The sequence below is a fragment of the Culex quinquefasciatus genome, chromosome 2 (assembly GCF_015732765.1).
Source record: "Culex quinquefasciatus strain JHB chromosome 2, VPISU_Cqui_1.0_pri_paternal, whole genome shotgun sequence".
Taxonomy (NCBI): domain Eukaryota; kingdom Metazoa; phylum Arthropoda; class Insecta; order Diptera; family Culicidae; genus Culex; species Culex quinquefasciatus.
The window spans coordinates 4679833-4946356 of record NC_051862.1 but is presented as its reverse complement, the minus strand read 5'-3'; the positions used below and the strand labels follow the sequence as shown (position 1 = coordinate 4946356).

Below are 266524 nucleotides of genomic sequence, written 5' to 3'. Positions count from 1 at the left end.
ATGCTAGGTTGGCAAGAAATAAAATACAAAAAGCGTGAAATAAAAAAAATTAGAGTACTATTCAAAAGTGGTTTAAAAAAACAGAAAATATATCTGCATTTTACAGGACAAAAATTTTAAGAGGTAATTAGTTCTACGAAAAACTTAACTTTTCTTGTTTTTTTCTAGTTTCATGTAAAAAGTTTTGAAATACCACCTCCTTTCGCTTTTTTATGAATCATTTTTTTATTTAACTTGTTATTCATTTTTTTGCTGTTTATGATTAAGGCATAGTCTAGAACATTACTGCATGCTAATTTCAGCTCACAGAAAAAGGTTACATAAAAATAGTAGTCTCCTGGAAAAAATATCAGTTTTTAGAAAAAAATTCTAAGTCACACAAAATGGTCAAACTTTTAACCAAAAAAAAAATCGAAATAAAATTTCCAATGCTATATAACGATCAGAAATTAGTGGCAAATTTTGTTTAAATTTAATCCACCTAGGAAACTATATTAAGTGTTCAACACAATTCTGAAGACTTGTCTGCATCAAACGCGTTCAATATGGCTTCAATTGGATGTAAAATAAAAAAAAACACCGACAACTGTTTGAGTTAAAGGATTAATAACTTAGAAATGGTAAATTTTACATTAAATAAAATTCATTCCTAAAAAATCTCAACGCAATCATATAATTATGATATGATAATTTTGAAATGTTTTAAATTATTAATCATATATTTTAAGAGCATTTTTCATTTTTTGTGTTAAAAAAAAACAAAATAAATTTGAGATAATTTTCGAAAAATTTCTGATTTTTTTAAGTTGTTTAATTTAAATTCCTTTATTGTTTATTGTGATTTTCTAACAACTGTTAGTTTTAACTTAGTAAAATATCAATATAAAGTTTTATACAATGGTTTTTTGTTGAAAATACAAAAAAGCATTGTGTTTTTGAAATCAGATCGTTCAAAACAACGTAACATTTTTTTAAATATTTTAACAAAAATAAAGTATTAATATCAAAATTAATCAAAACAAAAATCAATCAAAAAAAATCACTTCATAATATTTGAACAAAAAATATTCGAGGTTTTTCAGAAACTTATTTCAAACGGGAGATTTATAATATTTCATACTCATAAAAAGTATTTCTTCTGAAGATTGCAACAGTAATTTGTAGTTCCATTTTGATTATAAAACTTTTTTTTGTATTTATGCAACTGTATTATGGATGTATGTTGTTCAAAGGATTTTAGATGTTTTAATAATTTGTAATTTGTGCGTTTATTTATAACGATAACTTGTTAGTTTACAACTTTTTATCAGGTCAAGGAATCTTAACAATCTCAAATATGCTTAAATGTCAACTTTAACAGCAAAATCAGAGCAAACTGATGAAATTTGTGCACAAAAAAGTAAAATATTGATTTTTTTTATAAAATTATTTTTTTAATACGGTTTTATGATTTTAATTTCTTAATAAATCTCACATATTCAAAAATTCGGTTAAAACTAAATTTTCAAAATGGTTAGCGTATGCAACCTTCTGCAAAGTTTTTTATATTCTTATTTTGCATATTTTGATGAGTAATTGACACTTCACACTTCACAATTTCTAATGAATAATAAAGAAATTTAAACAAAAAAAAACTTAAAATAATTGAAATCTCAAAAATTTCTCAATTAAACATTTCGCTCTTTGAAGCATTGGCTAGCTAAGAAAATTTGTCAAAAAACACTTATTAAAGTAGTGATGACTAGTTTATCATTTGAAGATTGCCCAGAAATCACGTCGTGCGAGATTTTCATTGTTTCAAACAAGTTCGAAATTTGAACAAAAAAAAAAATAATTCTCATAAATCGTATCTCAAATTCTCAAAATTAAATTTTGATGGCATAACCCAAGTAACATTTTTTCCCAGGAGTTCTATAAGAGCTCTTCAAGATAGCTACAGCATAGCAGTTTGGAAAGCGGTAGGATAAAACTCTCTTCAAGTACTCTTCCAAACTACTGAAGAAGTTTTGAAGAGAATTTTATCCTACCGCGGTCAAAACTGCTATGCTGTAGCTATCTTGAAGAGCTCTTGTAGAACTCCTGGAAAAAAATGTTACTTGGGAAGTTTCCTTAACCTGAATGCAAACACCAAAGAAGAAACCCCCCTACACATCCGTTCTTAGAGCAAAACATCAACCAAGCAAGGAAATAGAATTCATTTGAATTTTTCACGCATAATAAAAGTTTCATTCTTCAAACACTTTGCTTCTCCATTCTGTTACGAATATCACATTTTCCTTTTTAGGGGTTTCCCGAGCATTTTTTTTCTTTTTTTTTTCTGCGTCAAGATATTGAAACAAGACCATGTCAAAGCAAAAAAAAAATATGGCAGAAAATTTCATACTATCACTGCGACATATCATAAACGTCTCATCTTTGCGTGCTCGTCGTGTGACTTGTGCTTATCAGAAAGTGAGCCACCCCCCCACACCCACTTTGTGGATGGGAGCGTCTTTCCCCAAGCATAAAATGGGTACGTTAGTGTGAGTGTGTGAGTGCGTCACACTTTAAGATGAAACATAACCTCACAACTCGTCGTCATTTTTTTTTGCTTCTTCAATTTTTTTCCCCTTTCATTTTCTTCCCCGAAGCACTTCCGGCAATGAAAATTTTTCCTCGTCAACTGGCGAACACTCGCTTTTTTCTTCTTCCTTCCTCAGCACTGTGCGGGGTGCGTCTAACTGTCTGTGGGTACTCGTGTGTGTCGTAAAAAAGTGTCACTTTTCCCTTCACGTGCGCGTATACCTTTCAGGATGCTTAAGCTTTCAATACACGTGTTCGATATGCGCAAAAGAAAAGCTTCACGAACGGTTCCGGAGGCATGTCAAAGAAGGAGCCCATGCCGCGCTGAAGTGTGTCAAAAGTTGATTGTTTTATGGGACGCACCTAACCGTGCAAGAAGAAGGGGAAGAAAGTGCATCAAAATGTTATTGGATTTTGGTAAAATTGAAAGTCAACGGGCTTGAAAAAGAGTGAGATTAAAGAAATTCGACACTGCGTTTGAAATTGTTATTGAAATTCGATAGGAAATTCAAGTGGCTTGAAATCGAAGTCAATTGAGAGTACTTATTGTGAATTGTACCAATCGAAACCAAAGAGTTCAAATGAAATAAGAAACCAGTAAAAATGCACTCTACCTTTCAAATTGGATGTTTCTTTGCTGTTCTCATAACTCATAACGGATAAGTAACGTGCTCAATTCCTGCCTAAAAATGTGTTATCTTTGAAACTTTGAGCACATAAACTTTGAAAAATATTAGCAACAGCCTTTAAAGCGCTAAAAATTTTTAATGACAATCACCCAATTTTTAATAACTGTTCTCTTAAGCGAATCTTGAAATATTGATCAATTAATTTGATTTTATGCATGAACTTTTTTGTCAAACCTTTTTTGTTGCGAGTCAATTTTGATTGTTTGATTCTAATTAATCACTTAATTTTTTTGTAAGGATTTTATTCAATTCCAATCGAAACAAATATTTTCACATCTAATTTTTTGAATGGAAAGATGTCATCAGAAAACGAAAAGTAATTATGAATTTGTGGCTACAAATGTGCAGAAGAGAACTCCATTTTATTTAGCATTTTTTTTTTCTGCGCAACTCGACATTTTTATTATCGATGTCAGTAAACGCATCAGTGTTATCAAGGTATGATAGATTTGGGCTATCTAAACACGCTCCAACCAATATAATTGAATTTTTAGTGAGTTTTCTGCGAAAGAATTAGGTTGTAAATTCTGGGTAAAATGCTATGAAATCATTCTTGGAAACCTAGCGCCTCCATTAAATTTATCTTTCCTAGAATGATATAAATGAGACGCCTGGCTTCTTAGGAAGGAATCATATCATTTGTGCTCGAAATTTACAATTTTATTATTGGATTGGACGTAGGCTACGTCACGTAGCTGAAGCGGTTACTGACATCAACTTCAAAAATTTCAAGTTGTGATATGAAGCAATTCCAGCTCAAATCAGGAATGTTTTTGCTACTTTTGTACCTGACCCTCTCCGATTTCAATCAAACTTTGTAGACATGTTATCCTAAGCCTATATAAACCATTTTTGTGTATATGAAGCCAATAGTACTCGAAAATAACATTTGAGGAAGGCGTAATGTATTTAAATATTTTAGCTTATTTGTAATTTAAAAATTACTGTATCTCGAAGCCGTTGCGTCGTATCAAAAAGTGGCCCAAGACAAACTTGTAGAAAATAAGACGGGCATTCTGTTAAAAATACACTGAAACAAAAATACACGCCACATCTATAAGATTTTTTTTCAAATTTTTGAGGAAATAGCCTAAAATGTTACCAAAAGACTGACGAAAAATGAAGGATGGCATGTCTCTCCCAAAAAAATACAAAAATCTTTTACTAAAACTGTTTTTTTTTCGAAAAGTTGTCTAAACGTCAAAATTTTTGAAACCCGGTAGTGGGAATCGATTCTCCAGACAATTTTACATAAAAGTCTCCATATTGACCATTGTCCTATGTCCAATCCTTGGGAAGATACAGCGGTTTTAAAAATAAAAATGTTGAAAAAACGGGTTTTTTAGTGGTTTTTGGCAATTTCTATACGACAGACTTGGTTTTTCAGTCTCGTAAATATTTTTACCGGAAAGCTCGTCCAATTTCCCATAAGTTTGCATTTGACAGCAATTCAATTAAATGTATGGGCTTACAGATATAAGTTTAATTACATTGCTCATAACTGTAAATATAATATTTTTTACAGTGTGGTAGAAACCTGGATAGTAAATAAGCTTACGTAAATAATAAGACGAATCAAATTTAAAAACTGTCAAAGGAAAACATATAGGAAATGGGACGAGCTTTCCGGTAAAAATATTTACGAGACAGAAAAACCAAGTCTGCTATATATTAATTGCCAAAAACCACCAAAAAAACTATTTTTCCAACATTTTTATTTTTAAAACCGCTGTATCTTCCCAAGGATTGGACTTAGGGCAATGGTCAATATCGAGACTTTTATGTAAAATTGTCTGGGGAATCGATTCCCACTACCGGTTTATGAAAATTTCAACGTTTAGACCACTTAAAAAAAAACAGTTTTATTAAATGATTTTTGAATTTTTGTAGGAGAGACATACCATTCTGCATTTTTCCTTCAGTCTTTTAGTAACATTTTAGGCTATTTCCTCAAAAATCGTGACATCACCTTTAAATTTAAGTTTTAGACTTAAAAATCAAAAAATCTCATAGATGTGGCGTGTATTTTTGTTTCAGTGTATTTTTAACAGAAAGCCCGTCCAATTTCCTACAAGTTTGTCTTGGGCCACTTTTTGATACGATGCAACGGCTTCGAGATACAGTTATTTTTAAATTACAAAATACAAAAATATTTATACACCATACGCCCTTCTCAAATGTTATTTTCGAGTACTTTTGGCTCCATATACACAAAAATGGCTTATATAGGCCCAGGATAACATGTCTACAAAGTTTCATTGAACATGGAGAGGGTCGGGTACAAAAGTACCAGAAAAAAACCTGATTTGAGCTGGAATTGCTCTATGAATAAGTTGATATTTTTTAAGTCAGCAATTTTTTTGAGTTAGCAAAAATGCAATAAATAATATGTTATGTTGACCCCTTTCCGCCCAGAGCAAAATCAGGATTTTGCAGAGAAATTTAATGTTGAAGAAAAAAAAAAATGGTGGTGCTTTGTAGTTACCATGGGCGTGAGAGGGTTAATTTTTTTTGAACATTTTTTTTATTCTGATCAAAAAAAGTCAATTAAAACTCATAAGTAAATTGATCATTTTTTAAAAAACAATGATCGTTGCAAATATTTGTTGTCTCGTTCAGAATTCTGGAAAAAAAAATATAAAATTGAAAATTCTGAAGAAATTTTTACTAAAAAAACATAAAATTTTTGAAACAAAACTTTTAAGTAAATTTTCATAAAAAAAAACAATCGTTTATTGTTCTGAGACCTTGGATTAACCTTATGTATCAGAGTTCAAACGTTCGGCATTCTTTAGAAAATCAAAAATGTCTCAAACAAAAACAACATATTTCCTTTTGATATTCTATTCCATCAAAAATTGCCCCCCCTCTTCTCCTTGAAATTCAAAAACAGATAAACAGTTTAACCTTAAGCAGCAAAGGGTCGTTCGCTCGATTTTGCGGTTAGTTCAAGTGGAAAAATGTAGCAATAAATCATCACCAGGCACGACGACTGGTGAGTAAGGAAGCTTTGCGTGCCAACATGAACACCGAGAAACACAACATGTGAAAGGTCCTGTTCGAGAAGTGGGTTGTTGTTCCAAGATGTTCAACCAGTGTACGAAATGGTGTAAACCATAACGGAAGGAGGGATGAAAATCTTCTCAAGACACAAAGACAAGGGCGATTTTGTGATTGAGGAAGGCACGAGGGGGAAAGGTTGGAAATTTTCCGGCCAGCTGACGAAATGGGAAAAGTTAGTCCCGGGGTAAATTATTCACAAATTTGCTTAGTGGCAATAGATCGCTCGCTCTCGGATCAAGGTTCTGGCGGTTCGAGCGATTGGGGCTTTTAATCTATTCACTCACACGAAACAAGCAGTGCTTCGGCGTCCACTTCCTGGGCTATCATAGGCCAGTTTTGGAATTGTTTTCAGTCGGTGGGAAGTTCCTTCCTGCTAAATTATTTACTCGTGATGGCCATCGTGATGAAATAGCTGTCCAAATGGGCCAAAGACAAAGGTAGTTGAAAATGTTGAATTTATATTTAATTAATGTTTTTTTTAATCACAGACAAAAAAGAAATATAATTTTAGATAAATTTTGCTTCAAAATTAATCATTTAAAACTATTTTTTTTGTGTTCACAAACAACTGAAGCTCTGTAAAACTATTTGGTTAATAATTTATTTGCTATAATGTGTCAAGCCATTTCGAGCTACATAAACTACCGGTTATGTGTGGACACAGGAAGTAGGACACACGACACACGAGTTGCTGTGCGGCCAGCCCTTCTGTGGGACAGGAAGGCAGGGTGGAAACAAATGGCCGCCCGAGACTCTGAAGAGGGGAGGGTTTAGGACGATGGTGCGGAACCGGAAACGAAGTTGAGCACTCACTCAGTCATTCAGTCGAGGAAGGGTGTGAGCTTGATGTAGGCGGGAATGGAATTTCTAACAGATTGATGGCGATGGAGGGTTTATAGTTTGCTTGAGGTTTTTTCTTTCAAATAAAGAAACATCTAATAAAGAAAAAAAAAAAACAAATTTTACTGAAATATAAATATTGATGCTAACATAGCCTTATGAGACTACTATCTTTGATTTTTATTCTAATCTAATTTAATCTGATTAAACACAAGTGCAGCCAATCCGAGAATAACGTGTCAAGCTCTTTATTGTCATTATTCGTGAACCCTTGAAATAAATTACAGTCATTGAAGCTGCTCCGCCTACTTCGTTGCACACATATTCAGTGAACGGAACACACATTTCATTCAAAATTGACAAAATTGACAAAATTGACAAAATTGAAAAAATTGACGAAATTGACAAAATTGACAAAATTGACAAAATTGAAAAAATTGACAAAATTGACAAAATTGACAAAATTGACAAAATTGACAAAATTGACAAAATTGACAAAATTGACAAAATTGACAAAATTGACAAAATTGACAAAATTGACAAAATTGACAAAATTGACAAAATTGACAAAATTTACAAAATTGACAAAATTGACAAAATTGACAAAATTGACAAAATTGACAAAATTGACAAAATTGACAAAATTGACAAAATTGACAAAATTGACAAAATTGACAAAATTGACAAAATTGACAAAATTGACAAAATTGACAAAATTGACAAAATTGACAAAATTGACAAAATTGACAAAATTGACAAAATTGACAAAATTGACAAAATTGACAAAATTGACAAAATTGACAAAATTGACAAAATTGACAAAATTGACAAAATTGACAAAATTGACAAAATTGACAAAATTGACACAATTGACACAATTGACAAAATTGACACAATTGACAAAATTGATAAAATTGACAAAATTGACAAAATTGACAAAATTTACAAAATTGACAAAATTGACAAAATTGACAAAATTGACAAAATTGACAAAATTGACAAAATTGACAAAATTGACAAAATTGACAAAATTGACAAAATTGACAAAATTGACAAAATTGACAAAATTGACAAAATTGACAAAATTGACAAAATTGACAAAATTGACAAAATTGACAAAATTGACAAAATTGACAAAATTGACAAAATTTACAAAATTGACAAAATTGACAAAATTGACAAAATTGACAAAATTGACAAAATGGACAAAATTGACAAAATTGACAAAATTGACAAAATTGACAAAATAAAAGTAAATCATTGTGTTGTTCAGAAATGGTAATACATAAAAGAATTCTAGTATAGTAATAATAATAAGTATTTCTCTTCATTCTGTGTTTAGGGTTGATTTTATGAATTTGATTTTTAAAATTATTTTTCTTAAAGTTACTATATTTAACCCTGCTCCATGCGGTGCCCGCTGTCATCCAGTCCAATAATTGAATCATGTGTGCAGCATTTTCTGGCCGTTTGTTGTACTCGCGAAAAGGATCATAAATATTTTTATAGCTCTGCTGTGTGACAAAGCATGGACGGGGAAAATTCGTTTGCCATTTTGTTTAGAACACGCCGGGGCCGGATCTTCCCCCACTCCACCCTCCTCCACTCACACTTTTGATCGCCAAATGTGTCATGTTTTTCGAGATTCCCCTCTTCCTGATGCATCCGAATTGGAAACCGGTGCTCTCATGTATCTCTCTCTCTCTTGCCCGGTGGTGTTATGCATTATTTGCCACCACTCATGAGGGACTAATGAATAATTTATTATTTTTTCCCATTGCCCAATCATAAATTCACATTCGATCGGCATCAAAGCGTAAATGTGTGTTTGTGTGACAAACTACAGGCGAATTTTATTTATATTCGTGTTAGAAAATGTCCTGCCCTTTTTTGTTGGTTTGATATCCGGATGGAATTCCCATTTCCTTTGATGTGATTTTGCATGAATTAATAACAAATAGAATTTAAATTCACAATTCACAGGATTAAAGTGGGCACGCGTTAGATTGACACTCTTGAGTGCACTCATTTCTTCCGCTCGGGCTGTCACTTGAGTTGGCAAGTCTTCTACAGCGGGTGCACTTCCGCTCGAAAAGTGCATTATTCGCGGGGGCAGATGTTACAAAAGTTTTCATTTCACACCTCTCACGGAGATGTCACTGGAGGGGGTGGAAGTGTGTCACGTGCCGTAAATTATGACACGGATATGGCGCTGCTGCTGTCGGTGACGTTTTGATCCTTCCTCAGCAGCATTAGGATCGGAATCGGGAAATGGCACAGGGTTAGGCGAAGAAAATGCAACGTCTGAAAGCCATCACTCACATGGTTGAATCCAGCCACATTTGGAACCCAGAATGAGAGTCAGTCGAGCGAAATCTGCTCTCATGCATCAAACAGGAGCATCATTTGGAGCTGTCACGGTTGAGATGAAGGCTGGTGAATTTGTGGAATTATGAAGAAATACAGTTGCGTTTTCAGATTCAGACGCATTTTTTTCCTTTTTTTAAATATAATTAATTTAAAAAAAATATAATTTTTGGACCAAACATCTGATTTTTAAATTTTATATTTAATTTGAAATTCAATGTACAATTCAACTTACAACATTTAAATTTTTTTACATTTTTTAAAATCGCAGCAGTTCCAATCAATCATCTGCCATTGGTAATTTCTAATTTCATCAGAATTTTGAAAACATTATATCGAAAATATCAAATTTCATCCCAAAATAGACGCACTTCTGAGCGCTCAATTAGCAAAACATTAAATTGATGAGCAGGTGGCTTACGCGGCAACTCACACGCCAATTAGTAATATAATATACTATTATAACTGATAAGCTCGCCGCGCTCGCACTTGATTGTTTCGCCTCGGCTCATTACGGTTGATTAAGGTCATTAAGTTCCAATTTGATGTACAATCAGAATATTATCAAGCTTTAATTTCGGTGCCCGGGTAAACTCAAATTGGAAAAAAAGAATTTGGTGACGGCAATGGTTGATGGAAAACAATTACGGAGATAAATTTTAATCAGTTTGATATCAAAGATAATTAGTGCCGGAAAAACTTTGCCAAGATAACGAATTTGCACAAATTGCGTCCGATGAAAATTTAATAACGCTGATCAGTGTGCTTGAAACGCAAAACTAGCGTGCCTGTTTAAATAAAGCTCTAAAGTTTGTACCGAGCGATAAAACTTTATCGCTTGGACATCAAAGATTAAAATTTAACGATTGCAACGTAAGGATAATTTTCCGCTACTTGTTCCAACTGGAAGCAAGAGGGAGCTTCGTTGCTTCGTTTGTGCGCTAAATTATGAACACAATTAATTTAGCACTCCCAGGCACTTCCATAAAACTTTTGTTTCTTCTTGACGAGGACGGGGTGAGCAACAAGGACTTTTCACACCCTCTCGGGAAGGACTTGAGGACTTGACCGTCTTGCTTCGGCACAAACACCGAATCATTTGCTTTTCTAGCTTTTGATGAGTTTGGTCATAAAACCTGGTGCTCGTTGTTTCTACCATGAGACGGGTCCCGGGTCGTTCCGTCCTTGAGTCAGAAGTGGATGGATCGGTTGTAAGAGGGTCTTACCTTGTCGCTGGTAAGGGAGAAAACTCCTTGGTGGCATTTTTTTAAATCAACATTTTAAAATGGTAAATACCTTATATTGATAAAATCAAATAAATTTAATTTTAATTTTATCAAAAAAAAAAAGCTAAAAATAAGTTGCACCACCCTAAAATCGTCAGGCTAGTACAAGACCTTCTCTCAAAAGTGCCCATGGAAGGAAAGTACTAAAAAGCGCGGACTCAAAATCGAAAGGCGTGTGAATAATAGTACCCATAAAATCATCATCATCACCGTCGTCGTCGTCCTGGTCTTCTGCAAGCCCGGACCTCCGGTCCGAAAACATGCACCTGCCTGCAACACATTGGGTTCGCCAACAACGGTGAGCAGAAGCGGCAACCAACCAGCCTGAACCGATCCCGCAAAGCTGTGTAATTACGGTAACGTAATTTTCAAACCCATGAATTATAAGCCCACCACTCTTGGGAGCGTTGAGGTTGGGGTCGGCGGGAACGTGGTCACTCCGGGTTGCAAGGTGGATATGAGGATTTTGAACTGGGAAGCATTTTGGGTTTGAAATCGAGGAAACCAAAAATATATTGTTTTTGCTATATGGGTATCAAATGATTAGAATTTTTTCATACATTTCGAATGTAATAACATTTTTTTAAAATACTTAAAATTTTCACAAAACTACGTTTTTCGAAAAAATAAACAAAATTTCAGTTTTAACAATAAAGGTATCAAAAAAATCAGGATTTTTTCATACATTTCAAATGTATTAAATTTTTTTTTGAAAATACTCAAAGTTTTCACAAAACTACGTATTTTCGAAAAAAATACTCAAAATTTCAGTTTTTACAATATGGGTATCAAAAGATCAGAATTTTTCATACATTTCGAATGTAATAACAAAATTTTTTGAAAATACTCAACATTTTCACAAAACTACGTATTTTTGAAAAAATACTCTGAATTTTAGTTTAAACAATATGGGTATCAAACGATCGATGTTTTGTGAAAATTTTAAGTATTTTCAAAAAAAAAAATGTTATTACGTTCGAAATGTATGAAAAAATCCTGATCGTTTGATAACCATATTGTAAAAACTGAAATTTTGAGTATTTTTTTTTTCGAAAATTTGAAGTTAAGTGAAAAGTTTGAGTATATTCAAAAAAAATGTTGTTATCACATTCGAAATTTATGAAAAAAAAACCCTGATAGTTTGATACCCATATTGTAAAAACTGAAATTTTGAGCATTTTTTTTTTTCGAAAAAACGTAGTTTTGTGAATGTTTTTAGTGTTTTCAAAATATGTTGTTATTACATTCCAAATGATTGTAAAAATCCCGATCGTTTGATACCCATATTGTAAAAACAGAAATTTAGTTTTTCGAAAATTCGTAGTTTTGTGATTTTTTTTAGGATTTTCAAAAATCGTTTTTATTGCATTCGGAGTGTATGAAAAAATCTTGATCGTATGATACCGATATTGTATAAACTGAAATTATGAGTATTTTTTTTCGAAAATACGTAGTTTTGTAATTTTTTCAGTGTTTTCAAAATACGTTGTTATTAAATTAAAAATGTATAAAAACATCCCGATCATTTGATACCCATATTGTAAAAACTGAAATTTTTGAGTATTTTTTTTCGAAAATACGTTGTTTTGTAATTTTTTTAGTGTTTTAAAAATACGTTGTTATTAAATTTGAGATGTATGAAAAAATCTCGATCATTTGATACCCATATTGTAAAAACTTAAATTTTGAGTATTTTTTCGAGAAACATTGCATTTTCAAAATACAGGAAAAATACGTATTTTTGTGAAAATTTTCATGAAATTATAATTTTAATGGATGGCTGATATCATCCCGATTCCAAAACACTATAATTTTTTGATGTTTACATGATTTTCCATACGTTTAAATCAAGTGTCTCCCATATAGCCAAAATCCCATAAGCCTTAACCGAGGCAGCTGTACGAATCAAAACCGGGGCAGTGCAAAACCGGGGCATGACTGTATTAACTTTGTTGTTAATGTTTTGTTGTTTAAACTTTGTTTACATAATTTCAGGTTTAATTCAAACCATGTATCGAAAAATCCCATAATTTTGTAAATTTTTTTGAAAACAAAAGTTTATGGCCAATTGAATGAAAATTTAACACTCTGCAATAATTATTTTTGAATAAATGGTAAAAGATTTTTTTCAATTATGTTTATGTCGGCCCCTTGCAAGATAAAATACAGCATTGATTGCTAAATTGTAAAATTTCACAAGATGTTCTGTTCTACAAAATTTAACAAAATTTAAACATCCATAACTTCACAGAAGGCTGCATAAGTCTGATTCTCTGATCATTTTAAAATATTTTCATATAAGGTTTTAGAGAGCTGACATTTTTCGTGTTGTTTATTCAACTAAAAAGCTCTTTAAAACAATAAATATTAAAAATAATGCAATTTTCTACAACATTGCGAAAAATAACAACTTCATGATAAAATATTTTAAAAAATATTTTGAGGTTGAACATGACAAAATTATCATTAAATTCTATAAAAAAAATTGTAAGGTATTTTTAAAATTATCAAATAATGTTTTATGAGTTTAAAATTGAAAAAGTCATTCAAGGGTTATTTTTCATGGAATATTAATTTGTTTTTCAATTACGATCACAATACTGTTTTATAAGGTAAAAAAAATCCAAAAAAATAGTTATGTCAACTAGGGTGTCAATACTGCTGAGGGACCTTTTGCCTCATACCTCCAATTTGGACCCTTTCCCTTGGCAAGAAAGACTGCCCCCATCTTGACCTCCTAAATTGCCCCCTAACTCAGTCAAAACTCGGCGCCACTGGATGTCAACAATTTTGAAAGTAATAACATTAATTTTAATTTCATAAAATAAATATTTCGAATTATAGCCACCTAAAGCATGATTTCAACAATATTTTAATTTATTTTTATTTTTAATAGTGTCCATGAGTGTCCAACTCTAACATTTTTATTTTGAGATAAAAATCCTATAAATTTATTAAAGAAACGTTTAAGATTGGACCTCTGGTTGCTGATGGACAGGGAATAAAAGAATCAGGAAAAATGAAGTTTTCCTTGTCCCACCTTAACAGTTCTGAATATTCAAAAATCAAAAAAATCAAATTATTCGCTCTACAGCTTTGCCTTGGCGTTCTCGATTGCGAGATTCCTACTCGAAACTAGGTGTTCGAAGGCTTGATTGTTGAGGCAATTGCAAACCTCTTTTTACACCTTAGCTTCCATCCACCCCGGGATTCGAACTGACGACCTTTGGATTGTGAGTCCAACTGCCTACCAGTGACTCCACCAGGACAGCACCCAGGGAGACGACCCCTACACCTGGACTTAGCTAACGACCTAACCTTTTTAGGTTAGTCCGGGGCCAACATTTACTTCCCGTCCGACGGAAGGCGTGACCAGACAAATCTCGTCTCAAAATTTGCCACCGGGACCTTCTGGGATCGAACCCAGGCCGACTGGGTGAGAGGCAATCACGCTTACCCGTACACCACGGTCCCAGTTCTGAATATTATTATGCCAATATCTAAGCATCTAATGGATCAATTTTGATGTTTTTGGAATAAAGAACAATATTTCAAAAGGGCGTAATATAAAAAAATGACTCAAAAATCGCCAAAGTTGATCCTACATTTTTTGTCTGTATTACTTATACTGTGTTTTGTACTGTGTAACTCATATCAAACAAATTATTATTGAGAAGACAATTCTGGCTAATAACACCACCATTTTCCTATCATCTTTATGAACTATGGTGTGAAAATGAGGCACGTTGAAAGCCAATCATTGGCGCTACTAGTTTCACTCTTTAAAAGTGCTTAATTATAAAGATTTTACTCACCTTGTGTCACTTTGTTTTGCCTCATTTTCCACCATTCTTTTCAACAACCATCGAACAACAATACGCCCATTATTGGCAATCAGCACCAGTCGAGGAAAATCGGTGGGAAATTATAATTACAGGGACTTTCGGACACGGGGGAGTCATTAAAAAAAAGCTGCTCTGGTTTTGTTCACGATTCTTTATTCTCAGAGTTGCTCTCTCTTTTTTGTTTTGTTGTTTTCAATTACTATTTGGGGCCGTAAATTTTACACATTGTTTGTTTTGTTTTTTTTTTTCATTCTTTTACTTTTGTTTGTTTATGCTACTGTTGCCACTTTTTTTTGCGGTGATTATTTACACGTGCTGGTATTCTTCCTTAATTAATTATATTTTTTTAAATTCTTTTTTTTTCATTTCTGTTCTGAAAATACTTATTTCCGTGCTCGGCTCGACTGTGAGTGCGCGTGTTGGTTTTCGCTTCTTTGTTTCTCTGTACAATTGTGTGTGTGTGTGTTTGTGTTAATTTGCCCGTGAGTGATTTTAAAATTCATTACGTTCGTTTATTTTAATTGTGTCATTCGACCCTATTGTTATTTTTCAATAGCAATTGGGTTCTTTACAGCTTTTTGTTTGTTTATTTGTTTTTCCAAGCCACCGAATTCATTACTTTCATACATCACGTTGCGACGGCTCCATATAGTGTTGTTTTTTTTTTCAATATTTTTAAGTATACGGTACAAATGGGGTGGTTTCCTGTTTTTTTTTCTTTATTATGTACACACATACGAATTGCTTTCGAAAATTTATCTGCAATTATGAGCTTTTTGCGTCCTGTCCCGTTTGTGGTAGGTCTCGTTGAAAGTTTTTTGTTGTCGTTTGAATAATAAATGTTTAAGTCTTTAGTCCATAGTCAAATTGTCGTTCGTAGCTCTCTACCACATTCTACTCACAATATTTATTCTAACTTCTCATACATTCTAACATGCCTTTTACCAGGTTTTCTATTAAACGGTCACATTATAAAAGGAATGTCTAAAGTGGACACTTACTACCGGTAAACACCGCGGCTCATCGCTCGACCCAAATCTGACTTTCCTCGACCTTTTCGCCGAACCTTCCTAATTCGTTCACACCTTACACCTTAAGTCTGTACACCGACGGAAATGTGAAAACCCAAACCGAACAAATGATCCATAAGGCACTTTATTTTAATCAAATATTTATCAAACCGATCGCCACTCACACACAGATTCCTCGCCGGAATCCTTAACCCTCAACCGTCGCATTCTCTGTGAACCATTTGCTCTTCAAATTAAGCGAAGAAACGCGCACACATACACTCAAGACACACACACACGCAATTTTCACCACCCGAGGGATTTTCCCGGAACAAGTTGGGGTCGTATAACTTTCTGGCTAACCCGCGTAGCCCTCTGCGAAAGCTTACGTGGTTGGCCTAAAAGTAGTGCGAAAAGGGTAACCGGCAGCGGCTTTCAACCTCTTTATACGGGAAATAGTATTACCGGGGAAAAGTTTACTGCCCCCCCCCCCCCCCCATCGGATGTTAGGGGCATGGTCCTTGGAAAACGGGAACAGGTTTCCTGGTGCACTGTGGAAAATTTGATATATATTCTATACATACATACTTTTTTTTTGCAAAAATAATAAAAAAAAATATTATAAATCCAACACAAACATTTTATATTTCATGTTTTTATTTCCCCCTTCAAAATTTAAAATTCAGTCCATACTTGTTTATCTGAAGCTTCAATCCTCTGAAGAATCAATTATCCATAAATTTGAAAAAGAACATCGGATAATCGAATCATGAACAAAATAGTTAAACATCTCATTTGAATTCAGCGACCATAATTAGTCAAATTCGAGTGTTTGATTGCCTGATTTATTTTCAAATAACTATTTTCAATACTTTACAACCACAATCTTGGCCGCCATATTGGATTACAAATTCCGAAACCACTTTGCCACATTTTTTTTGTCATATTTGAGCTTAACGATCCAAAATAAGACATAGAGATAATTTGTTTATTCGTTATTTAATTATCCGAAGATTTAATTATCTGAAATAAAATTTTTATTTTCATGTAATCTTTTCAATCTGGCTCTTTTAAACTTGAAAAAACAGGTAGCACAGATCCGAAGTAGACGTTATACATTAAGGAAAACATATTTATTTAGATTTTAGGTCAGAAATAAATTGATATAAAATAACATCGAATAAAAGGTACTATGTCATCGTTGAAAAAATAAAACCAAATTTCAATAATAAAAAATATTATGATTAGGGTTAGTGAAATTTCACGATTTCACGGGCAGCATAAAATCCGCGAAATTTGGGTTTTTCCGCAAAATCCCGTGAAATTTAATTATTGTCTGATACTGTAACGATTTTTCTCAAAATATTTCATCAAACTCAAATAGGAATAAAAATAATCTTTAGAACTATACCGTGGAATTAAGCGAATAAATTATCTTGTACCATTACTAATATAGGGTAAGTGAAATTTGACGATTTTGTGGACGGTGTGAAATTCTTGAAATTTATCGATTTTCTTAGTTTTTTTTTCTTCAAATAAGATTAAAATAAATGTTCAACCATAAAGACTATTTCAATAAATTTTGTGAAAATGTGATCCATTTGAAGAATTGTTCAGATTTTTCAGCATTTTTTAGAAACATAATTGATATTTTCATGCGCTGTAGAAAAACTTTCATTGCTATTTCATTTGAAAGGTACATTTTTAAAAGAAATAAAAAGAATCATTTTTTGTTTATTTCCATACATTATGAAGAGTTCTTTTTATCTTTCCAATCACCTTAAAAATATTTCGGTTTAATTTAAACAATTTTTGATTATTTTGGAGGATGACTCCCGAGAAAATAAAAAAACGCAATTTTTTTTCTGTTCTAGTTTTGAATAAAAATTTCGATTTCGTTACAAATTTTATTATTTTGTTTTAAATTTAGTTTTTGAAATGTGAGATGAAAACCAAAAAAAAATATTTTGAATAGGTTAAATCAAGGGGTTTCCAGCATCGTGTCAGACTGGTCACTAATCCGGAATTACTTGGAATTTGAGCAAGTAATTCTGTAATTCCGGATCTACTGAGTAATTCCAGAGTAATCCTGGTAATTCCTAATAATCCCAGTAATCCTGGTAATTCCATGATTCTTGTTTGTGAAAACATACTTCAGAAAATAATAAAATAATAAAAAATAACTGTTTAAAAGATAATTTCGATAAACCTTTTATAATTCTATTTATTGCCTATTAATTTTCATGTATGAAACCAAAATTACAGCTAGTACGGGATCATTCGGATTTTGAGTAAGTAATTCAGTAATTCCAGAATTACTCCGCAATTCTGCAGTAATTCCTATAATTCTGGAATTACCTAGTAATTCCGTAGTAATTCGAGTAATTCCATAGTTACTCAGTAATTCGTGTATTTCCCATTAATTCAAGTAACTACTAGTAATTCTTAAAAGGTAAATCGGTAGAATGCATTTTGTTTTTCCTTGATGCTTTTTTTGGTTGTAAGAAGTACAGAGCGAATTCGAAATGTCCGCCAATTTGGATGCTCTTTAATTCAAATGTATTCGGATGAAAAACACTCAAACGTCAAAATCAGTTGTCAAACTGACGTTGATGTTTACCACATTATTCGATGATTTCCAAGTAGGGCGTCCAATTTTCCAGGGTTTTGAGTTTACCGGAAAACGGAAAAAATATATTTTTTATCCCGGGAAATTTTTGAAAACGTCATGAAATCTATGTTTTCTTTATATTAGTGTTTTTAAAATCAAACTATTAGCACAATACTATTAAAATAAATCTAAACTGGGATAGCACTTTTAGATAGTCTTGAAGTTTTTTTTGTTCTTTGTTGTGCTTTGAATTTTAAATGCACTCGAACGCCAAAATCAGTTTTCAAAATGATGTTGATATTTACCCAATTGTTCGATGATTTCCAAGCAGGACGTCTAATTTTCCTAGGTTTTGAGTTTCCCGGAAAACGGGAAAAATATTTATTTATTCCCGGGAAGTTTTTAGTTTTTGAAAAACATAACATCTATGTTTTCTTTATATTTGTTATGTTTTTCAAGCTTTAAATTTATAGAATCAGCTCAATACTATTAATATCAATCTAAACAAGGATAGCAGTTTTTAGATAGCTTAACATTCCAACGCCCAAGGCTCCAAAAAAGTTGGAACGGTAACTTCAACTCGCTGGTTCTCGGGCATAACTCAACCAATCAAGATGACTCTTCTTTCCAGTGATTTTTAGATGTTTAGATGATTATAGAACTTTGCAGAACTTAATTCGATCAAATCTGTAATTTTGCGATCAAAAACATCGTTCCAACTTTTTTCGCATGTAAAAAAATCGCCAAAAATCCGCGGCGGCAGTCGTTTAAAAAAAGGTGGAACGATGTTTTTGTTCGCAAAAATTACAGAATTGATCGAATTAAGTTCTGCACAATTTTAGGATCTAGACATTCTTACAAATCACTGGAAACAAGAATTGTCCCGATTGGTTGAGTAATGCCCGAGAACCAGTGAGTTGAAGTTACTGTTCATCCTTTTTTGGGAGGCTTGGGCGTCTGTGTAAGTTGGACATGCGTTGGGCGTTCCAGTGTTAAACAAATTTTTGCTGTTCTCTGTTGTGCTTTGAATTTTATATGCACCACATTTCTAATTCAAATTAAATAAGTATCTTATAAATATTTATTTTTTATTTATTTCCATATGACATGAATAAAACAGCTTGAAAATTGGTTTAAGATGTCTAAAAATAAAAATGACAACAAATAAAATGGTACCAATTTATGTAAATTTTAGAAAAGTTCAAACTTATTAATTGTAATACTAATGTAATTTCCAGGCCAAATTATGATTTCTGTTTAATTTCGGAAATTCCCCGTACAACATATAAAAATCCCGGGAATTTTGTGCCGGGAATTCCAGGATGGACGTACTATAGAGTTATCTAAGCCCGATCTCACGCACACTAGCTTACCATTTGTTTTTGCTGGCGGGTACAAATTTTAACCTAGAAATCCATCGTGTACGTACACGCAATACATGCGCACGTAGATTACTCTATTGCCAAGCACGTGGTTTTGAGCATTTGACAGCTGTCATTCGATCCAATTCTCAATATGCTGGAAGCTAGGCAGTAATTCCAAGTTATTTTTATAAATTTGAGCAATTCTGCGTGGTTTCTGGAAATCTTAAGTAATTCTGGGAAATCAAAGTAATTCATGACATATTGCCAGTAATCCTGGTAATTCCATTTAGACTGGTCAGTAATCCTTGATGCTGGAAACCCCTTGGGTTAAATGTCGTAGAAAATTTAATTCATTTTGCTCATTTTGGCTGGATAAGATTGATAAATCTTGTGTTGATATGAAATTCAATAAAAACAAAACATATAAAACAGAAGCAAATCAGCGAATTTTATTAGTCGAATATAAAATGAGCAGTACAAATTAAGAGAATGCCCTACATTTTGTTTCAAAATATAAATAGAGCCCATCCATTAAGCAGGTGGAAAGTTTTTTCAAAATTAGGAGATTTTTTTTTTCTTCACTAAATTGTCACGTTCAAATCATAAGACATCCGTGAACCTTAGTTGAAAAAAATTTCATTATGCAACTTGTTGTAAAAACTATTAATTTATGGGTAGCTAGGGAAATAACATCGATAGAGGAAAAAAATCAACTTAATGATTTAATACTTTTCAAAGTTGTACTATTAACAGTGAAGAGTCCATTTAGAAAAAAAGAAGCTTCAGTTTTAATTTTTTTTAAAAATGTAAAAAATAATGTGATAAGTTTTAACTTAAAATTATTTAAGAAAAACTCATCTTTAGTCATAAGACTAGTTTGTTGTTGTAAAATTGAATTTCAAAACGGAATTTTCCTAATAGAAATGTAGAAAAGGGCAAACAAAAAAAAAACAAATGACTGACTTTTTAAAAATATTGAAATTTAATCTCTTTTAAAATGTTATTCAAATGATTTTATTCTAAGACAAAAATGATTTATAAAACAGTTTTTTTAGAATTTAGCTTTTTATGAAATTATTGTTAAGTTGTAATTAATCGTCATCTCAAAGTAGGGGAAGGTGGGGCAAGACGACCATATGGGGCAAGAGGAACAATCGCTCGTACGGCCGTTATTTTTACAATTTTGATTATTTCCAGTATAAGGAATTGATGCTAGCAATGCAATCAGATGATTCTACTACCACATAACCGCCAAAACGACGTAAACGCCACGGGGCATAAGATTTAATGAAGTTTGTTTCAAAACCTTTGTTTTCTTATAATATTTGGAATGTACAAAATAAGGCTTAGGGTTCGTTTTAAGATACATTTTATCAAAATGCTATTTTTCCTAAATCAGTAGTGTCCCTACCAATGACAAGAACCTATTACAAAGTTTGATTTAACTTTTGGTTATTTTTGTAGAGAGCTTTTAAAAAATCTTTTTCAGGTGGGGCAAGTGTACCATATGGATTTTCAGTATGGAAAAAAAATACGAATTGCTGCAACAACATATTTTATAGGGAAATAAATACATGAAAGTACTTAAAAACTGATAAACAATTGTTAAAAAAAAAATGTCCATACAAAATACAGTGATATTATGAAAATTTACTATTTATCATCTAAGTAATATTTCTTTTCGTGAAAACGATAAAATTTTTAGCAAAACATTATTATTTAATCTTAAAAATGGAAGAAACCTTTCAAATACATTCTAATCTGATGTATCTAAGTGATAACAGTTCAATTGTTAGCAAATTAACATGATTTTTAATGCATTGTTCCACTTGCCCCAACGGGTTGTTCGTCTTGCCCCACTAGTTGAGTAGAACGGACGGAAAATTTAAATTTTTAAAATCATTTTTTTACATTAAAAAACAGGATTTTTTAAAAACATGCTCTGACAAAGTCTTAGTTAAGATCTAGAATAAGATGTTTATGATAAAATCCGACAGATTTTTTAACTTTTTAATGGGTTATAACGAGCATTTCCTTAGCTTGTTACACTTGCCCCACTTTCCCCTAACTATTTTTTTCAGAACAATTATTTGTCACAAAAAAAGATACTCAAAATCATTTCATTTAGAACAACAATTTAATTGAGCGTGAACATTTTTTTTATTATTGGTTTTCTATGAAGTTAGCAAATTGACAAAAAATAATATAATTGAAATTATTCTGCTCTCGCTTTAAAAATCTTTCTAAAAACTTATGCGCAGAACATTTAAGGTTGTAGAAAATTAAAATTCGATCAAACATTGTTTTTTTTTAAGATTTGTAAACTGACAATAATTTATCTTACAATTATCGTCAATTTTTTTGAATCCAACTGGGACGCTTCTCAATATTTAGAATATTAAAATATAGGTAAGCTTAGATTGAAAGCAGACATGAAGTTAAATCATCGATTGTTATGGTTTAAAATTCAATTTAAATTGAAAAATCTTAAAATTCAGAATATTGTTGCATTTTATAATGGACTCGAAGTTAATGAAAAATATATTTTTAATCTTTATTTGATCCATATGGGTTTTATATGTCTCTTGGTTTTTAGCCTAATAAATTATGTATCCAGATCCATTTTCCGTGAGCAAAAAAATTTTTAGATTTTGTGACGATGAAAATTGAAAAAGTTTTTTAAATCTTTCTTTCACTTTTTCCTACAGTGCACCTTTCAGAAAGCCAAAATCTTCCAGATAAAAAAAACGCACCACTCTCCCAAGCAGAAAGCTTCCAAATAGTTTTCCCCGCCGCCATAGTTAAGGCGGAGGCCAAGTCAAGAAGCTTGAACCCGTAAGCCTGATCCCCTGCATCCCAGAGAACGACCGTGCAGCGGCTCTCAATCCCGGTGTGGGAAGTGCACGCAGCTGGAGGAAAACTTTTCCGCAAGCAAAATTTGCCCACCACTATAGCTCTGGTTGCGTCTAAAACGACTTAGAAAAGCTGCGGCGAGCCGGGGCAAGAGGATTGAGAGGATGTGGTTTTTCCCAGGTAAAAGTTGCGAACGAGTTTTCTTCCTTCTGAAGCTCCGAAGAAGTTGTTGATGCTGAGATCTGGGGGAAAGTCTCGCTCTAATCGAACGGGAAAGGGATTTGCGCGAGGAGGCAAGTTTTTCGGGTCGCAACTCGGGTGCTGTGTGCTCTAATATTCATGACCGTGGGACCGGCCTGAAAGTGTCTTCCTTTTACGGTGACCACCACCGCCGGAACATCCATTAGGATGGTGGTTGATCGGCTTTTAGAGTGGTTGGGAAAGTGTTTGAAAAAGGGAGAATCAAATTCGCTGAAAGTGAATAGAATTCTGAGTAACTTTGTTCAATTTTGAAACACTTCCGTTAGTAAATTGTTTTAAATTGCTGGCTAGCAAATAGTTAATATCAATTTCCAATTATTTTGTGGTGCGATGGAAACGTGATCAGAAATCCCAAAATGCCACAAACTCAAAATGGCGAAATCATTCACGCTAATCCAAACAAAATTACGCAAATAAATCTCTCAAATGCTCAAATCGCAACCCGATTAGTAAACTAAACTGAAACTAAACCTCCTCCACAGCGGTCAATTAAAAAGCTCCCCAATTGCAACCGCGTTTAGCTCACTGGAGACCACATAATCAGCGTATTGATGGCCCCGCAAATAAAGCGGAAAATCGAACCCTCAAAAGTTTTAATTACTCCCTCCGGTCGCCGACCAAATCCATGAAATTCAATCATCGAAACCAATTAATAATCTGCTCCCTTTTTTTCCCCCGGAAAATCCCTCGCACCTTCCTCACACAATCGCAAAACACACTCACACAATCGCAAAACACACTCACACTAGTGGGCATATTGACAAACAGATATCATCTAAATCACATTTTTTACGGGCTTTCTGCTAAAAACATTAACCATACACATACGGTTGCACGAGTTTGCTCTATTTGAGTGAGTTTCTGTCTGTGTGTATTTGTGTGTATGTTTAGAAGAGTCAGTTGGCGGTTTTTTCTTGTTTGCTCCAGCTCTTTGTTCATGCTGGACTACACCGACAAATAACGGTCATGTTGTACTCTGTTAGTTGAAATCTATTTGATAAAAAAAACCTTTTAATATCTTCAAATGTTGCATTTGTTTTATAAACCTCACAACACTGTCGAAAATTACAAAAAAAATCCGTTTAATTTTAATCAACGACGTAATTTTAACCATCAACGGCGCCAGCCCTGATCGTGACTTCACTATTCGCCAAAAGATGGCGTTCTGGTTCCAAACAGTTCCTGAGAGCCATCTGGTAGAGAATAGTAGAATCAAAATCTGCATTACAACAAGGCATGCGCCGCTAATGATCAGGGAGACGCGTTTTTGTTTGTTCCCTCAACATAATACAGATTTCGGCTCCAATTGTTGCTTCAAGATGGCTTTTTGATTCCTTACGCCATCTCGTGAAGAATAGTGAAAGGAACGTCTACATTTTGCCCGAATTTTCCACTTAGCTGAGTCTAGAGATATTGTGACTGAACCAAGAGAGCTCAACACCTACGAAATAGTGGTGAACGGATTGAATTGGATGTTTTTCTACCACCTCCACCGTATGCAAACAAACCAATACTCCTCCAACCACCCACACTTCCCCCTCGAAAACACAAACACACACGAGCAGCCTCTGCTTTTCTGTTTTATGTACAAATATTTATAGTGGGTATTACTGTAATTGCTGCGTAGCGATTACCACGCCGGATCATTATTAGTTTTTCTGACCCTCCAATCCCCCTCCGTCCTCGACTACCTTTGTTGCCCTATCGACCACTAAACCCTAGCGTGGAATCCTGATTATCGCGGATCCGATTAATGGTTTCGACATAAAAAACACCTTTTTTGTTACTCGCTAAAGCTTGATGGTTGTTGTTTTGTTGCACACTGCGCGCTGCACTGCTCTACACACCACCAACCTAAAGGAAAGATCTACCCCGTTTTTTTGTTGTATTCTAAAAGTGTTATTTCAGTTTGTGTTACATTTTTCTCCCTTAAATTGTTCAGTTCATTGGTTTCTCCATTCACCGCTCATCATTATCTTTTTGCTATCCCCAAGAGTTTAATAGTGCAAAGTTACAAAAAGTCCTACCTTATCGACTAGCGAAACAAAACAAAAATCTAAAATTAAACACCTCGTCAATTAACGTGCTAGCAACACGGCGGCAAGGATGCCAACCAGCCAGCTGCTGAGCGTGGCGGTGCGGCCAGCGGCACCGTTGTTGTTCGAGATCGAGCTCATCACAAACTCCAGCTCGTTCAGGGCCAGCTCGTAGTTGCGCGTGTAGAACTGGTGGATGTCGCTGATCTGGAATGAGAGAAATGCAAGGAACATATTATTTTCGATTCAGAAATAAAAAAAAAATTGTTTTGAGAAAAACTGTTGCTTTATTACTGTATTTTTCAGATCCGATGATATGTTTTTTAAGAACTTATAAATTTTAAATTTATTAAGTCAAATTATGTGGACGAAGCCAAACAACTTCAACCTTAATGTTATTTTATAATTAACATTCAAAGTATATTTCCTTCAAAATTTCAATATTTGTGATTCGAGGATAACCAAATTTTGCAAATATTATTATTTCCAATTGTAAAACATTTTGCATGTTTTACAAAAAAAAAAACGAGGAAAACCAAACCAATCGAGGAAATCAATTGTTCATGCAATTTCACACAAAAATCGCCGTGCTGACAATTTTTGAATACCAATCCTTGTAGAGAAACAGTGGATTTAAAATATATTTATTTTTGAGATAAAAAGTGGGTTTTGAGCATTTTAAATTGAAAGATTTGATTTTTGAGATTACCAAAAAGTTCGATAATTTAACATTGTTTCAAAGGGAGTTTTGCATATAGTATTAAATCAGGGTGACCACTTAAATCCCATTTTCGAATTCCCGATTTTTTCCAGACTTTGCCAGAGAGCTCAAATAATAAGCATATCTTATCGAAATAATGATTTATAATCATAAAAATTTCTTAAAGAAAAGTCAATGTCAACCATCGAAAAAAAAAATTTTAATGTTTTTTTTTTCAAAAAAATATGCCATTTTTGTAAAGACAGATTCGGAACAACAAATAAAAAATAATTCAAAATATAAAATTCATTATTTTGATTCAGAGTAGAGACACGAACAATAGGTCTTTGAAAAATAATCGAAATTCAACTATACTTATAACTACCATGTTATTTTTAAATAAGCAAACGTATAGTTTTTGATACTTCCTCCGTTCGTACTTCGTTTAAACTGGAATGGAAAAAAAAGTTAAAGATAACTGAATTTAAAATTCAATGCAAAAAACGACTAAAACATAATTGCTGTTATTATTTTTTTGAAATATTAGGAAAAGTATCAAAGAATTCATGAAAAAATGTTAATAACGATTTTCCTTTTAAATTTTTTATATTGCATTTTTTAATGAATGATGATTTATCCAGTTTTTTTTTCTATAAAACCTCAGTTTGATATAAAATTATGTTTCCCAATTAATTTTAGCAAAATTTTTGAACAGGCAAATTTTCAAAACTATTTTACAATTACTCAAAATTTTTAGGACTAATGTTTTTTTTTCAATTTTAATATCTGTAGTAGGTAATTTACAAATACTCACAAAAAAGTTCAATCTGGAAAAAATTAAAATTACTTTATGAATTTAGCTGAACAATCAAAAATATTTACCAAAAAAAAAAACCATTGCCAAACTCAAGTTGGGATCTGTTTTCAAATAAACAATCTATATGACAAAATGAAATAGCATTATAACTCTAAACTGGCCATCAGGCTCTACTTTTATATAAGTTTTCATTAACTTAATCTTTTGTTTAATAAACAAAGATTAAAAGAGAACATTTTATTCATAAGAAATAATATGAAAAATCTGTGCAAAAGGCATCCAAAATTTGTTAAGATTTTGTATGTCTTAAACAGCATTCCCAAACTCAAATATAATGAAATAGTGAAAATCTTAAATTTAAGGTAAGATTCTTAAGCAGAATTGAGATAATTTAATTTGAAAGTTGTACAAAATAATACAAAATTCTTCAAGAGTTAAAAAAATAATTCTTAAACAAGAATGCTTGTAATTCCCGACTTTTTGACAAGAAATCAAAAATTCCCGACTTTTTACAGATTTTTGGCGGAATTTGGCGATTCCCCGATTGTTTCCAGAATTTTCTTTTTTCCCAACTTGAGTGGCCACCCTGAGAAATATATACGATTTAATTTAACGATGTAATGGCATGGTGTAGTATGGTAGGGAATTCTAAAAAAAATGGTAATAAAGTAATAAAAATATGGTAAAATAACATATTGGAATTGGTACCTTTTTTAATTTAGATGAAAATGTATGTTCCTAAGAAATGTGATGAAAATGAACAAGACTTCATTGAATTTAAGATACTGTTTTGAAGAAATAACCTGTAAAATCGACAAAAAAAACTTCAAATCTATGCAATTGACCCCCCTGCGAAGTATTAATTCACTTTCTTTAATGGTGCCAAACGTGATACCCGCTGATTTTTTTTATTGAAAATATCTATAAAAAATAAATCCAGGCAAATCTTGCAAGACCAATTTGAAATATCGTGAATATGAGAATATTTAAAAGCATGTAAATTTTAAATAATACCAATTAAAAATTAAAAACAAGTGCAATGTAAACAATGCAAAGTATCCAACATTCATTTAAATAAAAGAGAGCAATTCTTTCAATAATAAGCTGTTATTTTTTTCATTTTGAAACGTTAGAGTCTTAAAAGAAAGTGTTTATTTTTTTTTTCAATCTCAAAAGAATCATATTATATACATATAAATACTCAAAATGTCATTTTTTGGCCTCTCACAAAAGATTTTAAAACACATTTGTAGAGTTCAATGAACAAACAACAAATGTAAAAGATGATGAAACAAATTTTAAATTAACAAGAATTTCAATTATAATACTATCCACCAAAAAGTGATTTTTTTGGCAGTAGAATACATGATCACCAACCAACTTATAAAATATCTATTTCCGATAATATGCGGGAAATATCTGAATAATTTTCGATTCATCCCCTAAACTACTTTTTCAACAAGATTTACTACAATATTTAATAATATTTGTAACCAAAATAATTGAAGATTGGGTCCATAAGTTCAACAAATAAACCCTAAGCTCAAATGTTTTTTTTTTTAAATTTTGTGGCACTGGAATCACAAAGCTTAACACGTTTGGATTGATTTTTCATTGTTGACATTTTTCCTAACGACTATTTTAAAATATTGAAGAAACTTTTTAGAAATTTTAACGGTGCCCAGTAACCAAGGAATTTGTTGTCTGCTTTTTCCAATATTGCCAAAAGTACTGACCCAATCCTGAAATAAATTGATTATAAAAAAAATCAAATTTTATTGTAAATCTTTATGAAAACAGTAGCTTAGACAGGGTTGCCCAACCTTTTGGCCCTGCGGGCCAGAATTAATATTTGATAAAAGTTGAAAAAGTAAACACATTTTTTCAATTTTCTTATGATTGAGTTTTTTTAAAGCGAAAAAATAAAAGAACTTGAGTTGCAAATATGATTCATATATATTGATTTTAAAAATGAAAAACAAACAATATTCAAAAATTTGTTTATTTTACTTATGTTAATTTTTACTTGTTCAAAATTGTATAGATATTGTTTTTGACGATTGCAATTAAAATACCTTTATATATATTTTTTTATAAAAAAAAAAAAAAAAAAAAACATTTAAATTTCAATAATCGTTGCATGTTTTTGATACATTTTTCAATATTTTAAAAATATTTCCAGCGATCTATTTTCGGTATGAATAATTTGATTTTTAAGCTTTTATCACTAAAAAGTTGTTCTGGAAAAATACATTAGGTTTGCTTACTTATTTATTTAAAAAAAGAAAAAAGAAAAAAACTTCAAATTGAAGTAAAAACAGAGTGAAAACTGAAAGAAATAACATTTAGTCTTTTTTATAAATTTTAAGATTACAATCGAAGTTTTTTCATAAATTTAACAATTTTACGAAATGGATATTTTTGTTTTCCTGCACAATTTTTTCAGCTTAATAATATCAATATAAAAATTTTAAGCATTAATGTTTGAATGAAGAATGTTCTTGCAATATGATAAAATTATATCTCTAGATTATTTTTGTAATTCAGACAATATTTTAATTTATTTAAAACTTCATGAACAGCCTTAAGGGCCGGTCATAGAAATATTTAAGAAAGCCCTCGCGGGCCGGATGAAATGGCTTCACGGGCCGGATCCAGCCCGCGGGCCGGACGTTTGGCAGATCATTTATCAATTTATAAATAATATAAAATAGCTATTTGAGCCTATTGTTTGAAGCCAAATATTGACCAAATGTTTTACAATAAAAATTGATGCTTCACAATTATTCCTAATGTGGTAAAAGACATTTTATTATAAAAAAGAATGAAATCATCTGGTTTTAATTTGGTTTATTTTATTAAAAAAAACTATAGAATTATAAAAATCATATGATTGCTTAAATAAGTGATGCTAACTACTGATTCGCAATTTTCATGAGAAACTCAGAATTTATTTTGAAGTTTTCAAAACATGTTAACTAGGGATAAAAACATCATTAGTCAATCAACAAAAAAAACCAAGGCCAAATATTTTTATTATATAACGCAATGTTAGGTTTTCTAAGTAATTCATTAAGAAAAAGAAATAAAAAAAAATTGTACTAATTTAGAAGAAGTTTGAACTAGAACAACAGTGTACAAAATAAATGTATAATATTATTTATTTAATTTTTTCAATCTTCAATTTTTAATTTCACCGGGTATTCTGTTTCTCAATCAATTTTTTTCAGGAAAATGATAACAGTTCCGCAGTACTGATACCAAAAAATACTGATCAACGCGGAAGCCCCAAAAACCGGTAACCCCTGAATAATAAAAATCTATTCGATGCTGCGCTTCCGATCGAAATCAAAAGTTAAGCGAATCCCGCGTAATCCTTTTCGATTAAGACCAACGGGGCTGGCTTCTCGATGGCTTACAGCGTTGCCAGCCTCGCTTCCCTTTGGGAGCTGGAGATTCTGCCGTCAAATGCGTCTTCGTTTATTGCGTCTGGGGGTTGGAAAAGCGAGAAGCCAGGATTTTCAGCTTTTCAGTCACACGGACATCGACGACGACGATTGCCGCCTTAATTCCGCAGCAGAAAAAAAAAGTCCTGACCTGCCTGACACCGTGCGAGATCCCAGATCGGGGAGATTCGAGGACCATTTGCGATGGGGTGGAATTAAAAATGGAAAGTAATCGCCTCCCATCTGGTTCGCATTTTTAAAACGTTTTCCCCGAGCTGACTTCTGTTCCGACGCAGACATGAGCGAACCTGTTGGTTGACGCTCGGTCTCTCAGTGCTCAGAACGTCGAGGAATTTAATTATTTATGATCATTTAATTTTTCCTCCTGGGGTGGCCACCAGCTGGTTCTGCTGCTCGAAGTCAGGAAACCACCACCGCCGCACGTAAGCCGGGATGATAAAGTAGTAAAAATGTCGGAATTATTGGAGCGACCAACCGTGCGCCATGGGATTCCGGAGTTTTTAGCGGAGGATATAGAATGTGGACCAGCACTGGCTTAGTGGTGGCAAATGTCGGAAGTCGTGAGCTGGTGACCGGAGAGCGTGTTGCTTAGCATGATTACCGGTGGATTAGGCGGCAAATATGAGCTTTTTATTTTGCCATAATTTTGTGCGAATGTTAAAGGTGAGGTCTAGATAGGCGGAACACCAGACCTGGGTGAAGCTGACTTCAAAGGATGTTTTGGGTTAAATGTCAAAATTTAAAGTAATAAACGTGGGTGTACTATTTGTACTTGAATTAATAATTTTATTTATTGACTGAGAATCTACTCAAGTTCAATTCGGTCGTTTAATCTTTTTTCAAGAAATTCCGAAACCAATCCTGCTCCGGACCCCAACCTGGAAGCAATTATTCACCAATCAATGCAACTGTCGATTGCGGCAGTATTTATGAGAATATGTGTGTGTTTGCAAGGAATCCTTCCCACCCCCTTCTCATATATCAAAACTTGAGTCACTCCACACGAGAGGGGTGGAAGTGGGAGGTTCGCAGAGGCACAATTGTCGGAAAGACGAACCCATTAATTTGCTCCCCGGCATTAAATATGAGCAAACACAGAGAGAGAGAGAGAGAGAGTTGAAACAAGCAATCAAGGCCCTGTTATTGCCTTGTTGTTGTGCTCATTATACTGTCTGTGAGCAATTATAATTATCGACACTTGCTTGCGCTCCATTGTTGATTACTATTGTTGGCACACGTAGCCAATGTTGTTGTTGTTGTGATCATGGAAGCACATTTGGGATTTCTGGCAACACTGCCGGCGACGCCAGCCGCCAGCGCAATTTCTGAATTAATTATTTGCCACTAATTCCGGGACCGCGCACAATCCAATTCGTCTTCATTATCATTTATACTCAGTTTCGTTGGGCCTGTTTTCACTCTGTCTCTCTCTCTCTCTCGCTTAACTCATTTGCAACAGTTTATCCACTGGATTGGGTTAAACACTGGGTAAATATGGTTGGCGAGGTTTAATTAGCGGTAATTTTGCAAAGGAAATTAAGGGAATTTGCAATTATTTAAAAATATAACTTGAATTTAAGGTTTCTTTATGACAGCTTTAAACCAACAGAAACAGTAGAATTAAATCCAATTTCAGCTTTGACTTCCAACAATGCATGCTTTTCTAATCAATCCCCAAGAATGACGAACAAGGCGGTGACGGTAATTAAATGAACGTCACTCACATGATGTGATTTCCACCCCACCTTCCACCCACTAAAATTACGAGCCAGAAAACAAACATCAACTCTTTGTTTCGCCAAAGAAGAAACAACAGCAAAAAAATCGTCATCGTTTAATCTGATTAGAGCGTGCCAAAAAGCGCCAGCGTCACCACAAAAATGGCTTTCAATCTTGTTTGGATTTCATCTTTCACATTCCTGCGTGGAAACACGGCCGCCATTTTTCGCACTTGTCATTGTGTGTGTGTGAATCGTTCCGGAAAAGTTAAATAATGGATTGGAATTAAGCGTTGGGCTAACGCTTAATCTTGGTTTGTAATTCACCAAAACGAGTGTTGAAAAAGATAGCAAATTAAACAGTGGCTTAAAATCTAACTTACTAAACAAACAATTAAAAAGGGCTCATATCGTATAAATCAGCGCTTTAAAAATGATAGACCCAATTTGAAACATTTTTGCAACAGGTGAAATATTTCAAAAATCATAGCATAGCAAAGCATTGGTGTCTACCCCCAAAAATTGCTCCTGGACCACAGATGAAAAGTAGGAACCAATCATCACCCCTTCGCAATTTTCAAAGGTCCCTATCGTGTTGATCAATACCGACGCCGGCCGCGACCAGAGGTAAGACACGGGGAAGTGGATGTGAGTGATGGGACCGCTAAATCGGCTGCGTCTCCGACAAAGTATCACATGAGTTTTGAGGGGTTAGTAGATAAATATGAGGTCAGGATTCACTGTGGTAGGTGATGCGACCATAAGCAATTTGTTGATCGGTTGAAATTTTAAAAATCTTAGGCAGCCGGCTGCGGAAAGATAGCTATCTAGAGATTTAAATATAGTTTTAATTCAACCGCGAGTCTCCAAAAATTCTTCGTCGGCGTGCCTTCCTATCAACGGTGATGTAGGAAGGGCTTCATTCATTAAAATGATTTTATATCATAAGCCTTAACATATTCGTCGACGTGCCTTCCGATCCTCGATGATATGGAAAGGACTTAATCCAGCAATACGACTTGTTTGTCTCAAAAAAAAAAAAATCGGATCGTTTGTAACGAAAACTATATAAAGAGAACAAAAAAAAACTCATCGGCCAACGAGCGCGCGAACAAAAAAAATAAAAATAAGAAGAAGAAAACCAATCGCCTTATGCACTCGAACAGCGACACAAAAGAGACGGAAAATAACACGGACTGCGCGTCCCCACAGGCACCGCACAACTTGGTGAAAATATTTCAAAATCAAAACAAAAAGATAAATTTGATTATGAAGGATTTGCTTTGATGGCAACTTACTGATTTTTCAAAGCAATATTTCAATTGTGAGAAAATTGTTCTATATCTAAATTTCAGCAAATTTACTGGGTGATCGACTGCCAAATATTTTCAACATCATTTGATTATTAGATTTTTAATTCAAATTCATATCTAAGAGTTTCCTAAATTGAAAATCTGAAGCTTGTCAAAAAAATCAGCAAGCAGTTAATAAATAAGCATTTTTTCACTACAACATTATGTTATTTTGCCCTATCCCAGCTCGCGGTCCAGATCCGTCCCGCGAAGCCTTTTCATCTGGCCCGCGACGGCTATTGGAAATTCTCGATGACTGGCCTTTTATGCTGTTAAGAGATATTTAATAAATAAGCGGTCTTTTTTTTACATTTTCTTACACCAATTTAACAATTATTTTATGAAATATAAGCATTTTGTCTTTTTTTATACTTTTTTCAAATTTATTTCAAACATTCATTTTTGTTTGAATTGAATTCTTAACAAATAATATTCTTCAGGATCAATTATTTCATAAAAAAGTGATATCACAAAACAAAATTTTCCACTTTGGAAAAATGAAAGTTATGAGAAATAATTGGACTAATGTGAAAAAAAAAAACAAATTATATCTAATAAGAAGTTTTACTGCGTTTGCCATATATTGTATTTTTTGATAGGAACATCATTAAAATATAAAATTTGAAGACTTTGACTAAACATAAAAATAATGCTTTTATCAGACTTTCCAGTAATATAATTTTTCAGAATGTTTTCAAAATAAATGTGAATTCATACTGAATACAAAGATCTCCGCAAGTAAATATACAAATAAAACAAAGCGCAAATTTTTTTTTTCGTAAATTTAAAAAAAATTGAAGAAAAATGAGTTTGAGTAATTCTCTACCAACTCACACGAAATCGGGAAAAATTGCCCCGACCCCTCTTCGATTTGCGTGAAACTTTGTCCTTAGGGGTAACTTTTGTTTCTGATCACGAATCCGAGGTCCGTTTTCTGATATTTCTTGACGGAGGGGCAATACGACCCCTTCTATTATTGAACATGTGAAAAAATACATGTTTTTCAATTATTTGCAGCCTGAAATAGTGATGAGATGGAAATTCGGTGTTAAAAGGACTTTTATGTAAAATTGAACGCTTGATTTTATGGTGTACTCAAAATTTCTAAAAAAGTTTTTTTCACAAAAAAACACTGAAAACGTTTTGAAAAATTTGCAAAAAATTTAAACATGTCACTTTAAGGGAAATACAATGTTTTTTTTTGAATTTTCAACCAAGAAGGGTGATTTTTAAAATTGGAACAAAATTTGCAATTTAAAAATTTCGTGCTTTTTTAATTTTGCAGGGTTGTTTTAAAGAATGTAACAATGTTGTAGAAATGGTAGAATAGATAATCACACAAAATACATGCGTTTTTGAAAAAGTTTGTTGTGCCGATCACGGCCATTTATCGTCACCCGCGACAAACACGAACAACGAAACAAAGAGAAACAAAAAAGTAAAAAATGTATTTTAAATATTGTTGAAAGTTTAATTTATCATTCATTCCCGCTTGGCAAAAAGGTTGGCTGATCTAAAAGAATCGAAGAAATTGGTCCGATTTATTCACTTTGGAAAAAGTGAGTTTACAATGTTTGTAAACTTTGTTGGAAGCGTCATATACAAACAAGTTTGTTGCAGACATCAATCATAAAAAAAAATCTCAATATTCAGATAAAGTTTTCGTAAAAGGCCAAGTTTAATACATTTTTTTTTAAATTTTCTGAAAAAAAATCTGGATGGAAATTTATTTAATAAAATTCATTTTCAACATGAGTTATAAATGTTCAATCCATCTGATGTCCAATTTTTTTCGATTTCGAATATTGTTCTTGTATTTTCCTCTTTTTTAGCAACTTTTGTTCTACGGAAAAATTTGATTCTCCTGTTTTATGTTTTCCATATTTAATTTTTAATATTTTTTTAATCGTTCATTTTTTTCTGATACTAAGAGGCTTATTTTACTACTGTATTTAGACAGATTTATGAAGGTTTGCTCAGATGCTTTATCTAAATTTGCTTTTAGAAGGCGTAGATTGCTAGATAACATTTTGATATCTTGGACAAAGATACTCGGATTGGCATGGCCAACAACTTTCTAATGAACCACCACGTTTGCTAGGGGCATAAAATGACTGAACATCGAAAACTCGAGAAAAATAGCTTGGATTTTCACACAAGTCTAAAGGAGATGATCCTTAAAGGTGTCCGGAAATTAAAATAGCACCTCACTTGAAGGGGGAGAAAATTTGATTTGCTTCTCGTTTCGGGTCTCTAATTATGATGGATTGTGGAGCAGCAGTCTGGCCTGACGAGCCGGCGGCGTGTCGTGCGAAGAATTCACATGCGTCTACCGTGGACTTTGTATGGGAAGAACGGGAAGGATTTGATTAGAATCCATCACTTTCAGCAGCTGAGCTTGGCGTCACTGACGAAGGCGTCGTATCGAACTTGTGTTGAGAGCGTGTGAACCGGGAAGAGACTCGCGAATCACGAAATTGTTTTGGGAATTAGATTGACCTGTTTCGAAGGTCTTGAAGCAGAAGCATTTTTAAAAGTGCCCAAAATCTGTAAAATGTCTTCTCAAAACATTTCCTTCAAAGGTTTAAACATCAACGCCTTAAAACTTCCAGCAAAACCACCTGCGCCACGTCACGTTCCTCCTGGTTCCGCTCCGGAACTGGCTATATCCTGCGGTATGTGTGGGAAAATGTGTCATCATCAGGCCATTTTTCCCCAGTGGCTTCAGCCATCACCAGGACGGCTCGAACAGAGGTTTACGGTGTTTGCTCTAAAAGACCCTCCACGAGACGGTGACGGTGGTGGTGACGGCGGTTCCTTCCTCGTCGTCGTCGTCGGTTGGTAATATTTTTATTTGCAGTCATGTGTGAAGTTTATCATCCTCGTTGGTCCTTGATGGCACTGCCTGCCTATGGGCCTTCCGAGCACTCGGAGAGAGCTGGAAGAAAGGACCAAGTCGACAAGAACCTTCCTGTTCTGGTGTGTGTGTGTGTTTTTTTTTTTAAGACGCTCCAGGGATTTTGCATGTATACGATACACAATGGTGACGCGTGGAAGTGAAATGTCACTCCGCGCGGCAAACGGTGCTCCCAGAGCGACCCTCACGGCGCCGAAACCTCCAAACATTTGACGGTGCGCTGGGGACTTGTGTGGTACTAAAGCGTTGAGCGGCGGCTCGTACGACAACAGTTGCCTGGGCGAACCCAGAGATAACAAATAAAAGCTCTGCCTAAGGTCGGAGGAAAACATGACAGCCAGAGCTGAGAGTGATGTGATTGACTTCATTGTTTTGGTGAGGGATTCAAGTTGTTTTTGGGTGATTTAAAAACAATTTCAGGATTTTACAGTGATATGATACATTTTAAATTCAATCTAAATTTTTCAAAAAAGCCCGATGCCCGATGTAGCGTAATAATAATTAGTTGAAAAAAAATAAGATTTTAAAAGAAACGTAATGTCAAATAAATTCAATAGAAGAATGTGGTTTCATGTTTTCTGTTACATTTTCTTCTTATTCCAATCAATCTCCCAAAATCGTATAAAAACGCAAGCGGCCGTCAAATTGATAGCCGCGGCCGCTCTCGTCACTCATCTTACCTCGTTCCAGCCGTGCATGTTCCGCGCTTGGATCATCACCTCGTACACCGAGTTGGGCGATAATCCCTTTATCACATGCGACATAATAAAATGCGTCGGATCGGAGCGGGTTAATGTTGGCACTAAAATCGTGTCCTCCCAGCTGCCCGGATGTTGATATGTTTCGTTCATCTGGTTCAGGGTGGGAAATACAATCACAAAGTTATCGATTGTGTTGGAATGTCGTTCGGGGTGGACCATTATCGTATCGTCATCATCATCGTCGTAGTCCGGGAGCAGCGATCCAAATTGGACGTGGAGCCATTATCGATGGTGTAAATGACCGTGTCGATTTGCCAGATTGAATCCGTTTCAGGAACGATGGTCGGTAGCGTCATGGAAAGAACAAAAGGGAGAATTGTATTAGCAGAAGGAATTAGTTTGATGAGAGCTCTTACGGACGAGTTTAACGGAATTTATCAAACTGAAATGGAGAACAAATTGTTGATGAGCAAACTTGTATTTTATCTGCCATTACTTCTGGTTGAGATTTCACGAAGAGCAAATTCTTATACCAGCAATTCCAGCACCGATTGATGGCCAATTTCAAAGCAATATCGATTGAAGCTTGAAATGGCCCCCTAAAAACCCCCAAACTGAGCAGTCATCTCAAGAGATGCTCACCGCCATTCATTGCACCAAGTGACAAACTGCTGAAATTAGATTTGCTCCTTTGTGGGTTTTGCCCTGCCATGCCAGTGCCAGTTATTCAATTCGCTGCAATCAGTGCTCGTCATCTCGTCAGTCACTCTGTTGCTGCTGCTGCACTGGCAACACTGAAATTCATTCAACCCGCCCTGAAAGAGATTTTTTTTCCTTCTAAAAAAAGCGAAACTAAACCCTAGAGCGAATGAAGACACGGTCGTGTCACTAAATCAAAGCCCAAAGTGACTCTGGCGCGGTGGAGAAGCCAAAAGGGATGTGATGAAAAAGAATGATAGAGCTTTGGTTGGCAGCCCTGCACATGGGAGCAGCCAAGGGCAGTGTGAGCCTGAATCAGTGCCAACACTGCTGGGTTGGATGCTGTGGGAGGATCTGAACCCAAAGTCATAGACAAATCGAATTTTTTTTCGAAATTTCATATTTTTTTTATGGTTTTATCATTTTATCATTTTGTCATTTTATCATTTTATCATTTTATCATTTTATCATTTTATCATTTTATCATTTTATCATTTTATCATTTTATCATTTTATCATTTTATCATTTTATCATTTTATCATTTTATCATTTTATCATTTTATCATTTTATCATTTTATCATTTTATCATTTTATCATTTTATCATTTTATCATTTTATCATTTTATCATTTTATCATTTTATCATTTTATCATTTTATCATTTTATCATTTTATCATTTTATCATTTTATCATTTTATCATTTTATCATTTTATCATTTTATCATTTTATCATTTTATCATTTTATCATTTTATCATTTTATCATTTTATCATTTTATCATTTTATCATTTTATCATTTTATCATTTTATCATTTTATCATTTTATCATTTTATCATTTTATCATTTTATCATTTTATCATTTTATCATTTTATCATTTTATCATTTTATCATTTTATCATTTTATCATTTTATCATTTTATCATTTTATCATTTTATCATTTTATCATTTTATCATTTTATCATTTTATCATTTTATCATTTTATCATTTTATCATTTTATCATTTTATCATTTTATCATTTTATCATTTTATCATTTTATCATTTTATCATTTTATCATTTTATCATTTTATCATTTTATCATTTTATCATTTTATCATTTTATCATTTTATCATTTTATCATTTTATCATTTTATCATTTTATCATTTTATCATTTTATCATTTTATCATTTTATCATTTTATCATTTTATCATTTTATCATTTTATCATTTTATCATTTTATCATTTTATCATTTTATCATTTTATCATTTTATCATTTTATCATTTTATCATTTTATCATTTTATCATTTTATCATTTTATCATTTCATTTTATTAACATTTTCATCATTTTTAACATTTTCAACATATTCAACATATTCAACATATTCAACATTTTCAACATTTTCAACATTTTCAACATTTTCAACATTTTCAACATTTTCAGCATTTTCAACATTTTCAACATTTTCAACATTTTCAACATTTTCAACATTTTCAACCTTTTCTACATTTTCAATTCAATTCAATTTGTGTTTTTATTAGAATTTAGCAGTTCTGTTCCAGGAAGTTACATTTGCTATTCAGAGATTTGGATTTTAGCATTTGCACGGATTTTTTCTGCGTTTAGATTTTGCTAGCTGAGTGCTAAAAGGTTCAACATTTTCAACCTTTTCAACATTTCCACCTTTTCAACATTTTTAACCTTTTCAACCTTTTCAACCTTTTCAACCTTTTCAACCTTTTCAACCTTTTCAACCTTTTCAACCTTTCCAACCTTTTCAACCTTTTTAACCTTTTCAACTTTTCAACTTTTCAACCTTTTCAACCTTTTTAACCTTTTCAACCTTTTCAACCTTTTCAACCTTTTCAACCTTTCCAACCTTTTCAACCTTTTCAACCTTTTCAACCTTTTCAACCTTTTCAACCTTTTCAACCTTTTCAACCTTTTCAACCTTTTCAACATTTTCAACCTTTTCAACCTTTTCAACCTTTTCAACCTTTTCAACTTTTCAACTAATCAACTTTTGAACTTTTCTTCTTTTCAACTTTTAAACTTTTCAACTTTTCAACTTTTTCAACATTTTCAACCTTTTCGACCTTTTCAACTTTTCAACCTTTTCAACCTTTTCAACCTTTTTAACCTTTTCAACCTTTTCAACCTTTTCAACCTTTTTAACATTTTCAACCTTTTCGACCTTTTCAACAATTTTAACCTTTTCAACTTGTCTAGTTTTTTAAATTTCAAGTTTCAATTTTTAAATTTCCAAGTTTTCATGTTTATGAACTTTTGATTTTTTGTGTAAACATTTTCTTGTTATCTTTGGCCCTGATCCCCTGACTGCACCCGTCTGCCGAACACCAATTCCCAGCTTCCCAGCATCCATCCAACCGAGAAAAGCTTATTCCGCAGCGAATAATACGGAAAGTCATTGTGACTAATGAAACTGCGATAACATCCGGCACTGTCAGCTCTGTTGCACTTCTTGCCTTCCAGAACCGACTTGAAACCAGCAGTTTCTCCAAACCGAGAACTTCACCAGAGGGAATATTTGCTTGAAAAATTGTAAAAAGTGCAAAAGCTTCCAAGGAATAGCACCCCATAGTTCACCCGCCCAAGGAGCGAACTGCCAGCGAAACGGCAAATGGAAAAGTAATTAAAGATTGATAAAATGATAAATTGTGCAAATAGAGGCAACGTCCCCTCTCCGAAGGAGGGAGCCAAGACATGACGACTCCACGAGGACACTGGCGTCTGGCTATGAAATGTAATCATCGAATCGAAAAGAGCCCCCTTCGCCACGAGCAACGCGCGAGTGAAAGAGAAACTGAGTAATAAGATTAACAGTCAGAGATGGCACATTTCTTGGCTAGGACCGAGATTGACCCTCCGGGAAGAGGATTGTGGCTTTTGGGGATGACGAGGACGACGCGGCATGCAAATTGGGGCTGGCGAAACGAAATTTTTCTGGTGAGAAGTGGATTCGGAATGGTATTTGCGCTTTTTTTAGGTTGTCGTTTTTTGGTGATTTCAATTTCATCCTAATTTTAGCTTTGCAAATTGGTGAACTGTGCTTAGTTGATTCCACTGGGGGTTTCACAAAATAACAATAATAACGTTTACATTTTCAAATTAACGAACAAGATATTTTTAAGGATTCACAGCAACCAATGAAGATATAGTCTCCTCATTTCAAAATTGTTCAACTTACGGACCCAATTCTGCAACAATGTGATTGTACTGTTTTAAGCGGAAAAAGCGGAAATGACCAAAATGACAAAATGATCAAATTGACCAAAATGACAAAAAATCCAAAAATGACCAAAATTATCAAAATAACCAAAATGTCCACAATATCAAAAAAATCAAAAATAACCAGATGAATTGACCAAAATGACCGAAATTGCCAATTTGGTCAAAATGACCAAAAGACCAAAATGATCAAAATGATCAAAATGACCAAAATAACAAAAATTTCCAAAATGACCAAAATGAAAAAAAAATGCAAAATAACCAAAATTGCCAAAATGATCTAAATGACCAAATTGACAAAATGACAAAAATTGCCAAAATGGCAAAAATTGTCAAAATGACCAAAATGATCAAAATGATCGAAATGACCAAATTGACAAAAAATGGCCAAAATGACCAAAATGACAAAAATTGCCAAAATAACCGAAATGACCATGATGACCAAAAGACCAAAATGATCAAAATGACCATAATAACAAAAATTTCCAAAATGACCAAAATGAAAAAAATGCAAAATGACCAAAATTGACAAAATGATCGGAACGACCAAATTGACCAAAATGACAAAAAACGCCTAAATGACCAAAATACAAAAATTGCCAAAATGCCCAAAATGATCAAAATGACCAAAATGACAAAAAAATTCTTAAATGACCAAAATGAAAAAAAAAAAATGCAAAATAACCAAAATTGCCAAAATGATCGAAATGGCCAAATTGACAAAAATGACAAAAATTGCCAAAATGGCCAAAATGGCAAAAATTGTCAAAATGACCAAAATGATCAAAATGACCAAAATGACCAAAATAACCGAAATGACCAAAATGACCAAAAATGCCAAAATGACCAAAATGACAAAAATTGCCAAAATGGTCAAAATGGAAAAAATTGTCAAAAAGACCAAAATGATCAAAATGACCAAAATCACCAAAATAAAAAATTTTCAAAATGACAAAAATGAAAAAAAAAAACAAAATGACCAAAATTGCCAAAATGATCGAAATGACCAAATTGACCAAAATGACAAAAATTTCCAAAATGACCAAAATGCCAAAATAACCGAAATGACCATGATAACCAAAAGACCAAAATGATCAAAATGACCAAAAAACAAAAATTTCCAAAATGACCAAAATGACCAAAGTGAAAAAATGCAAAATGACCAAAATTGCCAAAATTATCCAAATGACCAAAGTGACCAAAATGACACAATTAACCCAATTGGCCCAAATGACCGAAATGACAAAAAATACCGAAATTGCCAAAATGATCGAAATGACCAAAATGAGAAAAACAACCGAAATGACCAAAATGATCAAAATGACCAAAATAACAAAAAATGCCAAAATGGCCAAAACGACCAAAATTGCCAAAATTGCCGAAATGATCAAAATGACCAAAGTGACCAAAATGAGCAAATTGACCCAATTGACCAAAAAGACCGAAATGACAAAAATACTTAAATTGCCGAAATGGCCATTATGACCAAATTGACCAAAATGACCAGAATGAACAAAATGACAAAAATTGCCAAAATTACCAAAATGATCATAATGACCAAAATAATCAAAATAACCGAAATGACCAAAACGGCAAAAAAATCAAAAATTACCAGATGACCAAATTGACCAAAATGACAAAAATTGCCAAAATGACCACAATGAAAAAAAAAGCATAATGACAAAAATTGCCAAAATGATCAAAATGACAAAAAATGCTAAATTGACCAAAATGACCAAAATAACCGAAATGACCAAAATGAACAAAATGCCAAAATGACCAAAATAAACGAAAGAAGTTTTTTGCTTTTAGGGAGATAAAAGGTCTAGGATACGCTCTGTGCAAACTTTGCGACCATTACACAGTGGTCCAGATCGCAAAATGAATTGAAAAATGGATTTTCCGAAAAAAATGATGATGTTTTGTAGCTTTGGCGTCTTTAGAAAATTTGTTGCTAATGGAAAGGGGCAACTTTTGGTTTGGTTCAAAATCAGTGTGGTTCACGATTAGCGTGATGTTATAACCCTAACTTTTCAAGAATATTTTTGGAAATTTTATTGTCGAAATTTATGTCTTCTACGACCAAATTTATAAAAGGCATCTAAGCAAATCTTCAAAAATTAGTTTTTTAAACGTAGCAATTCAGTGTAAAGTTTTAGACGTGTTGTAAGGGCCAATTCTTGAGCTCTTGAAAGATTTATTTTTTATTTTTTGACAAGTCAATTTGGACGTTAGCGTCATATATTACAAATTATTGAACATTATAAAAAATGTCAGATCAAAACAGACTATCTATTCAAATTTAGTTTTTAATTATTTTTCTTTTTCGAATGAAAGAAAATCCTTCAAGTGTCAAACCGTCTCGACCTTTAATTGCACTGCTTAACCTCATCTTCCCGCCAGATAAGCTACAAGCAAAGGGCGTCGTAAAAATCGCCAACGCCTTGCTTCCTTTTCCACCCACCCACTACTGCAATCATTCCCAGAGAGTAATATCAATCATTCGGAGCGTGAATCAAATCAAATGGATCATTAATTCCTTCCTCCGCCATTAATCTGCAACGCTGCTCGTTCGCCCACCCCCACGCCAGATTAGATCTAGAATTGATATCATCACGATTACCTAGCACAATATTAATTATATAGTTGCTCTTTTTGGCCCCACCAACCATCCTCAAATTGGCCCCATTTCAGGTCGATAAATCCAAATCCATTTCAGAGTTTGGCTTACCATTAGCTTCCGGTACAGCAGCTTTATCTCGTCCAGCGGTGGTATCGACTCGATCGTGTAGGTCAGGTTGTACCGGTCAAGATAGTTGCTGTAGGCCGGGGATAGGAAGTTTGCTGGGCCGGGCCGGCCCGACACCTCGATGTACTTTTTCGTCCGGCCGAGGGCGTTGTCTGCCACGCAACTGGAATTGGAAGAGATTGTTTTTTGCAATTAGAAACCAGTTTTATTCTAAAATAAACAAAAAATCTGAGCAACAATAAAGTTCCAGGAAAACTTCAACAATTACGTGCCAAAATGTTTGAGATGATCCCTTTGTCATCCTCCCCCCTTAGAAGAAAAGCCTCTCGATGACAATTGTCTTGTACCACACTTTTCCAAGAGCTCCCAAAGTGGCAAAATTTGAAATCCATCAGAAACGGGCTCGGCAGAAACTTTTTCAATAATTGTATCCATTCACACGGGAAACTCAAAAGCAGATTCCGCACCCAAACCAGGGGACGGGCAAATGAGTTTCGAAGGAAAAAAAATTTCTAAACGATCGATTTGGTCTGACTTTTCAGGAAAACTTTCTCGTTCTCGAAAATGTCCTCCGTTCTTCGCTTTCAGGAATAATTGACTGACGGTTTCCATACAGCAATTTTCGGCGGCAGGCATGCTGAATCATTTCCATGCTGGCAGGCAAATATCGAGTTTTCCCTAAGACTGGTAAGATAAACTTCTTAAAACAGTTACCGGCGGCGACGACGACGGTGGCAGCAAATGTCCTTTCTCGCTCTTCAAACAGCCCACCGGTACAACTTGCGTCCCACACTTTGGTTGGGCTTTGGCAAGGGTGGTGCAAAGCTGATTTTGTTGCAATTTGTTAAAATTTTGACGATTTGGATTTTTGCCTTCCTCACCTTACTGAGGAAAGGCTTTAAAATCACTCGAAAAATGAACTTCTTAATTCGACCTCGTAGATCCAGCTTCATGTATACCTATCGACTCAGAATCAAATTCTGAACAAATGTCTGTGCGTGTGTCTGGATGTGAGTCCGTGCACCGAAAAATATGCACTCGATTATCTCCGGACTGGCTGAACCGATTTGGACCGTTTTGGTCTCATTCGATCCGTCTTGGGATCCCACAAGACCCTAGTTAATATCATAACGTTTAGTAAAGTACTTCAAAAGTTATGCTTAAAAAACGATTCTGGCTAAAGTTTGAAAAATTGTAAAAAGGGTGGTTTTTGTAAGAAAACCCGTCGGATCATTTTTAGAAAGGTATTTCAAAGACCTTTCTAATGAGCCCGAAACATTGAAGATCTGATAACCCTATCAAAAGTTATGAGCACTTAAGTGTCATTTGTACACATTTCAGAGGCCGGATCTCAAATATTTTGATGAAAAAGTTGTCCGGATCTATCATGCGACCCATCGTTGGATAGGTAATCAAAAGACCTTTCCATCAAGCCCAAAAAATTGAAGATCTGATAACCCTATCAAAAGTTATGAGCACTTAAGTGTCATTTGTACACATTTCAGAGGCCGGATCTCAAATATTTTGATGAAAAAGTTGTCCGGATCTATTATGCGACCCATCGTTAGTTAGATAATTGAAAGACCTTTTTAATGTGCCCGAAACATTAATGATCTAATAACCCCATCAAAAGTTATAAGAACTTAAGTGTTATTTGTACACATTTTTGAAGCCGGATCTCAGATATTTTGATAAAGATTAGGTCCGGGTCAATCATGCAACCCATCCTTGGGTGCGTAATCAAAAGACCTTCTCAAGTTTCCTTTTATTTCTTCGTTGGGCCGAAATCACCATCTAACCACACCATACCATAATTTGGCAACGGGACGGCAATTTCTCCAAGAATCTTTGGTGTCAATAAAACAAACGATATAAATTTTCACACATTTACTTGTATATTTACACACTTTGCATTTTTATTCATTTTCCTACTCGAATGTCCTTCCCTTTTCCTCCTCCTTCTTTACCCCATCGCAGCTCCACCACATTCATGCCCATCGTGGTGCTCCAGCAGCTGCACATCCTCCGGGACCCAGGGAAAAACAATCTTCTTCGCAGATTAATGCGGCCTCCCCGCACAAACATCTCGTCCCGCACCTTCTTCTTCAAATGAATCTGCGTCAAGTACTCCTTGCCATCGGTCGTGTAAATCACCTCCAGCAGGCCCTTCTCAACCAGCAGAGCGACTACTTCGACGTAATTCCGACAACCTGTCCGAGAAGAAATGGAAAGTAAAGTGACACATCTTCCAGCAAAAATCGCAAGAACCTACCTTTGGAAGCTGGTCGTCAGCTGGGCATTCTGAAAGTCGGAAGCGAGCCGCTCGATTTCGTCCCAATCGGAAGTCATCATGGACGAGAGGTTTCGCTTCGGTCAAAACTATAAAATTCACAGGACCAGCTGCTGAAATCGCACAGACGGAAAAAAAGCTCCAAACAAAGCTCCAAATCACACGAAGACGATGGCAAAACAAAAAGGGCAAAACAAAAGATCTGTCAAACAGGGTAGTAACATTTTTTGGTCGAAAACTTTTCGAAGAAAATTTAATACATAGGGGAAGGTGGGGCAAGACGACCATATGGGGCAAGAAGAACAACCGCTCGTACGGCCGTAATTTTTTTTACAATTTTTATATTTCCAGTATGAGGAATTGTTGCCAGCAATGCAATTAGTTGATTCTACCGCCAAAACGACGTAAACGCCACGGAACAGAAGATTGAATGGGTTTTTTTAAACCGTCGTTTACTTTCATTATTTGGAATGCACATAATATGGCTAAGAGTTTGTTTTTTGTCATTTAGGGGAACAGCATTTAACTCCAACGTACCTCTAATATTAAACCATGAAAATGCTGGTGTAGAGGGTTGCCATTTTCTACAAATGATGTCTTTGTCAAAAAGTGTGACAAAAAGTCTGCAGTTTTTTTTAAATCGGATTTTATTTAATATCGGACGAAATTACTATATCTAGATTTTTAAGCGAAAATTGCATTACAATAGGTACACGCCCGAAATGTCAAAATCCAACATTAGAAACAAAATGTGGCTGTCAAGTCACTGCACACTTTGTTTGTAATGTTGGTACCACTGCACAGTGGTCCGAAACCGAAATCTAGCGTGACAAAATTGATACCGGCCACACGTTAAGATTTAGAGCTTTGGTGTCTTCGAGACAAATGATCAGGGTCAATAGGGGCATCTTTTGGTATGGTGGGCATTAGGGTGGTCCAAATTTTAGGGTGGTTCAGAATTTTTATTTTGGCGGGATGACGAGATAGCGCTTTGGTGTCTTCAGAAAAGTAGTAGAGAACATCATTCTGAGCAACTTTGCTGAAGAGCTTAAAGCTCTATCTTCAAACGGGAAGTTTCTAGAGCCATTTTTGTAATTTAGGTTGAAGTGTTTATAAAAAAATGAGTTTTTTGAATTTATCAACTCAGGCTTGTGTCGTAGCGAGTTGGTGACTTCTAGACATTTTAGAGCTTATCAAAACACACATTTATCTTCCAAGAGAGCAAAAATCGGACCTTCAAAACGAAAGTTATAGCCAAAATACGACGAAAAAGCCGCCATTTTGAAATGTGAATAACTCGAAAAGGTGGTAGAGTTTGACCTCGCTCTTAGAAGCATCTGAAAGTACACATTTTAGAGTACATTTGCTGAAAATATCTCGGAGGTCTTTTTTGTTTAACTTATTTAATCTTAATTTGAATAATTTGAAAATGAGCATTTTTTAATCGTTTTTTGCCCATAACTTTTGACAGAATTGACCAAAATTCATTTTTCAGGAAAAAAAAATGTTCATTTTGACAAGCTCTACAATTGTCTAGAAGGGCTCAAAAATGTACAAAATGATCTAGTGGTTGTAAAAGAAGAAACAAGTTTTGGCTGAAATATTTCAGGTATAAATTTAATTATTTTGTTGATTCCTGAAATATTTCAGCCAAAACTTGTTCTTTCAGATGCTTCTAAGAGCGAGGTCAAACTCTACCACCTTTTCGAGTTATTCATATTTCAAAATGGCGTCTTTTTCGTCGTATTTTGGCTATAACTTTCGTTTTAAAGGTCCGATTTTTGATCTCTTGGAAGATAAATGTGTGTTTTGATAAGCTCTACAAATGTCTAGAAGACACCAACTCGCTACGACACAAGCCTGAGTTGATAAATTCAAAAAACTATTTTTTTCATAAACACTTCAACCTAAATTTCAAAAATGGCTCTAGAAACTTCCCGTTTAAAGATAGAGCTTTAAGCTCTTCAGCAAAGTTGCTCAGAATGATGTTCTCTACTACTTTTCTGAAGACACCAAAGTGCTATCTCATCATCCCGCCAAAATAAAAATTCTGAACCACCCTAAAATTTGGACCACCCTAATGCCCACCATACCAAAAGATGCCCCTATTGACCCTGATCATTTGTCCCGAAGACATCAAAGCTCTAAATCTTAACGTGTGGCCGTTATCAATTTTGTCACGCTAGATTTCGGTTTCGGACCACTGTGCACTGGGAAATTTTTCGGGCGTGCATCAATCGTAACGCCATTTTCGCTTAAAAATCTGGATATATCAGAGGAAGGCACCAACCACCTAAAGGTGGATTAAGTAACGTTTTACTAATAATTTAACAAAAAAAATGTTCAAATGGGTTAACGCTAGGGCGTCCAATTTTCCCGGGTTTTGAATTTCCCGGGAAACGGGAAAAATATTTTTCAAATCCCGGGAAATTTTTTGAACAGTAATAAAATCTATGTTTTCATTAAATTTGTTATGTTTTTAAAGCTTACAATCATAGAATTAGCTCAATACTGTTAATTGGTGATAATCTTTACTTCAATCTGAACAAGAACAGCAGTTTTTAGGTATACCCAGAACTGGACATCGGCATACAAGAGGATAAAGAACACGATTCGGTAGTAAAATGGTACTGTGTGCGGACAGAGAGGATAAATCCCGAAATTACCGAGAGTACTTTACTTATGGGTTCATCTTCAAAAAAAGTTCATCTATCAAAAAAAAAGTACCGGTACCGAGACTCGAAGCCAAGACCTTCGGCATATTGAACCGTGCCTTTGCCGATTGGGCCACTATGGTTCGGTGACTAAGTTGCGGTCATTTGTCCATATAAGCCACTGAATAGGATGAACTGTTCCAATGAACGAATGAACATGCGAGAGGACTATACTCTCGCAAAATAGCACTTTCCTCACGTTTCTTTTCGTGAGGACTATCCCCTCGTTCTTTAACTTTGGGTGTAGTTTCCGCGTAGTGCAGTAGTGCGCGCTTGTTGTGCCTCGATACGGCTCCGCGAAAGTATCCTCAAAACCACGGTTACTCGGTTTTATCGCGACCCAAAGTGATACTAATCAACGCGGGAAGGTGCCGGGAATCAGTGCAGTGAATTATATTTCCCCTGCGACCGGTGGCGGAGCAGAAAAAGTGAAGATTATTCTGCTGCACAGCGGCGGCATCGTGGGAAGAAACAAAGGAAGCAAAACAAGTGATCGGTCGTGGCCTGGGCTAGTGTTTCGCTACGGGTGACGACACGCACACCATTAAAGGTCGATCGCGGTGTGTCGAGAGTGCAATTTTTTTTGAGAAAAAAAGTGGTAAAAGTTTTTGAAATTGTTGAAAATTTAGAAAGTGATTTCGGTAGCGCAAAAGCACACAAGCACAAAGCAGTGTATTTATGTTTTGCTGCTACGTTCTCTTCCGGATATGAAGACCGTTAGGCTTCGAGACAAAAGCCCCCGTTACGGTATCGAGAGAAAACCGGAGCTAAGTCTCGGTAGCTCGTAGGCGACCTCGTCGCCCCGAGGCTAGGTAGCGCGGCCCTGATAAGGCTGCCTACCGAAAAAGAGGATCGCGAATGGCAAGAAGATTGGAAATCCGGAGCAAACGGCAGAAGCCTATTAAAAGCAGATCACCGATTGGCGACTCGGTTCTTGGAACTGCAGATCCCTGAACTTTTGGTTTTCCAGTTCGCATTGGCGAATGAGTTGCAACCTCGCAACTTCGATGTTGTGGCACTGCAGGAGGTGTGCTTGGAGGAGGAGCAGGTGCTCGACTGGCCAGGTCGGCAGACCGATTCCCGTTTTTCTGAGCGGCGGCAAGGACAAGAAGCTGGGTACCGGCTTTATTGTGCGGGGCAAGATGCAGGATCGCGTGTTCGGCTTCACGGCGATCAGCGAGCGGATGTGCAAGTTGAGGATAAGAGGCCGTTTCTTCAACTACAGCATAATCAACGTGCACTGCCCCCACGAGGAAAAGTCCGATGATGAAAAGGAAGCATTCTACGCGACGCTGGAGGAGGTGTATGACGGCTGTCCGCGGCAGGATGTGAAAGTCATCATTGGGGATATGAACGCTCGGTTTGGGAGGGAGGAAATGTATCGGCCGACAATAGGCCCAGAAAGCCTGCACTCGGTCACGAACGACAACGGCCAACGCTGCATTGACTTTGCAGCCTCCCGAGGAATGGTGGTCAGGAGCACCTACTTCCCTCGCAAGGACATCCACAAAGCCACCTGGACATCACCTGACCAACGGACGAAAACGCAAATCGACCACGTCCTGATCGACGGCCGATTCTTCTCGGACGTAACGCACGTGCGCACCTTTCGCGGTGCGAATATTGACTCGGACCACTACCTAGTTGGAGTTGACATGCGCTCAAAGCTGTCGACGGTGTTTAACCAACGCCGGAGCCGGCGGGCCCCTCCGTTCAACACCGCGTGTCTTCAGAACGGAGAAGTGGCCCACAGGTACGCGCAGCAGCTGGAAGCGAATCTGCCAGGTGAGGAGGAACTTGGCGCAGCCTCGCTCGAAGATGGTTGGAGTCGCATACGCTCAGCCATCGGCAGTGCAGCGGAAGCCACACTGGGTAGTGCGATCCGAGTCAGCCGAAACGATTGGTACGACGACGAGTGCCAACGGATTACCGCCGAGAAGAAGGCAGCTTACGACAGGAAGCTGCACAAGGCGACGAGAGGGAACGTGGAACGATACAGGCAGGCTCGGAATCGGCAGGTCGCGGTCTTTAAGCTCAAAAAGCGCCAGCAGAAGACCGGGATTGCGCAGAAATGGAGCAGCTATTCCGAGCTAACGAGTCGCGGAAGTTTTACGAGAAGGTGAACCGGTCCCGCAAAGGCTTCGTGCCGCGAGCCGATGTATGCAGGGACAACGAGGGGAACTTGATCGTGAACAAAAGCGAGGTGTTGGACAGGTGGAAGCAGTACTTCAACGAGCACCTTAACGGCGATGAAGCGGACGGAGACGGCGTTGGAGTCAACCTTGGAGCGCCCGCAGCTGATGAACAGTTCCCGGCGCCTGATCTAGAAACGGTGAAGAGGAGATCAGGAAGCTGAAGAACAACAGAGCTGCCGGCAAGGATCGGTTACCCGGTGAGCTCTTCAAATATGGAGGAGAGAAACTGGCGAGGGCGCTTCACTGTGTGATCTCCAAGATCTGGGAGGAGGAGAAGCTACCGGAGGAGTGGATGGATGGTGTCGTGTGCCCCATCTACAAAAAGGGCGATAAGCTGGACTGCGGCAACTACCGCGGCATCACGCTTATCAACGCGGCCTACAAAATCCTCTCCCAGATCCTCTGCCGTCAGCTGTCACCCCATGCAAGGAGGTTCGTGGGGCCCTACCAAGCGGGCTTCACTGGCGCGCGCGCCACCACGGACCAAATATTTTGTCTCCGACAGATCCTCGAGAAATGTCGTGAGTACAACGTGCCCACACATCACATCTTTATCGACTTCAAGGCGGCCTATGATACAGTCGACCGCGAGCAGCTATGGCAGATTATGCACGAGAACGGGTTTCCGCCTAAACTGACTCGACTGATCAAGGCTACCTTGGATGGTGTGATGTGTCACGTGCGTGTTTCGGGGGATTTAGCGGAACCCTTTGGATCACGCCGAGGGCTGCGGCAAGGTGATGGCCTATCCTGTGCGCTATTTAACATCGTCCTTGAGGGCATTATTCGAAGGGCGGGCATTGACACGAGTGGCACGATCATGAACAGATCCTACCAGCTGCTTGCTTTTGCCGATGACATCGACATTGTGGCAAGAAACCTGGAGACGGTGAAGGATGTCTACACCCGACTGAAGGTACAAGCAAGGCGTGTAGGACTTGGCATGAATACGACGAAGACGAAGTACATGAGAGGAAGGGGTTCGAAGGACGTTGGCCCCCATGTCTCACCCTCTAGCTGTGGATGATGATGAGTTGGAGGAGGTGAGCGAGTTCGTGTACTTGGGATCGCTGGTAACCGCCGACAACGACACCAGCAAAGAGATCCGGACTCGTATTTTTGCCGGGAATCGTGCGTACTTCGGATTACGGAAGACTCTCACATCAGATCGAGTGCAACGCCGCACGAAGCTGACGATGTACAAAACACTGATTAGACCGGTAGTCCTCTATGGCCACGAGACTTGGACGATGCGGCAGGAGGACGAACGAGCCCTTGGAGTTTTCGAACGGAAGGTGCTACGAACGATCTACGGTGGAGTGCAGGTGTCTGACGGAGTGTGGCGAAGACGCATGAACCACGAACTGCACGCGTTTCTTGAAGAACCGACCATCGCCACCCAGGCGAAGATCGGGAGGCTCAGGTGGGCCGGCCATGTCGCCCGAATGGACGAGAGCCAGCCTGTCAGACTGCTTTTGACCGCGCTGAACCAGCTGGCGGAACAGGCAGAAGAGCAGGAAACCGCGCGCACGGTGGGGAGATCAAGTGAATGGTGATATCCGGAAGATCTGTAACCTGGGAAATTGGAGAGTAGCAGCTCAAGATCGAGAAAGATGGAAGCGTCTTCTTGCTACAGCACGCGTACCTGGTGCGCTATGCTGATTGGTATGGTATGGTATGTAGTTTAAAAAATATTAAAATGTTTGTTTATTGTTCTTTGTTATGCTTTGGATTTTTAATGAATCATAATTTTTAATCCAATGTGATTCAAATTATTTCATATTAATAATCAAAAAATTCTTATTAATATATTTCTTTAATTTTTTATATGAAATGACAACAAAAGCTAAACAAATTTCATTGAAACTGTAAAAAACAAGAAACGATAACAAATAAAATGAATCCATCCAATGTAAAATTTTAGAAAAGTTTAGAATTTCATGTATTATATAAAACATATTTTACAAACTATCTTTAAGTCACTACCGCCAACTGGGGGAAAACGGGACTGCAGTCTGAATAGGTACAGGATTTTTTAGAGCAATAAATTTGAAAATTTGTGTACTAATTGTTATGTTTAATAAAAAAATATCAGAACATTATGCTGTCTTAATTTGTTACTATTGTCCTAAATTGCTCCAGATGCCGATGTTAAATGAAAAATAATAAAATATGTTTTTTTTTCAAGTTTAAAATCATCATTAAACGTAAATATTTAAAAAATAAATAAAATTTAATGAAAAATATTTAAACGTGGATCCATAAACTAAAATTTTATTAATGTTTCCTTATAAGCCAAATTAATGTTGATATATGCCGAATACAAATTTGCAAATGCTTTAAAAATGTTATCGACTACTAAGTATTCAACTGCTCATCTATTTCCACAACCAAATCTGAGTTTCCTGACCAAAAAATGATTTTTTTTTTCAATTTCGGGAATTCCCGGGACAAAATATAAAAAAATCCCGGGATTCGGGAATTCCCGGTTTAGGCAAAATCCCGGGATTTTTGTCCCGGGAATTCCCGGGATGGACGCACTAGTTAACGCAAAGCTACAAATAATATTGTGAATTGTAAATTGTAAATTGTAAATTGTAAATTGTAAATTGTAAATTGTAGATTGTAAATTGTAAATTGTAAAATTGTAAATTGTAAATTGTAAATTGTAAATTGTAAATTGTAAATTGTAAATTGTAAATTGTAAATTGTAAATTGTAAATTGTAAATTGTAAATTATAAATTATAAATTGTAAATTATAAATTGTAAATTATAAATTGTAAATTGTAAATTATAAATTATAAATTATAAATTATAAATTATAAATTGTAAATTGTAAATTGTAAATTGTAAATTGTAAATTGTAAATTGTAAATTGTAAATTGTAAATTGTAAATTGTAAATTGTAAATTGTAAATTGTAAATTGTAAATTGTAAATTGTAAATTGTAAATTTTAAATTTTAAATTGTAAATTGTAAATTGTAAATTGTAAATTGTAAATTGTAAATTGTAAATTGTTAATTGTAAATTGTAAATTGTAAATTGTAAATTGTAAATTGTAAATTGTAAATTGTAAATTGTAAATTGTAAATTGTAAATTGTAAATTGTAAATTGTAAATTGTAAATTATAAATTATAAATTATAAATTATTAATTATAAATTATAAATTGTAAATTATAAATTGTAAATTGTAAATTGTAAATTATAAATTATAAATTGTAAATTATAAATTGTAAATTGTAAATTGTAAATTGTAAATTGTAAATTGTAAATTATAAATTATAAATTGTAAATTATAAATTGTAAATTATAAATTGTAAATTATAAATTATAAATTATAAATTATAAATTATAAATTGTAAATTATAAATTATAAATTAAATTATAAATTGTAAATTATAAATTGTAAATTGTAAATTGTAAATTGTAAATTATAAATTATAAATTGTAAATTGTAAATTATAAATTGTAAATTGTAAATTGTAAATTATAAATTATAAATTATAAATTGTAAATTATAAATTATAAATTATAAATTATAAATTATAAATTGTAAATTGTAAATTATAAATTATAAATTGTAAATTATAAATTGTAAATTATAAATTGTAAATTATAAATTGTAAATTGTAAATTATAAATTATAAATTGTAAATTATAAATTGTAAATTATAAATTATAAATTGTAAATTGTAAATTGTAAATTGTAAATTGTAAATTGTAAATTATAAATTATAAATTGTAAATTATAAATTGTAAATTGTAAATTGTAAATTGTAAATTGTAAATTGTAAATTGTAAATTGTAAATTATAAATTGTAAATTGTAAATTGTAAATTGTAAATTGTAAATTGTAAATTATAAATTGTAAATTGTAAATTATAAATTATAAATTGTAAATTGTAAATTATAAATTGTAAATTGTAAATTGTAAATTATAAATTATAAATTGTAAATTGTAAATTATAAATTGTAAATTGTAAATTATAAATTGTAAATTATAAATTATAAATTATAAATTGTAAATTGTAAATTGTAAATTATAAATTGTAAATTATAAATTGTAAATTGTAAATTATAAATTGTAAATTATAAATTATAAATTGTAAATTATAAATTATAAATTATAAATTGTAAATTGTAAATTGTAAATTGTAAATTGTAAATTATAAATTGTAAATTATAAATTGTAAATTGTAAATTATAAATTGTAAATTATAAATTGTAAATTGTAAATTGTAAATTGTAAATTGTAAATTGTAAATTGTAAATTATAAATTGTAAATTATAAATTATAAATTATAAATTGTAAATTGTAAATTGTAAATTGTAAATTATAAATTGTAAATTATAAATTGTAAATTATAAATTATAAATTGTAAATTGTAAATTATAAATTATAAATTGTAAATTGTAAATTGTAAATTATAAATTGTAAATTATAAATTGTAAATTGTAAATTGTAAATTGTAAATTATAAATTATAAATTGTAAATTATAAATTGTAAATTGTAAATTATAAATTGTAAATTATAAATTATAAATTATAAATTATAAATTGTAAATTATAAATTGTAAATTATAAATTGTAAATTGTAAATTATAAATTATAAATTATAAATTGTAAATTATAAATTATAAATTATAAATTATAAATTGTAAATTATAAATTATAAATTATAAATTATAAATTATAAATTATAAATTATAAATTATAAATTATAAATTGTAAATTGTAAATTGTAAATTGTAAATTATAAATTGTAAATTATAAATTGTAAATTATAAATTGTAAATTATAAATTGTAAATTATAAATTGTAAATTGTAAATTGTAAATTGTAAATTGTAAATTATAAATTATAAATTATAAATTATAAATTATAAATTGTAAATTGTAAATTATAAATTATAAATTGTAAATTGTAAATTATAAATTATAAATTGTAAATTATAAATTATAAATTATAAATTGTAAATTGTAAATTATAAATTATAAATTGTAAATTGTAAATTATAAATTATAAATTATAAATTATAAATTGTAAATTATAAATTGTAAATTGTAAATTATAAATTATAAATTGTAAATTATAAATTATAAATTATAAATTGTAAATTATAAATTATAAATTATAAATTATAAATTGTAAATTATAAATTGTAAATTGTAAATTGTAAATTATAAATTGTAAATTGTAAATTGTAAATTGTAAATTGTAAATTGTAAATTATAAATTGTAAATTGTAAATTGTAAATTGTAAATTGTAAATTATAAATTTAAATTATAAATTATAAATTGTAAATTATAAATTGTAAATTGTAAATTGTAAATTATAAATTATAAATTATAAATTGTAAATTGTAAATTATAAATTATAAATTATAAATTATAAATTGTAAATTGTAAATTATAAATTATAAATTATAAATTGTAAATTGTAAATTGTAAATTATAAATTGTAAATTGTAAATTATAAATTATAAATTGTAAATTATAAATTGTAAATTGTAAATTATAAATTGTAAATTGTAAATTGTAAATTATAAATTGTAAATTGTAAATTGTAAATTGTAAATTATAAATTATAAATTATAAATTGTAAATTATAAATTGTAAATTATAAATTGTAAATTGTAAATTATAAATTATAAATTGTAAATTATAAATTATAAATTATAAATTGTAAATTATAAATTGTAAATTATAAATTATAAATTGTAAATTATAAATTATAAATTGTAAATTATAAATTATAAATTATAAATTGTAAATTGTAAATTGTAAATTGTAAATTGTAAATTATAAATTGTAAATTGTAAATTGTAAATTGTAAATTATAAATTATAAATTATAAATTATAAATTGTAAATTGTAAATTGTAAATTATAAATTGTAAATTATAAATTGTAAATTGTAAATTGTAAATTATAAATTATAAATTGTAAATTGTAAATTGTAAATTGTAAATTGTAAATTGTAAATTGTAAATTGTAAATTGTAAATTATAAATTGTAAATTGTAAATTATAAATTGTAAATTGTAAATTATAAATTGTAAATTATAAATTGTAAATTATAAATTGTAAATTGTAAATTGTAAATTGTAAATTGTAAATTATAAATTATAAATTGTAAATTATAAATTGTAAATTATAAATTGTAAATTGTAAATTGTAAATTGTAAATTGTAAATTATAAATTGTAAATTGTAAATTATAAATTGTAAATTATAAATTGTAAATTGTAAATTGTAAATTGTAAATTGTAAATTGTAAATTATAAATTATAAATTATAAATTGTAAATTGTAAATTGTAAATTGTAAATTATAAATTGTAAATTGTAAATTGTAAATTGTAAATTGTAAATTATAAATTGTAAATTGTAAATTGTAAATTATAAATTGTAAATTATAAATTATAAATTATAAATTGTAAATTGTAAATTATAAATTGTAAATTATAAATTGTAAATTGTAAATTATAAATTGTAAATTGTAAATTGTAAATTGTAAATTGTAAATTGTAAATTGTAAATTGTAAATTGTAAATTGTAAATTGTAAATTATAAATTGTAAATTGTAAATTGTAAATTGTAAATTGTAAATTGTAAATTGTAAATTGTAAATTGTAAATTGTAAATTGTAAATTGTAAATTGTAAATTGTAAATTGTAAATTATAAATTGTAAATTGTAAATTGTAAATTGTAAATTGTAAATTGTAAATTGTAAATTGTAAATTGTAAATTGTAAATTGTAAATTATAAATTATAAATTATAAATTGTAAATTGTAAATTGTAAATTGTAAATTATAAATTGTAAATTGTAAATTATAAATTGTAAATTATAAATTGTAAATTGTAAATTGTAAATTGTAAATTATAAATTGTAAATTATAAATTGTAAATTGTAAATTGTAAATTGTAAATTGTAAATTGTAAATTATAAATTATAAATTATAAATTGTAAATTGTAAATTGTAAATTGTAAATTGTAAATTGTAAATTGTAAATTGTAAATTGTAAATTGTAAATTGTAAATTGTAAATTGTAAATTGTAAATTGTAAATTGTAAATTGTAAATTGTAAATTGTAAATTTAAAATTTCAACATTGAATAGTGAATGTGTTGGAATGAATTTTGTAAAAAAATGTTGATTTGTAAACCTAAATACTTCGTTTTAATTTTCTGTTCAAATTCAAATTTGAATTATTTAAAAAAAATCTAATAGTTTAAGGATTCAAAATTGTTTTGTTTGCTTATGTCTTGGAAAAACTTAAAAAAAAGTTTAAGACCAATAAATAAACCGAATTGCACCACTCTAAACCGACATTTATCTTCTCATCAACCCGGGTGGCGATGCTGGTGGTGACGGTGATGGTGGCTCATCAAGTCACTCGCACTCATTATCATCGTCATTCGAGCAGTTCTGGCAGTGCCACCATCATCGTCATGATCTTCCCCCCTCCCCCCGCACCCGCCCATCTGAAACTCTTCCAAGAAAAATGGCGCTGAAAGCTTCATCTTCATCATTAAAAACTTTTCCAGAGCGAGAGGAGGCACACAACTTCACCTTCAATTTCCATTCGTTTCTCCGTTTCCTCCTGTTTTCCTCTGTCGGAGCGGGCGCAAAAGTTGGTTGGTGAAATCTGAACCGCAAGGAAAATTAGTGTTGGCTTTTCTTGAAATTGCTCCCATTGCTGTTGCCGATTCTTGGAGGGACATGGGGGGGGGGGGGCAAGTGCCCAGTGTGCCATTTCTGGACAACCCGGACAACCCGGGAGTGGTACATTATAACGGCCACCGACAGTGATACGTAGAATTTATGGTGAGTTTTGTTTGGGAAGGGACTTTTGGGAATTCACGGTGGAGAATTTCTTGGTGTGTAGGTTTTGGATTGAAAATTCAATTTAACAATTAGGGAATGTACTAATGAAGCTCTCTTTTGGGTTCGTAAGGATGTTTTGGTTGAACTGAGATCTAATGTAGAACATCTTTGTAGAAGATTGCATAAAATAATTGAATTTTCATTTTATTAAAAATGTTCTTATGTATCGTTAAACATATTTGTCGAATATTCCATTATTTTTCTGAACAAACCTAATAATTTACTTACTCACTTACTCAATCACTCACTCACTCACTCACTTACCAACTCACTTACTAACTCACACACTCACACACTCACTCACTCTCACTCACTCTCACTCACACTCACTCACTCAATGAATCACTCACTCACTCACACAATCTTTGACCCATTCAATCACTTACTCACTCAACCACTGACTCACTCAATTACTAACTCACTCACTCACTCACTCACTCACTCACTCACTCACTCACACAATCACTGACTCACTAAATCACTGGCACACTCAACCACTGGCAAACGCACTCAATCACTCACTCACTCACAGTCTCTGCAATCATTCGCTCACTCATTCACGCAAACAAACAATGGGCACTAGATTTATTCCATGTTCAATATTGTTTAGTAAAAAATTAATCACTCGAATTGTGTTATGAGGCTACACTTATTTTTTTTTTCAATTTCCTTTGCAGATCATTCAAAAATTCTCGGACATCATAAATGTTTTTTTTTTTTGCTGGGTTGAAAAATATGACATTTATGTTAAATTCACATGCAAACTGCATCAAAGTTATTGCTAAATTACCGCAATAATTGAACAAAATTTCAGTGCACTCATTTCGTATTCAAATTTCCTCTTAATTCTCCCAAATCGCCCCTGAAGCGGCAATCCAAAAGGAGCAGGAAGTTCCCAAAACTGCATCCAATTTACATCGCGTAGACACGCCCCCACACTTCAACTCCAACCATACCCTGCGGGGTGGGCTTAGGCTTCGGCTTATCCGCAAATTGAGAATTCATATCGACGTTAATGATACTTATTACACTTGAATGGTGCTGTAAACTCTGTCCGTTTCACGCCCCCAACTTCCTCTGTTCGCTTGTATGTGTGCCCGCTCACCCGTTAACCCTCAACGCCCAGGGTGGAAGAACCAAACAGCCGACCGACAACCGAGCCGCGATTTGAATGGCACGATGATTTATGAGCAGAAAAAGTTGAATTGAAATTTACATGATTACGCTAAGTACTATCATAAAGAGCTTCTTCTCCGCTCCGTTGGTCCGTCGTTTGTTGGTGGAACGAACAAGTCGATGAAGAAAAAAAACTAAAAGAAGAAAAGCGACCGAACCATCACGATAATGCCTCTTCCAATAGGCTCAAGACTTCACTTTCCATTCACCGGCTCTGGGAAAGCTCTCTCGCTTCGGGAAAAAGCTTCGACGGCCGACGACCGGGGCCAAACTATAAGAAGATAATAAATCCTTATTCCGGAGTGTGATTTATTGTGGGGAAAATTGAAACTTGCGAAAAAGGACGAGTATAAAAGGGAAGGGAGGAGAAGGGATTGAAGGTGTTGCAGCTCTATCGGAAAAAGAGGCAGCTTTGCCGGAGATTAGTGACTTCGGTTGGGTGGAAGTAGTTTTTCTCCTTGGGTTGGATGGGATGGGGTGAAGGTTTTAATCGGATGAGTTGAGGTCTATTATGATTGGGACTTTTCCGCACGGAAGGTGGCCTTTAGTTGGGAAAGAAGACTTACGGCTGAGTGAACTTTTAACAATATCTTGAATAGTTTATTTAAAAGTTGATCCTTGGGTGAGATAGGCACATTGAAGCTGATGGAAAACTAATCTCTATCTCTACTTCTAGCTATACGTCAGGAAACTTTTATTTTGTACAGAATGTTGAATTGAGAAGTTCTCTTCGTTTTCGCAAATCTGGTATAGATCGCAATTTTCGAGCAAAAACACGTTTTAGACAAAGTTTTAGTAACGGTGTATTTTTTACAGGGGTAAGATAGCAGCATAATTTTTTCCGGGAATTTTAAGATTTTTTTTTTCATTTTCAACGCTATTCTGTTGATTTGAATATTCAATTCAAAATACAAAGTTCTAGTTCTACAAAAATAAAAAAAAACATAAGAAATAAGTTTTCCCAAACAACTTTCCACACAAAATGAAAACGAAATGCCCAAGTGCAATCGGTTCCAAATTTTGAGAAATTGTTTTGAGACCCAAAAGCACAAAAAAAAACTTGGTTGTGATTTGATTTGACCATTTTTTTTTAATTTTTAAATAATGACGAACCAGTCTAATAAGTATGTAAATATTAGAAATTATGTATATTAAGAAGGAATTTTCGGATCGATAAAGTGTCTCCGGCGTTTGTGAAATTTTCTGATCGTTTCAAAAAAAAAAATTCAAAATATTAAAATCAAGCATAAATTTTCATTCCTTATTGACATTCATTGGACCAATTTCCAAAATTTTGAAATCATTTTTACATTTTTAAATTTTACAAAAGTTTCAATTAACATGAACATTAAAAATCGAACCAAAAGTATTAGAGAAATCGTCTGTTGAAAATTACAAGCTGATTTTGCTATTGAAAAGTTTTTTCAGGTTTGTGTCTCACCGTTAATTTTGAAAATAAAAAAATAGGGGAAATAAATTCTGTCTACATTTTCAATTACAAAAAACTGTATAATCATTCGTAAACAAGTTTTCAATCATTTAAAAAAAATAACTTTGAGACAACTGACGAAAATCGAAGAAAAAAATTGCATAAATCTATTAATATTTTGAATATTTTTTATGGTATCATATCTATAATAGTGTGATACCGTAAAACGGGGTGACTTTGAAAGGTTTGTTTTTCCGCAAAATGAAGAGTACAATTAAAATACGTAAGGATTGGTTTAGAATCATACTGACCGTGGTAGAGAAGTGTTCAAAGAACCTCAAAAAGAACTTTTCATAAAGTTTTGAAAAGATTAAAAAGTAAGTTAGCTATAGTTTAGAAAATGTTGATGAAAATTATTTTAAACTTCTCAAAGTGTCGTGATTTTCTCAATGAACATGAGTTCAAATCGTTAAGCGGAATGCAGTTTTGGATTCTTTGGGCAATTTTCCATTAGGAGAAAGTTAAATAAGTTTGTAAAATACAAAAAGTGTGTATTTTTCAAAAACAATTTTAAAAATCTCCAAATTTAAAACTAATTTCATTTTAACAAATTTGATGTAAAATGTGCAAACTTCTGATTCGTGCTTCGAATTTAGTGTAAAATGCAATATAAATTCATAATTTTACAAACAAAACTAGTGTTAACAAATTTCAGACAAAATTCCGACTGTTTAACAACATCAAAATCAAATTATTCGCTCTACAGCATTGCCTTGGCGTTCCCGATTTCGGGATTCCTACTCGAAACTAGGTGTCCGAAGGCTTGATTGTTGAGGCAATTGCAAACCTCTTTTTACACCTAAGCTTCCATCCACCCCGGGATTCGAACTGACGACCTTTGGATTGTGAGTCCAACTGCCTACCAGCGACTCCACCGGGACAGGACCCAGGGAGACGACTCCTACACCTGGACTGAGCTATCGACCTAACCTCTAGGTTAGACCGGGGCCAACATTTACTTCCCCATCCGACGGAAGGCGTGATCAGACAAATCTCGTCTCAAAATTTACCACCGGGACCTTCTGGGATCGAACCCAGTGCATAGACTTTGTGTTGCCTACCCCAGTACATGTTTCAGAAATAATAATCTTGAGAAAATTCTTACCTGTTGGAAAATATTCCAAAACAAATTGAAATCCTGTTAAAGTCACCCTGGTTTACGGTACTTTTTGAATATAATTGTTCTGACTATAAAAATTGAAGTTTTGAGACTGCAAATAAACAAATCACGAACAAATTTTTTAATTGTATTTTTACCTTTAACATCAAATTCAAGTTCTGCTACCCGTTGAATTCAAATTTGAAATGGTTGGTAGCGTTTGAAATTCAAAAGCATTTTTTTCAATTTTTCGTCATAACATCTTGTTTTTCTAATTATTTGGATACAAGTTCATTTAATAATTGTCAAAACTGTGTAATTTGATGAATTCTAACATCAACTTTCATTTCAAATACGTTTGGACGCTGTAGACAATGCCACAACAATTGAATTAAATTAAAACATGAGTTTACCAAAACTGTGAAACATTTCGCTGAAATATTTCATAGGCGTTCGAAGCACCGAGGAGGCAAAGCAGAAATTTATGGTTCTGATTTCCTTAAATTCTAGCAAAATTGTTTATGCAATTCCGTTGTGAAACAATTTACTTTTCCTGTCATTCTCGAGCAACGAAATGGCCTACTTTTCTCGACCAAAAATAACAGAGTGGAAAATCAATACCTTTCAAAACCATTTCTGAAAAGTTCTACTTTACAGCACTAGTATCGAAAAGCAACATTTTTTATTATTTTTTATTTTGAACGGTGAGTTTACTTAGCACATGGTTGTTTGACTTAAAATTTCTTCCAAAAGTTAAATCAAAAATAAAAAATAAAAATATTACGGGAGTCAAAATTTTCGTTCAAAAAGTTAAATAAAGTAAAAAAAAATGTTTTTTTGTAGTGTTCAACAACTTAAATACTAACGCATCGATAAGCAAATAATTACACTCAAACAACATTATTATTTTTTAAATTAGACTTTTCACATAAAAAAAGACTGCGTCTTGTATGGAAGATGAAAATTTCAGATTTGTTTTAAATGACAAATTTTTTTTTTTACAAATTTTGGCAGTGTTGCCTAATTTAAAAAAATCATTAGGCCGTTGCAAATATTTCTCAAAGTTTGTGTCGCCCCCGCGGAGCAAAAAATATTTTTTTCAAAAAACTTCAAAATTTTAAAGGAAGTAGAAGTCTAACCAACTGGAAACAATTAGAAATGCATGTTCCTGCGTTCAAAATTATATTTAGCATATCTGTGATCGATCACTGATATTTACAATTTTGTGGAATTTCAATGTACAGCACCACAAAAAGAAAAAAAAATATTGCAAAACAACTTGGCAGGTGTAAAATGCACTTTAAAACACTTTTTTCATTCAAATGATGATAACAAGGCTTGTTGCTTAAATTTCCCGATCTGGGTCGAGGGACATAAACTTTAAAAAATATTTGGCCTAATTGTTGAATTAAAAAAAAACAAAATATTGTGACTTATTAAAATTTAAAAATTAAATTGGAAATGAAAAAGAGTTAACAAAAAATTCAATATCGTGCACAATTGTAAAGTTATACATATTCACTGAAAATGATTTGTTTTGAGAATAACTTTTTTTTTCCAAATTTCAAAATAACCTTGGATTAATAATTGCTGTGATTTGGTTTTCTCTTAATCATGTTACGATAACATTGCAAAAACGCGTCAAACTTTTAATGACAAAAAATTAATGTTCCGTGAAATTTTCCGTTCTTTCGAATAAAAATATTTTCTTGATTTAGAAAATGCCTTAATTTGAAGAAGAAAAAAACATTGAGCTTTGCATAATTTTAAATAGAGGAACACGCCTCACTCCATCTTGCCTTTAATGTTGCCATATCAGCACATTGACGTTGAGTTATAGCTGATAAAAAGCGTTTTCAACTGAAATCAAGTGATATATAGCTTAAATAGTTTAAATAGAGAACATCAGCACATTGGATGGAGCGAATGCTTAACCTGTCAAACAGACGAGAATTTCCCCTATTCAAGCTATTTTTTAAAGATGAAAGCATTAAATATTTTACAAGTGTTAAGTTTTATTTTTTTGTTTTAAATTTATAAATCAAAACTATCTAAAGTACAGATATTTTAAATACAATAATCAAGTCCGATTAGTCTTTTTTTATTTTGACTCTTTTTCTAGTAATGGGTTCATAATTGATCATGCGTCACATTCGTTTGCATTAATAACTTAAACTTATCTGCCCTTTTTTTAAATGAAACATGCTTCATTATGATTTTTTTCCTTTGACTACAATATCATAGCATTTTTTCCCTTCTTCAGCGAATTATCAACAAAGAGGAAAAAAAACAGGGTTTGCATTAATTTCTCCGTTTTTCATCATCCTTTTTTTCTGCTGGAGATATGCACTCTACTCTTCACTTAATGAAAAAGTTGCTGTCTTGTGACACTTTCCCCCGCGAGGTCGTCCAAAGTCGACGTTTTTTTTTTCACTTTCCCTCGAATTCCTCTTCACCAGCGGAGGATGGTTGATGACAGTAATGAAAATGTTCTTCTTTCTAGCGGGGGTAACTCACCTATAGTTGCCAAAGTCCGACTGCTGGAAGTTGCGAATGTTGAGCGTGTACTTGTCACCCTTCGAGTACATGGACCGGCGGTCGGTGGGATCCAGCAGGAACGAGTTCTGGTACCACAGCATCTGCAACGGAAAATGAAATTCCTGTCTTGAGTTTTACTAAATTTTCTTCCCAGGTAGCAAAGCGCGCGTTCTTCGTCATCATCTTCGCGCGCACGCACTCCCCAGGACGTCACTAAAACTAATGATTATTTTAATCCGCGCCTAATTTTGGGAAAACTAATGGAATTCACATGCTTTCCCTGCAAAGAAAAGGCTCAGCTGGGAGTTGAATATAGCACCCGTGCTGAGTCGTGAAATAATTTTCATAATTATTCGCAGCTAGGTGCTAGGTGGCAACTTTTGCGTGGGAACATTTTCCCGGAACGGTGGGGAAATTCCATTTTGCCGCTTTCTCAAGGAAGTGAGCCCAACCGGAAACCGGCGTGGAAGAAGTGTGCTGCGAGATGCTCCACGGGACTAAGCTGCTCGGGAGAGAGTGAGGATGGAAAAAAAGGACAATGAGCTTTGGGATTTTCGGGGAACTAAGAGAGACTTTTGCAGAAGCACAAAAAAGATTAAAGTTTTAATTAATGTATGAGAGATCGGAAACTACTGAGACATGGAGAAGGAAGAGGGTTTTTTTTTGGTCATTTCTAGATTTTTTTTTCATCTGATTTTGGTTGAAAAATTCGATCAAAGCATCTTATTCAGTTTTTTTTCTAATTTAATTTAATTGATTGATTTCTCAGAGTTTTGGCTGATAAATGATTTCAGATATATATAGGTTCTGCAAACATTTTTTCGAAACTTTGATGTAATAAAACAACCAAATTATTTGTAAATTAACTCCCTTCCAAAGTGAATGGACAAAAAAGTTTCACTTGTTGACTTGAAACAAGGCTTAAACTTTGTCTAGAAACTTTCATAATTACATGATTGAATCGGCTTACAAACTATAAGCCAACAACGTTTTTCGCGACCAAAGGTTACTTTCCAGCAACAGAAAAAAAATTGTTAACACTCCAAAAAGTATCACAAACTGTTCACCTCAGCACCTTTGAGTCCTTTAGGCCAACACATTTCCACCACCCACAAATATCATCCTGGCCTGGCATAACTTGATGCAAGGGCGACATTAAACGACAAAGTTTCGCCCACCCCCAAAAGTCGGTAATTTTTGTGTTGTTTTACCAGGATGACTTTTCGCGTCCAACTTGCTCTCGGGTGTTGTTTGTTGACCTGCAGAATTCCACCCCCACTCCCCCTCAAACCTCAAGGAATGATAGCCCGGGTGCCAAACATAACTTTTCACTTCTTTCGGCCATTAAAAGTGATGTTGTTGAGTAAATTTTGACTCGCTAAACTTCTTGCCTGCTGGCCGAGCTCGAACGGCAAACAAGCGTAACTTTTTCGGGTGGGCAAACTATTCAGAGAAGGAAACAACTACCGTGACTTTGTGGAAATTTGAAACTATGAAATACTTTTATTAGGATAAAAGTTGAAATTCAAAGTAACTTCACCTTACAGTACCATTTGACGCAAAGATTCTGCAGGAAAGATGAATATCAACTTCTGCTGGAGGAAAAGCTGTCAAAATACGAGATCGGATGTAAATTTGCGAACCCAATTTATGAGTGCCCGGGAGAGTAAACGAGATGAAAGAACTTGTCCCATTTGTCCTTTCCTGGGCGGAAATATGACAAAGTTTTGGGGGCCCCTCAACGAGTGACACTCAGCCAAAATTCGCACAGCAAACTTTCGGGCAAAACCCTCTTAACGAAATAAGGCTGCTCAGCTGGGCGCGAGGAAAACGATGACGATTACTCGCGAAAGAATGTTGAAACTCGTTTGGTGCGATGCTTGGATCAAACGGCTTCTCCAAATTTGCTTGTTGACTTCAAAGTGCTGGTGCGTTTTTGGATTTGAACGCTCGAAACAGGCCACTTGAACAAGTTTTCGTTGGAACTTACCTCGGAGTTGACATCGCCGTGGACCGTGCACATCAGGTCGATGTCGAAGCCCTCGCTGGCGTGCACCCACGTCTTCTCGACGGTGATGTCCGGGGGTGCTGAAAAAAGAAGAAAATATATTATGTAAACATGTCATAAGAGTATTTAACAAAAAGTTATGATATTTAGATCAATACAAAGCAATGGCAGACGAAACAAACATCATTTAACATACACTTTCATCTATTAACAAAAAAAATTGAAGACATTTCGATGAATCATTACCGATAGCTATTTGAAGTTAACAGTTTCAAATAACGGGTGCCACGATATCTCAACACTGATTTGACTAAATGGCTCAGCGTTTTGGTGAAGACTCTTTAAACTGCCGCGGTGTGCATGACAAAGGTCAATTTTCCAAAAGTTAGTTTTGAAAAAAAAAGATACAAGTATTTGTACGTTTTTCACAAAACAAATTGCCAGTTTTTTTATTCTTGTATTATTTTATTATTTTTTATATTGACGAGTCATAATCAAAATTTTGAGCCAATTTGGTCAATACTCGGTTTTTCGAGAAAATCATTCAGAAAGTTTGACAGTTCGCTTACTCTAACTCAATTTAATCATGGAATATCTTCATGAAACTTTTAGGAATTACTGAAAATAATCTTTTCAAGAGATTGAATAATTTTCTGAATCCTGATTTTTTTTTATTTCTACATGTAAGTAACCCCTTAAAAATTGGATTTTTACTTAACATAATACATAAATGCCAATAACTCCCTAGTTTCTAAATCATTTTTTTAAGTCCAAAATTACAAGTGGCTTCATTAAAAAAAATCTTAAATACTTTAAAAAAAAAAATATTTTTTGCTGCATTTTTCAGTACGACGTTAGTAAAACTGTACTTAACATTTTATTTTCGAAAAAGAGACATCTGGGACTCCAAAACGGATTGAATCACACTAACTAGGCCAACATTGGTGAAGTCGGTGTCGAGATGTTTGAGTGATAACTATCGATGTAAGTCGATATGCATACGTGAGGGTAGGGTAGGTCTTATTGAAAGTTTATTTAGGAAGGCAAAAGGAAGGATTAGTTAAGAATTTTGTGAAGATTTGGTTTTTTGATAATTTGAAAATCGATTTCTTCAATCTAAAAAATATATAAAAACGATGAGATTTTCATCAATCATAAAAAACAGTTTTTATTTAAATTGAACAAAAAATGAATAAAATTAGATCAAAGAATAAAAAAAACCAAAAAAATCTTACCATTTTAATTCAGGTTCCCATCCTCTTCTAAAATTTCTTTAAAAAATGATGAGAAAATTTTTTAAAAATGAATTTTTCCCTCCAACATGTGGTGTCAAATGTACCGGATTTTTAAGTGTGCGATTCTTCTTGAAAATTGTACTAAAAACAACGTTGTTGAAGAACGCAAAACGATACGCGTTAACCCGAGCGAGTTATAAGCGATTTAAAGAAGAGGTTTTTGTACGGAAAGACTATTTTTCACCGATTTCAACGACCCTTAAACTAAGGCTACCAACTGTACGGATTTTTTCCTTACCATACGGATTTTCGAATCTCTTCGCGGATTTTTAACAGGCCGGAATTTTTGTAGGGAATTTTACGCATAATACGGATTTGTACGGAATTTTAACAACTTTTTAATCATTGAATTGCTTTTTTGATTTGGTCGAAGCTTTTGTTAACTAGAAATTTGTATTTTTCTGTGAGTTTGATTAAAAAAGGGAGTTTTCCGGGGTTTCCTCAATTCAAACTTGATTATCAATAATTCTAGGGTTTTTGAACTATTGTCTTTCATATGTTGATAGGACCTTTTTTTAGAAAAACTCTAGAATTGTTATTTTAGAAATTCCTTACTAAATATATTTATCCATTTCCAAAGAAAGCCTTGTGAAAACATTTGAACATTTGATTTAACAAATCTAGAGATTTTTTTTAAAGGTCCTATAAACTGTTGTGTTTCACATGTTACAGGACCTTTTCAATAAAAAAAAAACTATGGAAAAGTGTTCGTGAAAACACTAAGAACGATATTATTCGTAAAAGCAAACTTGACATTTCGTAAACTTTTAAGCGTTTAAAATAAATTGAAGAACATAATGATTTGATTCAAATCACGATTTATTTTATGAATACTTTCAAACGTGCTGTAAAAACGACACAGTTTTATATTTTAAATTTTCAAATTTATTAAATTTATCTGTACGGATTTTTGCTCAGCAAGAGTTGGTAGCCTTACCCTTAAACCATAATTTTTTGGCTTAAAATTAAAAAGGAATCCAGTCAAAACATATCCCGAATGTATTTGTCACCAAACAATATTTGTATCATTAATTGAATTGAAAACGAACAATATTTATTTTTCATCTTTTTTTTTTTGCAGCAGAGATATTTTTTATGGCTGCTGTAAACGAGTTTTCAAGCAAAACATTTTTAAGGATGTTAAATTATGAGGGAATATTGCTAAACAAAATTATTGCAAACTATTGATTGTAAAAAAAAAATTGTCAATATTTTATATTTTTTAGAGGTCAAACTTTAAAAAAATCAATATATTTTCACTTTTCTGAATTCCCAAGATTAGTTACAAAAAAAGATGGGTTCTGAGTGCGTTTTGATTTGAAAGCTTTAATTTTTTCAACTTTTAATTGGTAATCTTGCTATCATTGAACTGTGTTTTATTTGATTTAAGTTTTGATTTAAGAAAAATCTTTCCAAATATGAACAAGTATTGAAAAAGTGGTCCCCGGGCAGAGGTAATAACAAAATTCTTGCAATTTCAATAACAAATACTGGTAAAAAAAACTAAAAGTGTCGTGGAATATTTTTGCAAAATCCAGTTTTGCATTAGATTTAATAACAGTTTATGTTAACATAATATTTTTTGTTATTGGAATGATATTGGTTGAAGGTCAAAACAACTTTGGAATAACATTTTTTGTTATGGAAAAATAACTCCAACTGTTATTGGGATGATCGGATTAGTTGTTAAAATAACAGAAAAAATAACAAAGATTTGTTGGAAGTATAACTCAAAATGTTATAAATCTGTTATTACAATAACAATCAAAAAATCATAGCGACGAAATATAAATAAAATAAAATGTTATTGGCCTAGTATTTTCAAATATCAAAAAAATGTTATTCCCAAGGTATTTCCGTCTGCTCGGGGGTTCTAGCTCAAATTTCAGCGAATATAGCTTGCCTACAGGAGATTAAGTAAGCAAATAATTTTAAAAATTTTAGCTCCAGGGCCCTTTTTGAAATTGAATAATTTTTGAACCAGTTTGCACAGTTTAAACATTGAGGGGTTTGAGTGTATTGAAAAATTCAAAAGTCTCATTTAAATATGTCTAGATTAAAAGATAAATCTAAAGGTCAGTACGCACAAGTTTGCTTTTTTTTCCTTGCTGTAAATGTAAATATCATCTATCATTGTAAATGTTTCAAAATCAGTTTCAAATGTTTTAGAGTAAACTTCATGCGACTTTATTGCGAGTTACATTTCCATAATATTTTGTTTTCAATTGATTTAATTTGAAACATACATCAAATTGAAAAGTGAACTTCTATGATTATATTAAGATCTAATTCAATCAATATTTCAAATTTTCTGCAGAAAGAATTTCCTACTTGAATTTTCAAACATTCTCGCTGCTTCACAATTTGCAGCGCCAATTGAATACGAATGAAACCCGCTTTCGGCAGCCAAGCTCTTTGAATAAATCGTTTGAACCCCGTTTTAGCATATCCTCACATACTCAGCCGGGAACACATTGAAGTGAAAAAGGGTTTGTTTTCGGAAAATCTCCTTTCAACTCGGGGGGTTGGCAAAGGAAGCAAAGTCGATTTAAACCGAGCCAAACAATTCAAGCTTGGCTGAGCTTCGAAATCAGCAACATCTTTTGGCACTTACTAGGGTAGGGGTTGGCATTTTGAACCTATTTTTTGGATTTTGGATTTAGGAATTGAAAATTTACCCAATTTTCCATGCTAGTTTAAAGAGTAAATTTTAAATCCAGTGCCCCAAATCGAGTCCTGTTTGTTTTTGTGTAGTGCTAATGGGATTCACGTGGCTGTGGTTATCGAATTTATGCACCCGAAACACATGTGCTCCCCCCGTCCCCTCCCCTCCCAAATGGGGAACCAGTTCGTGAATTTATTCCGAGTACAAATTGGACTGGATTTTGCAGGCTCATGCCGAATCTCGAATGCTGCTGCGCTGAGAAACGGATATAAAAATTTAAATAAAGGTAAACATTTCCGCCCCCAAATTGAAACACACTTCCAGTTCCAGAACCTCCGAAAAACCGCACACACAGCTCCGGGGAGCACTTGCCGATATCCTCCCCCCCCCCTCCCTGGTTCCGGCGTATCGATGCGGTGGGGAACAACTCTGGAGCAGCAAATGGAACGTTATTTATTTCTTTGGAAATTCGCAATCGATAGAGGAAAAACAGCAGCAGCGTGCACAACCAAACACTTAGTGCTGGAAGGCATTTTTCCCTCCGTGTTTTCGGTGTGTAAATGATTCCGCTGGCAGCACTGAAAGCACGTACAGTCGGAAAAAGGAGAGCCGGAGCAAGATTCAATATAAATGCATATTTCGGGCGAATGCAAATTTCGCCATGATTCAGCACAGTTGCAGCGCGCAGTTTGCAGTTCTGCTTCGAATCAAACGTTTCCAGGGTTTGTTTGGAAAATAAATTCTTCCTACGGGAACAGTTTGTTGATTTAAAGTAGTGGATTTTTTTTTCTGCTCTAGAACCAACCAGCTCATTCGTATTCAGGAAGCTACCTTATCGATAGTTTACTTGATGTGCTGCACCCGATTGCTCGAGGGAAAAAGTTGCATTCGCAAAACCAAAGCTGTGCACATTCCTTGAATTTATGGTTTTTTCCCCTCCCCCAACTCCCCTTAACCGAAAGATAAGCCATTACACTAATTATGCGCAGCCAATCTGGGACCCGAAATAAGCACCACCCAAGGAAGAGGACGGAAAACGGCAAATAATGACATTTCTTAGTGCAAATTCCAAGTTGGCAAAGATAATGCAAAGTCAACCCCGAAAGACACTAATTCTTCGATAGTTTCGTTTGCTTACTTCCGTCCCCGTCCTTTTTCCCTACCTCGTTACTGCCGAGATCTGGCAAACACCAGTTCCCAATTCAGGTGGTTTGGGGATTTGCAAATATTTGCCTGCTGGCTGGAGTTTCTCGTGGTGTTGGGGGCGAGGACGCCAAGCAAGAACTCTAAATGTCGGTGCAATTCACTGTGCCATTACTTCCGGACGAGTTCGACGTGAGCAAGTTGAGCGAGTGCTTGAGAGAATGCTTTTTTTTGGCAAGACTGAAAATTTGCTGAACAAGATCAAACTGCTTAAATTTATGCTATTTGTTGTTTCGTCGGCAATTGCTGAATAATTATGTCTCTAAAAAAGGTTTTGAGAATCCAAAAACACGATTTAACAAAATTTTACTTCAAGCAATACTTAAAATATAGATGACAGATGAAGCAACTAAATTAAAGCGTAAAGCCACATGATGAACATTGTTTTAAAAGATATTAAATTTATTAATTTCCAAAACGTACACGTTAGCTGTAAAGCGATAACTTAACAAAAGGCATTTCTTCAATGCCATGCATCACGGTTCACAAGGAAAACCAATTATTTCTAATGCACATCCAATATTATTCCCACGCTAACAAGCTGCAAAGCCACAATCATATTTCCGTTTCCGTTCCGTGAGCTAGTCAGTTGTAGTTATGGTACACTCCTCCAACCAACTCGAAAGCTTCGACTTTCCCTTGAATTACGCAAATTTACTTCACTTCTGTCGGTTTCTCTCAATTTTCACTCAATACCTCCCTCGCAACGTGTGGGACGTCCATAAGCTACGTTACCAGTTTTTTTAACGTTCAATAAAGATTTATAAAAAAGGTCATATACTTACACAGCACCGTCACCTCGATGTCGGCGTGGACGGCCTCGCGGACGCCGTTGTCCGCCGTGCACTGGTAGATTCCGGCGTGGTGCCGATCGACACGTTCCAGCACCATCGTCGTACTCTCGGACAGATGGGACGAGCCGGCGAACGAGTCCTGCAGTTTGAGTGGGGAAAAAAAGTTGAACAGAATGAATATTTACTGTGTCGAGCAAGAGAACACACACTTCAAGTTGAGGGTGGTTTGTGGAGCTACTAAAATGTTCGTTTAAATACTAACACTCTTTGGTTTATGGGGGAAAAGTGAGGTCTTTTTTTGCTCTCCTCTCAGATGAAGATTGATTGCTGATATAAAAGCTCTCACGCAGATCAGGAAGAAAGAGAGCGCAATTCTAAAATCTAATCATATTGGCATGGTCCCACTGTTAAAATCACCTTCATTACACTTCCTCCTTCCCCCCCCCCCCCATTCACGAGAGAATATCCCACAAGAGTAAATCACAACTTCCGCAAACAATAAACTAAACCAAGGTGAACTACACCCAAGTGGTGAAAATTCCAACCACTTTGCCTTCTGGGAAATATCTCCAGCGGAAGCAAACAAACCGAAAAAAAGCAAATTTCACTCTATGCGATGACTTTATGAGTTTGCCAGAGTGAATTATGAAGCAGGATGCGGGACAAAATTCATAAAAAAATAAGTTGGCATAGAGAGTGGGGAAAAAGTGGTCGAACTAACTTAGTTAGCTTTTAATGAAGCTGGCACGGATGCATCAAAGTGGGATATTTTCTACTCTAGAATGTCTCATGGAAAGAATGCCTTCATCCACGTCATAAATTCCAATTTTATTATTATTGAATAGTTACGAATGATTTCACAACCGATTACACATTGGAATAAGATGGGATTTTGCTTTGAACGCTGACTGGCAATCGAAAGCAGCAGGTCGCAATCCTTGTCTCATATTACGAAAAGAGCAGCTGTTCAGTCAGCAGATCTCTCTCTTTCCCTATGACTATGCAACTTGGTCCACGAAGGCAGAAGAAGAAGAAAAGACAGTAGTTTCCTTTGATGGCATCAATTCCCACATGTGGAGCGGAAAATAGCTCCATTCCATTTGTGTCTGTGTGTTAGTATGTAACAAAAAAAAATGAACGAAAATGGCAACCAGTGAAGACGCCGCAGCTTCCAGGAATTTCTTCCTTGGGCGAGTGGAAAAGTGTCCCCCAAGAAAACGCTCAAAAGACCAATCAAAGTAGAGAAATCCACATCAGGAGACACTTTTATAAGATTTTGCCTCCTCGCATGCTCGTCAGCTACCGGGCCATCTTAATAGGGTGAAGCTTTACGAGCCTTATATGCCTTGCCGATGGAACTTGCGAAGCTTGATTTGGCGTCCAGCTCTTACTCTCCGGGAATGGCATGACTTTATCTTGTTGGCAGAAATAGCCTGTTTGCGAAAATGAGTCTTTAGTAGCAGGAATACAACATTCCGATTCATTGACATTAATTTTTAGAATGATTTGCATGGTGATTCATGGTGCAATATAAAAAAAAATAAAACTTGATCATTTGATTCTACAAGGAAAAACACATTTTTTGTCAAAACATCACTGAGGTTGAAAAATTATGAGGTTTTTTTGACAACGTCGGTGATTGATTAAATGAAAGGAGCAGTTTTCTATTATTGCACAATTTATATTTGAGTTTTTACATATTTAAACAAATTTAAAATCATAAACATACTCAAAAAACCCTTTTTCTAAATATATTAAAATTAGTAGACAATATTCAAAGCGCCAGATATTTTGCGAATCAATAAACAAAATTTTTAGCAATTTTCCCAAAGAAGCCAATTAAATGCTGATAAATGCCGGATACAAATGCTAACAATACTACAGAATTCTTCTCTTATACTAAGTATTAAACTGTTAATTTCCGCAACCAAATCTATTTTTGAAGAACAAAATTCGATTTTTTTTTTCAAATTCGAGAATTCTAGGGACAAAATATGGAAACATCCGGAATTCGAGAATTCCCGATTTTGGAAATGTCCTGGGATTTTTTTCTCGAGAAATCCCGGGATGGACTCACTACTTGGTTCACCCATACAAGTGCATATACAATTTTGGTAGCTGTTCATACAATTATGGTACGTAAATATTCGAAAAACTTTTGAAGAAATTTGCTGAAATTTTCAATTTAGTGTCTTCAAAAAAGGTGTAGGTATGACTATTTAGAAAAAAATAAGCAAGCGATTTTTTTAAGGGAGCAATATTGAATTTTGGCCCTTTTTAAATTTTAGTCCCGACTTCATCAAAAATCCCGACTTCTCAAATATATTTTTTTTAAAAGATCATAAAATTTGACAAATGTTTCATTTTTCAAAATTGAAAATTTAAGATTTATTAGCTGTTTCAGAGGTCCAATCTTCTTCAATATCAATTTTACTGGAAGTTTTTTTAACCCTTAAAAAAATATTAGCAATGGACAAATATTGCCACTATATAAAAAATAGAAAAACGTATTTTTTTAGTAAAAAAATATGTTTTATGTGTGCTTAAAAAATGTTTGTAAAGAACTTTTTTGCAATTCCGTCGTGAAACTACTTTCTTTTCCTGTCATTTCTGAACCAAAAATAACAGAATCGAATAGCAACACTTTTCAAATTAAATGCTGAAAAGTAATACTTTTCAACATTTTTTTAATTCAAACCGTTTCTTGACAAAATACAAGAACATTTGACTAATAATTTCACTCAATAAGTGGTTTCTGAAATGCAAAAAATGTTGTATGGAATTCGTTGCAAAACTTGATTTTTTCAGCACTCGTCGTGTTTATCCAACTCGGTGAACATCGTAATGTACGACTCGTGCTGAAAACGCCTCTTTTTGCAACTTGTTCCATAAACTACACGGAGAAAAAAGAGTTCTCAAAAGCGTGAACAAGCGTTCATGAAAATGAGAACCTCGAACAAAGTGTTCAAATCCCATGGTACGATTTTGAAAAACGTACCATGAAATTTGAACACTTTGTTCGTGGTTCCCATTTTCATGAACGCTTGTTCACGATTTTGGGTACTTTTTTTCTCCGTGTACTATTTTACAATTCCGCTGTGAAATTGTCAACTTTTCCTGTTCTTCTGGAGAAACGAAACGGCGTACTTTTCAATACCAAAACTAACAGAATGGAAAATTAATACCTTTCAATACAAGTTCTGAAAAGTTCTACTTTTCAGCATTGAAATGGAAGGTGAGAAGTTGTACTTTCGAACACTTGTATCGAAAAGTAAAATCTTTCAATATTCTTTTGTTGTGAACGGTTAGCACATGGATGATTGGCATAGAATTTCGTTCTTCTATTTTTCTAAATTGATTTAACATCAAAAATTAAATTCAAAAAGTTCTTTTTACCTTTTTTCAAAAATCATCAGTTTTCCTGAGAATCATGACTCGGCGGCAAAAATAGTGTCCAGACTTATCTAAGGCTTAAGTTGCGGTTTGTTTTCACCTAAAGCATATAAAAAATTTGAAAATCGGAATTTTTTTTCATAAATTTATTTTTCTGAATAGTCTTCAACAATACCTACAACTTTGCCCAAGATACCAAATCGATCTGGAAATTCCTTCAAAAGTTACAGATTTTCGAATATTTACGTACCACTTTTGTATAAACTTCTGCCAAAATCGTATGGAGACTTGTATGGGTGAACCAATGACACAAAATGGCTTTGGTCTTTGGTCGTAGGGAAGGCTCCCACAAAGTTTGAGCCTGATTAAATAAAAATGATCGAAATCGGTCGAATTCGTAGAGAATCGCTCTTATATCAATACTAAAAATGATTGGACACGTAATTTCCAACATTTATGAAGGATTTTAAAATTTATTGTTACCTCGAATTAAAGATTTGAGACAACAGTAGTTTTTTTTAAAACTGATAAAAAATTACTATTGAGATGATCGGGATCTATAAAACCATTGCACTGGGCTTAAAATACATTAAACGAGTACAAAAGTAGTAAATTATTAGAAAAAGCCAAACGCAAAAGCAAAAAAAAAAAAATACATTTAAAAAAATTGAATATGTCTGATTTTGGCATCAATTTTTAGGTCTGAGATCGAAACAATTCCCAATAACTTTAAATAGAAATGATTCAAACATTCACCTAGGAAACGCAGAAAGCTTCCTTATCGTTTAAAATCAATATTTTTTTAATATGAAATCTCTCTTGATTGATTTTTAAAACTTTCTAGTTTTTGCTATCCGAATATACTATTTTTTTATAAGAAAGTTTAATTTAAGAAGATTTTTCTGTTGCAAACAGCAAGCAACTAAATTAAATTCCATTTGATAATTTAATTGATGGAAAAAATCTTCAAAATGAATATTTAATGGGGTTCAATTTCTACGAATCGAATAAATGTTCACAACTACGCATAAAATTTCGATTTTCCAAAAAAAATGCCAATTTTCACTTCAAAGGCTCACTTTCAATCAAAAGCACAGCACCCGTCAATACCAGCCCAAAGTTCTATTGATGTTGGCCGAGCCTTTGTTACAATTTTAATAACCTCACAAATTAAATGTAATTATCGCCGTTAGAAGAACACACACACCAAAAACCACTCGCTCATCGAAGCATCAGTTTCGGTTATTGATTTTACCTTTTTGTGCCAGTAGATGGCGGGCACCGGATTGCCAGAAGCCTTGCACTCCATCGTGACAGTGCTGCCTTTCCGGGCTGTGATTTGCCTGTTCTGGGGCACCACCCGTATCGTCGGAGGTACTGCAAAATATTCCGCGCGAAATGGCCATCGATTAGTACAAAGTCCTACGTGCTAAAAGTTCGCGAGCTTACCCAGAATCTCCAGCGTGTGCACCTGGTCCCGGCTTTCGTTGTCGCCGATCTGGCAGATGTAATCGCCGGCGTCCTGGATTTTCACGTTCGCTATCTGCAGGTTGTAGCCCTCGATCAGCTTGAAGCGGGCGTCCCGCGTGACCATCAGGTTGGCCGCCGTCAGGACCGATGTCCCCCGGCGCCACAGCAGCACGTAGGATCCTGGAAAGATGAAAAACATATTTTTGTTATGTAAAAAAACTAAATTGAACCATATTTGATGAAAATACTCACCCAGATCCTTCACTTTGCACGGCAGCTCGATCGAGTCACCGATGATGGCCTTGTACAAGTGACCCCGGGTCATAAACTTTGGCGCCACGGTCTGAAGCTCCACGTCGCTGGCGGAGTGGTACGGGTCGGGTCTCGCAAGGCAAAGTCCTATTAATGAAACATTAAAGGTGTTAAATTAGTTAAAATCGAGCCAGGGTCGTTTGATGACGGGTTGATGGTGGACGCTGAGATGTATCGATTTTGTATGCAAATTTAAATTGAAACACCGTTCTCAGAAGCTCAAACGGCAATTTACTGGCAACTCTTTCATATGCAGATTTGCTCGTTTGCTTCAGTGATAATTACCATCGTCAATTAATCGGATCTGATCCCGGGTAGATGTGTGCGACTGTCTGCACGTGGGAGGAAGGTAAAACGTTTCATCACGTGCGTAATTGCTTCCCTCTACCATCCTCCCTCGTATGCATCATGAACCTCATATCCTGGAGCAGAATCGATTAGACTTGCAAATCATTCCTGCTTCAAGCTTTTCACATAAAACTGAGCAAGATTCAATCGCTTCAGCACCTCAACCTTCCTCCCGAAGTTTTGTCACGTCAGCAAATTTTCTTCTCCCTGAAAGCCATAATCGACGATGAATGAGCTCGATTCAATTAGCAATTTTCCGCAAGATTGACGGGGAGTTCCTGTTTTTGCATGACATCCCAGCTTGATTAAAGTTCTTTATCTTGGCTGCTCTTTTGTGGTGACCTTGGTCCACAAAAGTTCCGGAATCTCAGCATGCAAGTTAGATTTGTGGTCAGCTCTTACACTTGGCCGGTCCAGGTGTTGAGGTTGACGTGCAGGCATGCATGAAACTCGGCTCAACCGACCACGTAAATTACAGCCGGTGATGCGTGCAAGGAATGTGAGAACATGTGGCCTACGGTTTGACCCGCTCCACCCTAGCAGTTGCCACTTGGGCACTCCCACCCGGAGAAGTTCAAACTGGAGCAACATCAGAGATTAACTATTGCTTATTCATGCGCAGACTCTCAGAAGAGGCGAAAACTTATGAATATTCCGAGCTTGGCTTCAGGGAAGAACGTAAAAGGGGCGACATTCTTGCCCTTAATGACTTTCAGAACACTGCTTTACGAAATTTTAATGCAATCCTACCTCTTTCCCAACATTAAAGTCACTGTTGACAACCCGGTGTAATTCGCGTGACGCGTCGAACAACCAACTTCTAAGCTCCCGGAAAAGCTCCCCTCCTCCCAGCTCTGGAGGCAGGTGGAAAACTTTCGCACAAACTTTCATTACCAACCGACCATCCAGAATTTCTTGTTGACTGTCACAGCTAGTTTGGATCGAGTAGGGTGTTGATGACAAACTTGAGCAGCCACACGCGTCGTCGCCGGAATTATGTGGGATTTTGCGTGAAAAAGTTTGCGCCATGTTTCCGGTGAAGCTTGAAGGAAAGATGGTTGCTGTAACCCTTACATTGATGCCCGTGTAAGCCCATTGAGAGAAATGAGTGTGAAGGTGGGATCACGAGTGTTAAAGTACGTGTCTGAGAAGAGTTATTTTAGAAATAATGCGTTTTTGGCAATTTTCAATAATTCGTTTAAATTCGTTTAAATCATCCACGTTACAGTACACAGGGCCTGATTATCTTTGATTTTCGTCGAATATGGTAAAACATTTTCTACGGTTTTCAACTTTAAATAAAAGTTGACGACTTTTTTCGTTTTCAATTTTTAAATTCATATCACAAATCGGGAGCCGTAGTTGAACTTGATAAAAACTATTTTTTAAAGTAAATTATATATTTTTTTAATTAAATTCAAATTTTGTTTTTACTTAAATTCTTAGGAGTTTTTTTTTGTGATGGAATATTTGAAAATTTGCCACAAGGGCCTTGTGATTTTGTTTTGTTTGATAAATTTAAAATTATCAGTTTTTCACTGTTAAGCTTATTACACATTTTTTTCAAAATGTTTGCTCCTCGGTTAAGGTCAATGACAAGGGAAGGGGAAATAATAAATTTCAAGAATAATTTAAAAAAATGTTTGTAACAATAACAAAATACTTTTTAGGGGAAGGTGGGGCAAGACGACCATATGGGGCAAGAGGAACAATCGCTCGTACGGCATTAATTTTTACAATTTTGATTATTTCCAGTATGAGGAATTGTTACTAGCAATGCAATTAACTGATTCTACTGCCACATAACCGCCAAAACGACGTAGAAGCCACTGGGCATAATATTGAATGAAGCTTTTTTCAAAACCTTTGTTTTCTTATAATATTTATGATACAAAATAAGGCTTTGGGTTCGTTTTAAGGCTCATTTTATCAAAATGCTATTTTTACAAGATCAGTAGTGTCCATACCAATGACTTGCACTTATTATAAAGTATGATTAAACCTTTGGATATTTTTGTTGAGAGCTTTTAAAAAATCATGTTCAGGTGGGGCAAGTGTACCATATGGATTATTAGTATGGAAACTATTACGAATTGCTGCAGCAAAATTTTTTATTGTGCATAAAATACTTAAAAACTGATAAACAATCGTTAAAACAAATTGTCCATACAAAATATAGTGATATCATGAAAATTTACTGTTTATCATCTAAGTAATATTTTTTTTCGTAAAAACGATCAAATTTTTAGTAAAATATTAGTTTTAATCTAAAATTGAAAGAAGCGTTTCAAATACATTCTAATTTGATGTATCTAAGTGATAACAGTTCAATTGTTAGCAAATTAAAATGTTGTTTCATGCATTGTTCCTCTTGCCCCAACGGGTTGTTCGTCTAGCCCCACTAGTTGAGTAGAGCGTACGGAAAATCCAAAATTTTAAATTCATTTTTTTACATTAAAAATTAGTATTTAAAAAAAATGATCTATCAAAGTCTTAGTCAAGACCTGGAATAAGATGATTATTTAAAAAATCCTACAGATTTTTTAACGTTTTTAATGGGTTATAACGATACTTAGCTTGTTACACTTGTCCCACTATCCCCAACTTAACTACAGATGTGGTAGGGTGAAAAATTGGCAATGTATAAATATAATAAATTTAGGAAAAAATATTGAGTTGTAAGCCATTTCGGAAATTCAAATATTTGAAAATGCTTTAAAATAATCAATTCATTTGAAATAAAAAAAATATCTTGTTTTACTGTGCATGCAAAATAGTTTACAATCGGTTTTACTTTTTTTTTCCACGAAAATTTTAATGTTAAGCTATTATAATTTTTGCCCTTTACCCTGATTGTTTGGACAAAATTGCAATAGCCTAAGATAAAAATTAAAGTTCTCATACTTGATATCGATAAGCAAGTCGTTGACTTTGACTCAAAACTTTTTTTCGTAAAATCGCGATAACTCGTGATGATTATAAGCAAACCCCTTATGTCTATATATCAACATTTTGTAATTGTCTGCTCTACAACTTTGTAGAACATTGTTACACTCTAAAAAATAACCCTGCAAAGTTAAAAAAAAACACGAAATTTTAAAATGAAAAATTTTGTTCTAAATGAAAAAATGACCCTTCTGGGTCAATGTAGATTCGAAAAGTACATTAAATTTCCATTAAAAAGACATGTTATAAAAATTGTTACAGTCGAGTAACGGAAATTGGGAGAATTTAAAAAAAAATTAGTGTTTTTTCGATGAAAAATACGTTTTTTTGGAATTCTGAGTACACCATCAAATCGGGCGTTTAATTTTACATAAAAGTCCCTTTGACACCAAATTTCCATCTCATCACCGTTTCAAGCAGCAAATTATTGAAAAACACCTCTTTTTTCACATGTTCAAAAATGGAAGAGGTCGTACCGCCCTCCGTCACGAGATATCAAAAAACGGACCTCGGATTCGTGATCAGGGACAAAAGTTACCCCTTAGGACAAAGTTTCACGCAAATCGAAAAGGGGTCGGGGAAACTGCTGTGTGAGTTGACGGAGAATTACCCACTATGTTTAGTGTGTCATGTAACTCATGTCAGGATGTCCCTGTTTCCAATGCTTAAAATTGTATTTATTGTTTGTATTGCAAAAAAAAAAAACAAAAAATCCACTGCTTTAAATACCGACTTTTCTAAATGAGCTACTTTTAAAGTTAATGTTGTAAGTAATCACTTAATTTGTAATAATAAATATACTGCTCCTGATCGCATAAATGTCCCATATGCATTTTGGTTCAAAATCGTGCGCAATTTCAAAAAAGCCTATAACATCCAGTACTTTGTTCGAGAAATCTTGGAAAATTCCAGTTTTTTCGTGCAAACTTTACACGTAGCCTTATGTGTGGGACAAACTTGCCTTGCTTTTTCTCAGTCTGGTGATTTTGCATTATGCAAAAACATTTTTATTTTTATTATGGGACATTTATGCGAATATGGGCCATATAGGTTCATAAATTAAACGTAGGTAGATTATTATTAAATCTAGATTAAAAAGCACAATAAAAGCTTCATAATGCTTACAACAAAGCGTTGAAATTGGTTGATGTAATGATTGATGAATGATGAAACAATTTAAGATAGAAAATATGAAAACGACTATGCAATTATTAAGCCAAGGAGAAGTACGCCAAAAATGTTGAGTTACGCTTTTTTTTCTAAAATAAAAATCAAAGAAAAAAAAATTTTTCTTATTATTATTTTTTTGCTACTGATTTCAAATTTTTAATTGAAATATGGCCACATTTTGTTTAATTTTTACTCAAATTTAGCTATTATCCATTATAAAAACGAGATGGCACTGTAATGGTTCAATTTTCAATTTTACAAAATGAAATTTTCTTAAAATTTTATGATCTTTTTAAAAGTTATTTAGAAAACTATGGAACGTAAACTTTAATATTGTAGTCACTCAGGTGTTTTTTTTTTAGTTATTGACGGAAAAACGAAACTTATGACCATACGAATATTATAGGCTAGTTTTTGAAATTTTGATATTGGACCCATCAGGTGTCGATAAGTATTTTTTTAAACACTATTAAAGAAATCATTATTCTGTGCGGATTATTTTGACGTTATTTATCTATGGCTCTAAAATAGCGGTTTTTTGTCCGCTACACCATATAAAAGTATAGATTCTAGAAAACTGAATTCATTTAGAAAAACCAACTTAATCCACCTATGTGGTTGATGCCTTCCTCACTTTTTACCAACAATGAGTAATATGAGTGGTTCGGACACATATTTCAGCTATTCTTTTTTATGAGAACTCGTTGGAAAGGTCTTTTGATTACCTAACCAATGATGGGTCGGACGATGGTTCCGGACATCGTTTACATACATTTAAGTGAGATTCGGCTTCAAAAAAGAACATAAATATCACTTAAGTGGTCATAACTCGAGTCAGGGTTGCCAGAACTTCAATGTTGTGGACTCGTTGGAAAGGACTTTCAATTACCTAACCAATGATGGGTTAGATGATGGATCCGGACATCGTTTACATGCATATAATTGAGATCCGGATATATGTGAAAACACATTTTTATACATAACTTTTGAACTACTTATCGAAACTTCAAACAATTCAATAGCGATGTATGGGACCCTAAACCAAGTCGAATGCAACTGGTTCGATCAAATTCGTTTCAGCCAGTGCTGAGTCGATTCTGAGTCGATATGTGTACATGAAGGTGGGTCTTCGAGCTTTTAATAAAAAGTTCATTTTTAGAGCAGGATTATAGCCTTACCTCAGTGAGGAAGGCAAAAAGACAAATTTAAAATATTAAAAAAAAAAACAAAATTTTTGCCGAAACGACTTTATCTATCAGAAAATTTCTTCAAAAAACTAACTTAATCCACCTATGTGGTTGGAGCCTTCCTCAGAGTTCGATTTGCGATGGCTTTTCGTTGGGTCGCAAAATTTTTCGCGTCCGTCGCAGTGTGTTTTTCGTTTTTTTTTTTCGCGTGCGTGTGCGCGTGTGAAGGTGCGGCTGGCTTTGGCTGTCCCGATGACAGTTAGCCAGTTCGATTTGCGATGCCTTTTCGTTGGGTCGCAAAATTTTTCGCGTCCGTCGCAGTGTGTTTTTCGTTTTTTCGCGTGCGTGTGTGCGTGTGAAGGTGCGGCTGGCTTTGACTGTCCCGATGACAGTCAGTTCGATTTGCGATGCCTTTTCGTCGGGTCGGTAAATTTTTCGCGTCCGTTGTCGATGTGCAACAACAACAAAACCCTATCATACCATTTCATCTCGATACATCGTAACTCGTCGTTCGCAAAGTTAATCAGTACCTCACTAAACATCAATCATTCAAAACTCGTGAAATCATCTCAAGTTAAAAATTACACTGTTTAACCCTTCAGTTTTAATTACAAATGATTTTGGTTCTATCTTTCCACAGCCGGCTGTCTAAGACTAGACCATTTCATTTAAAATTTAACAACATATAAACGGGAAATGTCTCATCCGCAGCCTTGCCTTGAGAATAATACAAAATACCGTTCAACAAACACTATGATTTTGGGTCGCATCATCATCTTCTATGATGAATCCTGACCAAACACCCTATCCTACTAACAAGTTTTCAGGTTCCTGGCGCTCGTGGGGTGTAAGCACAGAGTAAATCAGCTGCCCTAGTAGCAACCTGCGCTAACTAACATTCCCGTCCCTTAAAATCGAGGTCTACAAACTGACATGGCGGGCGCCGTTGGTGGCCAATGACTGTTACCTATTCGCAACTGATCTAGCTTTAGCAATCATGGTGTTTTATCTTTTCAGCGCATTCATACATGCTGTTGATAAGGGAAACACCACTAGATCGTCGAAGCCTATAATCAGTAGTGCTGAAAGGATATTACGGTTCTGTTCAGCAACGGAGGGGCAACCATGGGTGATCTCTCATGCTCATGCTCATGCTATGTGGTTGGAGCCTTCCTCACTTATTACCAACAATGTCTGATATGATGGAATTGTACAACTTTCTATTTTATAGATCCGAAATAAAAAAGTAAATAAATTTCACTTAAGTGGTCATACTTCGAGACAGGGTTGCCAGATCATCAATGTTTTGGACTCGATGGAAAGGTTTTTTGGCATCTTTACCAACGATGGGTCGGATGGTGGATCCGGACATAGTTTACATACATTTAAGTGAGATCCGGCTTCAAAAAAGAGCATCAATATCACTTAAGTGACCATATCTCGAGACAGGGTTGCCAGATCTTCAATGTTTTGAACTCGTTGGAAAGATATTTTGATAACCTAACCAACGATGGGTGGGATGGTGGATCCGGACATAGTTTACATACATTTAAGTGAGATCCGGCTTCCAAAAAGTACATAAATGTCACTTAAGTGGGCATATCTCGAGATAGGATTGCCAGATCTTCAATGTTTTGGACTCGTTGGAAGGGTCTTTTGATAATCTAACCAATGATGGGTAGGATAGTGGATCCGGACATAGAGGACATTTAAGTGAGATCCGGCTTCCAAAAAGAGCATCAATATCACTTAAGTGACCATATCTCGAGACAGGGTTCTCAGATCTTCAATGTTTTGGAGTCGTTGGAAAGATATTTTGATAACCTAACCAACGATGGGTGAGATGGTGGATCCAGATATAGTTTACATACATTTAAGTGAGATCCGGCTTCCAAAAAGTACATAAATGTCACTTAAGTGGGCATATCTCGAGATAGGATTGCCAGATCTTCAATGTTTTGGACTCGTTGGAAGAGTCTTTTGATAATCTAACCAATGATGGGTAGGATAGTGGATCCGGACATAGAGGACATTTAAGTGAGATCCGGCTTCCAAAAAGAGCATCAATATCACTTAAGTGACCATATCTCGAGACAGGGTTCTCAGATCTTCAATGTTTTGGAGTCGTTGGAAAGATAACCAACGATGGGTCGGATGATGGACCCGGACATAATTTACATACATTTAAGTGAGATCCGGATATATGTGAAAACACATTTTTATACATAACTTTTGAACTAGTTATCGAAACTTCAATCTGTATAAAACTCGATCTATGGGACCCTAAACCAAGTCGAATGCAAAAGGTTCGGGTCAAATCGGTTCAGCCAGTGCCGAGAAGCATGATCTAGTTTGTTGGTCACATACATACATACACACACACATACACATACACATACACACACACACATCCACACAGACATTTGTTCAGTTTTCGATTCTGAGTCAATATGTATACATGAAGGTGGGTCTACGATGTTTTTATACAAAGTTCATTTTTAGAGCAGAATTATAGCCTTACCTCAGTGAGGAAGGCAAAAATGCAGAATTTTGAAACTTTTGTCACATTGAATAAATCGAGAAACAACATTTCCAAGGAAACTTGAAATTTCATTTCGGTTAATGAAAGTTTGTTAAATTTAGGTGCAATAATAAAGCTTTATTCTTATCTTATATCTTATCTATTAAAAAAAGATCTCGAATACAAAGAGAATTCATTAAACTTTGCTTTCAAGCTTGCTTTCTCAAAATTCTTGATCATGTATGAATTTGATGTAACTCAGATTAAGTTATTAAAAACATTCGCACCTCATATTGAAACCGTAATCAACTGTTTAAAAAATCATCCCTTCCCTAAAAAAACGTTTCTTCAAAACATGCATAATACGCACTGTTTTCTCATCAATCTCATTGAAATTCATCCGTGGCTCGTCACATTACCATTCTACTCCCAAAAAGTACACAAAATCCACTCCCTCACTTCCCCTTGCCTTAAATGTAATAATCAAGGTGTTAATAAAGTAAAGTTTCCTACGCTCCCTTTAACTCAATACGGCTCAAACTTGATATGAGCTTTTCTTTTTTTTTTTTCGTTCTTCAATACCCTTTTGCATTCTACGAAACACGGAAAGCTTTCCCCCTTTCTTCTGTTTGGCAGTGCTACAAACGAACTGGGGAAAAGCCAGTGCCTACGGAATATGTTTCACTTTTTTTTTTGCGGCAAGTGAGGGAGCGCAAACGGAATGGAAATGAAATATAAACTTTTCCATATCAATTTTGTTTTTCAAAAAAAAAAAAAAAAAAGGGTGAGCTTCCTTTTTCCCCGCTCCCTTGCGTTTCCCTAGAAAGTTGAGGGGAAAACACTTTGGGTGCTGCTCCCTGCTATTACGAATACGCTCTGGGCTCTCTGAGAAAGAGTAAATAACGACTTCATACAATAGAGCAGCAATTCCATTTGAAAAGAGCCTAAACCAAAAAAAAAGTTCTCCGATCGGGCTCAAAATTTTTCTGGGGGTTCCTTGGCCAAAATAATTAGACCCGTATTTTTGTTTGGCCATTAGGTGGCCTACATCGTGCTAGGGTGGTTCAAAATGGCAATTTTCGTCATTTTCGCAAAACCACTTTTTCTAAAAATCATATCTCGCGCCATTTCATCCGATTTTAGCTGTCTTAGACGCAAAGAAAGGTGATGAGTTTGGCTATTTGGGAAAAATAGTAAAGTTCCAAAATCTAGCTTAACTATTGAAAAGTCGTATGAAAACTTAAAATGGCGTTTTGACCGTGTCTGGACCAAAGAGCCTATGTCTGAAAATATTTTTATCGGATTCCTCGGAAAATTTCACATAACATATCAAAATTGGCGATGTCGAACCGTACGTTTTGGAGATACGATTTTTGAAAATAAAACTGCGTTTTCGACGCGCCACGCGCAAAAACGGAAAATGACGAAATCGGCAAAAATCAACTTTTTCACTAAAACTGCGATAACTTTAAAATTTCAGCGATGACCTATACATGTCTGGGTACCAAAATTTTCGTAATTGAGAGACGCAACTTTTGGTACCATAACATCTATAGGTCATCGCTGAAATTTTAAAGTTATCGCAGTTTTAGTGGAAAAAGTTGATTTTTTGCCGATTTCGTCATTTTCCCGTTTTTGCGCGTGGCGCGTCGAAAACGCAGTTTTTTTTTCAAAAATCATATCTCAGAAACGTACGGTTCGACATCGCCAATTTTTGATATGTTATGTGAAATTTTCCGAGGAATCCGATAAAATATTTTCAGACATAGGCTCTTTGGTCCAGACACGGTCAAAACGCCATTTTAAGTTTTCATACGACTTTTTCAATAGTTAAGCTAGATTTTGGAACTTTTTACTATTTTTCCCAAATAGCCAAACTCATCACCTTTCTTTGCGTCTAAGACAGCTAAAATCGGATGAAATGGCGCGGAGATATGATTTTAGAAAAAGTGGTTTTTGCGAAAATGACGAAAATTGCCATTTTTGAACCACCCTAGCACGATGTAGGCCACCCTAATGGCCAAACAAAAAAATACGGGTCTAATTATTTTGGCCAAGGAACCCCCAGAAAAATTTTGAGCCCGATCGGAGAACTTTTTTTTTGGTTTAGGCTCTTTTCAAATGGAATTGCTGAGAGGAAATAAATAAAAAATAAGAAAGGGAACCGCTCCGCGCTGGTGTGTGTGAATATCGAAAGGAACTTTTGGATTTTTGTGGGACACGGAAAAGGGTGACATCCGTTAAATTCAGTTTAAAAAATAAATAAAAAAAAATTCTAGATTTTCTTGTAAATGTCTCCATAAAAATAATCAAAAAAGTATCCACGTGATTTACCTACTAACAATTTCAATTTAAATATATTTTTAAAATATCAAACGACACCATTTTTCCGTTCTCAACCGATTGCCGGTAGTTTGCAAAAGCTTCTCGCAGCTCCTCGTTTCCGCTCGTTTTCTTTGCGCAAACAACTACGCGATGCCTCACTTCGGAACAAACAAAACTTTTTTCGAAAAACCCGACCGAACCGAGCGCCAAAAAGTCCCTTTCCTCCGTCGACTTGAACTTTCTGTTGCTTTCGGCGTTGTTTTGTTTTGTCTTCTATTTTTAAAGGCCACGTGTGTCTCGTTTGTATCGCGGGAAGAGAAGAATGAGCTTTTTTGAACTTTTTACAATAGCTAAAAAAATAGTTGGAATATTTTTTACTCAAATTAAATAAAGCAAATATCTTAGATAAATTCAAAAAGTTATTGAAAAAAAAAACTTGTAGATTTTTTTTCACTGTATATCGCGAAACTGGAATCCACCCCCCCTCCCCCCCCTTAATATGATTATGTTTTATCTTCATGGTGACGCCACACTGTGTGTGTGTGTGTGTGCTGAAACTAGTCGAGAACTGGGACGCTTCAAAGGACGAATGTAGTGCACGAAGAACTTTAACGAAAACGAGACTCACTCAGAAAGTTTCGTGTTCCGGTGTCTACCGCTATTTCAGCTCCGGCGAAGAAATGTGACAGAATTGGAGACACTTTCCGGGTTGAAGGAACGCGATGTAGATTGTGGAGCACAGGGTTGACTTAAAAAATATTCATATGTAGAATTGATTTAAGAAAATTTAAAAGAAAATATAGATGTAAATTCAGAGAGATACGTAATTAAAAGAAATTAACGAAAAATATAAAAAAATCAACATTTTAAATTTAAAAACCACCCCTCCAAATCATTCATGCCATTTCCTCGTGATGCAAACCCTTTAAAAAAAGCACCAGCTCAAATCGATTGCAATCACAATCCAATTCACTGCTGGCAGCTCCGATGGCACCGGAAGGAAGAAGAAGACGAGGAATTCCATTCGAAGGAAACTGGGTTTTCAGGTTCCACAAATAAAAGGAAAGAAAAGGGAACGGGTAGGTACCCGATTGTCGTGCATGCATACATGCTTCATAACAAAGTTGATTTATCAGAGCTGATTGACTGGTTTTTGTGAGTTTGCATACATGTTTGGGTTTTCTTTTTTATTTATTGAGGGAGCAGCTTGTCAGCAGATGTAGTTTACATGAACGACATTGTTGCACATTGTTTGGTGTGCAATTTCAAAGGGACTTGTTTTCGTCAAAAATTAGTTTAACAAAACTAATGACAGCAAAACAACTGTTCTTATAAATCGATGCCGATACTAAGCTGGCTGGTTTTCCTTTCACGTTAGCATAAGAGGCATCGATATAATGCCGAAAAAATACATTCTTCTTTTGAAAATCTTTTAACTATGGCAAGCATTTATTTTTGCCTCTTTAAAGTTTATTTTTTTAGGAAATACATAACTTGTCCTCATTATTAAACTCACTTTATCTCGATATTGGAAAAATTTAGAAAGTATGGAGTTGAAACTATTGTGAAATTTTCCTTTTCGTAAAAAACGAAAATCTATATTCACATAATTCATATTTGTATAATAAAATTAAACCACCCTAATTGAAAACGTTGAACAAAAAATCAGTTCGTTCAATTTTTCTCTTGATTTTTTGTAATTTTATATAAAGTAGTTTTATTATGACTAGCAGCTCTATTCACTTGATCGGATGAGCAATTTTTAAATAATTTCTTTTTAATACTTCGTTTAGAGCCATTAAAAGAAATACTTAAAATTTATTTATTATTTACCAATATTTCTTATTAAAGAGAAAAGTAATTGAAGTAATTAAAGTAATTTATCATTTGGACTTATTAATTTGTGTAATTAATTGGCTGACTGACAAGTAACTCTTTAAGAAGCCTTTTTATAAAGCAACACAATTTTTTTTCGAAAAATCATGTCTCAGCGGAAAAAATACCCGTGCTTCTCTATGCCTCAAAAATTGTGATTTTGTCCCCTTAAGCATATAAAATAATTATGGTTTGGTTGATTGTGGTTTGGTTGAGCGTTTTAGCAGAATGCATTACTGTGAATACAAAGAGACGAGTTGTTCCTTTTAATTCTGCTATATATTTTAATATCTTGTAAAATAAATCAAAAATAAAACGGATTTATGTAAAAATCAGCATATTTTTTCCGTAAATTCATTTTTTTTCTGAATAATCCTCATGAATACCTTCAACTTTGCAGAAATCGATCAGAAAATTTCTTCAAAAAATACAGATTTTTACGTCCCATTTTTGTATTGATTGCATGAAATATAAGCTATTTTTGTCAAAGTTTGAAAAAAACATGATGTGTACTTTTTCTATGACCTATTTTTTAAAAATTTATTTATCAATTTATTTATCAATTTAGATGTTTTCCATTCAAATTAATTGAGTTAAAATATTATTTAGTGTCCAACCACAATCGGTGATAATTAAGCTCAAAGAACATTTGCATAATAAGTTTGTCTATTAAAATTTCCACACAACTTTGGCAATTTTCCCTGCTTTAAGTCAATTTAAATTATCAAAAATCTGTTTTTTGAGAACTTATTTTCTGAACAAATTTGAGTTTTCGGAAATTTTTCATGCCAAATAGATCAGAATATCCCTTCGCATGATACAGATTTTCGAATATTTACATGTTTTGTACGATTTTTTTTTAATAATGTAAAAGAGCATCCTTGACATAGAAAATTCATATAAAAAGAGCGATTTGTATACAGTGTAATCCAATTGTAGATTTCTAACTATGCTACTTTTATTATGATGAATCCTTTTTTGCAATGTTAAAATTTTGCCGGTAGTTTAATTTGTTTAAAAGAGAATAGACAATCACGCCGTCTTTTTAGACTGAATTTACTAACCAAACGGGATAAACACAGAACACTCAATGGAGATTTGTGGAATCGAACCCGGGCCCCTAGCACACATGAAGGATAGGCAGCCGAAGCCGCTAACCACCGCGCCACGGAGTCCTCAAATTGTAGTGCTATCGTACCTACTCAAATTGTAACTAAAGAAAATTTTCCAAAGAAGTTAAAATTAAATCCAATCTATCTTACCCTTCCAAATAACCCTATTAATTTTGTTTTATGACCCAGATCGTCTGGCTTTCCCAAAAAAACCTGTCAAATGTAGTCCCGGCTGTCCTTCTGCAGCAGCAATCAATCTTTCATTACTGTCAATAAAACCCAGAAACCCCCCTCTCGTTTCCCCACCCTAAATCCTCACACGCCGAAAAACTGTCAAACACAGTTTCCCTACAACTCCTCGGGAGACTCCATTAATTATTCAATGTTTCACACTTCTCAGCAGGCCATGGGAAGGTGGCAATCGAAAACAGAAGCAAAATATTTGCCAAACAAGCCGATCGATGCTGCTGCCGTTGCTTGACTTTCCAAATAACCCAAATCATGGGGTTCAAGGTTCCTCCCACCTCCGTAACCTCTTTTGATGGGGGGACGGTTTTCTTGGGACTTTGTAAGGAAGTGATGGGAAAGTTAGGGAAACTTTTTGAAATAAATTTTCATTTTACTTGTTTTTTTGACTGTTGAAAATGTTTCTTTCGTCAAATTGTTTTATGTTTAATATCTTTTACACTTTTTATTCAAATTTTAATCAAGAATATTTTTATTTTTGCTGAAAATTTTCTATAAGCATTTGTAATGTCCATCCCTGTCCAACCTCCCCGGGGATCGCCCCCAAAATATGCCACGGAATTTGAACCCGGCAGTGTGCCCAAAATCGGACAGCTGGCAATCAGAAATTCATAATGAAATTCCGTGTCGTCTGACTTTTTGGAAAAAAAGGGCGGGCGGGGGAGCGGTCCTTTGGGGTGGCCCCCTTGAATTTATTCATCTCATGTATTTGATAATAATTCATAGCTCTCTCGGTATGGTCCGGCGAAGAAAACAAGTTTTCCCTTCTTTTTAGACATTGCGTTTCCGTTTTTTATTCTTTCAGGGAAAAGCGCCCAACGGCCAATAGTTGCCGGAAATAACTTTATTCGAGAGTGTCCTTGGCCCGGTGGCAGCAGCAGTGTGGCAAGGACTCCACGTCGTCGTCGTCGTCGTGCCATCAATACGGAATGAGCAATTAAGAAAATTAAACGACATTGATTTATGACTTAATTTTGACTTGCTTTTGGTTCATTTTCTGGCATTGGGTAACGAATCAACAGAATTATGATGTTGGTGATGTTGGCGGTGGTCGACAACACCGTCAAATATTTGTTGTCCACCGAGCTGAAGTTCTCTAGTGGGAAAGTTGTTTTGGTTGAGTTCTGAGAAAATTTTTGTGCGTAAGACTCGGATGAGGAGAGAACTAATGTTCAATGGGATGACCTTGGGAAAATATCAGTGGATTTTTGTTAAGTAGAATCAGAATGAGTTGTAAAATAAACGTTTCAACCTTTCTGAACATTGACATAATGTTTGAAATTATGGTTTAAAGAATTGAAACCAAATTCTATTCAAAACTATGACCAGCACACCAAAAACAGTCTCGAGTTCTCAAACATTTCTCACAAAAATAATATCACCAGCATTTTTGTTTCCTTTTCAACGCCAACCCGAGTAGACGGAAACAACCCGGGAATAACATTTGTTAATTTTTGAAAATACTAGGCCAATAACATTTTATGTTTTTTATAACAGGATTTGTTATTCGACGTTATGATTTTTTTTTGTGATTGAATTGATATTGGAATAACAGACAAATAACATTTTTAGATATTCTTCTTTGTTATTTTATTTTGTTGTTTTAACAACTAATCTTATCATCCCAATAATAGTTGGATTTATTCTTCCATAACAAAAAATGTTGTTCCGAAGTTGTTTTGGCTTGCGACCAATATCAGACCAATAACAAATTTTGTTATGATAACATTAACTGTTATCTTATGCAAAAATTGATTTTTCATGAAGATTCCATAACACTTTCTGTTATTTTAACAATATTTGTTATTGAAATGGCAGGAATTTTGTTATCACCGTCCCCGAACAGACGGAAATAACTTGGGAATAACATTTGTTAATTTTTGAAAATACTAGGCCAATAACATTTTATGTTATTAATAACAAGATTTGTTATTCGTCGTTATGATTTTTTTGTTATTGGATTGTTATTGTAATAACAGACGAATAACATTTTAAGTTATTCTTCGAACAAATCTTTGTTATTATTTTTTGTTATTTTAATAACTAATCCGATCATCCCAATAACAGTTGGCGGTATTCTTCCATAACAAAAAATGTTATTCCAAAGTTGTTTTGGCTTTCAATCAATATCAGACCAATAACAAATTTTGTTATGATAACATAAACTGTTATTTAACCCTTATGCAAAAAAATATTTTTCAAGAAGAATCCATAACAATTTCTGTTATTTTAACAGTATTTGTTATTGAAATGGCATGAATTTAGTTATTACCGTCTGATCGGGTCTGCCCGGGAAGTGTCCTTGTTATCTCCCAAGGACAACCCAGATTTAGCCCCCACTCGGCTGTCTGTGATACTTGACAATCCATCCATCAGAAGGCACGGTCACGTTTTTATCCCTTAACATCATCATCCTTTCCCACCCCCATACCCCGCTCTTTTGCTCTTTCTGGGATTTGTGCTTTGCCACCATTTCACGGAATGTTATTCTTCGTTTCGCCTTCCGTTGGCGCTTCCAGAGCATATAATCGCAAATAATGAAAATGCTTTTATCATGATAATGAAACACCGTATTTATGTTTATTGCCAATCTTCCGGGCTGAGGACTCTGCGCGAGATAAAAACAAAGTTATTTTTTGTCCTCGCCTGGAAATAGATTCCAAACAGAAGGAGAAGATTCATCTGAAGGTGATGTTTCCGGTTGATAAATTTGTCGACTCAATTTGGGTTGAAATTGATTGATTGCTAGTGATCAGTATCTGTCTATTTTTTGCTCAATTAAACAATGAACGAACCTTCTTAAAGGTGTTTGTGATTTGTAGTCCTATTGACGCTCTTCAGTGATGAAACTGCAGCACGAACATGACCATGTTGTAGGTGAGCTCCATCAGCTCGGCAAACTTCATCAGCGACATTTCGAAGAACCCACCGCAGCTAAATTCCATTCCAGCCTGGGCTCGCGTCAGCATCATCTTCAAGGTGCTTTTAATGTCCCGATATTCGCGGGCAAACTCATCCGACAGCGTCAAATTGTACGGCCAGGGTTGGTTCTTGTCTTCTTGTCACCAATGTCGCAGCTCTGAGTAAAGATAGGCTTAGCTTAATTAAATGACTTTGAAACTGTTAAGTGAACTAACCAGATCATCCAGCCTGGACATGTTGTAGCAAATGAAGAAGAAATCGACGTTCAGGTAAATGACCATGACGGTGGCTGGAACTGTAAACGCGCCAAAGTACCCATTTTTGACGGCACAGATGATGATGGCGTTGACGATCAGCAACGAGTAGTAATACATCAGCAAGCACGGCTTCAAGATTTGTTTCAGGTTGATCAACTGGTCCAGAACTTTGCTATGGGCTCTCGCACATTTGTCCAGTTCAATTTTGAAGTGTTTCCAGAAAATTGCTTCTCCTCTTGATGAATCACTCGATGTAGCTGTATTTAATAGGTCAACTTGAACCGCAAAATCAACGCTTTGCACCAGATTTTCACATGCATAGGAAACCACTCCGAGTTCCCCAGCCAGTCCGTAAAGCATTGAGTTGACTAGAACGGTTTGAAGTTGAAACCATTCAACTCCAACCGAATACTGCAACCAGTAGAAAAGCTGTACCGAAGTACGCAACCAAGGAATCGATGCCAATGTGTCCGGACCAATGTTGACGACGCGCCATTTGTATGCTCCCGATGCAAAGAGGAATATCCATATGAAGATATTGCTAGGAATCGGCACCAGAATCGTCCACAAGTTCTTACGATAAGCAGCCCAACGAATCCGGTGTGCTTCGGAATCTTCCGGAAGAAACGTTCGTCCATTGATGAAGGTTCGAATTGATGTGATTTCTTTGTAAGCAACCCTCAACAGAAACATTTGAATGCAGTTGCAGAACATCAGATACGTAGCGGTGTGAATTAGAACCTTGTACCTGTAGTCATCCTCTTCCAGGAAGGTGAAAATGAACTTTCCCGTAATATGCGACATCCGAAAGGCAATCACCAATCGAAGTGATCGCCACCAAAGTTTGTCCCCCGTAGATCGTAGTTTTGCATAAAACCCTGATCAAATAAAATTTAAACTCGCATTTTTTTTAAATCACTCAAATCGAACTTACCGCAGAAAATCTCCAAATATTTCACCTCAGCGAAAAAGTCCGCCCCGTGATCGAACTTGAACGTTTTGCTGTACAAATTCAACCACCAGTGCGTGAAAATTCGCCAACGCAACACCAGCCAAAAACGCACCGAGTTGAGCCAATTAACGAACGTCATTTTCCCGCCAAGGTTGAACCGCTTGTGCGAAAAAAAACTGTGCTGATATTCTTCGTGAAAGTGAAGAAACTGATGACGTAAATTGATGCATGAGGGTTGGTGAGAAGGGGTGGGGGGAGGGGGTTAATTGTTCTTTTAATTTCTGGGAATAAAACATTCTGTGGGAATTTTCATCAAACGATACTTCTTGAGAATTTTAATGTGGGTCAGAACAGTGGAATATGCTTTAATCTAATCTAATCTAATCTAATCTAATCAGACCCTAGCGCAGCCAATCTTTCGAAAGGATCCTGGAGAGTGTCTTAGGTTAGATGACGCCTAGCACTCTTCTTGTCATTCATTAACATTTGTAGTGCACCATTGCATCGGAATGCATTGAAACATCACAAGCGTTAAAGTGGCCAGGCCTACTGCGTAAAGCCGTATCGCAGAGATGATTCGTAATTGGGTTGAGTTTGAGCACTGAGTGTTCGAACAACAACACAATTCTGAATCGACAGGGGAGGAAGAAGCGTGGGGAAACACCACCATACGCTCCGAGATTTGGTTGTATTCGTTGGGAGCACCATGCTAAGAAGGTTTGGTACTCCGGGACCCTCTGGGATGGGACATTGTATTTCCACGAATGCCCTGGACACTATTTGCCGTGGTTATAGAACAGTGGAATATGCTTTAATCAGTTAAAAACCTAAATATGAGCAAATTTGCTCTCCTCATCACCCTTTTATATTTAAAAAATGTTTTTCAAAAGTAGAAAAAAAACACAAGTTCAAAACAAGAAGGTTACAAACAAACATAAATAGTTCCAAAATATTAGTCTTCACGAATGTTTCATATTTAAACATTGAAAATTGGGCCATTAGTTGCTGAGATATCGACATTAGAAAACGGTGAGTTGTTCAAATCAATTTTTCTGTTTTTAAATCTTTACATGGCAATATCTCAACAATTAAAGGTCGTATCAACAAAGTTCAATAAAGCAAAATATAGAAGAATATTTTTTTTCAAAGGTGGGCAAACATTAATAAAAAGCAAACACTTAATAAAAAGAATGGTTAACTGCGACTGTTTCCAAAAATAAGCTAGGAATGGCTATAACTTAAAAACGGTGCACTTTATCAAAATTTCACTGAAATACTTTTAGATTGCAGATCTGATTTTACTTTGAAAAATCAAATTGAAAAATTTTTGCGACCAATATTTGATTTAAAAAAATTAGTATTGATTTAAAAATTCATAACTTGGTCAAGATTTTTTGCACATTCTGGAAATTTCTGAAAAGTTTGTTTCAGTAGAAAAAAATGAAATTGAAAATCACCAAATTTTTTAACGTGACCAAATCTGTTTTTACCATCACAAAAATTAAATTAAAATAAATTGAAAATCACATTTTTTTAACCGTGTCACATGTTTTTCAGTGCAGTCCTTATCCATGCCTACAACTTTGCCGAAGACACCAAATCGTTCAGAAAATTCCTTCGAAAGATACAGACTTTTGAGTTTCCATACATATTTTTTTATGGACAGCTGCCAAATTTGTATGGAAATTATCTGGACAAACTAATGATGCAAAATGGCTTTTTTGAGCATACCGAAGGCACAAAAAAAAGTTTCATCCGGACTAAAAAATTCTCAACTTTTTAACTCAATTCTTTAAGTTGTTTTTTTAGTTTACCTTGCTTATGCTCTTTTATTTATGTGTTTTTTTCAAGATTTTTTTTTCTCTCTCCCATATTCCCAGATTTTATAACAGCTTTTTTGTGTCATAAAACAATTATTTTAATCAATATTTTGAAAACTTAAAAAAACAAGCAGCATTTTTTTATAAATGGTTTATATTCGCTGTTTTCGATGTTACCAGAATCTTCATGAATTATCGAAACAGAGGAGTATTATTAAAGCCGAAACTTATTCCCGTTATCGGAAATCTGATGTATTTTGTCCTAATTTTTGATAAAATCTCACAAAAAAGGTTAATTGGTGGCAAGACAAAGATTGCTGAGATAGTTTGTCTATATTTTAGGCCTAATTTTCGAATATTATCATTTAACAAATCTAAAGAATTTGCCAAATATTTTACCTTTAGCTTATTGTTCATTAATACAATGCACTACATTGCAATATATAAAAAAACTGCATGTGATTTGCACCACTAAAAAGTTCTTCAATAATTGCTATCATTATAGTCATGTCAGGGACAGTTTTCTAGAAAGTTCTGACTGATAGTAGAAAGTGCCTTCTATTCCAATCAAACCTTCAGAAACAACTGTACCGGACAACGTTTTTTCACAGAAGCAACATAAATGTCAGAAAGTGAAATGGAATAAAGGAAATTTTAAATGAATTTGAAAAACGCATAAGGAAACAACATGTTATTCCATCAAGCAGGTAATGATGACATATTCGCACTTTACCGTTACATTACAACGTTTAAAATTACAACGTGTTCAACAGTACAAGTTTCCACTTTTTTTCATTGCATAGTAATTTGTTTGTTGTTGTTGTGAAAAAGCATCAAATTGGACGGATCCTTAACCTTCCAAACATATGAGAATTTCCTCTTAATTAGGGGAAAGCTCTAGAAAATCTAAAGCGTCTCAACCTGCTCAGGAGGTCACCCGAAACGGCATCTTCAAACCGCCTAATTTCGAATCCAACCCAAAATTACCGCGCCCATAAACAACGCCCATTTTGGACCTAACCATTTCCTCAGTCCCCCAAATTAAAAAAGAAAGGAAAAAAAAAAAGCGGAAAAGAGCTAATTCACGATAATGATCTATTATCACTGCTTGAGGAAGGGACACACCCACCCACTTTTTCCACGTGGGGCGCTGCACGTGGCATGCATGAAATGCCTCTCCGTCTTCAAGAAGGGAAAATGCCTCTTCGGCCTAATGATAGCTTTTGACATTTCGTCGTGCTCGAGGTTCGCGCGTGGCGTGTCAGTGGGCCATACTCGACGTTTCCAGGCCATAAAGCGGAGGCAAAACTTTTGGAACTGTTCACACCTGAAAGCACACATACACCGTCACACATACAAAAGTCCGTTTTATTTATTTGTTTTATTTGCTCATGGTTTGTCCCTTTCACTTTTATCTTGTGATGGAAAGAGAAGTTTTCTTTTAGATATTTGTTGAAAATGCATGAAAAGCTTATTTGAAATAAATTTGTATTTCAATACGTACCATTTTTTCCGTGCCCACTCGCCTTAATTTTATGTGAAAAGTGAACGTATTGCTACACGGGCCATAATCGTAAAATTTTATTTGCTTTATATTTGTCAGCGGTGGGTTGCCTTCGAGCGTGCCTGCAGAGCGCAGAATGTTTGTTGTAGGCAATAACAACAACAACAACAGCAGTTTCAGGCCGGCAGAAAAGAAAGAAACGGCAATTTGGCTTATGGGGGCAGAAGGGAGGGTTATGTTTTCAAGGGTGTGTTGCTGGCCAGGACAGGTAAGTGTAAGAAAGGAAAACGAGGCTTGTAAGTGACCTTGAGTCGAGCGACATTTATTACCGTAAACAAGTACAAGTCAAAATAGCGGGATATTTGTATTTTTTTTTCAATTTTCTCAAAAAAATATGCTTATTTGAATCAATTATTTAATTGGTTTATAAACTGAATAACTGTAGAAAATATGATTTGTGATTTAGGAGATAGATTTTGGATTTTTTTTTCAAACGGATTCAATAAATTTATTACCTTTTTGGTATGTTTTCCTCAATTTATTTTCATAAGATACATTTTATTTTAGTGGGGAGGGGAGGAAGGGGGAGGGGTGAAAGAGAAAATTAAATAAAGAGAAAAATGAAATAAAAACGAATGTCATATATTTTAAACAAACTTTTTTTTTCAAGTTTAAGAGGCAGAATTTTACATTTTTCTAATAGCATGGTCGATTTAAAACTATTTTTTCTCATTTCATAATTTGTTACCAAACTACAAACTGTTTTTTTTTTTCAGTACTTATGGAAATTATAATAATGTTGAAATAATAATCATATTTCTATTGTTAGAATAGGTCATACATAAAATATTTCAAATCTGTATATCTATATCTGCGTAAAAACACAAAAAACGCGCTGCGCGTCGAAAAACTTAGTTTTTATTTTAAATTTTTTTTGGAAAATTGAAAGCATAAGTTTACCATTTTTTAGAGCGTCCAATTTCCCGGGGTTACCAAATTCCCGGGAAACGAGAAATTTTCAACAAATTTCCCGGGAATTCCAGAAAAATATGTAATTTAACAAACATTATTCTGATCCTGTTTCTGATTTATATTTTGCAACAGAATTCTATGGAACAGCAACTTTAATGGTCAAAAGGAGTGTGAGGATCAATTAATGGTGAATGCTTGTAAAATATGATGCAACTTTGAGACAATATTATAAACATTAAAAAAATTATGCTGTCTTTCAAATCGTACCAACAAAAAAAATTTTTTTTGTTGAGAAAAAAATATGAATCAAACTGTTTGGACAGTGAAAAACTATGCTTCACGGAAATAAAATTTGTTTAAATTTGTCTCAGTGATCTTTAAGTTGAACAGAAAAAGAAATTATGCAGAAATGTTGTTCATGGCAAATTCCTTAGTTCAGAACAGGTTTTTTCAACTTGTCAATAAAAGATAATCATTGAATTTGCCTTTTAAAATCTAATGTCCAGCGCCTATTTAACATCAAACACTATTTCATGCAATCACAACTCAAATATGGTTGCATTCTTTAGGTAAATTTCATATGACACGAAGTTGTTTTTTAATGATTTTTCATGGTTCCATTTATGGTATGATTTTAGTTACACCACATTCTTGATTTACACAACGAAATGGGGGTGTTTAAATCGAGAATCGTTTAAAAAAAGAATGTCCATGACTTAAATTGAGAATATGACTTAAATTAAGAATCTTTGTGATTTCGTAATTTGTTGGAAAATTTCCAAAATGTATCAATTGTATTTTGTTAAGTAATGTTATTTAAACATTTTAGCATGGTTTTAGAACACCTGGGATGTTCTAGTTCATCCGAAACTTCCGGAAATTTGGTGCAGCAGGCTAACCGAAGAAACAAGTTGAAACTTCAAAATTTTGACAACGGATCCTACCCAGAGTGCTTCAGTGAGTGCGGTAGGCTACAGTGCATTGTTGTAACAACTTATTGGGATGATCTGGGACATCCAAGGACTCCCTGGAGTTAAGATCTGTGGGTCTACCGCTGCAACAAGCAAGAGGTCGACGGATTTTGACCCCGGAACATATCCGCATAGCTTCAGTAAGTATGGTAGACTACTTTGCTGATGTGTTGGGATGTTCTGGGACATCCAAGGACTCCCTGGAGTTGAGATCTGTGGGTCAACCGTCGTAACAAGCCAGAGGTCGACGGATTTTGACTCCAGGACATACCCGGGTTATCTGGGTAGGATCCGTTGTCAAAATTTTGAAGCTTCAACTTGTTTCTTCGGTTAGTCTGCTGCACAAAACTTCCGGAAGTTTCGGATGGACTAGACCATCCCAGGTGTTCCAAAACCATACTAAAATGTTTTAATAACATTACTATACAAAATAAAATTGATTCATTTTGAAAATTCTCCGACAAATTATGATGTCCCGAAGATTCTTAATTTAAGTCATATTCTCAATTTAAGTCATGGACATTCTCATTTCAAGTCATGACTTAAAAAAAGTTGCGTAAATCGAGAATCGTTTAAAAAAAGGTGACTTAAAAAAAGAATATGGTGTATATGGTTACATGGCCTAATAAATTAATTAAATTATAACAAATGTCATAGTGTAAAAGTGGTTGAAATTAAACAATATTTTTTCATATATAAAATGTTTAACTTCAAACAGTTATTTCTCGAATACTTTTAAACAAAATCCTCTCGAACAACCCTTTTTGAAAATAAAAAATAATAATATCAATTCAATTTTCAACCAATTTGGCCAAAGTGAACAAACATGGTGAATATCTTATTTTCAAATGAAATAACAAAAAAAAATCGTTGAAATAGATTGTCGAAAATAAAATAGGAAATATTCATTCCATAATAGCGCAATTTTTGTTGCCCGCTATATAAAGTAAAGTAAATCTTTCCCAGTTCCTGAGGGGAACACCCTTGAAGAGTATCGGGGCCGGCATTTACAAAGCGGATTCAGTGGCAGTTTCATTCTCAACTTAATGTTAACATGTTAAGGTTAATGTTAACATTCCATAGGTCGCCTCCCTAAGGTGTCGTGATATGGTCCAGTTTGTGACGATACACTACCTTCCCTTTACTAAGCAATCGATTCCAGAAGGGAAAAGATCACCAGTTGTGTATTATTTCATAACATAAGTGCCAAAAAGGTAGGAAAATGTATACTTCCGCATTTATTTCGGGAATTCCCGGGAAATATACAAATTTCCCGGGAAACGGGAAATATTTTTTTCCGGAAATCCCGGGTATTCCCGTCATTTTTTCCCGGGACGGGAACTTTGAAGCCTTACCATTTTTTGATATGTTTTGTGAAATTTTCCGATAAAAATACTTTCAGGCATAGGTTCATTGGTTCCGAGACCTTCAAACAGCATTTTAAGTTTTCATGTGACCTTTTCAAATGTAAGGCTAGGTTTTTGAAACAACAAACTATTTTTCTTTAAAACCCTATCTGATACGCTTTCATCTTCTCATATTTGTAGAACATTGCGTAATTCGCAAAAATCATTGACTAAAGGTATGCACAAAAATGTTTTCAAGGGATCATTCATAAATAACGAGCCATAACTCGAAACCATGAGCTGGTGTTGGTGTCTTCGGCCAATTTTCTCGTGGCCTTTTATTCTACAACTAAACATATCAAAACTTACAGTTTATCATAGTCTACAAATTGTCTCAAGAAAGTATATGTCTAATATGGGTAGCTTTGAAGCTGGGTGATAAACAGAGAGAATGCGTAACGTGATTTTGGAATAATCCCACTTTGTTTACATCTTTAAAGTAGCAGGCTGTACAAGCACAAGCATGACTTTTTTTATTGGTGAATGATTTGTTTTATAATCAGTAGTACGTGTGTCTTATTTTGTCTTGTTTTCGAGAATTTTTGGTGGAAGATGTGTGTATTTTCAAGTTTCGATCGGTTAGAAGAGGTTTTTGACGAAGAACTGCGGCGAGAGTGTCATTCTGCGATGTCGCAGATATATTCCCTGGTTGATTCTGAAATCTTGCAGCTCTTCCTGATCCAGCGAAAATTTTTTTGCTAATTTTAGCGAAGCTGATCCAACAAGCAGTAGATTTTCAAATGGAATCTAACAATAAAGACAGCTTCTGGATGGACACAACAGCATCGACTCCATAAACAACTTCCATTCAGAATTATAAGAAATCTCCAACTTTCTTAATTTTTCTTGACCACAACTCCAAGTCCTCAAAAGCCAAACATGTTTCATTCTAGCAAAAAAAAAAACGATTTTTAATGATCGATAACAATACTCTCTCCTTTTGGCAAACAGTAAATTGGTTCCACTTTGACAGTTCAAAATTGAGGCCGTTTTGCGAACCACTATTCAGCACCCAGCTTTGAAGTAGGGCGCCATGCGAGATAATGAAGAACACAAACACCGAGGTTATTTTCCGAGATTGTCGAGTACGTTACACTCATGGGTTCATTTTCAACAATGTTTACAATTTTTAAAGCTCAAATATCTTGTTATGAATGTCGGTGGCGAGAGCGAGACCGATGCCGACGAGGATTAGAGCGAGACGGCAGACCCGAGGTCGGCCGATCGCTTGACGACGAGCAGCGAGGAGAGTTCCTTCGACCGCCGCGAGAATCGGACGTCAAAAGTGTTGTCGCGTGTACTCAGCCGGAAATCTTTATATTAAACTAACTTAACACTAAACAAACGTGTTTTGCTTTATCACATGGGGGCTCAACCGGGATTTCCCGCGAGTTGTTGAGCTGAGTGAGAGTGTTTCCGCGTGCCAAATCGCGAAAAGTTGGCATTTGGCTGATGGCGTCACCAGAGTCCGCCATTTTGCCTGAGTGAAGAAGGAACGTGTGTGCGTGTGTGTGACGAACGAGAGAGTTCACACATACCACAGTGAGAAACGAGACTCCGCGAGTAGTGAGAGAAGAGAGAGCATCTCCGCACTCGTAGTGCAAGTGTGTTAGTGAGGCGAACGATGTACGACCGGGAAAAGCTTCAAAAGCTAACGGTGAAAGAGCTGCGCGAGCTGTGCGCGAAGAAGAACGTGTCAGTGAGTGGCAGAAAAGCAGCGCTGGTGAATCGGTTGCTGGAAACGGTTCGCGAAAGCGATTCCGAGAGCGACGACTCGTTGTTTTCGGCGCTCGACGTGATGTCGTCAACGAAGAAGGAAAAGAAGAACGCGACGGCGGCGAAGAAAGAGGACGCGCCGCGGGCATCGCAGTTCACCTTCAACGACATCGGAGACTCCCTCGAGAAGTTCTCTGGAGAAAGTGCCGACAGTGATGTGTGCGAGTGGCTGGAAGAATTTGAGAAAGCTTGCGAAACGTTTGGGTGGAATGATGTGCAGAAGTTTGTGTACGGCAGACGGCTGCTGAGTGGCACCGCTAAGCTTTTCGTGCAGAGTTCGACCGGATTGAATGACTGGGGCACGCTGAAGAATGCCCTGGAGGAAGAGTTTGAAGTGAAAGTGTCAAATGCCAAGATCCACGAAATGCTGCGTGGCCGAAAGAAGAAGAGCGATGAAAGCTTTCTGCAGTACATCTACCACATGCAAAGCATCGCAAAGCGCGGCCACATCGACGAAGAAACCGTGTGTGAGTATGTGGTTCGGGGCATCGTCGATGATCCCGTCAACAAAGTAGGCCTGTACGGTGCACGCACACTGGCAGAGCTGAAAGAGCGTGTGAAGCAGTACGAAAAGATGAAGAGCCAAATGCGCGACGTGAGCCGGAGCGCAAAAGTGTTTGTGAAGAGCGAGAGAGCGAAGAAAAGTGAGACGCCGCGAACGGCGAGAAGTGAGAAGAGTGAGAGTGCACACACGGCGAGCGACGGCGTTCGTTGCTACAACTGTGGAAGCCGAGGCCACTACGCAAACGACTGCGAGGCGAAGTCGCGTGGGCCGAAGTGTTTCGTGTGTAGTGAGTACGGGCATCGAGCGAGAGAGTGTCCGAAGAAGGAGGTGCGAGAGAGAAAGGAAGACTCCGAGCTACACACCGTTGCTGAAACGAAGATGCCAGTGGTGGAGATTGCGGTGGGCAATTCTCTGCTACGTACGCTGTTCGATACGGGTAGCCGTTACAACGTGCTGTGTGTGAGTGCGCACAAGAAAATCGGTGAACCGCCGATGAATACGACGCCGATGATCTTCCGTGGTTTTGGTGCTGCCGAGACGCGAGCGTGTGGCACGGTGACGATCGATGTGTGTGTCGACGGTGAGACGTACCCGAGCATGATGTTTTACGTCGTGCCGACTGGATCGATGTCGTACGATGCGATCCTGGGTATGCAGGCGTTGCACCACCTGGATGTGTGCGTGAAACCGGACGGAGTCGTGTTCAAGAAGAAGTGTGAGGCGCAGGAGGAGGTGGAGAGTGATGAGGTCAATGACCTGATGGCGTTGACGAGCGGAAAAAGTGGCGTTACTCTCGACGTGGCGCCGCGGTATGCTGCTGAAGTGGGAAAGCTGGTCGCGGATTACAAGCCGAAAAGTGAAGTGAGAAGCCGAGTGGAGACGCGAATCATTCTGAGCGATGAGACGCCCATTCACATCGCGCCGCGACGATTTGCGCCGAAGGAGAAGAAGATTCTGAGAAGACCATTGACGAGTGGTTGAAGGCTGGAATCGTCAAGGAAAGTGTGAGTGAGTTCGCGAGTCCAGTGACGCTGGCCCCGAAGAAAGACGGTTCGATGAGTGTGTGTGGACTACCGCCAGCTGAATAAGCGCATCGTGAAGGACTGCTTTCCGATGAGAAACATCGAGGACCAAGTGGACAAGCTGAAAAGTGCCAAAGTGTTTACCACCCTCGATTTGAAGAACTCCTTCTTCCATGTGCCAGTTGAAGTGTCCAGCCAGAAGTACACGAGTTTCGTGACACACGCCGGGCAGTACGAGTTCGAGAAGACCCCGTTCGGGCTGAGCAACAGTCCAGCGAGCTTCAGCCGTTTTGTTGCGGATGTGTTCCGTGAGCAGATCCGGAAGGGGCACATGATGATCTACGTGGACGACGTGATTATCCCGTCCGCGACGGAGGAGGAGAACATCGTCGTGCTGAAAGAGGTGCTGGCAGTGGGTGCAGAGTACGGAGTGCAGTTCAACTGGGAGAAGTCGCAGTTCCTGAAGAGTGAGGTCGAATATCTGGGTTACGTGATCAGTGGCGGAGGCTACAAAGTGTCGCCCACGAAGATCAAAGCAGTGAAGAACTACCGTGAGCCGAAAAGTGCGAAGGAAGTGCAACGTTTTGTGGGACTAACCAGCTACTTCCGTAAGTTCATCCCCGGATACGCACTGATAGCAAGACCCTTGACGTCTTTGCTGAAGAAGGAAGCTCAGTTTGTGTTCGGCGAGACCCAGAGAAGAAGCTTCGAGAAGCTGAAAGAGTGCCTTGTGAGTGACCCAGTGCTGAAGATCTACGATCCCGACGCCGAGACCGAGCTGCACACAGACGCCTCGAAGGAAGGTTACGGAGCTGTCCTGCTGCAGAAGAGTGACGACGGTAGGTTTCACCCGATCTACTACATGAGCAAGCAGACGACGAGTGCCGAGAAGAACTACAGCGCGTACCTCCTCGAAGTGCTAGCTGTCGTACGTGCCGTGGAGAGATTCCGCGTTTACCTGCTGGGAGTGCCGTTCAAGATTGTGACGGACTGTGTGGCGTTCAAACATACCGTCAAGGCGAAGAAGCTCAACCCGACTGTGGCGAAGTGGGTGATTGCGTTGGACGAGCACAAGTACCACGTGGAACACCGCGCTGGCAGCAGGATGAAGCACGTGGACGCCCTGAGTCGAGCACCAGTGATGCTGACGGTAAGTGACCCGCTAGTAGAGATGATCAAGAGTGCACAGCAAAGAGACGAGAGGTTGCGAGCGATAACCGAGCTGCTGAAGACGCAAGAGTTCGAGGACTACTTTGTCAACGGAGACGTCCTGATGAAAGTGGTCAACGGTCGCGAAGTCGTCGTAGTTCCTGCCGAGCTACAAGGAGAGGTGATCAAGCAAGCGCACGAGAACGGGCACTTTGGTGTGCGCAAGCTCGAGGAAGTGATCAAGCGCGACTACTACATTCCTCAACTCACCACGAAGATCAAGCGCCAGATCGAGTGTTGTGTGAAGTGCATCCTAGCGGAGAAGAAGCGCGGCAAAACCGATGGTTTGCTGAACCCGATTGCGAAGGGCGAGGTCCCGTTCGATACTTACCATGTCGACCACCTTGGCCCAATGGACGTGACCGAGAAGCAGTACAAGTACCTGTACGTGGTTGTGGATGCGTTCTCGAAGTACGTGTGGATCTACCCGACGAAGACGACGAACGCACAAGAAGCCATCCAGAGATTGCGCCAACAGAGCGAGCTGTTCGGAAACCCGAGAAGAATCGTCAGTGACAAAGGAGCAGCGTTCACTTCGCACGACTTCAAGGAGTACTGTGCGGAACAGAACATCGAACACGTGGAGGTGACAACAGGCGTGCCGAGAGGGAATGGTCAAGTCGAGAGAGTCAACCAGGTAATCTTGGCGATGCTGACGAAGCTGAGCGTGCACGACAAGACGAAGTGGTACAAGCACGTGGCGAACATACAGCGGTGGATCAACGCGAGTTTCCACCAGACCACCGGAGTTTCCCCGTTTGAGGCCATGTTCGGAGTGCAGATGCGTCACGAAGGTGACCTGCGCGTAAGTGAGCTGCTGGAGGAGATCAAGGTGGCGCAGTTCGACGATCAGCGAAACGAGATCCGAGCGAAGGCACGAGAGTCCATCGAGAAGGCCCAAGAAGAACAGCGACGATCGTACAACCTGCGGGCGAAGCAAGCCTCAAACTACCGAGAAGGCGATGTTGTGGCGATCAAGCGAACGCAGTTTGGCCCTGTCAAGAAGTATGCGGCCGAGTTCCTCGGTCCGTACAAGGTTACGAATGTGAAGCCGAACAACCGTTACGACGTCGAGAAGATCTGTGGGGAGGGCCCACGGAAGACGAGCACAGCGGCTTCCCACATGAAACTGTATCGGGTCCGGAGCCCGGAACCTCTTCAGGATGACCGTGTCGGTGGCGAGAGCGAGACCGATGCCGACGAGGATTAGAGCGAGACGGCAGACCCGAGGTCGGCCGATCGCTTGACGACGAGCAGCGAGGAGAGTTCCTTCGACCGCCGCGAGAATCGGACGTCAAAAGTGTTGTCGCGTGTACTCAGCCGGAAATCTTTATATTAAACTAACTTAACACTAAACAAACGTGTTTTGCTTTATCACATGAATTTCTCATTTCGGAAGCAATTGCTCATCATCTGCACCATGCACAACGTTGAGCGATTAAAGGTGCAAACACACTTCACCTTGTCACTCTGAGCTGTCAAATGTGATACCTTCCTTTTGCTCGACCGCCCAGAACATCTCATCTTGGCATTTCCGAGCGATTCTTCTCCCAGAAACCACCAAACCGTGCTCTTCCACTAATGCCTATTAACAGCCAAACCAAACAGTGATCAATGTGTTTGCGATCCGCTTGACATTCATTAATCTTCGGACTCTTCACGAGCGCCCACCATCATTAGTCATCATCGGCTTCGCCCACACCCACACCCCAACTCACCATAATTCATGACGAAAATCAGCAGAAATATCACGAAACACGTCATCGATCTCATATTTTTCCTCATTTTCGGCGTCCTCCTCGCTTCCGGCGTCGCCGTCGGGTCTCCACAGCTGATGCTGGTGCACGGACCGGATATCCTGTGGAAGAGCAAGAAAACGAAGAAGAAAGCCATTTAGAACAAGAGGACGCTAAATTAATGGAATGAAGTGTGTTCAGGTTTTTTTTTCTTTTTGCTCAGAGCGCAGATGAAGAGCAATCGTCTGGAAGGTACATCGGCATGCGATAGCGAAACTATTCCAAAGAACATAACACGATTCCGACAATCCAGTTTGTGGAAATGTTCATGTTGAATCGCGATTCGGAATCGGGCGTCGACCAGTCAGTTCTGGTCATTAGGAAAATATAATTAATTAATTGCTGAGGCTCGGGGAGACGTCCGAAAAACTGATTGGCTGAGTGTGGCTGACTTGGAGTGGTGTATACTAACCAACACCCCAGGGTAACATTCGGGCAAAGTTTATCACTTTGATCATCTACAAAGTTACGGTGCGTATAGAAGGCGAAGTTTTGACCGAGCGTCTCGGGAGATTTGCGGAATTAACCTCCGATGTTTTTGTTTGTTTTGATGGACTTTTTGCGGATTTACGAGAATTTGTCGAGTTATGGAGAGTTTGGTCGAAATCGAAGGCTGTTGGAGGGCACGTGCTATTCTTTTGTTTGAGTATTCAAGAAAAACAAAACACTTTACCCTAAGAGAACATTTGTAAATTTGATCTTGAAAAGCACAACTTTAGTTCAGACAAAACATGTTGGTTTAAAGCTTACAGTTCAGTCTCGAAACAAATTTTCACAATTTAAAAGTCTCAAAAAATAAAAATAAGACAACTTGAGATGAGTTCGAAAATAATAAACCAATAAAAGTACCACCTGTTTAACTGAACTAAGCAGTCCCGTTCTACAAATTTGCCACTTTTTTCACAGCAGAAAAAAAACACTCACACTTGCCAAGTAGCAAGCAGCAGCAACAAATTTTTCATGAGCACACTAAAGGTCACCACCTCCAGTGCCGGTATCCTGCTGCGTTAGTTGTTCCAATCAGAAGAGGGGCCGCTCCCCCTCCCTTGCACAGTCACCTCATTTTTCTTCAGAACAAATCGTTGAAGTGCTCTGCACGCTGGTTACGACTGTAAGGGAAAAGCAATAAAATGCCACCATCATCGTGTCGGGTCCTACCGAGAGTTTCCTCTGGCTGCGATTTCCACAGAGCTTGAAAACCACTAAACCTTCTGTTTTCTCTGTATGTGTGACATGTTCTCTGTATGTGTGTCCGTGCAAGAAGAGCTTGAACTTCTCCAAAGGTCGTCATGGCCGGCTGGGCAGAACCAATGCCACCTGCCGGGTAAAGTACCCCCCCCTTCCTAGTTCGCTTTCTTTGCCTGCAAGGTATGCAACCCGCTGAGCACAGTTAAGCACGAGCAAGTGTGGCAGCAAAACACTCTCACTCTCCCCTCTTGCCAACACAGCGTGCAATCTTGAAATATTAATAATAACACACACACACCGAGCAATTATATACTTCGGAAAGTTTTCGTATTAACAACTATAAAAACTTTCCATATTTATGTACCAATTTCACACAATGCTTTCTGAGCTTTTCGCCTTGTGACGCGCCTGCCCGTATTACGAGGCAGTCCTTGGTTGAGGTTTGCATTTGTTTTTTGCTCTTTACTTTGCTTTTATGGTAGGGTTTCCGAACAATTGCAATTAAAATATTAATTCTTATGCTCGCACTCTCTACATATGCAATTCCATTTAGAAAAGCATAAACCAAAAAAAATCTTCGATCGGGCTCAAAATTGACAAAATTGACTAAATTGAAAAAATTGACAACATTGACAAAATTGACAAAATTGACAAAATTGACAAAATTGACAAAATTGACAAAATTGACAAAATTGACAAAATTGACAAAATTGACAAAATTGACAAAATTGACAAAAATGACAAAATTGACAAAATTGACAAAATTGACAAAATTGACAAAATTGACAAAATTGACAAAATTGACAAAATTGACAAAATTGACAAAATTGACAAAATTGTCAAAATTGATAAAATTGACAAAATTGACAAAATTGACAAAAATGACAAAATTGTCAAAATTGACAAAATTGACAAAATTGTCAAAATTGTCAAAATTGTCAAAATTGTCAAAATTGTCAAAATTGTCAAAATTGTCAAAATTGTCAAAATTGTCAAAATTGTCAAAATTGACAAAATTGACAAAATTGACAAAATTGTCAAAATTGTCAAAATTGTCAAAATTGTCAAAATTGTCAAAATTGTCAAAATTGTCAAAATTGTCAAAATTGAGAAAATTGACAAAATTGACAAAATTGACAAAATTGACAAAATTGACAAAATTGACAAAATTGACAAAATTGACAAAATTGACAAAATTGACAAAATTGACAAAATTGACAAAATTGACAAAATTGACAAAATTGACAAAATTGACTAAATTGAAAAAATTGACAACATTGACAAAATTGACAAAATTGACAAAATTGACAAAATTGACAAAATTGACAAAATTGACAAAATTGACAAAATTGACAAAATTGACAAAATTGACAAAATTGACAAAATTGACAAAAATGACAAATTGACTAAATTGAAAAAATTGACAACATTGACAAAATTGACAAAATTGACAAAATTGACAAAATTGACAAAATTGACAAAATTGATAAAATTGACAAAATTGACAAAATTGACAAAAATGACAAAATTGTCAAAATTGACAAAATTGTCAAAATTGTCAAAATTGACAAAATTGTCAAAATTGTCAAAATTGTCAAAATTGTCAAAATTGTCAAAATTGTCAAAATTGTCAAAATTGTCAAAATTGTCAAAATTGTCAAAATTGAGAAAATTGACAAAATTGACAAAATTGACAAAATTGACAAAATTGACAAAATTGACAAAATTGACAAAATTGACAAAATTGACAAAATTGACAAAATTGTCAAAATTGTCAAAATTGTCAAAATTGTCAAAATTGTCAAAATTGTCAAAATTGTCAAAATTGTCAAAATTGTCAAAATTGAGAAAATTGAGAAAATTGACAAAATTGACAAAATTGACAAAATTGACAAAATTGACAAAATTGACAAAATTGACAAAATTGACAGAATTGACAAAATTGACAAAATTGACAAAATTGACAAAATTGACAAAATTGACAAAATTGACAAAATTGACAAAATTGACAAAATTGACAAAATTGACAAAATTGACAAAATTGACAAAATTGACAAAATTGACAAAATTGACAAAATTGACAAAATTGTCAAAATTGATAAAATTGACAAAATTGACAAAATTGACAAAAATGACAAAATTGTCAAAATTGACAAAATTGACAAAATTGTCAAAATTGTCAAAATTGTCAAAATTGTCAAAATTGTCAAAATTGTCAAAATTGTCAAAATTGTCAAAATTGTCAAAATTGTCAAAATTGTCAAAATTGTCAAAATTGTCAAAATTGTCAAAATTGTCAAAATTGTCAAAATTGTCAAAATTGTCAAAATTGACAAAATTGACAAAAATGACAAAATTGAAAAAATTGACAACATTGACAAAATTGACAAAATTGACAAAATTGACAAAATTGACAAAATTGACAAAATTGACAAAATTGACAAAATTGACAAAATTGACAAAATTGACAAAATTGACAAAATTGACAAAAATGACAAAATTGACTAAATTGAAAAAATTGACAACATTGACAAAATTGACAAAATTGACAAAATTGACAAAATTGACAAAATTGATAAAATTGACAAAATTGACAAAATTGACAAAAATGACAAAATTGTCAAAATTGACAAAATTGTCAAAATTGTCAAAATTGACAAAATTGTCAAAATTGTCAAAATTGTCAAAATTGTCAAAATTGTCAAAATTGTCAAAATTGTCAAAATTGTCAAAATTGTCAAAATTGTCAAAATTGTCAAAATTGAGAAAATTGACAAAATTGACAAAATTGACAAAATTGACAAAATTGACAAAATTGACAAAATTGACAAAATTGACAAAATTGACAATATTGACAAAATTGACAAAATTGTCAAAATTGTCAAAATTGTCAAAATTGTCAAAATTGTCAAAATTGTCAAAATTGTCAAAATTGTCAAAATTGTCAAAATTGAGAAAATTGACAAAATTGACAAAATTGACAAAATTGACAAAATTGACAAAATTGACAAAATTGACAAAATTGACAAAATTGACAAAATTGACAAAATTGACAAAATTGACAAAATTGACAAAATTGACAAAATTGACAAAATTGACAAAATTGACAAAATTGACAAAATTGACAAAATTGACAAAATTGACAAAATTGACAAAATTGACAAAATTGACAAAATTGTCAAAATTGTCAAAATTGTCAAAATTGTCAAAATTGTCAAAATTGAGAAAATCGACAAAATTGACAAAATTGACAAAATTGACAAAATTGACAAAATTGATAAAATTGACAAAATTGACAAAAATGACAAAATTGTCAAAATTGACAAAATTGTCAAAATTGTCAAAATTGACAAAATTGTCAAAATTGTCAAAATTGTCAAAATTGTCAAAATTGTCAAAATTGTCAAAATTGTCAAAATTGTCAAAATTGTCAAAATTGTCAAAATTGTCAAAATTGTCAAAATTGTCAAAATTGTCAAAATTGAGAAAATTGACAAAATTGACAAAATTGACAAAATTGACAAAATTGACAAAATTGACAAAATTGACAAAATTGACAAAATTGACAAAATTGACAAAATTGACAAAATTGACAAAATTGACAAAATTGACAAAATTGATAAAATTGACAAAATTGACAAAATTGACAAAATTGACAAAATTGACAAAATTGACAAAATTGACAAAATTGACAAAATTGACAAAATTGACAAAATTGACAAAATTGACAAAATTGACAAAATTGACAAAATTGACAAAATTGACAAAATTGACAAAATTGACAAAATTGACAAAATTGACAAAATTGACAAAATTGACAAAATTGACAAAATTGACAAAATTGACAAAATTGACAAAATTGACAAAATTGACAAAATTGACAAAATTGACAAAATTGACAAAATTGACAAAATTGACAAAATTGACAAAATTGACAAAATTGACAAAATTGATGAAATTGATTAAGCGATGATCTAGAAATGTTAAGTTGCCATGCGAGTGCCAAATGCAAATTTATTTATTTTTAAATAAATTTTAAATTTATTGTTTGATTTTCAAAATACAAGGTAAAACTTGTTTCGCTATATTTATTATTAATTAGTTCTAAATTTTTCACTCAAAATCACTGCCAAACTTTTTGGTAGATAATAGCAAGTAATTTTAGACGAGTTTGGTAAATTTTCTGCAGAAATTTTAAAGCTGATTGAAAAGAAAATTATAAACATAATATAAAAAGTTATTTTTACAATTTGAACAAAAAGATTATTCTAACATTTTTTTCGTTCCGTCCGTTTTTGGTCACCTAAAAATTTTTATTTTTTTTTAGCTTGACTATCACTAAGCAAAAAAACAAATTTATGCAGACCCTTATGTTTTATCCTTTGCTAATTTTGTTATGTTTATTTTTATTTCTTATTCGATATTTCTATTGAATAATGAAAAAACAATTTTTAACTGTTTAAAATATGATTTTCACCTTATTATTTTTAATCGGATTGCAGAGTTATTTTTGAATTTGGCATTGAACTAAAATTGAATGCATTGATAAAAATCACCTAAAAATATTTGAAATATACAAATCACTGAAAATAAAAAAATAGCGATACTGACAAAAAACTTTATTATTTTGGATAAATAGAAAACAAAAAAAATCATTTGATAAAACAGAAAATTTAATGTTGAAAAATATTTAACGATTTTTTTTTCAAAATATCCATCGAAGCCAGACAAAAGGACTCTTGATAAGCAAAATGTATAAAAAAGGGACTCGCCTTGGTAAAATGGAACATTCAACAGGAGTCCAAAGGCAAGAATAGGAAGAGCACCTAAAACTCCTAATTCAAACACAAAGTTAAACATTTATGGTATCTTATTAAAATAAGAAATTATCACAAAGTTTTCAAAATTTTCGAATTAATCTTTTAAAAAATAGTCTAAATTATTGCTGAACTTTCTCAACTTGACGAAAAAAAAAAAACAAAACAGAAATAAATTAATTTATAAATTTTCAGATATCCTAATCCTTGCAGCTGTTCGCAATCCACACCATACAGAGAATCTACCAAGCGTGAAGGTCTCAGTGGCCTCACTCTCTCTTTCTCTTCCAAGTAGTGCCACTGAGACAGACCATGCCAAAAGGACTCGCACTCCGCCACACAGCAGTCGAGCCCAGGCTCTGCAGGGCCCCTGAAAGAACCGGCACAACCATAAACTGTTTCCTTCCACTTGATTGTAAAGTTGGGCTCCTGGGAGGCCTTCGTTCTCCTGCAGTCAGGCTGAGCTAGAGTTTAGAATGTGTTGAGAAAAGTTTTTTTTTTACAACCGAAAATTTCTGGTGGTGATGGAGTTGGGCAAAGTTTTGATGGGATTTGATTTCGGTTTGAATTTGTTACTTTGGGTAGGAAAATTCAATTTTGGTTGAGGATTTGGCATCTCCTTGCGCTCGGGACTTGTTTTGCATGGTGCAAGTTGCAGGAAGTTGGTGTGCATATGTTCTGTTTTCCCCTCTTTCTCTATCTCTCTCTGGAACCAGACAGAACAGTTGGTGTGAAGTTGGGAAAGCAGAAATAATTCATACCAAGTAAAGTGTGATGTAGATTATTAGAAATTGTGGATCTGACTTCTGTCGGTTGGGCGTTCGGGACGGGAAATGTGGTATGATTTGTATTCCAGCTGTGTGTGTGGGTTGGGCAGGAGTGCTTTGCTTTGACAGCATTGTTTGGATTTCCTGGAGGAGGCTAATGTAATTGGATACTGATGCTGAGTTGTAGGAGCTGTTACGACACCACAAACGATATGGTAAAGTAATTTAAGTGGGATGTTCTGATATTCGATTTACTTACGGAGAACCAAGAATTGCTCTATAATTAGAAGTGCATACTCACAGTACTGTGTGGGAGAGTCCTGAGAAATGTAATTGTAATCAACTTCAAAGCTGCTTGCATACTGTTATCTAATTGGGAGCTTCTATTGTCTTGAAAAAAGAATAGGAAAATAAACTTGAAAATTATACATTCGACTGAAGCGTAACTAATCGAAATGATAATCGAACAAGAACGATAATATTGACATCACAATGAATACAAGCAAAACCAACATTCCACCTCACTGCTCAGCATAATTGCAGCACCAAGTCTTCGTAATGATCCCCTCTTACATTCTACCCACTCGACTTGGACTGGTATGAATTGATAAGAGGTGTTCCCACATTCTCACAACCTCCACGGTCCATTTCTTCCTATTTGTCCAGCATCCTTACAAGCACCGCTCAGTGCATCGAATAACATCGTCGTCGACGTCGTGTCCTCTTTTCAAATTCAAGTGGCCACGTTGTCCTCCTTCCCCCCAAAGTCCCCTCTAGGTCCCTTAAGAACATGCCCAACATCCTCAACAACAACAACAACAATTTGCTGCCACCTCAAATAACAAGCTCATTAAATAGTGAAATTTATTCAAACATTCGGAAAACTTGCTCTGCTGCTGCTTTCGGGGAGCGTTGTTGTTTGTCGAGCGTTTTCCTCTGGGATGATGACGACGATGTCAACGTTGACGACGACGTTGCCGGCTGGCGGTTTGCTCCGTTTCATTTATCCAATTAACTTGGCCGGGAGTGCACCCAAAGTGCAGCGCAAAAGGGCGGTGGGTTTAATTTTTGCTTTAAAAACCCGATTTAATCCCACCTGGGGTGAGATAGAGCCTTTCTTACTAAAGAATATAACAATGGTAGAACTTTTTTCAATTCATAACATCGACTTTGTTTATTTATAACGTCAGCACAAAAGAAAGTCTTATGATGAAAGCAATGTATTACAAATGATATGATTTCCAAAGGAAATAAAAAACGCAATTTTCACCAAAAGAATATTTTCAATCGTACAATATGTTTGTAAGTTTGTAATCAAACAAGCGTTTATGACAAACGCGATCATAGCAAGCTTCCCATGTGCCAGTGACAACGCACACCGCGGTTTTGGTTTTTTAGCTTTGGTACGAGCCCTTTTGTGTGTTGGTATTGTCCGTTTTTCAAAGGTACACGCCGCGCGGCATTTCAGAATGTGCCGCAGACACTGTTGACAGCGATTTTTGCCCGCGAGCGAGAAGAAGCACCAGTTGGCAACGAAAAAAACAACAACACAACGCTTGAAATTTTACCTCTACACCATCACCTCTTTAGCACAAGGCGCCGTGTGCGGTGAGCGCGAGTGTGGAGAGGAAAGGAATATAAGTTCTCTCCCTCGCTCGCTTGCGATCAAAGCTTTCCTTTTTCACCCAACAACAAGAAGCAAGCCAAGAACTTTCGAAGAAGATCCCCACTTTCTAAAAAGATCCCCACTCTCTAAAAGCTCTTTCAAATTCACCTCAATGTTTCTCAAGATTTAAATCTTTTGCCTCTGATCTAGATAAAATATTAGTTAAGACACAAACCTCTAGACCACCACACAACAAAAATAAATGACAGAATTTAAATCGCATAATGGTCTCATGTCGCAGGTTTCAAAACAAATACTGGACAGTTATGCATATAATGATAATACTAAAGAGCCGAAAAATATACGATATCTATAGTAGCAAAAATAAATCGATGGTGCACCCAACACATATTAGAGTATATTGGATCCAAATAACAGGACGCGCCAGCAGTACGCGCCAGCATTAGAAGCTCAACTTGACAACTTGTCGACTTGGCGACGATGCGTCTAAAATCGATGCAGTGTGATTTTTTTGACGATTTTTCCGAAGAAAATTCATGCTGAATCGACAAATTTACGAAGATGAAAATGACGTCCAGCCTTAAAGTAAAACCTATACCTTTCTTTAGTAAGAAAGGCAAAAAGTAAATCGCTCTAAAAATTGATCCAGATTGCCGATAGATGTCAAATTTGTTTCAGATGCTCACTCATGGTCTGTACTATGAGTGTAGAAAGAAATTTCGGATAAAATCGGAAATGAAAAGTGTTGGCAAAGGTCACCAGGTGGGTTTTTACCTTTTTTTAGGGAATTTTTTTCTTTTGGTAGGTTAATCAAACGGCTCTAACTCCAGAACCAGATTATGGATCTGGATGAAAATTTGGGAGGTTGTAGAGCTCGAAAAATGCAATTTTTGAGATAAATAAAAGATATGAAAATGAAAAATTTTGACCATATTTTCATTTGAAAACTGTGTATTTTGTTGAAAAGTCTGGCCGCATCCGAAAACAGATGGATATTTCGAAATTCGGTCTCAAAATGACCCTTGTTCAGCACACCAGCTTTCAAATGCACTTGGAACAATCAAAATCGAAAATAGGGAGCCGAGGATTACGCGACACAAAATTTGGTAAAAAATTTACCACATACGGACATCACTCGAACTCCACGGAATTTATTTTCTCAAAATTCGAGGGTTGGAGATAGGTGAGTTCTGTCAAGGTGAATCGATAGAGCGTCTGAAATCGATGCAGTGTGATTTTTTGACGATTTTTCCGAAGAAAATTCATGCTGAATCGACAAATTTACGAAGATGAAAATGACGTCCAGCCTTAAAGTAAAACCTATACCTTTCTTTAGTAAGAAAGGCAAAAAGGTCTAACTATCATGATTTTTTTATTTTCCATAATATTAAAATTGATGAATCATAATTTGTCACAAAACAAGAACGTGAATTTCGTTGAAGTCTCCCAATTACTCAATTTAAAAACCCACCGTGATTCGTTACATTGTCAGCAGCTGATTGGCAGACTGACAAACCACTTTTAGGCCAAGCATTTAGCTCTGGTGAAAACATTGAGTTCAAATTTTCAAACAAAGCACGACATCAGCTTGTGGGATGATTAGACGGACATTGAATAAGCGAATAAATTGGTAGCGATTCTGATGAAAACTAATTGACAATTTAATAGTTTCATGTCAAGAACAAAAAAAAAAACACAAAACTGTCAAAATTGTCAAAATTGTCAAAATTGTCAAAATTGTCAAAATTGTCAAAATTGTCAAAATTGTCAAAATTGTCAAAATTGTCAAAATTGTCAAAATTGTCAAAATTGTCAAAATTGTCAAAATTGTCAAAATTGTCAGAATTGTCAAAATTGTCAAAATTGTCAAAATTGTCAAAATTGTCAAAATTGTCAAAATTGTCAAAATTGTCAAAATTGTCAAAATTGTCAAAATTGTCAAAATTGTCAAAATTGTCAAAATTGTCAAAATTGTCAAAATTGTCAAAATTGTCAAAATTGTCAAAATTGTCAAAATTGTCAACAATGTCAAAATTGTCAAAATTGTCAAAATTGTCAAAATTGTCAAAATTGTCAAAATTGTCAAAATTGTCAAAATTGTCAAAATTGTCAAAATTGTCAAAATTGTCAAAATTGTCAAAATTGTCAAAATTGTCAAAATTGTCAAAATTGTCAAAATTGTCAAAATTGTTAAAATTGCCAAAATTGCCAAAATTGTCAAAATTGTCAAAATTGTCAAAATTGTCAAAATTGTCAAAATTGTCAAAATTGTCAAAATTGTCAAAATTGACAAAATTGTCAAAATTGTCAAATTTTTTAGGATCTTCGGGCTTCAATATCTCATGAAGAAAATGAATTAAAAATAAATCATGCCACGCTGAAATCTCCTTCAGCATAAAACAAAAGTTGGTTTAACTTTCCCCGAAGAACAAAACCCCGAGCACTTAATTGTACTGCCAAACGGTTCTTCGCCCAAGATGAATACAAATCATAACAAGCGTAAAATTGCTTTCTTACGGGTGGCTGATCTTCCCAACTTCTCCGCCTAACCTCCTCCCACTTTCCCACCCACAGTAGCTTCAACTTTGATCTTCCTCCCGACCTACGACGCGTTGAGATTGGGAGCAACACGTGGAAAAATTGCGAACCCAGACCACCAGGAAAACCACCGCGCCTTTTGTTTCCACGTGCAACTTTCAGCGCGGGCTGACTTTTCTCGCCCAAATGAAAACGCTAAATTGAATAACGCTTAAATAATTCATGCGGGTTTTCGCCCGTGCCCCTGAAAGTCTGCAGACACAACCATGGCAGTGGCTGCTGCTGAGGGTAACTTAATTAAGCATCGCCGCAACCAAACTTGTGGCGTTTGTGTTTTGTTTGCAAAGAGTTCAGAGCGTTCAGAAGTTCCAGTTAACGCAGTGCAAACCTCCCACCGGCACTGATTGTTTAACCTTTCAACGGCGGGGCTAATTCGGGGAGACGCGTTCGTTTTGGTTCGCGATGTTTGCGTAATTGAATTTGAGTCAGAGTCTTGCTCCACGATTGTCTGGAAAGTTGGTCTGCCTTAACGATATGATGGACCTTCACAGTCCCCGCCCGAAGGGAGTTGAACGCAAAGTTTATCCAGTTGCTGCAACAGAAACTCAATTTGTTGGGTAGTTTTCAACCGAGTGAGAGAGAGAGGTAAGACTGAACAAAATCAACAATCTCGTTAATCAAATGGCTTTCGCAGGAAACAACAACATTTTCCATTTGCGAAAGTAACAATTCCTACGTGATACAGTTGAGTATAACTCGTCAGGTGTCCCCCAAAGGTATCACATTTCATTCGTCCTTCTCACCTGAGCTGAGCAAGTGCGTTGACAAGTTGAGGAGGTGTATAAAAACAAAACCTCTACTCCACTCCAATTCTTCCCGGGAGTAGATACCTGATGGATCAACGGAAGGATGTCGCCATCGTAGCTGGTGCGTGAAAATGTATCATGTCACGGCACACACACACACTGAAGTTGTCAGCTGGTATTACACGCATGTGAACCTTGATAGTGATGGTGACACGTCCCGAAGCGGCAGACGATGGGAAATTTTCATCTGTTAAATAACTTTTGATGGAACTGTTGTGGGGCGGTGATTAAAAATAATATCGTTTTGGGAATTGCTTTTGAAATTGGGTCAAACAAATTTCAGCATTTTTGTATGACCTAATCTCATCCCAGGCCCAATGTCACCCCTGATGACGGTATGAAAAAATAAATAACTTGTAAGTTACGGAATTTTGATTTGATCAATTTTGTCAATTTTGTCAATTTTGTCAATTTTGTCAATTTTGTCAATTTTGTCAATTTTGTCAATTTTGTCATTTTTGTCATTTTTGTCAATTTTGTCAATTTTGTCAATTTTGTCAATTTTGACAATTTTGACAATTTTGTCAATTTTGTCAATTTTGTCAATTTTGTCAATTTTGTCAATTTTGTCAATTTTGTCAATTTTGTCAATTTTGTCAATTTTGTCAATTTTGTCAATTTTGTCAATTTTGTCAATTTTGTCAATTTTGTCAATTTTGTCAATTTTGTCAATTTTGTCAATTTTGTCAATTTTGTCAATTTTGTCAATTTTGTCAATTTTGTCAATTTTGTCAATTTTGTCAATTTTGTCAATTTTGTCAATTTTGTCAATTTTGTCAATTTTGTCAATTTTGTCAATTTTGTCATTTTTGTCATTTTTGTCAATTTTGTCAATTTTGTCAATTTTGTCAATTTTGTCAATTTTGTCAATTTTGTCAATTTTGTCAATTTTGTCAATTTTGTCAATTTTGTCAATTTTGTCATTTTTGTCATTTTTGTCAATTTTGTCAATTTTGTCAATTTTGTCAATTTTGTCAATTTTGTCAATTTTGTCAATTTTGTCAATTTTGACAATTTCGACAATTTTGTCAATTTTGTCAATTTTGTCAATTTTGTCAATTTTGTCAATTTTGTCAATTTTGTCAATTTTGTCAATATTGTCAATTTTGTCAATTTTGTCAATTTTGTCAATTTTGTCAATTTTGTCAATTTTGTCAATTTTGTCAATTTTGTCAATTTTGTCAATTTTGTCAATTTTGTCAATTTTGTCAATTTTGTCAATTTTGTCAATTTTGTCAATTTTGTCAATTTTGTCAATTTTGTCAATTTTGTCAATTTTGTCAATTTTGTCAATTTTGTCAATTTTGTCAATTTTGTCAATTTTGTCAATTTTGTCAATTTTGTCAATTTTGTAAATTTTGTCAATTTTGTCAATTTTGTCAATTTTGTCAATTTTGTCAATTTTGTCAATTTTGTCAATTTTGTCAATTTTGTCAATTTTGTCAATTTTGTCAATTTTGTCAATTTTGTCAATTTTGTCAATTTTGTCAATTTTGTCAATTTTGTCAATTTTGTCAATTTTGTCAATTTTGTCAATTTTGTCAATTTTGTCAATTTTGTCAATTTTGTCAATTTTGTCAATTTTGTCAATTTTGTCAATTTTGTCAATTTTGTCAATTTTGTCAATTTTGTCAATTTTGTCAATTTTGTCAATTTTGTCAATTTTGTCAATTTTGTCAATTTTGTCAATTTTGTCAATTTTGTCAATTTTGTCAATTTTGTCAATTTTGTCAATTTTGTCAATTTTGTCAGTTTTGTCAATTTTGTCAATTTTGTCAATTTTGTCAATTTTGTCAATTTTGTCAATTTTGTCAATTTTGTCAATTTTGTCAATTTTGTCAATTTTGTCAATTTTGTCAATTTTGTCATTTTTGTCATTTTTGTCAATTTTGTCAATTTTGTCAATTTTGTCAATTTTGTCAATTTTGTCAATTTTGTCAATTTTGACAATTTTGTCAATTTTGTCAATTTTGTCAATTTTGTCAATTTTGTCAATTTTGTCAATTTTGTCAATTTTGTCAATTTTGTCAATTTTGTCAATTTTGTCAATTTTGTCAATTTTGTCAATTTTGTCAATTTTGTCAATTTTGTCAATTTTGTCAATTTTGTCTATTTTGTCAATTTTGTCAATTTTGTCAATTTTGTCAATTTTGTCAATTTTGTCAATTTTGTCAATTTTGTCAATTTTGTCAATTTTGTCAATTTTGTCAATTTTGTCAATTTTGTCAATTTTGTCAATTTTGTCAATTTTGTCAATTTTGTCAATTTTGTCAATTTTGTCAATTTTGTCAATTTTGTCAATTTTGTCAATTTTTCAATTTTGTCAATTTTGTCAATTTTGTCAATTTTGTCAATTTTGTCAATTTTGTCAATTTTGTCAATTTTGTCAATTTTGTCAATTTTGTCAATTTTGTCAATTTTGTCAATTTTGTCAATTTTGTCAATTTTGTCAATTTTGTCAATTTTGTCAATTTTGTCAATTTTGTCAATTTTGTCAATTTTGTCAATTTTGTCAATTTTGTCAATTTTGTCAATTTTGTCAATTTTGTCAATTTTGTCAATTTTGTCAATTTTGTCAATTTTGTCAATTTTGTCAATTTTGTCAATTTTGTCAATTTTGATTTTTTGTATTTGTTTTTTGTTTTAGGTTTTAACCGTTTCAAATGATTTCTTTTTGTATAATTGAAATTGGTTTGAGCAGTTTTCAGCTGAGTCATTAAAAAGAGCCAATCGGTTCAATTTATTCCAAAACTCTTCAAAGCTCACACATAAGTCATAGAAGTTGTTATAAAATTTAATCAAATCTCTCTTTAACTCACCATTTCCATCATCACAACATCTTAAACGATTTTGGTTGACCCAAAAACTTTCCGAAACGGTCCATGTTTTCACAGACACCCCCCTGTCCGTTTAGCTGTAGCCACAATAAACACAATAAAACTTTAATTCCATTTATCTAACCTCATTTCGTTCCAAAAACTATCTCTTCTTCTGCCACACACACACATCCACTTTGGACGTGGAAAGATATGTGAAAGTGGACCGAAAGTCCACTCCAGAGTCTAGAGTCACAAAACAAACTGTTCCTCGTTAATCTCATCGGTCCGGCTCAAACGATATCGTCCTCCTCGTCCTCCAAGCCCCATCGAGAGCTGAAACTCCACTTTAGAGTTTGATTGTATATTTTATTTGTTTCACCACTCTTCTTTTTTTTTGTCAGTGGTGCAGCACACTCGGAAAATGGTTCCACTTCACCCGGAAGGGGTTTGGGAGTTGGTTCCAAACTCAAATGAATTGGAATTTATTACCTTCCGCTTTTGCTGGTGGTCTCTGGCACTTTTGGAACGAGGGGGAGGGGGAATAGCTGGAAGGTAATCCAACTTTCAAATCCACCGAAATCGTTACCGGGAGAAAGTTTGGCGTGTGTGGATCAATTCTGGGAATGTTCCATCCCCCTCAAGCAATTAGAAAACCCAGCATCCGTTTTTCTCGGAAGCCGATGACCTGGATTAGAAAAGGAGGGGGCGGCATGACTCATTCGGGACGACAGCCGTTTAGAATTATCGTTTTCAAACGTTTTCATCACAAGTTCGGACCGAAGAGTGGGGGAGGTTGGCTGACCGTCCGGAAAAGGCACTCGTTAAAAAAGAAGCTCGGGATAAAAGCTCAGCCGCCCGAAAAACCCCGGAGATAGTTTTATTTGTGGCTTTCGAGATTGTTTGCAACCGCTTTTTCCGGTGTCCGGTTGTCCAGAGACGGCGATACTCTTTATTCTAATCGTTTATATACACTAAACATGTACAGAAATAGAGAGCGGGCGAAACTACTTTTTGGCGAGGAGAAGTTTTTCCCGGAAAACCGGAAAAGCGAAAGCAAAAAGGGTTAGCCGAAAGCTTGGTTTGGCTGGATTTTGGGTTTGTCTGGGTGGGTGGTTCCGGGAAAAACGGACTCTCTTTAGTCTTTTGGTTGAGTTAAGTCTGTCACTGGCCGGAGATAATCCTAAACATTGCAAGGAAATTGGGGAAGCTAGCTGAAAAGGCTAGACTTTGGTTGGAATGAGCACTGCAATTAAAATAAGAGGATGATTGAGGTTTTGTTGATTATCTCAAACGTTTGTGGAGTATTCAAATGTACAAAATTAAATACAGATATTCGTCATAAAATCCGGTTATTGCAAATTACTCAATAATGCAATCAACAAAAGACAAATTTCATGAAGCGCTCAAAATTTACACTTTTGTAGAACCTTATACAAGCTCCAAATTGATTGACAAGTTTCACAAACCCAAATTGATCTTTTAAAGGACATAATGTGTCGATTCCAATCAGTCCAAAAAACCAACCGCGTAAATTGTCCACCATTTGACGAAAACACACGCAGTTCATGTTGTCACTTCAAACCTACCCAGTAGTTGTAAAAACCCTCCTCTCTCAACCTTCAGAAGCCACTTCCTTGTCACTGCGCTCTGCACTATTCCGTTCCGTTCATTAATCTTGCACGTGTCCAGCAGCGTATCCTTTCCGATGAATGCACCACCACGTGAAATAACGCACACAAACTCACTCACACACAATCTCGGCCACATATTGCTCGTGCATATTTCATCAACTCGTCTTCACTACAGAGTCCCTTCCCAGCGACAAACTCACTTTTCCAGCGTTCCCAGTGTGAAAGGCCAGGCGAATCCGAATGTCTATTTTCTGAAATTTACATAACCGTATTTATTCGCCATGTCATCCCTTTCCGAGGCGGTAGTTTGAAGAGAGGGGAGGAGGGAGCATTTTGTGACAGACGACAAGCCAATCCATCTGTCTCGTTTTGGGGACAACCGACGAGGACACCATCGACGACGACTGGCCAGCAGAGTCAGAGCTTTCTTCACATGTGGGCCAGCAGCAACATTTTCCAACATACTGGATGGTGCGGTTTGGAATTGAGTTCATAAAATCCGAACACTGTGACCGTGGACTGGATTTTGCGAACGTTGGAAGTGCACTATGGAAAGACAATGTTGAATCATGCTTCAAATTTATTTACTTTGATTTTTCAATGCCCTCAAATGACTCTTAAATCAAAAAGAAAAATATTTATTCTCTGACAAATTCAGCTTTCCATAATTTTGCGCTGAGAAGTTCTCTACGAAATCAGTCTTTTTTGAAATTTTAATTTTTGTACTTTTATTCTGCTGAAACTTTTGTGGTACCTTCGGTATGCTCAAAGAAGCCATTTTGCATATTTAGTTTGTTCATATAATTTTCAATACTAATTTGGCAGCTGTCCATTGGAATTTTTTGATCGATTTGGTGTCTTCGGCAAAGTTGTAGGTATGGATATGGACAACACTGAAAAAAATGATACACGATAATTTTTTTAGTGATTATGAATTTCACTTTTTGTCACTTTAACTTGATTTGCAAAAAAAAACACAATTTTATTTATTTTATTTTTTTTTTTCATTTTCTGATATGTTTTATAGAAGATCAAATGAAATTTTCAGAACGGACAAAAAATGTTTTGATTTTTGAATCAATACTGATTATTTCAAAAAATTGAAAAATTGGTCGCAACAATTTTCCAACTAAATTTTTCGATTTAAAATCGAACATGAAATTTTGATAAAGTGCACCGTTTTAAAATTATATCCATTCTTAGGTATTTTTTTTGGAAAAAAAAGTCGCAGTTATTTATTTTTGAATATTAGTGCCCATGTTTGCCAACTCTTTGAAATAGTAGTTTTTGCAATTCCGTCTTGAAACTACTTACTTTTCCTGTCATTCTTGAACGACGAAATAGCCTACTTTTCTGTACCAAAAATAACTGAATCGAATAGCAACACTTTTCACAATAAATGCTGAAAAGTTCTACTTTTCAGCACTGAAATGGGTGCTGAAAAGTTGAACTTTTCAGCTCTTATTTCGAAAAGTAACACTTTTCAACATTTTGTTGATATAAACGATTTATCGACAAAATACATGAAAATTTGACATAAAATTTCACTCAGTGTGTGTTTTTTGGAAGTGCAAAAAATGTTGTATGGAACACGTTGCAAAACTTGATTTTTTCAGCACTCTTCGTATTTATCCAACTCGGTGAACCTCGTTGGATAAATGTACGACTCGTGCTGAAAAAAATCCTCTTTTTGCAACTTGTTGCATAAACTACTATTTTGAAGAGCTGATAAAATTTTCTATATTTTGCTTTTTTTGAACTTTGTTGATAAGACCTTTAGTTGCTGATATATTGCCATGCAAAGGTTTAAAAACAAAAAAAAATGATGTTTTCTAAGTCTCACCCAAACAACCCACAATTTTCGTACGTCGATATCTCAGCAACTAATGGTTCGATTTCAATTGTTTGCAAATCAAGTTTTAGTGACAAGAAGTGAAATTTGAAATTACCGTGTATAATTTTTTTTTGTGTAGTCCTTATACATACCTACAATTTTGCAGAAGACACAAAATCGATCAAAAAAATCCTTCAATTTATTTTAAGTTATTAAAAATTAAATTGAGAAAAATGATGATCTAGTCATCTCTTTTTGGAATTCCAGCGGCATTGATTGTACTAAGAAACTGATCAATAAAATGTGTTCTTTTTGGAAAGCTGAAAAATTAAATAAATAATGTAATCAATGTAAGAAAAATAGAAACGCTGTTAAACTACTCCCTTTTCCAGTGATTCTTCGCCAAAAATAACAGTACTGAAAATAACTATCAGAATCCTTTCGAGTGCTGAAAAGTTCAAATGTTAAGCTTTTGTGGAGTTTGACTGCGATTTTATTGTTGAACTCTTCAGCAATTATTTCGAAAACTAATAATTTTGGACACTGTTTCGAGTTTTGAGTTGACCAAACACACGAACGCCAAATTAAGGTGGGGGAAGGAAACATTTAACTGAAAAATCCTTTTTGGTAATTCCCTAGAATTTCGTAAATTTTCTATTTTATTTTTTACTTTCATGAATCTTGACCATAAAATATCTTTGTCAAAAGAAGCTTAATTAAATCATAAGCTTTTCTATACTTGGCACCATTCAATTAAGCGAGCTGGTCGATGTCTTCGGAAAAATTGTAGGTTATAATCAGAAAAAAAGTTGCATGGAAATAAAACATTTATATTTTACAGCTAATAGCTTGATTCCTTCACGGCGTGTTTTCTAGGCAACCTTAAGGAGAAAAAATAGTCATCACTACTTTCAAAAGTGTCTTATAGGAAATTTTCTCAGCTTTCCAATGCTTCTAAGAGCGAAATGTTTCATCGGGAAATTTCTAAGATATCTCTATTTTAAGTTTTTTCTTTTAAAATCCTTGATCATTTATTGGAAACTTTTAAATAACAGTCCAGGAAACTTGTCAAATGATGTGTTTCATGTGTATTTTACTGACCAAAATGTGCAAAATAAGACAAGAAACAACTCTGTAGAAGGTTGCAAACCGCTAAACATTTTGAAAATCAGGTTTTAACCGAATTTTTGAATATGTGGGATTTATATTATCAAATAAAAAAATAATAAAACCGTACTGAAATATTATTTTTATAAGAACAAATAGTTTATTACATAATTGTTGTGTACAAATAACACCGGTCTGCTCTGATTCAGCTTGGAATTAGCTGATACAACCGAAATTTCTACAGGTTTGAGATTGATAGGGTATTACAAGATTTTGATGAATAAATATCATATTTCCTTAATCAAACACTAACTAGTTGCATGGATACAAAACATGTTTTATACTCGAAATTATACTGCAAATTACTGTTGCTAGCTTTAGGAGAAATACTTTTCATTAGTATGAAATGATTGTTTCATTTTTTTTGTATTAAATGATCAAGGAATTAGCAATATTTTAGAAGCTTATAAGACTCTCATCTTCAATCTCATCTTAAAAAAATATATATGTCTTGATTTTTGTTCAAATAGTATGGAAAGAAAGTTTCTGTTAGATTTTTTTTGTTGAAATATTATTTAATTTTTGTTCAAACAAAAATAAATGTTTGTGACGGTGTTTTCAGAATTCTGAATTGGAAGACTCGAGTTTTTTTGCTACTTTTAAATGCATTTCCTATAGAAAACATTTCATAAAATTTTATCTAAAGTAAGTTATTTTATACTCATGAAAATATGACTTTTGATATGCTACAGTAATATGTAGTACATTTTCGATTTCAAATCATATTTGTATTTATGTTCCTGGTTAATGTTAGCTTAAAATTAAAATATCAAATTTATTCATTAAAATTCAATAATACCATTAACAATCACAAACCTGCTAAAGTTTCGGTTGAACAAGCTAAATCAGAGTAGACACGTGATATTTGTACACAAAAAATATGTAATTATCAAATAATTCTTGTAAAAAATAAATTTTTACACTGTTTTATGATTTTAAATTCTGAATAAATCGCATATATTCAAAAACTAAGACAAAACATAATTTTCTACATGTTTAGCGGTTTGCAATCTTCTACAAAGTTGTTTCTTGTCTTACTCATCAAAATGTGCAAACATTTTGATGAGTAAATGACTCATGAAACACATCATTTGATAAGTTTTCTGAACTGTTAGTATAAAGTTTCCAATAAATAATAAAGGAATTTTAAACCAAAAAACTTATAATAGAGATATCTCAGAAATTTCCCGACGAAACATTTCGCTTTTAGAAGCATTGGAAAGCTGAGAAAATTTCCTATAAGACTCATTTGGAAGTGGCGATGACTATTTTTTCCTGATAAGAATGTTCTAGAAAACACGCCGTGCCTTAATACAATTTTTTTATTTTCAAACAATTTTAATACATGTTTTGTAAATAAATGTAAAAAATAAAACTTGAGTGATATTTTCTTCTCTTCTTATAAAAAAATACTTCGAAATTTAAACATCTAGACCATGAATTAATTTATCAAAATTAATGAAAATCGAATCAATGGTTTCCGAGATAGCGTGAGTTGAACTCAATTTTCACCAAATTTCATCTCTAACAGACTACAAAAAGCAGTCAATAGTCAGAATGTTTCAAAATTCAAAAATGAAAATTGGATAAAGTTTCCTAAGATTTTCGTAATATTTTATGAAAACTTGAAAACGGTTTGAAAATGTTCAAAGTTATTTTCAACTTTTAATTTGCTTTTGATTTTGCAACTTAAATTGATACTTTAAATTTTGTTTGACTATATTTTCAGTTTTTTTTCCAAAATTCACATGAAAAAGCAATTCTCCAGTAACAGATTTGGCACTGTTCTTAAATCTAGCGCAAAAAATGCTTTTTTTGTTCCCAAAGAAATAAACACTTTATCGAACCTAAATTGTTTTATTTTTTAAACTGGCAATTTTTTTGATTTGCTATTTTGCACTATGAATTTGTCCATATAATTTTCCATACAAAATTAGCAACTGTCCTTGGGACCATCCATAAACCAAGTGGACACTTTTTTGGGAATCTGTTACCCCCCTCCCCCCCCCCCCAAAGTATCCACGTGGTTTATGGATGGTCCCCTTACAAAAATAGCATGTGAAATTTCTAAAATCTGTATTTTAATTAGTATTATTTTATTAGAGGTGTGAAAAAGTTGTTTTTGCTGTTTTTTAAATTTCACTTTTTTTACTTCAATTTGTATTTATTTATTTAAATTCAATTTTTTGATAAAAGTCCAAAATGTGCAAAAAAATCTTTAAATTTGTTATGATTTCAAAAAAATTGTTGGTTTTAGTTTTGAATGTAAAATTAAATTTGCAATCAATAAAAACTATAACAAAACCTTGAAAAAAAACGAAGTTTTAAAAATACATTTTTTGTGAATTCAACATTCAGTGATAGAAAGCCTCACAAAAAATCAGAAAGTTTTTTTTTTTTCGAAAAGACACCAAATCGTTCGGAAAATCCCCTGATTTTTGAATACTTCCCATTTCGTGATGAAAACTAAATACATTTCAAACTCGATTATCCGAAGTCCAATTATTCGAAGGTTATTACTTCGGATAATCGAATCACGAACCAAAAATTTGTTTTTTTCTGTATTTTTGAATTTTGTTGTTTTTATCAGAAAATTTGAGTTCTACGACCCCGTTTAAGTCTAATTTGAGTTGTTGATTGCCTATTTATTTTTTTTTTCAATATTGCATCACCGCCATTTCGGCCGCCATCTTGGATTTAATTATTTTAAATCTTTTTAGCGTAGTTTAGGGGTCATACCTAAGCTCGACAATCAAAATTTAGACATCAAAAAAAATTTTTTTTTCGTTATTTGATTATCCTAAATTTTGATTATCAGAAGTGACATTTTTCCAAGGCCTTCGGATAATCGAGTCTGATTTGTATGTAAAACACCTAACACCTTTTCAAAACTGTTTTCTCAATTGCAAAAAATGTGAGCAACTCGTTGCAAACCTCGATTTATCAGACAACCCCATGATGGAAAATTCAACTAGTACTGAAAAAGTCATTATTTTGCAACTTAGACTTCTAAAATGTCTTTTGTTGTTTATTTGTTTATTTTATTGTTTTGTTTTAGTTACAACTTAAATTTAAAAATAATCGAAAAATCATTTTTTACAGAATTGTTGTTGTTTATTTTTTTGGGGAAATTTTATCCCTGTGGGTCATTTGCTCCCGTTGGAAAAAAATACAGAATTGATTCTTTCTTAAATAACTGTAAGTATTAAATGTGATTGAAAATGTTAAATACAGTGATATTTGTGCACGTCTATTGAACTCAAAATTAAGGGGAACTGACTGAGCTTTTTTTTAAATGGATAACAAAAGGTCGAAGGGAAAAAAGTGAATGTGAAAAGGTTTTTTTGTCAAGCCTGGCACATGTCGATCGATCATTCAAATAAAATAGCTTTTATTCGCTGATGACAAAAACTTTTGTCCACTTTTAACTTTTTGTCTATTTGACCTTTTGTCCTTCAATTTTATTTCATACAGTATTCTCAAAAAGAAGCAATTTGAACAACATTATAACAAAAAAATAAACATAATAATTAATCGAAATGATAAAAAATGTTAAATTATGACCAAAAACCGTGACAAAGTTCCACCATCCATTCAGATTCTGAGAATGAAACTGTTTCTCCTCCAGCGTGTTTGCCTCCTTCCTGTCCTTTTTTTTTGCAGTTCCTCTCCATGTCAGACAGATCATTCACATGACGGATGTTTGGAAAAGCAGAAGAAGCAAAGTTTTCGCTCGTCCTCCTACGCTGGTTCCGTATCCGGTCAGTTTCCCGACAGAAACGGGTGACGAGCTTACAAATCACGATGACTAGTTGTCGGGACGACGGACAGGACATTCCACAGTTTCTTTCTTTTTTGTGTCAGGTTAGAACAGTTTTCAGGAAGCCAATGCTGCAGTTGGTTATGGACGAAAAGATTGACGAAATTGCATTCGTGTTCGCCTGAGGACACCTTGGTTTGATGTGGTGCATTCACAGGTGACATCTTGCCAGGGTAGTTTTTTCCGGTATTTCAAGGCAATTTTTCGGAAAATCCATTTGCTCTCTGGAGAGTGATGGGACAGGTTCAGTTTCTGGAACTGTGCTTATTTGGCATGTTTTCAAATTTATTTGAAATTTCATTTCAGTTTTAAGCAAACTGAAAGAATTTCTTACTGCAACCGACCTTCTCTGGTAACTTTGTTCTCGAAATGTAAATAAATTTAACCAGAGTTTTAACTAAATTCCACTAATTAGGCTAAATTTCGCTTCCATCCAAGCATAAGTTCTTCCCAGTAATTAAACTTGTCCTCACTCAACCGGAAAGCTATCCTCCCCCATCCCTCCCCGAGCATCATCTCCAAAAATATGCACTTTCTCTTAATTAGCTTCACGCTAGAGTGATTCTCGGTTTGAGTCCTTCAGAAATCCATCCATCCTGCGGAAGCAGCAGCATCTCATCTCATCTCATCTCATCACTTCACAGATCTCGTGCTGCAGCAGTTCAGGCAGTTCAGGGAAGGGACTTCACTTCAATTGGTCTAATTATGTGCTTGTGCTTGTCCCCTTCAGCCTGCCTTTCAATGACGGTCAGATTTCGTCAAATGATTCACCTATAGATGGAGCTCTGTCCTTTCTCCGGTGTCCTTCTCAACGATGCAGTCTGATTGTCGCTTGGCCATTGGAACCATGAAACGAGCTTGTCTTTGTTTGTGGGTTTTTTGGGTAGCAAGTGGTACCTTAATTTTAGTTTAGAATTTTTTAAATTTAGAAAGTAGTTCAATTCTACATTTATCCGTATAAAAATATTGTTTAAAATCAAAATTGTTTAAAAATTTCATCAAAAATCAATTTGAGAACCCCTGAGAAATTGGCACCGCAAGCCACCCCACCCTCCACAACCGCCATCACCGGCAGGCAAATCTTCGGTGAGAGTAAATTAAATTATGCACTTAGCTTCTCTCGTCACGAAGCCTTTGGCACAGTTAGGGTCGACCAGATTGCGGCTCTTCCGGTGTGTGTGAAGAGGATGGAGCTCCGCTGTAAGAACCGTAATTGCATGGAAATTGACAATGGAGCGCAGCCACAACGAGCTGGTAGAGGAGAGTTAGCAGTCACGGGGTACTTTGGAGAGACGTGTTGTGAATTTGAACGATTGTCGATTAAGTTGAACGAGAAGATTGGTTTGTTACATTGTAGCGATTATTTTTATGAAATGTTTTTGAATTTTTTGTAGTGTCTTATTTATATTTTAAGGGTCATTCTAGGGTAATTCTCTACCAACTCACACGAAATCGGGAAAAGTTGCCCCGACCCCTCTTCGATTTGCGTGAAACTTTGTCCTAAGGGGTAACTTTTGTCCCTGATCACGAATCCGAGGTCCGTTTTTTGATATCTCGTGACGGAGGGGCGGTACGACCCCTTCCATTTTTGAACATGCGAAAAAAGAGGTGTTTTTCAATAATTTGCAGCCTGAAACGGTGATGAGATAGAAATTTGGTGTCTAAGGAACTTTTATGTAAAATTAGACGCCCGATTTGATGGCGTACTCAAAATTCCGAAAAAACGTATTTTTCATCGAATAAAACACTAAAAAAGTTTAAAAAATTCTCCCATTTTCCGTTACTCGACTGTAAAAAATTTTGGAGCATGTCATTTTATAGGAAATTTAATGTTCTTTTCGAATCTACATTGACCCAGAAGGGTCATTTTTTCATCTTGAACAAAAATTTTCATTTTAAAATTTCGTGTTTTTTCTAACTTGGAAGGGTTATTTTTTAGAGTGTAACAATAATCTACAAAGTTGTAGAGCAGACAATTACAAAAATTTTGATATATAGACATAAGGGGTTTGCTTATAAACATCACGAGTTATCGCGATTTTACGAAAAAAAGTTTTGAAAAAGTTAATCATCATCGATCATGGCCGTTCATGGTCATCCGCGACAGACACGGACGACGAAACAAAGAGAAACGCAAAAAGTAACTTTTTCAATACTTTTTTTTTGTAAAATCGCGATAACTCGTGATGTTTATAAGCAAACCCCTTATGTCTATATATCAAATTTTTTGTAATTGTCTGTTCTACAACTTTGTAGAACATTGTTACACTCTAAAAAATAACCCTGCAAAGTTAGAAAAAACACGAATTTTAAAATGAAAATTTTTGTTCTAAATGAAAAAACGACCCTTCTGGGACAATGTAGATTCGAAAAGAACATTAAATTTCCCATAAAATGACATGTTCCAAAAATTTTACAGTCGAGTAACGGAAAATGGGAGAATTTTTAAACTTTTTAGTGTTTTTCGATGAAAATACGTTTTTCGGAATTCTGAGTACGCCATCAAATCGGGCGTCTAATTTTACATAAAAGTCCCTTTGACACCAAATTTCTATCTCATCACCGTTTCAGGCTGCAAATTGTTGAAAAACACCTCTTTTTCGCATGTTCAAAAATGGAAGGGTCGTACCGCCCTCCGTCACGAGATATCAAAAACGGACCTCGGTTTCGTGATCAGGGACAAAAGTTACCCCTTAGGACAAAGTTTCACGCAAATCGAAGAGGGGTCGGGGCAACTGCTGTGTGAGTTGGCGGAGAATTACCCTCTACCTTTTTTAAGATTGATTTTCAAATATCTGCCTCCTAATTAGATAAAAAGGGCTAGTTGTTATTTTCATCGAAACTTGTAGCATTCACTCTAAGATCCTGCTGAAGTGGTTAAATAATGAAAAGGGTTGCCAGATCTTCAATGGTTAACGTTAAAAGAGAAGACGATAAAAGAGAAATAGGTACATAATAAATTGCTTTCATAAAAAATCAGATCCATATTATCATTTTTTTTATTTTTTGATTAATGAAAAAAAATATACACAGAATTTTTTATTGTAATTTTTAATTTCAATTTTAGTCACTAAAACTTGATTTGCAAAAAAAAGCATTATTATTTTTTGCTATTTTTTAGGGGACATCAATTGCCAACTTTTCAAGAACTTTTTGAGTGTGCAAAAAATCTTCGACTGAATTATGATATTTTAAATCAATACTGATTTTTTCAAAACATCCAAAAATTGGTCGCAAATTTTTCAACCTAATTTTTTGATGTTATATCGAATTTTCAATCAAAAAGTACTTTAGTGAATTTTTGATAAAGTGCACCGTTTTCAAGTCAAGGCCATTTTTAGGTAACTTTTTTCAAAATAGTCGCAGTTTTTTTATTTTTCAAAATAAGTGCACATGTTTGCCCACTTTTGAAAAACATATTTTTGAAAAGCTGAGAAAATTCTCTATACTTTGCATTTTTGAACTTTGTCGATACGACGCTAAGTTGCTGAGCAATTGATATACAAAGGTTTAAAAATAGGAAATTTGATGTTTTCTAAGTCTCACCCAAACAACCCACAATTTTCTAATGTCGATATCTCAGCAACTAATGGTCCGATTTACAATGTTTAAAAAGGAAACATTCGTAAAATTTTAGGATCTTTAAAAAAATATATTTTCAAAAATTTTAAAAAAAGAATAACATTTAATAATGGCCAAATATTCAATATTACGCCCTTTCTAAATGTTAGTCTACCGAAATTCGCCTCAACCCCCCCCCTCGTGGACAATTGGCCATACAAAAAATCTTTTTTGTATGGAGCGTGGACAATCGCTAAACCCCCCGCCCCCCACCTAAGTGTCCACGTGATTTATGAATGGACACTTTGGAGGACCCAGAACAAATCAAAAGTGATCCAAATTGCTCAGAGTGTTGCCAAAGGGTCCCAGGGACATCACTGAATATGAACCATAATCGGAAACTTGGTAGAATCTTGTTGTTACGGCGGTAGACTCCAAGATCTGTATTACTATTCTGACACTTTAGAGGACCCAGAAAGTCCAATAGTGAAATGTTACCTTTTTTTTTGCCTGTTTCTGTTTAGTCATGTAAAAATTTAACTACTGATACCAAAATTTTAGATTAACACAGCTCAAAAAAATTCAGGCCTGAGAGGGTTGAAAAAAATATTTCAATTAATATATTTTGAATTTTGAAACATCACAAAAAAGTGTGTTGATTCTTTTAGTTAATATTCTTGACTATAAAATTTCATTTTTTGTCTATTAAATCGAACAGAAAGATTCTCAAAAGTTTTATTTTTATCATTGAAAACTAAAATTAGGAAAAAAATCTATGCTCTTAATTTTTTTTTGTTGCTATTCCGCCAAAAAAGCTTGACATTTTTGGAAAAAGATAGCCTTAAAATGCATACAACTTTTGAACTTTAATTTTCTGACACATATTTTTTTTAATAAAATGATAATTTATAATTTATGTGTATGGAGTGATGAATGGTAAAACTAATTAGACAGATTGGCTTCTTTTGACACAGAGAATGTATGGTCAAAAAATTCAACGCTAAAAATCTTGAAAAAAGGCACTCTCTGGCGAATTACTTGCCTCGCACATAAAACAATATTCCTGTTCGTGTTGATTGGGTTGGCCTAACAAAATTTCCAGTTTTTTCTTTTTTATTTTCTGAGTTTTTTAAGTTGACCCAGAAAGTACACTTTTGAAATGGCAATTTTACGTCAAATGAACCATTTCTTTGAACATTTTCCAATCAGGAGAAATATTATAATTATTAATAACGTATTTATGGAATTCCACCCGGATTTTCAAAACTTTTCCATTACGTAACGAGTTGAACAGAACCACAGTACGCAATCATGCCAGTGGACAATCACTCGTCAAAATCACAACCCGCGACACAAACGTCGCTTGTTGTCACATTTGTACCACGTGGTGGTGGTGGTTGTCAACGGGTGCATCACCGAACGGATTAGCCCCACTGCTGCTGCTCCCGGAAATGGCAGCCATATCCGGTCACGTCAGCCCCTTGGTCAGCACTGTCCGGACCTTCAGAGCAGCAGCAGCAGAACCCGAGAGTGGTCCCGCTAATGATGATGAACTTTCCGTGATACAACGACCGGCAGCGAGTGAACGAAAAGTGGGGATTTGCAGTGCAGTGTACACGTGGTTTATGATTTATAAATAAAGTACAGCGCTGGACACGGCACGTGGAACATCACTATCACTGATGCAGGACGGACTGGTGCAGCTGGACATGGCTAGGGATGTACAAAGGTTTGAAGTTTCAAATAAGTTGAGGAATTTTGGAATAGTTTTCAGATTCGAATTGCTAGTTTTGTGTAAATTGGAAAATGAGTTAAAAAAATTACATAATTTTAAGGAAATTGCACAAATCCCCGCAGCGTAATCGTAATGAAAGGGCAACCGACAGTGACACAAATCGACCGGAATGACAACCAGTGGCCACTTCCGGGGCCTTTATTGGAAACATTTGTTTAATAGCGCACAAAACGTAAATCAGCCCACGTGATGGATGACCTGGCCGCTCGCGGTGGAAATGTTGGCGAATGCAAATTTGGTTCGCGCTCCACGTGTGCAAATATTTGACGTGGTGATTACGGCGACCATTGTTCCGAGGTGTTAAGGCTGATTGATCGTTGATTAATCACGGCTACGGCGGAATCACGTATCGAATTCGACTGTTAGATGGTCGGAAATGAGGTTGGAAAGCTGTCAGGTAATGAAATTGGGATGAAATGTTTGTCGATTGAATGATTTGGTTAAAAATATTAAATTTAATTGGTTAATCTTTGTTGATTTGAGTTTAAAAACACAAAGCAAATCCCATTTAAACTGATCAGATCAAAAATCTAATAAAACCAATCCAAATCCCAGAACAATATTTTCCCAAAAAACAGTTTATTAAAGCGTAATGACGAACAATGGGCCCCAACGTCGGCCAAAGTCGACAAATAAAGAAGGAATCAAACGAGCCCAAGAGAGCCAACAAAGCATCCAATCATGGAAGCATTCAAAGTGAAGACATAGCAAATATCTGCTTCTTTTTATCGGAAGGGGCCTCACAAAGAAAATCCTTAACCCAATTGAGGATTTCCCTCCCCAACCCACCGGAACCTTGCCCAAATTGTGGTAGGTCAGATCGATAAAAGTCCTCGTTTATTCTTTTCGGCAATTTCCTTCATCGACGACGATGACGGTCCTCAGTCGTTGTCCTTAGTAATAATATGAGGAAAAATCAGCTTCGACACATCCGAGTCCCAGCCGGCGGCCAAACTTGGTCAAGTGGTGGGGACACAAAAACAGACACAGCAAACTTGACGAAAGTGCCCAAATAAAGGAGCACCAACAAAAAAAGGCAAGAATCGACGCCAAGTGATTGGCCGCATCATATCCGGACCTTTTTTTTTTTGCACGAGGAGGAGAAAAATAAAAACAGAATTCTATATTTTGTCACTCTGGCCGGGGATCTTGGCAGCTGATGAGGGCACTTCTGCTTATTGGCCCGCTTGACAGGGAACTAGAAAAAGGTTTTTAAAAGAAAACTCAATAATCAAGAAGGTTTCTTTCTAAGGCTTTGTGATTTTTCACGCAAAAAAAATGCTTATTTCACGGAGAACATAATTTCAAAACACAAAATTTCACGGCAATTTTGCGGAACTTGAAAAATGTCAACATAATTCAAAAAAACCTTTGTTTCAATCACAAAATTAACTTTTTGCAATTCCGTCGTGAAACTACTTACTTTTCCTGTCATTCTTGAACGATAAAAAAGCCTACTTTTCTGTACCAAAAATAAATTGTTCTTTTCAGCACTGAAATGGATGCTGAAAAGTTGAACTTTTCAGCACTTGTTTCGAACAGTAATACTTTTCAACATTATTTTGTTTTAAACGAATAATTGACAAAATACATGATCATTTGACTTATAATTCCACTCAAAGGGTGTTTTTAGGAATTGCAAAAAATGTTGTATGGAACTCGCTGCAAAAAATGATTTTTTCAGCTCTTGTCATATTTATCCAACTCGGTGAACCTCGTTGGATAAATGTATGACTCGTGCTGAATTTTTTTTCTTTTTGCAACTTGTTGCATAAACTACTATGTTATGCTTCATTTTATATTATTCTTCAATAAGCTAAAAAAATGTCACTTAAACACAAAAAAACTATTCTTAATTTTCAAAACCGTTTTTTCATGGTTTATGAATGGGCTCAAATACTGCTCAACTGCTTTTTTAATATTTGGCAATTAAAAAAAATCGCTGATTTGCATCTATTTTATCTTATACATTCTATTGAATTTCATATCAAAGCAGGATTTAAACAACCTTGTCCAACCAAAATGATTGAAAAAAAAAGTTTTCTGCGACATTTTGCTCAGTAAAATCGAAATCATCAAAATATGGTTCAAATTCAGAACAAATCTATGCAACCTTTCAAAAATTTACCACAATAACTTGTTTAGTCAATTTTAACAAGGTTTGGTTAAAAAAGGCAACATTTGTATTTTTTTTTTTGTATGGGAATAAGGCCGATGCAAATATTTAAAAAAGTTTTTGTCCCTCGGCCCTGGTCGAGGTCAAGGGGGGGGCAAAAAAATAAAAAAAATATAAAAATTTAAATAACAAGCCATAATCTTCACATTTAAATGAAAAAAGTGTTTTAAAGTGCATTTTACACTAGTTCAGTTGTTTTGCAATCATTAGTTTTCAAAAAATCTAAGATCTGACAAAAACAAAAATTGTATCGAAAAAAAAAGATTTTGCATCGAAAATTTTCAAAAACCTTAAGATTTTTTAATAAACCCAAACATGCTAAAAATGATTTTAAACGCAGGAGAATGTATTTTAATTTGATTTCAGCTGGTTGCCCTTGAATTTTCATTGAAATTTTGAAGTTTATTGCAAAAATATTTTTTTTGCCCCCTGATTTTTCGGGCCAATTTTGAAGGCCTAAATGGAAAATGAAAAGATTGATATTATCTTCCATGTGATGCTTTGATGATTCCGAGAATATGTTTTTTACTTTGAGTGATTTTTGTCACAATGTATGTTTTGCTAACAATTCTATGATGTTGTAATTTCAAAGAATTTATTTGAGAAAAATTGATAAATTTCACGGGATTTCCCAGAAATCTTAAAATTTTACGAATTTCACGCTGTCCGCGAAATCGTGCTAGTTTATTAAACCTACTGATGAATAAAAATAATTTCACTAAGTTTCTAAGTGATAAGACAAAAAATAAGTTTTACATGTTTTGAGCAGATTTATAAGTGAAAATGATCAACAACATATTTATGATCCTATTTTTAATGAAATTAATAATTTCAAAAGCATTTTTTTTTGTTATTTCTGAAAATCAATGATTTTATGCCTAATTACAAAGATAATTACGTTGATGGTTATACAATATTATTTAAGAATGAATAGAATAAAAATTTCAAATCTATTATTCTAATAATTTTGTGATGCCTTTACATTAAAATTTTTAAAATTCTTTTTTATATTTATTAGTAAGTTTTTTAATATACGAGGTAACATAAATTTCAAGCCAAATTCAATAGAAATTATGACGAATTTATCCACCCAAAGTTGATTTTTAATCTTGTTTCTGGCAATATTTGCTTTTTTTTATTTTTTGCAAATATATTTTTTCAACAATTAATATTTACGGTACAGGGTATTATGGGAATTTAATTCAAAACTCAAATAAAATATCAAGTTTTCCATGTACTCTACATGAGAAACGTTTAACACGATATTAAAATAAAAAAAAAAAATATTTTCATTTCATTTTTTCCTTATTTCAGCATTAATTGTGTGAAGTTACGATCCTAAGCTGTAAGTAGATCACGTTTCAACAGCTGATGAATTCAAAATTGTAAATAGAGTTAGCATTTACAAAATATTATCTATTGTTTTAAATAATATTTTTTTCAAAACGATATTTCTAGATTAAATTTTCAAAAGATCCTATCTGCAAAGGAAACCCATGAGGAATAGGTTCTTTTGAATATTTAACCTAGATTTCAAGATATCTTTATTACATGAATTTACAAGGATAACTTTTTAAGTGATAAAATTGTAATTGATTCCTAGCGAAATTCCAAAAAGCATTTTTTTACATTGAATATTTAACTCCGAATCATCAAAGTAAATTAAGAACATTTCAAATTTTATTTTTTGCAATTCCGTCGTGAAACTACTTACTTTTCCTGTCATTCTTGAACGACAAAATAGCCTACTTTTCTGTACCAAAAATAACAGAATCGAATAGCAACACTTTTCAAAATAAATGCTGAAAAGTTCTACTTTTCAGCACTCAAATGGGTGCTGAAAAGTTGAACTTCACAGACATCTCGAACATGCTTATTAACACAAATTGAATGGATTTGTTCAACAAGTGCAATTTAAAAAATATTTAATTACTTTAATTATTCAATAATTTTCTTAAATTATCACTTATTACTGAATAATCAATGAATTACAAAATTATCAGCTTAAAATCATAGTAACAATTAATTGCCGGTCTGAGGCAAAGCTGGAAACCTGTGAGTTTATTTTAAAATTATATTATTTTTATTAAAATTTAAGTTTCGATACCTATTAAATAAAGTTTGAATTTATTTGAGAAGGACAACAAATAAAAAAGGAAGAAGAAAGTTAACTTTTAAATATTTGTAATAGACTTTGACAGTTTTTCAAGTGCAAATGCTTACTGACAATTCTAGATTACTTTTCAAAACAACTAATGCACCAAGGGTTTACTATGTTCATAGGAACTTTTAAAGAAAAGTAAGCGAGAACTGATAACCTCAACTTGGCTTTCACTGAATTTTCTACCAGTAAAATCAAAATTCTTAGGTCATCGTTGTATTTTATTTTTGTAAAAATAAAAATTGTCATGCAAGTTGTTTTGTTATCATTAAGGGTACATTTAACACTTCACCAGCCTGGACTGTGTATAAAAATCGTGTTCTCTTTTGATTTAAAATACTTTCAAATTGATCCATACTGCATTTCATTGGATGGAATACGTTTTTTGTGATTAAATTTTGCCATTTAAATCACGTTTGATCCTCTTGAAAGCCTCCTGTTTATTCATTAAATTTTTAGTACGGAGCCAACTAAATCCAAAAGATCCGGCTTCAAAAAATAATATTGATAAATCACTTAGGTGGTGATAACATAAGACAGGGTTGCCAGCTCTTCAATATTTTGGACTTGTTTGAAAGGCCTTCGATAAGCTATCCAAAATAGTTTTCATAAATATAAGTGGAATGCGGCTTCCAAAAATCAAATAAATATTTTTTAAGCAATCGATGCATGCAGCAGAGTTTCCAGATCTTCAATATTTTTGTATTTATTCAGAAATTCATTTTTTTTAATAATTTTAGAGCAGATTTATAGCCATGCCTAAACGATTAAGTAAAAACTGTTTCAGAACCCAAACGAAACCCAATTTATTGATAAAGAAAATCAACGTCAATCTGATAAATCAAATAATTTGCTAATGTTTAAAAAAAATCTAACGTTGATGACCAAATCATTGTCGTTACTCACTCCTCTTTATCAACGAAACAAACACAGTCCCCCCAATCAGAACCAATCTGCTGCTGACCGGGCCAAGCACTGCTCAATGAAACGCAACCTTCTCGCATCAAATTGTGCATAAAAATGGCACTTTCAGCTCAACTCGTCCGCCGGTTCGCACTTCCGGGGATAAAAACAACAATGCTTTTATATTGAGCGTGGAATGCAAAATATGTTTCGCACGCCACGAAATTTCGCGCAAACTTTTCCAAAAGAGAGAGGCAGGAGGGTGAGGAGGTGGAAAAATTTTCACAATGCTGAAGAGGAAACACCCTCTCGAAGCACAACGAAATGAACGTGGAAATAAAATTTATTTAAATATGATTAAAATTTAATTCAATTAAGTACGTACACGCGGTATGTGCTTGAGAGAGGCGTGCGTGTTTTCGGCGGTGGCATGTGTTGCTTCCGTTTGCTGTATGTGTGTTTGTGTGTCAGCACACACACTCCTTCAGATTTTGCGAGCTCTGCAAAATTGTTGCCAAAACCAATTTCGGGCTGCCGTGAGCGCGGACAAAACTCCGAGCGCAGTTTGTTTAGTGTTTGTGTTTGATGTTATTTTAATTTCTAGTGTAGATTAAATTAATCTGCAAACAAGCGTGGAAAGCCCAGGAAAAGTTTTTGACTTTTCTGTTTATAATTTGAAACAACAATAATTCAGCATATTTGTTCTATTGAGTTCGAGGCGAACACAATTTTCGTCTCAGACATTTGATTACGTAAAACAGTAGGATATTCTATACAACAAGTTGTTTGAAACTCTGCCATGAGCAGATCGATTTAATTAACAAGATTCAAAGTGAGTCGCTAGAATCTCAAAAACGCTACTTGACTGGCTGACGTTATCGGAGAGCACATTCAGCCTTCCAAGTGCGCTTTTCACCTTGCAAGAGCACACAGAGAGTGTGTTTGAAATGCACTGCTAGATCGCAGATGCTTCTTGAGATGATTTCCATGCTCAGCACTCAGTTTCAGGTTATCTGAGTATATTTGATAATTATTGTTCATTAACTAGTCAGGTAAACTCGATTTTTGCATCATCAAAACTTTTGAAAAAAGAATATTTATAATTTTATATTGTTAATTTAAAAACTTTGGATCAGAGATTGACATTTCAAAACGGCGTAACATTGAATATTTACCCTTTTTGAAATGTTAGTTTCTGTCAAAAAAAAAAAATAAGTAATTTGAAACAGAAATTTTACAAATGTTTAATTCTAACTTTATACATTGGACTATTAGTTGTTGAGAAATTTCCATAAGAAAAAAAGAGAGACTTTGAAAATTTAAAATACATTCAGATATGGTCATAGGCGCTGTTTAGAACATAGTTAAAAAATACTAAAAAACATACTAATTAAGTTTAAATCGATCAATTTATGTGATCAAAATTTCGGTACAGGATTTTTCGATTGAAAAATCCATTTTTAATATAAAACTGCAGTTAAACTGATTTTATTTGGGTGAGATTTCAATTTTCTACAATTAAATTATTTTTAATGTACTCAATTATTTTTTTCAGAATAGCCATCATCAATACCTAGCTTTTCTTAGACATGTCTTCTTTGGTTATACAAAAGGCCCTCATAAGAATTGAGTCAAAACAGAAAATACAAAAAAAAAATCGTGAAGATTTGCTCACATTTCAAAATTACTTAGATAAATATTTATGTTTGACCTTCAGGACTTTAATATAATTTATTTAATTCACATCTAATACATTCAAGTCTTTCAAAGTACTTCCATTTCCCAATGAGTTAAAGTTCTATTTAAATATAACACAAAAACGTTATTATTCCTAAAGCATGAATGTTTTGGCAAAAAAACTTGATAGGTATATAATGCATTTTAGAACAGTTTTTTTTTTTCATTAAAGTGTTGAAACCATGACTCGCAATTTCAATTTTTAGACTCTTTTATTTTTTTGACTTTGGTCAGGGTTGAGGGACATAAAATTCAAAAAAATATTTCCTACGGCCTGAACAACGATTAAAAAGATTGAGGGTGATGGCAATAAAAAAAAATGACCCATTAAAAATGCTTTAAAAATTTAAGTAAATATCTGAAATTCGTTAAAAAAATAAAACTGGTAAAATAAATTGAAAACAGTTCTCAAAAAAGTGTTGTTTTATTTTAATTTCCAGAGATCATCTTAGATTTGGTTTCAATGCTATTTCCGTTTAACAAAAATTAAAATTTCAGCATTTTTTAAATAAATGCTCTGATGTTTTTGGTTTATTTTTCCATTAAATAATTCATAATTATTCGAAAATAATAGTTAAGAATAAAACATTATGAATTATAGTTGATAAAACATCATATTTACATCATATTTTTTCAAAAATTTAATCTGAATTTTGACTAAAATAGTTAAAATTTAAAATTACTTCCTTTATCAATTTAAGTTAATTTTTAAGTTGCCACAGAGAATCGTTTAAACAAAATAAAACATGTTGTTTCAAACTTTAAATACTATTATTTTTCCGAAATTATCTACAAAAATGTTGAAATATTAAAAAAGTTTACTTCAATAGTAATTCAGCGGAAAAACATTTTTTTACGGCACAGAACATCGACATTTTCCAATCAAACTATTTTAAATAAACCCAAACATGCTAAAAATGATTCAAAACTCAGAGGGTCTCAATGTTTTTAAATGCCGGGCTAATTTTTTTTAACTTAGATGAGTTATACATAAAATTAGTTATTTAAAAATGATTAAGTTTAAAAAAAATACATAATTCAGTAAAGTTTTATAATATTCTGGTATTTTTAATAATTTTCCAACAATTTTGTTGATGTTACTCTTAAAGGTTTGAAAACAATTTTTTGTTTTCATTAAAATTTTAGAGCTTATTAAATAATTTGAAATAATTTAGGGAAAGGCGTAATTTTATCTTTGATTCAATTGTAACTAATATAAAATCGTTATAAAATTACTTAGGCCGATGAAAATGTATAAAAAGATGCAATAATTATTTCTCAAACAATGTAAGTTTCGACGAAAATGACACATTTTAAAGAAAAACACTTTTCGCGGAACTGTTCATCAAACATTCACTAAAATTATTTTTTAAACAAACGCGAACATGTTCAAAATTATTTTAAATGCAAAGGATAACATTTTGAATTGATTTAAGCTGATTGCACTTACATTTTCATGGATATTTTGAAGTTCTTTATAAAAAAATGTTTGTGACAAAAACTTTGCAAAATAAAACCAACTGTCATGAGTACCAATCTCAAGGTAAAAGTTTTTTTTCACAAAGGTAAAAGGTTCTAAGTGCAAAGTAAGGCTCAGTTCATAAAACCTTCATTTTGACTTCTTAATTAATATTGAATACTTATATCTTAGCTTTCATTAAAGTTTTGTACCAAATTTTTTTTTTTTTGTAAATTTTGACGATTTTTTCTAGTTTCACTGTGAAATTGTTTAAATTAGAAAGACTGTTGAACAAAATATTTCTGTCGTAAAATGGGTATCAAAATATGAATAAATCATTCGCATAAAAAGTTAAAAATAAACTTATAATTTGAAACAGTAAAAAAAAATTACATTTTACAAATGTTCAACGTACCATTTTACACGATCGTTCAAACACTGATTTCATGTAATTGCACTTTAATTTCCATTGAAATTTTGAAGAACTGAAATTCTAAGAACTGTATCAGCCTTAGTTAAAAAAAATTGTGTCATTCAATGATTTCTGGTAATGTGATAGATAAAATGGTCTCCTAAACATTACACTTGTTGCTTCTTTAACGGAAATTGATAAATAAAAAATAATTAATCTCGAAATAAAAAATCAATATTACTGAAGAAAAATTATTGGATAGAAATAACACGATGGCTAAAAATAGATTAAATCAAATATCGAGAAATAGACACAAATTATTCAAACATCATCCACAAAAAAACCTCCCCCTCATTGTACTTTTTAAGAACCCCTGTTACATAAGGATAAAGTCCATTCAGCAAAAAAAAAAGCCCTACAGCATTTCCCCAAACAAAAAACCAAAAGAAAGGATCATCATTGCTTCATCGCTGGTCGAAAGCTGAAAAAAGGGACACACTCAAATCCTCAGACTTTTAAGGCTGCCCGGCTGATGCTGTTGTCCGAAAATCATCTCTTCATTTCTTTTCTCGATTGGTTGCCATCGAGACGATGTGGGGGACGGTCCCGCGTATACGAAGGGGATGGCTTTTATGGGAGTATTATTAGATCGGAAGATTGTCTGCGGAGGAGGCTTTTCTTTGTCGCCGTCGTCAACCTTCGGATGAAAACGCCAAGGATTAAGGATACTTTAACGAGGTCCAGCTGGCGTTGGTGTGACTTTATTTTTTGCCTTTCCCCCTTGAGGCCTATAGAATGCTTTCGCGAAGGAGGGAAAAAGGCTGACTTCAGACAGAGTGTATCAAATTTCAACGATTAGCAGAAAATGGCACCAGACTGCAGTTTTTGCGCTGGAACGTCGTCGTCGTCGTCGAGGAAGCTTTTAGAGAGATTAGGACACAACGACCCCCGGATAAAGTGCTTCAGGGTGAGAGTTTGGATTTCGGATTCCGCTTGTGTGCTCGGAATCGGTGTAGGAGGGTAAAAAAGCTTTCAATCCTTTTGAAGAACTGCGCTGGGAAACATGAGAAGCAAATCTGCAACCAGTCGGAAGTAGTCACTAGTGTAGGCATGTGATGGATGCTTTTTTTGCCGGGAAAAAATATCTCAGAATAACATATGAAAGTGTCTCAACGTTCGGAAATGCCCTTTCCAAAAAGCTTTTACAGATTTCCAAACGTCCCCACGCGACACCGAACCTTGATTGATAGATTGGTTTTTACGCCTTCGTTGCTCTGAATTGAGCAACTCGTCCGAGATCCGTCCAAAATCTATCCCAGTGCTTTCAAAAAAAAATTCATCCCGAATTCAGCTTTCAATTCTCCGGTCAGTTTGTGTGTGTGTGCAAACGTAGGAGGTGACCATCGAGAATGACTTCCAAATAGCTTTCTCTCTCCCCTTTTCGGGTTCAGCTTGAATGATGGGACGTTTTTCGAGCTTAATTTGACACACATTCCTCCTCGATCGAATGAAAGGATTCTTTCCAATGCTTCCCTCTCAAACACATACACACACCCAAGAACGTCAGAAAACGGTCAACTGTGAATGGAAAGGATCAAAGGAGCAGCAGATGTTGGGAGCTTTTCTCTTCTTCCTTCCATTCCAGGATGGGATTTTTGTTCCGATCGGGTGAATTTCTGACTTCTGGACGGAAGAGGTTGTGCAATGTGACCTGGCACTAGGCATCAGCCGAGTTTGCGAAATGATTCGACACTAATCAATCTTGGATTGAGAGTGATGAGGACAGCAAGCATGAGTTGCGTGAAAATTAATCCCAAACATGAGGAAAGACTTTCAATTTTCAATCATAGCGAAAAGATATCCAAAACAATTCATCAAAAATCACGGAGTTTTAAAATGGACTCAATTGAAATGTAAGTATGAACTAATGGAAGGTTTTTTTTGTTTAGAGTATTATTGTCTGCTATTAATTTGGTAATAAACTTTTAAGTACGTTATTTGTTAACAATTTATTAAATAGTTTGCCAATTTTCACTTGCTTTAAAAAGTCACATTTTCATTTTTTTCCATTTTGCAACAGACTTACCAAACAAATAAATTCAATGATGGACTATTGGATGTCGAATAATTTTAAAAGTTTTCGAATATTTACTTTTAATTTTTATTTGGATGAAATGTGTACATTATTTTCAATGACCAAAGAATCATAAGTATTTCCATTTAAATATTTTATTCATTTTTTTTCTTGAGAATGTATTTTTATATCGACCAAAATTTAGGATATGATTTCTAGAGTTTTTTTTAATAGGTTCTACAAACATATGAAAGACAATAGTTTAAAGGACCTTTTCAAAAAAAAAGCTCTAGATTTTAACTTTACAGAAAAACTAGACGCACGGTAAACAAGTTTCATCCATCAAATTTAAGTACCTTAAATAGTTTTTTTTTATTTAATTTCGACTCGATTATCCGAAGTTCGATTTTTCGAAGGTGTGTATGGGGCTTCGAATAATCGAATCAAAATAAAATTTACATATTTTTATTTTATCATTTTAACTTTCAATTCAAGCACTCCGACCCCATTTTAGTTAAATTTAAATGATTGATTGCCAATCAAATAAAAAAATGCATTTTTATCGCCATATTGGATTTAAAAATCCAAAATTTATTAAGATAAGTTTAGGAGTCATACTTGTGCACGACAATAAAAAATAAGAAGAAGAAAAAACTTTTTTTTCGTGATCCGATTATCAACTGAAGTGATTTTTTCCGAGGCCTTCGGATAACCGAGTCTGGACTGTATATGTTTTAGGGGACGCATATTTTTCGCTAAAGCTAAGGATGGTGTAAAATTTGGTATTGGAGTCACAATTTATCGATCATGTTTTTCTGTCTATTCTGTCAAAAGTATTGTCAAAATTTAAAAAAAACGTGTTTAAATTCCAAATCTTATTTGCATTTGATGTTTTCGAAAGGAATATTCATAAAATTTTGGAAGCAACCTGTGCATTGTTAAAAGGTCAAATATTAAATATAACGCCCTTTTAAAATGTTGTTGTTTATTCCAAAGTAAATAAAAAATTGACAGGGGGAATGAACAATTATGGAAACCATTTACAAAATTATTGAAAAACTGGACTTTTTAAGTTCAAATTAAACTTTAGCTGATAAAATCTTGAAAATGGTTAAATTTATCAACAAATATGTTAGGTGCTTACCGAATGAACATATTATATTACATTTAAACCAGAAATCAAAAGAGTAAAAAAATCTTAATTTTGCTTAACATTTTTCCCAAAAAATTATTTTTTTTTGAAAATCAAGATTTTTTCCTTAAAATCATAGCTCACCACGAATTTTTTTGTCGATAAATAATATCAAAAAAATCAAAAACAAAAAACCCAGTTAAATGTTTTTCCCAAAAAACCTTTTTTTCGAAAACAAACATTTTTTCCTAAAAATCATAACTCACCACGAAATTTTTTGTCGATAAAAAAATATCAAAAAAATCAAAAATAAAAAAAAAACCGGTTACTTTGGAATTTAATTGAAAAATCGCAGAAAAATTTAGGTGTACCAAATTTTTAATAAAAATTTCGTACCTTTTAGAAAATTCCATCAAAAGATAAAGATTATCAAATATTAAAGTACAATTTTTGTATGAACAGCTGCCATAATTATAAAGAGCCTTGCATGGGCGAATCAATGCAACAACATAGTTTTTTTGGGTCATTATTAAGACCCCCGCAATGTTTGAGAAAAAACATTAAAAATCAACGAAATGGGCAAATTTTGTAGAAAATTTCTCAGTAAAAAAGGGCCGTAAAAATATTTTTAAAAAGTTTTGAAAATTGTCTACATTTTTTTATTTAATTTTATAAGTGAGATTGCTGATGGCTTACAAAAAACCTCTTAAAGTTTTACGTTTCGAAAAAAAAAAATATTCTTCAGTGATATTACCGAAACTATTCGATCGATTTTCAATATTTATAAATAAAAAGAAATCAAAATCTTTGAATTATTTAAAATGAAGGCAATTAAAACACCTATATGATTTTTATATACACAATTTTAGAGAATCAACTAATTGTCTTTTGGTTTCCAAAAGCGCATCTCAAATGAGTTTGTGACAAATCATAAATGCTGTTTTATAATGATATAAATTCACAAAATACTGCCAAGTTTTCAACTTAATACTGTCTGAGTTATAAGTTGCATTTATAACTTAAACTAAATATCTTAAGAGTATAAATTTAACAAATTTAAAGATACATTCGAAAAATCATATTAATAATGACGTTACGAAACACAAATAAAAAAAATGCTGACTAAAAAACCGCAATAGTGGCAAAATACTGCACAAGAAAAAAAAATAACATTATTTGTTTCCTTGATTAAATAAAATTCATGATATTCTTTCTTTGCATGAGATTTACACTTTAACTGAAGGACATTTGAAGCATACCTGAAATAGAGAGAGAGAAATGTATATATTAGTTAATATCCTTCAATTTAACAGGTCTTTTCAAATTTTGTCAAGCTTATCAGCTATTATTACAGTAATTGCAGCATTAAAGACAGATAAAAAAAATTATTAGTGATTGTTGTGATACATGTGATAAGATACAAAAAATCGTAACCAATCGAAAAAAATAAACATAAAAAACGGAACACAGCTAAATTAATTCATTTGAGAAGATAAAACTCAACATTCAAAAATTACTTTAAATCCAATGTGGACATTTCCCGCCCACACCTCGTCCGGAAATCACAAAATTGGATTTCTGTAATCTCTGCTTCGGCTTCAAGTAAACCATAATTGGGGAAATTGATGGCTTCCATCTTTTTTCAGCCCGTCCTCCTGAATTGATTAAAAATTCATATACAAACGCGCACAGCTCACTGGACTGGCGGCGGTGAGCACAGCAGGCGGAAAAAACCTCAACTGATTGGATCATTAAAAATTCACGAAAAAATATGCCCAATGCAATTCGGAGTATGATATTTATCCTGGTGAACCGCAACGACGCACAGTGTAGCATGGCGATGTGTTGTGTGTTTTTTTTTTCGGGGTCATGATCCAATCCACACGGATCACTTACTTGGAACCGGCTTGGGGAAGGTTGTTTACTTAAGTTTGGGTAGGGTTGCTAACTTTCTCAATTTTTGTTTAATTTTTGAGGTTATAATTTTGATTGAATCATTTCAGCGACTTTTTTTATTTGGCCATTTTTTAACACAGTTTTCAAAGTTTTAACGGGCACCCTGTCATTTAACAGCCCACACTTTCGTTACATACCTTTTCGTAACACCCAACCTCATTTCTCATTTGCACACTGCAGAATGTTTGTTCGCTTGGCCACCCTTTGCCCGAAAGACCCTCACCCCCACTTTATAAAGGCCCCAGCCCAGCTCCCATGCTCATGTTCGTGCCATTCAGCAGCAACAGCAGGGGGTTGATTGCGGTGTAACATTTATTTACAAGTTTGCTCATTTTATCCGCGTTATTGAATTTTGATTCTGTTTCGCCACGTTGTTTGATTGCCTACCCGTGGACGCGTTCACCTGGGTGCACGTGTTGGAGGGGCGCACTTTAAGAATTTTTCAAAAAAAAAATCAAAAATATATTCATCATTTTTCTAGTTGGTTTGGTGTACACTAGGGTGACAATAAAAAAAAAAGTCGACGTCAAAAATAAGTAACTGCGCCAATTGAAGCGAGATTGTTTAAGGTTTAAGAATCGCTATGGATCGTTAAGGTAGGTGAAAAATATCTTTTCATGCATTAACGTCTACTTTTAATCGCCGGAGTTAACTCGAATCGTACACAATCACTAAATTATAAGAGACGTACCCTTTTTTCAGTATTTTTTCCAAAAAAAAAATTAGCTTCAATATTTTGATGTCTTTGTATTATTTTCTAATATCCACTGTAGTAATTGAAAATCATGGTTTTGATATCATATTTCTTGAATGAAACTATTATTTGCGTTAGCAGAGTTTTAGGCATTTATAGTTTATTTTTTATTTTTATTTTTTTAATATTTGATAAAGATAAATTTTTCTTTTTTCAGCATAATTGTTTCTTGTGTATTTTTTTTCTACTTTTATAATCCATCTACTTATTAAAACTTAATTTTTGATACATTTTTTTGATGATTTTTTTGTAAGGATGAATTTTCTGATAAGTTTGGTTAAAAACAAACAATGAAAAATGTTTTCTATCAGTATTATCAACTTGAGGTCAAGTTTGTCAAGTCAAGTCAAGTAAAGCAACTATGTTTTGTTATTTTCCAAGCATCATTAATCTATTTTCCATACATTGTTTAACTAACTGTTTATGTCAGAACTAATTTGCTTTAAATAAATAATTCACATACTTGTGCACTGAATAAAGCTATACATTGTACATACTATTATGTATCTATTCCTAAGAAACTGTTATTTGTGGTTCTTAAAAAAAAAAAAACAAAATATTCTAATACATATTAACATGTTTTGAAGAGTGAACAGTGATCCCCGTGCACCGCGTTCAACCGCGTTCTCTGTTTTCTGTACTCGATCAAACACCAGCACCGCGTGTGCACGCGTACAAGCAAACCTAAACTCTGCCGTGTACAGTCTGTACGCGCACACGAACCTCGAGTTTAAAACCGAACCTCGCACCCCGGGTACAAACCCCGTGCAAGCCGACGACGCAGAAAAGAGACAAAAAAAGTTTCCTCACGCTCCCTCTGCTGTAAAGCGGTGTTTCATTCTCCGCTGCAGTCACACTACAGTGTTTGCCACAGAGAGAGTGAGAAGCAGTCATTTTTTCGTCTCTTTACACGCTCTTCGCTCGCACGGTGTTGTACCCGAGGTGTGCACCCCGTGTTTACACCGCGTGTAAACTTGAGTGTGCCGTGCGGGGAGAACTCGAACATGGCAGCCTGGTGTATTCGAGGTTCATCTGCACTGAAAACTTGTACGGCGTGCGCGCGTTTCGGAAAGACTGAGAGTGAATCAATATATAAAGCAAGCATGGTAAATAGTTGAAAGTGGTAATTTCAAACCACTTTTTAATTTTTCCATAGAGGTATGTCAGTAATCATTGATTTGATAAACTAAAAAAAAACATATTATCACTATGATTGGTGAATCTTCAGATTTCACGGACAGTTTAAAATTCGTTAAATTTTGAAATTTCCATGAAATTTCGTGATTTTTTCTTTATTTTTGAAAAATATCAAAATCAACATCAACGAATAAAAGCAAACATTCTTGTAAAAGTAACATTAAGTAAGTACAGTCGACTTTCCCTGAGCCATCATTACAAGGACCGTGGATGGAGAAAGCAATCAGGAAATAGAATTAAATAATTGAAGTAAGCTGTTACAAGAGACTGAATACCCGGGCAGACAATGATAACAAAATTCATGCCATTTCAATAACAAATACAGTTAAAATAACAAAAAGTGTTATGGAATATTTTGCAAATTCTATTTCTGCATAAGAGTTTAAAAACAAATTATGTTATCATAACAATTTTATTATTGGTCTGATATTGGTTGAATGCCAACACAACTTTGGAATAACATTTTTTGTTATGGAAAAATAAGTCCAACTGTTAGTGGGATGATCGGATAAGTTGTTAAAATTACAAAAAAGAACAACAAAGATTTGTTTGAAGAAAAACTAAAAGTGTTATTAGTCTATCATTACGATAACAATTCAATAACAAAAAATCATAATGGCGAATAACAAATCTTGTTTTAAATAACATAAAATGTTATTGGTCTAGTACATTCAAATATCAAAAAATGTTATTCCCACGTTATTTCTGTCTGCTCGGGTAGGGGATAGAATTTATAAATCAGAGGTTGATATCTGACGTATTGACAGTGTTTTCTTAGTTAACTCACTAAATAAAAAATGTTTTCCTTCGATTAATAGTTTGAGTATTATTTTATTTGAAGGTAAAAAAAAATTTGGATTTCAAGATGTTATTTCAAGATGAATTGATGAATTGAATTGAAAATGCTTCAGAATTCCATTTTTGATCTAATGAATCAAGCTTTAGCATATTCAATATTTTTCTTCTTCTTTTTTTTTGATTTATAGATAGAGATGAAAACTTTTGAGAAGAAAACTCATGTTAAATCAATCTGGAAAAAGATATTTGATTTTGAATTCAATAAATTTAAAATAATAAAAAACAGAAAATAATCAGACAAAACTGTTAAGCTTTATAAATCATTTAAGTTGCAATAAAAATACATAAAGTGCATGCGCTTGAATAATTTAGTTTTAAGTATAATAAGTACTGTTTTGGGAATTATGGTCCCCACGGAAATTCAATCTTTTTTGCGTGAAAATTTGCTAAGCCTAATTATCACTTGAACATTAATACAAAATTAAAAAAAAAATAATTAAAAACAAATATAACACACAAATTTAAGGGGAATAGCGAAAAGAAGCTCTATCATTATTTGTTTACGGCTCTTGTAAAAATTCTGAATTGAGATTTTGATCGATAAATATTCTTATGTCGCATTATTTTATTTAACTGGTTTAGAAAACTTTTTTTCCAATTCTAGAATCTAAAATAATCACTTTTATCTATGTGCAGTAGCCTGTCCCATTTTGAGGTCATGTCGAGGAATTTCAGGAGCTCACTTCTTAAATGATAGATTATGATGTTAGGAACAATGTTTTCTTAGACAAGAAAAAATAATAAAATACTTTCTCGCACCCCCTAGTCGATTTACTGAAAAAAGTCACTCTTTTGAACAAATTTTCTAAAATCGCTTGGAATCAATACAAAAACTGTTTCGATCAGGTGTGTATTATGTTCAAACGATAGGTTTTTGTCCATAGATTAAGATGCACTATCAATATTGGACCAAAATTTAAGTTTTTGGACTCTCCCAGGCGGATTTGCGTCGAAAAAATCGCATTTTTTCGAAACTTTTTTCAGAAATGTTCATTTAATTTAAGGTAGCCTATTTTTCCCAGTGAAACCAATACATGCAGCTTGTAGGAAATTTCATGGCGAACATTTTTCCCTCTGAGAAAATGCAATTTCAACACTCCAGAGCCGAGATATTTGAGTTTTAGTGAGAAAAAAAGTGGCAATTTTCAAAATTTCTCAGAATGCAGAAGCAAGGCCTACTAATTACACAATGTAGCAAGCATATGTCTCAAAGGTCAGGGCATGCTTTTTTAAAGTAATTTTGGCCGCTGAATCCGAATCTGAAATCAAATTTCGTGTAAACAGTGATGTTTTGGAGCTACACCCTTTTGGAATGTTCTTTGCGTGTTTCAGAGGTAGTTTTTGTAAATATTGCTCGGTTTATTCTAGAGGTCGTATCAAGGTGCTCCGATTAGGATGAAACTTTCAGCATTTGTTTGTCTATACATGAGATGAACTCATGCCAGATATGAGCCCTCTACGACAAAGGAAAATGGGGTAAAACGGGCATTGATGTTCTAGGTCCAAAAACATAAAAAATCTTAAAATTGCTCGCATTTTAGCAAAACTTCATCAATTCCAACCCTCTTAAATGAATTCAAAAGGTCTTTTGAAGCACTTCAAAATGAGCCATAGACGTCCAGGATTGGTTAAACATTTTCTCATAGCTTTTGAAAATTACTGTTAAAAATGTTTTTTTAAAACCTCAATATCTTTTTGCAACAGCCAGCAACATCCATATTCTTTTAATTCAAAAGTTAGGGAATTTCATGGACTATAAGCCTACGGTAATAACTTTTTGGCCAATCGCAGTTTTTCTCATAGTTTTTCGATTTTTCTACAACAAACATTTTACAACGTTAGTTATTGTCCTGCAGGATCCATAGCGGCCATCTAGAGCGTCCAATTTCCCGTCCCGGGAAAAAAATTCCCGGGAATTCCCGGGATTTCCCGAAAAAAAATATTTCCCGTTTCCCGGGAAATTTGTAAATTTCCCGGGAATTCCCGAAATTCAAGCGGAAGTATACACTTTCTTAAATTTTTGGAACTATTTTTGAAATTACTCTGAAAAAATATTAAATGAACAAACCCAACATGATTTTGTTCAATTAAATGTATTGTTTGGTTTATATATAATTATTCAGATTATCAGAAATTTTGATATCATAATTATTTCTGATTATATTTATTTTTGGATGGATGGATGGATCATGCTTAATGAGTATTAAATTATTACAATTAGGTAAGCTTTTAACAAATTGATGTTATTTCATTAAAACAATATCAACTCCTTAAATTAAAATTGAGTTTTTTTTACGTTTTTGTTTACCATGATCAAATGAGATGAAAATCGAATTTGTGCAAAAAGAATTAATTCAATTGGTTGAATACCTAGTACTAAAGAAATTATAATTTGATGTAAAAGAATTATGGAGCACTGGTGCAACTACAGGTGTTAGAGGATTAAATGTGAAAAATAGAATACTTTTTGTGGAATGATGTTAATTTATCGTATAATTTAAATCATGTTGCATAATAATACCAAAAAAATATCGAAAAAATAGTTTCTATTGTTTGTTCTCAAAAACTGCAAAAATATATTAAAAATTTGCTTCAAATATTTGAAAACATTGGGTTGTTTGGAGCAAAACCAACACTAAAAAACTTTATCATTTGTTCAAGAGCTGAAACTAGTATTTGTCATGAAAAACATAACATGTTTTTTTTCACATTTTAATAAACTGGTCACAGAGGCAAGTATTAATTTATCATCAAAAAGTTCTTATAGTTGAATGATTTTTTCTAGGCAGTCAAGCTGTTAATTGATCTTCACACTTATTTAAACCATTAATGTTGGTGTCATATACAATTTTGTTGCATAATATCAATTAACACCAAGATCATAACAATTTTCAATAAATTTAAAATTTCCCGGGAATTCCCGGGATTTCCCGGGAAATTGGCTGAAAATTTCCCGTTTCCCGGGAAATTTGTAACCCCGGGAAATTGGACGCTCTACGGCCATCCTTTTTAGTCTCACTTTTGTCATATTCGAAATCCTCGGAAAATTCAAACTTCAATGCCCGTTTTACCCCACTTCCCTTTGTCTTAGAGGGCTCATATTTGGCATGAGTTCATCTCATGTATAGACAAACAAACGCTGAATGTTTCATCCTAATCGGAGCACTTAGATACGACCTCTAGAACAAACCGAGCAATATTTACAAAAACTGCCTCTTAAACACGCAAATAACATTCCAAAAGGGTGTAGCTCCAAAACATCACTGTTTACACGAAATTTGATTTCAGATTCGGATTCAGCGGCCAAAATTACTGTAAAAAACATACCCTGACCTTTGAGACCTATGCTTGCTACATACAAAAAGTGATTTTTTTCAGTAAATCGACTAGGGGGTGCGAGAATGTATTTTATTATTTTTTCTAGTCTAAGAAAACATTGTTCCTAACATCATAATCTATCATTTAAGAAGTGAGCACCTGAAATTCCTCGATATGACCTCAAAATGGGACAGGCTAATGTGCAGTGTGTTGCAGAAACTATTTAATTATTAACATGTTTTTCAAAGTTTCAAAGCTTCATACAACCTTGGATGAAAAAAAAAACAAATCCAGTCGTCAGATGATTCTTTTCAGAGGAGGAGTGTTGTTTTACAAATTTATTAATTTCAATCAAATTTGCCTTGCTGCACTAGCGCTTTCTCAAATAAAAAAACGTCAGAGATCATGTCAACCGCATTCCTCCCCTAATCCTGTCAAAGTTTATAAACTATCCAACGGAAACGACTCCAACTTCCTCACAAAAAAAAAAAATACTTCCCTCCGTGCCATCTGCCAAGTACTCGCGCAACTGTGCTGCGGCATCACGTCACACACACACTACCCGGGAGCTGTCGTGTCCGGGGTTCGTTGACAGACTGGCGGGTCCCGGTGCTGGCCAACACCAACATCGTCATAACACTCCTCCTCCTACCCCAGTTTGACGGCGGAACTGGATGTTGTACAGCCTGTAATTTTTGTTTTGCCCCCTCAAACCCTCCCTTCACCGGCAAACTTCCTCCGGAACACGGAGGGAAAAAAAAAGTGTTCAACCCCAGCTGCTCACTTGCTGCTGGTTCTGGTTCTGGGCTTGGGTTGGCAAACATCATCACGACAAGTCGATTATTTTGCGATATGGAGAAAACCACGTGGCGTGGCGTAACGAGCTGCCACGAGCTGGTGGGGGAGCAGGAGGAGCAAGGCGGGAAAGAGGTCCTTTCCGGGGAAAAGAACTCATATCGTGCTGAGCAGAAATGAATGTTGGCAGTGTAGTTATATGTTGTTTAAATCAATTTTTAAGCCAGTCTGTTTTGTGCTGGCACCACCACCACATACTATGAAAGGGTGGAAGAGGAAAAAAAAGCAGCAGCAGCTCGCAAAACGGGGTAAAAAGTAAGTGTAATTGATTTAAAGTACTTTAAGTCATGTTTGGTGTCACGAAATGTTTACACCCTCCTCCAAACTCCTGCTCGCTGTGTATCAGCTCGGAGGTACGTGAGTTGTAGTGTGTTCGCGTTGCTAAAGTGTTATGATTTATGTGTTTTTATCATGAAGCATGCAAACTGCAATTTTGAACCACCACATCGACCATGGATGGAACGTTAAGGTGGGTGGAAATTGCTGAATGGTTTGGAGCTGCATGCAAATTTTTGCCTTCTTTAGCGATACAAGCTTTTCCCGAAAAGTGTGGGTTCCATTTCGGTAGCGGAGCTAATGAATGGGTGTGGTAAAGGGAGTGTGGATTTGAGGAAACTGTTTGGTTTTCAATGTCGCCGTTTCGAGTGAAAGAATAGCATTTAGCAGTACCGATGTTATTGTTATAAAAATTGAAACATTATTCACCATAAAAAAATCAAATCAAATTATTCGCTCTACAGCACTGCCTTGGCGTTCTCGATTGCGAGATTCCTACTCGCAACTAGGTGTCCGAAGGTTTGATTGTTGAGGTAATTGCAAACCTCTTTTTACACCTTAGCTTCCATCCACCCCGGGATTCGAACTGACGACCTTTGGATTGTTAGTCCAACTGCCTACCAGCGACTCCACCGAGGCAGGACCCAGGGAGACGACTCCTACACCTGGACTGAGCTAACGACCTAACCTTTTGGTTAGTCCGGGGCCAACATTTACTTCCCGTCCGACGGAAGGCGTGATCAGACAAATCTCGTCTCGAAAAATGCCACCGGGACCGTCTGGGATCGAACCCAGGCCGCCTGGGTGAGAGGCAATCACGCTTACCCCAACACCATCATTTTATTTAAAATTTTCAATTTAAAACCATTTTTTTGGTTTACGTGGTTATACGTGTAAATCGAGTTAAAGGACCAAAATCATAAAAAAATTTATATCGAATAAACAACTCCAACACTTCCAACTTACGTGGAATTTCCCGAGGATTTCGAACTGAGAGAAAAACTGCTGTGCAATGAGAAAAAGTCAAATCAATCCCGGATCTTTAAAGCACAATTTGAAGTGCGGCAAAACTTTTCAATTGCAATGATGGGTTTCACGAAAATGCGAGCTTTTTTAATGCTTTTTGGATTACACCACCCCCCCCCCCCCCTCCCCCTCCACTACCTCTTTTTTTTAAACAAAACTGCACAATAAAAAAATATGAATTTGGAAGGTGGAAATAAGAAAGGTACAAAATAAATTCTGTTGCGATTTCCTCAATTTAGACTGAAAGAGTGGCATTACCACAAAAAGTGATAAAAATATGGTTATATTACATCTAGGTATGAGAACATCTCTTCTGTAAATAAAAGTGTAATTTTACCTCTTGAAATGTGTAATTTTACCACTTTTTTGTTGTGATGTCACTTTTTCACTCTGAATTGAGATAATATTACATCATAAAAGAGGTAGTAATGAACTATCCAATTTTGCACCTTCCACAATTATCCTTTTTTTTGCTGTGTAAAAGAATTTACTTTCAAATCAAGAACTGACATATTGACATCAACTTTAAAAATGTCGAGTTGCTCAGTTCAGATTATTCTACACAGAAAAAAATTAAGGTAATATTTATCAGGGAATGATGACAGATTTTGTATCAAAAAAATGTGTAATATTGCATCAGGAACTGGTGAATTTTCATCAGTTTCTGGTGAATTTTCATCAGTTTCTGGTGAATTTTCATCTGGTTCACATTTTACACATTTTTTATGTAATAATACTCAAAAAAAACTAACTTAATCCACCTATGTGGTTGGTGCCTTCCTCACTCTTTTCCAACAATGGGTGATATGTAATATGATGGATTTGGACACAAATTTGATCCAAAAAAACACACATATCACTCAAGGGCTCATAAGTGGTCAGAACTCGAAGCAGGGTTGCCAGATCTTCAATGTTGTGGACTCGTTGGAAAGGTATCTCGATAACCTAATCAACGATGGGTCGGATGATGGATCCGGACATTGTTTACATACATTTAAGTGAGATCCGGCTACAAAAAAGTACATCAATATCACTTAAGTGGTCAGCACTCGAGACAGGGTTGCCAGATCTTCAATGTTTTGGACTCGTTGGAAAGGTCTTTCGATTACCTAACCAACGATGGGTCGGATGATGGATCCGGACATTGTTTACATACATTTAAGTGAGATCCGGCTACAAAAAAGTACATAAATATCACTTAAGTTATCAGAACTCGAGACAGGGTTGCCAGATCTTCAATGTTGTGGACTCGTTGGAAAGGTCTCTCGATTACCTAATCAACGATGTGTCGGATGATGGATACGGACATTGTTTACATACATTTAAATGAGATCCGGCTACAAAAAAAGTACATAAATATCACTTAAGTGGTTATAACTCGAGACAGGGTTGCCAGATCTTCAATGTCGTAGATTCATTGGAAAGTTCTTTTGATTACCTAACCAACGATGGGTCGGATGATGGATCCGGACATTGTTTACATACATTTAAGTGAGATCCGGCTTCTAAAAAGTACATAAATATCACTTAAGTGGTCATAACTCGAGACAGGGTTGCCAGATCTTCAATGTTGTAGATTCATTGGAAAGTTCTTTTGATTACCTAACCAACGATGGGTCGGATGATGGATCCGGACATCGTTTACATACATTTAAGTGAGATCCGGCTTCTAAAAAGTACATAAATATCACTTAAGTGGTCAGAACTCGAGACAGGGTTGCCAGATCTTCAATGTTGTGGACTCGTTGGAAAGGTCTCTCGATTACCTAATCAACGATGGGTCGGATGATGGATCCGGACATTGTTTACATACATTTAAGTGAGATCCGGCTACAAAAAAGTACATAAATATCACTTAAGTTATCAGAACTCGAGACAGGGTTGCCAGATCTTCAATGTTGTGGACTCGTTGGAAAGGTCTCTCGATTACCTAATCAACGATGTGTCGGATGATGGATACGGACATTGTTTACATATATTTAAATGAGATCCGGCTACAAAAAAAGTACATAAATATCACTTAAGTGGTTATAACTCGAGACAGGGTTGCCAGATCTTCAATGTTGTAGATTCATTGGAAAGTTCTTTTGATTACCTAACCAACGATGGGTCGGATGATGGATCCGGACATTGTTTACATACATTTAAGTGAGATCCGGCTTCTAAAAAGTACATAAATATCACTTAAGTGGTCATAACTCGAGACAGGGTTGCCAGATCTTCAATGTTGTAGATTCATTGGAAAGTTCTTTTGATTACCTAACCAACGATGGGTCGGATGATGGATTCGGACATCGTTTACATACATTTAAGTGAGATCCGGCTTCTAAAAAGTACATAAATATCACTTAAGTGGTCAGAACTCGAGACAGGGTTGCCAGATCTTCAATGTTGTGGACTCGTTGGAAAGGTCTCTCGATTACCTAATCAACGATGGGTCGGATGATGGATCCGGACATTGTTTACATACATTTAAATGAGATCCGGCTACAAAAAAGTACATAAATATCACTTAAGTGGTTATAAATCGAGACAGGGTTGCCAGATCTTCAATGTTTTGGACTCGTTGGAAAGGTCTTTCATTTACCTAAATAACGATGTATAACATGATGATGTTTGGTTCAGTTTACTGCCATTTATTCATCTTCCGAAAATATGCGAAAACACATTTTTATACATAACTTTTGAACTACTTATCGAAACTTCAAACAATTCAATAGCACCGTATGGGACCCTAAACCAAGTCGAATGCGACTGGTTTGGTCAAAATCGGTTCAGCCAGTGCTGAGAAAACTGAGTGACATTATTGGTCACATACACACACATACACACACACACATACCCACACACATACACACACACATACACACACACATACACACACACATACACACACACATACACACAGACATTTGTTCAGTTTTCGATTCTGAGTCGATATGTATACATCAAGGTGGGTTTTCGAGCTTTTAATAAAAAGTTCAATTTTAGAGCAGGATTATAGCCTTACCTCAGTGAGGAAGGCAAGATGTAATATTCAGTGTACCAAATTTTCAATCCAAAATTCAACTTTTTTTCTGTGTGTTATTTGATTATTTAATTTTCAAAATAGTTCGTTCTCAATAAAATCAATCAACCACTGACAATTCCCTTATCTCAACCGCTATAAAGTTTCATGTTGTTTAACTACTTACTTCCCTTGTCATTCCCAAATGAAAAAAAAACGGCTTTATTTTTAGCATCGATTTGAATGCTGACAGATTCAACTTTTCTACACTTGTATTGAAAAATAATACTTTTCGAAATTTATCACTGAAAACATCCAACTCAAAGGGTGTTTTCTTCGGAATTGAAATAATAGTTTAAGAAACAAATGGCAAAATGCAAATTTTTCCTGCACAGGTTTACCGAGTTGGATAACAACGACGAGTGGTGAAAAAATGATGTTTTGGAACGAGTTGCTTGCAACATTTTTTGCATTTTTTTTGTATTGCAAGGAATTTATTTTCCATTCTATAATTTTTGGTAGGAAAAAGTAGGCCGTTTCGTTTCTCCAGAAGAACAGGAAAAGTTGACAGTTTCACAGCGGAATTGCAAAATAGTAGTTTATGCAACAAGTTGCAAAAAGAGGATTTTTTCAGCACCCATTGAGTGAAATTTGAAGTCAAATTTTCATGTATTTTGTCAATAAATCATTTAAATCAAAAAAATGTTGAAAAGTGTTACTTTTCGAAACAAGAGCTGAAAAGTTCAACTTTTCAACACCCATTTCAGTGCTAAAAAGTAGAACTTTTCAGCATTTATTTTGAAAAGTGTTGCTATTCGATTCAGTTATTTTTGGTACATAAAAGAAGGCTATTTCGTCGTTCAAGAGTGACAGGAAAAGCATGTAGTTTCACGACGGAATTGCAAAAAAAAAAATAATTCAAACCTTTTTTTATGCGCTCAAATCAAACTTTTAATGGATTTATGCCAAGAACAGTGAACATTATAATTTTTTTAGAAAAAATCGGATTGATTATCTTTTACCTATTTTATTCGATCATGCTTCAAGCATTCAAAAAACATGATTAAAAAATTGACACGCTTCCTTTTATTGTTACCTTGACTTGGTAATAGCTCAAAATTTATCTTTTTTTTCCTCTTCAACATTTAAAAAAGTTATTTTCAAAAATAATGATGTTTTAAAATGATGCTTTGAAGTTTTGCATCGTTTCCGGCATTGTTTTGTGAAATAGTTTTTGTTGTAATGACCAAAACCCCATATAGGGTGGCCGAGGTACATCAATAGAATCCGGAATATCTCCGGTAAAAATGGACCATATTTGTTCCCCATCTGATAGTTCAAAATATAGACAAATCTGGTTTTTTTTTGCAGCCGGAAGCATCCAAATTGGTCAGTTCCACCAAAAGTTAGGAGATTTTTAAGAAAAAATAGGAGTCAAATGACCATCCGAGCGTTTGAGTGTTAAAATATCCCAAGAAATAGTTTTTACTCATGGAGCAAATATTGCCCCTAGACTGCTGATATTTGCCTCTAGAAAGCGCAACATTAATCATTTTGATATCTTATCATTGAATGTTCCAAACTTCAACTTTAAAAAATGAATCATTTGTAAAGTTATATGAAATGGTGAAATACTAATATTATTGGAAAACAACCAAATCATCCAAATGTAAAAGCAATTAACAAAACAAATCATTTCTGTACTAACACAACACGATATTCTAAAAAAGGATAACAATAACAGCACACTTTGCAATTCGTCGCCGTCGTGCTAACTTGTCGTACGTGCATTTTGGGCGAAACTGAACAAAGAACGCCATTTTGTGCAGCTCACAATGCCTCACCTTTTGACCTTCACATATCATCAAAATTCGATTGCAATTCTGAGATATTTCATGCAAACCGAAAAACCTCCGTGCCTGAAAATTGATGTACGTGCGACAATTGGCCAAAGGAATTTCAGGTCAAAACGCGTTTGACACAGATACATGCCCAACTAGTGTAAACATTTTCAATTATAACTCGGGACTCCGGCAACCAAATTCAACCAAACTTCGGGGCAATGCACAGAATGGTCAACCAAACAAAATGTGTTTGTTATTGTTTACATTGCGTGGTCTCGTTTTTGTTTATTCAAGGTTAAACATAAAAATGCGTTTTTCTCGGCACGTTAAAAACGACGTACGACATGATAACACGACAGCGTCGAATTTACACTGCTTCAATGCAGAAAATATTTTTTTTTATTCAGAGCTAATCATAATTTCCATTAGTTGTACACACACTGCTTGGCGCTTATCAAACCGGAAAAATCTAAATCAATATGTGCAAAAAAAATTTAATTATTAATACTGGGGTTGGAGCAAAGTGCATTTGGCGTAAAGAATATCAAAAATGTGGTATCAAAATGAATCGATGCGATTTATGCAATACCAGTTTAAAATATTTGAAACATGGAAATTGAATCACTATATATTTCTGAAAATTTGTTCGGAACATAGTTGTTATATAATTTGATAAGTTAATTATTTTGTTCAATGGTTGATTTTCTATTGAATTTCTTTTTTTGTAGAAAATTTCTGCTGTTTTGAATTTGTTTATTGTTCAGTGACAATTTTTTTATTAATCCTTGAATACTCCAAAGGATGTTAAATGCTCAACTCCACCGGAACTTCAAGAATCGATTCCGCTCTAATTGAACCCACTTCGCAGAAAGCCACACCGTGTGCAAAAGTCTTCCAAGGTAGGAGAGGTATACGAAGGTGCAGCAAAATTTTATGGATAATTAAACGGCTTGGCAGGCGGCGGTAATCAAATTTCCGGAGGAATTTATTTTCAATTAACGGAAACGAAACCCGATAGCCGATTGGGAGAGAGTCTTCACTTTGAGTTTGGAAAAGCATCAAATTGAAACCGGGTAAGCGGTGAGAAGGGGGGAATGTTTTCGATAATTTCCCAAAGATAAGATTCGGTTTCTCGGAACGGTAGTGCAAGAGCAAAGAAGTTCAACGCCGGATGGAGAGATTGCTCGATACTCGGCAAAACCCGGATGATTATGGGTTGCTGACAGGAGCAGCTGAAGACAAAGAGGCTGTCCGGACGTCCCAACAGGTGTGAGCCCGGGCAGGACGTTGCGGTTTTTTGGGGAGATTCGATACCGATGGCTACCGATGGACCATGTTTGCTTACCGTGCATTGAGGCGGGTTTGGAACCATGGGAAGGATTCGGAAAAGTGTCCAAAATTCCGTCGTTCTACAGAATGTGTGAAAACAAGCAACAAGAACACGTTCTCCTGGCCTAAACAAAGGCGCTCTGGCACCCAGGCCGGTTGCCGTCATTCAGGCTCAGGATTCTAGTGAAAGCGTTTGATCCTTTTCCGGAAAAGCGTGTGTTTGTGTGAAGGTGTGTTTGTGTTTGCTGAAAGAGTGACACTGTCGTCGTGTTGTGTTGTGTCGTGCCGTTGTTGGCTTTGAATAAAACATTATGGTAATGACGGAAAGGGGTTTTAGGAACAAGGTGCCCCAATATCGGATCAGTGAGTCTGAGTCTGTGTTGACAGGTACCGCAAATTATGCAGCGTCGAAATTGATTTAGAGCTCCACAATGAGCTCTGACTGGCTGGCTGGGCCGGGATTTGACGAGAAGGGAAACTCGTGAATAAATGAATTAATGGTGCAGACAACTGACGGACGGCTGGCTGAAGTAATGAAACCCTGGATGACTCAATAACACTGCAGTTGTCTGGCGATAAGAACCGATTGTCTTTCATGTTCCTGGTGGCAATTGTGGTCTCATTTTCAGTCACGAAGTTCAACTAGGTAAAATTGAACGAAATAAGTATTAATTATCGATACAAGTGTTGAAAAGTTTAACATTTCGATACAGAAATTCAAAATCTCTACAACAATTGTTACTTCAACATTTCCCAGAAACCTTTCCATTCCCTTCTTGCATGATGCAATCCCTTCTCGGTAAAGTCAAAGCTCTTTCTCCATATTTTCGCCGCAAGCTGCTGCTGCTGTTGCTTCATGTTTATTTATACACTTGCTTGCTGCAGCTGAGGTTTTCCTTCACGTTGCAACCACACACCCGGAAACTGTGTGTGTGTGTTTGAGGGGGTGGGTTAAAATGAATTGAAAATTAATTAGTTGCTGCTGCTGCAAGGGCGCCGGAAGCAGCGCTTTGCTTGACTTGACTTGGTTATCATGAAATGGAAAATATTGTTTCTTCCTGGAAAACAAATGAGTAAATGATGGGAACGGGATTCTTGGAAATTGAAATTGAATAATCTTTCTTTTCTCATAATTTTGCAGCATTTTTGAAATTAATTTATAATCAATAACAAAACACAAATTGGCTACATTTTTTTTATTCACGCTGTCAGCAGTTGTTTCCCAAACTGAATCAGACAGCCCAAAATAACATAAAAACATGCCATTCACGCCCCTCCAAAAATACCTTTCCCATTGCTGTCGGAATCGATTCCATTCCAAAAGATTGACGGACGTTCCCGACTGCTACTACTGCTGGTATGCCCAGAACCCACAAACCCTACCCCCATCTCACCATTGAATCCAGCCCATCGAGATGTTCGTTCAACTGCGTTTGATCTAGCCCAGCCCTTAACCACACCAAACCATGGCTTAAAAACAATCCTTGGTAATGGATTGGCCCCACTGGTTTTGGATTCAATCGTACGAACACAGTTTCAATTAGAGCGTGCAAGGGGTTGAATTGAATCTTGATCCCGACGAGAACGACGACGGTGATGATGATGATGTCCCTTTGCTTGAGTGAAACCATTCTCTTTATTAAAATTTCATTCGTTCCTGGTGCAGTTGGTGTAATGTAATGTCGTGCTTCCGGAGGTAATGATTAAAATGTTGGAAGTTCTTTTTATCTCCAGTGACAGTGGTCCCCCTGGTTTCTGGAGGGCCTCGGGGATACATGAAAGTACTGAGCTGATTTCCGATTGGATGATACTGGGAATTGTTGTCGACATGACTCTGTTTTCTCAGTTCTTTTGTTCTTTAACAGCTGATTGGCAGGTTGTACAAAAATAAAATAAATAGAATAAGCTGAAGCAAGAATGTCCAGCAAAATAAAAACGATCAACTTTTAACTAATAAACATAGACTACAAAAAAAAAATTGATTTAGCTCATTTTGAATAAAAGAGAATTATAAGTTTTTTTTTATATTCGGGTAATTCTCCACTCCAATAGTTTGGTTTGAAATATAAATGAATACGTGAAATTGACCATTTCTTTTGAAGGTTAGCAATAAAGTTTTATTCTTAAAAAATTACATTTATATGTTTCTTCAATTATGATTATTTCCATAACAATAATATTTCAATTGGCTATGGTAATAAAAAGTTGCAAGTTTGAACAATATGTAATTTACAAAGAAAATTATTTTAATGAAAATGCCAAAAAACCTGAAATCTTTTTGGGATTACACTTCAATAACACTTCAAATTTGTACATTGGAAACCAATTTTAACTGTTCTTTATGAACATTCACTAAAAATATATAACCCTACATTTTGGGAGAATTTGAATAATCATTTAAATCATTGACATTGACATTGACATGGACCGAGCCAAGTAGCCCAGTGGTATTGCTTCCGCCTCGTAAGCGGTAGATCGGGGTTCAAATCCCGGCTCGGACCAACACAATTGCTGATCTTTTCCCTTCTTTGCTCTTAAATTTCTTAGATAACTAGCTTTAAAAACTTTTTTAAAAATTGGTTGAAAACATCTTCTTATGGATAGTAATAGGACACTTCATTACCATGCTCAGTAATAGTTCCATATCATTTTATTCCAATTTTATCTCTTTTTGCTCATGTAGTAAAAAAATTTCACTCCGGTAATCAATTTCACACAGATTTACGTATTTTCATTTTTTTAGATAAAAACAATTATTTTACATCATGAGCTCAACTGTGAAAATGCTGTTAAAAAAAACAAAGATTCTCAAAAATCATTTTATCCAAAACTTAATGAATTTGAAACATGATAAAATAAGTTCAAAAAGCTGCAATCATACTGCTAAGGCTTTTGAAAATCATGGTTTCAATGCCACCTACTAATTTATCAGGTGGCAGGTTCAAAGTAAAAAAATCGAGCCAACTTGACTAAGAAGTCAATCGATTCTGCTTAACTTTTCATACTGGGTTTTTCCTCCATAGCTCACAAGTTGGCTTTGATACAATGAAACATATCCTCAATTGAAAATATTCATAAATTGATTTTTTTTCCACACAAATAGATTTTTAGTGTTTAACGGTGCAATTGAGGAAAAAATCAACTTGTGACAAAATTTTGAGTGAATAGACAGGTATGACTTTCATAAAGTATTCGCCTCCTTTTCTCTCCCACAGAATGTAAACTTCATATAAAATTTTTACCATTCTAAATAACGAAGTAAAAACTAATGTATTTTTCCAGAAAAAGTTTTCTGTGATAGTTTTTTTTTAAAAGCTTTAAAAAGCAAATTATTACTATAAAATTTTCTGTGTTTAAAATCATTTTTACATATTTTTTCAAAATATTTGAATAAAGATGTACAACAAAGTTTTTTTGTTGAAGATATTCGAATCCAAATTTCGTTTTATAAATTTTATCATGTCTCATTAACTTTTTTTAGATTGTCGTGTTGAGGAATTTAAACTTTAAAAAATGCAACAACCTTTGATTTTTTTTAGAATTATATCGAGGTATTTAATTGCAGTCGTCAAAAACAATAACTATACAATTTTAAACAAACACAAATTAAAATATGTCAAAACATTCAATATAACGCCCTTTAAAAATATTAGTCTTGGTTTAAAAGTTTTGAAAATATTTTTTTCGAAAAGATCGGAAAATTTCACGACTGTTTCATATTTTATTATTGAAAATCGGACCATTAGTTGCTGAGATATCAACATTAGAAAATGGTGTGTTGTTTGGGTGGGACTTAGAAAACATCAATTTTCCTGTTTTTAAACCTTTGCATGGCAATATCTCAGCAACTAAGGGTCGTATCAACAAAGTTCCAAAATGCAAAATATAGAAAATTTTCTCAGCTTTTCAAAAATATTTTTTTCAAAAGTGGGCAAACATGGACACTAATTTCAAAAAATGAAAAAACTGCGACTATTTAAAAAAAAAGTCATCTAAAAATGGATTTATCTAGCAAACGGTGCACTTTATCAAAATTTTACTAGAGTACTTTTTGATTGCAAATTTGATTTTACATCGAAAAATGAAGTTGAAAAATTGTTGCGACCAATTTTTCTAAAAAATCAGTATTGATTCAAAAATTCATAACTCGCTCAAAGATTTTTTGCACAACCTGAAAATTTCTGAAAAGTTGGCATTTGATGTCCTCTAAAACATATCACAAAATAAAAAAAAAAAAAAATAGTGTTTTTTGCAAATCAAGTCATAGTGACAAAAAGTTAAATGAAAAATCATCAAATTTTTTTTTACCGTGCATTTTTTTTTTTCAGTGTAGTCCATATCGATACCTACAACTTTGCCGAAGACACCAAATCGATTCAAAAATTCCTTCAAAAGATATAGATTTTTGAATTTTCACATATCTTTTTGTATGGACAGCTGCCAAATTTGTATGTAAAATTATATGGACAAACTAATGATGCAAAATGGCTTCTTTGGGCATACCGAAGGCACTAAACAAGTTTTAGTCGGATTAAAAAATACAAAAATTAAAATTAAAGAAAAAAGACCGATTTCGTGGATAATTGCTCTTAGGCAATAATAAACAACTGTGCCAATTTTGAACTAAATCCGTTAAGGTAAAGGGGTCGCTTTATATATGGGGAAAAACATCGCTTCAGCATGCACCAAAAATCAGGATCAACTCGGATTGTTTTGTACCCTTTGACAAAGTTGTAGGGAATTAAATTTTGTACAAGAATCTCACACTTGAACAAAAAAAAACTGAACACCTGTCAGAAAAAAACTGGAACGATGTTTGTTTTGATTTTTCTAACTGTCTCCCTAATGCATTCGCATTTTTCTTAAGTTGTGTGGGCGAACTTTTGACGCAAAATAGCTTATATGGTCATTGGAAAGACCTCAAATGAAAATGTAATTGCAATGAAATTGGAGCGGTCAACATGTTTACATTTTAAAGGCTCATGGCATTTTTTTCAATTAGATCAATAAGCTTGTGATGAATTAAATAATTTGTTTTATATTTAATTTGTTTGAACCTTTTGTTTCATCCGGGTAGATTGAAAAATGTTGAAATCATAGGCGTAACAAAAATATCCAGTTGATAGTTTTTTCATTAAAATTCATAAGATGTCAAAAACGTTTGTTGACAAAATTGAAGATAACATTGAGGTGTTAGAAAATTCATAAAGAATTTCAGGTGGGTTTTAAAGCAATAAAGTTAAAAAGTATGAATAAAATCTTTTTAATTATGCATTTATACAAAAGCTAATTGCAGAAAAAATAAGATTTTTTGGATTTCCAAAATAGTGTCCAATAAACGGAGACCGCCTGTACCACCATATTGGTTCGGATTACACTTGGAAAAGCTCCTCCCGATGGGCTAGCAGTGCCATTCGGTAGGCGGCATCCAAAGTGTTGATGACTCGAGCAATCCCTGTTCGACCAGTTTGGAAGTTGGGGAAAAACGAAGACATCATCATACTGCGCTAGTGTGCTTTTAGTCCCTCCCTCCCCCCGCAGTTCCCAGGCTCAATAACGGGTTCGAAACACCTGCTGCCTGCCTTTCTAGAAATTGACACAGAGGAAAAACCCAAGAAAAACTATCGAAAAGGCGCAGCACGCAATCAAGAAAGGCAGTCTTCCCTCTGGAAAAGGATTGTGGAATCATGAGTTGGGCTTCCAATGAGGGGTCGGAATGTACCCTCGTTTTAGGGGGAGCTGCTACGGGAGGGAAATTTGGGCAAAATATTATTTTAGAGTGATCGGAATAAATTTAGTAACGGTGTGCCGATGGGACCACGACCAAATGGTTCAATTGGAGCGTGAGCTGGTTAGAGTCCCTTTGGGTCTGGGTGGTGTTGATTTTGAGCGGTCCTTCAGCTGGAAACTTGGAATAACATTGTTAAGTGGCAAGAAACTGGTAGTGATAACATGTGTGGGGGTGGTTTCATTTGGTAGTTCCAATGTCTTCTTGCATGGAAATTGGATCTTAAAGTGATTGGTTGGAATTCCTGAAATTGTCTAGATTATTGAACTTTAAACCTTTCCAACTACCATGAATAACTTTGGAGCTTTATTTTCGCCGAATCATCAAAACTATTTATGTAACTTGAATAGATTAATTTAGAAAGCAAAATATCTTCTTTGGCTATATGGGAGTCTCGCCTGACGTTCGTGGTGATATCAGTGTTCCTCTAAATTTTCACTGCAAGATATTCATATATGCTTTTCCTCAAAAAACAAGTATTCGTAAATACTTTTCCCTGAAGGAATTTTGATCTCTTCACTTAAATCGCGCCCTTCATGGTGCTGGGGCGTGTTTATTCGGGGGAAATCGTGTCCCAAAGCAAATACCATTCTCCAGGAAAAGCTCTCTTCCTGGCGCCTGGCGATGAATATTTTATTGTTGTTCGATGTCACCAAAACTCATCTAGCTGGCAGGCGAATGGGAATTTGTTTGCTTGTGCGTGAGTGTACGTGACACTTACACCCGAGCTTTCACCAATCGCTTCCACCGACGTAAGGATGATGAAGGAATGGTGTTCCAAATTCCATGGTCCTCGAAATTTAGAAGGAGAATGCGTTATTTCTGCAAAATTGCGAACAAATCCAATTGACAAAATTGTAATAAGATCGTAATAAGTATGACAAATCCCACCGAAAAAAAAAGAATCGCAAATGAGCCGAAAATAAACCCCCAAAAGCCAACAATTGGACCCCACCCCCTAAAAAAACACACAACTCCGCACTCACGTTCGGCATAACGAATCTAATTTGATCAGTCGCGAGTGGGAAAATATTTTCCTCCCAAATACAGACATAAATATTCATGTCTGAGCCACTTTTGACACTTTTCGTAGACTTTTCTCAAAAATTTAAGAAATAAGAAAACGAAGAAGAAGACGGCGTGATATTTCGATATTTCTGGGAGGCTGCCGCCGACGGAGGTTACGGTTATGACGATGATTTTGGCTTCTTCATGCGGAGCCTGACTTGTCTGCCCAGACATGGCAAGATTTATCGAGGCCAAACTGATGGTGGTGCGGCTGCTGCTCTGTATCGTTGATTGAATTTTTTGGCTGCTTTTGCTAATATTTGGCGTGCCTTTCACACCCTGTCTAGCTGCTGTGCCAAACAGGGAGGGAGGAGGGAAGAATTTTGATGGGAATTTTTGAAACGTTGAAGGCGCACAATGTTCTGTCGATGGTTTGAAATATTTTCGAACGTAAATTTATGTGCTCTTCTGCTAAGCAAGATTTATTAGTCTATGCAGTCCTTCCAAAGAATTCTAGTAGTAGAGCATTATGTGAAATTTAACTCTCTCAGCAATTCTTCATGAAACTGTCCGATTTAATAATTTTTTTTTTTTGACAATGTTCATCGATTTTTGTAAAAGCAATACTTTTCACAAAATCTTCACTTCGTGCCATTAAAAAAAAAAGGCAGTTTAAAGTTTAAAAAATATAGCCTGACATTTGAATAAGTCTTATCAAAACTTGAAATGCTTAATTGACGGTGTGTGAACCAAAAAACCTAAAAGTAACATATTGAGTGTCCAATTTCCCGTCCCGGGAAAAATTTCCTTGGAATTTCCGGGATTTCCCGAAACAATTTATTTCCCTTTTTCTTAACTTTTTGTCAGTTGTTTTTCTAAATTATATTTTCAAAAAAAAAAAAAAAAGATAAAACCTATTTTTAGGTTATTTGGGGTAATTCTCCGTCAACTCACACAGCAGTTGCCCCGACCCCCTTCGATTTGCGTGAAACTTTGTCCTAAGGGGTAACTTTTGTCCCTGATCACGAATCTGAGGTCCATTTTTTTAATTTCTTGTGACGGAGGGGCGGTACGACCCCTTCCATTTTTGAACATGCGAAAAAAAGGTGTTTTTCAATAATTTGCAGCCTGAAACGGTGATGAGATAGAAATTTGGAGTCAAAGGGACTTTTATGTAAAATTAGACGCCCGATTTGATGGCGTACTCAGAATTCCGAAAAAACGTATTTTTCATCGAAAATAACACTAAAAAAGTTTTAAAAATTCTCCCATTTTCCGTTACTCTACTGTAAAAAATTTTGGAACATGTCATTTTATGGGAAATTCAATGTTCTTTCCGAATCTGTATTGACCCAGAAGGGTCATCTTTTCATTTAAACCAAAAAATTTAATTTTAAAATTTCGTGTTTTTTCTAACTTTGCAGGGTTATTTTTTAGAGTGTAACAGTATTCTACAAAGTTGTAGAACAGACAATTACAAAAATTTTGATATACAGACATAAGGGGTTTGCTTATAAACATCACGAGTTATCGCGATTTTACGAAAAAAAGTTTTGAAAAAGTTGGTCGTCATCGATCATGGCCATGGACGACGAAACAAAGAGAAACGCAAAAAGTTACTTTTTCAAAACTTTTTTTCGTAAAATCGCGATAACTCGTGATGTTTATATGCAAACCCCTTATGTCTGTATATCAAAATTTTTGTAATTGTCTGTTCTACAACTTTGTAGAATACTGTTACACTCTAAAAAATAACCCTGCAAAGTTAGAAAAACACGAAATTTTAAAATGAAAAATTTAGTTCTAAATGAAAAAATTACCCTTCTGGGTCAATGTAGATTCGGAAAGAACATTGAATTTCCCATAAAATGACATGTTCCAAAATTTTTTACAGTAGAGTAACGGAAAATGGGAGAATTTTTAAAACTTTTTTAGTGTTATTTTCGATGAAAAATACGTTTTTTCGGAATTCTGAGTACGCCATCAAATCGGGCGTCTAATTTTACATAAAAGTGCCTTTGACACCAAATTTTTATCTCATCACCGTTTCAGGCTGCAAATTATTTAAAAACACCTCTTTTTTTGCATGTTCAAAAATGGAAGGGGTCGTACCGCCCCTCCGTCACGAGATATCAAAAAACGGACCTTGGATTCGTGATCAGGGACAAAAGTTACCCCTTAGGATAAAGTTTCACGCAAATCGAAGAGGGGTCGGGGCATTTTTTCCCGATTTCGTGTGAGTTGGTAGAGAATTACCCATTTATTATAGTCATAAAAAAAATTTTTTTTTGTTCATTTCAACATAATTATCAATATTATTAATAAAAATTCTCTCAAACTGGTCTCATAGACAAATTTGAAAGAAATTTTAGGGATTTGGAGCATTGATTCGTTTTACAGACTGTGATTAACAAAAAGAAAACATACATCTTATAATTATTTTTATTGATATTTTGTACGAACTGAACGACGCCTTATAAATTTAGAAAACTTATATATTTTCTTAAAGTTTTTTTTTTACAAGTAGTCAAGGCATTAATTGATCTTTACAGTCAAGTTGCTATTCTATACATTTTTGTTGTAAAATATTAATCAAAACCACGATCAGAACCATTTTCGATAAATATAAAACATCCCTGGATTTCTCCGGATTTTTTTTTTTAAATTTCTCGTTTCCCGGGAATTTTGAAACCCCCCCTCGCCTCTTTTCGAGAAATTGGACGCTCTAGTAGCATATGTTATGATTTTTTTAAAAATAAATTGTGAATTTTTCGTTACGCTGCACGTGAAATGAAAAAAACTGCTTTTTTACAAAAAAAATTGCAGTTCATGTTAAATTTGTATTGTTTATAACATCTTTAATTTTTGCTGTGTGTTTCATCGATGTTTTTTTCTCAGTTTAAATTTGTTTCCTAGAAAAAAATAAATTTGTGTCCTATCAGCTTTAATTTTTGTCATTAAATCCGAATAATACTATGGCTTTACAATCAAATGATGTTCCAAATATCAAACTATCCCAAATCGAATGCCAAATAATTGCATCTCGAATGTTGTTAAACTAATGATTGAAAATTGTTCTTTTCAACTTTAATTCCCATCGGAAATCAATCACAATTCCAATTGCGGGTTTTCATTGTTCCTGTTGAACCAGTTCATCCAGATGTCCTTTTTCTGCCAGCTGTAGAATTCTGGCTAACACAAATGGAATTGATTTCATTACTTCGAAACCAAACCCCCACCAAGCATTGCTCACATGGTGATGGTTGGAAAACTGAAAATTCGATTTCTCTCAGTACACTTCCCTCCAGGTTCAGAGGTGGCTAGAAGATGAAATACGTCTGCTTCCGGTGCAACTTTACGATCTAGTGGGGGTGTGATGGTACCCAACAGTTGCTTCACGTCAATCATTCCGACTCACGTTGAGAGGGTGAAGGCTGTCAAAGAGATGACATGTCACTCGTTTAGGATGACGAGGTCCGGGTAGTTGGTAATCCAATTTCTGGGCTCTGAAACTTTTTTGCTGAATACTTTTCTGGAACCACGAGGTTAAAGCTGGTGGAACACAACTTAAAGCTTCTAAGGGATGAATTCCAACAAGGTTAAATGCCATGACCAGGATCAAGGAAAATTCTCAAAAATCGAATACCTAATTCATAATGTTTTGCTTCCTCGTCCTTCTAACCCCTGAAACACATCCAGCTAATCCACCAGGAATCACAGCTCAGCCCAGTCCAGCACACACACCCGAGCATTCCAAAATCGATTCCTGTACGCAATAAGCTGCCATCCTTGTCAAATCAGATCATCGTGCGAATGGGCTTCACAAATCGTCCGTTGATTGTCTCGGAGCGGGGGCCAGCTACTGCCACAGTCGTTCGTTCGATGGCCGTGTGTAGGTCAGCTTCGGTCCAGAATACGTGACGCGCCTCGACAACGGTCCCCGGAAGACGACGGCCGTTCGTAAAAAAAGGTCCTCCACATAAGGAAGGTCCTACTAGGCCTTTGATTTCCCGACACGTTTTCACTTCGTTCGATATTTATTGCTGATGGGAACGACCCGGTCAGTTCGGAGATCTCATTCCAGCGAAAACATCGAGTCCGGTGTGAATTGGTTTAAACCTTTAGGGGAGAGTAGGGTCTACAGAATTTCTCACCTCCTACACGCATCAAGCAGCCCCAACCTCCCCCCTCAAAAACCGGTTAATGCTGCTGACTCAGGTGAGCTTCTTCCACCATCGCAAAAAAAGCAAGGTGAGAAAGTCGGCCAAAACTAAATCCACGCTCCAAACGAACCGTGGAAAGGCCGACTCTTCACCATACCGGCTGGCATTTTAAAAATGTAGGACACAAGGCGCCCCCGGTCACGGGATCGTTTATCTTCGTTCGCACCCTCGTGTCCGCGTTCCGGTTGGCGTGGCGGCCAGTTCCGGTGAAATCCTCTGCAAACAAGTGCACCTTCCACGAGCCGACCAGGGCCCGACCCGAGCAAATACACCTTACCAGCAGTGTTTACGGTCTTGGAAGGACATCCCCACCCATATAGGGGTGTACACCTTAATCAAATAAAATCCTGTTGCGAAATGGGATTTGGTGGTCAAAGGGGGAGGGGTTGAGAAAATAACGAAGGATAAATACGAAGGCAGTCAATTTTTAGGGTAAAACAGTCTACTCTCTCTTGCGGAACAGAAACGGAACTGGAAATTTGTTTTATTGGACCTTTTCAATTAAACTCCACATTTGATTCGTTTTTCTATTTTTAAGACAAATTTCATTATTGTGATAGGCAATTAAGTTTTGAAAAAGTTACTTTTTGCGTTTTTCTTTGTTTTGTTGTCCGTGTCTGTCGCAGATGACCATGAACGGCCATGATCAACGACGACCAACATTTTCAAAACTTTTTTTCGTAAAATCGCGAAAACTCGTGATATTTATAAGCAAACCCCTTATGTTTACATATCAGTTTTTTTTTTTTGTAATTATCTGCTATACAACTTTGTAGAACATTGTTGCACTCTAAAAAATAACCCTGCAAAGTAAAAAAAACACGAAATTTTAAAATGAAAAATTTTGTTCTAAATAAAAAAATGACTCTTCTGGGTTAATACAGATTCGAAAAGAACATTAAATTTCCCTTAAAAAGACATGTTCCAATTTTTTTTAACAATCATGAAACGGAAAATGGCAGCGTATTTTGTTTTTTTTTTGTATTTTTTTTTTCGATGAAAAATGTGTTTTTTTTTTTAGTTCTGAGTACATCATCAAATCGGGCGTCTAATTTTACATTTAAGTCCCATTGACACCAAATTTTTATCGCATCACCGTTTCAGGCTGCAAATTATTGAAAACACCTCTTTTTTCGCATGTTCAAAAATTGAAGGGGTCGTACTGCCCCTCCAATATGAGATATCAAAAAACGGACCTCGGGATCATGATCAGGGACAAAAGTTACCCCTTAGGACAAAGTTTCAAGCAAATCTAAGAATCCTCTTTCAATTTCAAACTAAACGGTATGGTCCAACCAAAATGAAATAAAAATTCATTTAGTCAGATTGTTTTCTATTGTTTCAGTTTCTATTAACTTTTATTGGAACTTTTCATATTTTTGATATACAATAAATGAGAAGTTTTTCAGGGGTGCCCTAACCAGGATCGCCAGATCGAATTGGAAACAAATCTGGCCAAACACCGGAAAAGTCTTGAAAAATCTGACACACGAAGTCTAACAATTTCGAATGGGGAAAGCTGACAGCTTTTTAAATTCTGATTTTCTAGTTGACATTCGGTAATTGAAAAATTGAATCTACATTTTGAATAAAATTAGAATTTGCTTTTTTTATAATAAGCAATTGCACTCGTTTATTTGAATCAAAAAGATGTGTGCCAAATTGCCTAAAAAATGTTATATCTGTCTAAATATGTCAAAATTTGGCACAAATAATAATAAATTTTTATTCTGGCTGTCATTGAAAATTCTTGCATCCTCAGATTTATCATGCAAACCCTGCACCACCTTGGGAACGTGACTGCTTTTGCCAATATTTTTTCTAAATTAGTTTTTTTATTTAGGATTTATTCAAAACAATTTCTCTGTTTGTATTCAAGTCTTCTGTATTCAAACTTATATTTTTCAGAACCGATTATTTGATGGAAAAAAAAATATCAGAAAATAAAACTTCAAGTTTCAGGGAAATGTTGAAATATTTTTTTAAAACTGGAAAAACTTGTCTCGAAATCCCCCTAAAAAAGAAATCTGAATTTGAGTTTGTGACAGTTTTAATTACGTTTAGTGAACATTAATGTTTTTTTTTTTAAGATTTATGCATTACAATCTTTTTTTGAAGTAATAAATAGAAAAGGTTGCGATGAATATATTTTATGTATGTTTTCAAAACAAAATATTCCTCTGAAAAACTGCTTCAAAACTTATTCAAAACAAATTATTTTAAACATTTTGAAACATAACAAATATTTTGCAAAGAATAAAACTTCTCCAAAACATTCAGAAAACAAAAAAATGTAATAATAATATTGAAAATTATTTAAATATTCATTTTGTCTTACAAAGTTCTTTTCATCGCGAAAAAAACTGTCCTAAAATGATATTTTCAGTATCCATTTGACTGCTGCAAAATCTTGACGGCGTCACAGAACACATCCAATATAATCAGTATTTTCCAGAATTGAAAACAAAAATTCCATTAAACTCGTCGCAAAACTTGTTTGTTTGAGCAATCGTAGAGTCTATCAAACGAAACGTGCTTAAAATCTTCGTTTTGAACTTGTTGCAAAAACTAGTATTTCGCTAAAAAAATGTAGGGGAAAGTGGGGCAAGTGTAACAAACTAAGGAAAGGCTCGTTATATCCCATTACAAAGTTAAAAAATCTGTCGGATTTTATTATCATCTTCTTTTTCTAGGTCTTAACTAGGACTTTGTAAAAACAAGTTTTAAAAAAATCCAGACTTTTAAAGTAAACAAATTATTATAAAATTTTTGATTTTCAGTACGTTCTACTCAACTTGTGGGGCAAGACGAACGACCCGTTGGGGCAAAAGAAACAATGCATGAAAAATTTATTTTGTACTTTCCAAATATTATAAGAAAACAAAGGTTTTGAAAAAAACTTAATTAAATCTTATGCCCCGTGGCGTTTACGTCGTTTTGACGGTTATGTGGTAGTAGAATCAGCTAATTTTATTGCTAGCAACAATTCCTCATATTGGAAATAATTAAAATTGTAAAAATTACGGCCGTACGAGCGATTATTCCTCTTGCCCCATATGGTCGTCTTGCCCCACATTCCCCTATATTAAATTTTGTTTTTTTTTATATATATCTGATTGGGGACCATCCATAAACCACGTGGACACTTTAGGGGGTTTGGCGATTGTCCACGCTCCATACAAAAAAGATTTTTTTTGTATGGACAATTGTCCATGAAGGGGGGGGGGGTACGAGATTCCCAAAAAAGTGTCCACGTGGTTTATGGATAGTCCCTTGCAAAACAACAGCAATAATGCCTTATAACAATTTGGATACTAAGATTTTTGTTTACTTTTGTTTTACCAGTGTCAAAATAGTAAAACATTTTTAGGCCGTTGCAAATATTTTTCAAAGTTTATGTCCACCACTTTCGAAATTGTTCCGAAAAATCAAGCAAAAAAATATTTTTAAGAATCATGCAAATTAAAAAAAAACAAGTCTAATCAGCTGCATTATCTGCATTGTTAAATCATAAAGTACGTTAAATAATATATTGAATTGTTCTGAAATTCCAAAGTACAGCACAGCATTTTTTTCAGGCAAAAAATCGTCAGTTCTTTGATATTTTGGAAACTTTTGATTGCAAAAGGGCTGGACGGATGTATGGTGGGCGGGGGGAGGGAGCTGGATATAAACTTCTTCAAAATATTTGCTATGGCCTATTTTGAAATTTTGAAGCTTTTCTTTTAAACAAATATTTACAAGGTTTTCCATTGAAATTGTCAGAAATAATTACAATATTGTTACGGTGAATCGCGCCGGCCCATTGCAGCGTCGCCGTTGAAGCAGCGCGTTTAAACACGCGACGCGTGGCGCACTGACAGATGTCACGATGGGCATTTACGACGTATGTCGGTGCATAGTTCAGCGAATTTGGGCGAGAATAAGGAAGAAAACAAAACAAACTTCGGCTGGAGAAGGAATTGCGCGCGACCAGGATAAACTTTAATTACCTTTTGCGACGATCGAGGTAGATCGTTCGGCATCCGATAATGGATTTTAAAGCTTATCCAAAAGTCAGTGCAGTGATAAACAGATTGGGAATCGTGACGATTTTGGGTTCTGATTTAGGGTTAGTGACATGCTCAGGCAAATCATTTAACTTAGAACTACTGTTAGTACTTAACCTAACCTTAAATCTTATTTGTTCTACTATCACAGGATACTATACTGAAAACGCATTGTTTACAAGTGTGACCAACGGAGAAGAAGAAGACCAATATAAGGTAATTTATATTGACTTGCGAATTAATTTTAATCGAATAAACATAGCTTTTAGCTCACAAACACCCATAAGACAGACAGGGTGTCTGCTCAAAAGGCCTTCTTTTATTCGTCGTAACAAATATTATTTTATACAATTTAGAATTGAAATGAATCAAATTAATCAAATTCAGAAGATTCTTTTCATTCTTCCTCTCACTAAAAATATTATGTATGTATTAGAATGAATACATCAAAATAAACATACTTTATATGTTTACCTACAATGTTCAGCATATAAGAAATCGTTTAGAAAAATCTTAGTAAGAACTGAAAATTAATCCATAGCTTAAAAAGCACCAAGTAATTCCATCAAGCACCCAATAATGTTGCCTCAGTGAGCAAGCAGGTTTATCCCAAAAAAAAATCCCAATTTCAAACGAATGATTGAAACAATTTAATTTCAAGCTTTTCAACCTGATACCCCCTTTCGACAGCATCCACAACAGGTACAATGTTTGACCTACACAAACAACGAACCACTCTCCCCCGGTCCAACTGGATCCCTTTTCGAATTCAATTTCCTCGTTCAGCCAATTTGCGCAAATTCCGTGAAAACACGGTTAAACTCTCCAATGCAATTAAAAAACTGGACTGGATGGCATAATTTTCCAGTGAAAAAAAGCCCCAAGCTTCATCCCTGATGGTTGCTGGTTAAGCCAACAGAGAAAAAAATCTCCGTCGAGAAAAACGAGAAAATGCAAACATTCGTGTCCTTCCGTCGGTCTCTCTCTCTCTCTCTCTCTCTCTCGCTTGACCAGAATCATGGGAAAAAGGAGCTTTTTTCCCCCCTCGATGCTAAGGTCGCGTGGAGTTTGTTCAATTAGAGCGAGGTTGTTAACGGTGAGCTGCTTTCGGGACATTCAGCTGATTATTTGCACAAGTACCCCCTCTCAACTCACTTCCTCCACCTCCTCCTCCTCCTCACGTGAATAGCCACTCGCTAGCTGTGTTGCCCACTTTTCTAGCCAAGGGCTAGTTTCGTTCAACCAAAAGAAGGAAGCAAGAAGAAAAAGAAAAAAAGAAAAAGTGAGGTGAAAAGGATTTTCGCCAATGTTGATGTTTTTCCTTCCTCCCCCGCTTGGGTTTTTCTTGGCCGATGTTGCTTGCGTAAGGATTTGTGCGATGGACGGCGGCTATACGGGGAAAATCTGAGCACTTTTTTGCCCTTGCTAACGAACGAAAGTTTAAGGAAATATAATTGGAAAATAAAGAGTGTTGTCACCAGGAGGCGGAAAAGCCGACGTTGAGTGGATTTGCGTCGGAATTTGTTAGCGTCAGTGTAACAGGGTAATGGAGTGACTGTCCGGGAAATGGATTGCTGATGTTTTTTTTTTTTTGGGAAAATCCTGAAGCATTATCATAAAACAAACTAAGTGAAACAATTGAAATCATCATCTTTAATGTTTGAAACCTCATCAAATAAATCATCCAAAATAGCCTCAAAACACCCACAATTCACACCAAGCAAAAATCCAAATAGCCACCAGCTGCGAACTTTATTTGCTCACCGTGAACTGTTAGCTCAGCTGTTTGCAAGCTGTCATTCGGCGATTTTTTCGCTGCTCGCTCACAAATTTTCCAGCGTGCTGTGCTGTTTGACGGAAAAGCCACAGCGCAAAGCATCACATCTCCGGTTGACGAAGCATGAGCTTCGATTCTCACTGGGGCAGAAACGAGTCCTGTCCCGTGTTCTGTCCTGTCTGCTGCTGCCGGAACCACCGCCACAAACACGGCAGGTGGCTCCACGTGGCGGTGCCCGCTGGTCCTCGTGCCTGCGGTCTGATGGATGACCGCGTCACGAATTTTTCGTCGAGAGAGAGAAACGCTTCCTGTGGAGCAGGTTTTTTTTTCCTGGTTGAAGCCGGAAGGGGAGGTAAAGGGAGAATTGTGACAGGTGAACAAAGGGATACGGTTTCTGGGAGACGCAGATATTTTCACATAATTTGAGTTCTATTGTCAAGAGCACAAATTGAAATAAATCCATTGCATGTTGATAAAGAAAAAAAAACATTTTTTTTCTTGGTTAGATTATCTAAGCAAAATGTATAACAACAGTTTAATTGAAAGCATTTTGTAAAAGAAAGAAAAAACAAAAATATGATTTAGAAAAGAACATAATGATGGCAAAACAATATTCTTTAATTTAAAAGAGTCTTTGTAATGAAAAGTACAAGTTTCAGCATCAGTTGATTTAAACAATTTTTTCAAGCATTCTTCTATTTTTAATTTTATAATTTAGTTATTTGCATGATAACAGTCACACACATATTCTTAACAGTATAAAGATCGCCCAAAATTAAAAAAAACGTGATCATTTTTTCCCTTCACTAGAAAGCTTTTCTTGCCATCTTTCGATTGATATTATGACTGACTGCAAATATGACCGTTTTATTTCATGTTCTTGAAGAAAAACATTAAACCAATGAATGCTACAAATTAGGAACACTTTTTTCATACAGCAATTCCCCACGAAAACAGCATGATTCGAAAAAAAGTTCTCCGATCGGGCTCAAAATTTTTCTGGGGGTTCTTTGGCCGAAATGATTCGACCCATATTTTTTTGTTTGGCCATTAGGGCCGCCGTGTTAGGGTGGTTCGAAAAATGACAATTTTAGTTGATTTTCGCATGGCGCGTCGAAAAACCCAGTTTTTATTTTCAAAAAATCGTATCGTAGTATTGAAAACATAAATTAACCATTTTTTGATATATTACGTAAAATTTTCCGAGGAATCTGATAACAATATTTTAGACATAGGCTCTTTGGTCCCGAGACCTTCAAAACAGCATTTTAAGTTTTCATACGACCTTTATAAATGTTAAGCTAGATTTTTGGAACTTCTTACTATTTTTCACATATAGCCAAACTAATCACTTTCTTTTGCGCCTAAGACAGCTAAAATTGGATGAAATGGCGCGGAGATATGATTTTTTGAAAAAAATGGGTTTTTGCGAAAATTGACGAAAATTGCAATTTTTCGGACCACCTTAACACGGTTTAGGTCACCCTAATGGCCAAACAAAAAAATACGGGTCTAATTATTTCTGGCAAAAAAACCTCAGAAAAATTTTGATCCCGATTGGAGAACTTTTTTTTCGAATCATGCTGTTTTCGTGGGGAATTGCTACATACAGAAGTAAACAATCTTTGGTTATCCTCTAAAGTGCATTTTTTTACAAAATAATGAATTCAAGCTTTGAGACCATCAAATTCATGCAATGATAGTGCTTTATGAATTCTATGATATTTTTTTTGTCAAACTATCAGCTAAGTCGGGTGTCCCACAATTATGAAATAGGAAATTTGGAGACAGTGTTTTGCTGCTAATAACAAAATAGTCTAGAAATGCAGTATTATTTTATAAATTGACTACTTTTATTTATAAGTGAAATGTTAATGACAAAATAGTAGAATCGAAAGAAATGGTTCATATTGCATCAAAAAAGTATTTCTTATTTGTGAGTGTTTCGAATATGTATCCGAATAAATTAGGAAAATGATATTATTTTCGAAATAAATACAATATTTTATTAACATTTTTGTATTTTTGTTAATAAAAATGAAAAAGCATAAAAAATTTTACTCATGTTCGAAACCCGTATCGAACTCTATGACAATTTTAGTTTTTTTCAAAAATTTGGTATTTTGTAAACTATTGAGGATTTTACAAAAAAAAAAACCTTTAATAAAAGTGAAAAAGAATACCAAATATTGCTTCATTTGGTACCCATATTGAAATTTGTGAATTTGAGTATTTGTTCACAATTTTTATGTATTTTCACTAATTCAGATTTTGTTAAAATTTTAGTAATTTACAGAAAAACTCTAATAAAACTGAAAAAGAATACAACATTTTTCATCGTTTGATGATCATATTGCAAATGTGATAATTTGAGATTTTTTGTGAATTTTTATTCTACAGTAAAATCTCTGACAAAAACTAACTTAATCCACCTATGTGGTTGATGCCTTCCTCATTTTTAATATAAGTGGTTTGCCAGCTATTTTTTTTAGATCCAGAAAAATAAGTACATAGATATAACTTAAGTGGTCATAACTCAAGACAGGAATGCCAAATCATCAATGTTGTGGACTCGTTGGAAAGGGTTTTGGATCCGGACATCGTTTACATACATTTAATTGAGATCCGGCTTCAAAAATGTATATAAATATCACTTAAATGATCATAACTCGAGACAGGGTTGCCAGATCTTCAATGTTGTGGACTCGTTGGAAAGGTCTTTCAATTACCTAACCAACGATGGGTCGGATGATGGATTCGGACATCGTTAACATACATTTAAGTGAGATCCGGCTTCGAAAAAGTACATAAATATCACTTAAGTGGTCATAACTCGAGACAGGGTTGCCAGATCTTCAATGTTGTGGACTCGTTGGGAAGGTCTTTTGATTACCTAACCAACGATGGGTCGGATGATGGATCCGGACATCGTTTACATACATTTAAGTGAGATTCGGCTTCAAAAAAGTACATAAATATCACTTAAGTGGTCATAACTAAAGACAGGGTTGCCAGATCTTCAATGTTGTGGACTCGTTGGAAAGGTCTTTCGATTACCTAACAAACGATGGGTCGGATGATGGATCCGGACATCGTTTACATGCATATAAATGAGATCCGGATATATGTGAAAACAAATTTTTATACATAACTTTTGAACTAGTTATCGAAACTTCAAACAATTCAATAGCGATGTATGGGACCATGAACCAAGTCGAATGCAACCGGTTTGATCAAAATTGGTTCAGCCAGTGCTGAGAAAACTCAGTGAGAATTTTGGTCACATACATACATACACACACACATACACACATACATACACATACACACACAGACATTTGTTCAGTTTTCGATTCTGAGTCGATATGTATACATGAAGGTGGGTCTTTGAGCTATTAATAAAAAGTTCATGTTTAGAGCAGGATTATAGCCTTCCCTCAGTGAGGAAGGCAAAAAAATAAATAAAAGAAACTTTACTTCGTTTGCAACCGTTGCGCAAAAAAAAAATTAGAGTTTTGTAAAATTTTGTTATTTAAAAAAACTCAAATATACATGAGAAAGTGCACACAATTTGATACCCATGTTGCAAACTATGAAAATTTGTGAACTTTAAAAATTCAGTATTTTGTGAAAATTTGAGTATTTCATTCAAAAAGCTCAACGCCATTGTAAATGCATGCACAGTTTGATTTTTTTTTTCAGATCAATGCCTTTATAAAAATACAAAATTTTGTGAAAATTTTAGTATTCAATTCCAAATACTCTAATCTCGGCGAATGCATGCATAATTTCTAATCGTCTGATACTGAAATTGCAGAATGTGAAAATTTGAGCATTTTACAAAAAAAAAAAAAATCCTATAATAAAAGTGAAAAGCAAACAAAATTTCGCTTCGTATGAACCCTATAACGCAAGTCAGGAAAATTTTAGTGTTTTCGGAAAAATCCGGCATTTTTAATAAGCTATAATATTTAAAAATGAAAAATTTCAATTTGTTTACGCATATTGATAATTATAGAAATTGGAGTATTTTCGAAAACACGGTATTTTGTGATTTTTTTAATAGTTATGCTTTGAAACTAAGGCCGCTGCAAATATTTTTCAAGATAATGTCGCCCCCTTCAAAATCGTTCCAAAAAATCAGGAGGTAAAAAACAGGTTTTCAAAAAACTTAAAATTTATTTTGAAAACAAAATTATTATCAACTGAAAACATTCTGAGATGCATCTTCTTGCATTAAAAATCATATTTAGCATGTCTGGAATCAATCAAAAATACTAAGATTTTTTATAAAATTCCGTTGTACAGTGCTGCAAAAAGGTGTTTTTCGGCGAAAAAAATGTCCTTAGATTTCCGAAAACTAATCATTGCAAAACAAATGAGCAGGTTGTTTTTCAATTCAAATGTTAAAACCATTGCTTTTAATTTCAATTTTTATATTTTTGCATCGTCCCGACGATAAAAATGCAACATTTTTTAATCCTAATCGAACCTCGAGAATTTTATCGTTAACAGCCTTGACTATCTATAGTAAACATAAATCCTATGTTTGGTGGCAATTGGACAACTTTTCTATTATTAGCATCGCGGCGATATTCTTTTTTTATTCGTTTTTTCATTAGTTATGGAAATTACAAATTATTCAAAATTATTCTTTTTTTTTCTGGCCACTTAGAGCAAACTGTGACGAAAATTCAGATAAAAGATTGTTAAATTTAATTGTTCTTAAAAAAAAACTTTAAGGTGAAAATATTAAATTTGAAAAAGGCAACCGTCTACACGGCTTTTTCGTAGCAATCAGACTTGGCCATTTGAGGTTATGTTTGTTGAAAATCACAATTTTTTGTAGTCGTCTCAATAGTTTTTTTTATCATGACTTTCAAACGACTAAATGAAGCTGTACAATTTTCAATACCAAGCTGTAGGACCACATCTGGACAAAATTCGTTCAGCCAAAGGCGAGAAAATCAAGATATTTTTGATCAACATCCCCACACACGCACAGACATTTGTTCAGAATTTGATTTTGAGTCTATAAGAATAAATGAAGGTGGGTCTAGGAGGTCATTTTCCAAGTGATTTTGTAGCCTCTCCTTAGTGAGGAAGGCAACATTATAATAATGCAAAACAAATGTTCTGAAATTTTTACATTTGTTTAAAAATTATTAAAATTATCATTTTTTTCTGAACACACATTATTGAAAAATATGGATCCGAGAAATTTCAAAACCAGTTCTAATCAATTTCTTTCCCAGTTGCATTACATGCACCACGTGAAAGAGAAAAATATTCACGCTCATCGCCCAAGTTTGCCTTATTTGTGGCATCCGCAGTGCTGTTGGTTCTGGTTGCCGCTTTCAGTTGGTGGAAAATTGAAATGCATTTTTCCGCGGCAAACTCACTTTTTCTCGCTCTTGTGTGTACTTGGAAAACATAACAAGCGTTGTGTTTGTTCTGGCAAAGAGTCGAGTGCTGCAAGGGATGACGGTGGATTGTGGCCGGCAGGGGGAAAAAACTGCAAACAGAGAAAATGGGGGGCTTTCCCCTGCTTAATCAACTAGTCCGGACTATCGACTAACTCTGGTTGAGGAGGGGGAAAAAAGTTTCATCCGGAGTTGTTTACAAGGTTTGTGTTTTTTTTTTCTGCGTTGAAAAAGGTGCGCTGTAAACTTTTACGATAGACATCGAGTTTCATCATTGAACAGCCTGGAGTTGATGAATAATGGCGAATGAACTCATTATAATCCAGCAAAGATCTCAATTATCGTAAAGCTTGTGTGCCATACGTTAAGTGAAGCACCCTCGTCTGAAAATGAAATCGTACTCGTAAAAAAAGCCACTAGCAAATAGTTTAAGCTACAAGATATACTGCCCATAAATCCATCCTCGCTCTTTCTCTATCCCAGAACATTATGATAGACAGTCCCGTAAGCAATTCCGTCCCTTAAGCTGGGCTTGGATTGCTTTCATTTCACTCTTAATTCCACTCTCGGGGCGCTGCCAGTAGAAAAAGGAAAAAAAAAGAAGGGGAAGAAGGAGCTGGGCGTTAAAATGTTACTGCTAACCACCCATTAAAGCTCTCAACGTCCAATTTGGTTAAACAGAGCTTTTTGCAGGCTGGCGAGCGGGGAGAAACAACACAACAGGGAAATTTCCACCATGACCGAAACTACTTCACTAAGGGATTTGAAGGATAATGAGTGTTTATAGGGTTTACTGGCAGTTACGAAGATTAAAAAATAAACAAAAGGGAAACGAATAGAGCAACTCGAATCCAATTGGAATAAATGCTTCAACGAAACTGACAAACATTTTAGTTGATAAGTTCTAAAAATTCGACATAGTAAATACTTTCCTTCAAGTTTAATTTCGTCTTACCCAAAAATCCTTCTGAAAAACATAAACATTTCCCGGAATCACGCATGTAATCGCATAATTTGATTGAATCTGCTTACGCAAAGAAAAGAAAACCCGGCAAGTCTTGGCGACGGCGGTGTGATCTCGGCGAATAACGCCAAGCTCCACCGGCTAAAAAAGGATAAATTGAGCAAAATTTAATTTCACCCTCAGGCAAACAGCGCAGCACACACCCAACGCCGGAGTAAGTACCTTTAAGAACCTGTTATGGTGATGCGAGAAACGCAAATGTGATCAAGTTTTTTTTTTTGCGGAGGGAAGGAGGAAGGAGACGCGTGGTGCTTTATTTTTATATGACGTTGATGAGTTTTACGCCAAAATAACTTTTTATTTTTCGCAGAAGGGGGAGAAAAAGTCTTCACGAGTCTTGGAGTCTGTTGAAGTTTGTCGATAAAATTAAATTTTATGACTCATTGACAGACATTGGTGTGTGCCGAAACAAGATTGATCATAATGCGAGAAGAAAATCGATTGAACTTGGGTGAAGAAAATGAATTTCAATATGTAGAAAATTGATCAAAAATCACAAAGTTATACATAATCAACAATATCGCAAACAGTCAAAAAAGAACATAACATTCCTAAGTGTTATAATTTTGTACAATTTAACTTTTGTTAAAATTTTTGCCTTAATTGTTTTGTAAAAGAGTACTGTCAGTGGGGGTGACTTTGGTCAAAAAACGATACACCTCTTAATTTTTAATAATAAAACAATTAAAATAACATCGAAAATCTTTTCAGGTAGAATTGTTCTTAGATAGTTTACTAACATTTTCTCAAAATATGGTGGAATTTGATGAATTCTACCTTAAATGGATTTTTAACAGGCCAGATTTTTGTACGGATTATTACGAACTTTTATAATGGCAATAAAACCATTTAAAAATTTAATTGGCGTTTTGATTTGACCAAAGCTTTTGCTAATTTGACATATTTATTTAACTATCAGTTTGATTTTAAAAGAATTATTTCGATGGAAACGACCAGAACAATAGTATTCGTAAAAGGAAACATGCTATTTCTTAATCTTTTGAACGTTTAAAAAAACAGAAAAACATAGAGATTCAATTCAGAAAATCATGGTTTATTTTGTGAATATTTTTAAACGTGCAAGTCATAAGCATTCTTATAGCAAAGTGAATTTGTAAGCTGTGAATATGACAAGGGTTCTTATTTTTATGTCCTAAATTCCAAATTTATCTTGATAATTCCTTAATTGTTTTTGTTTTAACATGGGGACAAATCCGCAAAGAGTACGAATTTTTGCTCAGCAATAGTCAATAGTCATGATTAGACCTTTAGGAGAAAAATGAGTTCATTAAAAAAAAATATTTTGGAAATTTTGAAATATTTCGTGACCAAAAAAAATCTTTTGAACCATAATGTGTGATGGTGCAAAATCTGGTAAAAGAGATTTTTCTTTTTTTTTTTTGAAAAATAGGGATTTTTGAAAATATAGAAAATCATGACAAAAAATATTCTAAATCATTTTTTTGCGAAACCAAATTTTCAATCGAAAAAAAAAACTTTACAGATTCATTGATAAAATGTATGATTTTCAAGTTGTAAATACTTTAAGATATTAATTTTCAATTTTTTGCGCTTAAAAATAATAATAGGTATTGCGCAATTCTCACTAACTTGGACTTCGCACTAAATTATTGCTATCGATCGCACTATTGCGACTTGTCAAACTGGCTTGAAAATTTTAAATTTCCTCAAAAAATGATCAAAGCGAGCCAATGTTGCTCACCTGTCAATCGCAATTTTAAAGTGCGAATGTCCAGATTGGTAGAAACTGCGACTGGAAATATAAATAAACAACTGATGGTTGCCTAGTTTTTGGAAATTTTGTTGTCAAAAGTGCGAGAGAAAAGTGCGGGCCAAATCCAAGTTACAGTGCAAGGATCAATAAAATCAATACCAATAGTTTTTTCTCGAAACATTGAAAAAAGTCTCAAAAAGAATTCGTATCGATGAAAATAAATTTCTCTAAGCATCACCTAAGGAAACATCTGACTGATTTTCAATTGAAAAACAAAATTTAAGTTCAGTTCAGTTTTCTTTCTACATATTTTGTGACATTTTTAAAAAAATAATTCATAAATTTTATAATTTGGTTTTAAATATTTTTATCCATTTAATGTCCTTTTCAAAAGAAAAGCCAGAATTTTTCTTTAATTTAATTGAAGAGATCAGAACGATTCGCTAAAGTTTAAAATTTAACACTGAAAATCAGACCCATAGTTTCCTATATGATCATTTCAAAATTACAGACTAATTAGGTAAAACTATGAAAAATTCATTTTCATTGATTCCAATTCTTTGTGAGATCGTATTTCAGAAACATATTGCCTGATTCCCAAGTCCCAGAAAAAAATCCAAATCCATAAAGTATGTCACGCTCTAGGGGGGTCTGGGCAAGTGTGACATTGCATGTTTTAAGTATAGGAAAAGCGTGACAAAGGGGGGGTAGCGTGACGTACTTTATGGATGAAGCCTTAGCTTTAAATAATTTACTGAGGTGCTGTTCTTTCAAGAATTATTTTTTTAATTCAAAAAACCTTTTTAAAACTGAAAATGTTTAACTGAAAGTAGCTTCTTGTTAAGTACTTTCAGTTGCAAAATAAATTTCTATGTAAAACTATTATTCGAAAATTTGAACCCATGTCCATGCTTATGCTCAAAACTTTAATTTGAAAATTTGATTTTTGAAATGTTTACATTTTTAATAAATAGGAAAACTGGTAAAAAAAACCATAACTTTCAACCAATGTTACTCTGGGGCTTGGGTTTGCAATTTTACCAAGCAATAATATTACTTTAATTTGAAAAATAAGTTTATATTTTTTTGATATTGAATCATGAAAACAACCAGAACAAACCAAACAAAAAAAATCAAACTTTTTTATCAATAAAGTACATGATATTAAAAGGCTACTTTGAAATACTTTGAAAATGACTTTTTAAATGAACCTACTGTTAACAAAGACATTTTCGATCGGTTCACGATTGTAAACAATGCTTTTTGCAACTCCGTCGTGAAACTACTTACATTTCCTGTCATTCTTGAACGACGAAATAGCCTACTTTTCTGTACCAAAAATAGCAGAATCGAATAGCAACACTTTTCAGCACTTGTTTCGAAAAGTAACACTTTTCAACATTTTTTTTGATTTAAACGATTTATTGGCAAAATACATGAAAATTTGACCTAAAATTTCACTCAATGGGTGTTTTTCGGAATCGCAAAAAATGTTGTATGGAACTCGTTGCAAAACTCGATTTTTTCAGCACTCTTCATATTTATCCAACTCGGTGAACCTCGTTGGATAAATGTACGACTCGTGCTGAAAAAATCCTCTTTTTGTAACTTGTTGCATAAACTACTATTTTTTTATAAAACGAAGCAAGCTTGTTTTTTTTTAGAGGAAAATTTAAATTGCTGTTTGAGAAAAAGGGATTTTTTTCGAATTGTAACTGCACAATTAAATAAAAAAAAGTAAAGAATTATTGTATTAAAAAAAAATCAAAAATATAATTTGCAAATAAGTTTGCATTTAGCAAAACTTCAAATTGGCATGGCGTCATTATTTCCTCGGATCATTTTTGTTTTAATTAAGGTTGACATTTTTAAATGTCATAAACAGTTAACAGTAGTAAACAACTGTATTTTATCGTATCTTCGAATCCATGATTCATGATTCTAATTTTGCGATGTTGTTCGGATATTAGACAGGTTTTAGATATAATTTAGGTAATACATAGTTAAAATGAAGATCAAAATTTCAAATTTGATTCCCCATCAAAATCGCACCAGCATCACAAATTCAATGTCCTCAGACTTTTTCCGAAAACTCATCCCATCTCCGCCCCACGTGGCACGATTTGACCTTTTGGTGCGCCCAAATTGCTTCAGCGTGAACACCTTCCAAGAAAATTATCACCCCCCCAAAAAGCGCCCAAACCGGGTCCGACACTGTTTACTGTTTATTGAAGCGCTCGTCACAGTCGCCGTCGTGTTCTTCTGCACCAGCAATTTTTACCAATACAAGCAGCACTAACAACAACCCCGAACAGAAACAACAACAACGGCAACTCCGGAAAGGACTTTCCTCGACACAACTTTCCAATATCCTTGGCCCACCACCCCGGTTGGTTGGTTTGTTTGTTGTGTGTGAGTTTTTATTTTGTGCACTGATGAAAAAAAGTTTGAAATATGTTTTTATTTTTATGAAGAACTGCTTATTGAAAATGATTATTTATTTTTGACAGTTTTTCTATTTTTAATATTCATAAATCGTCTTCAATAGTTTTAAAGAGAAATGTTTTATTTTGTTGATTTGAGAAAAATGTTCAACATTTGTAAAAGGAATTGGACTGCCGATTGTATCAAAGAACAATCTATGAAAGCTCAACTGGAGCAAAAAAGCAGTTTTAACAAGTTTTGTTATGGTTTAATAACATAAATAATTAACTTTTTTTTTGTAGTATTTTAGTTATGAATTTTTGATCTATAACATTATGTTTATGTTTCAAAATAAATCAATAATTTCATAAGTATTCGAATGTGTCCAAACTTCAAATAAATCAACTATCTACATGTTCGATCATTGACGATTGATGTTTTCAATCCATGATTTTAGATTTTTTGAAGCTTAAGTTTTTTAAATTTCTATTTTTAAAACCAACATTTTTCACAGTGCCCCCATTCCGTGTGTATATTTGTGTAGTGAGAAGTGGAAAATACAGGAAATTAGATACGGTACCTTGTTTCTGTTGGTCCGGAAGTGCTACGGATGATGGTGCTGCTGCTTCTGCTTCGGATGCTGCAAAGCCCGACGATACCGCTCATGTGACGGGTACACCAACAAACAAAAAAAAAGCACTCAGTACCGAGAAAACTCCGTGCAAATTTAATTATTATTCCAGTTTTGAGAGGGCACACTACTAGCGTGCTTTAACGCCGATTCCGGCTCTTCTCCATGGGTCGCCCCCAAACGACCAGGTCACACTCACAAAAGGGTCCTCTCGCTCGTAGTCTCGTTATGGTCACTTGGTATGCAGTTTTCGGATTTCGATTGTGATTTAGTTTCGGGTTGGCCACTGGCGGATTGCAGTTTGCGATAATCCCGGCACGTACTCGGGTGGAGAGCGACTGGTTTTTCTTCTTCTGGGGATCCAATATCCGGTGAAACTGCTCCTGACAGGAGGTGGCCGGGTCTCCAAATGGCGATTTTGCTCAATTTCCCGTTCGCAGTGATTGCCGTGGTTCGCACCGGGCAAAACTCAATTATCAGCTTCACTTAGTCTCTGATGTTCTTCTTCCCACCTCCCCGACCAGGTTTGGGTTCAGGTTTAGGTTTTCCACCCACTTGAGCTGCACGTGAACCCCGTCGACGTTGAGGAAGAAAAATGAGCGGCTTTCCGTCAACTTCTTCCAGTTCCACTTTTCTTCCCTCCTCTCGGGACACACAATTTTGTTATTATCGTCTTTGCCCGCAAATGAGTCCCCGGTGGGTCGTCGGCGGGAAAAACCGCACGGAAATACCCGGACTAAGCTCCCGGACCAAAAACGAGACCGCGGTCTTATAATTAAAATGTCGTCTTCCTCGCCGTCGTCGTCTGCCACGTCGGAATTAATCCATAAATTTATTCCGGCACGTTCAACTCGTGGGAACTGAAGCGCGCGCACACACACACAAACCTGCTCACAAACTCACTCTGTGTGAATCACTCACGATTTTTCACGACCTAAGCTTAGCGCTTGAACGAAACGACACGACAAAATGGGCTGTGAAATGTCGAATTTGTTTTACATCACCCCTCGCGCCCCTGGATCAAACCAGCTAAGCTGCCTTCTTTGTAATGCTAATATAATGCCAGCTGATTTGCACCTCTACGTCGTCGACGAGCTCTCCTGGTCACCACCTTGCGGAGGGTAGGTTTATCTTTGGCACTAAATCACCTCTCAAGAACCGTTTCTCAGCGGTCAAACGGAACGCATTTTATGGCACCGTTGACAGAGTGGCCAAAATTCGTCCGGCATAGTTATGACTTCCAACCCCCCCAAACGAAATCCTTCCAGGTAATGTGGTTATGACGCCGACCTGCAGTAGTAAATCACCCTGACCTGACCTGGTAGTGGTGCCGCGCCACCAAAAACGCCCGGAAAACGGTAGCTTCCGTTGCTAGATTGTCTAGAACCAGTAAAAATGCAGATATCTTAAACGCGCGCGCCGGAACACGGAACCACTCCGAACCGAACCGATGGACACTCGCAACGAGACTGAAGTGGCCAATTCGGAGCGGCAAGCTGTTTTGTCGCCACGAAACGGAATCCGACGAGATGAGTTACTCACCACGACTGTGTGGCTGCGGCAGGGATCTCATCGAGCGCGCTCCGCTCAGCGCTGCAAAGCTCTCAGTGCAAAACAATAACAAAGCGTGCTTAAAGAGAGGGAGAGGGATTTGAACGCACTCAGTGCATCGGATGGGTTATTCTCTTTTGCACTCACACCACGATAGCCGGCGTTGTCAATGCAGGTCAGTTCACAGGCTATCGTGATTGTGGGTTGAAGTGATGCTTCACGCTGGTGAGAGGGTCTCAGCTGGGGCAGGATGCTGGAATATTTTGTGTGAGGAGTGATTGAATGGTGGTTTGATGTGATAGCGATAATGGACTTAACGGATTGGATTTAAGTCAACTTGAGAAGAAAAGAGTTGAAATTTACAAAATTGTTAAAATTGTTAAAATTGTCAAAATTGTCAAAATTGGCAAAATTGGCAAAATTGTCAAAATTGTCAAAATTGTCAAAATTGTCAAAATTGTCAAAATTGTCAAAATTGTCAAAATTGTCAAAATTGTCAAAATTTTCAAAATTGTCAAAATTATCAAAATTATCAAAATTGTCAAAATTGTCAAAATTGTCAAAATTGTCAAAATTGTCAAAATTGTCAAAATTGTCAAAATTGTCAAAATTGTCAAAATTGTCAAAATTGTCAAAATTGTCAAAATTGTCCAAATTGTAAAAATTACCAAAAATTGCCAAAATTGTCAAAATTGTCAAAATTGTCCATTTTTTTTGTTAAGCTGTCTCGAATTCCAATTAAGTAATAAGCAAACACTCTCCGCAACTGTTTTTAAACAATTCATCCTCCAAGAAAGCTCAATAACTCACCATTCCACTCATCTAATCGTGAGAGCTGTGATATTCTCACTCATTCTCTCTTTCTCACACTACTCACCTCTACAGATTCCTTTTTCGCGTGTCATGCGCACTGCCTCGCGAGTCACGTTTTTGTGTCAAGTAACTCACGATTATCCTTTTTTCCCGGGAAGGACTCTCCTCTCACACATGACATGGTACTCACTTTATGAACGCACATATACACTCATACAGTGAAACCATTACGTCAGTTGGGTTACGGTTACGGGTATCGTCATCGTTTGCCATAATCATCGTATGGTGATTTTGGTGAATGAAACGCAATCATTAGTTTTATTGCTCACTTTCTGCTTTTTTTTTGTTTTCTTTGGATTTTAGAGTGAGTTATATTTCGAATCATGTAATTTATTGAAAGATTACATAATTGTATTGCCTGTTTGTTGATTTTTTTTTTCATTGTAATTCTAAATAAACTTTTTCGTGATTCGTTAGATGATAAATTATCATTTTATAATCCCATTAAAGCTTTCCACTTTCCATGACATTGGTCATGACCAAAATGCCATTCAAACCGCTGATGACCCTCCTCCCCTTCCCCACCCAATGACGACTGTTAATGACGAGGAGACGACGGTCGTCCGGCGGGAGGGGTCGCGGTCCGACCGGGACTGGAATACGAAATTTTCGGTAATGTTTTGCTACAGTTGCTTGCCTTGGCAAACAGTAGCAGAACCGGACTGGCAACGACCTCATTCGTGCTGTGATGGCCATTATTGCTGACGCGATAGTGCCTTGCGCCGCTGGGTCACGTGGCCACACTGGCTGGTGGCCGTGGCACATCTCCCGGCGCAGAGGCATGTTTTTGTTTGCTGGGAGGCCTTTTTCCGGATTGGAATTATACGATTTCAACCCAGCCGCCAGCGAGCTTTGGCAACAGCTTGCAGTTGGCGGAAATTGAAGAAAAAGGGCAAATTTCGGTGAAGGTCGAGGTCAAGTTTGCGTGGAAGATTGAATGCGCCTTGAGCGTGCTTAAAGTTAATTTTTTAATAATATTTGCAGTACTTTTTATGAGTAGAGATATTGGACATAACGTTGTTAATTCTTTTTTAAATAAGGTATAAAAAATAAATAATAGTAGTTTATGCAACAAGTTACAAAAAGAGGATTTTTTCAGCACGAGTCGTACATTTATCCAACGAGGTTCACCGAGTTGGATAAATACGAAGAGTGCTGAAAAAATCAAGTTTTGCAACGAGTTCCATACAACATTTTTTGCAATTCCAAAAAACACACACTGAGTGAAATTTTAAGTCAAATTACATGTTTTTTGTCAATAAATCGTTTAAATCAAAAAAATGTTGAAAAGTGTTACTTTTCGAAACAAGTGCTGAAAAGTTCAACTTTTCAGCACCCATTTGAGTGCTGAAAAGTAGAACTTTTCAGCATTGTTGCTATTCGATTCTGTTATTTTTGGCTATTTCGTTGTTCAAGAATGACAGGAAAAGTAAGTAGTTTCACGACGGAATTGCAAAAAAAATCATTTCAATTCCTTTGATTTTGTTGTTATAAATATTTCACATATATTCAATTGGGTCAACTGGGTTTTTTTTTGTGTGAAAGAGTCAGATACTGTTTTTTTACCTCATTGGAAAGAAAAATTCTAGCTAAACCATGCACAAACCAAGCTTGTTGACTTTGAGTAATTGCAGCCATTACGCTTCAGTGCATTCTCACATAAGAAAAGGAAACAAAACAAAACATCACCACAATAACATCTGGATTCTGGAATCCAAACATCCCTTACCCCACACATACACAATCTAACAAATGATGCATTCACAAACAACAATGCAAATTGCACACCCACATTTGCCTGAGTGCACCCGAAAAGCACCGACAATTACATCCCCCTCCCTTCTTTCCTTTGTGTTGTCTCTTATCCACTCTTTTCCCTCAGTAATTCATTCATTCATTCATCCATTCATCCAATGCACCGTTGATCGTATTGCCCTCTCTTCACAACAATGTAGAAAATGCAACAACACAAACGTTTTCTATTGTTTTCTTTTTCCATCTTCTTCTTCTTCGTCTTTGTCATCCTCGATGAACTCACCGTTTTGTAATTTAAGCCAAACAAAAGCGCCAGCTCATTCTTGGTGGTGCAACTCTTGCTTGTCATCGTCGTCGTCGTGCTGTCTATTGTGTATCGCGTTCAAGAGAGGGAGTGTGTGTGCGTGTGCGCGATTGTCCCCTGATGGCAGAACGATTGCATGATGGATAGTGAATGGAAGTGCTCGTCAGCTGGGATAGCTGCGTTTTGCTTTGTTGGAGGAGAGAATGCTTTCTCGCCTTGTTTTTTTTTTAGATGAAATTATTCCGAATGTTTAGCCATCAGTAGATTCCTTTCTTGAGAGAAAAGAAACCCTGCAAAAAAGAAATCCTACATTTTTTCTTCTAGAATTTTTAGTTAACCAAGAATTCACCGGGAATTCAAATCTATGAACATGATTTTTTTCAAAGTGCCAACTTATTAGCCTGTAATTTTCAACTGACGATATTTCGAAAGAATTGTTGAATTATTTTAAAATTGTAAAAATTACGGACAGTTGTAAAAAAAGATTTTTTTTTTGTTGAAAAATAGTTTTGTCGAAAGTCCTTTAAGGGATAAATCAAACAATTAATCAATTGTTCCTGTAGTTTTGAAGATATGTGTTTCCAAAATCTTGGTGTAAAATCTTTGGTTGATGTGCACCGTTAGAAATGATTTTTTTCCCAATTTTCTAATGATTCCAATAAAAAAATTCTGAAATGTTTAAATTAAGTCTACATGATAAAATTAGAAAAAATGTCCATCTCAAAACCTTTATACCTTTAAGAAATTAAAAAAAAAGGCTTTTGACAAAATTCAGAATTATTTCGAAAATATTTGATGAACTAATCAACATTTGAAACCTACCCATGAATGTGGTCATTTCAGGGTTAATTTCAAATGAGAATATTGATGTGAGACGTTTTTGAATGAATAATTTAATTAGATTTCGTCCATCTCATTTTTTTGCAATTTTTATCTGATTGAAACTCAGTGATGTTATTTTGCATCTGTCCACTAAACTTCAATGATAAATAAGATACATGATAGAAAATTTTGTTGAATTAAAAAATACCTTTTGTCGCAAAATGATAATTTCTACTCTTTTTATTCAAGGATATATTTTTGGGGACATAAAATGTTATTTTTTGTGAAAATGCCACTTATATAAATCCTTTAAATTGGGCTCAAATCACTGGATTCAAAAATCTAAATTATTTAAAATAAAAGAGTTACAAATCACAAAATATTCTTGTTTATCATTGAATATCAATCCACTAGTTTCCGATAGACCTGTGGTACAAAAAAAAAACAAATTTAATTGAACTACACAGAGAATATCTCTGTTTTCAGCTTTTTTTTTAAATTTGAGCATGGCCAATAGTCATTGTTCATATCTCAAAAACCAAAGGCCGCGTCAAAAAAGTGCACAGAGAAAATTATCCAAGTACATAATGTTTTTTTTTTTGAAAAAAAAAATCAATCGTGAAAAAAATAAAATCTTTAAACCGTTTTACCAAATTTTACTCAAAAACTTGATTGCAAGTTTAATTGCCATTAAAAAATAAAGGTGATACTTATATGACAAAAGAAAACTTTGACAAAGATTTCGCTTCCTTGAATTTTCCGAAAAAATCATTTTAAAAAATAAAAAAAAATATGAAAAGTTTTTTTTGTGAAATTATTTTTCCAATTTAACCAAATGTTATTTGATAAAAAAAATGCTTCCTTAAATTTCCCAAAAAATTCATATTTAAAAAATACATGAAATGTGTTTTTTTTTGTTAAACGATATTTTTCCAGTTTAACAAAATGTTATTTGACAAAAAAAATGATTCGATATGACAGCTTTTAAGCATAACCTTCCCTTTTTAAAACCGGCCCGAAAAATCAAGGGGAAAAAAGGTCATATTTTGGATGAAATTATAAATGCAGTGAACTAAAATCATTTTAAAATGCATTGCCCTACGTTTACAATCCTTCTACTTTTCTTTTTATATCCTTCCATTCTTGTATGGATAACTTCCATTTTAAAAAAAGCATGTTTAGCATGTTTGGGTTAGTTTAAAAATTATTTGAATTTTCAATGCATAAACCGCATAAAGTTTTTTCTTCTCGGTTTTTTGGTGAAAACTTTCAATTTTTGGAAACAAATGATTGCATTACACTAAACAGCTGATGAACGTATTTTCCAATGGATTTTTAATAGAAATAATGAAGTTTTGGCTTTTCATTTCAATTAACATATTTTTTTATGTTTTGTCCCCTCCCTTCGACCTCCAAACCCGCATCCCTAGTCGAGTGACAAAATTTTGAAAAAAATACATCGGCCTTACAATATTTATAACATTTTTTTGAAAAAATGTTTCTCTAGATTTAAAAAAAGATTTTTAAAGACCTTCGTTGAGAAATATGTTAAATTATTGAAAAGTATCCCAGAACACTTTACATAATGCATTTCAGCAATTGAACTGAAAAATTGGCATTACACCAGAAAAGTGGTAAAATTACACATCTTTTCTGATGAAAAAGATGTAACCCTTCCCAGATGTTATGTTTCCATGATTTTTTACTGTGTAATGCATTAAAAAAACGCTCTCAAAAAGTACAGTTTTTTCATCCTGACAGAAAATCAGTTTGTTTTTCAATTAGTAAATGATAGCTTGAAAATTTAATGATGTTTTTTTTAAATTTTCAAACCATACTAAAATATGATTCCTCTCTTTTCTGTGTGATTGGGATTAAAATTTTTTTTTATGATTTAAACTTTTGTCAACAAAGAGATTAAATGCTCCCAACCACTTGAGTGACTTTCTAACCGAAATATTTCTCAGTGTTTTAACCGATCAATGCCATTAATCCTGGGTGACACACATTCCTTTTTAATGCCAGTAAATATTTAATTATTTACATTGCCTTGAACGTAGGATTTATTTAGTTCCAAACTTTTAAAGGATCACAATGAGTAAGTGAGTAAATTGAATTCTTAAGTATAATCATAATCAATTTCATATTTTTTTCTAATTACAATCAAACAGAAAATAACAAAATTACGACACTCTCTCTAAAGCTCCCCATTGTCCAAGAGAACAATGAGGAAGACAAAAGCCCGCTTAAGAAAAACGAAAAAAAAAAGTACAAACACACACACCCTCTCTCACGTGCTCGTTTATCCTGTGGCTGTCACGAAAAGGCTTAAGCACCGCACCTTAAGAGGCCCGAGCTGGTGTGTGAAACATGTTGCTCAGCCTCGGAGTGTGTGATGCGATAATTAGCTTTCGTTTTACATCTCTTTACGAGGGTGAGGGTAAGCTCAGGGTTTTTTTCTCACACTTTTTTTTATCCTTGCTTTACTGGTTCTGGGGGAAAATGCCTGGCATTCCTTGGTGGAGGCGAACGACGACGAACGATGTGTGGACGGCTTGATGCCACCGAGACTAGATGAATGGGAAAATGATGATAATTCTGTTTGCTGATAAGATCGGAAGCCTACCTTGCTTCGGTGAGGATGAGTCAAGTGGCATATTAGCTAGTTTGAGTGGGTGTAGTTTTAAATACTTGCATTTTTGTAGAACTTTAAGGTTTTTGGGATTTTTCCCTATTTAAAAAAAAACTTCAACGAACAAATATGCAAACACCGTTCAATCAAATGTTTATTCAGCCTGAAAGAGTGAAAGCCAAAGTTTTTATAAAGTGTGTATTTAAATTGAGTACCATCAACAACTTTTCCAAGTGCATCGTTGTGTTTATTGCATTTCAACCAAATCGTGCCAGTTTATTCCACCAAATTCCAGAACGAGCAGGAGATATGCAATCAGCACTCGTTCGCAACAAAACTTGAAATCCACTACAGCCGCACATACTCACGTTGCTCATGGCGGAAAGTCATCATCAAGCCACCATTTGTACCACTTCTCACCGCAAGTTGGAGTTACTTTCTGGGAAAAAGCAAAATACTGGCACACATCCCCGGCGCGCAAAAACGATCCTCGGCGGATAAACATCCCCCGGTTACATGCCGATCTAGGGTGAAGAGTTGGTTTTTGAAATATATTTAAAAAAAACTAATTTAACTTGGTATTCGGATTTTGTTTCCATTTTTAAGGTTTTGGCAACCCTTTCTTAAGTATTGAGCACTTATGGGAAATAAATAAAAAGTTTAAAATCGTATACAAGTGAAAATAACCTTCTGAACTGCTTTTGTACTAATTTGGAATTGGTTTTAACAATAGGTATTTTCAAAGAGATATACAAAAAAATTGGCAACCCTGTCATGACATCTCAACACCTATTGAATGACACTTTTGAATGTTTTGTTCTTGTTTTCAATTACATAAACAGGTCTTGAACACATTTTCTGAAAATATTTAAATGAATGGTGAAGATCAAAAATAGAATTCCACACCCTAAACTTTTGCAGTAAAATCTTTTCCAACAAAACGTGGTAACAACAGACAAACACACGGAATGAATGGCAAGCCGCGTGTTTGTATGTGTGCGCTTCTGGGGAAAATTCAGATTGATGGCACCACTGTAACACATGTTGATGCAGGCCGAGTTGCCAACATCTCGTTTTGTTTGCTTGTTTGTTGTGAACTCTGACAGAAGCGCGGTGCCGTTCGTGGATGAAATTGGGTGGAGAAAAAAAAATGTTTCCAAAAGCTAGAGTTCCAAAGAGTGCAGTGCTTCACCGCCGAATGATGATTGTTTTTGTTTTGTCGAACCTATTTTGATGCTGCAGGGCATCAAGGGTCTCTCTGTTTTGTTTTAGCTGGTACTGAGTCAGTTTGGTTGTGGGATGTTGGTATTGTCAAATAGCTCAAGGATATCGAGTGGCTTCTGTTGGGTTCATTTTCTGAAATTAGATTTTTTTACCATAACATTGTAAAAACTCATTTGAACTTTTGATAATGTAGACTAATTATGAAATACAGAGAATATAAAAAAAAACTTTGGATTGTTAAATGGAACAAACAAATGAAAATATGACACATGATTAATTTTGAAACATAAAAAAACCTAACCAAAAGTTGCAAAGTATTCAGTATACGAAAATTTGTTGCTTTCAGAAAACTTATTTTTTAATGATATTTTTCTCAAGAGGATGTGTCTCAGCGATCATAGGTCTAAGGCCATCTTCACGAGTGGAGTGCAAATCAGAATTCGATAGTTTAAGAGTTTGCTAAACGATTCTCTTCTCACCGAGTTTGCCCTTGAATCTCACACCGCGCGTTGCAAAGCACACCCAAAGGAAAAATATATCTCAAAATCTGCAACATTGGATTTGCTGCAGAAAATGTCATATTTTATAACATTTTTTGCAGCAAGCCCGTAGATCATTTTTGCCCGCGTGTAAAAATTTCAGCGATCTGCAGTTCTCACCAACCCATATAAAGCTGGCCCGTCCCCGAGCAACACTCCAAAGAGAAGCATACACGGAGAAAAAAGAGTTCCTAAAATCGTGAACAAGCGTTCATGAAAATGGGAACCTCGAACAAAGTGTTCAAATCCCATGGTACGATTTTGAAAAACGTACCATGAAATTTGAACACTTTGTTCGTGGTTCCCATTTTCATGAACGCTTGTTCACGATTTTAGGAACTCTTTTTTCTCCGTGTATGTTGGTGCTCTTTCACTCACTTTTCATCAAGTGTCCATGGCGCGGTGGTAGCGTGTCGGATCAATAACCAAGAAGTTGGTGGTCGTTCTGCGAAGTGTTTTTTTGTGAAATACAACCAAAAAGCCGTCGGTAATGTCGATAATTGTCGGTAACGGGCAAAAATGTCATACTCCTATATCGCAAAAAATGCATGAGGACAGATTTCATGCAGATTCTGATATACTTTCATGCCGCCATGCATCACAATCATGCGACTGCCAGTTGGGTGCAGGTACCGTAAAACGGGGTGACTTCACAGCAAAAAATCCGATGATAAAATCGCTTGCAAAAGCATGCACATAACCTTCGTCAAAATAAACACTTAATATTACACACTTCATGTACATAATTTGCAAAAACAAAAAAAAAAGTTGCAACCGACGAGATTCAAACCCAGCACCAACAGTGAGGACTGGCGCCTTAGCCCACTCGGCCATCAGACCGATGAAACGCTGTAAGGATAAACGCATATATGACCTTGACATTTCGGTCAAGTAGGTTTCCCATAATGATGGGCTACACATTTTAGGATGTAAAATTACATAAAATTGCATAAAATAATGCAATATATATTTTACACCCAGGCCTTTTGCACGCAACTGGATTACTAATTTTTTAGCTGTGTTTGATAGCCGGGTGACTTTGATAGATTTGAGATTTTTCCGCAAAATGAAGAGTACAATTAAAATAGGTACGGAATTGTTCGGAATCATACTGACCGTGGAAGAGAAGTGTTCAAAGAACTTAGAAAAAAAACTTTTCATAAAATTTTGAAAAATTTAAAAAGTTAGTTGACCATAGTTAAGAAAATGTTGATGAAAGTAATTATTTTAAGCTTCTCAAAGTGTCATGATTTTCTCAATGAACATGATTTTGAATCGGAAAACGGAATGCATTTTCGAATGACTTTGTAAACATTCAATAATATGAGTTTTCGAAACACAATTAGTAAAAATATAGGCAATTTCAGTTGAACAAATTTTATGTAAATGGGAAAACTTGTGATTCTTGCTTCGAATTCAGTGTAAAATGCAAAATTAAAAAAACAAAACCAGGTTTAACAAATTTCAGGCAAAATTCCGACTTTTTTATAATTTGACTTAAAACTTTTATGTATTTTGTTAAAAAGCTTATAATCATAGTTAACTAAATATAAACAATGATTTATTTCTTAAAAACTGTATCAGTATCAGCTGATGGTACATTTAACGTACAAATGAAGTTTGAACATATTAAATATGATTTTAACAAGAAAAACTACACCCAAAACTGGCAGCGCTAGTCCGAGAGAATGATGGTCTCGAGTCGAGAGAATAGTGGTACCATTCACGGACGCAGAGAACACAGCTCGAGATGGGCGATAGAACTATTCTCTCGAGGTTCATTTGCAAAAAAAAGTTCATCCGTCAAACAAAAAACCAAAAGTGTCGACAACGGGAATCGAACCAGAGACCTTTGACAAACCAATCCAATGACTTAACTGCCTCGGCCACCACAGCTTGGTGACCATGGAGAAGTCAGAAGTCGATGTATGACACTTGTTGGAGATTTATTGATTCAACTAACGAATGAACTCATTTGTTATGATGGTGTGAGTTGGTACCATTATTCTATCGATTTTGGCACTGAGCCCTCAATAAATTTTGAGAGAACGATTATCTCGATTCTGAATTTTGGGTGTATGACTTTGGTAGTCATGGTCAAGCCGGAATTTAAACTATGAATTTTTAACGAAACTATTTTTCTAAACACTATTGATATTTTTTCCAAAATAGTGCTTGGACATTGTGTGGCCTCCCACAGTTCATGTTTTAAAAATAATAATCTTGAGAAAATCCTTACCTGTTGTAAAATGTTCCAAAAATAAATTAAAATCCTATCAAAGCCACCCTGGTTTACGGTACAAAATTTTAACTCAAATTCATCTGTAGGGTAATAAAAAGTCTCTATACCTGTCAGGTACCTACTTAATTTCTGAATCCTGCATTTACCGGCAATCCGGGATCATTTTTTGATAACAATATTCAAAAATAAATATGAAAAAATTATATTTAAAAAATCTATAATTCAGCGAAAAAATTGTGTTGTCATTAAATATGTTACATTTTTTTCAGTCCAGACTCGGTTATGTGGAGGCAAATTTTTTACGTTTTTAATTAAATTATTGATTTATTGAAAATTTATTTTTAAGGATCTCGAACTTTTTGATTCTTTTTCAATTCGGTATTTGCAGTTTTGTTGTTATTTTTTTATTTTTGTAAAAAAATATTATAATATTAAAAAATATCAGTGTCTAGTTATGAAGAAAAACGTAAAGATTCTCGATTATTCTCTGGGCGGGAAAATAATCTCAAAAGTGGTGCCATCGAAAAAGTTTTTTTTTAATTCAATAAGATCCTACATCCAAGAATGAATAAGACACGGATTTTTTTGCGCTTTTTAAAAGCCAGCAAATAAAACAAGTGCTCTACTCCATTCATTTTGACAAATTTCAAGGGCTTCGGAGGAGGGGTTCCAGTGGGGTTTGGTGATTGTCCACGATCCATACAAAAAATATATGAAAATTTCAAGAGCAAAAAAGTCCACGTTGTTTATGACTGGTATCATACATCCCCTCAATAATTAAATAAACCAACTCAAAGATCCAATTGCCTCTGGCAACCAAGACACACCCTAACTCATCCAATATCATCGCAACAAAACTTCAACCCCCTCAAGCCTCCTCCTTCAGTGGATAAGCATTTTCCTAAAACTGCGAACTTTCCCAGCGTATGTGCGCGTATATTTGCACCCGCCCACCCAAAAGCATTGGCACCAAATTTGAGCCGCGTGTAATTCGAGAAGCTTTTTCATCATCTCGTCAGCAGCGAACGAACGAACGAGCGATGAAACCCGCCCCCCAGGAATGGATGGCCGCGGCTTAAATTTACCAAACCGTGCGCTAAACACAAACAGCTCTGTCGACAAACAGCGACGCATTTTCACCACGTTTTTGGCTTGAGAGAACGAGAGATTCATGTTTGGGGCTTTTTTTCACGGAAAAGCCACGTTGAAGCAATGTCAGTTGACTTCACGAAGAAAATTCTAAGATTTGTTGGTTGAAAAAAAAAAATCAAATATTCGGTTTCAATTTGCTTAAAATTTGTCTAGCATGTTAAAAATTTTAAAATATTGCAATTTTTACCCTTTTCAAAGAATGTGCATGACTTTTTCAAAACAAAAAAAAATATCCCACAGCTAAAAGTAGAAGCTCAATGTCACTCGTTCTGGGTTCTGATTTCGAGAACAACAAAAAGGAGTGTCATCTCTTCACCATGTGTCTTTCCACCTCCCCCATTTTCACCCAAATCTGAATTTTGCGAATTTTCAGCCTGAACCAGCAGCAGCATAACCGTTGAGATGCCTTTAGCATCCCATTTCCACCGCTTTTCCGGGCAGGTGGAAAAGCCTCGCTACACTCAACGAAGCAAGCAAGGTGAAGCAATCCAACCGAGTGAGCGAAAAGTGATATTTTTATTCGCCAAATGTTGTGCTGAAACAACATGAGGAGTGCGCGGTGCGTGTATGTTTCACGTGATTCTTGCGTGTGAGTGAAATAGGGGGAGATGAGTGAATGTTCTTTGCTGAAAAAAGTCTTAGGCTTACAAATCTATTGACCACTTTTTTTGATTTTTTGAAGAAAAAGATATTTCAGAAAAGTTTTTATTATTTGACAGCGAAAATTGAACCAGCAAACATAGGTATCTCGAGTTAAAAATGAGAGATAATGAGACCACACTGAGAAAAACTCTTTCGTCAAACATTTTTAGCTTTAAAGGGATCAATGAACTCAAAAAAGGAAGATTCTAGATTTTGTTTTGAACCTCGCCATTCTTATAACGTTGCATTGCAACACATCATTCATGCGTTAAGTAACTTCACCGTTCAAAACAAAAAATATTGAAAAATGTTACTTTGCGATACAAGTGTTGAAAAGTTCATCTTTTCAGTACCCATTTCAGTGCTAAAAAGTTCTACTTTTTACCACTGGTATTGAAAGGTATTATTATTCCATTCTGTTATTATTGGTAAAGAAAAGTAGGCCGTTTCGTTTTTCCAGAAGGACAGAAAAAGTTGACAGTTTCACAGCGGAATTGCAAAAATAATTTTGGGTTTAAGAGACCATCCATTTTGTTTGATAAATTTTCAATAACTAGTCAAGCAGACAATCTGAAATAATAATCAAATCAAATGGTGAAGAACAAGCAGTAAGGGGGAGCCGGAACATTCAATGACTTTCTCAAGATACAGATTTTCAAACCTGTACAAAAAATTGTTCAGAGCTCTTTATGGAAAAACTGATGGAACAAAATGTCTTCTTTTGACAATGAAAATGCATGGGCAAAAATTCATTCAATTATAAAAATTTATTTAAAAAATCTCGATTGAATTTGTTGAAATAACTCTCTTGTATTATCAGTTTAGATAATCTTTTGTCAATATTAACGAAATTTCACCGTAAATTGGTCGTTAGTAAATCTTTGTTGATCTTCACTACCAAATTTGGTTAAAAATATTGAATCAATTTTGGTCCTATGAAGTGCACATTAGAAGGTATAGATATCAAGGGAATGATGGAAAGAGAGGAATCACAAATCCGTATAAATAATTTCAAGATTGTTCTAATCTAATCTAATCTAATCAGACCCTAGCGCAGCCAATCTTTCGAAGGGATCCTGGAGAGTGCCTTAGGTTAGATGACGCCTAGCACTCTTCTTGTCATTCATTAACATTTGCAGTGTGCCATTGCATCGGAATGCATTGAAACATCACAAGCGTTAAAGCGGCCAGGCCTACTGCGTAAAGCCGTATCGCAGAGATGATATGTAATTGGGTTGAGTTTGAGCACTGAGTGTTCGAACAACAACACAATTCTGAATCGACAGGGGAGGAAGAAGCGTAGGGACATACCACCATACGCTCCGAGATTTGGTTGTATTCGTGAGCACCATGCTGAGAAGGTTTGGTACTCCGGGACCCTCAGTCACACTCAGTCCGGGACCCCAGTCACTGAAATGAAACAATAAAATTCTTTTTCAAATTTTCTTTTCTTGATTTGTGTGCACCTACGTCGAAGACCAAGATTGTTTACTTTTTGCTCTTTGGTCTGACAGTCTTGGTCTGACAGATTTGGTCTGACAGCTTTATCATGGATTTTGGTCTGGTCTAGGCAAGGGATAGGACACAGCATCTTCCTGATAAATATGGAAGGTGAGTTTAGTCACTTAAACATAAAAAAGTTATATTTACACACATCACAAAATAAAATTTTAAAATTCCGTTAAATTATCACCTTAAACACGTTTTCTTCGTTATAACTCTCAGGCCTGAATTTTATTCCTAGTGTTAATGTTAATGTTAATGTTAATGTTAATGTTAATGTTAATGTTAATGTTAATGTTAATGTTAATGTTAATGTTAATGTTAATGTTAATGTTAATGTTAATGTTAATGTTAATGTTAATGTTAATGTTAATGTTAATGTTAATGTTAATGTTAATGTTAATGTTAATGTTAATGTTAATGTTAATGTTAATGTTAATGTTAATGTTAATGTTAATGTTAATGTTAATGTTAATGTTAATGTTAATGTTAATGTTAATGTTAATGTTAATGTTAATGTTAATGTTAATGTTAATGTTAATGTTAATGTTAATGTTAATGTTAATGTTAATGTTAATGTTAATGTTAATGTTAATGTTAATGTTAATGTTAATGTTAATGTTAATGTTAATGTTAATGTTAATGTTAATGTTAATGTTAATGTTAATGTTAATGTTAATGTTAATGTTAATGTTAATGTTAATGTTAATGTTAATGTTAATGTTAATGTTAATAGAAGTTAAAAATGGAAAAATGATTGTTTTGACCGTACGAAAATTATAGACTTGTTTTGGAAATTTAGATTTTTGAGAAATATAATACACATTTAGATTTTTGTTGAAGATAGTGTAAATGAAAATATTTTAATAGTGCAATTGAAATAAAAATGTTATGCATGTTAAAAAAATTACGTCGATGCAAATATTTTTTAAAGTTACGTTCCTCGACTCTGCTACTCATTTTCGATCTTTGTATGGTACCTTAAACCGGGGTTGAGAGTGGTATGATTTCTTTTTTTATTTTTCCCAATTGGTAAGGTTCTTCTCATGCACCATTTTTGAAAAAAATTAGTATTTTGAATAGTGTTTTAAAAATTATTCATGAGTCAAAATTTTGTTTGAAATTCGTTAAAATTAATTTTGTTTGTAAAATTATCGCTAAATATTGCATTCCAAACTGATTTCGAAGCACGAATCAAAAGTTTTTCTTATTTTATATGAAAATTGTTCGATTGAAAATGCCTATGAAACTGGAGATGTTTTGGAATGAGGTTCAAAAACACATAATATTTATTTCTTACAAACTCATTTTACCTTCTCCTAGTGAAAAATTGTCCAAAGAATCCAAAATTGCATTCCATTTTCCGATTCAAAATCATGTACCCTTCGAATGTTTTTAGAAAACAAAAATTATAAAAATGTTTGATGTTTCACTTAGAAAATATTAATATAATGCTATACATCAACATTTTTCTAATCATAGTAAACTAACCTTTTAAACATTTCAAAATTTATAAAAAATCCTTCTTGAAGAAATCTATACTCTTCCTTTTGCGAAAACATCTCAAATATATCAAAGTCACCTCACCTCAATAGTCAAACCTAAAAATGTATTTGGAGAAATTCTGGTTATGTTTGATGATTTATCTACTTGAATCGTATGTATTATCTACGTCGAATTAATTTTCGCCAAAAATGTATTTATTTTCTTGGCGTAACTCTATCATTTAATGACCTCAAAAAAGTTTTTTTTTCTTCACTAAAACACATTAAAGTTTGAGTTAAAACTCGGGAAGAAAATGTTGCCAATACGAGATGGCTCTGTATTTACTAATTTGGTTAATTTAGGAAGAAGCAGAACAAGGTTAAGCATTAAAAAAAATACATTTTCAAATATATCTTAAGCTTTCTAACTATTTTGGATGTAATATTTCTAGAGCATGGGTTATTCAGATCTTTTTTTCTACCCACCTTTATGAGATGCACACCTTCAGTCCAAAATAGAAAGTGGTACAATTTTAGGCTTTCTTCTCAAGATTAATCTGTATCGTTACGAGAGAAGGTGTATTTCTATTGAATCAACTAAATGGATTGCGTGCCAAATGATACGCGAGAGGTGTGTGTTTGGGGTGTTAATTAACTTTTGTGAATGAAGACCTAGAATAATCCCTTTCTTGAATGAAAGTATACGAGTAACACGGACTAATTTTGGATTTGCAGCAGCGCTTAATTAAGACTTACTGTTTTTATCTACCTTTTTTTAGAGCTTCGTACGCACGTTCAGTTCCAAAATAGCAATGGTACCGTTTTGGTCCTTCACATGAATGGATCATGAGGATCGTTTATCACAAAGAAAAATCATGGAGTAAAACATACAAAAGGAAGCAACCTGAAAACACCCATGTAGAAGTGAGATCAAGTTGCTTTGCTTTAAAAACTTGTGCTCTTGAATCTGGTATCACCTTCGTTTTTTTAAAGATTTTTGGTTAGAAGAAATTGATTATGATTAAAGTTACGATTAGTCCGAAATAAGTTCATAATTGTTAACATAAATATCAATTTATACTTTTTTTTTCAAAATAAGCTTAAATTTGAAAAATGATATCAGATGAAATCTATAAAACTGATATTTTTGTTTCTTTCTTTTTTAGTGTCTTTCATGTCTGATCGGGGCCGACGAGGTGTATCAATTTAATCAATGCTACTGTAAGAAGTTTATAAAAGCGAATTTTCAATTTTAATGAAATAGCATATTTTGTCAAAAATTTCTTACTTTTGCTCACAGAAGAAGAGAAGGAAAATAATTACAAACTTTAAAAATATTTCGAAAATAACTTCATCAACTTGAAAAAACAAACCCCAATCTCACCTACATGGGTCCCAAAAAACCACCTTTTCCAACGTTTTTCGCGCTTCCACTTACGGTGTTGACAATGTTGTTTCTTTCTTTATATTTAAAGACGCTCCAGGGACTTTTTCCGGAGCCCAAGCGTGAAGTGAAATGTCGCTAAATCAAGCGAGGCATGTGTGTTCCTGTTTTCACCCCCATCATGCTCTCTTAGTGCGTACACAACAGCTGTCTATTTGCATACATGTATTTGTTGTGTTTTTCACGAGACCGGGTGTGTTTGTGTGTGCGTTCGCATAAGCTTGTCATGAAATCTACGTGCGTGACACCTACAAGGGAAGCTTTTGTCGCTCACGAATCTGATAAATCACTGATGAAAGGCTTGTTCCCCCCATTGTTCTCAGGGCTTTAATCTGATTAAAGAGGGTCTCACACGCTGTGTGAATGTGTGTTTTCCCACCCCCACCGCGCCATGTCCCGAGGGGATCCCGAGCAAATTAGACGCCTGAAATGAGATATATTGTAATTAGGATTAGGCCTCGGTACGCCACGTGTACCGCCCCTTCCCTCCCAAATCAGGTGGAGAAAGCTGAGCCGACAGCAAATTAAAGATTAGTCACACCAAACAGAATTTAATTTTCACCCAGCTTTCCGTCAACTTTCACGCAGAGAATCCAATTGTGCCGGAAAAAAGTTCCCACGTGAAAACGGAACTCAATTGAGAACAGCCGTGGCAACGTGAAGCGCTGACCCTTTTTAACAGTATGTAAAAAAGTATTTACACCCCTTGGGCACTATGCACATTTTGTGATGAAACATGTAAAAAATTTAAAGTTTGACAGGAACTTAGTACTACGTTTTGTTCAGAAACTCATGCCAAACATTTTGCTACAAAAAGCTCATGAAAAAATGATTTCTTTAAAAAGTTATATAACAAATACCATTACGAAAATAAAAAAGGTGCAAAAAAAGTTTGTACACCTTTCGAAAAATTAACATAAATAATGTTATTTGTTGACAAGTCACCATAAATCCAGTCTCCCAACTCCAAATAGGCATCCTTGACTGATTAAAAAAATAATTTGGATTGAATATAAAGTTTACTAACTACTTAGTATAAAAGTTTATATAACTCTGGAAATTCTTTATAATACTTATCTAAACTTAATTTTGCAAACTTTTAATTCAAATAAATGTCAATATATTACCATAGAATTGCTAAATAAACATTTTGTAGTGGGTATAAGAACCGTTTTGGGGGTATTTGTATCGATAGAATAGATTTTTCGTTGGAATTTCGTACCAACCCGGAATCACGTCGTAGGAAAATCCGCCGGCATCCGAACCGGTCCACGATTCACAAATCAACCTATGTGGCATCGGAAAGGGTATAAAATTTCCGATCTTTTGATACCCATACATCTAGGTTTTCTTTAAAACCTACGTTTTTAAATACCTGGGCAAAAAGTAAGTTTGATCCACGAGAACAAAAATTATGAAATTCCATACATTTTTGACAGGTTGCTCAAACGAAACCATAACAACGTTTTTGCTTAGGTATTTAGAAACGTGGGTTTTAAAGAAAACCTGGATGTATGGGTATCAAAAGATCGGAAATTTTATGCCCTTTCTGATGCCACATAGGTTGACTTGTGAATTGTGGACCGGTTCAGATGCCGGCGGATTTTCCGACGACGTAATTCCGGGTTGGTACGAAATTCCAACGAAAAATCTATTCTATCGATACAAATACCTCCAAAACGGTGTTATACCCACTCCAAAATGTTTATTTGGCAATTTTTTGGTAATATATTGACATTTATTTGAATTAAAAGTTTGCAAAATTAAGTTTAGATAAGTTTTATATAGAATTTCCAGAGTTATATAAACTTTTATTCTTAGTAGTTAGTAAACTTTATATTCAATCTAAATTATTTTTTTAATCAGTCAAGGATGCCTATTTGGAGTTGGGAGACTGGATTTATGGTAATTTGTCAACAAATAACATTATTTATGTTAATTTTTCGAAAGGTGTACAAACTTTTTTTGCACCTTTTTTATTTTCGTAATAGTATTTGTTATATAACTTTTTATAGAAATCATCTTTTCATGAGCTTTTTGTAGCAAAATGTTTGGCATGAGTTTCTGAACAAAACGCAGTACTAAGTTCCTGTCAAACTTTAATTTTTTCACATGTTTCATCACAAAATGTGCATAGTGCCCAAGGGGTGTAAATACTTTTTTTACATACTGTAACTCTGTTTTTTTTTTTATTTCTCTTTGTTTGAAACAATTGACCAACTCTGAACCGGTGCGGAAAGTGCATGTAACGTACGGTTTTTGCATTTGGGTTTTACTGCTGCAGTAGTTTTTTGGTGATTTTTGTTCTATTCTTTTTTGTTCTTGCCTTTGTCTGCAGTCGATGAATGGATGGAAATCTAATTTCGAGAGAAAAAGTTTTGCAAGTTTCACGTGAAAACTGCTTCGGGCTGAGAGAACACGATGCTTCGAAAGTAAAATTAATGAAAAATTTAAAATAGAGGGGCGGTACGACCCCTTCTATTGTTGAGCATGTGAAAAAAGAGGTGATTTTCAATAATTTGAACCCTGAAACGGTGATGAGATAGAAATTTGTTGTAAAAAGGACTTTATGTAAAATTAGACGCCCGATTTTATGGCGTAATCAGAATTTCGAAAAACCGAATTTTTCATCAAAAAAACACTAAAAAAGATTAAAAAATTCTCCCATTTTCCGTTACTCGACTGTAATTTTTTTTGGAACATGTCATTTTAAGGGAAATTTAATGTACTTTTCGAATCAACTTTGACCCAGAAGGGTAATTTTTTCATTTAGAACACTATTTTTCATTTTAAAATTTCGTGTGTTTTTTCTATCTTTAAAGGGTTATTTTTTAGAGTGTAACAATGTTCTACAAAGTTGTAGAGCAGACAATTACAAAAAAATTAATATATAGACATAAGGGGTTTGCTTCTAAACATCACGAGTTATCGTGATTTTACAAATAAAAAAAAAGTTTTGAAAAAGTTACTTTTTCCGTTTCTCTTTGTTTTGTAACGAAAATTGTACTCACTGTCACTAAAAGTTGAATTTCGAAAGGTTTAAAATTTGATACAAATTTTATTGTTGAATATATTTTTTTTTAATTCAGAAGAAACTAATGAAAATTCAGTACCTGATAGGAAATTTCACATTTTTCGACAATATATCATTCATGAAAGAGGAAGGATTTGTTCGTGTTGAAATTCTTTTTGTTACACATAAATTTAGATGAATTTCTCAAACAAGATGGAATACTCATATACACTTTCTGTAATTTTTTTTTTTCAATATTACATCAGGAATTGATAAAAATTCATCCGTTTCTGATGAATTTTCAGCAGGTTTTTTTACACATGTTCTAAATATCATTATTCAAAAAAGAGGTAGGTAATATTCAACGATCCAAAATTTCAACCTTCATAAATAAAACTTTTTTTTCTGTGAATATTTGCATTAACATCGAGTCATTTTGAAATAATCAATTTCCAAAATATGCATTTTCTCAATGCACAGAAAAAAATGATGGTAATATTCACCAGGAAATGGTGACAGATTTTGTGTCAAAAAACAAATGATTAGTTTTTCCTCAGAAAATGATGAATTTTAATCAGGTTTACATTATAACACACTTTTAGGTAATATTACTCAAAAAAAGAGGTAATATTGATCTTAACAAAATTTTCAACATTCCAAAATTCAATTTTGTTTTTGCTGTATACACTGAAAACAAAGTTGAATTTTTGAATGTTGAAAATTTTGTAAAGTTCAATATTAGGCATTGCAAATATTTTTCAAAGTTTATGCCCTCCCCCTTGACCACGACCAGTCTCGAGGGACATATACTTCAAAAAATATTTGCAACGGTCTTACCTCTTTTTTTGAGTAATATTACATAAATAATGAGTAAAAATGTGAACCTGATGAATATTCATTAAATACTGTTGAAAATTCATCATTTTCTTGGGTAAAATAAATCATTTTTTGACACAAAATCTGTCACCATTTCCTGATGAATATTACCATTATTTTTTTAATTTATAGACATAAGGGGTTTGCTTATAAACATCACGAGTTAACTCCTGAAGAAGTTTTGAAGAGAATTTTATCCTACCGTCCAAACTGCTATGCTGTAGCTATCTTGAAGAGCTCTTGTAGAACTCCTGGAAAAAAATGTTACTTGGGTACCCAGGCTACCAATAATCGAGTCTGAAGACTGTAGTAATTTCAAGAAAAAAATGGAGGGCAGGTCCTTGGCGAAGCTTGGGCGAAAACTATTTTTTCTTCAACCTGTAGTAGATCAAGATTGAACTCCATGCCAAAATATCTCTTCATAAATATCAGCACATGTAGGTGCCTTTATTTTTGATACAATATTTTTGGAGCAAGCTTGCATAAGAATAACTTATTCAACCTACCTTTTTGAGAGTTACACACCTCCTGCACAAAAAATAGCATCAATGTAGTCTTGGGTTAAACCCTCACAAGAAGAATCTGTTTGCATGTTTGTAACGATAAACGAGGGCTAGTTTGCCTTTGGTATAAATATCCAGCAGATCATGGAAGAAGTTGTACGCACGAGTTTTTTCTTTGATGTAAGTGAATGAATGCCAAAAATAACAAGTGAATGAATGCCAAAAACAAATTCGAGGTTATCAGTCTTAAGTTAGTTTTGGCAATTTCCAAATCCTTTTTTAAAATATTTATGGTAAAAAATAATCGTTTTTGTGGGCTTTTTTCTCATTTAATCAAGAGATCAAAATATACCAGAATGGGAAGTTTAGTTCCGGTTTGATAAATTACATTACAATTTATGTGATTTAAATTTATTTTTGGATATTCTTATATTTTTTACATTTTTATCTAAACATTTCTCAATCTTCGATAACTTTTGTTAAAACATCTTTTCTCCCATAAACGTCACATTTATTCTCTTTCGAAAAAACCCATCTGGACGCTCCAATTAAGAAAACCCAAAATTTCTCCCCTTCACGTAAAAATCGCTGTCGTCAATAAACTGCTCGTCCCCGAGTTCAAAGCCCCACCAAAGCCCTCTCCAGGTCCTTTCTTTTTTTGTTACAACATTGTAATGGAGTAACATATGAGCTATTGTCCCCCAGAAGAGGGCTCGGGGAGCAGCAGCTGGAAAAGTGGCGTGCAAGGGTTGGTTTTGCCAAATTCAATTACCGTTGGACAGATGCAACTTTTTTCTGTGCGATCCCCACCCACCTCCCGGATGGGTTGTGCATTTTTTGGCATTCGGTTCACTGACTGGGGTGCTTTCTGCCGCCGACATTCATTGTGTGTGTCGGTGTCCTTTTTCCGATTTTTTGTGTATGTGTTTGTCATTGTTGAACAATGGGATCAATTTGCGTGAACTTTGCTTGTTGTCGTTGCTGGAATTTGCAAGGATTTTTCGGCTCGTTCGTTTTTGGGGTTGCTGAATTGTGATTGTTTGTAACCGATTTTTTTTGTCATCCCACTCTCCGCTGCTCTTTGTGATGGTGCTACAACGAGCTTACATTGGTGAGCTGCTACTCTAGAGGCTTGTAAATTGAAAGCTTTGAGCCGCGCAATTCTGAGGTTTTGTGAACAATGCTTTTTTGAGCTTCACTGAATAACACTTGGGTGCAGATGAACTGAGTTTTGTGACATTTTCATTCGGTTGATGAATGAAAGTATCAATGTCCCAAGAGATATATTTTTGCTGGTAACTTTGTCATGTATCTGCTTCAAAACATATCACCTTCCTTTAATCGTCTTGTTTCACAGGAATTTTCGTTGATAACCAGAGCATGTAACAAAGCTACTCTTCCGGAAAGCACCCCTAAAACATTTTACTCCCACCGACAGCGTAATCCTACCTCGAACGTTTTTTTTATGTTATGAATCTTTTTTTCTTCGCAAGATCCGAAACAATTTCATTTTCTTCTCACGAGCAGCAATGGCCAAATGAAACAAGACAGACAATTGAAATAGGATCCGGCAGGAGTGCGTGTCATCGTCGTTACTGAAGTTTATGATACTACCATGAAGACAAGGACGAGTGTGAGGATTAGATAGCGAGCTCATGCATTTTATTTGGTCTGAAGGACGCGTTAAAAGCTGCATCAAGTGTTTCCATTTTTTGAGTAGCTTGAAACTTGAATTTAGACAATCGATACTGAATCAATTCGGAGGAAAAAGATTATTAGGATTATTAAAATATTTTAGAATTTTGAATTTTTAAACCGAATAAAACTCTCCTTTAAAAATTAACTTTTATTATTTTTTTAACATATGTTGCATGAAAAAGTAGGATTAAATTAATTTAACTTAAACCTGATTATTCTAGCACCAGTTAATGTAATTCTTATCATTTACTTTGATTTTCTCCTCTATTTCAATAATAATACAGAGCAGATCTCTCAGATTTCGGTCATTCGATTTTTTTTTTGTATTTTTTAATCCGACTGAAACTTTTTTTGTGCCTTCGGTATGCCCTAAGAAGCCATTTTGCATCATTAGTTTGTCCATGTAACGTTCCATACAAATTTGGCAGCTGGCCATACAAAAATGATGTATGAAAATTCAAAAATCTGTATCTTTTGAAGGATTTTTTTCATCGATTTAGTGTCTTCGGCAAAGTTGTAGGTATGGATATGGAATACACGGAAAAAAATGATACACGGTAAAAAAATTTGGTGTTTTTTATTCAACTTTTTGTCACTTAAACTTGATTTGCAAAAAAAAAACCATTTTTAATTTTTTTTATTTTTTGATATGTTTTAGAGGACATCAAATGCCAACTTTTCAGAGAAATCAATACTGATTTTTTTAAAAAATCGAAAAATTGGTCGCAAAAATTTTTCAACCTCATTTTTCGATGTAAAATCAAATTTGCAATCAAAAAGTACTTTATTGAATTTTGATAAAGTGCACCGTTTTCAAGTTAAATCCATTTTTAGGTGACTTTTTTGAAAATAGTCGAAGTTTTTAATTTTTTTAAATTAGTGCACATGTTTGCACACCTTTGAAAAAAAAAATTTTTTTTTGAAAAGCTGAGAAAATTCTCTATATTTTGCATTTTTGAACTTAGTTGATACGACCCTTAGTTGCTGAGATATTGCCATGCAAAGGTTTAAAAACAGGAAAGTTGATGTTTTCTAAGTCCCACCCAAACAACACACCATTTTCTAATGTCGATATCTCAGCAATTAATGGTCCGATTTTCAATGTTAAAATATGAAACATTCGTGAAATTTTCCGATCTTTTCGAATAAAAAATATTTTCAAAATTTTCAAACCAAGACTAACATTTTAAAAAGGCGTAATACTGAATGTTTAGCCCACTTAAAATACTCAACATTTAAAAAGCTTTCTAGGCTACTAATAAACACTAAGAAGTTTTCACCATCATAAATTATGCTAGTTCCGTCCTCATAAACGTTACCAACCTTTTTTACTCTTGACTTCAGATGACACTCCTTTTCTTGCAAGGATGTTTTCCGTTTTCTATCTTTTCAAAGTCACATCCACCACTAAAACACGAAAATCACGGTTTGACGCGCGCCTACAAAAGAGTGCTTTCAATTTCCGTCGCAATAAATCATGATAGTCTCAAGATTTATGATGTTGTTGGAAACAGTTTTTTTCTGTTGCTCCTCTCCGGTGCTTGATTTTCTTTTCTTTTCGGTTTTTTTTTTTGGCGAAAGCATAGGTTGTACGTGAATGGAACTAAAGTAAGTTCCCTCGCTTCAAGGGGGGACTTTTTCTTCTTTTCATGGGATCCCAACTAAGAGAGTTGGGGGTGTAAACATATACAGAGGCTTTTTTTCGCGCTGGGCTGGCGAGCATCACTCGTTCATAAATCTTTTCCACGTACACTCACTCGTTACCGCCATTAGAATGGCTTTCATAACTTTTACTGAACAAAAAAAAATCATAACTCTTCATGAGGAATATAATCTCTGACCATGGAACGCGATAATCGCACCACTGAGATTTTGATGTGCGGCAATGTGTTTGTGAAACTGTTTTCAAGCCTTAATTCATCGCATTCAACTGCAGTTTCATTCAACCTTTGAAAGAGAGGGGAAAAAACAACAACCGGCAACGAACACCGGTTTGTCACGATCCAATTTGGTCGACCAGAGAGAGCAGAGCGTAATTAATCCTATTATTTCACAAACGAATCCCCTCTTTTATTTTTGGTCCACCCACACATGACTATAGGCTGAAGAAGGGGGTGGGCTTGAAATGGCAATCACTAATGTGGTCTAAATCTTGCTCGGGGGGCCGAAATTTTACGGTTCACGGTTGGTCGGAGAAAAGCAATTCGTCGAGCGGATATGGTTTGGGAATTAAACTCTGTGGTTCGGTTGGATTTGGTGGTTTTACTTGCGGAAAGTTTTGGTTGAAATATCTAACAAAGTCATCGAAAGTTTTCGAAAAGGTCAAAACACTCACAAATAATTCCTCTAAAAGCCACCCACGGAAATCATCGCAGTAATTAGAACATTTGCGACAAGCATCGCAGACCATCAGCCCGTCCAACTATTTTATTCAAATCCCATGAATTGATGCATGACTCAACTCGAAGCAAAATCCTCGCGCAGAGCTTGTTATTCCGCAGGACCAGTTTCGAGGTGGGGAACCATTTTAATAATTGCCAAAAGCCTCATGTTTTACCTTGCCACCCCATGCATCTCTGTCCCTCGGGGGAAAAGCACTATACCAGACTAGACTGACTCTGGTCTCGAACTAAAACTGGCTGGCCTGAATGCAGAGTGCAATCGCAAGCTCGACACTTATTTCGCAAATATCATCACTGCCAATATTTGCATCGTACTTTGTATGTTTTTAATAGTCTCTCTAGCTGTCTCCTTGCTCTGCAGCACAACGCCCTCCCTCGATTTATCTCCACATTTAAATGCTACCGAGGTTGGCTTGTTCTGATTACTAGTAGGGTTGTGGATTAAATTTTAAATCGCAAGTTTAAATTTTTTCTTGTTGAAAAAAATACTTTACAACTCAACTCAACTCAACTCAACTCAACTCAACTCAACTCAACTCAACTCAACTCAACTCAACTCAACTCAACTCAACTCAACTCAACTCAACTCAACTCAACTCAACTCAACTCAACTCAACTCAACTCAACTCAACTCAACTCAACTCAACTCAACTCAACTCAACTCAACTCAACTCAACTCAACTCAACTCAACTCAACTCAACTCAACTCAACTCAACTCAACTCAACTCAACTCAACTCAAATCAACTCAACTCAACTCAACTCAAATTTTAGGATTGTGTGTGACCTATTTCATGTGACATTGCAATGTTTAAAAATGAATCATTTTTCTGGCGTTAGCTCGGGCTTTGTTTTTTACTAATATTTTAATTTAAGTATGCAGTAATTTGTGTATTGTCCCAGAATATGCCTCTTAGTATTTTGAATCAATTTAAATGTTAACGGTTTCATTCTAGAGATTTGTTATGTGAAAAACATTAAAAAAATGAAGAGTTGCTAAAAAACATGAGAAAGCTAAATAGACAAATAGTTATGATAGGAGGTGGTAGAATTAGCCAAATATGATTAGAAACAAACATAAACCAAACAAGATAAATACAAATAGTAATGAAAATGAACATAAAAACATAAAACAATAGAAATAAAGCTTTTCGTGAAACAAAAGTTGCTCAAAATAACCTCCTAAACACGAGAAAAATTCTCCAAATTATATTTGAAGTTTTTGCCACTCGGCTTTGGTCAAACTAGTGAGAAAAAGAGTGCTCAAAAAATTAAGAATTACAAAAAATATGATTGATTAAAAAATATGAAAGTGTAACCAAATACTTGATACATTGTTACAGTTATGTGGTCCAAAAATTATAAATTTGTAACCAGCTTACCAGTGACCTATTTCATTGAAAATGCAAAAATGTTCATTACAAGTTTTTAAAAGTTTTTGAATGAAAAATTTAAATATTTTTGAATCTTTTTTTAAAGGAAAATTTGAAGGGACAGTTCATTATCATTAGCATAGAGATTTAAAAAAAAATAAATAAAAAAAATTCGAAAAATATTTTTTTAATACTGAAATTGTGCATAATCTGAAAAACGGATTTAGTTGTACATTTTTTAACTGCTTTAGACTTTTACACATTTTCATAAAATACTGTTTCTTTATTAAATGGGTTAAAAAAGCAATATGTGTGTTTTTTTTAGATTTTTGCTAGATTATAGCTGGGAGCTCAATAGTGGTTCGCAAAACAGCCTCAATTTTGAACTGTCAAAGTGGAACCAATTTACTGTTCGCCTTATGTAGAGAGTATTATTATCAATCTTTAAAAATTGCTTTTTTTATTTTAATTTTTTTATTTTTTATTATTATATTTTTTTTGCAAGAATGAAAAATGTGTGGTTTTAGAGAACCTGGAGTTGAAGAAAGAAGAAAGAAATCATAAGAAAGTTAAAGGCGAGATCAACATTTGTTTATTATTATGAACGGATGTTATTTATGGAGACGATCCTGTTGCATCCTGTCTTCATTGTTTGATTCCGTTTGAAAACATGGTTTAGTGAAAATCTTCTCTGTTTGTTGAATCAGTTTCGCTAGAATTAGTGATGTTTTTTCGCTGAATCAGTAAGAGCTGCAGGATTCTAAAATCAGCCAAGGAATTTACTGTGACACCTCAGAATGACACTCACGCCGCAGTTCTTTGTCACCCGTAAAAAACAAAAAACTCTTCTAACCGATTAAATTGCAACAATTTTCCAGCAAAAAATTAAAAAAAAAAACTAGACAATATAATTAACATACTACTGATTATAAAACAAACAACTGATTGTGTTACCAGTAAGGAAAAAGTCATGCTTGTTCTTGAACTGTCTCCTACTTTGTAGATGTAAACAAAGTGGGACCATTCAGAAATCACGTTACGCATTCTCTTTATTCATCACCTAGGATTATAGTAATTATGGTTTAAAAATAAACTCTGCACAAAACACCGTATTTTTTAAATTAACTAAATTACAGTTCAAGTGTTATGCCCTTACATTGTAAAAAAAATCGTATAAAAAAACTTCAATTTTTATGGTATCAAACGACGCGAAATTTTGTATAGATTTTCACTGTATTTAAATTTCAATGGAAAAATTAAAGAGTGCATTCGTTATTTATAGCAAGAAATGTTTTTTAGATTATGCAATACATAAAAAAAATCCTACAAAAATTTGCTGTTTATTAACAAAAACTCCCCAAAATTAAATACAACCCTAAAACAGAGGCACATCTCTCGCTAGAACTCTTCAGTTTATGCTTCTAGAACTCCTTTCCTTTGAATCATCACCACTGCATCGGTGGAACACCAAAGCGACAGCCGGAGAGTGTATAATATGTTTTCGAGGCGCTCCGGTGGCGCTTCCGGCGGCGGAGTTCAGCTTCGGCGGTGACATCTCCGACGACGACTCCGGGAAAGCTGAAGCACCAACTTTGGGTTGGAACAACCCGACCTGGCGAACGAACATTTTGCACCAAACCAGGTATTTGTTTCGTTCAATCGCGCTTGTGGGGTTTCGCTCGTGTAGATTATGTGGAGTCTCTGAGAGTGAAAACTTCACTGCGAAAATCTTTGTATGAAGAAAAATGAATGTTTAGTACAATGTTTAGTTTAATTCTGAACAGGTTTTTATTGTAGCAATAATAATCATTTCCTTGAAATAAAAAAAAAACTTCTTTTTTAACAGTGCAGTGTGAAAGCGAGCCCAGGTCGAACGTGAAAATTCAGAATGTTGGTGATTATGTTTGTCAGATTGGGTGTGGTGTGCTGTGTGTAGGTGTGCATAATGATAACGCTTTGGTGCAGCCCGATTGCAGAAGTGGGACTATCTCAGGTGACAGGAGACGCAAAGTGTTAGAGATGTGAAGCTTCTTAATTTTTCAGTTACAAACCAATTCGATTGAAAACCGTAGATTGTAGATTTCTGCAACATTTGAAAATTTAAGACAAATTATAATATTCATAACATTTATTAGAAAAATCAGAAAATGCTGCAACAATTCCCATCCCTGCCAAATTACCACCTACCAAATGAACCTTCTAGCCAGTGACACTACCGTTAATACCATTGTACCCGGATTCTGGGGCCGATCTGCTGGGACATTATTTGCAGCCAGCCAGCCGATGCCAATGCCCACCGAATGGCCTCCCACATTCCCCGTTTTATTGGCCAAAGCGACAGAGAAATGAGCCATCATAAATGAGCTGCTTCTGCTGCAGTACCTGGTCCAGCCTCCGGGGATGCTCGAATGGAGAAGCATTCCTGGTTTGCAGACCTGGTCCCCGATATCGGTGCCGTTGGACCAATAATTGACGGATGGCGATTAGGATTGTGTTCGACATTTGCGGGTGGAAAACGATTCCGATTTGTTTAAATAATGGGATTGCGGGAAATCAAAACAAATCGGTGCGAATTATGGCCGGAAATTGAGTTTAATTGCTGCACCCAAAGTTAAAGAACGAGGGGATAGTCCTCACGAAAAGAAACGTGAGGAAAGTTCTATATTGCGAGAGTATAGTCCTCTCGCGTGTTCATTCGTTCATTGGAACAGTTCATCCTATGAGTGGCTTATATGGACAAACGACCGCCACTTAGTCACCGAACCATGGTGGCCCATGCGGCAAAGGCACGGTTCAATATGCCAAAGGTCTTGGGTTCGAGTCTCGGTACCGGTACTTTTTTTGATAGATGAACTTTTTTGGAAAATGAACCATGAGTAAAGTACTCTCGGTAATTTCGGGATTTATCCTCTCCGTCCGCACACAGTACCATTTTACTACCGAATCTTGCTCTTTATCCTCTCGTATGCCGATGCCCAGTTCTGGGTGTGGACGGGGATGAAATGACTGTGCGAAAATGATGTTTAGAGGGGAGAAAACGCATCAAAAGTATTTTAAAAGGGAACTTTTTTTGAAGAAACGATCCAAATCACAAGATTCTCAACCATATCAATTACGTTTATCCTGCTTAATTTATGAACCCCGAAAACCAGTGATTTCCAAACAATTCCATAACAACTTAGAAAAAAGGGGTTTCACAAATTTGGTTAAATATCTTCCAACCCCCGATCCAAAAGGGGCAGACCATTTTTCGTGCCTAACCACATCTTCATTACACAGAACAAACAAGATTAAACTTTTTCGACCCTCGTTCATTTCGTTTCCCGTTCCGGGATCAGATCAGATTCCTCAAAGTTCTAAATTACGTTTACCCAAAAAAAAAAAACAAAACAAAAAAATCACAAACATTTCCGTCATCATCCCTCCCCCTACCCACCCACATAAAACTCAGCCCACCAATTTGCCTTCCGGTTTCGGCAGCAAAAAAAGGGGTTAAATCTTTCGAATAATTACCGTCATTAGGTCGCGCACTCGCGCCACGTGGAAGCTTCCTCAACTTTTGAGTTGTGACCTGGAGAAGGAAATGGCACGAGATTTATGAGAGGTTCCCGCACCATAAGTCAACCTCTCTTAACCCTTTCGAGGGTGGGCAATCCGGCAGACCCACGCGCTCAATCAACCTGAGCTCTTCGCGTGTCGGGTTGTCAAAACGAGGGGAAGATGTCGTTCTCCCCCGTGGAAAGTAAAACGACATTATAAGCAGCTGTGACGTGCCCAAAAATTAATTGATGTGGTTTTTTGGAATGCTTTTGGGTGCTTCCTCGATTGATGGCTTTTGTTTAGTTATCACTAAAGTTTTATATTTAGGGACTTATAGCTTCTATTTTAAAAATAGGTTCTATTAAATTTATATTGACTTGACTAAACTATTTTGAAAAAAAAAAAATTACAAAGGTAACTAACACGAGCATTCCATACTAAAAATCTAGAATTTAAAAAAATATAAAAAAGATTCAAAAAATTCAAAGGATTCAGAAAGTTTAAAAGATTCAAAAGATTAAAAAGATACAAAAGATTCAAAAGATTTTGAGATTTTCAAAAGATTCAAGATTTTCAAGATTTTCAAGATTTTCAAGATTTTCAAGATTTTCAAGATTTTCAAGATTTTCAAGATTTTCAAGATTTTCAAGATTTTCAAGATTTTCAAAATTTTCAAAATTTTCAAGATTTTCAAGATTTTTATTGATTTTTAAGATTTTCAAGATTTTAAAGATTTTTAAGATTTTCAAGATTTTAAGAATTTCAAGATTTTCAAGATTTTCAAGATATTCAAGATATTCAAGATGTTCAAGATATTCAAGATTTTCAAGATTTTCAAGAAATTTAAGAAACTCAAGAAATTCAATAATTTCAAGAAATTCAAGAAATTCAAAAAATTAGTACTCCAAGAAATTCAAGAAATTCAAGAAATTCAAGAAATTCAAGAAATTCAAGAAATTCAAGAAATTCAAGAAATTCAAGAAATTCAAGAAATTCAAGAAATTCAAGAAATTCAAGAAATTCAAGAAATTCAAGAAATTCAAGAAATTCAAGAAATTCAAGAAATTCAAGAAATTCAAGAAATGCAAGAAATTTAAGAAATTCAAGAAATTCAAGAAATTCAAGAAATTCAAGGAATTCAAGAAATTCAAGAAATTCAAGAAATTCAAGAAATTCAAGAAATTCAAGAAATTCAAGAAATTCAAGAAATTCAAGAAATTCAAGAAATTCAAGAAATTCAAGAAATCCAAGAAATTCAAGAAATTCAAGAAATTCAAGAAATTTAAGAAATTCAAGAAATTCAAGAAATTCAAGAAATTCAAGAAATTCAAGAAATTCAAGAAATTCAAGAAATTCAAGAAATTCAAGAAATTCAAGAAATTCAAGAAATTCAAGAAATTCAAGAAATTCAAGAAATTCAAGAAATTCAAGAAATTCAAGAAATTCAAGAAATTCAAGAAATTCAAGAAATTCAAGAAATTCAAGAAATTCAAGATTTTCAAGATTTTCAAGATATTCAAGATATTTAAGATGTTCAAGATATTCAAGATTTTCAAGAAATTCAAGAAATTCAAGAAATTCAAGAAATTCAAGAAATTCAAGAAATTCAAGAAATTCAAGAAATTCAAGAAATTCAAGAAATTCAAGAAATTCAAGAAATTCAAGAAATTCAAGAAATTCAAGAAATTCAAGAAATTCAAGAAATTCAAGAAATTCAAGAAATTCAAGAAATTCAAGAAATTCAAGAAATTCAAGAAATTCAAGAAATTCAAGAAATTCAAGAAATTCAAGAAATTCAAGAAATTCAAGAAATTCAAGAAATTCAAGAAATTCAAGAAATTCAAGAAATTCAAGAAATTCAAGAAATTCAAGAAATTCAAGAAATTCAAGAAATTCAAGAAATTCAAGAAATTCAAGAAATTCAAGAAATTCAAGAAATTCAAGAAATTCAAGAAATTCAAGAAATTCAAGAAATTCAAGAAATTCAAGAAATTCAAGAAATTCAAGAAATTCAAGAAATTCAAGAAATTCAAGAAATTCAAGAAATTCAAGAAATTCAAGAAATTCAAGAAATTCAAGAAATTCAAGAAATTCAAGAAATTCAAGAAATTCAAGAAATTCAAGAAATTCAAGAAATTCAAGAAATTCAAGAAATTCAAGAAATTCAAGAAATTCAAGAAATTCAAGAAATTCAAGAAATTCTAGAAATTCAAAAAATTCAAGAAATTCAAGAAATTCAAGAAATTCAAGAAATTCAAGAAATTCAAGAAATTCAAGAAATTCAAGAAACTCAAGAAATTCAAGAAATTCAAGAAATTCAAGAAATTCAAGAAATTCAAGATTTTCAAGATTTTCAAGAAATTCAAGAAATTCAAGAAATTCAAGATATTCAAGATTTTCAAGATTTTCAAGAAATTTAAGAAACTCAAGAAATTCAATAATTTCAAGAAATTCAAGAAATTCAAGAAATTCAAGAAATTCAAGAAATTCAAGAAATTCAAGAAATTCAAGAAATTCAAGAAATTCAAGAAATTCAAGAAATTCAAGAAATTCAAGAAATTCAAGAAATTCAAGAAATTCAAGAAATTCAAGAAATTCAAGAAATTCAAGAAATTCAAGAAATTCAAGAAATTCAAGAAATTCAAGAAATTCAAGAAATTCAAGAAATTCAAGAAATTCAAGAAATTCAAGAAATTCAAGAAATTCAAGAAATTCAAGAAATTCAAGAAATTCAAGAAATTCAAGAAATTCAAGAAATTCAAAAAAATTCAAGAAATTCAAGAAATTCAAGAAATTCTAGAAATTCAAAAAATTCAAGAAATTCAAGAAATTCAAGAAATTCAAGAAATTCAAGAAATTCAAGAAATTCAAGAAATTCAAGAAATTCAAGAAATTCAAGAAACTCAAGAAATTCAAGAAATTCAAGAAATTCAAGAAATTCAAGAAATTCAAGAAATTCAAGAAATTCAAGAAATTCAAGAAATTCAAGAAATTTAAGAAATTTAAGAAATTCAAGAAATTCATGATATCAAACAAATTGTTTCAACCAATCACAGTTTAGTTCATTGACATAATCGGTGAAAGGTACCTTTCATCCCAAAGATTAACAGAAAATAAACTGTCGAAAAGGAAAAAGAATCAACAACCCCGTCGTCTGAACTTTGTCCGATACCCGGCTCTCGGCCAAGAAACTTTTAATGACGACGACGACGCCGCTGCCACAACCAAACGACGCGTAAATCATCCTGCTCCTTCAAGACTCTGAAGTTGACACAGATGATGACATGATTGCTGTTCATCTTTCTCGAGAGTTGTACAACTTTTGCGAAGCTTTTTTTTTAATTTTAGGGTTTGGGGTTTAAGTGAGGTAAAGAAAGCATTAAGTTTTACAATGTCGATAATGATTGGGTGGTGGGTTGTGGTGATAAAACCTTTGATGAAGAGGGCTTGAGTGAAAGCTGTTTATTTTTAATGATTTTATGTTCAAAATTAAATCAATGTGGTAACTGTTTTATCAAAATAAATTGTAAACAATTATTTTTTTTTAAATTTCTGAAATGAATAAATAACAAATCAAAAGTTTTTTTATCCATCACCTTTTCTAGTTCAACTGTGTAACACGTTACGTGATGCCTTACCGCGAGCGCGATACCAAGAACCGACCTTGTATCAGTTTCAGTAAGCAATGCAACACCACGTAACCAGATTGCTGCTGCCGAGTAGCGATGGATTACGAACCTGTCACCGTCACTCGCCCGTTGTCAACTATCGACAGTCCTGGAAGCTGCAGCAAAATCCTACGAAATCATGACGCATTTCATGCAGCATTCAGCGATCCATCACATGGCTAGAGTTACTCATCAAACATTGGAATTTAGTTACAAAAAAATAATTTGATTTTGATTTAATAAAACAAAAATCAACAAGCAATATAAATGAAAACAATTATTCGTTTTCAGTAAAATATAGCAACAATTACCCTAAAAAACGCACAATGTTGCGGTAGGTTCAGCTTCCGCCGCCACAAAAGCCACTTTGTTCTGCATATACCCATGCGGTCTCAAGCTCCGGGAACTGCCGGCAGGTTGCACCAGGCCAGCAATGTTTACGCGCAAGCCATTTTCTCTCTCGTTCAATCTATATGGGTTATTGATTTCTTGAGGCCAAAGCCAGTGAGAGCTTCGGAGATCTGTTGCGTGGAAACCTTCCTCTTCCGAGAAGCCGGGATGAGCTGACGGCTTGATGCAACACACTTTGTGACTTGATCCGGCCAGACCAAGGGGTTTCTGCCAAGTGCAAAGGATTTACTCTCGGAAGCTTGCGAGCAAATATTTGCCAACCTGGCAAGAGGAATATTTTCCAGTTATTTTCAGAGTTAAGAAGTCGCTTCCTGGGGAAATCTTTGCAAATTTTGCCGGGCTTTGTAACAGGGAAAATCTAGCAGGATTAATTGAACTTTCGCCTGGGAAAAAGGCTTCCAACTAAAATTTCTGTAATTACTGAAGATATCCTGGCAACAATGGCTTCAGGGGGAGAAGCTGCAGGACACTACGGGATACACTTATATTAATTTCTCCAACGCAGCCGTGGGCAGCTAAACGTGAATTTTAATTAAAACGCTCACTCCAACAAAAGGGCTCGTACGGAGGCAAGTTTGCTTGTAGCATGGGCGTGATGATCTAGGTGATGTTATACGTGTAGGCAAACATTGGAACCGTATAGTTGAGTAGGTTGATTCTGTTTGGGAACATTTTTTTCCTGTTTTACGCAGAAATTCAAAATCATTATTTTTATCTCTTGACAAATCGGTATTATTGGACAAATTCTACAACCTCCATTCATTATATTTTGTCGATTTGCTGTTTTACACATTTTCCTGTGACTTTTTCGAGTGTTTTTTTAAAGAAAATATATGAAAACCAATTAGCTTTAGGTTGCCACAAAGTATGTTCTTGCATGGTCTTGAAAAATAAACAACACAATTTCAGTAAAAAAAATGTTATTGGAAATTTTGAAACATTTTTTTTCCAAATATTTGTATAAATATTAGTTTGAGGATGTTCTCTGGAGGGCAAAAAAAATACATCATTTGATATGTGGCACAAGTTAGTCAAAATTTACTTAGCAGTGTTGACAGTTTTTCAAAAATAACATTATTTTCAATAACTGTGGAAACTAAATTAGTTTTATTATTTTCAATGTGAAATTAAATTTGATATCTTTAAGTTCTTTGCAATAATGTTGGTATCGTGAACCTAGAGTCAGTTAGAGTCACCAATTTATATTTTTTATTATATACGTAGTTTTTTCTTGTTTAAATAAAATAATCAAGCTTAAGCTTTTACGAAAAGATCAGTTAACTTAACATAATCTTACTACAAACCTGATATTTTAAAAACATGGATAAAATAAATAGTTTTGTTACATCGCCAAAATAGCATAGAATTTAAAAAAAAATGCCGCTCCATCCACCACGCTATTTGCGGACTGGCCATACGATATTCACAAACCTGTAAATCGAAAAAGGATTTTCTGATAAATTCAAAGGCTTTGGCAAAAAGGTATGATTCGCATTTTTCAGATTTTTTTTTATGAAATTGTTCAGTTTTTTGTAATTGAAAAATACTTTACGATTTAAAGCTACCCTTGCAAAAAATACTTTCAAACAGTTGAGGCCAGTTCATCATTTTTGGTTCACTTTTTGACTTAGCTTTAATGTAATTTTATTCAATTTTCGAGTTCAGTTTTTTATATTAAAAAAAATTATATATTTTTAATCTTTTTGCCTTACTGAGGAAACGCTATAAAATCACTCAATAAATGAACTTATTAATTTGACCTCGTAGACCCACCTTCACGTATACATATCGACTCAGAATCATGTTCTGAGCAAATGTCTGTGTGGATGTGTGTAGGTGGGTGGACAAAAAAATTGTCACTCGATTATCTCCGGACTGGATGAACGGATTTTGACCGTATTATTCTCATCCAATCCGTCTTGGGGTCCCATAGGTCTTTATTTAAAATCAGCAGGTTTAGTTAAGTACTTCAACAGTTATGCTAAAAAAACGATTTTGGCGTATGTCCGGAAGATTGTAAAAAGGGTGGTTTTTGCAAGAAAACCTATCATGTTATACATTTTCAGAAAGGCATTAAAAAGACCTTTCCAATTAGTTTAATACATAAAAGATCTGACAACCCTATCAAAAGTTATTAGCACTTAAGTGTTATTTATACACTTTTTGGAGGCTGGATCTCAGATATTTCAATGAAAATGATTTCCGGATCCGTCATGTGACCCATCGTTAGTTGAATAATCGAAAGACCTTTTAAATGAGCCTAGAACATCAAGGATCTGACAATCCTATCAAAAGTTATTTGTACTTAAGTGTAAAATACACTTTTTGGAGGCCGGATCTCGGATATTTCAATGAAAATGATGTCCGGGTACATCATGTGACCAGTCGTTAGTTGGATAATCGAAATACCTTCCAAATGAGCCTAGAACATCGAGGATCTGACAAACCTATCAAAAGTTATTAGCACTTAAGTGTTATTTATACACTTTTTGGAGGCCGAATTTCAGATATTGTGATAGAAATATTGTCTGAATCTTCTATGCGAACTATCGTTGAATAGGTTTTTTATCAGACCTTGCCAGAAATATTGAAGGTCTGTGAACCCTATTGTAAGAAATGAGTAATAAAGTTGATTTGTTAAACATGTTAGGGGGAAAGGTTGCTATTTTTACTAAATGTATTGACTTTATGAATGTGAGAAAGGCACTAACCACCTATAGGTGGATTAAGTAAAGTTTTTTTTTAATTAGACAATGATTTCTATGTAAATCTAGCCCAACATTTAAAAATTTCACGTAGTTGTTTAAGCCATTTGATGCAAACAGTCTTTGTTCTAAATTTCAAAATTATTGTCTGTAGATAAGCGTTATCAATTTTTTAGCAACCAGTAATCCAAATAACAGAATAGAAAAGAAAAAAAAATGTCAAGCGTTTCTTAAATATTTTTTGCAAGGCTGATGTTTCTTCATAAAGTCATTTAAAACTGAACATTTTCGAAAAAAAAATACCTGAAAATCCTCATCAACGTGTTAAAGATTTTTGAATTCAGACATTTTGAAGAAAGTCGCTTTTTATTGGATAACATTTGCAAAAATTGATATTTTTTATGAAAGATGTTCAGGAATCTGAAAAATATAATTCAATAAAAAATGATTTAAAATTTCATGGTTCAATATGGATTTTAAAAAAGAATGTTGGGATCCTTTTTAATGCTATACATTTTTTTAATAAAATAATACATGAATTGCATTTGCATTTGTGTAATAAAATGATTTTTATTCGGTCGTCCTGTTTCTTCAAACTGAATCTTAGAGGTATTGATCAAATATTTTACTCAAAGTCGCTCAAAATATATTCATAAGATATTTGATGAATATCAACAAAAATCCATCGACTTTCAGCGACTTTTCTGAAATATCCTACAAAATCTTCAAAAACAAGTTGCTGTAGAGTCTAGACCCCCCGACGAAATATTTCGGTAAACCTCGCAAAATTCCGGGATACAGTCCTGGTGCCAAATACCAGAACAGCTGATTTTTTTTTAAATTTTAAGTTTGTTGTACTAAACAAACTGTGAAACCCAAAATTTTCTTTTAAAGAAATAGTTGTTCTTTCCAATGCTGTTTTGATGATTCAAAAGTGGCTTTAAACATTTAAATTTTTTTGCAAAAAACTGGGAAATACAAAATTTTACATTTTTAACAGTTCAATTTTTTTTAAAAATAGCAGAATTTTGTTTAACTTATTTTCATCATTATATTAAAAATAATGTTGGCTACAATCTTCTTTAAAAAATACTTAAAATTTGTTTCCACCATAGGCACTGAGAAAAATCCAACGGCAAAAAACGGAATCGACGTAACACTTTTTAATGTGACCCATCAACGGATCCACGGATCCATATCTTTCTCTTTGCGACAAGACTCTGCCTTCCAGGTCTTCTAAGTGTGAAGGTATGGCACGGGTAAAGGCCACCGAATACCTATATTAACACTTAGAATTTTTGCGTCCGCCTCGGGATTCGAACCGGCGACCTCTGGATTGCGCGGTCCGATTGATTTACCCAGGCATACTAGGGAAAGAACTAATAATAATAATTAAAATGGCCAAAACCAGGTAGTTTCTAATTTAAATGTCCAACAGTTAGTCACAATCCAGCATCCCTTTACAGTACCCACATCGACAGCCAGTCTACGGGATGATGATCTTCCCGGTCCACGTTCATAGTCGCTGGTCAATCACATCGTCCTCCCTCTCCTTATGTCAGGGCTACCGACCATAAACCCCGAGACCAGAACCAAGAACCGAAGAGCAAAGAGCGCGCGCGTAGAGACCTGCCTTCCACCGCCGTGGCCAGTTTTAATGGGCCATTAAAGTCGTGCTGGCGGTCGATCTATGCATACTAAAGCTTTGGTTCTGATGCTGGATTTTACATCACGTCGTTTGCGCAGGATTTGCCCCGCAAAAAGCCCCCTTGAAGAAGCTTTTGCTCCTTTCGCCGGTGGTGGTAGTGAGCAAATATGAGTGTGCGTGACTATGAACGCACACGAGGCTCCACGTTCACCCTCCTCAGCAAACTCTGGGAAGACTGGTTTCTGTACCTCCACACGGTGGTGCTTGCGTTAATATCAATTACACTAATGGAATCGTGGCAATAAAGCTATAATCGTCAGGATTTTATTGCAAGATTGCGGGAAAATGAATTTTAATGTCGATGTTTTTTTTTTCTCTCAACCAGGCAAGTTGCAGCGAAGGTGCTATGTGATGGTTAAAGTTCTAGGTAAATTTTCATGAAACTGTTCTTAATTGCTATCTAGAGTAAGGTTTAAAGATGATTAAATGAAACGTAACACTTTCTTATTTATTTGACTGTATCTATTTTTTAATCGATTTGAAATCAATATTAGACCCTGCAAATAGACATTTTCATTCCCAAAGCATCTATTCTCTTTTCAATCACCAATCAATCTCCAAATAAATACACTCACACATGGATGCCTGATTTTCCAACAGTGCCATTGACATCCCTCAACAAAGATCTGCCAGTGAAAATATTATGCATCGTTTTGCAAAACAATAACACTCATCCAATGGCCAGAGCCAGCACCAGGTAGAAATGACACGGATCGCTTCCAGCAGTGAACAAAAAAAAAGCGAAACAATAACATCGCCAACGATTTCCATTTGAGCGAATGCATTCGATGGAAACCTAGCATTTTCCCCACCTCCCACCCCTCCTATGATGAAAAACCAAAACACTAACTAACCCATTTTTCTAATGCACACGTGTTCTCCCATCCCCGTGTGCTGTCCCAGTGTGTGTATGTTATACTGTAATTTTGTTAACATGGAAGCTCGTGTTTTTCCTCGTTTCTGCTTTTTTTCCACTGGGAAATTCTGCTTTTTTGTAACGAGCGCAGCGGCGAAACGCTCTGCAAAGCTGGTGGTCTTTCCACACCGATCCAAAAGCAACAATTGTTTACAAGCTGCGATGGCGAGCTTTTTTTTCTGTATCCTCTCATTTTATTTTGCCTTTTTTTCCCCCTGTTGGTGCCTTCTACTGGATTTGCATCCCAGCTCCCGCTTGGGGAGCTTTCCACCCGGATTCTCAACGCACACACGGTGCTGATTTGCTGCCCTTTTGGGAAACGGTGGGAATGGAAAAGAAAATTAGGACACAAATATATATTTTTTTGGTAACTTTAAACATTGAGGTACGATTCAAGTTCATAGACATCAAATGCGTCACATTTGAGTAATGTATGGCCTGTTAGTTAACAACAAATCTTAATATACAACTACCGCCATCTTGAATAACATATCCTCAAATAACTTTGAACTTTTTCAAGTGTATTACTGAAATTGTGGTTTCCTCTAACCCAGTCGGCTTGGGTTCGATCCCAGAGGGTTCCGGTGGCATTTTTCGAGACGAGATTTGTCTGACCACGCCTTCCGTCGGATGGGGAAGTAAATGTTGGCCCCAGTCTTACCTAAAGGGTTAAGTCGATAGCTCATTCCAGGTGTAGGATTCGTCTCCCTGGGTGCTGTCTCGGTGGAGTCGCTGGTAGGCAGTTTGACTAACAATCCAAAGGACGTCAGTTTGAATTCCGGCATGCGTGGAAGCTTAGATGTAAAAAAGAGGTTTGCAATTGCCTCAACAATCAAGCCTTTGGACACCTAGTTTCGATTAGGAATCTCGCAATCGAGAACGCCAAGGCAATCCTGTGGAGCGAATAAGAGAATGATTACAGATTTTGTGTATAAAATGTGTAATAATGGATCAAGAACTGGTGAATTTTCTTCTGATTTTGGTAATTTTTCATCATTTTTACACATTTTTTATGTAAAATAAAAAGATAATATTCAACCTACTAAATTATCATCATTCCAAAACTCCACTTTTTCTTGTATATTTGAAGATTTAATTAACCGTAGTGATCTCAAATTCAAATCGTTTGATGTTCACTAAAACAATATCGCTTGATTTTTTCAATCATTGCAAAGTGGATGCTTCAATTAGTTTTATTAACGTTGGCTCTTGGCTTGGTGCATAGGCTCTTGAAGTTAATAACAATAATTTCAAATAATAAGAATTTGCAAATCTTTGAATCATTGATTTTATTTCAACAAAAAAGTGAGACTAACAAAAACATGGAAAAGTTTTCTTTTCGTAATGAATAATTTTGATGAAATTGTTAATAGCACGGCTTATTCAGCTGCTGACATTTTTTTTTTTTTTCGTAAAATAATTTGTCTCGAACAGTCACTCTGTAAAGCATTATTGAGTTCGGTTTGAACTATCCCTAACTAATCAAGATCAGTTACATATCGAAATTAAAAAGTTGATATTTTATTTTGTGATGTCAGAAAAAATTGGTAATATTTATACAAATATTTCTAGGTATATCATTCAGTCATGTTGAAATTCGGGTAAAATTTTATTGGAGAACTGAAATATATTGTTTCAACAAATATTATGTTGGAAAATCTGTCAGAAGGGACCATCCATAAACCACGTGGACAAATTAGGGGTGAGGGGGGTATGGCTATTGTCCACGATCCATACAAAAAAGTTTTTTTTTTGTATGGACAATTGTCCATGAGGTGGAGGGGGAGGGGGGTAACAGACTCTCAAAAACGTGTCGGTTTATGGATGGTCCCGAGGCAATTTTTTTGAAAAAAAAAATTCTTGATACAAAATTAGCAGTTTGTTGTAATTGATTCTTCTGCTTTCTTCAAATATAACGTTTTACTATTTTATTCATTGATTTTGAATAATTATTCAATTATTATGTTATTATGTAAATTATTTAATAATTTTTTTTTATGTTAATCACAAAGTTCCAAAAAAATGCAGTAATGGATTTTATAACTATGCTTAATTTTAGTTTTTTTTTTATTATGCATTGATTTCAATCTATATTTTGGTATTCTGTTCTTTGAGCATTTCACCAAAAACCAAAATTAAATAATTTGAACTCTAATAAAAGAAATAACAACATTCAAAAATATTTATTCATAGGAATTTCAAAAACATGCATATTATAAAAATACAAAATTAGCGAAATTTCATTTGTGGAACATGGGCTTTCTTTAGATTGCTGAAACAAAAACAGGACTTCTTCAGAGTTACCAGGTCTAAACAGAAAACAAGCTGGCATTAAAAAAAATCTGGAAAAATCTAGCAAGCCACTTTTCTCAAAGTAATTTGTATAATTGTGTTCAAAAGTTGTGTACATATTTGCATTTTTTAAACATTATAGCTCCGGGACCATCCATAAACCACGTGGACACTTTTTTGGGAATCTGTTACATGACTTTTTTGTATGGATCGTGAACAATCGCCAGACCCCCCCCCCCTCCCTAATGTATCCACGTGGTTTATTGATGGTTCTTTCACAAAATAAAATAAATAATATAAGTTTATTCAACTAAATCTGGAAAAGTTAAGACTTTATTTTCACTCAAAACTCGTAAATTCCTTTTCATTGTTTGTTGTTTTTTTTTTGTTTTAGTGGCCAAAAAGTGTAAATTTTTTGAGCTGTAGGGTTTGATGGACGTTAAATTTTTCGCCTTGTCATGATTTTTAATAAAAAATAGTGATTTTTGTATAATATCGACAATAGAGCGTCCAATTTCCCGTCCCGGGAATTCCTGGGATTTCCCGGAAAAAAATTTCCCGGGAATTCCCGAAATACAATCGGAGGTATTTATTTCCCTACCTTTTTGGCAGCAATATATTGAAATTTAACAAAAAAAAATAATAGAGAACCTGATTTGATTGAATTCATCTCAATCTACTGTTAATTTTGAACTAATCATCATGCCTGTAAATTTCATGTCAAGGTTTAATTCAGATAATATTTATTTCTGAAGCATTCACAACTAGGAATATAGTTAGTTTATATGATGAGCAACAAAAAGTACGCAATTATGGAATGAATATTTACTATTTTATTTTCGACAATCCATTTTAACGATTTTTTTTCTTATATCATTCGAAAATGAGATATTCATCATTTTTGTTTGCCTTGACCAAATTGGATGAAAATTAAATTGGTTTAATTAAATGTTTCAAAAAGGGTTGTTTGAGAAAAATTTGTTCAAAAGTATTCGAGAAATTACTGTTTGAAGTTATTAATTTAAGAAGCACCTAAGCTACCAAGTGCGTTAAAGAGGGTTAAATATGAAAAAATATCGCCGATTTTTTACCACTTTTACAATATGATTTTTTTTTCAAATCTAATTAATTTATTAGGTCATATATCCATATAACCAAAATCATATCATAAAGCGAACCATGAAAAATCATTTTAAAAAACAACTTCGTATCATATGAAATTTACCCAAATTATGAAAATATATTTCAAAAACTTGCTTCAAATATTCTAAAACTTTGAAACGTGATTTCATGAAATAGTGTTTCAAGTTAAATGGCGCTTAAAATTAGATTTTTAAGGCAAATTCAATGATTAGGTGTCTATTTACTCACAAGTTGAAACACTTATTCCGGAATAAGTTAAGCATGATTTCTAAATGATTTTTTTCATTTTAACTTTATAAGAGACAAATTTAAAAGCAATTTCATTGTTTTTGTTGTGAAGCATAGATTTTCACTGTCCACTGTACACTTTGATTGAAAAAATACTTATCAACAAAAAAAAACTATTGATATTTATTTTTTGATTTGGTACAATTTGTAAGACAGCATAAAAATCAGAAAATTTATATATTTTCCTAAGTTGCATAATTTTTAACGAGCAGTCATGCCATTAATTGATCCTCACATTCATTTAGACCATTGAAGTTGCTGTTCTATACAATTTTGTTGCAAAATATTAATCAGATACAAGATCATAATAATTTTCGTTAAATTTAAAATATTCCGGGAATTCCCGGGATTTCCCGGGATTTTTTTTTTAAATTTCCCGTTTCCCGGGAATTTTGTAACCCTGGTAAATTGGACGCTCTAATCAAAATTATTTTTTGATGTAAAATTGAAATTGTGATTTGTAATTTGTTGCTTTATTGGATACGATAACTTGTAGTGTGTACTTTTCGTCAAGTCAAGGAAGGAACTGTAGGATTTTACAATAGAGCCAAAATAAAAAAAAACAAATTATCCAAACAAAAAAAAAAATAATTTAGAAATTAGATTTTAATTAAAAGACATTTTTTTCTGAAATTGTTAAGCTAAAAATAGCTTAAACTCAAAAACGGAAGATTTTGTCGAAAACAACAAAAGTACTTGTTGATTAAAATTCAAATTTAAATTTAAAAATGACTTCTGATTTGTTTTTTATAGCCCAAAATTTGGCACTATTTGTTAACTAAAATATAACGAAAAATATAAAATCGAATGGGGTGATGTAAAATGGCTTAGACCAAAGGAATCGATAAACAAAAAAAAATATCCAGAAAAAAATTTATGGTCAATTTGCAAAAACAAGAGAATTGCTTAGTTGTTATAATAATGTTTGATTTTAAATTACAGTACAGCCTTTTGCAAATCCGTTTTTCATCAAATTAATATGATGTTTATATTGTCAAAATCAAAATCAAATTATTCGCTCTACAGCTTTGCCTTGGCGTTCTCGATTACGAGATTCCTACTCGAAACTAGGTGTCCGAAGGCTTGATTGTTGAGGCAATTGCAAACCTCTTTTTACACCTAAGCTTCCATCCACCCCAGGATTCGAACTGACGACCTTTGGATTGTTAGTCCAACTGCCTACCAGCGACTCCACCGAGGCAGGACCCAGGGAGACGACTCCTACACCTGGACTGAGCTAACGACCTAACCTTTCTTTTTAGGTTAGTCCGGGGCCAACATTTACTTCCCTGTCCGACGGAAGGCGTGATCAGACAAATCTCGTCTCAAAATTTGCCACCGGGACCTTCTGGGATCAAACCCAGGCCGACTGGGTGAGAGGCAACCACGCTTACCCCTACACCACGGTCCCGGATGTTTATATTGTATAGTTTATCAAATGCAGGATTTACAAAAATTCTCACTATTTCAAAATATTTGTTTTGAATTAACTTTTTTAAATTTATTTCAAAAGAATGAAAAAATGATGCAGTTATTCAAACATGCTGTAATAATTTTGAAACATATTTCTTCAACTCCGTCCACTGTTCCCTCTCACTCTACGTGTACTTGTCGGTCCGTCAGTGTGTCCACCGTTCGAATGTGACTGACTGGCTCTCCCGAAGGGACATCATCAGTGCCAACAATCGACAGTCAACCAGCTTAAAAAGACCAACCGGTGGAAAAGGTGGAGGCGGGTACCGAGCTCGAGCACTGACTGGTAGTGGCGGTGTAAAACAAGGGTTGAACCATCAGGTGGAAATTGAAAGCATTGTTTTGTATGGCAGCAAAGGACCTGTCCGTTAGGAAGGATGGTTGGTGGGTGGGTGTTGGGAGCAAACTACCCCCTAATGGACCGAACCCGTTTGGCATGGATAACTTGCCACGGTGTGGGAGGAAGGGCAGGAAAAAAGGGCATTCTGGGTTTTCTTTTTTGCTCCTCCAACGAGGACAAGCCCCTAATCGTATCGTGCACTAGCACTGTGTGTGCACTAAAGTGCAGCTGCATGTAAGCTGCTATTTGCGTCCAGTTATGTATAATTTAAATCAATTTTCGATACAGATTGATGCGAGCGATAATTTCTTGAACAGGAGAAACGGAAAGTGAACCGGTCACGAACATTCGCGCGCGCGCGGGTTTCGTGATTCTCGTTACTGAACAAAGAAGTGGCAAGGAAAGGGAGAAATCGCGGATACTCGAAGGTGCTATGATTTAAGGGGTGGCTTGCTAACGACGGTTGAGTTCCGTGTCGAAGCGGATATGGTTCGATTTCCTCCTAGTTTCTTGAGCAGGTGACTTGTGGTAATGGCTTCCATCACGTTTGGTCACCCCATTTTTTTTGTAAAATTGAAATAGTTGAAGGATAACCCTTAAAAAAAATAGTTAAAGAAATCTGTCTTTCATCTGAAATGCATCGAAGTTTTTACCAAAGGTGTCACAAACAATCCACCACCGCTGGTATGTTTCGACTTGTTTTGAAACGGAATTGCACAAACAACCCCCACTCTTGAGAAAAGTTATCCCAGTCCGTAATCCTCTTCAAGTACTCGTGTACATACGAGTACCGACAATCTATTTTTTTTTTTCTCTTTCGGGTGTTGTTATTGAATCCTGTGATTGCCACGTGCATTGTCACCACGGAACTTAATCTGCGAGGTTCTACGAAGTAGCCTTCACTATATGTTTTGTTCAATTACACTCTCTCTCAACAACACTCAGTTTGTGGGACGATTTGGTTCAACGGATAAAAGTACACTCCAATGAGAAATTCTTAGAAAAAAAACTTTAAAAAAGCCATTGGAAATAATTCCAAAAGTTTTCGATCTTGATATTTGTACACACCTAAAAATTCTAGATCAGTTTTCAAACTTTCAAATTTGAGTGCTTTTCTGTGCCACAAGTTTGACTGAAAGCATCTTTGATGCTTCGCAGGTGTTGTTTTCCAACTTAGAGTTGTTTATTACCAATCAATTGATATGTTTCAAATTGAAATTGATGAAAATCAAATTGAACATTTTAGTTTTTGACATCATTTTAGAAATTTATTAAATACCAGGGATTGACCCGGCAACTCCTCATACACAGCTAACAATTTCATCCAATTTCGAGCTGATTTCTGCCGTTGAAATCCCGAATAAAAGGCAACCCCCAAAGCAATTTCCGGCTCATTGTGCGAAATTCCAATCTTGCTCTCGCTCTGGTGAAAGGTTCCAATTTGGAAATTGACCACCACTCGTGGCACTTTACTTTCTCGAAGTCAGCGACTTGAAATGAGAGAAAAGTACACTTTCAAGATCAATAGTCAATAGCACTCCCTCGAGAGGAGATCATCCAGCGTGAAGAAAGCTTGCATGGAGAGCTTTTCAAGCAAAGCTTCTTTGTGTGATTCGTGGTCAGCAGCCGGAGGCAGCCAATTCCGGTTTCAACTGAAGAGCTGTTTGCTCGGATGTTCAATTCTTCTGGGGGGAGGTCGGACTTTGGTCAACAGTTCGTTGGCAGATTCGAGTGAGAGAGTGGGTGTTTGGAGCTTTTCATTGAATTCAGTTTGGAGTACCTGGTTTGGTCAGAGCGTGGTTTTTAGTTTGGAAATGATTTTCCCAAATTTTGAACGAACAAAGAACTGCTTTGTTCACGAAACTTTAATCGCATTTCGGGGGTAGACTCCAGCCAAAATTGTCAGTTCCTACAAATTATGTAAAAGACCACTTGGAACCTCATTAAGCACGGCACTTCCGCCTTGCCATTGGAATTGTTCGACAAGTGTTTCTGACAACAACCAGACCCGTATACATTAATCTCATTAAAACAAGCTCATGTATTTCTATGAACCATTTCCGGCCGACAAATGTTTTCTCCGCAAACCCAACAATTTCTGCTCCACGACTGGTACCGCGTACTAAACGTAAAAATAATTGCTCCCCCAAACAGAACCTGCAACTGGGTAGGAATTACCACATAAAATCTAAAACAACCCCTCGAGCCCAACGTCCATACTTTGCTGCGTGAAGTCTAAATCGGACTCCGTTACCATAAATAGTACACCTTTTCCCCCACCTCTATTGAACCTTTTATTCCCACAAACCAACAAAAAGAAGCTTATACCCCATCAAGTTCCTATAACGTTCCGTCAAAACAATAGCTGTTGATGTAAAAATAATTAACTTTTATATCCTGAAAATGGTGATTAATTTATCCACAAATTGAATCCGATCACGCGAGTAATCAATTATTGTCCTACCCCTCGAACAACGCAAGGCACCGCAGCGCAGGTTTCTGGTTCGAGGGGTTCGACGATCGTTGTGTTTTTTTTTTTTTTTGCTTGCCCTTCCCTGCACGGATTCGCTGTATCAAGAAATGACCACCCTTTTTCTACATGACGCAAATTCACGCGACCACCGGTGCCTACATAACGGGGGAAACGACATCTCAGCTGAGGAGTCCGAGTAGGCGTGGCGGTGGCGACACGATGGTTGACTTTGGGAGGATGTGGATTTAACGAGGTGCACTCACGGTGTTTTGGTCACACCATGCTGGAAAAAGGATAAAGGTGTGACTACATTTGTTTCAAGCAATAGACTGAACTCCAACATTTTTCTTCAATAATATAAATAATTCATATCAAAAACTCGAATCCGTGGCCAAATCAATATTCGATGCTTTTTTCCATTCAATTTTCAGATTTCACTAAACAGTGGACCTTCTCTGTTTCGATATTGCAGAGACTGAGTGGACTGAAATTTTAAAATTACAGATGGAGCAATATTGTTATCGACAGATGAAGCAATGTCATTTCAAATTTGCTTGAACGTCAAACTATGCTTACCTGATTTCAGTTGAAAAAGCTGTTTTATTAGTTTTCAAAGTTTTGTCTCCCCCATCCCCCTTAAAAATCGGTTAGAAAAATCAGTTTTATTTTAAGTGCAATCAGCTGGAAACAATTTTAAAATCATTTCTAAATATTTCATCATTTTTAAATGTTAAGATTTGGGATCCCTAATGAAATAATGTTTTGAATTCGTGAATTGGTAATGTATTTTTACCGCAAGAAAATATATATATTTTCGTCAAAACTTTGTTTTTTTTTAATTCGATGGAGCACCTAGGGACCTTACATTAACCACGTGGACACTTTAGAGGGGGGGAGGGGGGTCAGCGATTGTCCACGCTCCATCAATTTTTTTTTTGTATGAAAATTTTCCGCGATGGGGGGGGATTCGAGACGGCCAAAAACGTGATTTAGGAAAGGTCAAAAGAAAAATGCATTTTCTATGCATTTAAGAATAAAAATGTTGAAATATTTTTTTTTAAATATTTTTGATATAGGCCCCAACCCTCGACCTCGGCCTGTGCCGGAGACAAAAACTTTGAAAAATGTCTGCATCTGCCTGAGAAAAGAAATGCATTTTTTAAATGTCTATTTTTGTCTATTTCCGATCTTTTTTTGGAGCTATGTACAGAAAAAATAATAATAAAATTAGGGGTATATCCGTCCATCCGTTTTAAAAATATAAATCTTCAAAATTTTAAAAACAAAAAATAATGTTTGAAATGACACAAAAATCCATATTTAGCGACTTTTCAAACATAAGCTCAAAAATTCCAAAAATACATATGTTTCGGATTGATCAGAATTTTACAAATATTTAGAAATCCAACAAATGGTTGCCAAGCTAGGATTATAAAATCTCATTGGATAAAAGTTGGAAAAAAATGTATTTTTGAGTTTTTTTTTTTTTGCAACTGTAAGATTTTCAATATCTAAAAAATAAAATTTTGTTAAATTTTCTAGATTTCAAAAAATAGGGATCGGCAAAAAATTACACCAATTCAGACATTCAAAAGTTTTTCTAGTTTTTCCAAAAAATATTTTCCATTTAAAAAAAAATCAATAAAATGCTTTTCGATTGCAAATAAGTTTTTTCATTGAAAACTGTTTATAATCATTTTTGTTGGGAATGATTTATAATTTTATTTTTATTAACAAAAATCTTTGATTTTTGTCACTAGTATTTAAATAATCTCATAAAAAAATTGTTAATTATTTATTTTTATATGGTTTTGGTAGGAAGAAATCTTTAAACAAGTTATAACTTTTTGAAAAAAATTGTGATACAGTCCAGGCTCAATTTTCCGTAGGCCTCGAGAAAATCTTACTTCGGATAATCGAATTTTCGGAGAATGGAATCACGAAAAAAAAAATGTTTTTTCTCTGCCTAATGTATGATTGTTGAGCTAAAAAAAAAATTAAAAAAAAATAATTTTTTGCATCCTAGGTGGTAGCCAATGTGGTGACGAAAAATTGAAAAAAAAATGCTTTTTATTATTTGATAGGCAATCAACTACTCAAAATTTACTTTAATGAGATCGAAAAACTCGAATTTTATGTTTAAAACAACAAAACGAAGATTTTTTTGATCATCGGATTAGATTATACGAAGTCCTATACAAACCCTCGGATAATCGAACTTCGGAAAATAGAAACTTTGGATAATCGAGTTTGGACCTTAAAAAATAATACAGTTTATGAGCAATTGAGTCCCGCCCATGTGGATCAATCGGACCGTGCACTCCTCAAAGTTTGGTAACGATTGGCTTCGTTCCCACTTTGCGCAAAGCAATTAATTTTTGTATGAAAATTTGTATGGGAATTTTTTTTTATTTTTTTTTTCATTTTGATACAGTCCAGACTCGATTATCCAAATGTTAGCAGAACTCGATGTTTGAAACAACAAAACAATGATTTTTTTTCGCGAATCGATTAAATTTGCTTCTAAAAAAAGATGCAGCGTATTCAAAACTGAAATAAAACTTAAAAATGGCTGTGCTGGATAACCGATTTCAATATTACACCCTAATGGCCATGCAAATATACAAAAAAGAAAAATGATCCGATATTTTATTTGAAATTATGAAACATTTGTTCAAATTGGAGTCAACATTTAAAATAGGCCAAATATTCAAAATAATGGCCTTTTGATATGTTTACCTTGATTCAAAGAATTTCAATTCATTGTTATTGAAAATTTCAAGTATGTAAAAAAATTTAATCAATTTTGGTTTGTGTAGTCCTCATCCAAACCTACAAGTTTGCTGAACACACCAAATTGATCTGATATATAATTTTTTTTTTTATTTTCACACACTATTTTTGTATGGGCAGCTCTCAAATTTATATGGAAAGTTACACGGACAAGCTAATGATGCATTTTGCATTGGCTTCTTTGGGCAAACGAAAGGATCTCAAAAAGTTTCAGGCTTGATTAGAAAAATTCTTCATATTGGAGAAAGCAACAAAAACTGATATTTTCAAAAAGAACTGCTCACAAAATCCAAAAATATTCCAATTTACAGAAATAAAAAGTTTTGTGAAAAAACTTGATTGATGCAAAAACATAAAAAACTATGTCCCATGGCTCTGGCCAAAGTCAAAGTATAGAAACGAAAAAATACAAACCTTGAGTTTAACATTTCAGTGAAAAGCGTGTTGTAAATATATGATATTTTTGTTTTACAATCATTAGTTAAAAAAACAAGGTTCTGCAACCTGAATTTTCAAAAAAAAACTAAATATTTTCAAAAAGGATTAATCATAATTATAAGTATTTATCAACGCAGGACAATATTTTCAACATTGTTTTCACTCAAATTTAAGTTGACGGGGAAAAAATGCGTCCTGCTTATTTGAGCCAGCAGCCCCCACACATCACAAAGGTTTTTTTGCACAATGATAATCAACAGAATATTGAATCTTTTGTTGGAAATGAATATTAGGTCCAATATTGGGACTTTACATTACAAAATAGCAAGAAAATATCAAATTTCAATCACTTTATGTGTGTGATTCACTACTCAAATCACTAGAACTGAAAGAGACATAACTAATTCGCCCTGGGAAATGACAACCATCATCAACATGTTCGTTTGAGAAAGGAACCCTCCCCCAAACCCCTTCCTCGCACACAACATTACCTCAATTCGATGTCTCAAATACAGTTCACACACACGTCAAATTTTCCGTTGGTGACATTTTCCGAGAAGGTGTACTGCATTTCCTGTCTGATCCTTTTGAAAATCTCCCAGCCATGCAACGAAAAATGAAACGAAACCGAAAATCCAACCCGATTTCCCAAGTGACCACACGGTTCGGGGACCGTATTGGTGGTGTGACGTCAAAAAGAAAGAGTCTTTTCGATGCTGCTGAATCGAGGGGTCCACCGGAGGTGAAGGGGGGGGCTTATCCCTTATATGGTACGAATTCGAGTTCGAGTCGTTTTGACACCGAGATGCCTGGTCCGAACAAGGAAATGGCCATTGAGGAGGTTTCAACCATTCCTTGGGGTCTGGGGATAAAACTTTTCAAGAACGAACCGGGGGGTCCACCGATGGTTGAGTTGACGGAGTGGTTTTGGCTTTTATTGGGAAACTTTTTGGATTTCTTGGATATTGAGGGAAAATTTTCAACTTTTTAGAGTTGGGTGACCCCTCGATGGCCTTCCTAGCAATAGTGTGGCGACAGGAGTGTCCAGGGCGAACCGTGCTCAAACAAATTCAACTTTTGATTATATAAATAATACCGTATTTGTGTGTGACCGAAGCATCCCCCAGGCTGTGCCAACTATATTGGATCATGGTCAGTTCAATTTAATTTTATATCTTTGTGTTCCCACCCCCTCCCCTCTTCCTGACCACGTGGGCGTCCTTTTCGAGCCGGATCTATTTAAGCGCCCGAACGTGGTTGGAAATTTAGACCCCACCACATGGATCCACCTACCCCTTGTCGAGACGATTCCCTGGGAGTTGGCCGTTTTATTTCAGTCTGAATCGGACAATTTGTACCCACACGGGCTGTGAACATATTCCATTTAATTCGACGCTCTGGCACCACGGCCAACAAGGAAGGCATTCACAAATTGCGTGATAAGTTGAAAATTGAACAAATTTTTCAAATCTGTTTCGTGAAAAAATCCGAATTGAAAATGGAAGTTTTATTGACACGTAGTTTATGAAAGGACCCCAGAATAAGAACGAAGGGGAGCAGGGGGGGGGTCCGTCCAATCGAGGGAAGAGCATTCGACAACTGTCATCGTGATCCCTTTTTTGTCTCTTTGTTCCCGTTGTCCATTTTATGGTATCGATTATGACCACCGTTTCGGGGGTACTTTTGGGGGTGGAAAATTGTGTCCAGAACTGCCCTCACCTGGACGCTGACAGCTGACTTTGTTTGCTGGAAAGAGACGGAGAGAGGGGAGGAGGTCACGGAAAAAAGGGATGACACATTTTATGGGCGAGAAAATGGTTCGAATGACATGTTTATTTCGCCAAATAATGACTTGGTTGTGAAATGATGCTGTCTCTTCTGGTTGGGCTGGCTCAACTCACCGTCATCACAGAGGGTACACCCAGGGTATGTAATCATGAGTGGCGATGTCCCGGGACCATGATTGGAAGTATGACAACTTGTTCCGTGATCATTAATTTGAAAAACATGACAGAAACATATGCAAACGTGATAAACTGACTGTCACTGAAGCTTCTGCGAGTTTTTGGTTTTTTATATTTGAAGAGCGTAATCAAAATCAACAGAAACAGTTTTCAAAACCAGTTTTACTTTTTCAACTCACCGTTACACATTGTACGAGAGCAAAACAAACTGACCATCACAACTTGCAAAAGCTCGTTTTATCACTCTCATATCTTAATCCGTAATTGCACCGTAAACATAATTTATGTGATTAAATGTAGCAAATTTCCTCCCTCTCTCTGCCAGAGCCGTTCGTCATCGTGCAAGTCCGTACAAGAAGACTCATGCCCAGTCACTGGAGTTGATCTTCTTTTTTCTTCTTCCCCTACAAAGAAAAGCCCGACGAGGATAAAGAAGACTCCTCGAGCGTGCATAATTTTCTTCCCAAACAAAACTTTGAAGGCATCTCCTGGCGAAGACTAGACTGTCACGATCCTAAGCAAAAGGATGCAGCTCCTGGCCGGGACTAGCCAACCAGTTTGTTGCACATTTTTCACGGGATGAAATCTAGGGAGCAACGTTGCTGGAGAGGATGGGAGGTGAGACACTTGCGCCATTATTTCTCGGTCTTTCAACAAAAGTAAACAGCGGAAATTCCATTTCAGCAAACTTTTGAGCAAATCTTTTTTCCCCCTTTTCACACGTTACATGCATCACGTAAATGATGTAGGGTGTTTCATAACATTACATCTTGTTTGCAATTCTCTTGACATTTTTTTTTTTTTAGTCAAAACCGCTCTAAAATTGTTACGGAAGCCATGTGCCATCCCAGTATTATCATCATCATCGTCACAGCCGGAGGTCGATCTCTTTCTTGTAGCTGTTTGTTGTGCTTAAAAAAGTTCTTTCTTCGGAAGCCGTGGCCCGATGCTTCCGGTTTTGAGCTGAGATTGTTTTGCCGATGTCGATTCCTAGACACATTTTGTAAAAGTTATGAACTGTCGCAACAAAATGAACAAATCGTCATGATATCTTGTCAAACGTGCATTTTTTGAAAATTTTGAAGCCATTTTGTGCAGCTTTCTATGCTAAAAAAATTGGTTGAGCTATTAAATCTATGCAACATTGACACTCTTCGTATAAAAGTTACATCCAAGTAGATCATGCTGTCTTGACACATCTTGCAATTCGACGTTGTCGTGTTAACTTATCGCACGTTGCTTTTTAACGTTCCAAGAAAAACGCGTTTTATTGTTTGACCTTGAATGAACAAAAAAGGACGCCATTTGAACAATAACAAATTCGTTTCGTTTGGCTGACCATTCTGTGCATTGTCCCGCAGTTTGGTTGAATTTGGTTGCCAGAGTCCCACGTTATAATTTAAAAAGTTTACGGTAGTCGGACTTCTACGTGTGTCATACGCGTTCTGACCTGAAATCCCTTTGTCTAGTTGCGCATTTACAGCAACTTTCAGAGCGTGTCAAAACAGCACAACAAGATTGAAACTACTTTCACTTGAAGAGTGACAACAATGCACGGATTTTTTTCGGTATTTATTAAATATCACAGAGTTGGATTCGAATTATGCATCGAGAGTTGGAAATGGCGTTCTTAGCTCAATTGGAAAAAAAGCACGTGCGATAAGACAGCATGATATCGACGAATTGCGAAAAGTTTTCATAGAAAATTTGAGCAGAGGTCGTTTTGCCACACGTGCATGAACGTCTATTGTTTAATTTTTGAAAAACTAATGCTCTAGTTTTTGCTTATTCTAGGTCAAACCTTTAAACGCGTTTTCCACGACAAGAATGCAAAAATACATTGAAATGATCTTGCTCCAAAGCTTAAATCCCAAGTGCTGACCCAGTTTCAAGTCAGAGAAAGTCAACTTACACGATTTTGTAAATATAATACTCCCATTTTGTAATTGTAAGCTCGTTCACTCAAAACGTACCCATTTCACTAAATTAAAAATATACTACCCTCCAAAGAACACATCGTCATTCTAAAGTGAAAAGCATCTGTTAAGTGCTCCCACACAAACTTCATACTTTACCCATTTCCCAGAAGGCAAGTGCAAGTGCCCATAGCCCATTCCGCCCAGGTATGTTTTGCAGTACAAATCAAAACATCCTCTTTTCCCCCTTTGCAAAGCAGTTGCGGGGGCGGAACACCTGCCGGTATCACTCACTATGCACAACATGAATTTTAATTAAATCTGTGCATCTGAAAACACACTCCACACACTCTCGGCCCCTGGAGAGCCTGAAAGTTCTAGGATCTGCATAGAAAAATACGTCCACTCACGAACATATTACCAACGGGCATCACGAGAATAATCCCATGCCCGGCCGTCCGAAGGACGAGTGGCTCACGTGGCGTGGGTGACTCATGGCCAGGACACAAAAAAGCTTAACTCCTCAACCGAGCAGTGTTGATTATTTGTTAACGTTTGATAAAGTCACCTGGATTTTTTTATTAATGTTTTGTCTTAAAGCATTAAGTTTGATCAACACTCAAAAAATTATAAGAAATTTATGAAAAACTAGCCATTTTCAAAACATTCTCGAGAAGTAGTGAGATGATCTCCTAGATGTCTCCTCCCAGTTGTTGGCTCACTTATCCCCACACTAATGATGACGTTGGAAGGGCAGCAGCACCAGCACTTTGGTGACACTTTGTGAGGTTGAGTGGAATAAATGCAACACCTGATACTCCCAACCATGCAGCTTCCTCCGTTTGCAAGTCAAGCTAAGTTTAACGTTGACATTGTGATGAAACGAGTTGAATTTTATGAAGGACGAGTAACGCGTGGCATCGAGATTACGAGTTTTGAGCAGATTTTCAAAATTAGCAATTTTGATTAGCGACCAACGGAACGTTCGTAATTTCCTGGAAGAGTTTTTCCATAGCTGGTCTGTCGATCGGCATTGTTTCAATATTTCAACCTGGACGGAACAGTGGCCATCCCAGGTCCAGTGACAGTCAGCAACGATCAGAATTGCAATCCAGATGGGAGTATCGGTTTACTGCAAAAACAATCAGAAACAGGTCTAACGTCGTCTGGCTCAGTTAAATCTCGCAAAATTCCAGGGGATTTCACCTAAAGAATGGCGCATAAAAAAATTAAAAATTCTACTACAATGGCGCGATTCTTTGGGTAAAAATAAGTAACTGTGCAAATTTTGAGCAAAATCGGTTGAAAATTTAAGGGTAGCATTGATCTTGGAGCAGTTCTCTAGGATTTCGGTCATTCGATTTTTTTTGTATTTTTTAATCCGACTGAAACTTTTTTGGTGCCTTCGGTATGCCCAAAGAAGCCATATTGCATCATTAGTTTGTCCATATAATTTTCCATACAAATTCGGCAGCTGTCCATACAAAAATGATGTATGAAAATTCAAAAATCTGTATCTTTTGAAGGAATTTTTGATCGATTTGGTGTCTTCGGCAAAGTTGTAGGTATGGATACGGACTACACTGGAAAAAATAATACACGGTAAAAAAATTTGGTGATTTTTATTTAACTTTATCACTAAAACTTGATTTACAAAAAACACTATTTTTAATTTTTTATTTTTGATATGTTTTAGAAGGCATAAAATGCCAACTTTTCAGAAATTTCAGGTTGTGCAAAAATCACTGACCGAGTTATGAATTTTTAATCAATACTGATTTTTCAAAAAATCGAAATTTTGGTCGTAAAATTTTCAACTTCATTTTCGATGTAAAATCAAATTTGCAATCAAAAGTACTTTACTAAAATTTTGATAAAGTGCACCGTTTTCAAGTTATAGCCATATTTAAGTGACTTTTTGAAAACAGTCGCAGTTTTCATTTTTAAATTAGTGCACATGTTTGCCCAGTTTTGAAAAAAATATTTTTGAAAAGCTGAGAAAATTCTCTATATTTTGCTTATTTGGACTTTGTTGATACGACCTTTAGTTGCTGAGATATTGCAATGCAAAGGTTTAAAAACAGGAAAATTGATGTTTTCTAAGTTTCACCCAAACAACCCACCATTTTCTATCGTCAATATCTCAGCAACTAATGGTCCGATTTTCAATGTTAATATATGAAACATTTGTGAAATTTTCCGATCTTTTCGAAAAAAATATTTTTGGAATTTTCAAATCAAGACTAACATTTCACAAAGGCCAAACATTCAATATTACGCCCTTTTAAAATGTTTGTCTTGATTTGAAAATTCCAAAAATATTTTTTTCGAAAAGATCGGAAAATTTCACAATTGTTTCATATATTAACATTGAAAATCGGACAATTAGTTGCTGAGATATTGACGATAGAAAATGGTGGGTTGTTTGGGTGAAACTTAGAAAACATCAATTTTCCTGTTTTTAAACCTTTGCATTGCAATATCTCAGCAACTAAAGGTCGTATCAACATAGTCCGAATAAGCAAAATATAGAGAATTTTCTCAGCTTTTCAAAAATATTTTTCAAAACTGGGCAAACATGTGCACTAATTTAAAAATGAAAAACTGCGACTATTTTCAAAAAGTCACTTAAATATGGCTATAACTTGAAAAACACTTTATCAAAATTTTAGTATAGTACTTTTTGATTGCAAATTTGATTTTACATCGAAAAATGAAGTTGAAAATTTTACGACAAAATTTCGATTTTGAAAAATCAGTATTGATTAAAAATTCATAACTCGGTCAGTGATTTTTGCACAACCTGGAAATTTCTGAAAAGTTGGCATTTTATGTCTTCTAAAACATATCAAAAAATAAAAAAATTAAAAATAGTGTTTTTTTGTAAATCAAGTTTTAGTGATAAAAAGTTAAATAAAAAATCACCAAATTTTTTTACCGTGTATTATTTTCCAGTGTAGTCCGTATCCATACCTACAACTTTGCCGAATCATCAAATCGAAAAATTCCTTCAAGATACAGATTTTGAATTTTCATACATCATTTTTGTATGGACAGCTGCCGAATTTGTATGGAAAATTATATGGACAAACTAATGATGCAAAATGGCTTCTTTGGGCATACCGAAGGCACCAAAAAAGTTTCAGCCGGATTAAAAAATACAAAAATTAAAATTGAAGAAAAAAGACCGATTTCGTAGAGAATTGCTCCTTGACAAAAAATCAAAAATCTAAAAAATCCACCAAAAAATTAACAAAATTGACAAAATTGACAAAATTGACAAAATTGACAAAATTGACAAAATTGACAAAATTGACAAAATTGACAAAATTGACAAAATTGACAAAATTGACAAAATTGACAAAATTGACAAAATTGACAAAATTGACAAAATTGACAAAATTGACAAAATTGACAAAATTGACAAAATTGACAAAATTGACAAAATTGACAAAATTGACAAAATTGACAAAATTGACAAAATTGACAAAATTGACAAAATTGACAAAATTGACAAAATTGACAAAATTGACAAAATTGACAAAATTGACAAAATTGACAAAATTGACAAAATTGACAAAATTGTCAAAATTGACAAAATTGACAAAATTGACAAAATTGACAAAATTGACAAAATTGACAAAATTGACAAAATTGACAAAATTGACAAAATTGACAAAATTGACAAAATTGACAAAATTGACAAAATTGACAAAATTGACAAAATTGACAAAATTGACAAAATTGACAAAATTGACAAAATTGACAAAATTGACAAAATTGACAAAATTGACAAAATTGACAAAATTGACAAAATTGACAAAATTGACAAAATTGACAAAATTGACAAAATTGACAAAATTGACAAAATTGACAAAATTGACAAAATTGACAAAATTGACAAAATTGACAAAATTGACAAAATTGACAAAATTGACAAAATTGACAAAATTGACAAAATTGACAAAATTGACAAAATCGACAAAATTGACAAAATTGACAAAATTGACAAAATTGACAAAATTGACAAAATTGACAAAATTGACAAAATTGACAAAATTGACAAAATTGACAAAATTGACAAAATTGACAAAATTGACAAAATTGACAAAATTGACAAAATTGACAAAATTGACAAAATTGACAAAATTGACAAAATTGACAAAATTGACAAAATTGACAAAATTGACAAAATTGACAAAATTGACAAAATTGACAAAATTGACAAAATTGACAAAATTGACAAAATTGACAAAATTGACAAAATTGACAAAATTGACAAAATTGACAAAATTGACAAAATTGACAAAATTGACAAAATTGACAAAATTGACAAAATTGACAAAATTGACAAAATTGACAAAATTGACAAAATTGACAAAATTGACAAAATTGACAAAATTGACAAAATTGACAAAATTGACAAAATTGACAAAATTGACAAAATTGACAAAATTGACAAAATTGACAAAATTGACAAAATTGACAAAATTGACAAAATTGCCAAAATTGACAAAATTGACAAAATTGACAAAATTGACAAAATTGACAAAATTGACAAAATTGACAAAATTGACAAAATTGACAAAATTGACAAAATTGACAAAATTGACATGACCTTTTTCGAAAATTGCTCTGGATTTTGTGTCTCTTCCACACTACGATGAAGCCAGACGACACTCGCAGCCGAGGTTCTGATGTCCACCCAAAAACAACCACGGACCATGATGGTACACCTGCCGGTGCTGTTTCATATCGTCACATCATTTGCCTAGACTTTGCACTCTCTCCACGTGGACCGAACACCGGACACTGGACCACATGTCCCGTGGCGTGTGTGTTGCTGCTGCGTTTTGTATTATGCTGCTCTGGTTGGAAGCCCAAAAATTTCGACGCAATTGCAGTGGCGCTCTTTCATTGTTTCACATGTGATTATTAGAAATTCGCTTGGGGCGGTCAAATTCTGTCACGTCGACCAACAGGAGCTCTCTTTTCTACTTTGCATCAGCCGATCAGATTACACACTCTGGTCTGGGGACTCTCCATGGGCAATGCTGGCAATTGTGTCCCCGGAACAGCAACGTGGCAAACAACAAATATCCTCCCAGAGCAAATAAAAACCCAGACTCCTAATCGGCTTAAATTGAACGAGAGTAGGTACTTCGGAGACTCGTCGATAAAGCTTGCTTAATGGAGCTCAAAGTGCGGATCGATAGTCGTTTGGACGGTCAGTCTGGAACTCTTGGACGGACGGACGGACGGACAGGACAGTCTTGGCACCGGGAAGCTCGAGACGAGACAGCTTCATTGAAGAATAATGGGCATGCACACACACTGGTGCTGATGCTCCTGTTGATCCCCTTAACGGATGAGATATCGGTATTTTTGCAACGATGTTGAAGAAACGAATTGGAATTGATAGGGGTGATTTAAATTTGCCTATTTAATCCTGTTTTGAGACGACAAGCTAGGAGATTTACGGTAGGAAATTTTATTGATAAAATAAAGAAAAATTAAATAAATTTTGATTAAAATTGCGGCTACAATGTATCAAAATTTTGTTGACTCACAAAAGTACACAACATCGCAAGTAACGAGAAAACAAGTTACAACTTTTCCATTCTTTGTTGTTTACACCAGAAAAAGAGAAAAACTGTCCCTTCGTCACTCAAAGTTCACCGACGACAAGGCCCTCTCGGTATCAAGGTGAGCCAGAAAGGACCAACTTTTCGCCCGTATTTAAGATAAATTGCACTTTTTACTCCTAGCAGCCGTCACTTGCTGGGATGTTCTCACCTGAAAGTGAACCCAAACTTACTGGGAATGCACTACTTCCTCCCAGGCTGGAACTTGTGGAGGTTGTCTCTTACAGGCATTGCTTTCGTGGCCTAGGAAAACTTTTCAAATTAAATTTTCCGGATTATCGCATTCTGGAGGCCATTCTAGTGCAGTTGTTTGTTTTTAGTGAAATTCTTTAAGACAATGTTTCTGAAGTATTTTTTTTATAATTTTAAATTTATCATAGACCATCTCAATCGATTTTCAGCCAAAGTTAAATCAATTATCAAGCTGTTTAGTATGCATACCACGATTCATAGCAAGCTCTACAATTTACTGTCACCGTACAAATTGCTTTAAACTCGAAAAGTCACACCATCTTTCTCTCTCCACGCTAAACATCGGTTAAACTGCGTCGAATTGCTTTTTCGATGGTCCTTCTGGTGTGATTCTCCACCCCAAAATCCCACCCACCTAATATAAATATCCCTTTGTGATTCCCTTATCACACCCCACCCCACCCCGAATGAGCAGTTAATCCTAATTCGATAGCAATTATCCTCTCTTTCTTTCACACTCACACTATCACACACACCAAAAAGCAACAGCCAAGGAGCAAATTAATGTAGCGCAACATCGCTGATGCTGGTGGGCTTTGGAAAACCGTGCGCAGCACGCGGAAAAAGGTAAGGTCTCTCTCTCCACACCCTACATTTTCACCCCTGACACCATCACCTCCCACTGGAAGAGATAGTATGTGGTAGCGCAGCAGCATCTCCTCTCCTAAATCGGAAGCTAATATGCCGAATCACACAACTTTGCTTGCGAGACGTGAGGATCCCACCCTGGGAAACAATGCGTCCCGAGCGAGGAGGATTAAAAAGAGGCATTTTTTTTCATTTTGCAAAAAATCAAATGACAAACTTGTTAAAATGGTCAAAAAACTTTTTTGCAAAATTCCGATAACTTTTACTAAAACTGTTTTTTTGAAAAGTGGTCTAAACGTCAAAATTTTTGAAAACCGGTAGTGGGAATCAATTTTCTAGACAATTTTACATAAAAGTCTCCATATTGACCATTGTCCTATGTCCAATCCTTGGAAAGATACAGCGGTTTTAAAAATAAAAATGTTGAAAAAACAGATTTTTTGGTGGTTTTTGGCAATTTCTATATGACAGACTTTGTTTTTCAGTCTCGTAAATATTTTTACCGGAAAGTTCGTCCTATTTCCCATAAGTTTGCCTTTGACAGCTTTTTAATTTATATCGTTTTTATATTTACGTAATCAAATTTACTATCCTGGTTTCTACAACACTGAAAAAAATATTCTATTTTCAGTTATAAGCAATGTACTTAAGCTTATATCTGAAAGCCCTTACATCCAATTGAAATGCTGTCAAAGGCAAACTTATGAGAAATTGAACGAGCTTTCCGGTAAAAATATTTACGAGACTGAAAAACAAAGTCTGTCATAAAGAAATTGCCAAAAACCACAAAAAAACCCGTTTTTTCAACATTTTTATTTTTAAAACCGTTGTATCTTCCCAAGTATTGGACATAGGACAATGGTCAATATGGAGACTTTTATGTAAAATTGTCTGGAAAATCGATTCCCACCACCGGTTTTCAAAAATTTTGACGTTTGGACCACTTTTCAATAAAAAAATTTTTAGTAAATGATTTTTGTATTTTTTTAGGAGAGACATACCATCCTGCATTTTCGTGAGTCTTTTTGTAACATCTTAGGCTATTTCCTTAAAAATTTTGAGCGAAAAAAAATCGTGACATCACCTTTAAATTTAAGTTTTAGACTTAGAAATCAAAAAATCTCATAGATGTGGCGTGTATTTTGGTTTCAGTGTATTTTTTTTTCAGAAAGCCCGTCCAATTTCCTACAAGTTTGTCTTTGACCACATTTTAATACGATGCAACGGCTTCGAGATACAGTAATTTTTAAATTACAAAATAGAATAATATTTAAATACCTTAAGCTCTTCTCAAATGTTATTTTCGAGTACTATTGGCTCCATATACACAAAAATGGCTTATATAGACCTAGGATAACATGTCTACAAAGTTTCATTGAAATCGGAGAGGGTCGGGTACAAAAGTACCAGAAAAAATCCTGATTTGAGCTGGAATTGCTCTATTTCGAAGTGTTTTTAAATTTTAAATATACGCGAAAAGTTTTCGTTTAAAAAAAAATATATTTTTTTAAATTACAGTTTTCAAAAATAATAATTATAAATACGTTAGTTAAGTTTAGTTGTGTTTATTTTTTTGCATTTTAAAACATTATTTAATTGCAAATTTAGAACTCAAATAACTTCTTCGAAAGTTGATCCATGACCCACGAGCAATCTGTCATATGAACAACAAAGTTAGTAAAAGCAAACTGTTGGATTTTTTTTAGTTTTAAGAAAATGCTGTGAAAATGCATAAAATAATTTAATATTTTTTCCAAGTTTTGTCTTAAATGTGCCTATAATTTAAAAGTTTTTTTTTAATTGCATTAAACAATCAAATGTCTACAACTTGACTTTGTAAAATCATCTGTGGCTCAGAAAATTTCTACAAATTAACCATTAAAAATATTAATACATCTAATACAAACAACCATTTTCCGGACATCCCTTGGACAGCCAACATCTTCAACTCTACCGTCGTACAAAATGGGCATGAAATTTTTTGAAAATCTATATCTTGAGAAGGGATTTTGTGATTGATTTAGTGTCTTCGAAAAAATGTTTATTATGATTATAAATATTTTGAAAAAAAGCACTATAAAATACCGATTTCAATATTTGACCCTTTGTCACTTCAAAATGAATTCTGAAAATAAGTATTGCTTGTCAATTTTATTTAATTAGCATACTTGGTACAAAATCTTAGTACATTGCAAAATCTGGTTTTGAGAAAAAATTTTTTTTTTGGAAATAAAATAATCTAAGATATTGTTAAACTATATTTCAATGATCATTTCAGATTCACAATAAAATATTAAATCAAAACAGATTTTACTTATGATAAAATAAAGCGATGAGTATTCAAGTTTTATTAGTAGCAATGTGATTTTTTTTTCAAAAATGTTAAAGTTTTTGCAATTTAAAAATACTGCATTAAGCAAAAAAAACATGAAAAAAGTTAAATAAATTTCCTTTTAACTTTTTCGATCAGACTTCTAGGTCCTGAGATAAATCCTCTCAAAGAATAAATTTGGTGAAAAGTAAGTTTTTCTCAATGTATTCTAATTCTTATTTCATAATTTTCTAATGAAAATAATTTCTAAACCTAAGAATCATTACTATCATTATTAACGGGCTGGAATCTCTTATTTCGGATATTTTTATAATTTTGGTTTAATTTTTAAATTCAATATTTTCGATCAAAGATATACCTAAAAGTGCATGATTGATTTAAGTGATTTCATAGCATTTATATCGAAAATGTTCAATTTAATTTATTGGCAAAAATTTACTACAATTCAATTCTGTCGATTGAAGCGTGTACAGGGAGCCCACATCTATCATGCCTTGGCGAAACTGAAGCGTTTGCTGCCATCAACTTGACATCACAGTCCAACACTGACAGTTCAAAATTGAGTCAAATTTGTAAATGGTCTGCTTTAACCTACAATTTACATTCAAAATTAGAAACTAGAAATTTGTTTCAATTTTGAAACCCTATTGATACCCTTATGTCATACCCCATCAAAACTATGTTTTTTTTCTTGCAGAAGCGCATTTGTGGCCTGAACTTTGATTTGGAATCAATCTGAACGAATCGAAATATTTTTAAAATGATCATCAAAGCTTTTTAAAGTGGTTTTTAGTGAGTTGCGCTAAAACATGAATAAAAAAAATCATTTTAATCGCTTTGATTTCGGCTAATTTCGATACATTTTTTACAAATTTTTTATATCTAAAAATAATTTGAATGAAGAACTTTTAAATGTTAACAAAATTGACTATTTGGCAGTTAGACTTGTTTTATGTGACTTTGCAAATGTTTAATGTCATTTTTTCTCGAGTTAAGTTTGGCTGTGTTTCTTGCTAGCATTTCCTTTATATTATGCTAAATTAGGTTTGCAGTAAGTTTTGTAGTGTACAAGACTGCATTTTTTTAATCATTTAAATGATAATGGTATCGTTATGAAGAAGAAAATGTGAAAAACATGGAAAAAGTTGAAAAAGTGATTGTAAAAACATGAAAAAACCAGAAAGGCAAAAAGGTAACGTTAGGAGGTGGTAGAAAAAAGCCAAATGCTATCAGAAACAATCATGGCGGTCGCTTCAGTGTCTTGCGAACCTTCGTGGTGAACGGACACTAGAGCTGCGGTATTTTTTACTACCTAAGCTCAGAGTTATTTCAAAACAAAATTCACAGTCTTTTTAAAGACTACCTGAGTTATTTTCCAAAATTCTAAACAGTCTTTTTAAGACTAACCCCGCCTGAAATTTTGTTGTATTTTTCAAACGAAGCCATCTTTTAAGAGAACTTTGCTTGCAAAATGCGTCAAAACAAAGGTAAACGCAAATCTTCTGAAGATTTGGTCGTTACGTCGGTGAAGCGTTTGAACGCTAAACCGGCTAACGGAAACAGAAAAGAAAACAGCCTCTTCTGAGGTCTGATTCTGATTCTGAATGTGAGGTCAATCCTCCAATTCCATTGACAAACAGTTTCGGTGTTTTATCCGAAACTGAAGACAAGGAACCTTCTCCTCGTACTGAGCCTTCTGCCGTCGAGAAAGGAGTAAAGGCTCCGCCAATTGTAGTGACTTCCGTCTCCGATTTGGCCAGCTTTCGAACGCAACTGAAGAATTGCAAGGAAACTTGCAATTTGAATGTTTCGTTCCAGCTTGGTCGAAGAGGAGAATGTCGCTTGTTGACGGAATCTTTACAAGATCACCAAACTTTTGTTGGTTATTTGAAAACCACAAACACAATTTCTACACGTATGAGACCAAGAATGCTCGGCCATTCAAGGCGGTCTTGAAAGGTCTCTCCAACGACTTGTCGGTGGATGAGATCAAAAACGAAATTAAGGTGTTGCTTGGCTTTGCCCCATCCCAAGTAATACCGATGAAGAAAAAATCAAACGGGAATATTTCTCGCTTTGGTTTGACTTCACAATTTTATCTGATTCATTTCAACAGAAATGAAATCAACAATTTGAAACTTTTGGTACGGGTAAAGTGGGAGCATTTTAAGAAACATGCCGGTAATGGCCAGAATCTGACCCAGTGCCGGCGTTGCCAGGCATTCGGTCACGGTACTGATCATTGCGCCATGGTTCCAAAATGCATGGTTTGCGGGGATTCTTCTCACGAGAAGGACAATTGTCCCGTGAAAGAAATCACCCAATTTAAATGTGCAAATTGTAGTGGAAATCACAAATCAAATTTCTGGGATTGCCCCATCATAAAAAAAGGTTTTGAATTCTCGTGCTAAGCATCAGCCGAAATTCAAACCGAAATTTTCTCAAAGTCAGGTTGTACCTGCATCTTTAAATCAAACGTTCGTGCTGTCTCACTCGAACAATGCTAGAAATACCCCTACCGTGGAAAAGTTAGGTAACAACAATGGCATTTCTTATGCTAACGTCGTTTCGGGTTCGGGTTCATCCACGAATTTTAAATCCTCTACCATGCTTCCTGAAATTGGGCAGGTACCTCAAATCTCATTTGAAAATGTTTCTGCTGGCAACGCTTTGGGTTCTTCTGATGTCGGCGATGTTACGTTTGAAAAAATGACTTTTTTGCAAAACTCACTGTTTGGTTTGATTCAAACAATGAGTAATGCTACATCCATGATGGAAGCAATCCAGATTGGATTAAAATTTGCGAATGATATTGTTCTTACCCTGAAGTTTAATCATGGATCTAAGTAATTCCATCAATATTATGAATTTTAATGCTCGCTCTTTAAAAGCGAAAGAAAATGAATTTTTCAACTTTTTACGAGTTCATAACGTGCATGTTGCTGTTATAACCGAAACATTTTTAAAAACTGGCACTTATTTGAAAAGTGATCCAGATTATAAAGTTATAACTAATAACCAAATGAATCGAAATGGCGGTGGAGTTGCAATAGTTATCCACCGTAGTATGACTTATAGCACGTTACGTGACTTTAAGTTAAAAGTTATTGAAAGTTTGGGCATTGAACTTGATACATCTTTTGGGAAAATTATGATTGCAGCTGCATATTTGCCTTTCCAATGCACTGGGGAAAATAAAAATTATTTCAAAGGGGATTTGAATAAACTTACTCGGCATAGATCTCGATTTTTGATTATCGGTGATTTTAATGCCAAACACCAATCTTGGAATAATTCAAAAGTAAATTCCAATGGTAAAATTCTGATCAGAGATTGCACTTCTGGTCTTTATTCGGTATTATACCCGAATGGACCAACTTGCTTTTCTTCTGTTAGAAATCCATCAACAATTGATATGGTTTTGACAAATCAAAGTCAGTATTGTGGTCCTTTAGTGACTCATGCTGATTTTGATTCTGATCACCTCCAAGTAACTTTTTCACTTTCAGCCTTGGAATCTTTAACTAATGCAATTTTGGATGCTAGGAATATTGCTATTCCTAAAGTCCAAGTCAAATTTGATTCTCCCATTATTGATGACGATCTTCAGCTTTTGATTCGTCTGAAAAATGTTCGCCGAAGACAGTATCAACGTTCTCGTGATCCTGCACTGAAGCGAATTCAAAAAGATTTGCAAAAGGTTATTGACCACAGATTCACTCTCCTGCGAAATGAAAAGTTCGCAAGAGATGTCGAACAAATTAAACCTTATTCCAAACCTTTTTGAAACTTTCAAAGGTTCTTAAGAAACCTCAAAACCCATCCCTTCTTTAAAAGATGGTGATAATATTCTATTAACTAATGGGAAAAAGCTCAAAAACTTGCTCAGCAGTTTGAGAGTGCTCATAATTTCAACTTGAATGTTTTGAGTCCTATTGAAAATCAAATTTCAATAGAATTTCAGAATATTGTTGAACAAGAATTTTCATCAGATGAAGTTTTTAATACGGATCTGAATGAAATAAAATCTATTATCAAAAAATTTAAAAATATGAAAGCCCCTGGTGAGGATGGCATTTTTACATTTTAATTAAAAATTACCAGAAGCAACTTTAAGTAGCTTGGTCAAAATTTTCAACAAATGTTTTGATTTGGCATATTTTCCCAGTAGTTGGAAAAATGCCAAAGTAATTCCGATTTTGAAACCGGATAAAAATCCTGCTGAAGCCTCAAGCTATCGGCCCATTAGTTTGCTTTCATCTATTAGTAAATTATTCGAAAGAATAATTCTTAATAGAATGATGACGCACATTAATGAAAATTCAATTTTCGCTGATGAGCAGTTTGGTTTTCGCCTTGGGCATTCAACTACTCATCAGTTGTTGAGAGTTTCAAATTTAATTCGAAGCAACAAATCTGAGGGCTATTCTACTGGCGCTGCTCTTCTAGACATAGAAAAAGCATTTGACAGTGTTTGGCATAAAGGATTGATTGTGAAATTGAAAAGGTTTAATTTTCCGATTTATATCGTGAAAATTATTCAAAATTATTTGACGGATCGTACTCTGCAGGTATGTTATCAGAATAGCAAATCTGATCAACTACCTGTACGTGCTGGCGTCCCTCAAGGAAGCATTTTGGGTCCAATTTTATACAATATTTTTACTTCTGACTTGCCTGATTTGCCCCAGGATGTCAGAAATCACTTTTGCTGATGACACAAGCATCTCCGCCAAAGGTAGAAGCCTTCGTGTCATCACAAGAAGATTACAAAAGCTTGGATATTTTCAATTCTTATTTGAAAGAATGGAAAATTACTCCAAATGCTGCAAAAACTCAACTTATTATTTTCCCTCACAAACCAAGGGCTGATTTTCTTAAACCAAAAGTCATCACATTATAAAGATGAATGAGGTAAATTTAAAGTGGGAGGATCAAGTGAAATATATTGGACTTGGTTTTGACAAAACCTTACTTACAAGGATCACATTGAAAGTATCCAGGTTAAATGTAACAAATATATTAAATGTTTGTATCCACTTATAAACAGGAATTCTAGACTTTGTCTCAAGAATAAACTGTTAATTTATAAACAAATTTTCAGACCTGCCATGCTTTATGCTGTGCCGATCTGGACAAGCTGTTGCTTAACCAGGAAGAAAAAACTTCAGAGGATTCAGAACAAAATTCTGAAAATGATTCTGAAACTTCCTCCCTGGTTCAGCACCAGTGAACTTCATCAATTAGCCGAAGTTGACACTTTGGATGTTATGTCCAATAAGATAATTGATGCATTTCGACAAAAATCATTGCAGTCTTCAGCTGCATTGATCCGCTCTTTATATAGTTTATAAGTTAGTTTTAAGGTATCCCTTTTCCCTTTTGTACATGTAGGACCTCCTACATTTGAAATCACTGAATAGCGAAAGCTACAATATTTCATGAATAAATGAAAGTTGCTAGTATTTAAAATTGAGGTGAAAAGTCATCGTTTGTGATTGGACAGGACACTCAATAATATTTTTACTGAATGAAAAAAAAAAATCAGAAACAATCATAAACTTAACAAGATAAATGCAAATTAAAATACAAATAAAGAAAAAAAAGAAAAATATGAAACATGAAAAGTAAAGTTTTACGTAGTACAAAAGTTGCTCAAAATGATTTCCTGAACAAGGGAAAAATGAAAATCTTCCAAAATAAATGGGCAGTTGAGGGTTTATTTCATTTTGACTAAAACTGAAAGAAAACATCAAACCGAAATAATATAAATAATTTAAAAAGATTTTGATGATGATGTTTCTGTTAAAATGTTTGCAAAAATGCCCGCAGTTATTTTTTTCTTATATTTGCTACAACTTTAAAAATCATTTTGATCGCTTTGATTTTTACTTTGAACCTTTTGTCTTACACTCCCTCACTCAGGCCACATCCCGACCAGCTCGCAGGGATAATTTCGCTTTAATACCAGTTTGGGAAAGTAGAATTAGTATTCCGAGCCAGACAACAGGCAGATGATGATGATGATGGTGGTGGTGGTGGTGGTGGTGCACTTTCATGGTGGTTTGAGGATGGGAGTTGGGACAACGAAAGTAAGCCCTCGAACAATACGCATCGATAAAGTTTATTGTAGCCGCTGTTCTTCTTTACCCCTCCCACGTTTTGAGGGCGCTCTCGAAGGACTCTCGATTCCGAGGATTGTTCTGTGTGTGGGCAAAGTTCTGATCTTTACCATATCGCTTTTCTGGGAAAAACTGAGCTTGGAGTTGGAAGTTGGGCGAGGGAGGCTTGAGGGGTTGTATATTATTATCATGTTGATGTCTTTCCAAGAAGCTGGTGAGTTGAGCGTAGAGCCCGAGACGATAGTTCATGTGTTCACATACATAATAACTGTGTGAGGCTGTGTTCAGCGAGAGAGAGTTGGAGAACTGCTCGAAGATGGTGTCGGAGATGGGAATAATTCCTCCCGAAGAAATCAACAAATATGGCAATCATGCGGCCGAGGGTGCTGATGATTCTCTTGAGATGAAGCAGAGAGTGGAGTCTACTGTACAAGTTTTCCCAAGATTATAACTATTGCTTATTCATGCGGGAAAGACTTATAAATATTCTCGATATACGAGAACGAGGCAGATGAAGAGCTCTTGAGGGGCAACTTTGCCGACGCTCTGGCCGGGTTGGGCAGAGCAAAAGTTCATGATGGCTTAAGGAGTTTGTTGAGTTCGAAAGCCGCAACCGTCGAACACTCACTTGGAACTCTATCGAGAGGGTCGTAATAGAATGGTTTATTGGATATGGATGGTGGTAATCTGAATGCCAGAGAGTACAGCGGAACAGTTTATGTCATTAGATAATGTAGGATCAGGGGGCTTATTGTTGGGTATAAGAATAACGAGAAAAGACCATTACAATCCAATCTACCCGTTCATTTTTCTTTTGTAACGTTGATGTTGCAATCTTATCCTACATCATGAATATCCATTGAACCTGTGATGGAAATTGAATGAGTTAAACAGCATGTACCAACTATAAAAAATAAAAATAAAAGGAAAAGCAAAAATCACGATGGTGAGATATCTAAAACGTTAGAAATAATTTTGATTAATAATTGCATCTTTTATTGTTTCACAAGCTCGTCTATCATCTTAGCAATTGAAAAATGAGTTGAAATAATTGAAAACAGCGAAATATGCTTGAGACATGTGGCTACCGGTACTTAGAGGCACAATCAATCATGCAATGAGATCAACCGCCAGGGAAATAAATAACATTAATTTCCTCAGAGAGTCATCTCATTTATTTTCAATTTACCAAAACTCATCAATTTAGAAAAGCCTTGCAGCTCTAGAAGACCATCACAACGGCTGACAGTATGTGGCTTAAACTCACCGTACAATAATGGTAAATATGATAGCTCTTGATTTGCCTGCAGACTTTTTTTTACCTCAACCCTAAGCCAGTCAAACAGGCCATCAAAGACGAGATATTAAATGTTACTCAGGTAGGAAAGAGGGCAAATCTTTGCTGGCTGTCGTCATGTCGTCTCATGCAGACCACCCGCTCCCAGGCTTGATGGGTTTTCTTCCTCGAGAATAAAACAAGAAAAATGATCTCGCCCATCAGCATCGCATATCAAAGTCATAACTCATGAAATTGGATACAAAATGATGAAATTTGTGTTTGAAGTTTGCGCCGTTGCAGTGCTGGGAAGAGAATGCCATCGTATTTTTCTCGTTTTCTGCTCGCTGGCATTGGCAAACAGAATTTCCAATTTGTCGAATGTGCCCTGCAGCCCCGGCAGTCAACCAAGACATTGGCCTCGTGAGTCAACTTTTGTTGTGTCCCTCCTGGCTGGGGACTCATTCAATTTTCGGGAGGGGACGGCACCAAAGGTAATCACTTTTTCGGGGAGGTTTTCCCTCTTTTCCCACCTACAAATCATGGTTGTTTCTTGCTGAGGGTAGTGGTTGTGATGGTATTTTAGGAGGGAACGTGATGAGGGGGCGATAAAAGTTGTTAACTAGTATTTCACGCTTCACAAATTTCTTGGGGCCTGACGAGGAACGAAAGATAAAGATGTTCAGAACCAGAAAACGAGAAAA

At 34.7% G+C, this 266524-nt stretch overlaps 1 protein-coding gene across 1 annotated transcript; it reads right to left on the bottom strand.

Moving 5' to 3' along the window:
- Positions 1-23080: 23080 nt before the first annotated feature.
- On the bottom strand, positions 23081-194964 carry LOC6050613 (limbic system-associated membrane protein). The gene is made up of 11 exons (XM_038254302.1): positions 193456-194964; positions 108443-108582; positions 77619-77765; positions 77346-77546; positions 77152-77273; positions 72495-72642; positions 66529-66626; positions 64518-64639; positions 43128-43308; positions 36439-36609; positions 23081-24994 (listed from the first exon to the last, which is right to left on the bottom strand). The coding sequence occupies exons 1-11, from the start codon at positions 193539-193541 to the stop codon at positions 24830-24832; spliced, it is 1581 nt and encodes a 526-aa protein (XP_038110230.1). The 5' UTR covers positions 193542-194964; the 3' UTR covers positions 23081-24829.
- Between the last annotated feature and the right edge of the window lie 71560 nt (positions 194965-266524).

Coding starts and splice junctions, on each gene's coding strand:
- LOC6050613 (XM_038254302.1), bottom strand. CDS start 193,541: ATGAGCGGTATCGTCGGGCTTTGCAGCATCCGAAGCAGAAGCAGCAGC. Junction 72,643..77,151: donor CCATCTACTGGCACAAAAAG/GTAAAATCAATA, acceptor CTCAAACTGCAG/GACTCGTTCGCCGGCTCGTC. Junction 66,627..72,494: donor CATCGAGGTGACGGTGCTGT/GTAAGTATATGA, acceptor TTCTTTTTTCAG/CACCCCCGGACATCACCGTC.